The sequence below is a fragment of the Lepidochelys olivacea genome (genome assembly GCF_965140295.1).
Source record: "Lepidochelys olivacea isolate rLepOli2 genome assembly, chromosome: 6".
NCBI lineage: Eukaryota > Metazoa > Chordata > Testudines > Cheloniidae > Lepidochelys > Lepidochelys olivacea.
The window spans coordinates 1,931,120-2,216,874 of record NC_140416.1 but is presented as its reverse complement, the minus strand read 5'-3'; the positions used below and the strand labels follow the sequence as shown (position 1 = coordinate 2,216,874).

The 285,755-nt window shown below is 49.1% G+C and overlaps 6 protein-coding genes and 3 pseudogenes across 13 annotated transcripts; 7 read left to right on the top strand and 2 right to left on the bottom strand.

Moving 5' to 3' along the window:
* The first annotated feature begins 31,081 nt into the window (after window positions 1-31,081).
* Window positions 31,082-36,004, top strand: LOC311522615 (up-regulator of cell proliferation pseudogene; annotated as a pseudogene). Its single transcript has 2 exons — window positions 31,082-31,097; window positions 31,299-36,004. The product of its transcript is annotated as an up-regulator of cell proliferation pseudogene (transcript).
* Window positions 36,005-52,722: 16,718 nt separating this feature from the next.
* Window positions 52,723-59,210, top strand: LOC311522614 (up-regulator of cell proliferation pseudogene; annotated as a pseudogene). The gene is made up of 2 exons: window positions 52,723-53,017; window positions 54,469-59,210. The product of its transcript is annotated as an up-regulator of cell proliferation pseudogene (transcript).
* A 49,473-nt stretch (window positions 59,211-108,683) lies between these two features.
* Window positions 108,684-120,389, top strand: LOC311522655 (up-regulator of cell proliferation-like; annotated as a pseudogene). The gene is made up of 3 exons (XR_014714692.1): window positions 108,684-109,046; window positions 111,789-111,860; window positions 114,405-120,389. The product of XR_014714692.1 is annotated as an up-regulator of cell proliferation-like (transcript).
* Window positions 120,390-123,522: 3,133 nt separating this feature from the next.
* Window positions 123,523-139,936, top strand: LOC311522653 (up-regulator of cell proliferation-like). Its single transcript, XM_084632109.1, has 4 exons — window positions 123,523-123,561; window positions 125,980-126,296; window positions 128,313-128,384; window positions 131,477-139,936. Exons 2-4 carry the CDS (start codon window positions 126,023-126,025, stop codon window positions 136,174-136,176), a joined length of 5,046 nt encoding a protein of 1,681 aa, XP_084488235.1. The 5' UTR covers window positions 123,523-123,561; window positions 125,980-126,022; the 3' UTR covers window positions 136,177-139,936.
* Window positions 139,937-152,675: 12,739 nt separating this feature from the next.
* LOC311522712 (uncharacterized protein) lies at window positions 152,676-165,515 on the top strand. The gene is made up of 2 exons (XM_084632200.1): window positions 152,676-153,737; window positions 160,195-165,515. The coding sequence occupies exons 1-2, from the start codon at window positions 153,326-153,328 to the stop codon at window positions 160,596-160,598; spliced, it is 816 nt and encodes a 271-aa protein (XP_084488326.1). The 5' UTR covers window positions 152,676-153,325; the 3' UTR covers window positions 160,599-165,515.
* Window positions 165,516-165,659: 144 nt separating this feature from the next.
* BCKDK (branched chain keto acid dehydrogenase kinase) lies at window positions 165,660-183,677 on the bottom strand. 2 transcript variants are annotated; one of them, XM_084632149.1, is made up of 13 exons: window positions 183,545-183,677; window positions 178,203-178,269; window positions 177,721-177,941; window positions 175,030-175,098; window positions 173,737-173,847; window positions 173,352-173,399; window positions 172,484-172,603; window positions 171,134-171,232; window positions 170,607-170,680; window positions 169,881-170,009; window positions 169,551-169,640; window positions 169,137-169,298; window positions 165,660-167,412 (listed from the first exon to the last, which is right to left on the bottom strand). In XM_084632149.1, the coding sequence occupies exons 3-13, from the start codon at window positions 177,919-177,921 to the stop codon at window positions 167,268-167,270; spliced, it is 1,248 nt and encodes a 415-aa protein (XP_084488275.1). In that variant the 5' UTR covers window positions 177,922-177,941; window positions 178,203-178,269; window positions 183,545-183,677; the 3' UTR covers window positions 165,660-167,267. The 2 variants fall into 2 exon arrangements, with proteins under 2 accessions (XP_084488275.1, XP_084488276.1); XM_084632150.1 differs by lacking the exon at window positions 183,545-183,677 and adding an exon at window positions 182,108-182,189.
* Window positions 183,678-186,130: 2,453 nt separating this feature from the next.
* LOC311522707 (vitamin K epoxide reductase complex subunit 1-like protein 1) lies at window positions 186,131-190,981 on the bottom strand. The gene is made up of 3 exons (XM_084632196.1): window positions 190,777-190,981; window positions 187,451-187,560; window positions 186,131-187,364 (listed from the first exon to the last, which is right to left on the bottom strand). The coding sequence occupies exons 1-3, from the start codon at window positions 190,944-190,946 to the stop codon at window positions 187,138-187,140; spliced, it is 507 nt and encodes a 168-aa protein (XP_084488322.1). The 5' UTR covers window positions 190,947-190,981; the 3' UTR covers window positions 186,131-187,137.
* An 11,998-nt stretch (window positions 190,982-202,979) lies between these two features.
* On the top strand, window positions 202,980-232,994 carry LOC311522613 (uncharacterized protein). Its single transcript, XM_084632082.1, has 28 exons — window positions 202,980-203,000; window positions 207,327-207,479; window positions 208,031-208,246; window positions 208,649-208,786; window positions 209,209-209,313; window positions 209,481-209,531; window positions 215,797-215,883; window positions 216,004-216,127; window positions 216,767-216,897; window positions 218,184-218,237; window positions 218,676-218,768; window positions 218,957-219,169; window positions 220,027-220,116; window positions 220,305-220,517; window positions 221,782-221,871; window positions 222,061-222,273; window positions 223,488-223,562; window positions 223,752-223,964; window positions 225,155-225,229; window positions 225,418-225,630; window positions 226,808-226,882; window positions 227,071-227,361; window positions 228,551-228,625; window positions 228,815-229,027; window positions 230,202-230,276; window positions 230,466-230,678; window positions 231,870-231,944; window positions 232,133-232,994. Exons 2-28 carry the CDS (start codon window positions 207,414-207,416, stop codon window positions 232,637-232,639), a joined length of 3,984 nt encoding a protein of 1,327 aa, XP_084488208.1. The 5' UTR covers window positions 202,980-203,000; window positions 207,327-207,413; the 3' UTR covers window positions 232,640-232,994.
* A 17,545-nt stretch (window positions 232,995-250,539) lies between these two features.
* On the top strand, window positions 250,540-269,837 carry LOC311522662 (serine protease 53-like). Of its 4 annotated transcripts, none has more exons than XM_084632122.1 (18): window positions 250,540-250,597; window positions 256,659-256,685; window positions 258,537-258,705; window positions 260,132-260,412; window positions 260,534-260,700; window positions 261,085-261,301; window positions 261,433-261,583; window positions 261,957-262,216; window positions 262,363-262,526; window positions 263,354-263,585; window positions 263,928-263,987; window positions 264,564-264,611; window positions 265,099-265,146; window positions 265,724-265,768; window positions 266,514-266,570; window positions 267,329-267,385; window positions 267,854-267,910; window positions 269,045-269,837. In XM_084632122.1, the coding sequence occupies exons 1-18, from the start codon at window positions 250,555-250,557 to the stop codon at window positions 269,086-269,088; spliced, it is 2,127 nt and encodes a 708-aa protein (XP_084488248.1). In that variant the 5' UTR covers window positions 250,540-250,554; the 3' UTR covers window positions 269,089-269,837. The 4 variants fall into 4 exon arrangements, with proteins under 4 accessions (XP_084488248.1, XP_084488247.1, XP_084488250.1 ...); XM_084632121.1 differs by having other exon boundaries at window positions 265,087-265,146; XM_084632124.1 differs by lacking the exon at window positions 269,045-269,837 and having other exon boundaries at window positions 264,566-264,611.
* The last annotated feature ends 15,918 nt before the right edge of the window (window positions 269,838-285,755 follow it).

Genomic DNA, 285,755 nt, shown 5'->3' with positions numbered 1-285,755 from the left:
TAGTCTTTGGCTCTTTTTCCTTCTCAGGTACAGGAAACTGTTTAGAATAGCATTTTTTGATGGACAAGGTGAGATGTGGTGAGCTGAGAGGGGCAGTCTTTGACTTAGAGGACATTCTGGATAAGGTAGGAAAGCTTCATTGAAGAGGAAGATCTCTCACTGTGACCAAAAGATGCTCTGATTGTGGATTAGTCTAATCCTTTCTGAAAATTTATTCTACAGGCAGCTCCCCCTGGCAGTAATTGCATTATATGCACTTCTCCTGTGCTTTGGCCTGGGCTTCATGAGAAGGAGCACAGGTGTCTTAGTAGCTGATAGATGGATGGTGCACCGGGGCTCTAACAGCAGCGGCGTTTGGGGAGACTTATGTACAGGAAGCCAGACTAGATGATCTAATGGTCCCTTCTGGCCTTAACATCTGTGTACCTATATATGGGGAGATTAGATCCGTGACTCATCTCGTCCAGTATTCATGTTATATTGGACCAGTCCAATAGAACATCTAGTCTGGTATCTTATCTCCCATATGAATGGATGTTCCAAAGCGGGTTGTAAATCTCCATAACATAGGTAACAGTGACATAATGTTCCACTGAAGAAGAAAAAACGTACCTATTGGTGACCAAGACCAGTGTAAATCTGCAGCGTTAGGACTGATCAGTGTTATAACTGTAGAACAGCTAATGTCACAGTAGCTCCGATACCACATTTAGTTACATTGAAAATAAAAAAGAGTTAGGGCCGTATTCTGATCTCATTTACAAAGGTGTGAAACCAGAATGACTCCACTGAAATCGATGGAGGTAGGGTCAGATTCTGATCTCGGTTACAGCAATGTAATTCAAGAATAACGCCACCAAAGTCAATCGAGTTACAACAGTCAATGAGAGGAGAATGAGGCCCATTGTATTTTTTTTCACCATACTAATATTAAACAGACTGTTCTAAACCCAGATATTCCAGTTTATTCCATAGAAAAGTTTTTCATTGACAGAGTTTTAAACTTTAATTGCTAGTTCTCACCTCTCCTCCCCTTGTGCCAGCACACCAGGAATGCCATGGTAAGAATTACTACTGTTATCACAACCAACAGAATGTTCCAATAGAGAGGCATCTCATCTGCTATCTCATTCGGTTTGTGTTGTGTTGTGTTTTCTGGAGTGGAACTTTCTATAGGAGAAAAGGTAAATTAGAGAACCAGTTCCCGTTCAACTTTCAATCACTTTTACTTGGTTGGTCTTGTGACTAAAGCATAGGACTGAGAGACAGGAGTCCTGGTTTCCATTCTCAGCTCTGATAGGGAATGGATTTTTGTAGGCTAGAGTGTGGAGGGTTGCGGGTCAGGATTCCTGGGTCAAATACCCAGTTCTGGGAGGGAAGTGGGGTCTAGTGATTAGAGCCTGGAGGGATCTGGGAGACGGGACTCCTCGGTTGTGCTGGGCAAGCCCTGTCTTCTCTTTTTGCCTTGGTTTTCCCATTTGGGGTGATAATAATACTCACCTACCTGATGGGAGGCCGGGATTAATGTTTGTAAACTCTGTTAATTTAAAATGAAAGGGGAAAGTTGTATCGTGAACAGTACTCCTTTTAGTATGCAATGAGCCTTGCAGCTGCAATTCTGTAGGTAATTCTAGTATAACTGACTAAGGGTACATCTATGCTGCAGCTAGGTGTAATTTACAGCTTCGGTAAACATATGCACACTGGCACCCCTCAAGACAGCACACTAAAAATGAAGTGTACCTGCAGTGGCATGGGCAGCAGAACAAGCGAGCCACCTGAATACAGTCCCACCTGGGTCCCTAGGCACGTACCCTTTTACACCACCCTGACTCTTCAGTAGTTTAGGGAAGGTTTGCAAATGTACAAACTGCAGTTAGACACCTAGCTCTGTGACTTTTAAAATCTCCACCTGTAACTTTAATTCACCACTAGGCAGCTTCCTTGCTGCCAGCAAGCGTAGTTTAGACACAGCTCATACATTTTTATGACCATGCCGTCTAACCCTGCTCTGAGCCTGAATCCACCTGAGCCCTGCCTGCACTTCAACCTCTATTGTTGCTACCGCTAATAAAGATACTCCAAAGGTGAATCACAACTACAAAATTTGCTAGCATAGACACAGCCTGAGAATCACCCGCCCATTTTAATAATGTTCTTTCTCTTCCTGATTGCTCAATGAATGTCCCGCTTTAAAGTGTGTTTCTACTCCGAAAAATTACTGTGAAGATGACATTGTGGGGCTCCACATTTATTGTGTCTCAGTAATTCTGTATCAAATGTGTTTAGTTGACAAGTTTTAAAAAAAACAAACACCTTTTCTTCTGTAAGAAGCCCTGCAAACTCAGACTGGGATCTGAGAGTTGTGGTGTAAACACCTTTTATGAAAATATGATGGTTTTATTTTTGCTCCTGTACCTTTAACTTCTGCAGCTCTCTCAGGGTGGCAGAGCTCAACATTTGCAAGTTAGAAGTCAGCTGGGTTGTGAGGAGACTGAAGCTAGGTGTGCCCTGGAAAGTAGCTTAACAAGGAGACTCCCCTGTTCTCATTTGCAGCCTTTTTTTGTTGTGTCCCTGTTGTGTTTACTCTTGTTAAAGTTATTTTAGTTTTATGGAAGGAATTTATTTGGCTTATTGGTAACTGGAGACATAACAAGAATGACCCATATGGAGTCAGGTATGGATTTTGATCTCAGTGACCCTAATGTAAATCTGAAGTGCAGACACTGAAGTCAAAGTGGTTAGGGCCAGATTCTGATCTCAGGTGTAACTGCAAAGCAATCCCACTGAAGTCAATAAATTTAGGGCTGTATTCTGATCTCATCAACATGGTTGTTAACTGGAAGTGACACCACTGAAGTCAATGGAGTCACATCAAAGATTGCCTGCCTCCTGCAATGCATCTGTTTCAAATAGTTTCTTCTGAACAGTGAGTGTGACCCAATAAAACCCCAAACTTACAGTACCTGTAATACTCAGTCTGGTCCCGTTCCCATCTAAAATGCAGGGTGGATTGAAGAGGAAGATGAAGAACCGACAGTGGTAAATGGCCATGTCATTTTCTTTCAGGTTATGAATGTGCAGGGTGCTGGAAGAGACATTTCCCATCCATGTGAGCTTGAATCGGCCTTTCAGTCTGTCTGTCTCTGTGATTTTCTCCATCCCACTCATGTCATTCCCTATTCTCCTGCTGTACCAGACAGATACAATGTCAGGATTCTTTAGAGGTTTGGGTGGTACTAATGTACAATTCATCTCTGCAGATGCTCCAGCTTCCACCACTACAGTCCAGGGCTGTTGCACAACTGAGAATGAACAATCATCTTGAGCTAAGGGGGAGGGAAAAGATATGTCAGGTGTTTGAGGGGAGTTTTAACTTATGCAGTAGTTTAGAGTGAAATTAGAACAGATGAAAGGTGCCAGGTTGGCAGCTCTTAGAAACTGAATCTACTTAACCCTCTGGACAGCAGCAGGGTAAACATGCCCTGGGGAGTGAACTCTCTGGGTACTTCCAGAGTGGGTACAGGACAGGTAGCATCAGCCAAAGATCTTCACAACACACACAGAGAACAATCCCCACCAATGCACCTTAATAAAATCCTCAAATGTGCCTATGGAGAAATTGGTTCAATACAGGCTCACATTGATGCAATTCTGGATTGCTAAATGGACAATGTAATTTCCAACAGGAGGCTCACTGGAAAATGATTGTTGTGGATGGCTTTCAGGAATGAATTTCTCAATTCCCAATGTATCTGAAAGATTTTTCTGTTAATATTATCTACCATTTTAAAGGTTTCAGAGTAACAGCCATGTTAGTCTGTATTCGCAAAAAGAAAAGGAGTATTTGTGGCACCTTAGAGACTAACCAATTTATTTGAGCATAAGCTTTTGTGAGCTACAGCTCACTTCATCGGATGCATACTCTGGAAAATACAGAAGATGTTTTTATACACACAAACCTTGAAAAAATGGGTGTTTATCACTTCAGAGTAACAGCCATCATCTTGATTATCATACACATTGTAAGGAGAGTGATCACTTTAGATAAGCTATTACCAGCAGGAGAGTAGGATTGGGGGAGAGAAAACCTTTAAACACCCATTTTTTCATGGTTTGTATGTATAAAAACATCTTCTGTATTTTCCACAGTATGCATCCGATGAAGTGAGCTGTAACTCACGAAAGCTTATGCTCAAATAAATTGGTTAGTCTCTAAGGTGCCACAAGTACTCCTTATCATTTTAAAATGTCTTTAAAAAAAACAACTCCAGAGCTCATAATACAGGCTTCCCTCACATAACTGTCTCACTCAAAAACTGACTTTGTACAAATGTCTTTGGGGATGTATTTCCTCAGTTAAAGCACTTAGGGTTAGATTTTTTTTAAAGGTATTTGGGTGCCTAAAAGGTGCAGAAAGTCGCTTAACTCCCTCTAATTGCAAAGGAAGTTCGTCACCTAACCTGCTTAAAAGCTTTGGAAAATTCCATTAGCCATCTATCTGCGTCTTTAGGCACCTACATATCTTTGAAAATCTGACCCTTTTGCCATAGCTGTGAAAGAATAAAGTGAACCTTGCTATGGTGCAGACTGTAAGTAGTTTGGATTTACTTTTCAGACATGCAATGTAATCAACAACTAGGTACAAAAGTTCTCCTCACAGAAATGTTAGAGATATGAAATGGTTTTCTCAAAAATATTGTTTAAGTGTGTTTCAACTTCAGTTTAAACTAGACCTTTAAAAACCTATATATTGCAGAGATCTCTGCAATATATAGGATCAGCTATATACTCTGCTAGACGATAAACTAAGATTTTGTTCTTATTTATCCTACTATATATCCTATATAACTCCTACGATTTCACTTGAGTTGCTCTGGATTTGTACCAGTGTAAATGACATCAGATTCTGGTCCTAGCTTATTAACTTTAATGGAGTCACTCTGGATTTACACAGGGATAACTGAGATCAGAATCAATATCCTAGTATTTCAAATGAAAAGTATGTGGTTCCCAGAATGACTAAGGGAAATCAATTTGGTATTTTATTAGAAATAAATATTGTTTAAAATACAATTCATTTTTCTGCAAAGCTTCTTAGATCTCTTTTAGACCATTTCATCTTTTTTTTAAGCTAAGAATTCTATCCGTAAAAAATTCTTTTCTCAGTTCCCATCATTTGCGCACATTAGGTTCAGAAGAGAAATTGTGAAGTCAGTGCTTCTGGGGAGTTAGAATATTGTCTGGTTCAAGAACTGCTTACTTCTTGAAAATATTTGGACAAAGCACTAATATAATTGTTTATGCATGTGAAGAAAAAAATACATCTGATTCACAAGAAGGATTTACATTACAAATGTAGTAAAATAGAAAAAAGTGCGGGAGGAGTCATCATTAGATAGTCAGAATTTGATATTATTGGTAAAATATACCAGTATACACAGCTAAACTACCTGTCAGAATTTCATGTTGTTGTAGCTGTGTTAGTCCTAGGATATTAGACAGACAAGGTGGGTAAGGTAAAAAGAAGTTGGTCCAATAAAAGGTTTTACCTCAAGCACCTTGTCAGAATTTAATCGGAACGATGTGACTTTCATTTAGCACTCTGTTTAATATGATGTTTCACCTTCATTGACTGGCCACCTCAGTAAAAGAAAATTTAAATATCACACAAACTATTATGTAGAGCTCTGTAGAAGAAAATGATAAAATAACAGCTATTTATATACAAAAGATTAATTTTTCTTAAAATCTTTGTAAATGATCAGGTTAAACACATTCATATAAATAAATTAAAAATGCACAATATAATACAATGTTAGGACAGTATGTAAAATCAAAATGTGAGTTTTAAAAGAATCTCTTACTGGTCTCCTGTGAGCAAGTTTTGAGAAGATGCAGAATGGACACGCACACAAAAAAATACATTTCTTCAAGAGTGGGTGTTATCACTTTGAAATCCTTACCATAAGTACGGTTGTAGAGAGAAGAGTTTAGCATCTCCGTTTCCTCCTGGGAGGAGTTATAAGAGTGAAAAAACCCCAAATGAAATGCTTGCAGGGCTCAACCCAATGCTAAGGACCCAATTCTGCCACCCCTACCTGCCCTGAGTAGTAGTTTACTCCATGAGCAGTGCCTCTGATTTCAAAGGGATAACTCATAGACTTGGGCATTAATCAAGGTAAGCCTGCAAGAACTGACTCTAAATGTTTTTAACCTTAAAAGAATTAAATGCAAAAGGCTATGTTAATGCAACTTTAAAATCCAATTCTGCTCCAAAAAGTGACTGTAAAATGTAATTGTTCAGTTCCATGTTTCTTGCGTCTCAAGGACTCCAGATCAAATGCGCTCAGCTTTTTTAACTTCCCTGGGTTCTGAGCTCAAGTCTTTTCTTCTTACACATTATGACAAGTAATAAAGATTCTTCAGGCCAAATTCTCCACAGGCTCCTTCTGTGTTCAGTTTCTGCCCTCAATGGCACCAGTGCCATCTCTATTGTCACAAGTGGGTTTGCACAGGTGTATCCGATTGGTCTTGCCAGTGAAACTCAGTGAACAAATCTGCGGAGAAGCCAGACTAGAATCTGACTACTCTGTCATAGCTGTGTTGGCTGTATAAAGCTAGGAGAAGTGAAAAGTAGGAAAAACTTATTTTTGCTACTAAAATCAGCAGATAAGATGATGACAGATGGATGAAGTGGTGTCTATGAAGAGAGAGAGAGTATTTCCTTTGATTTTTAATAAAAAAGTGACAGAATAAGAATGAGCAGAAAAAATGTACATATATAAAATCAAACACTTAAACTGCATGGGTTTTGTATCAAAGTTTTCATGTGAAATTGCATCTGCAGCAATAAATTCTTATGAAGATGTGAAGTTCTAAAATTTAAAAAAACAGCCAAAAGTAAAACCAGAACTTTAACCTTGCACAACTATTTGAGCTGGTCAGAAATTTTTTCCAAAGAAAATGTCAAATTTTCAGCAAAAAATTGAAAACTGATCATTCTTGGCTGACAGCCAAAAACTCTTGACCGAAACCTTCTATTTTGAATTGTCACCATGATGCCTCATGGGAGTTGTAGTTGGAATGCCTCATGATCCCATTCTTCTCTATGGGTCAGTCTCCATGGCCAGAGTACATCTCCCAGGATACATCATGATCTCTGTTCTTGCTGAACTGATGTGGTGCATCATGGGAGTCCCTAATCACAGTGCACTGTGGGAGATGCAGTCAGATGGTGGATCTCTCATGAGGCACTACCATGGCTTTTCAATGCCATTTTTTTCCCTGGTTTTGTCTGAATTTTTTCTGTTTTCTGGCTGAAAACAAGAACAATTTCCATTTTTGGGTGGTTTTTTTTTTTTGGCAAAAGCAGACATTTTTCATGAAAAAGTTTGTTTAATCAAAAACCCACTATACTGTAGAAGTAAAAAGTTTTTACAGAAAACTTTCAATGAGCCCTAGTAACTATAGTATTACTGAATCAAATTTCTTCAAACTCAGCAAAATGACTTTCACTTTGGGGTCTAAACACATCATGGGCCGGATCCTTAGCTGGTATAAATCATCAGAACTGATCAACTGAGATGATTTACATCAGCTGAGGAAGTTTATAGTATGTTTAAAGTTTCAAGGCCTGATCATGATTTCACTTACATTGGTATAACTCCATTGACTTTAGAGAAGTAACTTTTTTACTCCAGTGTAACTGAGGGCTTGAATAGATGGAGAGTTTGCCATGCACTAGCTGGCTGTGTAGACCCTGCTACCATGCACTAAAAGTTACCTAATGTTTGCATTGATCTACTGCTGTTTGAAATAGGAATAGGTGAAGATGCACTTGAGAACAGTTAATGTGTAGCAACATGTTTTACATGACAAGTTAGTGCATGGTAGGCTAGTGAAGTATAGATTTACATCCCACAGTGTGCTAACTCTCCGGCTAGACAAGCCCTGAAAGGATAATAAGACACTTCAATTTCAGCTACTTCTGACCTATTTGAATGCCAAAAATGTGCTATAATAAAACATTTGCCAAGGCATGTAGTGAGAGTTATGTATGTACCCAACTCCCTTATGCTCCTTTGAAAATCCCATTCTTATCATAGACATTTTTCAGATAATTTTAAGTTTTCTTTCATTTTAAAAAAATGAAGTTTTGTAGCTTTTTCCTGCCCAGGACTCCATTGTGTTAACCAATGCATGTTTATCCAGTTAAACCAACTGCAAGAAAACTAGCCTCCAGCTGAAAATAGCAGCAGGAAGGGTGTGAATTCAAACCTCCCCCCACACCATTAGCCCCACTGAGATGTGAACTTATCTCTTTGCTACCTCATTCACCTCTGTGAGCTTAGAACACCAAAGCATAGGCAGGAGCCTTGGAGAATTGTTTTATATGTTTTTAAAACATTATACATTCAGTAAATTTATTCGTACTGGGCAAAATCATGACCCCTGAGCAAAGCCCAAATAAACGAGCTCTGTGCAGGTTTCCCCATGGGAGAGAGATGCACAGACTCCCCCTTTCCCTGCTGTGACATTTTAGGACTGCAACAGCATCTTTAGCCTCCTTTCCATGGGGGATTTTGGCTAGTGGACTTTTGCCTCTCCCATGGCCTATCCTGACCTCCAAAGCCATCTGGGTGGTGGCACAGAGGGCACCACTGTGGAACACTGTGACCTTCCCACACTGCAGAACATTGCCACTTCTGCAAATTCCAGGATTTAGGTTTTAGTCCTTACTCTGGCCATCAAAGTCCAGTCCCTAAAGGGCCTGATTATCCCCTTCTTTGCATCTTGTGGACTTAATTACAAAGTGCTGCAGAATGCTACCTAATCAGAATTCCCCATCCATTTTCACAGGTGGTACCATTTTACATCCACTTTGTGCAAGTCTAATGGGTGACACAAGATGGCAAGGCAGGGGAGAGCCAGGATCAAGGCTCAGGTCCACAAAAGCATGTAGGCATCTAAGCCCCAGATTTAGGTGCCTAAATCCCCATTTGTACGATCCACAAAACACCTCACAGCTGCGGCCTAACCCTGTATGTGCCTAAACTCATTCAGCATCTAAAATATAGTTGTAAAATTCCTTAGGCACCCATGTTTCTTCCTTTGGGAACATTCACTGCTACCTCACTCTAGGCACCTGGACATCTATGTCCCACCAGAGCTCCACTGCAATCCTCAAACTGAGGGAAGACAGGCGGAGGAGTGCCTATCTCACCCGTGGGACCCAATCAGATAGGTGTAGGTGCAGGTCCCATTCATAATATGGCTGGAGGAGGAGGTGGCTTTTAGCTTATAGCTTTTAGTACAGTGATTTAAAATTATGACCTCACCTCTTGTAGGCTTCATAGAAGGAATACATTTATAAGATGTACTTGAATGGTGGTGGCTTGGCAGACTGGATTGGCAAGGATATGCCACACACCTCGAGAAGCTTGAAATACATAGCAGTGACACTGCAAGGGAAACACTATCAGTACTGGATGTCATATTTTCAATCTAGCTGTGTTATTAACACTCTGAAAAATGAAATTCATGGTTTTGTAAAAGGAACAGGTGGAACAGTCAATCTTTTCGGAATAGATTTTATTGCCAGCATATCTTTACAGAAAATGGGTGTATTCTACTGCATCAGCTAGGAGAAGAGAAGAAAAACCATATTTAGCAATTATTGCTTTCTTAAGATCTCTGTGTGTGGTTAATACATATCTTGGTAGACTGGCAGATACACTAATCCAAATAGGAGTTGAAAGTTTAATGCGATATTCACTACACAATCTACTATCAACAGATACCCCTGAAATTTTACAACTACTGTGAAATCTGATGTCCTCTTTTTCGGCCTTGATTCAGGAAAATGCGTAAGCATGTACAGTACTTAACTTTAAGCACTTGCTTAACTTATGCCCTAAAAAGGGATGCATTCCTGAACTGAGGCCTTACATTAGTTGAAGCTTAATGTTAATGTTAGAATCATGCATAATTCTTTTTTTAAAGTCCTTATTTATTCTTCATAAGGAACCAGTGACAGAGGGTCCTAAGTTTAATTCCATTTTTTCTGAGAAAGAAGGCCAAAAATAGTCTGTAAATTGTGGGTACACATACATGTTGGCTAGATTCCAGTGATCAGGGCTATGGGCATTCATATGCTCCTATAATGTTGTCATTATATTTATCTAACTAATATATATACAGGAACAACCTTGTGTGTGTGTATATATGTATATGTATATCTATTTATCTATCTCCAGAGCTAGTCAAAAATTTTCCATTGAAACATTTTTTAGATGGTGTCACAGTTTCAGGGGAAATGCATTTTTGACACTCCCCGACCCCCGGTCTTCCTGAAGGTTTAAGTCTCTCAGCTATTACCTCTCTTGGGAGGAGACCTACATCTTTTCCCCTCCAGATATGTCTTTCAGCTTGCAATCCCTCTGCACCACACTGTGATTTGTCAGCAAGTCTGACTGGGGTCCAGCACCTGTAGTTAATTTTTCTTCAGGGGCTGCAACAGTATGCCAGTTACCGGCCAGCCTTTACAAAGCAAAATACATTTATTCTTAGAGCAGAAGCAGCATTACAGAGAAAACACATTAAAAACAATAAAACATTCCTATACATTTACTAATAAGCATACCAATGATCATCCGTGTTCCACATGGGGACTCTGAAAAGCCAATGTCCCTTCCAATCATTCAGCAAGGTTTGGGGACTTTCCTTGGACAGAAGGTCCTGTCCACTTGCTGAATCAAAAGGAAGCCACTGCTTAACTTGCTTAACTGTCCCCAGCCTCCTACAAACGGGTAAAACCAGTCCCTCCCCATATTCTCTAGGATGTCAAGCTTCAAAGTCTGCGGAATCTACATAGCCAGCCTTGGGATTTTGTAGGAAAACTCTACTCTACCCTGAGCTGTGCCCCTCCGCCCCCATCCCCGGAGCCAGGAACACACAAATACACATCACCTGTATTGATACAGAGGGCTGTGAACGTTGTACAGTTCACACTGTATGGCCCATCCCAGTATAATGTCTTTGTGAGGATTTCATGCTTTTAACATAAAATACAATATGGTCTCTATAAGATATTGCATGTAGTTGCAGTATCTGTCACTGATGGAAAATTGGTTTTTGACTAAAGAAATGTTTTCATAGAAAGTTTATTTTTCTAAGTTTTTTTAATTCTTTTTGTCAGAAAACTGAAGGGTTTTTGCCTGAAAACCAAAAAAAAAATTCTGTTTTTGTTTTGCTGGGTTGGGTTTTTTTAAAAATTGCCACTTAAAATTTTGATTCAAATGCAAGATAAGTCATGTGAGGTGTCATTGGAAAAGTTATGGTTTGTTGAATATGATTATTCAATTTGTGTGCATGAATCATTTTTATATCTGAAGTTATGAATATTGACTATGTATCTGTATTTCACATGTAGTTACACCTGGGCAATGCGTTCCGTCTAGAGAGCTGGCTGGGAAGGACCTATTTATGGTGATGAGCCATTAGGGAAAACAATAGGCCTTAGGAGAAGTTTATCTTCTGCCTGGTGAGCTTTCCTGAGAACGCTCCAGAAAGCCTGTAAACAATGGGTGCTATAACACTGCAAGGGCTTGTGACCAAATCACATGTCTCTAGACTCCATCTTGGGATGTCTGTAAATGTCCACACACTGGTCTGGGAACCAAGTATTGAAACAAAGGGTTCCTGCTATATGCTAAAGCTATGTAAGGCAGGGAGTGACATCATCTTGGGTTCTTCACTCCCCACACACGAAGACTCCTGGAAACACCTGAGGAACAAAGACTGAACTAGGGGAAGTGCCGAACCCAGGCTAATTGGATTTCTAGTCTTTGAATGAAGACCTGAGACACTCAGCCTATAAAGCTAATTAGCTTGTGCCTTAAGAATCTGCAGACTGCTTGTATCATCTCTTACGGTGAGAATCTGCTAATATGTATCCAATCTATCTAGTATGTTAAGCTTAGTTTGCATTTTTTATTTGCTAGGTAATCTGCTTTGATCTGTTTGCTATCCCTTTTAATCACTTAAAATCTGTTTTTGTAGTTAATAAACTCGTTTATGTTTTAATCTAAACCAGTGAGCTTTGACTGGAGTGCTTGGTTACCACAGGTGTGCATTGTCCTCGTCACATTGAGGAAGAAGAGGACTAGGTGTTAAACCCATATACTGGCCAGATTTGACCAGGGCAGGACAGTACTTCTCTGGGGTCGTAGGCTAGGAAACTGGTGGTTAGAGAGCCTGCATGTAATTGCAGCTGGGTGTATCCCTCCCTGGGTGAATGCTGGTGAAAGTGCAGGCTGGGAGATTTGGCAGCTTGTCACAGCAGTACAATGTGAAAGGGAGCCCATGCTGGTGGGTCAGAGGGGTCAGTGGTACCCCAGTTCCAAGTGGCACCCCCGGGGGGAACCCGTCACAATCATATCCTAATTAAGTGATTCCACCTGGCAAATGTAATGTACTTGCCAACATGTGTTGTGCACCCATTTCTATAGAAGGTGTGAGTCTGTAACAGCCCCAGCTACAGAGCCAGTTTCTATAGTTGTAGCAACTCAGTAGTTTGTCTCCGGTTCAATCCCCAGTTTCAGCCAAGCTAGCAGTTTTTTGTGTTGTTTTGTTTTTCAACCCATTATTGATACATTTTTCTTCTTATTTTTTAGGGCTACAAGACGCACAATCACACTCCTCTCCTTTTTGATGATTGCTATGGAACCCTACTGAGTTATCTGGTAGGTCCGTTCAAAAAATAAGAAATAAGGCCTCTAATTCTAGCCAAGTATTTTCAACACATGAAATCAGGTCTTCTCTTCTGGTAGCTTCAAGACCTAGCACAATGCTACTCTACTGACTATTCAGATTACTCATAATGCTTTTTTCTGAATAATATCCCATTCAGCACTTGCAGTTTCTTTGTAGGACTTGTTATTATGTTTAATTGGGGCCGATCAAGTAATGAAAAACAATTTTTGTGAATGATTTATGAATACTGGGGACTAAGTGAATCCTGAATCCCAATCCCAGATATTTTGTAAATAACCCTTATATTAGTAATTATTTATTTGTTCTGTTCATGTAGTACTTTTGCATGCTGAATAGAGTCGTAAAAATGGGACTGAAACTAAAAAAAAAAAGTCAAATTTCACTGATTCAATCAGCCATGTATGGGTGTATTTTTAAAACTAATACAGATAATTTTACTACCTGGGGAAGATAAGAAGGAAACAAGGAACTTCCATGCCCATGTCCCTCCACATCTCTTGGTCAGCAGAACTGTCCTTTTAAGTAGTGACACAGTTGTTTTTGTGACAAACAATGCTTCCCAGAGCTCCTCCTGGTGCAGGGCAGCTCCACACTTTCCCCCTGCTCAGGGCTGTAACCTTCATGGCACAGTCTGGCCCTATAGAACTCCACTGATATTTTCAGTTAATTGATCTCAGTGAGTTCATTTTTGATTGTGCCCCTGTACAAGTAGGTGGCCATCTCTTGGCAGATCAGAGACTCATAGGAAAAGGTTTAGAATAAATAGTAAGAACATCGTGTTTTTCTGCTCCGTGTGGTCAAAGGCCAGAGATGAGATTCTCGCTTCTGACATCAGAGACTTGTCAAGAAGTGCAAACCACTGCAGTCGGAGTGTTGCAAAAGAAGGGCTCTTTCAGATATACCACAGGCAGGCCAAGATCAGAGACTGAGCAGTGACCATATGGAAAGAGCAGCTACGTGTATAACCGATGGAACAATCTGAATGTTTGTGGTTAAAAAGTAATTCTACTTAGCATCTCTGGTTTTACTTTTTAAAATGCAGAAACTCATCTAACGTTAAATTGTGGTTATATTATTATGATGGACTATTTATACAGAATCATAGCTCTACCGTACAGGGCACTTTACTGATTACTGAAAGAGGACAATTTTCAAAAATGCCTAAATCCCATTTTCAAAAGTGACTTAGAGACAGATTTTTTAAAGATATGTAGACACCTCCGATCAAGTGCCTAATTCATTTCTGAAAATGGGACTTCGTCTTCTTAGTAATTTAGGCACTTTTGAAAATTTCACCCAAAGTCTCTTTCCTATGGAGTTTACAACCTAAACTGGTCAAAAATATAATTAAAGAGTAGGAGTGGGCACAGTCAATATTGATTAGTGATGAAAAGCCAGACAAGAGAAGTGGATCTGATGAGGGAATGGAAAGAAGAGAGGGAGATCACGTGGGGGTTATTCTAAGGACAGCAGGCACTGTGACAGAAAGTGCTTAAAGGAGATGGGAACAAGAGACGAAGAAATGAGCACTGAACCTGTGCAGGACTTGGAAGAGGAGGAGGAGAATCTTGAACTTGAAGCAGAAAGGAAATCAGTGAGGGAATTCAAGGGGTGAGTTGACATGACATGGTCAAAGCAATGGGAGAAGAGGATTTGAGCTGCACTATTTTGGATGGACTCCTGGGGAGATAAAAGAAAGTCAGAGAGGAAAAGGTTCCAATAGTCCAGGTGAGGTAACTGCATTGTCAACCATGGTTTTGATGAGGGAGTGGAGAGGAAGGAAAGGGTTTAAGATGTTACATGTAAAGAAGTGGCAAGAAAATAGATCCAATTCAGCTCTGAATTACACCCCAGGAAATTACATTGGCTTCAGTGGGATTGCAGAGCATGCGGGTAATGAATTTGGCTGATTAAGTAGAACGTGTTGGAAAATGGGTTTTGCAAATTTTGATGAAAAAGAAAAAAAAATCAATATTTTTCATGCAAAAATTCAATTAGGGCTAAAGTGATATAGCTGGTACTGCATTCCTTCTTTTAAGGTATGGTTTTCTATTTGGATGTCTTTCCAAATAGAAAACAACTTTTAACATTTATCTCCTGACTGTGTATATGTGAGGACTGAATGGCAGTTTATATAAGGAGACATTAAAAATTGTTTTTTCAAAGAAATCCATGACCACAAACCCTATAAAATTGATAAGCCCTGTACACAGTGGCAGCTATGGGTAGTTCTTTACCCTATTGAGCATCTTCCTGTATTATGGGTTTAGAAACAAATTGAATTAAGGCTCTGCCACTTAAACACAAGAACAATTAAGCATTTATACATTTAAATCATTAAGTGCTTCAGAGTTTAACTAGCTGAGATATAAGACACTTTCTATGTATCATCTTTTATCTTTCTATCTGGTACTGCCAGTCATCACCATAGTATCTGATCACCTCCTACGTAAGACAGATGTTCAATGTAGAGGTCCCTAGTGGACTTAGTGAGATCTCTGGCATTTCTCCCTTCTCCCTATTATCCTAAAGCTTTAGGGAGCTTGATAGCAGCTGAACCCCTCTTCCTCCCCCCCAGCTGCAACAACTACTGGAGTTCCTGAGCTCCTGAGAGGGATAGCTCAGTGATTTGAGTTCAGTCCTTGAGGGGGCCATTTAGGGATCTGGGGCAAAAATTGGGGATTGGTCCTGCTTTGAGCAGGGGGTTGGACTAGATGACCTCCTGAGGTCCCTTCCAACCCTGATATTCTATGATTTGAAGAGGGGAGTCTGGAATACTTGAGCTGAAATGGTAAAAGGGCCCTCAGCCCTTTAAAAATTAAAAGGCCCACTTGTGTGGGCAGACTTAAAACAACCATTCATATCAACTGCATCACCTCCCCTCTCTTTCCCACATAGCATTAACATCAGTCCTACATTGAGAGTTGGCCATTTATTCCATACCCAGACTCCCAGAACCACTCCAAGATAACACAGGGTCACCCCAAAGCACTGGGCAATAAACCACACAGGACTATTTAAACGGCAAAGGATCTCCGTAAGACAATTAGTGTGGCTGTGCATGATGCTCTCAGGTTCCAGTAAACCTCTTGGTTTGATAGATGTAGGTCTAGATTATAGAAATATTAGGGTTCTGAACATCATGACCAGGTAAGTTTTATAATACAAATCTTGTTCTCCTCTGTTCACCAATAGGAAACACCCAACCTGCCATGACACTCTCCTACATCTGGACTCATACTTTCCTTTCTTTTGGTTTGCATTCAGGTCCTTTCACAGGAGCCTGTCTGCCTATGTTTTCATACTCAAACTGAGTTTTCTCAGCCCTTTTAATGAAATCACCCAGCTGACCAGGACCAGCTGAGGGGTAGCTAATCTGATATAGGTGTGGCTGAGCCAAACTACTCTTAAGGGGCCAGCCAACCTGTGACATGAACCTTCAGAAACCCAACATCCTTCAAACACTCCCAACTACCAGATGGGGAAAGCCTCAGTTGTCTGTCAATCACACCTACAACCTCCAATAGGTCAGCTGGAGCCAGTGCCTCCCATCCCCATGTCCAAACCAGATATCAGTTCAATACAGAGCTTTAACTCTGACCCTGTGATCACTGCTTCCTTAACAGCCTCTTTTGAGGCATTTTATCCCAAGCCTTTCCAATTCATCCCCAATACAGGGGATTCCCACACAGGGCACTGGAATATACATGACTTTGGTTCATAGGATTTCTGATTGATTGTTTGAATATGGAGCCCATGAACCTTTCCAGACCTGCATGACTGCTGGGGGCCCTGCAGAGTCAATGATAGCCATTCACTTCTCATTTACACCATTTTCCTGTCGTTGGACTGCGGTCCTTATATTTTCAACTAAACTATTAAGTCATAAAAGCATAAACCAGCAGCTTTATCTTCTTACAATCTATTTCCTCAATCATGTTTTAAACGTTCCCTGCACCTGTTGCTTTTAGTTTAGACTACAAAAGCAACCCCACTTTAAACCCTTTTTGCCCCTTCCTTATTGGGTGTATGTAGAACCACGGGGATCAGTTTTCAAAGCTGTGAACACAGCTGTAGCTCTGTGACTTCCATTAACATCAATGGCACCCATGATGCTAAAATCCTCATTTGCCTCTTTGAAAATTAACCTCTAAAATTTCTAAGCTGTATATGCTACTGCATAAAAGCTTTCTGATGAGAACAAATGGGTTTTAAAATGTAAAGCATGATGACTATGTGTGTGATTAGTTCAAAAGATTTGTCAGTTAACAGCAGTTGCTGTTGAGGATAAATTGGAGACTTAATTTGCATAAAGTGTGGCTGGGGTAATTTCAAAAGAGATCATTTCACTCTGTGAACTCGATTCATGTTTGTTGTTACTTTATCTTCCAGTTGAGGTTCTGATCCAGTTAACGTCACTCTGGCTAAATCAAGAGGCACGACTGTCTGACTGGAGACACAGCAATTTGATCACAAACTCTAATGGGGATTACATGTGGTGTGATGTTCTTTCCCTCTCAACTGGGATTTGCACAACCAACAGAACAATTCACTCCATTAACAAGAGAAGAAATGGAATGTTGAAATTTATCACTGGTGAGGTAATATACATTGGAAGAAATTCCTAGATTATGTGTTTATACAATTTCCGACTAACTGCTGCACACCAGCTGGGGAATGTGAGATTTTATCTCTTTCTCTCACTGACACACACACAAACACACCCTTGTGTGTTCTTTTCTTTCCTCACCTTATTTCTTTTCTTGCCTTCTGTTTAAGGAGAGCCTGGGCTTATCCAGCCAAGTCTGTATACTTTGCAACATTCCTGTGAGCCTGTAACCAGAAAGAGGCAGTTAAAAGCAATGCCCCCCTAGACAGTCCCATGATAGTACAAGTTTGCCAGGCCCCAGAATGGCTGATCAGACCCTGTGCTGAACATGTGTTTCTCCAGCAGTGAGGTTGAAAAGAAGAGTCAACATCAGAGACAGAAACTGCATATTCTATCTTTGCTGTTGTTTCTCTTCTCTCTTACGTTTTTGTCTTGTTTTGTCTTCTAGGAAACAGGATCAGCCTTTAACAACAACAGCCTTTAACAATAACAGGTCCAACACATTTCAATTTATCTTTAATATCATCTTCTAAAGGGCTGGCCAATGGGAAAGCTGGGGCAGGGGAGGTTCCTTCTAAAAACTGCCTCCAGCTAAAGGGAAAGGCAACAAGGGATGTTGTTAAAATGAAAGCCTTATTAATACTTCACATTTCAAGTGCTTTAATGGTTTCCTTCTTTTTTGTGTCTTTAATAAAAGGTTAAAAAGATGTTTAAATGATGTATATACCATGAAAATAAGCAGGCTGAGGGCTCTATACTAAACCCCAAATCTTTTTTAACACTGGTCCATTATAGGGTCGTGTTAACACCTTTGACGCTTTGGGCCCGTATATTACATCTAAATTAATACAACATTATTAAGTGAAGACTCGAGAAGAGCTTGATGAGCAGATTTATTTTTAAAGAGATAAAATAATAGTGAGGAACTACTTCTCTGGAAGTTTCTAAAGGGGTTGCAAAAAATGTGGGTTTACAGGAGGGATCTGAATGGGAGGAGAAAGGGCAGAGGCTTTGCAGACCAGCTCAGGAGAGGTGTGCCATGGTTTGAAGGTGGAGTAAAGAAAAACAGAGATGTTGGTGGGGGGAAACCGACACACGTAGAGTCCAGGACAGTTCTAATAGTTTCAGCTTTCACTCTTCCCAGGCAGCCGATACTCCTTGCAAAACAACTCAGAGATAAGGAAGGTTAACTTGTACTCACAGTTCAAAGTCTGGAATCAACTGTTTGCTAAGTCTCTTTACCACACTCCCAGTGGCAGTTCCACAAGTTTTCTCCTCCTTCCCTTTCTCTTCTCCTAGATTTTTCCCCAATGGATCTGCACAAATATCATCTCTCTGTTTTGAAATCTCCATTCTCTCTCTCCATCTGCACAAGAGTGGGGCAGTGATAATACAGAGGCTGGTAAATTCCTGCAAATAAGAGATGGAATTGGTTTAGCATTGGGTATCGGGTCTTGCTTCTGGGATTTAAGCGAACTGCTCAGATTTGTGGGATATGATGGTGGAGGAGGTTGCTTTGAGCTAGAATGCATTAGAGAGAGGCTTTCATTTACATAAAAAAATCTCTATCTGCAGGTGCAGATTCCTGATTTCTTCTGCTCCAGGAGTCAGCTCAGGTAATATCCGAGGAGGCACAGGAGAACAGAGTGGAAAATCATCTGCTGGAGACCTTGGAAGAGTGGGGGGAGACAGATCTCTGGAAGTACAAGTCCACACTGAATGCGATCAAGGTTGAAAAATAGTATAACTCAGTCCCCTGGAATAAACTGGAGACGGGAAAGCCTGGCTGGTCAGCTGCTGTGTGAATAACTATGGTGAGAATATTGTTGTGGATGTGCTGAGCCATCACCCTGAGGGACCTAGCAGACGGACTCACTGAGGCAACAAAAGCTGGTAAGAAACTATGTCAAGGAGAGGACAGCAGCCCCCTTCAGGCAAGAAAACTTGGGTGTAATTGGGCAAAAACCCTGTTGAATTCACTTCCGTCAGGTTTGCACCCTCTGTCTTTTCATCTGCACTTTACTGCTTATTATCTAGAACTGATGATTTGCTAAATATGCTTGATTTGAACATAGCTTCAAAATGGCCTTTGTGCTGTGAGGGGAACTTTGAGAGATGTCAGGAGTTGGTGGGATAGACCTCCCCAGATTTTTTTATCATTTTGGTTCATATTTTTCACATTCTTCAGATCCATGTTTCATTTTTTCATCTTAATAGAGAATAATAATAATGAATACTATTAATGTTGTGGTTGTGCCTAACACGTACTAGGAACCATACAGGCCCCCAAGAAGAGACAGCCCCGTCCCAAAGAGCTTACAATCTAAATAATCAAGGTGGATAAACAATAGACAACACCACATAAGCAAAATGTCCAAGGCAGTATGTGCTGCACGTCTTGTTAATTTATTTTCCTCCTCCCCTACGCTTATCAAAGACAATGTCCTTCCCCTCTGTCCAGGTACCTCAGCCACCCTGCTTTGATGTCACAACTCCAGTGTGCCCTCCTCCCACCCTGCTCACCAAATGCCATAGATTCAGGGTCAGTACAAAATCCTATAGAGTATAGGGGTGGGGAGTCAGCCAGTCAGACAGAGCCTGATCAAAAAGGACAATAGAAAGACTTCAAAGGAGTTTGGACCAGGCCAATAGTGTCCATATTAATAAAAAGTGTATAAAGAGAGGACCTCCTTGCAGGGGGTCTGCATGGCCTCACCCGCTCTCTACAGTTACTGGCAGCTCCTACTCCTTACTCACCCCCAACCCTGGGTGTGTACGTGTGTGTAAGAGAGAGAAAGATCATACTGGAAGATCCCAGTGTTGTCAAGTCTCAAGATTTTATCACGAGTCTCACAATATACAGTATTTTTTAAAGTTCCCCATGATCTCAAGATTCCTGGCTTAAAATCTGCCAATTTCTTCTGATTTGAAATGGTCACCATATTGCATTGTTTCAACAGGGCTGAAGACAAACTGCCCTCACTTAAGATGTCTGCCATTTTCTCATGTGAAAGTCAGGCTGTTCAGCAAAGATGGCCACTATCTCCCATTGTCTTCAGGGAAAGATGGCTGTCACTGTATGGTGATGGGGCTTGACAGGAAACAATCAGGAGACGGACAGTTACTGTGACTAGGAGAGAGAAGGAAGCAGTGTAAGGAAACATAGGTGTTATAGGAGAGAGACTGAGGAGGAAAGAGAGCATAGGGGGCATGAGGGATGCTTAGAGGGCTCGGGAGACCAAGGAGAAGCAGAGGAACAGAGGATAGCAGAGGGGAAAATGTGAGGAGTAGAATACTGTAAAGGCAAAGAGAGGGAACATGTGGGGGCAGGTGAATATAGGGAACAAGCTGGGAACAGGAACCTGTGGAGGAGCATGGAGGAAGAACATGTAGTGGGGTGAACTAGGTGGAATAGGGAGGGAGACACAATGGTGAGTGAAAAGACAGGGAGAGGGGGCGGGAGAAAGACGGAATGGCAGCTCCCTCACTCCAGGGGTTAGGAAAAAGTAAGAGGAATCAGCAGAGAGGCCACTTCTTTTCAGGGCCCAGTCACAGCCCAGAGGCCTCCAGCAAATGACTGGGTCTTCGATCCATCCTCAGAGGCCATGGTGCCACATAAATTTCAGATTTTCACATTCACTTCAAGTTGAATTTTGAACCTGACATGATCACATACATACACACACTGCGGTGAACAGCTTTCCTCTGAAAAGTCAAAACCCAGATGGCAAATAGCAAATAATAAATAACATTTATAAACCATAATTTTGATATTTTTAAACTCATGATTTTGAAGACAATTGTGATATCTGGGAGTCTGACTCATGACTTTGGAATGCTTTAGGTTGACAACACTGAGTTCCTGACGGTAGGGTCCCCTCTGCAGTCATTAATAAAATCTTTGTGTTTTCTTTTAAAATGTTTCATTTATTTTTATAAATATACAACACTACACAAACTTCCAGACAGAGCAGATGGGACAAAGTCTGTGCAATGAAACTTCACTTGACACTAGCAACCAATAATGGGTGAAAAAAATTCAATTTGGTCCAAAGCATTTTTCGTTATTGGTGTAAAATAATTAATTAATAGAATGAATATTATACTATTGAGGTGGCAATTAGTAATATTCAATTAATACCTTATTTGTCTAATAAAAAATAATAATGGCAACCACCCTGAACTAACATCATAGACAATAAACTTACTTCAGATGGAGCTTAGATTATGAAACTCTAAGTTTTCTTTTACAGTTTTTTTGCACCACATGTAATTAGACTGTGGAAGTCTTAGCAAAATTCAAAATAGAATTGGACATTTATATGGATATCAACAATAATAAGAGTTATCATAATTAATTATACAATTTTGAAAGGGTTATTAAGCCTTGTGCTTTAGGGCTTAAGACAATCTGTAACTATTAGACACCAGGATGAAACCTAGTATGGAGGCCTGATTACCCCACATCTGCTTCTGGCTAGGTTCTTATGCTTTCCTCTGAAGCAGCTGGTGCTGGCTACCCGTCAGAGACAGGACACTGGGGTAGATGGAGCTCAGGTCTGATCTAGTGTGGCAATTCTTATGGTTTGATATTCCCATAATTATAGAATCATAGAAATGTAGGGCTGAAAGTGAACTTGAGAGCTAATCAAGTCCAGCTCCTCCATGCTGAAGCAGGATCAAGTAAACCTAGACCATCCCTGACAGGTGTTTGTCCAACCTGTCCTTAAAAGCTTCCAGTAATGGGGATTCCAAAACCTCCTTTGGAAGCCTGTTCTAGAGCTTAACTTCCCTGAGATTTAGAAAGTTCCTAAATCTGCCTTGTTGAAGATCAAGCCCATTGCTTCTTCTCCTACCTTCAGTGGACATGGAGAACAATTGACCACCATTCTCTGAATAACAGCCCTTAACATATTTGAAGACTGTTATCAGGTCCCCCCTCTTTCCTAAAGATTAAACATACCTAGTTCCTTTTAACCTTCCCTCACAGATCAGGTTTTCTAAACCTTTAATCATGCAGTAACTCCTCACTTAACGTTGTAGTTATGTTCCTGAAAAATGCAAATTTAAGTGAAACAATGTTAAATTAATCCAATTTTCCCATATGATTTAATGTAAATGTGGGGGATTAGGTTCCAAGGAAATTTTTTTGAGGCGGACAAAAGGCATTATATACTGTACAGCACTGTACTGTGGTTGGGAAGTGCCCCTGGCTTACCCCACACAGGCACAGCCTGCTGCAGGCAAGGACACTAGGAAGCACCTTCGCAGCAGCAACGGCAGCTTCCCCGGAGAAGAACAGGTGCCAACTTTGCTGGGGGATGCTCCAGGCTGCCTCTTCCCATCCCCATCCCCACTCCACCCCATCCCCACCTCCTCTCAGGAGCACGCCGTGTCCCCGCTCCGCCCCCCCCCCCCCCGAATGTCCTAAATGCCATCATACAGCTGTTTGGTGGTGCTTAGCACTTTCTGGGATGGAGGGGGAGAAGCAGAGATGTGGCACTTCCCCGGTCCTCCCCTTCCCTCCCAGAAAGTCCTAAGCGCCGCCAAACAGCTGTTTGGTGGTGGGGAAAGCGCTCGGAGGATGCGGGAGAAGGCTGGGAAGAGGAACTTGTGCAATGCTCCCTTGTAAAATCACTGCTCTTCCACAGAATCTTGCAAGCAGTGGACAGAGCAGACAGCCAAACGACATTATAAGGGAGCATTGCACAACTTTAAACAAGCATGTTTCCTAATTGAGAAGTGACCTAACTTTGAAACAATGGAGGACGTTAAGTGAGGAGTTACTGTACTTGTTGCTCTCCTCTGGACTCTCTCCAATTTCTCCACATCTTTCTAAAGTGGGGCTCCCAGAATTGGACAAAGTACTCCAGCTGAGGCCTCACCAGTGCCGAGTGGAACAATTAGCTCCCATATCTCACATAAAGCATCCTGTTAATACACCTCAGAATGATTTTAGCTTTTTTTGCCACTGGATCACATTATTCACTCATATTCAATTTGTGATCCTTTATAACCCTCAGATCCTTTTTAGCAATACTACTGCTTAGCCAGTTATTCCCCATTTTGTAGCTGTGCATTTGAGTTTTCTTTCATAAGTGTAGTACTTTGCACTGTCTGAAATCAACAAGATGAAATTCAATAAAGACCAGTACTCTAATTTGTCAAGGTTGTTTTGAATTCTAATCCTGTCCTACAAAGTGTAACCCCTCCTAACTTGATGTCATCTGCAAATTTTATTAGCATACTTTCCACTCTATTATTATCCACATCATTAATGAAATTATTGAATAGTATCAGATCCAGCACTAGCCCCAGCAGGACCCCATTAGGTGCACCCACTTTATAGTAATTTCATCCAGACCACATGATTGTTTAATAATTTGTTCCAGTATTTTTCTAGGTATCAAAGTTTGACTGACTGGTCTATAATTCTGCAGGTCCTCGGTGTTCCCTTTTTTAAAGATAGATACTATGTTTGCCCTTCTCCAGTCCTCTGGGACCTTACCTGCCCTCCATGAGTTCCCAAAATAATGGCTAAGAGTTCCAAGATTGCTTCAGCTAGTTCCTTAGGTATCCAAGGATGAATTTTATCAGTCCCTGCCAACCTGAATACATCTGATCTATCTAAATATTTTTCACTTGTTCTTTCCCTATAATGCAACCAGGTCAATTAAATCTAACTCTGGCTACTTCACAAATCCATCATCTTGCTCTCATAAACAAACACTTTTCCTCTGATTTAATTATTTCAGAATTCATAGTTTGGATGAAATGGCTAGTGGGGAAGAGTCTTCAGAGGAAATTCCACCAACGTTGAAAATAAAGATTACAAATACTCTACGAAATGAGCCAGAGCATGAATGGGGTGAGACATACTTTCTGTTCTCAAAACTGAAAAATATGTGAAAAAATGCTGGAGAGTTTTGTGTGCATTCTGATGACATACTGGTTATTCTCTTGAACAACGCTGCCTCAAACTATATTATCCTATCTCCTGCCATATAGCTATTATCTAATACTCCAGGACTCGACTATAAACACCTTTTTCTCTGATATTGATAGCTGGCTTTTCCACTTCCTCTCATCTCAGTCTCCAACCTTCATTTTGAATTATTCTACCTTCCACATCAATGTCCCATGCACCCTCTTGCCTCCTAACTTCTCATCTTTATTTCTTCATTTGGTTTCCAACCCTGGATCAACTCACCATGATAACCACTCTCTTGACCTTATTTTCACTCAGCGCTGCTCCCTCTCTGATCTTTCCATAATTGAATTCTGTCTCTCCACCACATCACATCATCTCCTTTAATGTTACCCATTTGCCACATTCCCTGCTCATATCAGCCCTTAAGTGACTACCAGTTCATGAATTCTGTTTCATTAAGGTTCTTAAACTATGTCATGCATCATGCTCTTTGAGCACCCTGATTTCTCTGCAGCTCTCAGCACTCTTGTCCTACTACCTCTCTCCTCACATGGGAATATTAGGAACAAATGAACTATCATACCAGGTCAGTATGCAGTATTGTTGTAGCTGTGTCACTCCCAGGATATTAGAAAGACAAAATAGGTGAGGTGATATCTTTTATTGGACCAACTTCTGTTGGTGAGACAGTCAAACTTTTGAGCTCTTCCTCCGGTCTGGGAAAGGTACTCCGAGTGTCACAGAGTACCTTTCCTGGACCTGAAGAAGAGCTCCATGTAGCTTGAAAGCTTGTAACTCACACCAGGTCAGAGCAATGTTTTATCTAGTCTGGTACTCTGTGCCTGACACTGACCAGTACCAGTGCAAGAAAACCCATAATGAACAATTAATTAATATTCCATAGAAGTTTCTTTAACTCGAGGAAGCCTGCAAGGAGACTTAGGCTCCCAGGGACGAGATTTTCAAAGATACACCAATGGGAGTTAGGCGTTAACTTGCTAGCCACTTTTGAAATCCCAGTAGACACCTGTCTGCATCCTTAGGTGCCTAAACACCTTTAATAGCTGGCTCTATGATGCTTCTGAAAACAATCTGATATTTATTATTTCTGTAGATTTGTGCATCTTAAAAAGGCGCTTAATTATATACTGTAGGTGCCAGCAAATTTAACTTCACCTTAAAGAATGTATTCAGTTGTCATGAGATATTATTGAAGCCAAGAGCTTAGTTGGATTAAAAAATAAATTGTGGGGGCAAGGGGATTTCAAAAGTTTCTAGGATATGTGTACAGTGCATTCAGGAGGTGCAAATGCAACTCATGTAGACAGACCCAAGTTAGCTTTGATTGATCTAGCTCACTGAAAATGGCTGCACTGGCCAATTGGCTGAGTACGTAACCAGGATCCCGGGTGGGATAGTACTGAGGCAGCTAGACAGTTCTGCCACCTGTGCTACCATGGCTTCAAACGTCCTAAGATCTGTAGAACTCCACCTGGTTCAATGCATAAATATCTTGACAAGACTTACGAGGCTTAATGGGACCCCCAATACTTATAAGTTTTAGGAGCTTTGTACCACTAATCCACTACCTCCATGGATCTTGTATTTGTGGGCTCTATGTGATTGAGGGAGTTATATGGGAAAGAAGGACTAGGAGGGAGTATTGGTGGCAAAGAGTGGCCTTTGGTTGAGTGCAACTGGGTGCTAGAAAGAGCAGAGCAGGCTAGATAGGGGTATCTTAATAGAAGAAGCCATTCTAACTACAGTTGGGCTAGGCAGCTGCCGAGAGTGGCAGATTTGGCCTTGCCACCCATCTGACGTGATGGAGCAGCAGCCAGGACAAATATGTATGGTGTGGGAGACAGCATACTGAAGTGTTACTTAGTGTAACAGGTTGTCTTGAACAGCTTCTGCTTAGCAGCAGTTTAACACTGCACAAGAAGGCATTGCTTCCCTTCTTTCTATACCTGGGAACCTCCAGTGGTTCACATCAGTGGGACTCTCTTCTGAAGAACCATGGTATGTCTATCATGTTAAAAAGGCAGGGAAATGCTAATGGTTTCTCTCACTGTCTCTTCCTGCACCTCCCTCCCTGCCTAGACACCCATACCACTCAACAAGAGACCAGCTTCCTCCCATGTCCTCCTGTCTCACCCAACCAGATAGCCTCTGGTTTTTCAGCGGGAGGAGCTGCTAGAAGCAGAAGGTCCAAGTGGGGAGGAGGAGAAGAAAGTAATGGTGAAAAACTAGCACTTTCTCCTTCCTTTTCCTTCCAGTGAATCTTGTATGACTCATCTTGTATGGCTCATCTGCTCCTACAGACCACAGCAGGTTAATCAGATGAAGAAGGCACTCCCAGGCAACACATCAGTGTGCCTAGTGTTACTGCTTCCTTTATATCTTCTCCTCCTGCACCAGCTGAGCTGCTCCTAAATACTCCACAAACAACAAGGTGCTTAAGAACATATGAACAGTCCAGTGGTCCATCTCGCCAAGTGTCTTATCTTCTGACTGCAGGTGCCCCAGAGGGAATGAACAGAACAGGGCAATTTTTGAGTGATCCATCCCCTGTTGTCCATTCCCAGCTTCTGGCAGTCAGAGGCTAGGGACACCCAGAGCTCGGGGTTGAATCCCTAACCATCTAAAAGCCATTGATGGACCTATTCTCAATGAACTTATCTAATTCTTTTTTGAACCACGTTGTACTTTTTGCCTTCACAACATCTTTGGCAACAAATTCCACAGCTTGACTGTGTGTTGTGTGAAGAAGTACTGCCTTTTGTTTCTTTTAAACCTGGCCTCCTATTAATTTCATTGGGTGAACTCTGGTTTTTCTGTTATGTGAAGGAGTAAACAACACTTTCTTATTCATTTCCACATTGTTCAAGTTGTTATAGATCTCTATCATATCCTCTCTTAGTTGTCTCTTTTCCAAACTGAAAAGTCCCAGTCTTTTTAACCTCTCCTCATATAGAAGCTGACACATGCCCTTAATAATTTTTGTTGCCCTTCTCTGCACCTTTTCCAATTCTAATATATCTTTTTTTGAGGTGAGGCAACTAGAACTGCATGCAATAATCAAAGGTGCGGGCATACCATGGATTTATATTGTGGCATTATGATATTTTCTCTCTTATTATCTATCCCTTTCCTAATGGTTCCCAACATTGTTAGCTTTTTTGACTGCCACTGCACATTGAGGGGATGCTTTCAAAGAACTATCCACTAAGACTCTAAGATTCCCTAGTTTGTTAAGATTCTCATTAACAAACTAGGGAAATACAATCTAGATGCAGCTACTATAAAGTGAGTGCATAAATGGTTAGATAACCATTCCCAGAGAGTAGTTATCAATGGTTCACAGTCAGGCTGGAAGTACGTAACGAGCGGGGTTCCAAAGGGATCAGTTCTGGGTCCGGTTCTTTTCAATGTCTTCATCAACTATTTAGACAATGGCATAGAGGGTACACTTATAAAGTTTGCAGATGATACCAAGCTGGGAGGGGTTGCAAGTGCTTTGGAGGATAGGATGAAAATTCAAAATGATCTGGACAAACTGGAGAAATGGTCTGAGGTAAACAGGATGATATTCAATAAGGACAAATACAAAGTACTCCACTTAGGAAGGAACAATCAGTTACACACATACTGAATGGGAAATGACCACGTACTGCAGAAAGGGATCTAGGAGTCACAGTGGACCACAAGCTAAATATGAGTCAACAGTGTGACACTGTTGCAAAAAAAGCAAACATCATTCTGGGATGTATTAGCAGGAGTGTTGTAAGCAAGACATGAGAAGTAATTCTTCCACTCTACTCCATGCTGATTAGGCCTCAACTGGAGTATTGTGTCCAGTTCTGGGTGCCACATTTTAGGAAAGATGTGGAAAAATTTGAGAAAGTCCAGAGAAGAGCAACAAAAATGATGAAAGGTCTAGAAAACATGAGCTATGGGGGAAGATTAAAAGAATGAGGTTTGTTTAGTCTGGAAAAGAGAAGACTGAGCGGGGGGGCATGATAACAGTTTTCGAGTATCTAAAAGGTTGTTACAAGGAGGAGGCAGAAAAATTGTTCTCCTTAGCCTCTGATGATAAAACAAGAAGCAATGGGCTTAAATTGCAGCAAGGGCGGTTTAGGTTGGACATTAGGAAAAACTTCCTAACTGTCAGGGTGGTTAAGCACTGGGATAAATTGCCTAGGGAGGTTGTGGAATCTCCATCATTGGAACTTTTTAAGAGCAGGTTAGACAAACACCTGTCAGGGATGGTCTAGATGGTGCTGGTCCTGCCATGAGTGCAGGGGACTGGACTTGATGGCCTCTCGAGGTCCCTTCCAGTCCTGTGAGTCTAAGATTCTAAGATCTCTTTCTTGAGTGATAATAGGTAATTTAGACCCCATCATTTTGTCTGTATAGTTGGGATTATATTTTTCATTGTGCATTAGTTTGTATTTATCAACTTTGAATTTCATCCACTGTTTTGTTGCTCAGTCACCCAGTTCTGTGGGATCCTGTTGTAAGTGCAACAGTTATCTTTGGACTTAATTATCTTGAGTAATTTTGTTTTATCTGAAAACTTTGCCACCTCACTGTTTACCCCTTTTTTCAACTCATTTATAAATATGTTTAACAGCACTGGTCCCAATACAGATCCCAGGGGACACCACTATTTACCTCTCTCCATTTGGAAAATTAACCATTCATTCCTACCCTCTGTTTCCTATCTTTTAACCAGTTATTGATCCATGATAGAGATCCTACCCTCTTATCCCACGAAGGCTTACTTTCTTTAAGGGCCTTTGGTGAAAGACCTTGTCAAAGGCTTTCTGAAAATCTAAATACACTATATTCACTGGATCCCCCTTTTCCACATACTTGTTGACCCCCTCAAAGAATTCTAGTAGATTGGTAAGGCATGATTTTCCTTTACAGAAACTATGTTGACTCTTCCCCAACAAATCGTGTTCATCTAGGTGTCTGATAATTCTTTTATTTCCTATAGTTTCAACCAGTTTGCCGGGTACTGAGGTTAGGCTTACCAGCTTGTAATTGTCGGGATCACCTCTGGATCATCATCATTTTAATCACCATCATTAAAAAAATGATGTCACATTAACTATCCTCCAGTCATCTGGTACAGAAGCTGATTTAAGTTATAGATTACATACCACACTTGATAGTTCTGCAATTTTATATTTGGCTATGTCTACACTACCACTTATGTCGGTATAACTTCTATTGCTCAGGTTGTGAATAAGCTCCCCCCACCCCCAGGTAACATAAGTTACACCAACATAAGCGCAGGTCCTCTGCAATGAAGACTGATGCAAAGAATTCATTAAGTTTCTCTGCATTGGCCTTATCTCTCTGAAGTGCTCGTTCAGCATCTCCATCGTCCAGTGGCCCCACTGGTTGTTTGGCAGGTGGTCTATTTCTGATGTACTTTAAAATATTTTTGCTTTAGTTTTTGAGTCTTGGGAGGAAAGGGTGACATAGAAGAAGAATGATAGGAGCATGAGGGGCTTGCCAGGAGCTGTGAGCCACACAGAATTGTCATAGGGCATCAGGAGGCCTTCAGGGACCAGGGGCTGGGCTGCAGGGGAGAAGGCTGGGGAGATATTTCCCCAAAACCCTCCTGAGACCTGTAGAAGCTATTAACCCTCAGTATCTTTAGTAGTCTTCTCAGGTACTTAGACCTGCACGAGTGTTATGAAGTCTGTGAACCTTTTAGGGGAATAAATTCATTTTTTGTTCTGTTGACAATTCACCCCCATGACAGGAATTATTATTTTTTTGTCTTTGCAAGGAAAAGGGTAGGAACTTACTTGTTTTTAAATACAAAGTTAGGTCTTCAGAACCCCTTTGATATTATATACTTAGCTAGTAGGTACTAACATACCATAGCTACATTTTAAAATTTGACTTTGATCAACCAAAGTTCTAGAACACTAGATCTCAGGTAGTGGAGACCAGGAAAGGAGGGTTGTTTCTCTCCTTCTTTCTGAAGCTGTTGTGGTTTTGGCCATTCTAGTGATCAGGATGTCAGAATTCAAGAACCACTCCCTCAAGTCACTTCAGAGTTAACAGACTATACTACTTTATGCCCAGACCAAAACCTATGAATTTGGAGACCAAATGACGATTTTTTGGTGGATTTTAGAAAGGGTGTGTGTGTGTGTGTGTGGAGGAGGCACAGAATCCAGCCTATATTTGATGTTTAATTACAACCTTAACTATGGAATGATTCATTATTCCATAACGAGGTCTTCAGGTTGATTATACGTTGTGTAATAAAGTGTTTTGTTTTATACATTTTAAATTTGCTGCCTTTCAGTTTATTTAACCATCCCCATTTTTCTTGTATTATGAGAAAGGGTGAATAAAAGTGCCTGAACTACCTTCTCTACAACAGGAACTATTTTCCATCCCATTATTATTAAATATTTAAATTACTAAAGTGCCCAAAGGTCACTATAGCGATTGGAGCCTCATTGCGCTGAACACTGTACAAGCATATAAAAGAGACAATCCCTGCACTGAATTACTTTCTATCATGTCTCCTTTTATTCACCTCCTCTCTAAAGCACACAAGCTTCATCTTTTCAACCTCTCTTGACATGGAAGTTTTCCCATGCAGCTTTGTGAAAAGGTAACATAAAACCAGTGAATGATTAAATGACAAGGTTATCAGAGATATAAAAATTACACAGTTTCATATTTTTAAAAAAATCTTCCATGGGCAATTCTTCAGATATACTGGGGATATGGAGAACACCATATGTACACCCTAATAATTGTAGGTCACTTTAAATATGGGTGCTAGTGGCAACCATTAAGCAACTTTAAATATAGCTGGCATTTACAAGCTAATGGTATATATAATCCTTAAGTAACAACCACATTGTCAAAATAAAAATGTGTAAAAAATGTATGCATAACAAATTATTCTGAAATTAATTTTCATGTCTTAACATATTTCAGTAGAAAGAAGAGCATTTCAGAACATCCTCTCCAAGTTAAACCTGGAGCAGCACAAAAGCAAGAAGCTCAGACTTAGGGATGTCCTGGAAATCAGGTTGGAAAGTCTACAGAACTGGACTCCTCAGACTTTAGGAGATTTACCATGGCATTTCCTGAGGAAGGTCATGGCTTTGAATGGGACGGCCAGAAACACAAGTCTAGTGCAGATGGTATCTGATGATCAAGGAACCAATGAGGATGAAGAAGATATGGATATTGATGATATTTTCACTGTTCTGAACACTGACACTAATGATTCTCTGCACCCCCTCGATGTTCTCTGTGCCATTCTGGGTTGCTCAGACAGTTTCCTACAACAGAAAATCCTGTCAAAAATGTCCATGTGCCAGTTTGCCCTCCCTCTGCTACTGCCTGCCCTCGACACCCCGACATGCACCCTAATGCTGTGGGCCATGAGGGACATTGTGAGGAAGTGGAGGCCGCACTCCTTGGCAGAGAGCACAGGGTTCAGAGAGGAGAGCCTGGTGCTCACAAAAATGCCAACCATTTCCTTTGTGCAGATGGGGAGCTGCAGCTTCTCCAAGTCTAAACTTCTCAATGAGCTACTCAGCTCCTCCCAGCAGCACCAGGATTTCTTTGTCCATCGGGACATGGAGTCTGGGAACATCCCTCGGGAAATCGCCAATGGACTGGTAGAGATTTCCTGGTATTTTCCTAGAGGAAGGGAAAATTCAGATATCTTTCCAGAAGCCATTGCGGTTACAAATCTGCGTGGAGACATTGAGTCTCACGGTCTACAATTTCGCTTTTTAACAGAGGTCTCAACAGCAGTGTTCATAGTTACTGACAGAGTCAGTGAAAGAGAATATAAACTGTTATCCTCTCTGAAAGCATCAACAACTAAATACTACTTCATCCTCAAGGCCCAACCTGGGAAACACAGTGAAACCCTGGAATTCCTGAATAAATTAGCCCCAATGCTAAAACTGAATAGATCACAACTACTGGTGAAAGACAGGACCAGCAATAAGATAGCTTTTCTTAAATCACTGCAATCCACTATAGGGAGCATAATGAACTCTTCTCCCAAGACAGTGAGTATTGAAGACATGGTTGTGACAGCCCAAGAATTAAAAATCCTGATAGATGAGGACTGTGAGGAATGTCAGAATGCAAGAAAGTGTTCTAAAGAAATAACTAAGGAGGTAAAAGATTTGCCAAAGTACAGGAGTGAAATGCTGAAGCTCCAAGGAGATCTATGGAAAAACCTGGCTAAGGTGGAAAAAGAACTGTGCCGTATGAAACGGCAATCGAACACCCCCACAGAGAAATATAAATCTCAGCTGAGAGAGGAATTATTGGCGTTAAGAACACAGCAGAATCAATTCAACCTGACTCATAGTTTGAGTAAGTTTCTTCATGGGATAGGGTTAGAGTTACTTCCAGTGGAGAGACATTACTTCCTGAACTGGATGAAATTTGACCTGGATTGTATATCTAGGGAGAATCTTTCTAAACTATGGGCTGAATATAAATCAAAATGTGAACCATTAGGAGATAACCTCAAGGAAGATGCCAGTACCTTAGGTGTTGAACATTTCATTCGTGAGTTAGGGCAGTTTTATGAAGCAGAGTGCTCAATGGGGAAAAAAGGAATCAAGGCAGAAAAGCAAAGGCAGTTCCTCCATGTCCCAGGCATAGCAGCTGACCTGATGCTGGAAGGGTTTCCCATGGAGCTCATCGATGGAGATGCATCCAACATCCCACTGCAGTGGGTAACAGATGTTCTGACTGAGCTCCATGCCAAGCTGGGGGGAAGGTCCAGAATGCTGGTTCTATCGGTGCTGGGAGTGCAGAGCACTGGGAAATCCACCCTCCTCAACACCATGTTCGGCCTGCAGTTTGCAGTGAGCAGTGGCCGATGCACAAAAGGAGCCTTCATGTCACTCATTAAAGTGGCAGAGAACTTTCAGCAGGAACTGGGTTGTGATTTCATTCTGGTGATAGATGCAGAAGGTTTGAAAGCCCCTGAACTGGCCAAACAAGAGGATAGTTATGAACATGACAATGAGCTGGCCACCCTGGTGATTGGACTGAGTGACATAACGATTGTTAACTTGGCCATGGAGAATGCCACTGAAATGAAGGATGTTCTGCAAATTGTGGTCCATGCCTTTCTCAGAATGGAAGAAATAGGACAAAAGCGTAATTGCCAATTTGTGCATCAGAATGTCAGTGATGTGTCTGCTTATAAACAAAACATGCGGGACAGGAAACACCTCCTGGAACAGCTGAACGAAATGACCAAAGCTGCAGCAAAGATGGAAAAACTAAGCAGGGAAATGACATTTTCTGATATTATGGAGTATGAGCCAGAAAAACACAATTGGTACATCCCTGGCCTGTGGCATGGAGTCCCTCCCATGGCTCCAGTGAATATAGGATACAGTGAAAGTGTGTGCGAATTAAAGAAATATCTGTATGAATTAATGAAATGTTCAGACAACAGAGCTCCCAAAGACATTCCTCAATTTATCGAATGGGTGAAGAGTCTATGGCATGCTATAAAACACGAGAACTTCATCTTCAGCTTCAGAAACAGCCTCATAGCTGAGGCCTACAACCGGCTGTCTGCCAAGTATGCAGAGTGGGAGTGGGGTTTCCGCAAGAAAATGCATCTCTGGGTATTAGAAAAAGAAACTCTAATTCATAATCATACCCCTGATGAACTGCATGTTGGTACCTTAAAAGTTGAGATGCAGGAGAAGTTACTGTGTGGTGAACAAAGGATCTTGAATAATTTACAACAGTATTTTGAAAGTCGAGCAACAAATCTTCACTTGATAGAAAAGTATGCAGAAGATTTCACCAGGAGTGCAAAAAGCCTCAAAGAAGAACTTGAACGTTATTCCATGTATAAGTGTGAGGAAACCATTCACATTAAAGAAGGCCAACACAAGATAGACAATATCCTGACTGAATGTATGAAACAAATTGAAGGGAAAGTTGGCAAGATTTTGGAAGATCATGGGAAGAGGGAATGTGAATTAAACAATAAAGAAGTGGAAGCAGAATTTGAAAAAATGTGGAAAAAATCATTAAGAGAGTTAAACCCTTTCTCTTTACCAAAATGTGACATTTATCAGGATGTGGAGTTCCAGCTGAGAAGGGACCTGGGGAATCGTGGAAGTGCAGTGAATAAGAAGCTACAAGAAGCAGGAAACTTGTTGAATTATAAAATGAATTCTTTCAAGATGAAAGAGGAATATATAGACACACGTGGTTTGAAAACCAGAAGAAAAGGTTTGACACAGGAACTCCGCTATAAAGCAGAGGAACTTGTCAAATCCTTAATGGACCAGTGCAGAAGTTATGGTGAAAAAATTGTAAATTCCAAACTCGGCTATCATGAAACCTATTGCAGAGAATTGTTGTACATGATCAATGAGAGGCTCCAACAGGAGGATGTTTCAAAACTTCATACTAGCGGTCTCTTTGAAGTTGATCTGAAGCTTCACATTTTGGGGGAAGTGGCTCATGCATTTCAGAAAATGCACGAAGATTTTGTCAATGAAAATGATCCTCAGAAACATCTGCAGAAACAGAAACCTCACTATCTCTCAAGATTTAGAGACCTTTACTTGCACAAGGAGGATGCCTGCCAAAGAAGGGCCAAGGATTTCTGTGATCAGTGTCTGAGACCTGCCCTGCTAGACTATGTCAACAAGAGACTAGGGATAGAGATAGTGGAAGACTTTCTCAGGAGGGGACAGTCCACTGAATACAACAACCGGAGCTCCTTCCAGTTCACTATGCAGAAGAAGCTGCTGAAGCAGATGAATTTCAGTAACTATGTGAAATATATTAAAAGCTATGAAGTGTTTGTCAAAACATGGGTATGGAGATGCCTGCTAGATCACTATAGACAGACAGACAGTTTGGAAGATTTGGAAAGAGAAAGTCTGTCCAAAATAATAAAAAAAGTCATGGAGGCTCTAGAAAACTCCAGAATAAAAAAGATTGACACAGTTTCTGCCTTTTTAGACAACTTTTGTCAATTGCTGCAGATGGACCTGATCATATCTAAGGAAAATTTAATTGGGATACGGTTTATAAACACAGAAAATACGGATGAGTTCTCTGCTTTTATTCGGTCTTTTCTTCCTAATCTGGAAAAGGAAATCTTAGTTCAATTTAAAAGTTTGGAAATGGAGACTAAACTCTCACAGCTGTCGTTGAAGCCCCAGGATGAAATCTATAAGCGAATGTTTGGCTGTGGGAAGCAGTGTCCATTCTGTAAAGTCCCCTGTGAAGCAGGAGGTACTGACCATAAAGAACACTTTGCAACTGTACATCGGCCTAAAGGATTATGGCATGATGGAAGTAACAACACACAAAGGCTTGAACATTCCTCATGTTCTGAAGATGTGGTTTCAAATGAGAAATTTAGAAATTCAGACACACAATGGAAACCTCATCCCTACAAAGATTATCGCTGCTATTACCCAGACTGGTGCATTCAGCCAGATCCCAGCCTCAGTGCTTCCAATTACTGGAAGTTTGTGTTTAAGGAGTTCAATGAACAGTTTGCTAAAGAGTATGATGTTGAACCAGCTGATCTCCCAAGAGACTGGGGGGAAATAACCAAAGAGCACGCACTGGAGAGCCTGGAGGAAGTCTTCAATATGAAAAAGCCAATATACTGAGAGCCTGTTTAAATGGGATGTATATGCTGGTACACCTACAACAGTGAAATATATTTCCTACAGAGTATTTAAACAGCATGTGAGAAAACTCAATTTGAGTTTGCAGCTTCCAAATGGAGCTCAATAGAAACACAAAGGGTTTTTTTCATGACAATTTGTTCTACAAACAACAAGTAAAGCATTCAAAATTGGGATTTCTGAACTCATCGAATTACCTTAGATACATCTAGAAAATTTGTCTTCGGCAGCCGAGTTTCAGTGGAAGAAACTGTCATCTGGCGCCCAGAGAAGTGCTCCAATTGTGATGTTAGCCCCAGGAATAGATAATTTATCCACTTGTGCTACATCAAGGTATAAAAACACATTTTAATATTAGTATAACCTGGGTAATCTCCAGACAAAATAATATACAAACAGGGCCCACACGGTACCTAAGTGGGGCCTAATGATTTCACTTTGCACTATTTGTACTGGTACTGGCCCTAGATGCAGGCCCTGAGCTCTCTGTGTAGGACTATTCCCTACTATCATCTTGTGGTGTGCTAACTACCTATCCCAAAGGGGGCAAAGAACAAGAGACAAGGCATGGAGTGAATAGATGTTGTACTCTCATTTAAATGGTGTCCAGTGTCAGATATTCTGACTATAGGGTGAAACTGTGTCCCAGGTTCCCACAGCAGCAAAACCCACACAATCCCCTTTTTTTTTTCCCTAATATTTTAAGACAGATTTTTCAAATTGCTTGAAATGCACACTAGGTTTGTCATGGTGCAATTCCTACAATATTATGAAAGCTTTTCTAGATTTTTCTATATATACTATATCTGTGTGTTTTATTTTCCAGTTACACAAAGGAAGCCATGGGTTAATCAGTCTATTTGTGCATTTACAGTTAAAAATAAAATTCTAAAATGCTATGTTTGGTTGTTGTTTGATCTTCTGTACAGTTCCCAGGTGGCTTTTTCCAAGGTCCTAAAATCAAAGAATCACAGAAATGCAGGGCTGGAATGGACCTTGAGGAACCATCAAGTCTATCAAGTCCTGCGAAGACAGGACTGGATCAAGTAGACTATCCCTCACAGGTGTTTGTCCAGACTGTTCTTAAAAACCTCCAAGGATCGGGATCCCACAAACTTCCTATTCCAGAGCTTAACTACTCTTAGACTTAGAAAGTTTTTCCTAATATCTAGCCTAAATCTCCCTTGCTACAGATTAAGCCCATTATTTCTTGTCCTACCTTCAGTGGACATGTAAAACAAATGGTCACAGTCCTCTTTGTAACAGCCCTTAACATATTTGAAAACTGTCATGAGGTCCTCCTTCAGTCTTCTTTTCTCAAAACTAAGTATGCCCAGTTATTTTAACTTCCCTCATATGTCAGGATTTCTAAACCTTTGATCATTTTTGTTGCTCTCCTCTGGATTCTATCTCTCCCAAAACTGAGCACAGTACTCCAGCTGAGGCCTCACTAATGCCAAGTAGAGCAGCATACAATACCCTTGTTAATACACCCCAGAATATTAGCCATTTTTTTTGGAACTGCATCACGTTGTTGACTCATATTCTATTTGTGATCCACTATAACCCCCAGATCCTTTTCATCAGTTGTAATGCTTACACAGTTATTGCCCATTTGTAGTTATGCATTTGATTTTTCCTTCCTAAGTGAAGTACTTTGCACTTATCTTTATTGAATTTCATCTTGTTCAAGTCAGACCAATTCTCCAATTAATCAAAGTGATTTTGAATTTTAAACCTCCCCTCCAAAGTGCTTGGAACCCATCCCATTTGCCAATTTTAAGAGCATACTCTCCATTCCATTATCCAAGTCATAGAATCATAGAATTATAGAATATCAGGGTTGGAAGGGACCCCAGAAGGTCATCTAGTCCAACCCCCTGCTCAAAGCAGGACCAATTCCCAGTTAAATAATCCCAGCCAGGGCTTTGTCAAGCCTGACCTTAAAAACCTCTAAGGAAGGAGATTCTACCACCTCCCTAGGTAACGCATTCCAGTGTTTCACTACCCTCTTAGTGAAAAAGTTTTTCCTAATATCCAATCTAAACCTCCCCCACTGCAACTTGAGACCATTACTCCTCGTTCTGTCATCTGCTACCATTGAGAACAGTCTAGAGCCATCCTCTTTGGAACCCCCTTTCAGGTAGTTGAAAGCAGCTATCAAATCCCCCCTCATTCTTCTCTTCTGCAGGCTAAACAATCCCAGCTCCCTCAGCCTCTCCTCATAACTCATGTGTTCCAGTCCCCTAATCATTTTTGTTGCCCTTCACTGGACTCTCTCCAATTTATCCACATCCTTCTTGAAGTGTGGGGCCCAAAACTGGACACAGTACTCCAGATGAGGCCTCACCAATGTCGAATACAGGGGAACGATCACGTCCCTCGATCTGCTCGCTATGCCCCTACTTATACATCCCAAAATGCCATTGGCCTTCTTGGCAACAAGGGCACACTGCTGACTCATATCCAGCTTCTCGTCCACTGTCACCCCTAGGTCCTTTTCCGCAGAACTGCTGCCTAGCCATTCGGTCCCTAGTCTGTAGCTGTGCATTGGGTTCTTCCGTCCTAAGTGCAGGACCCTGCACTTATCCTTATTGAACCTCATCAGATTCCTTTTGGCCCAATCTTCCAATTGGTCTAGGTCCTTCTGTATCCTATCCCTCCCCTCCAGCGTATCTACCACTCCTCCCAGTTTAGTATCATCCGCAAATTTGCTGAGAGTGCAATCCACACCATCCTCCAGATCATTTATGAAGATATTGAATAAAACCGGCCCCAGGACCGACCCTTGGGGCACTCCACTTGATACCGGCTGCCAACTAGACATGGAGCCATTGATCACTACCCGTTGAGCCCGACAATCTAGCCAGCTTTCTACCCACCTTATAGTGCAGTATAGTGGTCTTATAGTCATTAATGAAAATATTGAATAGTACCAAACCGAGGACTGACCACTGCATGACCCCACTAGATACGTCCTCCCAGTTTGACAGCAAAGTATAACAACTCTTTGAGCATAAAGAATAGTTGTGTGTAGACTAGCCCATAAACTATACTACAATAAGCCACTCAAATTTAAAAATGTTTAGTCCCACACTTGCTCTAATTTAATTAAATCAGTTTAAAAACACACATTTAGTTAAACTGGTTCCAATGTGGCTGTAGGCAAGTCTTCATTTCCAATGTACTATAGCGGAGAAAGCTGTGGAGAGGAGGCTCACATGCACATACTTACCCCTATAAATCAATGCCATGGAGCTCTTGTTTAATTAATCTGGGGACATGGGCCGTTCACTGGAGCTGGAATAAGAACTGGAAGCTCCCTGCCAGAAGAAAAAAGAGTGATCATTAATCTGAAGCTAAATGCAAAACCCTCTTCCCCAAAACTTTCCTCCAACAGTATCCTTAATCTCACAGATTCATTAAAATAAAACAAAAAGCCCAAAGTTTCTAAGCCTCACTTTGGGGTCCTATTAGCACTATGAAGCTCAGTTGTATTTGAAAATGTGACCGAGCTATAAGTGGCAAGGACAGGATAATACTGTCCATTTTTTAACTAGTGGAAGGTGCTCAGATATTATGGTGATGGCCAGAATAAATACAATTCCAATAACAATTTATTTTAAGGAAACAGCCATTAAGGAAACCTGGTTGGTCAGTGATTTAGGGTGGGCTGTTCCCACAGATGCCCCCAGCACATCACACAGTCAGACAGTACCATAGAGATAGAGGGATACCCAGCTCACCTTGAGGAAAGGGGCTGCTGGTGCAGTGGATACATTCCATGGAGATCTGAGCCATATGGACTCTCAGAGAGGGGCCCAGGCACAATGGGACACAGGTCAATCACCACAGAGGCAGGAGCAGTGAATGAGTTGTTGGAGTAAATAGCTAAACCTCAACCTCAGGAGTGGGATTTTTCTCAGCTACAGGGGAGCTGAGAGGATTTTAAATTATAATCAAACTGGGGTGACCAGATAGAAAGTGTGAAAAATCGGGACGGGGTTGGGGGGTAATAAGCGCCTATATAAGAAAAAGCCCCATATATCGGAACTGTCCCTATAAAATCGGGACATCTGGTCACCCTAAATCAAACCGACAGAAATGTGTGACTGGGACACAGATGGGACAGGATTGGGACTGACCCCATGACCCAGTTCTCTCCCCATATTTCCAGGTCAGGGACAGAACCAGCCTGTTCATGGTTGCTTGTTCCTCAGTCGCCATCTTCTCCCCTTCAGCCCAGGGCTGCTTGGCCTGAGGGGGACAGGGCAGCAGCTCCTCTGGGATAGGCACTCAGTGGGGGCTGAGACTGCAGCTCAAACAGCCCCATCCTGAGAGTCCCGTGCCCCATCCGGGGCAGAGGGGCCCAGCTGGACTGACGGGACGGGGCGCAGGAAGCCACAATAGCAGCCAGATCTGGGGGGCTGGGAAAGGTCTGAGCCTCAGACTGGAACTGGGCCCTGCTGGAGCCTGGCCCGGCCAGGTAAAGGCCCAGCACTGTCTCAGGTGAGAGGGGAAAATGTCCATCCCCCACAGCATTGGGGGCTAGGAAGTAGTTGGGGAAACAGAGCCCCTCACCCTCTTAATAGCCTCCCCCTACCCCCGAGTAAATTGCCCTACTGCACTATTCCTTTTCAAAACAGATCCTCTCCTCCCCAGACTCCTCCTGTTTCCTTCTTTTCATCTACCCCCTTCTCTCGACTCTTTTCTCCCCTCTGCCCCTGAAACCTCCCCCATCCCAGACCCCACCCCATCAACTCCCCAAATCCTCCCTCCTCTGCTTCCCCCAAGCTTGCTCACCTTGCCCCTCACCTTGCCCCTTCTAGAGTCACCCCTACGCCCATCCCTCAAATCCTCTCCCTTTTTTGCCCCTGTAAATTACTCCCACCTCTTCCTCTATCCAGGCCTGAATCCCTCCCCCCCCCCCCACCCCATCCTCCTTTTCTAAATTCCCCCCTCCCGATCCCCAGGCATCGGTTATGTCAGTTTAACTGTCACCTCGGACATTCTGAGCCTACTTTGCCAACTTTCTCTAGGCTGAAAACCAGACCCCCTAGGCCCCACCCCGGCCCTCCTATTCCCCCGGGTCCTGCCCCTGCTCCGCCTCATCCCGCCCCTGTTCTGCCTCCTTCCCCCAAGGCCCTGTGCCCCACTCCTTCCTCTCCATTGCTCACTGCTCTCCACCTCCCATAACTGGATTGTCACCACCTCCCTTCTCCCACCAGCTGGGCTCCCTCTGCTCCAGGGCTGGGACAGGAGCTGCTGCAGCCTGACTTGGAACCTGCCTGCAGGGAGGAGGTGGCCCCAGCTGAGCAGGGGCTGGCGCGGATTGACGACCCAGCTCCTTCCCCCATAGCAACCTGACTTTCAGTGTCTGGTCAGTACATCTGACTGGACACTGCCAGGTCCCCTTTTCAACAGGACTTTCCAGTCAAAAACCAGACACCTGGCCGTCCTATGAGCCGCCTTCCCCACTTGGGGCCACCTGCACCCTCGTTACATTCAGCAGACGTGGTCAGGTGGCTCGTTTGTATAGAGGGAGGCTGAAGCAGCCAATCAGGGATTGGCCTGGGATCTGAGGGGCGCTATAAAGGCCCTTGCCTGGGACAGAAAGAGGTCTTGTGGGAAGTCTGTGCTTCCAGTGAGAGAAACCCTCTCTATAGTTTTAAATTGAGAAGCCTGAGGTTTTTCTCTGTTCCCCACACCCTACTGTGTAATCTTTAGCAAACAGATGGGGTGAAGAAAAACTGATGTCACTGGAGTGAAAGCAACACATTACACTGAAATATTCCACACATTACCCACCCCTGTGGGGACAGAGAAGGGTATCCCCACTGATAATCTTCCTCCATTTCCCTGCTGGGCTGTGCAAATCTTGCCCCATTATGGTGCTTTTGTACATCAGCCTGCCAAATGTTTCTATTGTATTGTGGGCCTCACATCCCAAACTCAACTCTGTCCTAATTTGAAGAAGGAAATGGTCACTTTTTAAAATCCCACTTTTGATTTCCAATTCCTCTTGATGTGAGGTTGCACAAAATCCCACAGCCCAGCCCCATCCACTTTGTGACAGTTCAAGACACTGTCATGTTCACCTACTGTTATCCAGGATTTTTAGAACCCAAAGCAGGGGTAACTTTTTTTTTTTTTTAGGCAGTGTTAGGAATAAAATAATGGGGGGGAATATAGGTTTTTTTAATTTGATATATGATTGATATAAGCAAGAGTGCTTTTATTTAAAATTATTTGTATTAGATTTATAAGCAAACACACACACATGCTATCGCAGGAGGTTGAGAGCATCCCAAAACATTTCTATTTACCTAAAGTTAAGAGCTGGTTTTGAGGGATTAACAGTCAGATTTTGAGGGGTGGGGGGTGTCATGGGAGTCCCTGGGCGATGCTCTGAAACTGCTCCCCACGAAGCCAGGCAGGACGCTGGGGAAGTCTCCTTTCTGGGAGCAGACTGTCTTCAGGAGACACAGCTCACACGGCTTCCACCTTCCTGGGTCTGATCTCGGAGCATTCAGCCTCCTCTGCCCCTCCGTGCGCTTCCCACAGCGAGTCCGCCCAGGCGGGGTCCTGGGGAAGCCAGAGGGTCCTGCCCCCCAGCTCCGCAGTCAGACATGGCTCTCAGCCAGCCAGTAAAACAGAGGTTTATTAGATGACAGGAACATGGTCTAAAACAGAGCTTCTGGTGCAGAGAACGGGACCCCTCAGCTGGGTCCATTTTGGGGGGCAGTGAACCAGACAACCATGTCTGCACTTCACTCCACTCCCCAGCAGCCCCAAACTGAAACTCCCTCCAGCCCCTCCTCCTCTGGGCTTTGTTCCTTTCCCGGGCCAGGAGGGCACCTGATTCCTTTGTTCTCCAACCCTTTAGCTCTCACCTTGCAGTGGGGAAGGGCCCAGGCCATCAGTTGCCAGGGAACAGGGTGTTGGCCATTCTCTGTGTCCAGACCCCTGCACATACCTGCCCTCTAGGGCTCTACAATGATCATACACCCTTATCCCACCACCTAGATACTTAAGAACTGAATAGGGGAAACTGAGGCACCCCCACACTATTCAGAGGAAACATTAAGAACAGTCCCGCTTCGTCACAGGGGGACCGTCTCCTCTTCGGCTGCTGGATAACTTAAATGTCAGAATCTTGCCTAAAGGAGCTCTCTTTGGGACTGCTTCAAAGAACACTTTTCAGCTAAACTTTTTATATTTTTTTAAACAAAGCACATAATTTATAATAGCCCCCTAGTAGACTGACAATTTTTCTAGCAACAGCCAAAACCAATTCATTTTTTTTATTAGCGAGCATTTTTACTTATAACAACAATAAAACTTACATGTCAGAGGGGCCTAAAACCAAGGTTAGCTGTCCAAACATTTCTTTTATTTTCATGAAACCTTAACAGTCTTTGCCAACCTTTCTTTTTGATAGCAAAACTGCCAAAGTGCAGTTGTATGACCTTGCCTCTCAGGGCCTAAGATTACCATAGCTGCATGATGTTTGGGTTTCATGGGGTAGCGGTTGAACATACAAAATGGCTGACTGCAGTATTGTCAAGTTCAGGGGTACACTCAGGAATGTCAAATTGGGGCTCTACACTACAAGTCCCTCCTCCTGCCTGTTGACAGAGACCATAACATTATTGAGCTCAGCCTCTCTATAGGCTAGTGCTGTACATGGACTGCAAATGATTCAATGCCCTCCTCCTGCCATAACTAACATTTACTGTTGTTTACTCAACACCCCATTGGGAGGATCTGTTAATCACCAGGTTCCTTTCCTATCCACTCCTGTTTCATTTACACTAAACCACTTTTGGACTTCGTTCATTGTTTGTGTAACAGAATAAAACCCTAATCCAATAGTTAAACCATCTATACTCCTATAACACATTTAAAACTTCCCTCATATCTTGAGGCTTTCCATTTAAAATCAGCCATCACCCATCCCAGTTCAGGGTTTTTAAGGCAGTCCCACAGACTTAGGTTGAAAGTCCAGTTTTCTTCCAGGCACTGTCTCCCTCCTGTTCCTGTAACTGCTTTTATGGCCTTTCCATGACTCACCTATGCAAGGCTGAGTTGTTATTAACACACTGTATGCTTGGGAACAGGGAAGTATCTCTCTAGTCGGTGAAATGATTATAACCCTCTTCATTATCTTGAAATCAGAATTTGGCCCTGACTCCATTGATAGCAGCAGGGGTCATTCTGATTTTACACCAGGATAACTGAGATCAGAATCTTGCCCTGACTCCTTGACCTCAGTGTGGTTGCTCCAGATTTAAAATGGAGATAATTATCAGACGTTAGCCCGTATAATGTATTTTTCCTTTGAGATAAATGAGGCTCCTTACAAACCAGCCTTGGGATAACCTTTTGGAACAGTTCAAAGTCTAGATCTAGAGACTGATAACACAGGGCAGAATCCACTCTGCTAACCCTCCCTTCACCACACCCTTGTGGTATTTCCTTCTTTTCTCTTCTCTTTTTCATTCTCTTCTCTTTCTTTCTTTGTTTTCACTCTCGGTAATGTTTGTTCTAACGAAACTAACAAGTATCATTTCTGTAATTTACTATCCCCCGTCTGTCTCTTTCTATCTGCAGCGGAGTAGGGCAGCGATCACACGGATAGAGCTAGGTGTATGAAGAATTCTTCAAAAAGAACTGGATTAGACTGTGAGGATTTTGCACTGCAGATTTAAGGTGAATTGCAGGGCTCAGCGTTGATCAGTGTAGGGAGCCAGAAAACAGGGGGGTTGTTGGTAACAGAATGCAAGAAAGAAACTAAAGTTTCAGTTTTTCTCCCTTGATTCATCTCTGAAAACAGATCTTTTTTCAGTGGAGTGTTTACAGATGCAGACTTAGTTTTCTGACTCACTGGTTGGGATGGCCCAAAAGTTTGCTCAGTGTCCTAGCTGAGGCAGTGGCATGGAGAAGACAGTGAAAAGAGCTGAGGAATGAGGGCTACAGCGATTCAAAGACAAATTGAGTGAAAACTAGCTGAAGATAGGATATGACAACATCTTCTGGAAAGCTACAGAAAGTGGATTCTTCAGACCTGCCTGACCGCTGATCAGCCACTCCAGGAAGGACTGAAGGGTGTTCAAGGAGCTGAAAGCAACTGAAGAAGAGAACTGGCAGAAAGACTGACCAAAATAACAGGAGTTGGTAAGGAATGAACCAAAAAGAGATCAGCCTCCTCTCTATAGGCAGATTTGAATATGTTTTAAAGGTTTTTTTTCCCCATTATTATTTATAATTGAAAGATTCACTCTTTCAGCCAAAACTCTGCCCTGTAAGGATGTCATGTGTAAGCAGGGGAATAGTCCCGCTCTTGTGGGGAACTTTCCTGGCTTCTGCACTACCCCGGTGAAGTGGGCTAGCGAAAGGATCCGAGTCCTCGCTCCCACTTCCTTTACCCAGTGGCCTCCCTGCCCTTGAGGACTCCCCTTCCACTCTCCTGTCTGGCAGAGTCCTCGTAACCCCAACAAGGCTGGGCCCAGGATTCCTGGGGGGTTCGACCCCCAACCCTGCTGCGGTCACCTAGGACAGGGGCTTGGGTGTCCCCACTCCGGGGTACTCTCTCTGCACTGGGAACCTCTCTGACCCACTGACCATTACATACAAGTTAAAGCAAATGCAAGTTATTTCATCGACAATTAATTTTAAAAAGAATAAGGAAAAATGGGAAAGGTTAAAGGAAACACGTCACCCTGCCCCGTGGCAGGGAACATCACAAACAGTGTCCCCGGAACGTCAGGGCGGTTCACAGTCTGCTTATGTAAGTCCCAGGCCTTCTTCTCAGGCCCTGGCTGGGCTGCAGGGATGCTGTGGGTTGGACACTCGCTCTGGTGGTGGCCGCACGCTCTCAGGCTCTAGGTGGCAGGACCCAGTGTCGCCCCCGCCCTGTCGGGGTTACGATCCAAGCCTGGCCTGCAGAGCCCCTTGGCTGAGGCGTCTCCCTGTGCTGGGCCCACTGCCCAGGGTCCCCCTCGCTCTCCCCAGCTGCTCATGACACCCAGCTCCAGACAGCTCCAGCCCCAGCCCCACCACTCGGTCTCTGCACCGCTGCTGCTGCTGCCTCCAGCTCCCTGGGCAGATTCTCTGGCCCCTCTGGCTCTGGTGGCTGCAGTTCTGCTCCCAGGGCAAGTCTGCTCTCTTTGGGCTGTGCCTCTGGCTTTGGGGCTGCAGCTCTGCTCCCAGGACAGGGGCTGCTCTCTCTGGGCTGCTTTTCTGGTCCCTCTGGATCTGGCCCAGCTCTGCTCCCCAGCTCAGCTCGGGCCCCTGTTTTCTCCTTAGCTCGGCCCCACTCTGTCTGACCCAGGCAAATCCAGCTCACACGGAGGACGGGACCTCCCTGGCCTCCTGACTCCCTGATTAGCCTGCCCGCCCTGTCATTCAGGCTGATCTGAAGCATTGGCCTCTCCCCATTGTTCCTGGGGACTGTCAGTTTCAGGGTTCTGGTTTCCCATCGACCCTTCCCCCTTTTAGTATTTGGAGCTAGCAACTAAAACACCCCCACTGAATGTTAGTAAGGGGGCAACAGTCCCCTTACACATGCAATAATATGATTATGTCATTTTGGTGTTTTGAAGTCACATTTGATGTTTTTCATCTTTTCCCCCTGCCATGCAGTTCCTACAGGACAATAATGGGGGAAATGGCCATTAATCCTACCTATATTCAAATATAACCCATGCCATGAGTTTTAACGATGTGGAAAGTTGGAAGAGTCCTTGACAGGACAAAAATAAGGTTGCTTATGCACCCTAATTCTACATTTCCAGACGTTAACATGTTTGGATTTCTTTTAAGTTTAACCTTAATTCTGAATTTCCTCCATTTGTAATGCCTGGTTTGGGGATAATTACATCATCCCTGAAAATTATTTTACCCTAAATTACTGATATGTGCTCATAACCGTAACTCCATTTTAATGTAGCTTTTGTCTAGGAATTTCGTGGGGTTTTAAAATTAAAAATCTCATAGTTGAAAAGTAAACACAACTCTCAAAGATAATAGTACCACAGGATATTTCTAATGCTGTGAAGCCAGGAGGTATCACCTTTAAATCTTTTTTGAATTTTAATGTTTATGGTTAGATTCCAGGGTACACTTTGGCTGCTTTATCCCATTCTGGAGCAGCACAAAGCAACCAGAACATGAGATAGTTAAACTGCATTTACAGCTGCTTTGTTTACCAGAGCAGTGTGAAACCGCCAGAGTGCACACCACAGTTTATCCCCTCTTCCTGTCCTCCAAATTCCCCATTCCTTTGAACCCTCTTAATTTTCCCTGTGCACACACCTAAAATTCCCCTGTCTCTTGCACCTCCCTACCTTAACCTGTGCACACACTTGCCCACCTCCAAATTCCTCTCTATGGATGGAAATCCCATGCTCCAATAATAAGAATATGGCTGTAGGGATATATTACCAACCACCTGACCAGGATGGTGATAGTGACTGTGAAATGCTCAGGGAGATTAGAGAGGCTATTAAAATTAAAAACTCAGTAATAATGGGGGGGATTTCAATTATCCCCATATTGACTAGCTACATGTCACCTTGGGACAGGATGCAGAGATAAAGTTTCTTGACATCTTAAATGACTGCTTCTGGGAGCAGCTGGTCCTGGAACCCACCAGAGGAGAAGCCATTATTGACTTAGGGCTTGTCTACACTACCCTCCAGATTGACGGGCAATGATCTATCCAGGGGTGGGGGGTCAATTTATCGTGCTAGTATAGATGCAATAAATCGACCACTCAGTGCTCCGTCGACTCCAGTACTCCACCAGACCGAGAAGCGCAAGTTGAGTCGACAGGAGAGCTAAGTATGTCAACTTCAGCAACGCTATTCACATAACTGAAGTTGCATAACTTAGATCAATCTCCTGCAGTAGTGTAGACATGCCTTTAATCCTAAATGGAGCACAGGATCTGGTCCAAGGGGTGAATATAGCTGGACCGCTTGGTAATAGTGACCTTAATATAATTAAATTTAATATTCCTGTGGTAGGAAAAATACCACAGCAGCCCAGCACTGTAGCATTTCATTTCACAAAGGGGAACTACACATAAATGAGGCTAGTTAAACAGGAATTAAAGGGTACAGTGCCAAAAGTGGAATTTCTGCAAGCTGCATGGGAACTTTTTAAAGACACCTAGTAAGAGAACGAAAAAAGAGCCACCGTGGCTAAACAGCGAGGTAAAAGAAGCAGTGAGAGGCAAAAGGGCATCCTTTAAAAAGTGGAAGTTAAATCCTAGTGAGGAAAATAGAAAGGAGCATAAACACTGGCAAATGAAGTGTAAAAATATAACTAGGAAGGCCAAAAAAGAATCTGAGAAACAGTTAGCCAAAGACTCAAAAAGTAATAGCAAATTTTTTTTAAAGTACCTCAGAAGCAGGAAGCCTGCTAAACAACCAGTGGGGCCACTGGATGATTGAGGTGCTAAAGGAGCACTCAAGGACGATAAGGCCATTGCGGAGAAACTAAATGAATTGTTTGCATCCGTCTTCACAGCTGAGGATGCGAGGGAGACTCCCAAACCTGAGCCATTCTTTTTAGGTGACAGATCTGAGGAACTGTCCCAGACTGAGGTATCATTAGAGGAGTGTGATGTTGCACTCCATATGTTTTATGGAAATATGCTTATGAATATGAATATGATGTAACTGGAATGTGCTTTACACTAAATACCACTTGTATGGTATCATTAGAAAGCTTATGATCTACTGAGTGTGTTCATCCTATTTGTGTGCATGTCTCATTCTTATATCTGAAGTTAGAAGTTCATATCTTTTATTTCTATTACTGTTGCAATCACACCAACTGAGGGCCGTCAATGGAGCATTAGCAACTTGAGGGCTCCCATTGACCAGGAATATTGGTTGTAAATGATTTATTTACCTGAAACCATTTCTTTGTACATGTAGGCCAGCCCATGGAGAATGGGCAGTGAGATCACAGAAACATGTGACCATGTCACCTGATACTGAAATCCATTTTAAATCTTGTATTTTTCCATTTAGAAGGAGGGGTGGGGGCCAAAGACAGACAAAAGACTCCTACCTTGTGCCAAAGCTATAAAAGGGAGTGGATCAGGACAAAGGAGGCTGCCGGTCATGAGAAAACCCCTGCTTACCACCCGGTGTCCCTAGCCTCTGTTTGCCAGCAGATGGGAATGAGATCACTTGATGATTAACTCTTCTGTTCATTCCCTCTGGGGCAACTGGCACTGGTCGGAAGACAGAATACTGGGCTAGATGGACCCTTGGTCTGACCCAGTAGGGCCATTCTTATGTTCTTATGAGATTTCTGCTGGATATAACAAAGACTGTACCGGGGAAAGGATTGACCCCAGGTTAGGAAGGTGTCTAGTCTGTGAAAGGAGCTTACTGGAACATCTTTAAGGGTGAGACAATATCTGTAATCAGTTTCTTAATGTATTAGGCTTAGACTTGCGTGTTTTTTGCTTTAATTTGCTTCATGACTTACTTTTTTCTGTCTGTTATTTCTTGAAACCACTTAAATCCTACTTTTTATATGTAATTAAATCACTTTTGTTTATTAATAAACCCAGAGTAAGTGTACTGGGGGGGGGAGCAGCTGTGCATATCTCTCTATCAGTGTTCTAGAGGGCGGACAATTTATGAATTTATCCTGTACAAGCTTTATACAGAGTAAAACAGATTTATCTGGGGTTCAGGCTCCCAGAAAGGTTGAACACTGGGTGCTAGGAAAGTCCCTGTTAGCTGAGAAGTCCCTGGGATGAGTGAATCTCAGTTACAGTGAACTGCAGAGAGGCGTACCCAACCTCTGGGTCTGTGCTAGAGCTGACTCGAGTGTCTGCAGCAGCAAGACAAGAGTGGAGGGGCGCCTGTTCTGGCAGGAGGGTTGTTCTCAGTGGTGTCCCAGCTCATCGAGTGACAGTCTCGAGGGGACTCTCTGTGACTGAACCTGTCACAAGGACATTTTGCAACAAATTGATAAATTAAACAGCAATAAGTCACCAGGACCAGATGGTATTCACCCAAGAGTTCTGAAGGAACTGAAATGTGAAATTGTAGAACTACTAACTGTAGTCTACAACCCTATCATTTAAATCAGCTTCTGTACCAGATGACTGGAGGATAGCTAATGTGTAATTTTTAAAAAGGGCTCTCAAAGTGATCCCGGCAATTAGAGGCCTGTAGGCCTGACTTCAGTACCAGGCAAACTGGTTGAAACTATAATAAAGAACAATATTGTCAGACATATAGAGGAACATCATTTGTTGGGGAAGAGTCAACATGGTTTTAGTAAAGGGAAATCATGCCTCACCAATCTACTAGAATTCTCTGAGGGGTCAACAAGCATGTGGACAAAGGAGATGCAGTGGATATAGTATACTTAGATTTTCAGAAAGCCTTTGATAAGGTTCCTCCCCAAAGGCTCTTAAGCAAAGTAAGCTGCCACGAGATAAGACGGAAGGTGCTCTCATTGATTGGTAACTGGTTAAAAGATAGGAAACAAAGGGCAGGTATAAATGGTCAGTTTTCAGAATGGAGAGAGGTAAATAGTGGTGTCCCCCAGGGTCTGTTCTGGGACCAGTCCTATTCAACATATTCATAAATGATCTGGAAAAAGGGGTAAACAGTGAGGTGGCAAAATTTGCAGATGATACAAAACTACTCAAGATAGTTAAATCCCAGGCAGATTGCGAAAAGCTACAAAAGGATCTCTCAAAACTGGGTGACTGGGCAACAAAATGGTAGATGAAATTGAATGTTGATAAATGCAAAGTAATGCACATTGGAAAGCATAATCCCAACTATACATATAAAATGATGGGGTCTAAATTAGCTGTTACCACTCAAGAAAGAGATCTTGGAGTCATTGTGGCTAATTCTCTAAAAACATCCACTCAGTGTGCAGCGGCAGTCAAAAAAGCGAACAGAATGCTGGGAATAATTAAGAAAGGGATAGCTAATAGGACAGAAAACATCATCTTGCCTCTATATAAATCCATGGTATGCCTACATCTTGAATACTGTGTGCAAATGTAGTCACCCCATCTCAAAAAAGAGATATTGGAGTGGGAAAAGGTTCAGAAAAGGGCAACAAAAATGATTAGGGGTATGGAATGGCTTCCGCATGAGGATAGATTAATAAGACTGGGGCTTTTCAGCTTGGAAAAAAGACGGCTAAGGGGAGATGTGATTGAGGTCTATAAAATCATGACTAGTGTAGAGAAAGTAGATAAGGAAGTGTTGTTTACTACTTCTCATACCACAAGAATTAGGGGTCACCAAATGAAATTAATAGGAAGCAGGTTTAAAACAAATAAAAGGAAGTATTTCTTCACACAACACACAGTCAACCTGTGGAACTCCTTGCCAGAGGATGGTGTGAAGGCCAAGACTTTAACAGGGTTCAAAAAAGAACTAGATAAATTCATGAAGGATAGGTCTATCAATGGCTATTAAGCAGGATGGGCAGGGATGGTGTCCCTAGACTCTGTTTGCCAGAAGCTGGGAATGAGCAACAGGGGATGGATCACTTGATGATTACCTGTTCTGTTCATTCCCTCTGGGGAATCTAGCACTGGCCCCTGTCAGAAGACAGGATACTGGGCTAGATGGACCTTTGGTCTGACCCAGTATGGCCATTCTTATGTTCTCCTTCCTCAGCACCTCCATACATTAGCCTGCAAATATATTCACCATAGTTGCCCCTTCTATCATGGCACACTTGTTGAGTACTTCTGGTGCCAGAAGTAGCTTTCAAAAAGATATTAGGGATTAATGGTCATTGTTTTTGATATCTGAACATTTCTATCAGAGATAATTTCCTCCTTCCCAAATGGCCACCATCTTCCACTCTTCTCAATGGGACTGATGCCACAGCAGCATTCAAAGTAGATGGTGGTCTCCTCTGTTGTGAGGAGGTGGAGGCAGTCAGTCCTCTGGAGAGCACTGTGAAAGAAACCCTTTCAAAAGTAGCCAATAACTGAGTGCAGTTATGGCTTCTGTCCCATGGAGTACAAGAAAGAGGGAAACCATTTTGATAGAGGGTAGTTGTCAGTGGAATTCTCTGCTGTAGACTATTACACACTTCAGCCTTTGCTTCACAAGAAAAAATTTCATTATGAAGAATTAAAAAAACAACAACTAACATTCATACTAAAACATATTTGAATGTAGTCCATGAACAACAGTCCAATAAGGATTAATCATATGGGAAGTGTGAAGAGTCTGTATTATTCTGCTACCGTGAAAATTAGGGGCAAAAAAGGGGGGGGGGGAAGGTTTCTACTTCTGTGTGATAAATTACTTAAAGGGCTCATATTTTATTTAATTTTAATTCTTCAATTAATGTCCAGATTTACTTATAAATTCTCTGAAAATTCCTTCAGTGCCCAAAGAGTAGGTGGTGTAATTCTGCGGGGGATACGCTGTATTTATCACACATAACAAACAGGTTGTATCCGTGCTTTAGGTGCAACAGTCAACTCAACCTTATCTATGTGGTGAGGTGTCCCCCTCATCTGCTCCTCCCTACTCAAGGCCCTAAGTGCAGAGGCCCTTTGCACTACCGCATACACAGCAACTTCCCTTTGCATGTTAAGTCTTTCTTCTTGTTCCTTCCCAACAAACCTTTCTGGGTTCTTGTTTTGTACAGTGCTAGGCCCTGCTGATACTGCAGTAATGGCCACTGGGGCCAAGTGCTCAGAGATTCTCTTCAAGGAGCAGGAAAGATTAATTGAGATTCTTCAACAAGAGCCAGATGCTCTCCTGAGAGAGTTATGGTCCCAGGACATTATCTCTGAGAAGAAACACAATGCCTGGAGGAGAATTAACAAGCCAGAGGAGAGAGTCAGACGCGTGATAGGAAAAGTACTTCAGCAGGGAGAGGAAACATGTCTGCATTTCCTGGAGACTTTAAACAATCTACAACATGGACATCAGTGCTTGAATCTGCTTTCTGAATATTCCCTGCCTGGTGAGTGCTAGCACATTTCACACTTGTTTCAATGTATTTTAAAGAGCATCCTCCCAGGGGAGTCTTTATCTCCACGAATTGAAGGGCCCAGCAGCAAAGCTGTGTGATTAATGGATTTTTTGGTTTGCTGGCAATGCAGAAAAATGAGAGGGAAATCATTTCAAGTACAACTGAAAATTAAGTTTTGCATAGCATTTGGCAAATCTAAGTAAGAAAAAATTGTTTCATGTCAAAGTGTTTTGTTCCCCCTGAAATGACGTTTCATTTAGATTTGGAGCAATTTCTACCATTTTGAATTGTATTTAATAAAAACAAAAACAAAATTTCTAAAAGAAAAGTCATCTTGAATTGAAGCATCAAAATGTTTGATTTTAAAAATGTTGAAACAAAAGATTTGGATTTCCTCCCTCCGCCCCAAATGAACAGTTTGGTGACCCCAACAGTCATCAGAACTGGACACAATATTCCAGTATCAATTTCACCAATGCTTTATACAGTGATAAAATCACCTCCCTATGCATACTCACCACTCCACGGTTCATTAATATCAGGATTGCATTAGCCCTTTTACTGCATTGCCCTGCGAGCTCATCTTCAGCTGTGGGTAGAGTCACTGTTTTCCAAGCTACAGTCCTATTCTACTGAAGTTTGGAAGTCATGTCTTCTGGGTAAAATGTAGTGCTACTATGGGCCAAGAAGCTTAACTGTTGACTTCTTATTCAGTCCTCACTTCCTGCCCCAATAGGATGCACTGAGAAAAAAGGTGGGGGCATGGAAACAATCTAATGGAGTAGTAAACAGAGGTGGGAAGAAGGAAGAATTTGTTCACTCTCTGAAAGACTAAGTATGAGCAGAGCTGGATGAATAATTGAGGTTTTGGTTTTGTGGCAGTTCCAAAAATAAAATTTGGTTTGCATTAAACCAAATCCAATTTTTTTTTAACTTTTTGATGACTTAAAAAGTTAACTTGGAGCCTTTTCCAGAGTGGGAATTCAAACCTTGCTTTCCCACATCCACTGGGCTACATGTTATGGGGTGGGAGGGAAGAGCAACAGCACCTCCTCTTTCTCCTCTGGGCATCTTATGAATGGCTGAAACTAGTCGTGGCAAATTTGCAATAGCTTCAGGCCAACCGAAACCACATTTTTCACTGAATACACAACCTGTCTGAAAGAATTTGCCCAGCTTTACTTAAGTGTGACATTTCAGTTAGGATGACCGTGTGTGTGACAAGTGGATCCAATCTGTGACAGTTGCTCCAAATGAATGGTGCTTGGGAATAGCAGCTACACGATTCTTTTAAGTAGCTGTCACTTAAAAGGAACATGCGGGCCTCCATGATTTTTGTTCAGTAATTACAATTCCCTTCACATTACAACCCTAATACCAAAGTAACAATTATATCTGAGAACTTTTTCAGTTTAACAAACTGTTGTATCACCTTTCTGCAGAGAGACCAAAAGCCCTTCAGTACATCGAATCAAAGCTAAAAATGAAGAAATACAGAAGCAGGAAACTAAAGCTGAGAGATGTCCTGGAAATCACCCCAGAGTGTCTAAAGGACTGCCCTCCTCAGACAACAGACGATTTACCTTGGCATTTCCTGAGGAAGCTCCTGGCTCTGAATGGGACAGCCAGAAGCACAAGCCTTGAGCACAGGGCACCCATTGATCAAACACTAACTGTGGACAAAGAGGAGCTGGATATTAATGAAGATTGTTTTTTTCTTAGTGGCACTGTCACCAATGATTCTCTGCACCCCCTCGATGTTATTTGTGCTGTTCTGCTTTGCTCAAACAGTTTCCTACAGCAGGAAATCCTGTGCAAAATGTCCACGTGCCAGTTTGCCCTCCCTCTGCTGTTACCTGCCCTCAACACCCCCAAGTGCACCCTACTGCTGTGGGCCATGAGAGATATTGTGAGGAAGTGGAGGCCGCACTCCCTGACAGAGAGCAGAGGGTTCAGGGAGGAGAGCCTGGTGCTCACCAAAATGCCAACCATTTCCTTTGTGCGGATGGGGAGCTGCAGCTTCTCCAAGTCCAAACTCCTCAATGACATTCTGAGCCCCTACCAGCAGAGGCACAATTTCTTTGTCCATCAGGACATGGAGTTCGGAAATATCCCTCGGGAAATCGCAGCTGGGCTGGTCGAGATTTCCTGGTATTTCCCCGGTGGAAGGGAGAGTTCAGATCTTTTCCCAGAGCCGGTCGCGGTTACAAACCTGCGCGGAGACATTGAGTTGCATTGGCTGCAGTTCACCTTTTTAACAGGGATCTCCTCAGCAGTGTTCATAGTTACTGAGAGCATCAATGAGACACAATACGCGCGGTTATCATCTCTGCAGGGATCAGCCACTAAATACTATTTCATCCTTAACAGTCAGTCTGGGAAAGCCAAGGACACACTGGGTTTCCTGAAAAAGTTAGCCCCAGTGCTGAAACTGAACAACTCACAGGTGCTGCAGAAAGGAAGGGCCACAAATAAGGCAGCATTTATAAAACATCTGCAGTCTGCAGTAGCAGCTATAATGAATTCTTCTCCCAAGACAGTGAGTATAGAAGCCATGGCTGAGACAGCACATCAGTTAGGCATCCAGGTAGATGAGGATAGTAAGGAATGTCAGAGCACCTGCAAATATGCAAAGAAAATCACTGTACAAATAAAAGATGTGGTAGAGTACAAGAGGGAAAATCTGAGACTGCAGGGGGAACCATGGAAAAAGTTGGCTGAAGTGGAAAGAGAGCTGTGCCAAATGAGAAGGCAAGGAGACATCCCTCTTGAGAAATACAAATTTCAACTGAAAGAGAAATTATTAGAGTTACGTACTCAGCAGAATAAAAATCACCCTACAGATGGTGTGAGTACATTTATCAAGACAATAGGACAACCGCCGCCCATAAAGAAACATTATTTCCTGAAATGGATGAAGTTTTACCTGGATCACATTGCTCGGGAGAATCTTTCTAAATTACAGGATCAATATAAAGAGACATGCAAAAACTCAAAACATGACCCCCAAAAGTTGGCAGAACTAGACAAATTAATCTCTGCCAGTTCCTTAGGGGTGGAGCATTTCATGCGTGAGTTGGGGCAATTATATGAGGCTGAACACGCAATGGTGAAAGAAGGTAAACTAGCAGAAAGCAAAAGACGGTTCATCCATCTCCCAAGCATCGTAGCTGACCTGATGTTGGAAAGGTTTCCCATGGAGCTGATTGATGGAGATGTATCCAACATCCCATTGCAGTGGGTGACAGATGTTCTGACTGAGCTCCATGCCAAGCTGGGGGGAAGGTCCAGAATGCTGGTTATAACGGTGCTGGGAGTGCAGAGCACTGGGAAATCCACCCTCCTCAACACCATGTTCGGCCTGCAGTTTGCAGTGAGCAGTGGCCGATGTACAAAAGGAGCCTTCATGTCACTCATTAAAGTGGCAAAGAACTTTCAGCAGGAACTGGGCTGTGATTTCATCCTAGTGATAGACACAGAAGGCCTGAAAGCCCCTGAACTGGCCAAATTAGAGGACAGTTATCAACATGACAATGAGCTGGCCACACTGGTGGTTGGATTGAGTGACATAACCATCGTTAACATGGCCATGGAGAATGCCAGTGAAATGCAGGATATTCTGCAAATTGTGGTCCATGCTTTTCTCAGAATGGAGGAAATCGGGCAAAAACCGAACTGCCAGTTTGTGCATCAGAATGTCAGTGATGTGTCTGCGCATGAACAAAACATGAGGGACAGGAAACACCTCCTGGAGCAGCTGGATGAAATGACCAAAGCTGCAGTAAACATGGAAAAGAAATTCAAGGAGATTAAATTTTCTGATATTATGGATTATGATCTGGAACACCACAATTGGTACATCCCTGGCCTGTGGCTTGGAGTCCCTCCCACGGCTCCAGTGAATGTAGGATACAGTGAAGAGGTTTATGAATTAAAGAAAAATGTGTTTGCATTTCTGAAAGGCTGTTCACAAAAGAGATCCACCAAGGACATTCCTCAATTCATCAAATGGGTGAGGAGACTGTGGAATGCTGTAAAACACGAGAACTTCATCTTCAGCTTTAAAAACAGCCTCATCGCTGAAGCCTATAACCAGCTGTCTGTGAAGTATGCAGAGTGGGAGTGGGGTTTCCGGAAGGAGATGCATCTCTGGGTATCTGAAAAAGAAACTTTCATTCAAAATCTGCCATCAGATAAAGACACCCTAACCAAACTAAGGAATGAGGCACAGGAGAAACTGAGGCAAGAAGCAGAGAAGATTTTGGATAATTTAAAACAATATTTTGAAAGTGGAGCAGCAAATCTGCACCTGATAGAAAAGTACAAAGAAGATTTTTGTAGAAGTGTAAATAGTCTCAGGAATGAACTGGAGTATTATTCATTGAGCAAGTGGCAAGAAACAATTCAAATTAAAAAAGGAAGGCACAAAACAGATGCTATTATGTCAGAGTACAAGAGAAAAATTGAAGAGCAAGTTGATAGGCTTCTGAACCAGTGCAGGAAAAGCAAATGCAAACTAAATAATAATGAACTGAAGAAAGAATTTGAGAACATGTGGAGAGAAACATTGTCTGAATTATCACTCATTCCTTTGCAGAAACGCAAAATATGTGAAGATATGGAGTTTCATCTGAGAAGAGACCTAGCGAATAGGGGGAGTGCAGCAAGGCAGAGATTAGAGGAAGCCAAAAGCTTGCTTACTTATAAAACACAATGTTTCAGAATGCAAAAGGAATACTTATTCGCCAATGTGTTCAAAGGTGTGAAAGAATTCATTACACAAGAACACTTGCATAAAACAAATACTCTAGCTAAATCCTTAATAGAGAAGTGCAATAGTTACACTGAAGAAAAGGTAAAAGGCAAAGCAGATTATGATGAAACTTATTGCAGAGAGTTGTTGCGGATGATTAATGAGCAGCTTCAGCAGGCGAATGTTCAAAACCCTGACACCAGTGCATGCTTTGAAGTTGACCTAAAGCTTCACATTTTGGGGGATGCAGCTCGTGCATTTCAGAAGATGCATGAAGAATTCATTAAAGAAAATGATCCTCTGCAATGTCTGAGGAAACTGAACCCTCAGTATCTCTCCACATTCACAGCTCTTTACTTAGAGAAGGATGTGTGTCAAGACAGTGCCTGGAATTTCTGTGATCAGTGTCTCAGACCTGCTCTGGTGGACTACATGAACAAGAGACTTGGGACAGAAATCGTGGATGACTTTCTCAGCAGTGAACAGTCTATTGAGTACAGCACACGGAACTTCTTCCAATTCTTTGTTCTGGAGAAGCTGTTGGAAGAAAATGACTTTAACAGTTATTTGCAATACACAAGGAATTATGCTGATTTAATCAAGAGCCGGATAGAGAAACACTTGTTAACACACTACAGAGAGAAGGCAACTTTGGGAGGTTTGGAGAAAAGGATTTTATCCCCAGTAATTAATAAACTCAACAATGTTCTGAAAAACTCCATAGGTGAGAAGACTAAGACCGTCTCTGTCTTTCTACAAAACTTTTGTGAAAAGCTGCAGCAGGATCTAGTCATTCCCAGGGACAGTTTTGAAGTGATACAATTTAAAAACACAGCAACTGGAGACCAATTTTCAGCTTTTATATTACATTTTATTCCTGACCTGGAAAAACAAGTTTTATCCACTTTTGAAAATCTGGACATTGAGTCAAATCTCTCCAAACTTGCAGTGAAACCCCAGGATGAGATCTTCAAGCGAGTGTTTGGCTGTGGGAAGCAGTGTCCACTCTGTAAAGTCCCCTGTGATGCAGGAGCCCCTGCACACAAGGAGCATTTTGCCTCAATGCATCGACCTATAGGATTAGGGGAATGCCAGGCTAACAAAAAAGAGATACTTACCTATGACATATGCTCTTCTGCAATGGTTTCCAATGGCACATTCACATGTTCAGAGACAAAATGGGAACCTCATCCTTATAAAGATTATCGCAAATTTTTTCCAGACTGGTGCATCCAGCCAGATCCCAGCATCACGGCTTCCGATTACTGGAAGTTTGTTTTCAAGGAATTCAATCACCAGTTTGCTAAGGAGTTTGATGCTCTCCCTGCCGATCTCCCTGAGGACTGGGGTAATATCACCAAAGAGCAGGCACTGGAGAGCCTAAAGGAAACTTTTGCAAGAAGCCAGAAACAGGCTGAGAAACTCTGTTAGTGGAAAGTTACAGGAATTAATTTTCTTTACATGTGGCATGTGAAGAAAATCCCATATCTTCTAAATATGTAATTTTGTTTGTCTTAGAATATCAGGCACAGTTTGCAGCTTTCAAACAGATAAATTAACGCTGCTTTTTCACATTTTACATCACATAACTATTTATGGCACAATTAAAGATGAGGGAAAGACTCAAACATGGAATTTCTGTATCTTTTTCTTAAGGAACAAATGACCCAAACCCCAAGTCTGTCCTCACCACTGCATTTTGCTGGTGCAGTGGGACCATCAAGTGACCTGCAAACTTCTCCCAGATGCGTGTTCCCTCCAAAGAGATCCCAAACACCAAGCATCCACTTCCGCTACTTAAAGTATCAATAGCCTGTACTGTGGCTAATCTGACACCAAACAGCCTGGCCCTGATGCTTGACTTCCATGGGGAAACATGACAGGTTTCAGAGTAATAGCCGTGTTAGTCTGTATTCGCAAAAAGAAAAGGAGGACTTGTGGCAACCTTAGAGACTAACCAATTTATTTGAGCATGAGCTTTCGTGAGCTACAGCTCACTTCATCGGATGCATACCGTGGAAACTGCAGCAGACTTTATATACACACAGAGAATATGAAACAATACCTCCTCCCACCCCACTGTCCTGCTGGTAATAGCTTATCTAAAGTGATCATCAAGTTGGACCATTTCCAGCACAAATCCAGGTTTTCTCACCCTCCACCCCCCCACACACAAATTCACTCTCCTGCTGGTGATAGCCCATCCAAAGTGACAACTCTCTACACAATGTGCATGATAATCAAGTTGGGCCATTTCCTGCACAAATCCAGGTTCTCTCACCCCCCCCCCACCCCCATACACACACAAACTCACTCTCCTGCTGGTAATAGCTCATCCAAACTGACCACTTTCCAAGTTTAAATCCAAGTTAAACCAGAACATTTATGTTATGGCCCAACTTGATTATTATGCACATTGTGTAGAGAGTTGTCACTTTGGATGGGCTATCACCAGCAGGAGAGTGAATTTGTGTGGGGGGGTGGAGGGTGAGAAAATCTGGATTTGTGCTGGAAATGGCCCAACTTGATGATCACTTTAGATAAGCTATTACCAGCAGGACAGTGGGGTGGGAGGAGGTATTGTTTCATATTCTCTGTGTGTATATAAAGTCTGCTGCAGTTTCCACGGTATGCATCCGATGAAGTGAGCTGTAGCTCACGAAAGCTCATGCTCAAATAAATTGGTTAGTCTCTAAGGTGCCACAAGTACTCCTTTTCTTTTTATGGGGAAACATGTAGGAGGAGGAAAGTACTTCAGAAACACCAAGGAGAGAGATTTGCAGCGTAACGTAATATGGAAGGGAAGGATGCAGCCAGCAAACCAAACAGACCCTGAGGATTCAAAGGGAATCCCCATACACCCAACATACACTGAGAATCCAAGGGAAACCCACTCCATCCCTGTGAATGGTCTTTCCCTCTGCCCTGCTCTCTGCCCAACATACCCCTCTCATCCATGGCAATAGTGCCTAGAAGTCATGGTGCTATTGGCTACTCCCTTTGTGATTGCCTGCTGCCCCTGGGCATGGGGGGTGCTGTGGAGAGCAGCCAAGGAGGGCAGTCAGTGCATCTAAGAAATGTGTGGTCACAAGTGGAATGTTACATACTGCCATTTCGGCTGATACTTTTCTGGGTTTCCTCCCCTCTATGTGCATGGCATTATTTGGCCTATCTCAGTTAGTAACATTTCTAAGGATCCTTCAGGATGAAGTGAGCTGTAGCTCACGAAAGCTTATGCTCAAATAAATTGGTTAGTCTCTAAGGTGCCACAAGTACTCCTTTTCTTTTTGCGAATACAGACTAACACGGCTGCTACTCTGAAACCTTCAGGATGAAAGTGGCTATAAAAACATGAGTGAATATTACAGTAATTCCTGTTTTCAAAAATTATTTATAATTGCTTTAAAGGAGTTGTGACAGTCAATGCCTAACTTTACTGCAATCACTTTCACCTGCTGCATAAATACTGATGATTTGATTATTTACTGTCATGATTTTTACCTGATCTAATTTGCTTGTTATCCATGTTGCCGGCACAGAGTGCCCGAGGCAAGCAACAGCGGGATTCATTGCCCGGTGTGCGTCACCCAATAATCACAACGGGGTGGAGAAGCAAAAAGAAGTTTATTTGAAGCTTCAAGATACAGGGAGACACCAGTCTCAAATCCTGTACACCAGAGCAGGCAGTTACACAGAGATTTATACTTCTGTTCTGTAGCATACTTATCCAATAGCAAGCTGCCCTGAGTATCCATGTAACCATTTCAGTATACCGGCTAGTTCCCCTTTTTCTTCCCACCATCTGTTTCCCATGGAGTTGTTTGTGCAGCATTTTTCTGTTCTGTCTTATCTGGCCCAATTTAGTTTCAGACAGTGTGCTTTTGTGCGTTTGCAACAAATTGTTGCAAAATCCTCAGCATGACTGTGGCGAGAGACCGAGAGGGGGATGGGGGGGGGCAGCTGAGGTCACCTGGGCCCAGTGCGAGGGGGCTTCATTGACACTCGTGGTCTTCCAGCCCCTCGAGTTACCTAGCAGCCATGCCCAGTGTCCCCAACAACTCCCTCCTTTGAGAATACTCAACAGCCTTGGCTCTGAGTTTTCTCACTTGGGCTACTTATCTTTTTACAATGGGACTTTGCATAAGTACTTTGTGATAGCCCTGAAGAGAATGACTTACTAAATTTTTCAAAAGGGCCTTAACACATGAAACTGCACAGCCTAAAACCAATACACTTAATACAGAAAGGGAAATTTTTAATAACAGGCTAAATAAACCACTAAGCCAAAAAGACAACCCCCATCCTGAAAATAAGGTTTGCAACCAATCGCTCTCGGGGGCAGTGTAGGCAGCCTGTGCTCCAGCCCGGGCATGGGCCTCAGCCTGTACCACCTTGTCATAGACCTCATAACTGCTATCATTTACATATACACAACATCGGGACCCGACGAAGGCACAAACCCCTCCTTGGGATGCCGAGAGATAGTCCAAAGCCAGCCTGTTTTAGAGGGAATACGTTCTGAGCTGCTGTACCTCTGATTTAATGTTTTCACTGCCGACCCTAAATCACTAATCGAGTTCTCTAACTCTAAGGCAACTTTCTCAAGTACCATTTGAAGTCTTACAGTATAGCGGCATATGCATGCCATGGCCGGCCCGGTAAACAGTGGCGCTATTCCCAGTATAGAGCACCCTACAAGCTTTCCAGCTGTGAGGGGATTCTTTACATTGCCCTCTAATGCTGCAGTTAGTCGGTGCAGGGTCTCTTCTCGTGACTCAACAGAGGTATCTCGGGCATTTCTAATCTTTCCTTTGGGCAGTGTGGTAGTTATTGAAAGATGAGGAACTCCATGAGCTATATAACAGCTACCTGTCCAGTTGGCTGGCAGCACCTTGTAAGCCTTTTGGCCACATACAAAATAGTGACCCTGTAGGGCCCAGTAAGGACTGTTTCTTAGGGGGATTCCTGGGATATTTAAGGCTGCTTTTCCAAACAGCTCATATGCCCGTAGGGGGGCTTCCCATCCTCCTGATTGGTTATAAGTGGGGGTGTTTCTAGTTGTGCCGTTCAAATTACACTCGCCATAGGGACCGCTACAAACCCACCATTGGCCTGCTACATCGGAGGTATTAACTGGACGACAATTTATATTTCCAGACCCTCCTTTTGTGGTAAGATTATTCATAAGAGTTTCCCCAAAAGGGGAGGAACCATTACACCCACACTGATGACCTCTCCTCTTGGTCTTTATCCAATACCCATCAGCCCACTGTGTAATAACACAGGAGCTCTTTCCCACAGGATGCCCATAGTGATCAGATTGGTTTCGGGTAAAACAAAATACTCCCTCAGTTAACACTGCAACTGAATACTCCTGATCCTGGTAGATGGCTTGCTGCAAAGAGGTCTTATTCCAGAACGGCAAGTCCGTTTGGTTTTTATTTTCCTGATCTTTGGTGGCAGCTAATTCTACTAGGGTCAAGGGCAGCATGACAAGGGGCATCCCTGTCTTGGGGGACAGTGGAGTCAGAGCACACACCCAGCAATCAGTCTGGTTTGTTAAAGTAGCAACATGGTGTGCAAGTGAAACAAAGAAGTTATGCTCCCGATATGCACAGTTTGGAAACAACAATACAGAGAATAACAATATTACCCAACTAATCAGTACCAGAGTCTTTCCAGCCCAGGGTTTCCAGTACCTGGGTGGGCCCATTTTGGCATTACAGTGCCCACTATTTGTGTCTCTTAAACAGTAGCTTTAGTCCAAGATTGTCACTCGATGAGGGGTCAGCAGTTTGGACGGTCCACTGCTCTGCTGACGAGGGGGCGGATACTGCCTTCAGACGAGAGTGATGGATCCAGTTTTTGTGTCCCTGGACCTTCGCCGCCGTATGGGAGATCAGCAGGACAGTGTTGGGTCCCTTCCACTTTTCCTGGAGAGGCTCATCTTTCTGGGTGCGAACAAGCACGGAGTCACCTGGCTGCAGGGAGTGGACAGGAGCATCCAATGGAAGAGGCTGTGCGTCTCTGGTATATCTGTGGAGAGAAGAAAGAACAGCAGACAGAGAGCACATGTACTGAGACAAAAAACCACACCCCATTTCCCACTCCCCTGACAGGACCGGTGTGCCATTCATAGGCCATGCCCTTCCAAACAGAATTTCAAAGGAACTAAGCCCTAATCTACCCTTTGGGAGAGCACAGACGTGGAGCAGGATGAGGGGCAAAGCATCAGGCCACCGCAGGGAGGCTTCTTGGCACACTGATGTCATTTAAGGGTCTGATTGGTACGTTCCACTACACTACTGGCTTGCGGTCTCCAGGGCGTGTGGAGTTTCCAGGGGATCTGTAAGGCAGCTGAGATGTTTTGGACAATCTGTGACGCGAAGTGTGTCCCGTTGTCAGATTCCATCCACCGGGGAAGTCCGAAGCGAGGAATGATCTCCTTAACAAACTTGAGGGCCACTGTTTTGGCAGTGTTATTACGGCAGGGGAAGACTTCTGGCCATCCACTGAATCGATCCACTAAGACGAGGAGATATTTGAACCCTTGGGTCCGGGGAAACTCAGTAAAATCTATTTGCCACACCCGTCCGGGGCCTGGAGTGGGTTCCAGGGCAGCTGGTGGCACTGGATGTCCCGGTCGGGGGTTATTCTTTTGGCAGACTAAGCAGTCCACTTGTTTCTGGGTAGCCAGGGGTCGGAGTCCGGAAGTTATAAAATATTTTCCCATTAGTTGGATAAGTGCTTCCCTGCCAGCATGAGTGGTTTGATGTAGTTTCTGCAATACTAGCTGGATCAGGGCCTTCGGTAGGAGGACCTTCCCTTCTGGGGAATGGAGCCATCCCTCCTTTTCCTGGAGACTGAGTCTGTCAGTTAGCTGTCTCTCCTCCCTAGAGTACTGAGGGGTCAGAAGCTCCCGCACTGATGGATAAGGGCATACATATGGGCATTCTCAGTCTGAGGGGATGTCAGGGTGGCAGCATGCTTAGCCTCTCTATCTGCCCGGGCGTTACCTCTGGCCACATCTTGATCCTCCCTTTGATGGGCTTTACAGTGTACCACCGCCACTTCCGAGGGGAGTTGCACTGCTTATGGAAGCCGGAGAATTTGGAGCCCGTACTTTACTGGAGAGCCTTGGGCTGTCAGCATTCCCCTTTGTTTCCACAGGCCAGCATGAGCATGCAGCACTCCAAAGGCATATTTTGAATCAGTAAAAATGTTGACCCGCTTTCCTTTTGACAGTTGGAGTGCATGGGTCAGGGCTACTAGTTCGGCCAGCTGGGCAGAGGTCCCAGCAAGCAAACCCTCGGCTTCCACAGTGTCATGGAGGGTCACAAATAGCATAACCCACCCTCCTTTGCCCCTCTATCACAGTACTGCTACCATCAGTATACCACTCATGATCTGCATTTGGGAGGGGTACATCCTTTAGCTCAGGATGGCTGGAGTATTGGGCATCTACGATCTCTAAACAGTCATGTTCCCGTTCCTCAGTCTCCGGTAAGAGAGTGGCAGGGTTAAGGGAGGGGCAAGGCTGTAAGGTGACTTCAGAGTTCTCTAGAAGTTTGGCCTGGTATCTAGCCATCCGAGCCTGGGTGAGCCAAAGGCCTCCCTTGGCATCCAATAAGGCTCGGACCATATGAGGGGTATATATTTGTATTGTCCCTCCCAAGGTTAGTTTCTCAGCCTCTGCAAGCGTCAGGGCTGTGGCTGCAACTGCCCGTAAGCATGCTGGCCATCCCTTTGCCACTTGGTCCAGCTGCTTAGAGAAATAGGCCACGGGACGTCTCCATGCTCCCAACAACTGTGTGAGCACTCCTGAACTGAAACGGCTTAGAGAGATCTGGCAGGCCCAGAGCCGGGGCTTCCATTAACTTCCTTTTCAAGATCTTAAATGCCCTGTCAGCCTCTGGGGTCCAATAGAAGGGGTCATGATCTGCTCCTTTTACACAGTCGTACAGGGGTTTAGCCCATAGTCCAAACTCTGGGATCCATATTCTGCAAAAGCCTGCCATACCCAGAAATGCCCTGAACCGCTTATGATTATTTGGGGTAGGAACTTGGCATATAGCTTCCTTCCTTTCGTTTGAAAGCTGGCGCTCCCCTTGCCATATGTGGAATCCGAGGTACCGTACCTCTGGGAGGGCGATTTGAGCCTTACTCCATGCTACCCGATATCCTCGGAGTCCAACAAAATTAAGGAGGCTTATGGTGGCTTTAAGGCAGGAGGTTAGGCCCACAGTGGCAATTAACAAATCATCCACATATTGCAGAAGGAGGGCCTCCTCATTATCCCACTCCTCTAGGTCCCTGGCCAGAGCCTGGCCAAAGAGGGTGGGGGAATTTTTAAATCCCTGGGCCAACACTGTCCAGCAAAGTTGCTTTTTAACCCTGTTGTGGTCCTCCCACTCGAAGGAGAAGATTTCCTGTGATGGGGTGGCAATTGGGATAGTAAAGAAAGCATCTTTCAGATCGAGAACTGAAAAATGGGTATACTGTCCCCCTATAGAAGCCAATAGTGTATACGGGTTAGGGACAAGAGGATGCAAAGTCTTAACCCGTTCATTGACTGCCCTTAGGTTCTGTACCAGCCAATACGTACCATCAGGCTTCCGTACGGGTAGAAGGGGAGTGTTCCAGGCTGACTGACATTCCCGGAGAATACCGTATGTTAGGAATCGATCTATAGTTTCCTGTAAATCTTCTCTGGCTTCCCTCTTGATTGGATACTGTTTTACTTGCACCGGGCCTTTCCCTGGCATGAGCTGAACATTAATGGGGGTTTGGTGGGTGGCCTTTCCTGGGATCCCTGATGCCCACACAAGGGGGTACACCTGGTCTTCCCACTGGCTCCATTCTGGGGCTTGCATAGCTGAGGGCTCAACTGCAAGGGTCATGATCCATGCATTTTCAGGGGGTAAGGTAAGGGTTACTTCGTCTTGAGTAAAATGTAGGGTGGCACCTAGGCGACAAAGCAGATCCCGTCCCAGCAGAGGTGTTGGGCATTCAGGGAGGTAAACCAGCTTGTGGGATATAGTCCTGTTTTTCAAAGCACATTTTGCTGGGGCATACACTGGGCACTTGGTGTCCCTGCCTGTGGCTCCCACCACAGTAAGGGAATCTGCTACCGGTAACTGAAGGGGTCGATTTACGGAGGTTCGTGCCGCTCCAGAGTCCACTAAAAAAATCTATTTCCGAGCTTCCCACCCGCATCTTTACTCGGGGTTCCAGGGGTAGGGTGGTCCGTCTCCCCTGACACCCCTATTTTTGTTCCTCCACCGCCATCATAGAGGCACCCCCCATTTCCTTCCTCTCTGGGCATTCATTCTTCCAGTGTCCCTCTTGTCGACACAAGGCACACTGGCTGCGACCCAGTCGTCTCTCCTGCGGGCCCGGACGTCCGCATCCACAGCCCCTTCCTCCCCAGCCACTTCCCTTAGTGCTGGCCTGTACCGCTGCTACCATTATTCTAACTTGCTTTTTGTCCTTCTCTGCCTCTCTCAGACTATAAGCTCGGTTTGCAGTGTCTCAGATTTGTGCCATGGTCATGCCCATTAAATCCTCCTTTTTCTGTAACTTTCTCTTAATATCAGGGGCTGCTCTGCTCGTAAAAATTCCCTTAATGATTGCCTCAGTTGCTGGATCATCGGGGTCTGCATTGGTATTCTGTCGGATCGAGTCCCGAATATGCTGTAGAAAGGCCCCTGGGCTTTCCTTTAAATCCTGCGCTACTTCATACGGCTTTGCCCAATTATTGTGTCGGACAGCCGAGTGACGAAGTCCATGCAAAAGCAACTCCTTATAGGTAGTAAGGCGGGTCATATCCATAGGATTATTGGGATCCCACCCAGGGTCTGCTCGGGGAACTTGGTCATCCGGGACAGGGACATTATCACGATCCCGGTTGTGCCATCTCTGCACCTCCTCCCTTGCCTTGGACACCACCTGCTGTCTTTCAACCTCAGACAATAAGGTTCGCAGGAGGATGTTACAATCATCCCAGTCCGGCTTATGGCTGCTGAGACACCCCTCAAAAACTGAAATAAACCTTCTTGGGTTGGTGGAAAATTCCCCTGCCTGTGCTTTGAAAGCAGCCAAATCCACAGGATTAAAGGGCACATGAGTATAAACCTGCATAGTCGTGGCCGCACGCCCGTCTGTTGCAGTACGGGAGATTTTAGTTTCAGTGAGTATTGGATATAATCCAACAGTTGGGGACTGATAAGGTGTGAGTGTAGGGGCCGAAGGGGACACCGGATCTGCCATTACAGTTGGGGTGGGGGTTAAGGGAGGCCTAACATTAGTCACTACCGAACCAGCCGGAGTCAAATTACATTGCTGCAAAATATCTGTTTGAGTACATAAAGCCATAAACAAGTGCACATACAGATGTTCAATCCATTTCCCCGTTCGCTCACAGAACAGGAGTAACTGGAGGATCGTGTTATAATTAATTGACCCTCCCGGTGGCCACCGCTCCTGGCCCTCTAGTTGATATTGAGGCCAGTCAACCATACAGAATTGTTTTAAATTTATTCTTAGTCAGTGGATCTGATCCAAACACCTTCCAATTTGCTAGAATGCATTCTAGGGGGATACACTGTGCCCTACCTCCCGAGCTCTGTCCCTGTCCCATGCCTACAGGGTAACTCTGGGCGTCCCCAGGTTCAAACAGAGAACACAATCCAGATTTTAAGAGGTTCCTACCTTATCCGAAGGACCGGTTCCCCACCGTCGCCCGCAGTGCTTCTCCACTATATGAGTGCGTTGCACTGTTGTGCCCTCCGGGGTCAATCAAATCGCGTCTCCTCCGAGGCCCCCGATGAGCTCACCTGCGCCTAGTGCGAGGGGGCTTCATCGACACTCGTGGTCTTCCATCCCCTCGAGTTACCTAGTGGCCATGCCCAGTGTCCCCAACATCCAGATACTGTATAAGCCCCAGTTCAGGCCATCCAGGACCTTATCTCAAACACTCACTGAATATGATCACTGGAAGACAGGTTGACCAAGGATGGCAGTGTCCATGCATTCACTCTCAGACATTGGAATTGACAGAGGAGACCGTGTACTCTGTACCCTGTTAGGGGATGGGACAATCTCTGAGTCAGACCAAACTGGTTTTGTGAGGGTGATGTAATGGGCAACATGTCACTGTGGTTACAGAGGGATGGGATTTCAGGGAAGACAAAGGAAGCGTGTTCCTCTAGAACAGAGACCCACCCTAAGCATGGATTCCTTCTTCCTTGAGACAGGTTGAGTTCAGAGACTTCCTGGGAGCATAAAGTGACAGGCTCAGAGGAAAACGGACAGCCTGTAACCTGCGAGTACCTGTTATGCTGCACTGTAGAGAATATTTCCATACCTTGTAACACATGCTTTTTTCTCCCTCACAAAACCTTCTGTAGTATCTGAATAGAGGTTTGTGCTTTGGGGGGAGGGAGGGATTGTTTAGTGGCATTTCTCTCTGTTTTGATGTATTTTCCAGTAAAATCTGGTTATATTTATGACAACCCAAAATTGATGGGGAGACCTAGTCAGGAGGTAAAACCTGGGCTCTGAGTCTGAGTTATGAATGGGGTCATGACTTAGACAGAGTCAATGGATTCCCCTCCCAGGACTATGCCAAAGAGCACCAGGGCCTCAGCAGTCTGAACCCAGGATTACTGAATGCCCTGAGGTGTGCTAAACCTTCTTGCAGGAAGTGAATGACAGTTGGGTAACACTGTAATTTGATTTGATATTACACTTTCTTAGTGTGTTGTGTGTTAAAGCAGGTAGCAGATGTACGCTTTGTTCTCCAGTCATGTGTGGCAAGCAATCAAATAAAATTCTAAAATGTCATGTTTGACTGATGTTGATTGATTTTGTGTATCGAGTACCAAGAATTTTCAAGGAAAATTAACAAGAGAAATGGCTTACAGGAGAGAGAGAGACAAGGTTTCGAGAGAAGAGCACCCTGAGTATAAGCTGGTTCCACTACTCACTCCCACACCGAGACGATGGCATCTCTCCACTTCTTACTCAGGCCTATTCTGTATTCTCTTTTAGCGGACCCAATCCTGGCTTCCCATGGTCACAATCTCCTCTCCTTTTAGGGCTTTTTCTGGACTCTAATGGAAAACAATTTACTCCTTTTACAGAGAAAAAGGGTAATGCCTCCCAGCATGGGATGCAAAGGTCACTTACACACTACAAACAAAATAATGTTGGCAATGATGGGAAAGACAAACGAGTCAAGGGGTCAGAGGCCACACAAGGGGATGAGTCAAAGAATAAAGTTCAGATACTGGACAACCTGACAGGCCTAGCAGGGATGAATAGTCTCGGAAGAGAGGAACAAGAATAAATACACTGAGCTGATAGATAAAATATATTATTGATGGAAGGAGAAATGAGTAGGAAATATAATAGTTATGTAACCCTTCTGCCCATCAGAGTTGGCAGCAACAAGGGCCAGGTTCAGTATCTAGGGGTTCCATTCCAATAACACAATGCAAAACCAGCTCGAGCCCCCACCCAGTGACTTGGGACAAACATATATCACCCCCGCTGGGCATCTCCAAGAGGCAATACTTCCCCTCTCGCAATCACAGAGTCTGAGTATAACCAAAAGCCTTTTAATAACAGAGAGAAACAATGTGGCATTATGTTGGGGAAACACCAAGAACAGGATTCATTAACACAACCCATGAGCAAAAAAACCCACCCCAAGCAAATTTGGGGCATGTCCTTTCCCTTTGGTTCTTGAATCCAGCAACCCAAAATCACCCAAAGTCCCAAAAGTCCAACAACCCAAAAGTCTCTGTCCCTGGTCAGGGCAGCCCCAGAGTTCGAAAGTTTATCTGCAGAGTTTTACCTCCCAACCTTGGTGGAGATATGGGGGGGGGGGGTTAAGAGGCACCTTACGTGGTCCAAAAGTTGAGCTCTTTTGTTTGATTTTAGCTTGTAGTAGGGGAGCCTCAGTGCTGGTACACCATTAGCCTAAAGTGAATTCAGATCAGCAGCCTGTAACTAGATAGACTCCTAATAGAATCAAAATTAGCTCTGATATTCCACAGTGGAGAGAGGAGGAAGTGCAATTAGCATGTAAGGCCCTCACCAGGGGGCCCATGCCACCAAGTATCAATACCTGTCCCCAGCCTCTCTCCCTTCACTGGGTTTTGGAACCCATGACCCTTGCCTAGCAAGTGCTGCTTAGTTGATGGTGAGTCCCTCCATCATAACAAAAGGCCGAGTACAGTTCCACTGTCCTTGATTCATATAATCAGGATAATAACAGTTTATTCCTGCCCCAATAACAGAGAAACTGGGGCTACTACAGCAACCAAAGTGACCATCTAGGCAGGGTGGGTGTGCCTATGCAAATGAGATCAGCCCCTAAAGTTCTTTTCCACAACCCACCATGACTCACCACCAGATGTCAGGGTACAGCTCATCCTGACTCTGCTTACAGTTAGCATGGGGGGAGGGAGGAGGGGCAGAATGACCTTCATTGTAGATGTGTTTGGGAATCAGTAGTTTCTCTGTGCTCAGCACTGATCTGGGGGGCCATTCCTGAGGGCACAAGAGATTAGAATCTGTCCATTCTGGAATGTGCCTGGTGCTCCACAGCAAAACCAGATGGGGAGAGGGTGCTGCTGGCTCCCTTAGCCAGCAAGATAATTTGCTTTTGTCAGCTCCTGTAGCCAGTAATATCACTCCCTTCTCCGAGTTACTGGTTGGGATTTTTCAGGAGTGCCTAAGGATTTGTCTACATGAGAAAGTTACACAGCTAGAACTTAAGCCTTTAAGCTGATTTAGTTGATCTAGCACAAGCCCTTGTGTGGACACTTATTTCAGTTTAAAGTGGTTTATTTTGGCTTATTTTAAACCTACTCCTAATCAGTTTAAGCTAATTGGTGCAACTTCCTTCTGTGGAGAAGCCCAAAGTGACCTAGAAGTCCCAGTGAAAGACCAATGGAATTTATGCTCATAAATCATTTGGGTGCTTTTGAAAATTCCACCCACTGGCAGGTTGTGCCTCAGATTCATGGTGGGGATGTGAGGGTGTCTGGCTGATGAAGTGGAAAGCTTTGGAAATTGGGAACATAGGAATTACCATGTCAGCTCAGAGCTGCATCCATCCAAGTTCTGACAGTGGCCAGGACCAGTTCCGTCAAGGAAGGTGCAAGGAAACCTGCAGTAGGCTGTTATGGGATATCCTACCAACAGAAAAGCTTCCTAACCCCCTGTCAAGGCTGATTCCCCACTCTGGCATGTCGAGTACAGAAGGTGGGGCCCCGCAAAGTCTCTAAAAATTAATACTTGCCACTCCAGGCTTGTATTAAACTCCCAAGATTACAGATACCCCTGGCCTTGGTTAGTAGTGCTGCCACCACCCAAGTGCAGAACCCCTTGAGAGCCCAAGAAGGCGCACTTGGGAATTTCTTCCTGGGGGATACCCTCAAGCCCTTTCACTTCCCTGCCCCCAGGGAAGAGCCAAGAAAAGGAAAAGAAAAAAACAAATCAACTGTTTCCACCAGCTGATGAATAACATATGCACAAACCTCTTTCCCTCCTAAGACACAGGAATTCAATCATGTTCTTTAAAAAGGTAAATTTATTAAAAAAAAGAAAGAAAACATCTGGAAAATCATGCTGTTGCTAGATTTTAAAAGAACAACTGCAAGGATTAAACACCAAGAATGCCTTTCTTGGAGTCCAGCTTAAAGGTTACAAAAGCAAACAAAAGTGCCTGTGTTTAGCACAGAAGAATCCACAAACCCAAAATAAAGAGATAAACCTGATCACAATTAACTAAACATTTCCTGTTCTACTTACGTAGCTGGGTTCCAAATGAGTAATTATTAGGTATCAATGTTGATGATTTTCATACCTGGCCCAAACTTTGTACTGCATACCTGCTGCCCTCTGTCTCTCCAGCCGAGAGAACATCACCACAGACAAAGAAGGGAAGTTAGTTTTTTCTCAGTTTTTAAAAGTTCTACTCTTCCCATTGGCTCTTTTGGTCAGGTGCCAACTCACTTCCTCTTACCTAAGCATTTCAAGTATCAGAAGGGTAGCTGTGTTAGTCTGGATCTGTAAAAGCGGCAAAGAGTCCTGTGGCACCTTATAGACTAACGGACATATTGGAGCATAAGCTTTCGTGGGTGAATACCCACTTTGTCGGATGCATGGAGTGGAAATTCCCAGAGGCAGGTATAAATATGCAAGCCAGAATCAGGCTAGGGATAAGGAGGTTAGTTCAATCAGGGAGGATGAGGCCCTCTTCTAGCAGTTGATGTGTGAACACCGAGGGAGGAGAAACTGCTTTTGTCGTTGGCGAGCCAGTCACCGTCTTTGTTTAATCCTGAGCTGATGGGGTCAAATTTGCAAATGAACTGAAGCTCAGCAGTTTCTCATTGAAGTCGGGTCCTGAAGTTTTTTTGCTGCACGATGGCTACCTTTAAATCTGCCATTGTGTGTCCAGGGAGGCAGAAGTGTTCTCCTACAGGTTTTTGTATATTGCCATTCCTGATATCTGATTTGTGTCCATTTATCCTTTGACGTAGGGACTGTCCAGTTTGGATGATGTACATAGCAGAGGGGCATTGCTGGCACATGATGGCATATATTACATTGGTGGACGTGCGGGTGAATGAACCGGTGATGGTGTGGCTGATCTGGTTAGGTCCTGTGATCGTGTCACTGGTGTAGATATGTGGGAAGAGTTGGCATCGAGGTTTGTTGCATGGATTGGTTCCTGACTTAGAGTTACTATGGTGCAGTGTGTAGTTACTGGTGAGAATATGCTTCAGGTTGGCAGATTGTCTGTGTCCTCGCCCACAGACAACCTGCCATCATGTGCCAGCAATGCCCCTCTGCTATGTACATTGGCCAAACTGGACAGTCCCTATGTAAAAGGATAAATGGACACAAATCAGATATCAGGAATGGCAATATACAAAAACCTGTAGGAGAACACTTCAACCTCCCTGGACACACAACAGCAGATGTAAAGGTAACCATCCTGCAGCAAAAAAACTTCAGGACCCGACTTCAACGAGAAACTGCTGAGCTTCAGTTCATTTGCAAATTTGACCCCATCAGCTCAGGATTAAACAAAAATGGTGACTGGCTCGCCAACGACAAAAGCAGTTTCTTCTCCCTTGGTGTTCACATCTCAGATGCTAGAAGAGGTCCTCATCCTCCCTGATTGAACTAACCTCCTTATCCCTAGCCTGATTCTGGCTTGCATATTTATACCTGCCTCTGGGAATTTCCACTCCATGCATCCGACGAAGTGGGTATTCATCCACGAAAGCTTATGCTCCAATATGTCCCTTAGTCTATAAGGTGCCACAGGACTCTTTGCCGCTAAGCATTTCAGTGAGACTTCTTAACCCTTTACAGGTAAGGAAAGTAGAGAACAGTGACTAAGAAGAATTTTTATAGCTAACTGACTGGTTGGGTGTCCATAAAAGGTTGCTCCCCTCCCTCCAACCCCCACCCACCCCCACTTACCACATCCCTATTAGCTAGCGGCTCATTTATGCCATATAGCCTGGCTGTTACGTGCCTTATAAAACTCTGATTTTTTTTTTCATTTTTATTTTAATTGTTAGTAATACTGGGTTTTCTGTAATCACCAGCTCTAGGGGTGATCCAAGAAATTACAGACCAGCAAGTCTTATATCTCTACTTGCTATATTGCAGCAAATGAGAATTGAAAAATAGAATAAAAACACACCTGGAAGGCCATGATATGACAGGGTCTAATCTAGCATGGTTTTTGCATAGGAAAGTTTTGTTTTACTGATCTATTAGATCTCTTTGAACATGTCAATATAGTAGTATATAAAGAGAACTGGTTGAAATCATTTATTTAGACTGACAGCTCCCAGTCCCAGTCTACCTTCACCCCCAGAGTCATTATCCCAATCTACTCCCTCTGCCCTCCTCAGTCCTGCTCTCACTCCTTAGGTTGGTTCTATTAGGCGTACACAAAAGGGAGTGCTATGATCTTACATTTATGACTGAAGTTTTCACAGTGCTTTAACTTTCTGGACAACCCCCCTGTAAAGGGCTCCACTTACCACAGGGGCTCCTCCTTTTGGCAAGGCCTGGGAACTAACTCTTGCCCCATCTGGCACCCCTTCTGTCAGTTGTTCATGCTGTGGTCCCTCCCTCTGACTTGGGGTGCTCCCTTTGTGACTCAGTCACCCAACCAGGTCACAATATAATTCCCCCCTTCCAGAGTAACAAAGTGACCAGATGCTGTTTCATGCAGTCTTCTGTTCCAAATCTGGGTCCAAGGCCACTTCTGCAGTGGCTGATTTGGGTCTGGGTTCCCCTAACTCCAGGTTCCAGCTCAGGGACCTATCACTAGCAACGTAGCTCTAGTCACACTCAGTCCCAGCTGCTGTATCCCTGAGCTCCTTCCTACCCATTGCTCTGTCTGGGTTTACCCCCAGAGCATTCCCACTCCACATGGCATCAGTAATTTGTGACTGAACAGAAAGACCATCTCCTTTTGACCTTGAATGAAGCCCATGCCACTTGACAACTTTTGTGATTCCAACTATTTTCATGACTCTCTTTTGGAATCCTGCCTCCTCATAGCTTTTTTCTGGTTCCTGATGCCATCACCAATAAACAGATTTTTCTACAGCAATAGATGTTAAAAACAGTCTGCACACGAAGTAGATTATTCCTTCACTATTTCACTATATTTGACCCATGGATATAAACCAAACCACTCTCTTTTGAAACTTCTCCACTCATTCTTGTACGTTGATTGTGGTTGTTTTGGGGCATCAGATATAATTTGTACAATATCACTTGGTCTTGGTGCAATTTTACTCCCTGGGCTTACTTTATTTTCCAGGTGAGTTATCTTCCAGTTTCCATTCACCGTACCATATTGCCCAGTCTTTTCCTTCCACCTCTTCTTCATCTGATGAAGAATCTGAAGCGGAATGTTCCCTTTGTGATTCTTCTATGATACAATCTTCTTGTCAAGTTGCAGAGTTTGGAGGGACTGGTAGAGCACTCACCTACTTGATTTTTCCAAAATAGGTCTATTTCTGAAGTTGAGGGAAAATGTTGAATTTTGGAGTACTTGCTTTTCTTTGTTGTACTGTTTCAGAGTAACAGCCGTGTTAGTCTGTATTCGCAAAAAGAAAAGGAGTACTTGTGGCACCTTAGAAACTAACCAATTTATTTGAGCATAAGCTTTCGTGAGCTACAGCTGATGAAGTGAGCTGTAGCTCACGAAAGCTCATGCTCAAATAAATTGGTTAGTCTCTAAGGTGCCACAAGGCCTCCTTTTCTTTTTGTTGTACTGTGTTTACTGAAAAGTTCTGAAAATTGTCAACGATCCTTTGCTTGACATTTAAAAAAATTAGCTACTTATATTCAGAAACAGAGGGGCCTCACAGGCAGGGGCCCAGGCCAGGACCCTCTTGCAGGCTGCTGTTTTGGACTAGTCTAGGCCAGACCTCCCAGGCTAGCTTCCTCTTCTTCCTGGCCAAATCCATACAGCAGGAAGGGGCGGGGGGCAGTGCCAGCCCATACCCAGGCCTGCATGGGGAGGTTGCCTAAACAAGGAAAGATTCCAGGCATTGCATCCCCTGCACATAAAACTTGTCTGGCCCTGGCTCTGGACAGGCAGTTACGGGGTCTGGCCTGGCTGGGAGCAGCCTCCTTCCAAGCTGCCTTCCCTGGGTGAGGTGAGAAGAGCGTGAGAAAGAGAGAGGGAGGGGGAGTGTGTGTGAATCTATGTGTGAATTGCATGCACATAGCCTTTGGGGATATTCCTCAAGCAAGCAGGGACTCAAAATGGTCACCAATCTGAATCTCACCTCCTGTGAGGTGTGTCCTGTAGTCCGTGCATTTCAGCAGCAACCTCCCAGCTGTTTAAGGTAAGGGTGTGACAGTGGGTGGGGAGGGGAGAGTGATGGCAGCTGGCTTCAGCAGTCTTACTGAGCATGCTCAGTCTGTGTGAGCATCCTCAGTACAAGCCAAGCAGCAAGTCTGGGTGGGGTCCCATGACCCTGAATCCCTCCACATCCCCATCACCTCTGAGTGGGAGTGTGATAAAGAGACTTAGCAAACAGTAGATTCCCTAGATTCCCATGTCATGCTGCCTGCAGTCCACTTAAAAAGTCCCTGGATCTAGACTTTGAACTGTGCATAAGGCTTATCTCTGAGTTAAAAGAAAAGGAGTACTTGTGGCACCTTAGAGACTAACCAATTTATTTGAGCATGAGCTTTCGTGAGCTACAGCTCACTTCATCGGATGCATGGGTATGCATGGGTATGCATCCGATGAAGTGAGCTGTAGCTCACGAAAGCTCATGCTCAAATAAATTGGTTAGTCTCTAAGGTGCCACAAGTACTCCTTTTCTTTTTGTGAATACAGACTAACACGGCTGTTACTCTGAACCCTATCTCTGAGTTGTTTTTCAAGGAGTATCAGCTGGTCTAGAAAGAGTGAAAAGCGAAACTGTTACAACTGCTGTGTTGTCACCTGCTGTTTAATTGCCAGCCTCAATTCTGTATTTTTCCATTTCTTCCACAACCATCTCTGTGGTTTCATCCACTCCACCCCCTACTCATGGCACACTTCTCCTCTACTGGTCTGCAAAGCCATTACCTTCTTTTCTTAGTCAGAGCCCTCCCCAAAACCCACATTTTTGCAATCCCTGCAATAAACTTGCCAGTCAGGGTTGAAGCTGACTGTTTGGCCTTGCAGAGCTTTGAAGTGGGCTGGATTCAGTAATAGGGAGTTTTCATTAGTTCCTAAAAGTTTCCTGAGTGGCTGCTGTTAATTTAGACCTCAGTGTTGGAGTAATTCAAATTATGCTCCTTCAATTATGTAAATGGGCCAATATTTAGTTACATCATGAGCCAAGAACCTTTCAATGCTAACTGAAAAAGGGGTTCAGAGGGGTCACAGGGATCTCTTGGGCCTGACTGCTGCATTCCAGTTCATAGAAGAATGTCATGTGAGGTCTCAAATAAATGCCAGTGTCACACTGGTCATCAATATCATTGTGAAATGTATGTAAGGATAACATGTAAGGTGTTACGTATCTATACAGAAAATATGTTCTTAGTCTGTGTTTGGGAGTTGGTCACCAGGAAAGGTGAAAAAGAGGTTTTCTGTCAGACAATTTACTAGCAAATTATTGTCTCGTTCACAATGGGTCTCTGTGACCCTAAGTGCCCCTCAGTGCCCAGAGGCAAAGGGTTCAGGCTTCTAAAACAGCAACTCTTATCAGGCCTGACACACTACACCTAACACATTGCTGTCCTAGTATTTATCTGTAAAGAGTATCTGAATATCAAGACCCTAAAACTGAGATACCCCCTCAAAATACATTCACAGGAAGTTCTACTGAACCTTTTTCCCCCTAATGATTCACAATCAAAACTAGGCTTTGAATGAAAAACACTTTTGAAAACCCAAGGTTGCAGAAGATAAATACATGTTGACATTAAAGAATCATAGCATGTATTCCAGTCCCCCACACCTTTTTATAGATTAAAGGGTAGAGTAGGATAACACATAATGAATTATATTAAAGCATAAAAATGAAGAAATGGTAAGATTAAAAACTTGGTTATATTTTAATTATCTGTAATTATGGATAGTGAATGAGTACAAATGAGGTCACACTTAAATCAACGCCTTGCTGGCATAAACATGGTTTTGCCAATTCTTCTTTTACATAGAATTGCAGAGATGCTTTAAATGATTTATTGCCTAAGAGCAAAGGTAATGTTGTGCTGGAAGTTTTTGATGTTAAAAAACACACAGATCTGTAACAACAAGAAGTCTTTTACTGGGAAAACCCAGGAACAGGGTGACACAAAACCACATGATGTACAACCGCAAATCAGCAGAAAAAATGCGGAAGTTGGCTAAATTGAAGCTAACACATCCATATTGTATGGGTTACATAAAAAGTGTTGGTGTACTTAAAGCAGATTGGAAAAATGTTAAGTAATCTGAGATGTGGAATGAATAAAAGACTCATGTGAACAAGGACCAAATACGAGAAACACTGGACCAGAAACTGAAGGAAAGAACTGAAGGACCAGACCAGGAGATGATAGATTCTAAGGCCAGCAGGGACCATTGTGATCTATGAATATATGATTTCCTGCTCTGGTTCTTCAATCACATCCTTCAGAGGAGGCGATGACCAGCACAGAAGGTGGAAGGACTTCCTAGTGCTCCAGAATGTGGTAAATTGGGTCCATACCAATTCTATCATGCCTGTTATTATTGTCCGGCATAAATATATATTCAGACACTATAAGTGACCATAAATCTGTCTGAAATTGTATAAATAAAGGCAAAAATTGATTCAGCCTAAATTGGGTGGATGTGTGACTACTTTCCCCACAACCTTGAACGGTTTCAGCTTTGGGATTAGTGCTCCATAGCAGCTACTAAGTGCCGTTAGCCCCACTGACAAAGAATGGTTAAAAATGAGTGCACCCTGTAGAAGTAGGATTTTATGTTTGTATTTTGTATGATTTAGAATAAAGGATGAGAAGGACAATTTAAGAAAACAAGCACTCGTCAAACAACAATTGATTACAGCATGACGGTGCAAATCTCATTGGTCCCAATGAAGGAAAATAATTATATAAACGGGGTGCCCTGCCATGAAACTTTGGATTCGTCCTGCCAAGACTTCCCCGGAGCATTATGTCACAACCGATGAAACCTGGCTCCTCACTACCCATGATCAACCTAGCTGGCCACTAGAGTGATCTGGACTCTGGACTGGTAACTATAACATCGACTGGCGGGACAGTGTGTGTGTGTGGTGTGATTGAATGCATATGCATATTGTTGTATCTTCAACAATCTTTCCCCTGCAAAAAGATCCTGTGTGCTTCGTATAAGCCTAACAACCCCTCCAACCTCCAAAGCAAATGTTGATAAGATTGCAAAGAGACACTGAGTGCTCTGAATAACAGAGGTTTTTAAACAATTATGAACAGTCAAGACAAAACCACTGAAAAATAACCACTGAACAACACAACTGCCATCCTCCACTTGACAATCCCAATCCCAAAGTGATAACCCAATGAAGGTGCCCTATGATGATTGTCTTTAATATATGCAATGTCACAGAAGCAAAAAGGATAATGACTTTGGCTACAGGAGAACAAAACCCTCACAAAGCTATGTAGCCTCAGAAGTATGTGCCAGTGTTCCATCATGTTCTTTTCCAGCAGCCTCACGGGGTGTGAAGTTGTCTCTCGGCACAGGCAGATGTCATCCTCTGCCTCCCTGCTATTCCAAGATGTATGCACATATGGCATCCCTGATTTCCCTAGTGCTCTAGGAACCAAGACTAGTATGCACATGGGTGGGATCCAGCTGCCTGCATACAATTTGGAAAACAGACTTGCCCTGCACCCACTCAGGACAGAATCACTCCTCATTACCTCCCAAATGTTATAGAGTGCACAACAGATGATGATTATGCAAACAGCATTGGCCACATTGGCATCCAGATGGGTGTATAGGCAACACAAATGTGATTTTGGTCAACCAAATGCATACTCCATCACCACTATACAGCTACTGAGTTTGTCATTGAATTCCCTTCTTCCAGGGTCACTAATGTTGAGGTATGGTTTCATGAGCCAAGTTAGGAGCTGGTACATGGAGGTCCCCCAAAGTAACAGTTGGCACAGATAGAGAACCATATCATTTCTGGGGAACAAAGTCCATTCTTCCCACATCAGGTACACATTTTATCTCTTCCGTACCCTGACATCATGAACCTTTCCACTCTTTCCCATGTGGGTATTCATAAATCTGCCTCTGTGGTCCACTAATACTTGCAGAATAAGTGAACAGTAATCTTTTCTGTTCACATACTCACTCATCCCTTTCAGCAAGGTTACTGGGATGTGAGTGTCATCCATGTCCCCTGCACTGTTCGGAAACGGCGTCCTCTGAAATCCAGCTATTACTTCTGGAACTCTTCTTATGGCAACCACACATGGGTAGATCACAGTGTTAATTGTTTCTCAAACCTGCACAACCAGGACCCTGACTGTGGTCTTTCCAACCCTAGAAAGTGGATTGCAATGGACTGATAGCTGTCTGGTGTTGTCAGCTTCCAAAGGACAGTAGCCACCTGCTTTTGCATTAGCATGGCTTCTCTGAATCAAGTGTTCTGGGGCTGTTTGGTGCAAGCTCCTGCTTCTTCTACAGCTCCATGAAAGTCTGTGTCCTCATTCAGAAGTTCTGAAGCCACTGCTGGTCATCTCAGGTTTCCAGAATGACGTGATACTACCGCACAATGCCGGTGTTCCTGCATCAGAAGTGATGGTTCACCCATGGGCATGTCATAGCAATACCAGCATTCACCATATCTGCACCATGGGAGATGAATGAATTGTCATTCACTCTCATGGTCAACCATCTTGGACATGTCAGAAAGTTCTGCCCAGGTTCCATTCTGCATCTTATCGATTGCCTACTCCACCACATAGACATTTGTCCCACAATAAGGAGCAGGAGCAGAACCAGATCATCATCCGTCACGTCTTCCACCCAGTTTGGCAGAAGGGAGAGGTGAGCAGCAAAAAATGTGTGAAGGCAGGAGACAGTACCAGCAAAACACAGCAAAATGGTTCCTAGAGCGTCTCCCTGTGATGCACAGAAACCTGGGATATCGCCCCTGAAATGGTATTTCTAACATCATGTAACAACAATAGCAATGTGGATGCATGTATATTCAAGACACTCATCCCCCACTCCATAAATTGGAGCTCTAGAAATCTGCTCTCACACCCAGACACACAGTGCTGTCCTCTCAATATCAGTGTAATAGAGCAGCCAGTTAGTAAAGCAAACAGGTCAGCAATTGGGGGCGAGCTTCTCCCAAATAGAAGCCTCTGCCCTTCCCATAGCTGCAGGTCCCAATTAGCACAGGGCCACCCAATCTTGGCCAGTTTCACAGCAAGGGGGGTGCTGGTACAGTGAGAAGGCTCCAAGGAGCCCTGAGCTGTACGGGTTCTTCCCGCAGTGCCTGGGCCCAGACATAATGCATTACAAGTCAATAACTGATGGGGTGGGATACGCAGGGGCAGCCATAAAGAAAAGCAGCTAAACCCCAACCCCAGGATTTTCCCCACTTACCTGGGGAACTAAATTGTATAAACAAAGAAAAATACAGACAGTGATCGAAATGTGTAACGTTAGCAATCCCCAATGACATTTACAGCTCAGAATCTTACCCATGAAACCTGTCCCCTCCCTGTGCCAATCCGTTTTCCCTGCAGGGCAGAGTATGGCTGGATGGCACAAAGGCTCCCTCTAATGTCCCAAAGGAGGAATCTTTTCTCAAATCTTCTTAAGTGGTGTTTGTTCCCCGTCTACCAATTATTTTTATTGTTGTCATCTGTAACTGTGGTAGTACCTAGGAGGGCCAGGCACAGACCAGGACCCCCATGGTGCTAGGTGCTGTACAAACACAGAAGAGATATTCCCTGCTCCAAAGAGCTGATAATCTAAACTGTTCAGTGCATTACTCCATGTCACCCACTTTACATTGTTCCTTCCCACGTGCAGCACCTGGCACTTCCTACACTGAATGTCGCCTCTTATTATGCTGCCAATTACCTACGTATGTAGCCCTTTCTAGAGTCCCTCACAATCCCCTCCAAGCAAAATAATTCACTGGCATCTGCAAATTTTCCCATCTCACTCTTCACTCCTTTATTGCAGATTGTTAACAAATACAACAAAGAACCCCAGCTGTTGCTTTTCTCTTTAGGAACCCCACTACTGACCGTATTCTCACTTGGAGAACCGGCCACTTATTCCTGCACAATTCTTCCTGTTGGGGCAGTTGTGTGCCAGATGCCCAATTGCCCCTCACACAGGATAGTAGGTCCTAACCCTGTACAGAGGGACACCGCATGGACAATAAACCGCACAGGTCTATTTAAATTAAATGACCAAGGCTAGAAAATACATCTCAGGGCCTCAATACAACCACGCCTGCCACCCCCTGTGCTAGTACCCGTCTGTGTGTGACATGCTGGCAAAGGTGGCTGGAAGGACCAAAAGCCCCCAAAGCACCCAGCTTCAAGGACAGGCGGGCTTTACAAAATGCACCTTGCTCTTGTCCAGTCCCGCCAAGGAAACACCCAGCTCTTCCTAGCCCTCCTCCACGAAGAAACTATCCTCAGCTCAGGCTGGCCGGGCTCTTCCCCATCAAGTCCCTCTGCTAGACACTAAAGGACGGTGATTCACAGGGGTGCTGTCACCAGGCACCTTTTGCACCTTCACTTTGTGCCATCTGGACACATTTGCTACACTGCCGATGAACGAGCCTCTCGCCAAGTGTCCAAACACCCTTCCCCCTCCATTGCTCCCTGCTCCCATGGATAGCCTCAGTGCTGGGCTCTCTCCCCTGCTGCTGCTGAGGGGTCGGGGGGTGGGACTCCCCAGCCTCCCTCCCTCAGGGCTCCCTCCCCACAGTTCAACCTGAGGGGGACAAGGCAGCAGCTCCCCCCGACAGGGGCAGGGACTCAGCAGGGGCCGAGGCTGAAGAGCAAACAGCCCCATCCTGAGTGCCCTGCTCCTGCCTGGGGCTGAGGGGCCCAGCTGGGCTGAGGGGATGGGGCACGGGGGGAGCGGTAGCTGCCAAGGCCGGGGCCCTGAGAACTCCCCTTTCTCCCATACTGATCCTCTTTCCTCATCCACCCGCTGCTGCTCTCCCTCTTCCACCCCCACCCTGAATACCCCATCTGTTCCCCTTGTTTACACACTCCCAAACTCTCCCCTCAGCCTGCCCTGGGCGTCCATTTTGGTGGTTTAATTGTCACCCCATGAACACCCCCCACACCCCTCTTCGTGCCTTCTCCCCCCCCCAGGTTATATCAGTTTAACTGTCACCCCATGAACACCCCCACATACCCCTCAGCATGCCTCCTCCCCCCCGGTTATATCAGTTTAACTGTCACCCCATGAACACCTCACACACCCCTCAGCGTGTCTCCTCCCCCCCCGGTTATATCAGTTTAACGTCACCCCATGAACACCCCACACACCCCTCAGCGTGTCTCCTCCCCCCTGGTTATATCAGTTTAACTGTCACCCATGAACACCCCACACACCCCTCAGCGTGTCTCCTCCCCCCTGGTTATATCAGTTTAACTGTCACCCCATGAACACCCCACACACCCCTCGGCGTGTCTCCTCCCCCCGGTTATATCAGTTTAACATCACCCCATGAACACCCCACACACCCCTCGGCATGTCTCCTCCCCCCCGGTTATATCAGTTTAACATCACCCCATGAACACCCCACACACCCCTCGGCATGTCTCCTCCCCCCCGGTTATATCAGTTTAACATCACCCCATGAACACCCCACACACCCCTCGGCATGTCTCCTCCCCCCCCCGGTTATATCAGTTTAACTGTCACCCCATGAACACCCCACACACCCTTCGGCATGTCTCCTCCCCCCGGTTATATCAGTTTAACTGTCACCCCATGAACACCCCACACACCCCTCGGCATGTCTCCTCCCCCCCGGTTATATCAGTTTAACTGTCACCCATGAACACCCCACACACCCCTCAGCGTGCCTCCTCCCCCCCGGTTATATCAGTTTAACTGTCACCCCATGAACACCCCACACACCCCTCGGCGTGTCTCCTCCCCCCCGGTTATATCAGTTTAACTGTCACCCCATGAACACCCCACACACCCCTCAGCGTCTCCTCCCCCCTGGTTATATCAGTTTAACGTCACCCCATGAACACCCCATGTCCCCCCCCCCCCACCCCAGAGTTATGCTGGTTTAACTGCCACCTCACGGAACATTCTAGAAGAGCTGGGGGTGGCTGAGGAGGGGAAATGGAGGGGCCGGGGGGAAGGGGAGTGAGTCAAAGGGAAGGTGGGTGGGAAGGATTCAGACTTTGGGGGGGGGGGGTCGGTGTTGGTGGGTGGGGGGATAGTTTAGGGATAATTCAAGCTCCCCCTCCCCAGCATAGGATGCAAACAGGCTACGTTCACCAGCAGGGACTTTTCCAGGCCCCCAATGCAGGGGAGACAGACATTTTCCCCTCTCCCCTAAGATGGGGTGGGGGCCTTTCCCTGGTCAAGCCGGGCTCCAGCAGGGCCCAGCTCAGGCCTTTCCCAGGCCCCCATCCCTGGCAGCCGCTGCTGCCCTAGGGCTGGCAACAGTCCCTTATTTCTTCATCTCCGCCCAACGATATCAGGAGTTGCTGAGTGCTGCAAAAAGCAGCAAGAGATATCCTTGACAAATATTGGTGAATATTGCTTAATAAAAACAATAAAATAATAATAAATAATAATAGTAATTAATAATATCAGGAGGCGGGCTTGGACGGGAGTGCTAAGAAAACAGTCCCTTATTTTTGAAATACAATGTTGGCAACCCTACGCACTCCCAACCGGGGAGACCCCCAGCGCTGGAGATACTGGGGGAAAAGGGAAGCATGTGGAGGGGTGTGGAACAGACACCCTACACCTCCTGTCTCTGGGGGGGTACACTAAGCCTGGGCTCTGACTGAGGTTTGAGCCCAAGGCCCCCTTTCCATGCACAAACAGATCAGTCTGACTCAGGTCAGCAAGCACTCCTGACCCGAGCCCTAAGACCTTGCTGTGGGGAAGGGGGGGATGTCAGAGCCCGAGTCTCGTTGTGACTCAGGTTCAAGTTCTGTCATTTTACAGTGTGGACGCAGGTCAATCAGCCGACCCAAGTCAGAAGGTCTGCAAAGCACAATATGGACGCATTAGCATGGCAATGAGACCTGGATCCAGCACCTGTAAACCCAAGTTTGCAATGCGGTGTGGAAGCCCAAGCATGAGCATGGAAACACCAAGTCCACAAGGCTGGGTCCCACAGACCCAAGCTTAGTGTGCAGTGTAGACATACCCTGGGTGATTCTGTAGGGGACAGTCTTGCTCTAGCTCCCTATTGGCTCAGACAGCCTCAGTCACTGCAGGGGCGTCAAGGTGTCCAAGAGGCACTAAGCGCCAATTATCTGCTCATTGTGTTGCCTGGATATTTACTGGCAGTCCTTTCCATTCCACCAAGTGTTTAATTTATGGGCTGGATGCCCAGAACACTGGATATTTTTATAAGTGAGTAGAAATAAAAAATAATGACATGGGATAATGGGGCAAATGAAAAGACAGGTCAAATCTGCTGGTGCCACGTAATGATTGTGTCTGGGGAGGACTGGGGAGGATTCTCGAGAAATGGGGTCATTGGGCAGCACCATGGCAGGTGCCATTGGGTGCAGACGAGAACCCGGCCTCCCCTAATCCCTCCCCCTGAAAGCTTCCATCCTTGCTGAGCTATTTTAATACTTGGGTCGATTCATAGATTTCAGTGCCAGAAGAGACCACTTTGATTATCTACTCTGACCTTCCATGACAAAAGACCTTCATACAGCAAGCAGATCTGATCAGTAATGGTGATATCTATCTTCAAATTCTGTTGAAGTTTGGTTGCTATTTAGGGTCTGTCCCTGGCATGGGCCAGCCAACAGGAATGGAGTTATTAATCCACTTCTGCAGACAGCAGCAGCCTTGTCGTGACAATATGGCAGCAGCTCAAAGCTGAGTTTGTTGGAGGTGAGAATTTGATTGCGCAGGCAACAGGCTTGGGGCTAGGTTTCGTTTCACGAATACATTTTTTTCTCCCTGGGAAAAAGTAGCGTGGACAGAATTAGGTAATGAGGAACTATAGGTACTTTTATCCTCAGTAGTAGCTATATCTATCTATCTACCCTTATAAGAACTATAACAGTAGTGTCCAAATACGCTATTTTTTGGTTTCTGAGGCCCAAATCCTCAAACAAATTTAGTCTCCTAACTTCCCCTGAAATCAAGGGAAGTTAAGAGCGTAAATATCCTTGAGGATTTAGGCCTGAATTAATTCACCCTTTCCACCCTATGAAGTACACATAGGAGGAGCAAATGGCAGCTCAGGTGGAACCATACCAACAAATTGGTTTGTACTCCCCCAGAACAAGGGACCCATAACCATAAGTTTCTCAGGTCCCCAAGGACAGAAGCTATAGTGGAAACACTGGTTTAATCCTGGGATCCCTTAATGTATCAAAGACAGACTTGGTGGTTTGGTGTCTACGTGGGGAACAGTTAGTAACAGACAGACGATTGCGCACATTCACACATACATTCGTGCACACAATAGTGGGCGCTGGAGTAAACCGAGTCTCCTCAAATTGCTGTACAGAAAGATTTTCACACAGTCTTCTTCTTAAAGTCTCTAACTCTTGTGATTGGTCCTAGCTTGGACTTAAAAGGGTAATTACCGGTATCTGCGTAGTGAAGACATCTCTTGAGCTCTTTCACATGCAACGGGGTTTGATCTTTACTCTCTTCTTGGTTGCACCTCAGTCTTGACTTAGTTGCTGACAGTGTTCTTTACTACTTCTCCTCTGGGTACTGGGTGGCCAATCCAGGGGATGGAGTAGGATACAACTTCTGATATCTTGCTGATACATGATAGTTCCCACCCACTTGCTCCCCTACACACCTTCTTCTGTATGGTTAGCACCTTTTGTAGGGATCCATAATTTCTCTGCTCCACCCCAAGAGATACTCTTGTCCAGTCAGGGATTCCAGTATGATCTGTGGTTTTAAATTGCTAGGATTCCTCTGGTTTGCAATCAAAGCAACTCTTCTTCAGTAGAAATCAAATCAATTTTGTGACAGCATGGGGTCATCCCTCTTCCATTTTAACTAAACAAATCCACATAGTCCTTCCGCTGCTGTCCAATGCTACACGAGTCACAGCAGAACTGACCTGTCTTTTTACCTTTCAGCATTCTTCTGCTCCAGGGACGAGGCTGAGCAAGAAATCCCCTTTTTTAAAAAAAATAAATGCAAACCCACATAGGTCACATTTGTGAACCACTTTCATAGAGAGTAATCATCACTTCTTTCCATCACTTCCACCCTTACATAGTTATTATAGTATCAGAGTGCCTCTCAATCCTGGACAAATCATAGAAAGGCAGCTCTGTGATGTGACCAGGACAGAATTAAAAACTGGCAGCATAATAGTGCATACTTAGTGCCAATCAACACTGCTTTATGGAAAATAGGTCTCGTCAAACAAATTTGATTTCGTTTTTGTGTGAGATGACAAGTTTGGTAGATAAAGGTAACTGGGTTGACAAAATATATTTAGACACCTGTAAGATACTTGACTTAGTCCCGCACACACAGGATATTCTGATTTTCAAAAATAGCATATGCAAAGTCAACGCAGCACATAATAAATAGATTTTTTAAATGGCTAACTAATGAAGATCAAAAAGGAATCATAAGTCAGGAATCACCATCAAATTAAAGTGTTTCCACTGGGACCCCACAAGAATCTGTTATTCACACAATCCTATTTAATATTTTTATCAGTGGTCTGGAAAAAATGTAAAATTGTTGATAAATGAGACTGATATGTAATGACCAAAGATGTCGTGGTTTCCTGCCAGTACCTGGAGGAAGTGATGTGGTATGTGTGACAGATATGGCAATTTCCTGCTGTATCCTTGGGAAAGTCCTTATTGACTTAAGTTTAAGTATTTGTGGAGTCCACTGCATTAAATGCAAAGGTTATGTAGTATTGTAGGCCAGGATTACATGTGATCTCTCTAAGGGGAAGGTGGAATCTGGACCCTAGGAAGTGTTATGAACTTCAAAGGAGTGTATTATCAATGTGCCAGACAGGGATGGACTTTTAGGACAGACAGTGTTAGATGGAATACCTAGGGGGAGGTGAATGCAAATTCCCACCTCCACTTACACAAAAAGCCAGCCTTGTATGCCTTGAGATGGGGACCATTGTCTGCTGATCACTTGTTCCCAGAATCTGAAGATCAAAGGCCAAAACCAAATAAGGGAAAGACTGACCAATTTGTGCGGGAGCTGGTTCTGAGCTGAAGATGTTATAAACTAGTCAACACATAACAATTCCTTAGTGGAATCTGAGGGACTGTTCATCAGCCAAAGTGGTTGGGGTGATCTCCGATAAGCTGATTAGCATGCGTGTAGGTTCTTTTATTTTTTAAATGTTTTCTGTGTAATACTTTAACCTTAAGAATAAATGTGCTTGCTGAGAAAGAGCGGTGTGGTAACCTATAACTGCTGGCAATACACTAGGCACACCATTTAGAGAGAAAGCAAAGCCCAGATACTGGTCTGTTTAGGCCATCTGGCTTGCTGGGGATATCACAGTGCAGGCAGGGAACTGTGCAGCCTGGAAAACCCAGGAGGGAGAGAGATGAAGGTCTCTGCCCAGGAGAAGGGGAATAAAGGTGCGGTTGCCCTGGACTGTGATGGTATGATAAATTCAATGAAAGGGAGGCTGGCTGCCAGTTGGGGATTCTCCTCAGACACTCTCCTGGGTGTTTGATCCTGTTTGTGATGTTACTTGGGATGGGGGATCCCCTTTCTGGTAGATTGTTTCAAACTCCCATCCCTGGATGTGGAGTGGAGATCTCTCCTACAGCCTTTGGCAGGCAGGAATTCATCCGGAAAACACTCCAACACCGCCATCAGTTTCATCCACCCATAACCCCAGTGCCCCTCCAGCATCTGCATCCGTCCCTCAGTCACTGGTTTGAGGCCTTCTTTCCTGTGGGCTCTGGCTGATTATTATATGTGGTGCAGGCTCACATGGGACAGGCTGCTCACTGGGTCTACCCCCCGGCCCAGCACTCAGGCTCGCAACATGCTGTTGAGAGTCCCTACAGCAGCAGCAGCTGCCAGGTGTGCCCTCTCCAGCAGTGTATGCAGTTTGATTTTCGGCCAGCTCATTACGCAACCTGAGCGCTGGGTGGGGTAGACTGGCCAGCTCCTCTTCTTTGGTCATCTCCCAGCGGATCAGGATGGGGCGGATCAAGCCCCTGTGCCCCAACCCCCATTTCTCTGGCAGGAACGCCAGGAGGGGAGGTTAAGGGGGGACTGCAGGTGGAAGAGGTGGGGAGGGCTCCCCCTTGCTCTGGCCCAGGGCCCCACAAAAGCATTATCCACCTCTGGCTGCAAGTCTAGTTAAATCTCAGGAGTTGCACTCACTTTACAGCAGTTCTGAGCTCTCACTGTTATGCCTGAGAAGGTGGCTGGATGGAGCAATGGCGCCCTCTTGTGTCCCACGGGGGAAATCTCTTTTAATGCTATGTTCCTCTTGCCAGAGTTGGTCAGATTTGCTTTCTGATGATTTACTGTCAGTCATGTACGTGTAGCACACTCATGGCCAGCATGGAATCCGACCTATGGCTCCGGCCCAGAAAAGGCAGGCACAGACCGCAGCAAGGAAACTCCCTTCTACCACAAGTCACCTGGTTCAAACCCCTTGGAGTCAGCATGTGCACACACCTGAATACTACAATGAATATCGGACAAGAAAATTATTTTTTTGCAGAGAAATGAATAGAGAAATCAGGAGGAAAGATGGGGGAGTAGTAAAACAGGTTACATCCCATGCGAGGACCCCCAGGCCCCAAAAATTACCAGGATAGACACCAAGCAATGCGTCTACACTCAGAGTTCAGGAATTCTGGGTAGCGTTCCAGTCTGGCAGCAAATCTTGAGTGCTCCTAGCAGTCTGCAACACCAGTAAACAAACCCCTCCTGTGCCCTCTTCTGTTGCTCTCTGCAAATCCACACAGAGCGACAACCTCCTCACTTAACTAGCTACAGCCTCCCACCTTATTCCCAGTGCAAGGTTGCAGGCCCCAGTGTTACCTGCACACATTAAGGCACCCCACCTTTTCCCAGTCCGTACGGCTCCAGGCATAATACGGTTATTTTAGGCACCCCCACCTTTTCCCAATCCACAGGGCTCAGGGTGTAACTAACCTGGTCAATGTAAGTACCCACACCCTTTCCCAATACGTAGGGCTCCGGGTGCATACTAACTTCTGCAGGTGGGCAGGACCTTTTACCAGTGAAAGAGCCAGTAATATCCTACATAACCTCTATTTATTAACAATCCCCCAAAACAGACTGCACACGCTACACATACAGGGCTCCCCACTCCCAATAAGACAGATGAACTTTTTTTGATGGCCAGTCAGGATCAGGTCCATCTGGGGAGCTCCAGTTTCTGCACGGTGTCACCGGCAGAGTGTTGAGGTCTGGAAGCTCTGATCTTGGGGCTGTGTCCTGGAGTTGGTTCCCAAAGAACTTCCTTTTGGACCCCAGTTTATATAGTGAAATTTGAGTTCTGTTTAGCTGTACCTTAACCAATCATTTTACTGAAATCTATCTAACCAATCCTCACATATTGTAACAAAATTCTCTAACCAATTATATCCCACCACCTTAATTAATTTACACCTAGCAAAATTCATTATGTAACAGACAGAAACAATAAAAGAAGCAGACAGAGACTATACAGATAAACAATAGGGAAGTGGGAACCATAATGACAAAACAATAAAGAAATGAGGATTTCACAACTACAGCTATTGATAAATGATTTCTTGACAGACAGAATGCCATCAAACCCAGTTTTCTTTAACCATCTTAAGATCTGTTTCTTTATCTGGTGATCGTGGGTGCCATTAGGACAGGGTCTCCTTCTTAACAGCCAGATATTACATTGTGTTAATGTAATTTAGATGGAATGTGAGGATGTGACTTCCTGCTTTCAGCTAATGGCTGCTGTTTGGCTGCTCTTTTAATCTGGCTGCAGACGAAGGCCTTAGGCCTTACAATATGGCTGCAGACAAAGGCCTTATCCTTACACCAGTACTCATGGCCCCATACAGCTTGAGCAGCAGTGATCCTGGATCCAGCTCTGGTTTGTCCTTCTCAGATGATTTCTCCCTGGCACAGCGCTCCTCCTGGCTCCCATCCTGGGACGACCCCGGTTAGCTACACTGTCCCTCCCAGGCTTCAGGGTGATTCTCGGCTGCTTTGCTACACAAGGGCCTACTCACTGTGGGCTCTCGTCTGGAGCTACCAACCCATGTACACCTCTCCCTTCCCCCCTGGAACTATCACCACTTCCTCTGCCTCAGGACAAGGTTGTGGGGCTGTGCTCTCTAAACCCCAAGGGGGTTACACTCAGTTAAAATCATTTCTTCCCACGTGCAATCTGATGCCCTCTACACTGAATTTCACCTGTCATCATGTTCCCCAGTTACTTACGTTTTCTAGCCTCGAATCCCTTGCATCATCCCCAGCCACAATAACTTGGGGACATCAGTAAGTTCCCCATCTCACTATTCACTCAATTATCCTATACCATGCATAACTACACTGAATAGCCCTGATCCCAGCAATAATCTCTGGGATCCCCTTCAACTTCTCAGTTGAGAATTACCATTTATTCTTGAAAAGAAAAGGAGTACTTGTGGCACCTTAGAGACTAATCAATTTATTAGAGCATGAGCTTTCGTGAGCTACAGCTCACTTCCTCAGATGCATATCGTGGAAACTGCAGCAGGCTTTATATATACACAGAGAATATGAAACAATACCTACTCCCACCCCACTGTCCTGCTGGTAATAGCTTATCTAAAGTGATCATCAGGTGGGCCATTTCCAGCACAAATCCAGGTTTTCTCACCCTCCACCCCCCCACACAAATTCACTCTCCTGCTGGTGATAGCCCATCCAAAGTGACAACTCTTTACACAATGTGCATGACAATCAAGTTGGGCTATTTCCTGCACAAATCCAGGTTTTCTCACATCCCCCCCACCCCCATACACACACAAACTCACTCTCCTGCTGGTAATAGCTCATCCAAACTGACCACTCTTCAAGTTTAAATCCAAGTTAAACCAGAACATCTGGGGGGGGGGGGTAGGAAAAAACAAGAGGAAACAGGCTACCTTGCATAATGACTTAGCCACTCCCAGTCTCTATTTAAGCCTAAATTAATAGTATCCAATTTGCAAATGAATTCCAATTCAGCAGTTTCTCGCTGGAGTCTGGATTTGAAGTTTTTTTGTTTTAAGATAGCGACCTTTGTTTCTTTACCTATAGTTTGTAGTTGCTGTGTTTATTAAACACCTGCTGTTTAGGATGGACTTGTGATTTGCTAAAGCACGACAGTACCTGTGGTGTCATAATCCTACTAGTTTTCTTCTCACACACAGTCCTCCAGAGATGACAAGACTTGCATTAAAAACAAGGCTTTTAAAGCACCAAAAAAAAAGGGCACATGCCCACTTTTATTCCTTTGCAAGTTACTTTTAAAGGTAGGATTATCTATATCCGGGGATCTCAACCTTTTTCTTTCCGAAGTCCACCCCACCCCAATATGCTATAAAAACTCCATGGCCCACCTGTGCCACAACTGGTTTTCTGCATATAACAGCCAGGGCTGGCATTAGGGGGTAGCAAGCAGGGCAATTGCTTGGGGTCCCATGTAACAGGACCCCCCACAAATCTATGTTGCTCGGGCTTCGGCTTCAACCCTGGGTTGCAGGGCTCAGGGCCCTGGGTTTCAGCCCCATGCAATGGGGCTTTGGCTCTCTTCCCTGGGCCCCCACTGGCCCTGCTTGGTGGACCCCCTGAAACCTGCTCGCAGCCCTCCCCCGACTCAGGAGGCCCCTGACCCCTGGTTGAGAACTGCTGATCTATATGATAAGATTCCAGGATTGTGTCTCTGTGCATCACTCTGAAGCCTAGAATGTCTGTTGAGTCAGTGTGAAGTGATGGAAAGAGCTACAAGCACGGCTGAGAGCTCTTTCTGTTCAGAATATTACCAATCACCCCTGGGTTTCACGGATTGGTACTGTCCAATTTTTAAGTCACAGCCATTTTGACTTTACAAATTACACCTGCGCAAAAGCAAGGCATGTATCTATGCCATGCCCAAAGTTTTAGGCAGTTGTGATGTCAGAGGTAACTCAGCCAATCAACACCCTTACTCTACAGCTAATCTGCATACAACAATTTCATTGGCTGTGTGGAGGAGACTGCACAGATGGTGGATTACTTGGCCCATCTGGCTTTCAGCTGCTAGTATAGTAGTTAAGAAGCAGCTGAAAATAGCTTGTAAAACTGCAGAGAAGGTGCAGCTGGGTGTCCAGTTGTAAGTCAGGGTCCCTTATACTCTGTAGCCTAAATTCTGCAGCAAGATCCCTCAAGTTCTGTGGTCCTCTGGTACTGCAAACTAGCAATCCAATGGCATCTTAAAAACAGAGGAGTTTAATTGACTTAACTGCATAAATGAACAACATAATCAATACTGTCACTCCTGTGCTGTTTCATTTTATATTGAATTCAGTGCATTTCACCCTGCCCTGTAAGTGTTCATTTTCAATATGCCACATAACTTCGCCTTGAAATCACACAGCTGCACTGCAGATGCTGTTGCAGCTTTCGGCAGCTGGGAAAGGGGCACTCGGGGCTTCTACGGTGGTAAGAGGTAATGAAGGATTGTGGGATTCGCTGTATGTTTCTCCTAAAATTATCAGCACCTAAAGAGTTAACAATGTTGGCATTCTGTCATTAGGGTTCAGACATCAGGGTTCACCAGCAGTTTTGAGATGAACCTCAATGCTCTTGTTCCAGGTTGTCTGAAGACTCGGGCAGACATTGCCACACACAGTTCATATTTTTAAGCAATTATAAAGGCTAGATCTGTGATATTTTTACAACAATGATGCTTAGATCCTGCAGCAGAATCCCAAAGCCCATGGGAGCCTGCGTATGGAGAAGGAACTTGGTCACTCCCAGACCAGCTTTTGTTGCCTTGGTGAGTCTGTCTGCCAGGTCTCTCCGGTGGATGGATCTCAGCACTTGAATGGTCACCTCCACCCTGTAATGCTCCCCATAGTAGTTGAGCAATTCCTTGGCGACATCCACAGGACATGCTGTCTCCAGCTTGCCCCAGGGGATGTTGTTATACTGGTTCTCCACCTTGATTTCCTTCAGCTTCCACTTGAATCGCTTGAGGTCATCTTTCCCCAGCTCTTCCAGGGTCTCCAGCAGGAGATCGGTCACAGTCTTCTCCATGCCACAAGCCATAGGGCTGCACAAGAAGGAGCCACAAACTGGCCCCCAGAGCCAGAGACTTGGCTGGGGGCAAAAAAATCTTTGCAAATTGAGAACAAGTTCAGGAAACAAAATTGAAACTAAAACTCTAGGGTCTTTGGCTTACAGCCATCCCCGTGAAATTTACATCTCTGCTTCGGGCCTGGGCAGTTCAGTTCACAGTCCCAAAGGCAAGACCCTAACCAGGGGTCTCAAAGTCCCGGCCCGTGCGCCATCTGTGGCCAGAGAACCTCCCCACTGCGGCCGGTGGAGGAGAGACACATTCAGCCACATTGCCGGCAATGTTTGCTACAGGCGCCACCCCCCCCCTCAGCTCCCATTGGCTGGGGGGAGAAGGACAGAGCTACCATCACTAGTCACCGGGCAGAATCACTTTTTTCCCACAATGACTATAAACAAGTCAAAATACCGAACACAACTCGCTGACGGCCACCTTGCTGCAATCCTGAAGATTTCAACTGCTCAGTCACAGAGGCCAAACATCAACAAACAGACAGAACGGAAGCGTTGCCCGGTGTCTGGCAAATGCTAAAAACTCTCTGGCAGGCGAAGAATTGTATAAAGTTGTATGACAGTTTTATTATTTTGAATAAATTTGAAACAAAAAATACAATATAAACATTTTCTTTTCTGAACCCCATCTTCAGTGACATTAGTGGCCCCGCTGGGAGGATCTGAGGCCTGGCACTGGCCCTAAGGTACATTGAGTTTGAGACCTCTGCCCTAAACACTCACCCAGATCCTTCTGGACTCAGAGAAGTCTCCATTCCACAGGTACTTGCCTGGGTTGTATGATCCCTGCCTTACTCTGCTGCAGCTGGAGGAAGAGCAGGGGGAGCAGGTTAAGAAGCCCAAGTGTCCTTCATCTATTAGGATGAAATGTAGCAGAAGAGAAGACAGAGGGCTCCAACGGTCCCTACTGAAACTCCTCAAATCCTGTTGCTGATGCCTCTTGTCAGGCGGGGGAGGCCCAGAGTTGGGGAAGTGGGTCCCAAGTTCACATTCATGCACCTCGACTCCTGAGGGAATTCTGCGCCAAAAAAATTAAAAGTCAGTGCACAATATTTTAAAATTATGCACATTTTATTTGTCAATACATAAATGTGGCTCCAGCATGGCAGTGGGGAGCACAGGCCACTGGCTGAATTGAGGTGGCAGATCACACTGCAGCCTCCACCTTCCCTGGTACGGGAACTTGGCAGTGATGCTGCCCCTGACCCTGCCACAATGCAAGGGCCAGGCCTGCCCCAGAAATACCCCAGGGCCCTGCCTCTCTGCACCAGATGCAGCAGGTGTGGGCAGACAGATTCAGCCTAGCAGGATCCAAATGTGGAAGGGCTTAGTGTGAGGGGATCCAGGTGTGGTGTGAGTGGTTTCTGTGCAGGGCAATCTGGGTGTGGGCGGCTCAGTGGGAGATCTGGATGCCCAGGGGCTCATTGGGGAGTGGGGATTCTGGGTGCAGGGACAATGAGACTCTGCAGGGGATCCAGGTGAAGGTGATCAGGGTTCAGCAGGCGGATCTGGATGTGGGGAGATGGGGCTTAGCGGGGGGGTCTGGGTGAAGGGGGCTCAGTGGAGGGTCTGGGAGCCAGGGGAGTGGGGCTTGATGGGGTGGGGGTCCAGGTGCAGCTGGTTGGGGCTTGGTGGGGTGGGGGTCTGGGTGAGGGGGGCTTGTCAAAGGGGTCCCGGTGCAGGGGGGTAGGGCTTGTAAGGGTGAGGGTTTGATGGACCTGCTTAATGGGAGAGCCCCATTTGCTACTGAGGGGATGCTTCATGCTGGGCTTCCACTTCTCCCACGATTCCCCTATCCCCTTTTCTTCTCCATCCCCCTCCCCACACTGCCACATTCCCCTCCCCCTGCCCTATTCCACCCCCTTCCTTTCCCACTACCTCTTCCCTCCACCTCCTCAGTCTCCCTTCCCTCATTTCCTCCAAACCCCCTTACCCAGCACAACGGCGGGCAGTCACAGTTCCACAGAAAACAGGAAGGCTCCCAACACGCAGAAGGGGAGCACGACTTGCACTCGGACCCAGGCGGTGGCGTTCATCCGCCGAGTCAGCAGAGCCAAGACAGCCTTCTTCAGCTGGGCACTTGCAGAAACGATGGGGAGCAGCAGGACATAACCCATGAGACCCCGCATGCCTCACCTCTGTTTGGGGGGGAGCAATCCCCACCAAAAAACTGCATCCGTGGCCATCCCCCATCCCTTGTGCGGCTTCCCTGATGTTTTCTGCATTTTCTTCAGTCACTCAGAATCCCACTGGGAGTAACCTCTACAGGAGCCCTGCTGTAATAATTGGGGCCTAGCAGGGTCTACCTTAATTATTAGCCGACATAGTGAAAAGCATGTAAAGGTTCATGCATTGCCACAATGATCTGTGATATCAAACTGTTTAAGAAAAGATGAGAGGGGGAACAGAAAGATTGTCTTCATGTAAACAGAGGGTCTACTGACACCATTCCAGGACTGTGTTAAGATTCTGAGTGGTAACCAAGAGGAGCAGAGGACTGGAAATCAATGAACTGAAATTGGTGTGTCAGAAATTAGGCCTAATGGGTGGATGAAATAATGAGGATGGATTATTCTGCCAACCACCTGTTTGGAGCTCTTAAAAAGAGACTTAGAGGGAGAACAAAAGAACCACTTTACTTTTACCATCACCACTACCGCGACACAATGATTGTTGCTGGGACACCAGACCTTGGTACTCCAATGGGGACCCATGACGTTGCTGTACCAGAGAGAACCCCAACCTCATATATGGGAGATCCTGCTCTGTCTTCCCTTCCTTCGTCTGCTCCTCTCTGCCCTTCCCCCTCCCCTCCCCCCACCTTTCTCCTGTCCTGTGGCTCCCTCTGGGCTTTTCATCTGATCGTGAAATCAACTGCAGTGCATGGCACCAGCATGATGAGATGAAATGGTCTCTCCCACTCTGTCCAGACTGTGAAGGACCAATGAAAGAGAGGGACCTGACCAGACCAACAGATGATGTACTTGATGGGGGAGGTGAACAGGAGACTCCAGAGCAACAGGTGCCATGGCCAACATGCCAGCCCAAAGCCTCCATCCATGACTCACCAGCTGCCCTGTGTCCTGAGAACAACAACAAAACCCGAATTTCCCTCATCTTTACTTTCCTAGCTCTTCTCCCCATTCTGTGTTGGTCTGTTTTGTTTAAAGCAAGAAAGTGACTTTCATTCATGATTCAAAACTGAACAACAGAACCAACCCTTTCTCCCCCAACAAGAAGGACTCTCTGACTGAATAAGAGCCTTTAACCAGTATCCAGTCCCCAAAAAGAGAATTGGATAGGTTTTGATTGTTTGTTTTACGTACACAATCCATTTCATTTTCACTGCTCTTTACCGCCTTTTGATTCTTCTCCTTGTGTGTGTTTCAGTGAATACATTTCTCACCTTTGCCATGAATTTTGTTGTGTGTTTGCCATGGTACAAATCAGGCTGAAGTCTCTGTCTACCAAACCCCAGGCCTTGTTTAACATGTTTAAATGTCAGACAATTGGCAGGGTTATGCTGACACCTTTAGCCCATATATTCCATCTAAATTAATACAACAGCATGCACCCACCCTCCTAAGAGGGAGAGTCAAACCGCTGGACTAGACACTATGCTACAGTAGAACAATCCCTATATCTGTACCCGAGGAACAAACCAAGAGGAGAACTCCTGCTGTGTGGGGGCCATTACACAGATTTCCCCATCCCACCAGCAAAATTTTCACCAAACAGTAAGAAACATACAGAATACAGTCCCCTTCCCCCCAACACACACAACCTAAACAAGCTTCACATCACAACTTCACAACCTCCTCCCCAGCTGGAGTCTCAGCCAGACCACTGTGCTCACTCTGGTGCAGACATGATAAGTTCCTGTAATAAAAGTGAGCACCAACCCCAGTGAAGGCCTAGCTCTGCCCCAAGCTCTGGTCCCTTCTCTCATTCCGGAAGCTCACCCTCAGCTCCTTCCCCTCCCCGTGCAGCCTCAACCCAGCCTGCCCAAACGTATATCGCTCGGGTGACATTGCTCTGAGGGACCCAGATGAAGATGCCATGAAAAAGGCTCCTGTCAATGTCAGATGTGAGGACGCCAACGTAGAGTTAGCCAAAAGAAAATGAAAGTCATGATAGTCGAAAGAGGAGTCAACCATGATGGCATGCATGTGATTGATAGTAAAGAATACGGCATTATTAGCGACTTTGTGTATCTAGGAAGCATACCCAATGCTGGTGGCCAACCCCATAAGGAGGTGGAAGCAAGAACTGGGAAGGCAAGTGGTACTTTTTTGAGATTGGAAAATATCTGGAAAAATAGGAAGAACCAAGATAGTCTTGCAATAGTCTTGTGGCCCACACATTGCTACATGCTCATGAAACCTGGAAAATGCTAGAAGCCCACAACAGGAAACTTGACGCATTCCATCAGAGATGCTTGCAAAGAATTCTCTGTTTCCCCTGGTGGGACAATGTAACCAAGGCTGATGTGTAACAAAGAACTGGTCAACAGACTGTAGAGACAATGATTGGAGAAAGAAGGAGGAATTGGTTTGGGCAAATTTATGGATGTCAGAAAACAGTATTCCTAGATAAGCCCTTGGCTAGAGTCCACCTGGAGGAAAACAGAAAAGAGGAGGACAACAGAGGACATATAAGAAAACCATTAAGAAAGATTTTGCTGCCATGGAGACAGATAATGGAGTGAGAAACATGGCATTAGACAGATGGAGGTGGAAACACTGGGCTGTCTCATGTGTCACAAGACCCAAGAGCTTCTTATAATAAACTAAAGACTTGCAGAGCTTGTGTGATCACATTTTAACCCATGTGCAATCGGCTGTATCTCATTTTTGTGTCTCCAGTGGGCATAGCTTGGGTTGCAGGCAGAGGTTGGGAGGGCACCACCCCTTTTTCATTTGTCCCAATTTGAGCCCTCATTTCTTGGATGCAATTTTGTTTCCTGGTCCATTTCCCAGTGCCCCTCTCTGCCATGAGGCTGGGCCCAGACCCCAATGCTCCTTGCCCTGACTCCTTGCATCACAGGCTTGGCGGCCATAGACATGTCTCCAGCCACGGGACCCCTGGGGAGTGCCCCTAAAACCTCTCTCTGGTTCCTGATTGGCTTCTCCAGCATTCCTTTATGCAAACGATCTCCCTGCCCACATGACTTGAGGCTAACGAGGGCCCAGGTGGCCCCGAAGAGAGAGGGGAGCTGGGCAAGTCCCTGGAGTGACAGTTAAACTGACACAGCTGACCCCTCTGAGGACAAGCAAGGGAGTTCAGGCTTGGGGGATTGGAGAGGGACCCGCCCCTCTCCAATTAGGAAGGGATGAGCTCAAGGTCTGGGGGTTCAGGAAGGGCTGGTAATTTGGGATCAGGGTGGCTTGCTCCTGGGCTAAGCCAGCCCTGTTTGCACAAGGAGCCTCACCTCAGGGGAATCAGGGGATTCCAGTGCGAGTGGCAGCAGGACGCTGCCCATGGAGGGAAGGAGCTGAGCCCTGTTCTGCGGCGGGCGGGAGGCGCTGGGAGGGAGGGGAGGAGCTGATCGGCGGGGGCCACAGGTGGGAGGGAATGTGGGGAGCGTGGCTGCTGGTGGGTGCGAAGCACCCACTAATTTTTCTCCACGGGTGCTCCAGGGCTGGAGCACCGCCGGAGTCGGCACCTATGCAAGATATTATTACCCGCTTCCTTCCTACCCAGAAACTATGGACAAGAAGGCCTGTGCCACTGAAATCAAAGGGCAGTTTACCATCAGCTTCTCTGGGAGAATGGGAAAGGAATGAGTCCCAGAGACACCAGTCCCCGTTGTTGAATTCAGCCTATTTCTATGCTTAGATGGCTCATAGTCCCTGCTTTAGCCAGTTTCTTTCTGTTTGTTCCCTAACATCTGGTCCATTCATAGAATCATAGAAATGTAGGGATGGAAGAGACCATGAGACGTCACCAAGTCCAGCCCCCTGCGCTGAGGCAGGACCAAGTAAAGCTAGACCCACCTGACAGATGTTTGTCCAACCTGTTCTTAGAAACCTCCAGTGATGTGGACTTCACAACCTCCCTTGGAAGCCTGTTCCAGCATTTAATTATCCATATAGTTAGAAAGGTTTTTCCTAATATCTAACCTAAGTCTCCCTTGCTTCAGATTAAGACAATTATTTCTTGTCCTACCTTCAGCAGACATACAGAACAATTGACCACTGTCCTCTTTATGCCAGCACTTAACACAGATGAAGACTTATCAGATCTCCCCTCAGTCTTCTTTTCTCTACCCTGAACATTCCCCGTTTTTTTAACCTTTCCTTATATGTCAGGTTCTCAAAACCTGTTCTCATTTTTGTTGCTCTCCTCTGGCCTTTCTCCACATCTTTCTTAAAGCGTGACACTCAAAACTGGACACAATATTACAGCAGAGGCTCACCAGTGCTGAGCAGAGCGGGACAGTTACTTACCCTGTCTTACACACGACGCTCCTGTTAATACAGCGCAGAATGATATTAGCCATTTTTGCAACTGCATCACATTCTTGACTCAAATTCAATTTGTGAGTCACTATCACCACCAGATCCTTTTTAGCAGCATGACCATCTGGCCAGTTATTCCCCATTTTGTAGTTGTGCATTTGATTTTTCCCTTCTCAGCGTAATACTTTGGGAGGGCTCTGTTAATTAATTTCCTTACAATATTCCCCACACATCTCATTTCCAGTAGGGAAATTTGCTTTGGGTTTTGTTTTTTATATGCATAACCATCAGTTATTAGCGTGCACACATACAATCTCAGCCAATAGGGGGCAGTAGATGCACACACACAAACTGGAGTTCCACTAATCAGGCCCCCTAATCTCACAGGAAACAGCAAAGATTCTAGTTGCAAACGAAAAGAGGTGGAGCTATTGTCATTCATTCTGGTTCCTGAGGAATCTGTCTGAGGGCAGCAATCCTAACCCTCCAAGCAGCCAGGATACAAACATTTAATCCATCTGCTGGTGCAGGTTCTGTGCTGTGGTAGAATGTGAAGATTCAGCATGTAGCTTTGAAACACAAGCTCAGGGGACAGAAAGACAAGTAACTGAAAGGTGGCCCACAAAAGAAAGGAAATGCATTTGTGGCCTTTTTAATAAACAAAAAAGGCTTAAAAGTATATGTGTTTTTAGAGTGTGTGCGTTCAGTGGGCAGGGAGAGCATGTTTCCTGTGGGATGCATGGGTGATTTTATTCATTACTCTTGTTTTTTGCATTAAAAATGTAGGCCTTGTTTACCTTGGAAGATACTACTGGTGACTGGGAAATTAGTAGAATGATGACATCACAAGAACCGTGGGAGTGGAGGTAAAGAGGGAAGTGATTTTTAAGTCAAGCTGTTTTAGGGTGACCAGATGTCCCAATTTTATAGGGACAGTCCCGATTTTGGGGTTTTTTTTATATAGGCACCTATTACCCCCCCACCCCCGTCCCGATTTTTTTACATTTGCTATCTGGTCACCCTAGGCTGTTTTAAACTGCTCTTTGATTGCTTTTTGTACATCCATATTTAACTCAAATGCCTGACAGAGAGTTAGGAGAAAAACTCTCTTTGGGAAAGATTCCAACGCCATATCACCCTTCCAATTCAGGGCTTTGGCCTATTCAAACCCACTTCTCTGGCTGCTCCAATAGAAGCAGGGAAGATCAGGCTAGATATCATTATTTATATTACAGTAGTGCCTTGGGGACAGTTTTTGTCAGGTGCTGCACATAAACGGTAAGAGACAAGTCTTGCCCTGAGGGCTTATGATCCAAATCGACACAACGGACACAGGAAGAAGTCTTATCCACACAGAGGGGGAAAAGGGATTCAACAACTTACTTAAGGTCACACAAGTCCTATGCCACAAAGCCGGCCGGCCTGCCTCTCTGCAATATTCTTCTCTGTGATAGAGCTCTGCAGTAAATAAATCATCATGACAGGAATGCTTTGCACATCACTTTGTTTATATATGTTTTCCCATTATTGCAAGTCATTTTGAACAAGCTTCACAGCATGTATCTTTCCAAAAATATCACTCGCATGCAGCCCTAATTCTGTGTTTAAAGATGTTGCTTCTTTAGCAAAATGTGGCAGGCCCATCCTGCTTACGAAATAGCCCATGCACCCGTTCAGAATTTCCACCCAGCGCCTTGAAAGACCGCAGGGTGTCTTTCAGGAGCAATTCATCGTACACTATAGCAGCCCCTTTATCACAATCCCCAGCTGCACTGCAAGTAATCCATTATACACTATGGTAGCCACCATCTCCCTAGGAATTTTTCCACGTAGTTTCTCTTCTCCTTTCTTGCCTTATCTTCTCTGCTGCTCCATTTTGTTGCACAGAGACCTGTATTCTTAGTTGTCTATGGTAACAACAGTTCATCTCAGCCTGTTACATCAAATTGTCTATAAAAATCACCAGCAGTTAAAGACAAAAAGCCTAAATTAGTCCAAACATGAAGGGTTAAAATCCATTGCTGATGTAATAACCTGGTATATGGATTTGTGTACAGGCCCAAAGTCCAGAGTTTGGTCAAGAGATCAGAGTCCTAGCAATAGCTAAAAGAAAGCAGAATAACCATAGATAACCTTGCTTTTGCCTGGTCAGCAAAACACCAGATGGTGGGGGCAATAATTGTGTCTTATTTAAAAGTTGCAAATAGAACAAAGAAGCCCTGTTTCTGTTGTGTTAGTTTCTTCTGTAGGGAGATGTTCTTCCCACACATCCAACCTTGAGTTTATGAAAGTTTCAAGCATGTCAGTATAAGATATGGCCTCCTCCCACCTCCCTTTCCCAGGGACCAATGCCTGCCTTAAAACACAAATCAACAACTTGAAAGACAATCTTTATTGCCATATACTTTCACTGTTTCTTTGCTTTTACCCCTAGATATGTATCTGTTGGACAATCAAAGGAGCTACTTCATTCCTATGGACCCCAAATCAAAATTCAACATATATTTTATACTAATACATTTTAGTATTTATACAATACATTAATACTAATTAAATGTTAAATGTTAATTTGTCAACTTGAGACCATGGGCGGAAACATTATGCAATCTTTGACCATTGGCTACTGTGCTATCATGTCGTGCTGCTAGACCTATCCAGGGAAGCGGGACTGCCTACTCCATCACTTTCCCCCGCCCATGGAAAATCCAAATATTCCATTGTAATCAATTGATTGACAGTGTCTCTGAGCCTAATAAGCAAGGTGACACTCCGTCAGCGCTGTACGTAATAAACTCCTGTGCTTGACCTCTACATGGTGTGGATTTATGTCCTTAAGGGCTGTGGTGAGACCATGACGAATAAACAAGAGGAGACTAGAATCAGAAATGAATGAGCCAAAATTGGTGTGTTGGAAATTAGGCCTAAGTGATGAACAAACAATGAGGGGAGGGATTATTTCATCCATCACCCCTTGTTGGGGTACTTTCAAAAGAGACTTCAGGAGCAGGGTATCAAAATGGTAAAGGCGAGTGAACTGGAAGAAGCAAACTTTACCATCATGGCTACCAACCCCCAGCATCTCTGGGCTCCCAAGATCCACCATGACACCCATGGACCTTCATCGTCCTGGTCCTGATGGATGCCCTGACTAGACCAGGCCAGCTAGAGGGACCCAAATGACATTGCCACCTCCACCAGCTAAATCCCAAACTCCACCTGGGATGTGACACTTGAGTTCCTGCTTCTGCTCCTCCTCTTTCACCTGATCTCCTCCTTCCTCTCTGTCCTCTCATTCTCCCTTTTTGCTTCCTCTTTAATAAGAGTCTGGCTTAGCTGGCCAAGACTGTATCTTTTGCGGCACTCTTTGTGAGCCTGTGAGCAGAGAGGCAGCTAAAAGCAATACCTTAAACGGCCCAACACTAGTGTGAGTGTGCCAGATATCAGAGTGGCTAGACCGTGTGCCAGGCCTGGGTTTTTCTAGTAGTGAGGTTGACGTGAGAGTCAACACCAGATACAGAAGCTGCATTTTCTATCTTGGCTGTTCTTTTCTCTCCCCTGTTGCGTCTGTTTGTCTTAAAGGAAACAGGACTGGATTTTAACAGCAAGAGCAGCAGCTCCAGCTCAGCTAATTTCTCTTTCACCCAACATGGAAACCCCGGACGATGTTTAACTGTTTAGCATTGGACAATGACAGGGTCACTTGTTAACACCTTTGACTCTGGGGCCCATTTATTCCACTGAAGTTAACACACAGACCTAAGAAACAGGGGTGCCTTACCCTGCTACCCTCACTCCTCCTCCATCTCCAACAGAGAGCAAGGCAGGGATAACAGACATATGCAGCTACCTGCGGCATGGAGACTCCTGGGCCCACAATGTAGGATGTACATTGAGCTGGTCAGCCCAGAGACACAGATTAAGTTGCCTGGAGGATAATGCAGGAAGGGTCTGGCTGAGGACTGGTCGACACGACAGAGTTAGGCTGACGCATGGCAGCTTACGCCGATCTAGCTATGGAAATGTCTACACTTACATTTTGCTCCCGCCGACGTAACTGCCCCGCCGCCCCGCCTTAATAACTCCACCTCCACGAGCGGCGTGGGGTCAAGGTTGACAACATTATACTGACGCAGTGTCAGCAAAGAGACACTGCATTGCTTACATCAACTGTTACTGCCTTTAGAAGCCATTCCACAATGCCCCACACTGACAGTGCAATCAGTACAAGTGCTCCTGGTGAGGACGTGCACCACCAACACAAGGAGCCAAGTGTAGACGCACACAAGCGACGTAATTACTAAAGTGGTTGTATGCAGACATTAAGTTAGGTCAACTTAATTTTGTAGTGTAGGCAATGGCCTGAGAGCCAAAGGATCTATGGGCTAGATCTACAAAGGGACTGTAGTGTTGCAAGACCTAACGTTTAGCCACCTGGCCACCGGACTTGACAATGCTGAGTTAGGCGCCGATCCTACCTCTGCAATGCATGGGGAGAGCTAGGTGCTATGCATGAGATGCACAAAACCCAGCAAACTGAGAAGAGAAGCCGCCTTAGCCAGCCAGTAGGAAAGGCCAAAGAGATCATGTGTGACGCTCCCCAAGGGTCCCCACTTTCCATTGCCTGCCCTTAGCATGAAGCAGTCTTGTCTGTCTGCTGGGGGATCAGCTCCCCGAAACCACCAGCCTCTGGCACAACCAGCACTGCCTTCCAAGCCTCCACAGGCCTTGCTCTCTGTATGGCTGGAGATAGGCAGACACCAACCCCCAAGTCCTCGGAGCGTTCCCTGCAGTGTCCAGCCCCTTATTCACTGAACAGAATTACCCGGCCTGCTGTTCCCACAGGAACTGAACACACCAGCTTGGAAGATCCAACTCAGGACCAGCACTTTGCTTAACAACACAGCACTGAGATCTGTTTATAGTGACAACAGGAATGACTGTTATCAAAGATATAGAAATTCAAGTAATAATGAGTAAGAATGTTGGAAATAAATGGTACATATACAACAAAATCACAACGCACTATCTAGAGACTAAACTTAACTAGTAAGTAAGTTTCTCTCACCCAAAGGTCTCCTCAGTGTTTTCAGTCAAGCAAAAGTACTGTCCGTTTTCTTTCTCCATGAAGGGTGCCAACTTGTCATCTTTGTCTCCCAGATATAGTGGAGCAAACCTTTGAAGTATTCTTCCAGATAGGGTTTTTCCTTCCCCGCTCCTTGTCTTTTCCTGTTAGAATTCTCTTCTTTGATGTCCTCACAATCCTTCATTTTCATTCAGTTCAGACTGGTAATAAGGGACCCACTGTGAATGAGACAATATTCAATTTACATGTGTGACAGGTTCTCTCGTCAGGACCCCCTTGGGACTGTCACTTGATGGGCTGAAATACCACTGAGTCTAGCCCTTCTGCCAAAATGGGCACCCCTTAACTTTGTCTTGCTGAGTTAGACCCTCCAGGCCTCCTCCTTCCATGCCTCATGGAAAAAAATAAAATCCAAGATGGATTCCAGCATCAGGTGACACAGACACATCTTCACAGGGACCCCCATTGCCCCTCCTCCTCACAGGCGTCCCACAGACTTACAGGGAAAAAAATCCATTCGCAGCCAATTGTTTCTTGCTTAAGAGTCATCAAGTTCCTGAAGTATCATTAATGGCCCTCACTTGGCATAACTACATTAATAACATGATTTACACTTCATATTTCGAACTTCAGACATAAGAATGATATATGCATGCAAATAGGCTGAACACATTCAGTAGATGATAACTTTTCCAAGGATATCTTACTGACTCATTTTGCATAAAGCGTATTCCAGTTATGTCATATTCATAAGCATATTTCCATAAAGAATATGGAGTGCAATGTAACAATATGTCAGCAGACAGATGGAAAAATATCTCTTGTGTGACAGAAACTCTGGTTTTCACCTTTGCTGGAGACCAACACACAGGTGCAGACTTTAAGAACATATTTGCAGTATATGTGCAATGGCTGGAAGCTAAACAAATTCAGACTGGAAATAAGGCACAAATTTTAAAAAAGGTGAGAGTAATTAATCATCGGAACAACTGATCCAAGTATTGTGGTGGATTCTCCATCACTGGCTATTTTTAAAGGTTGGATGTTTTTCTAGAAGATCTGCTCTAGGATTTATTTTGGGGCAGGTCTCTGGCCTGTTTCAGAGTAACAGCCGTGTTAGTCTGTATTCGCAAAAAGAAAGGGAGTACTTGTGGCACCTTAGAGACTAACCAATTTATTTGAGCATGAGCTTTCGTGAGCTACAGCTCACTTCATCGGCCTGTGTTACTGGCCTGTGTTACACAGGGGATCAGACCAGATGATCACAATGGTCCTTTCTGGCCTTGGAATTTATGAATTATTCAGAGAGGCTTTCACCCTGTCGAAATGTCCTCTGTGTCTAAAAAGCGGAGCATCGTGGGATTTTTCCTGACCAGCCAATGTTCACGTTGGTAAATTGTCCACAGTGATCCACCCAGGCCTGCATAACAATCACTAAGTAGCAATTTTGGTGTGTGCACTCACAGGCAAGGTTGGGTCTGTGGGGGAACAGAAGGAAGATAGGCACCCCATTAATCACCCCAGCACAGCGAGGGAAGCCCGGGTCGTTGACTTAACCTGTTTCACTGCACCTTGCCCACCTTGACGGTAGGACCCACTTTAACGGCCCTGCACACCTTGACTGGTGACCATCCCCTGTTGATTTCCCAACATCTTCCTTCCGCAGGTTCCAAACAGGAAGCAGTCACAGACCCTGCTTCTTATCAAACTGTACTGAGACAAACAGCCTCACATCTTGGCTAAGCTTCAAAACCTGGACTTAGACTCAATCCTATCCTTTGTTTTCCATTTCTATTCCCTTCTGTTGGATTTTTGGTCCAGAGCATTGATCTAAAACATTCACCAGCTTCCAAACTTTCCTTGAGCCTGATTCTCCTCTCCATCGCACTGACATCAATCAGGAATAATGTCACTAAAATCAATGGTGAAAAACTTGCATATGAGAGAGACAAAGCTGGTTTCGAATCATCAGTGTCTTTATATACCACAGAGAGCAAAAGGAAAGGGGGTGTGTGTAAGAATAGGAAAGCAGTTATTATGCTGGTGCAAGATGTTGCCAGCAGAATTGGAGACAAGGGACCAGGCTCTTGTTTTGGAATCTGCATAGAGGATATTAATCAAACACACAGAGCTGGTTGTGGGGGGGGGGGGAGCTGGAGAAGGGAAAGGAGGGGGGTTGCTGTCAGCCTAGTGCCGTACAGTTCTAGTTTCGGTTTTGCACTCTCAGCCTTTTTTTTTTTTTTTGGTCTCTAATCAAACAACCTCTCAGCTCTCCGGAGCTTCAGGAAGAAACTTGCCCTTTGCAGCCGTGCAGCTGTTTCCTGACTCTCTCTGCCCTGGCCTGGCAGGGTGCATAGCTCTCCTCCAAGGAGGCAGCATGGCGAAGACCCTGAGAGATCATCTGCTGAAGACCCTGGAGGAACTGGAGGAAGATGAACTGAAGAAATTCAAGTTCAAACTGCACGAAATGCCACTGAAGGAGGGATATGAACATATCGGCCGCGGGACACTGAAGAAAGTGGATGTCATCGACCTCGCTGACAAGCTGATCAGCTGCTACGAAGGAGATTACGCAGTGGAGGTGACCGTGGAGGCGCTGAAATCAATAAACAAGAGGGATTTAGCAGAGCAACTCGCCAAGGCAACAGGAAATGGTAAGTGGCAACCCCAGGAAAAATCAGCCCCCATCCCTGAATATTTCTTCACTTCTGGATTTGCTTTCCTTTCTCACTCCCCACTGGCTCCAGAATGGAGAGCTTCCTGCCAGGCCACATCTGGGCTGCAGTTTCTTTCCTTTCTAATGGTTTCCCCTTGACAAGTCTGTGTAAAGCTCTTCAAGCGGGAGAAATATCCCCTCTGACCTCTTTGTGCCTCAAACGCTCTCTTGACTTTCATTACAGCCATAGGCGCTGACTTTTAGTCTTCCCTGGGGGTGCTGCACCCCTGCTCCACCACGAGGCCCTGACTCCACTCCACCCCTTCCCCTGAGACTCTTCCCTCACTCTGCCTCCCCCTGGCCCCACTCCAACCTCTCCCGCGAGGCCCCCACCTGCCCGCCACTGGCTGCTCTCTGCCCTCCCTCAAGTGCTTCCCCCAGCCACCAAACAGCTGAGCGGCAGCCCCGTCAAACAGCTGATTGGTGGCACTGCGGAACAGCTGTGGCTGACGGGTGCTGAGCACCCACAATTTTTTCCCCCCCATGGGTGCTTGAGCCGCGGCGCACCCATGGAGTCAGCACCCATGGGTGCAGCTCTTTCCTTTCACTGGTTCTCGGTCCAGGAGCTCATCCAGGCTTCCCCGGGTGCCTGGGTCATTATCTAACCAACAGAGGTTTCATTTCCAACTTGTGCTTGCTATGGTGGGAACTGTAATGTAGCCACAGTTCCCGAGGCCTGATATTCCCTGATTAACAAGGCAATTCTGATGCATTCAGCACACCCAGTTCTCTCTCTCTCTTTCTCTTTTTCATCTCTCAAGCAGAGAACAGCACTTTAGATCAGGGGCGGGCAAACTTTTTGGCCCAAGGGCCACATCTGGGTATGGAAATTGTATGGTGGGCGATGAATGCTCATGAAATTGGGGGTTGGGGTGTGTGTGGGGGGGTGAGGGCTCCAGCGGGGAGTGTGGGCTCTGGGGTGGGGCTGGGGATGAGGGGTTGGAGGTGCAGGAGGGTGTTCAAGGCTGGGACCAAGGGGGTTGAAGTGTGGGAGGGGGATCAGGGCTGGGGCAGGGGGTTGGGGCACAGAAGGGGGCAGGGGTGCAGGTTCCGGGAGGCGCTTACCTCAAGGAGTACCCAGAAACAGCAACATGTCCCCCCTCCGGCTCCTACATGGAGGCGTGGCCAGGTGGCTCTGCGCCCTGCCTCGTCCACAGGTGCTGCCCCTGCAGCTCCCGTTGGCCATGGTTTGTGGCCAATAGGAGCTGCGGGGGTGGCGCTTGGGGCGGGGCAGCGTGTGAAGCCCCTTGGCTGCCCCTGCGCAAAAGAGCCAGAGGGGGGACATGCTGCTGCTTCTGGGATCCACGCAGAGCCCTGGCACACACTGGGCAAGCCCCTGACCCCGTTCCCCGGCAGGAGCTCAAGGGCCAGATTAAAATGTATGAAAGACCGGATGCAGCCCCTGGGCTGTAGTTTGCCCACCCCTGCTTTAGACGTTGTTTCCTTAAGTCTCCTGGACACTGAAGGGAATGTAGAGACCTTGTGTTTGATTCACGACTGAAATCTATGGAGCGGCACCAGCATAAAACTGGATTTTTGTGAACCAGGTGGCAAATCCAGACTCCCACTTACTCTAGATCTGTCAAAATATATTGGTGCTTCTTTTATAGACATGACAAGGTTCTATTTATCTCAGAGAAACAATTAAATTAAACTCAGATGAAAACGTTAGACTAGCACTAGTATCTAAAGGGTGTAAAGCCAGGGACACATCCGTTTTCCTGAATTCTAATCCCACAATAAAGGACCCTTAGGGACAGCTATAAATTGGCACAAGTTAGAGCAGACTAAAGGCTCCTCTCATTTACACCAGGGACTGAAGTGGCTACTGGAATATGGTAGGGTAAAGGTGAAATTACATCACCTTTGCCTTCTTATATCTAGAGGTCCAGCCAAGCAGCCAGATGTGAGGATCTGGCTCGTGACTTTTCAAAAAGAAAAAAACAGCAGAATTTTGTTAGGGAATATTTTATGAACATTTTCTTTGGTTTCCTCCAGGCTTGTCTCCTCAGAATAAAGTCCATGTGTGAGAAACTGCAGATGGAATCATTTTGTGCTGCTGAATTTACAGGGCCAGGAGGTGGGCCTAAAAGGGTTCATTTAAACTAATCAATCACAGGTGATTCCCTGTGCACTTGAGCAATTTTTCATTGTGGGAGGAACCAGAAAGAGACCTAGACATGGGATCACGACTGTCTGGGTTCTACTCGCAGCTCTGCCGTCACGTCCCAGCTCTGTGCCTCAGTTTCCCCATCTGTAAAATGGAAACAACTATCCTGACCTTCCAATGTAACATGCATATTTTTCTTATTTTCATTTTGCATTTCTTGCCTATTATCTGAAACTTACTGCACTTTTAGACAATGCTTTTTAAAAATAATAGTTTCCATTTCAATTGAGTCGTCGTGTGGCTTGTTTCCAACTTTGGCTTACCAAAAGTTAATGGTGTGGTCTTCTACGAGCAGTTTCCACCTCCCTATTGTGACCTGTTTGTGTCTGATTATTTTCATGGACTTTAAAACAGTTCCTCATCATGCTCAGATTTTTCCTAATAAAACCAAAGGTGGGAGAAAATGCACAGATACACATAGGTCAGTAGAGAAAATGCACAAAAATTATATAAACATAGTACTAATATGTGTTTGTCTCTCTGATTTTTTTTTTTTTTTTTTTTTGCTAGATGCTTTAAACTCCAAGCAGGAATCAGACACTCAGCAAGGTCCAGAGCTGGAGGAGAAAGCTCTTCTTGAAGGTAGGTAATTCCTCTATAGTTAAACACATTTATGGAATGACTTTCAGTATTAGTTGATTCCCAACTATTTTAGCCAATAAGGCATGTGGCAGAGCGGGGATTGAACTCAGGTCTTTTATATCTTAAGAGAGTGAGCTAACTACTAGGATATTAGATATAACAAGAGGTTTGATCCAGTAGATATGCTTTAGCATATTGACCAGACTGGGCGAGCTAGACAGGGGAATGCTGAGTCTGTGAATCAGGCACAAAGCTGCCGGGCAGCATCAAGATGTAGATGTCTGCGCGCGGGCCCAGCTGCCGAAACTTAGCTGCCTCAGGGACTTTACTGGTGGAAACTTGGGCACCTCGGGTATTTTAGGGACCTACAGCATAAGGCAGCAGCTGAGCAGAGGTTCTGTGAATGCCGGTGTGCTAAAAGGTTGGTTGTAAGAACCTAAACTAAAAGTTAGGTGACTTAGTCCCCCATGTGAAATCTGGTGAGCACCTAGCTCTTCCAGGCTAAACACGGCCATTTCTATAGTTCTGGAACTTAGGAGAGAAACTGGGAAGAGATTTCATGGTTGGCATCACAACTAGGACTTGGACAGTCAGACCTAGTGGTCAGAGCTGGAGTCGGGAGTCAAGCCAAGGGTCAGGCTGGCATCAGAGTCATAGACCAGGGGCAGGTATCAGGAACAAGGTTGGAAGGCAGGAATCAGGAGCAAGGCAGGGAAGCTGGGTGCAGGGGCTCGGCGAGAAGACAGAGACCAACATAGAAGCTAGCCAGGAGTTCACCTAGTTGCACAGACAACTTCCTGTGTCTCCTTCTGGCTTAAATAGCTCAGCCAGACCAATCGGTGCGGCCAGCCTCTCCTCCAGTCACGATTCCCATGGGCAGTGCCTCTGGTGGGGCTAAAGTTCCATTAGTCATTCTCAGCTCATCACTTACTAACAAGTTGCCGGATGATAGCCAGGATGCGAAGGTCACCTGGGGAACAGCCTTCAAGGCCCATGGATCCTCAGGATTGGAATAAGAGGATAGAGAGCAAAATTTCCAACTGCATGTTTCATTGGAAGCATCTCAGGGCCAGAAAAAGTTAGGGCAAGACCCAACTGATTTGAATTCAGACTTTTCTTTTGTTTTGCTTTCATGACAAAAATTTCCCCCCAGTTCATCACAAAGAGCGCTCTCTACTGGTAAAAAGGAAGCAAAAAAAGAGGGCATGAGACCCCAGATGTGGGTCAGTTTGAGAGACAGCATCACAAATTTCTCTACCCTTATTCAAGGTATGAATATGCATCACTCCTTAATTGAAGATGTGACCCTCATCACATTCGCTTTGACTGTATGATCATATCTATGTGCTTTGCATAAGGTGTCATGAATGTGAAGTAAAATAGAGCATGTCACATGAAGGCAACTGTCTTCCCTTTCTCCACCCGCTTCTGTGTGCACGTGAATGGAAAAGGTCTAGGCCTAGAAGAGGAACTCAGTGTGTTTTGCTTTGGGTTAGCAGCAGTGGTGGCTGTCTGTTGTAAGTGTATTTTGGGAAGCAAACTGTAGCGTAAAGCAGAAATTAGGGTTTTTTTCCTGTTTTTAAGCTGTTTTGAGCATATCAGCTGCTGGATTGTGGTTTAATTGTTCAGGAACCATTTTCTAGCATGGAGACCAAATACATTTGAATGTTTCTTATTTTAATGGAAAAATCGTGTAACAGTAAGAGTCAGTGTAATGCCTTTTGAAGCACTAGATAAACAGTACTTCTGTCAATAATTTGAATAGAATGAAATTGTGAAAAGGAAGGCTTTGGTATGTCAATTGCCAGTTTCTTAGAGTGTTCATGTAAGGGGGAACGTATGTTCACATACTAAGGGCTGGTCTACATGAATGCTGAAAGTTGATCTAAGTTATGCTACTTCAGTTACGTACTTTACGTAACTGAAGTTGATGTAACTTAGGTCGATTTACAGTGGTTTCTATCCCAGGCTATGTCGACGGGAGATCCTGTCTCGTTGACATAGCTTCTGCCCCTCGGGGAGGTGGAATACAGATGTTGACGGGAGAGCACTCTGCCATTGATTTACTGTGTCTTCACTAGACCCACTAAATCAACACCGCTGTATCGATTTAGCCGGTAGTGCAGACATAGCCTAAGAGACACAGGCAAGAAATGCATCTTTTTGCTCTGAACACCCCTTCCCAAGAAAAATAAAGAAAGGGGAGATTTAAAATAAAGACAGAAAGTGCACTCAGAACACCACCCAAGGTTGGGTCATTGTTAGCAGAGCTTTAACCTGGGACCTTTGATTTAAAAGTATGACTCTCCATTGGCTATGCAAAAGAACCCAGTTTCCACAGCCTGGAGGCTATAGCAGACCCAAACTTCCATATGTGTTCCAGGTCCTAGTGTAGGAAAAAGAGCCAGACTGCGTTAGCAGGGATTGCAAACAGATAATTCCCACCACTTGACTGATACATGTCTGAATAAACACATTCAAAACAGGCATATTTAATACCAGATGGATTCTGAAACCTGCTCATGCTTTAACCTCTTTCTGCAGAGAGAAGGAGAGCACTCCAGGACCTCCTGTCCATTCTGAAGATGGAGCAGCACAGAAGCACAAAGCTGGCGTTGAGAGATCTCCAGGAAATCAATCCAGAAAGTCTACAGAACTGGACTCCTCAGGCATTAGAGGATTTACCATGGCATTTTATGAGGAAGGTCATAGCTTTGAATGGGACAGCCAGAAACACGAGCCTTGGGCAGGGAGCACCTGGTGACCAAGCCAGCAGTGAGGAGAACGGGGGACAAGGCAATGGTAGTAATGTTCTTCATCATAGCAACATGGACACGAGAGCTTCTCTGCACCCCCTCGATGTTCTCTGTGCCGTGCTGCTTTGCTCAGACAGTTTCCTACAGCAGGAGATCCTGTCCAAAATGTCCATGTGCCAGTTTGCCCTCCCTCTGCTGTTACCTGCCCTCGACACCCCCAAGGGCACCCTACTGCTGTGGGCCATGAGGGACATTGTGAGGAAGTGGAGGCCGCATTCCCTGGCAGAGAGCAGAGGATTCAGAGAGGAAAGCCTTGTACTCACCAAAATACCAACTGTTTCCTTTGTGCGGATGGGGAGCTGCAGCTTCTCCAAGTCCAAACTCCTCAATGAGGTTCTCAGCCCCTCCCAACAGCACAACGATTTCTTTATCCATCGGGACATGGAGTCCGGGAATGTCCCTCGGGAAATCGCAGATGGGCTGGTGGAGATTTCCTGGTATTTCCCTACTGGAATCGAGGATTCAGATCTTTTCCCAGAGCCCGTCGCAGTTACAAATCTGCGTGGAGACATTGAGTCCCACTGGCTGCAGTTCAGCTTTTTAACAGAGGTCTCCTCAGCAGTGTTCATAGTTACTGAGAGCATCAACGAGAGACAATACACACTGTTATCATCTCTGCAGGGATCAGCCACTAAATACAACTTCATCCTCAATTACGAGTCTGGCAAACGGAGTGAAACTCAGGAATTCCTTAACAAATTAGCACCAGTGCTGAAACTGAGTAAACAACATGTCCTAGAGAAAGAAATTGGGACCAAGAAAGAGGAATTCATGGAAAAGTTGTGCTCTGCTATAGGAAGTATAATGAACGATCATCACAAGGACATGAATATGGAAGGCATGGCTGTGACCGCACGTGAACTGGGAATCCAGCTGGATGAGGACTGTGAGGAATGTCAGAGAGCAAAGAACTGCGTTAAAGAAATCACGGCAGAAATAAAAGATGTTGGAAATTACAAGAGGCAAATACTGCAACTGCAAGAGGACCTGTGGAAGAGCTTAAGCAACGTGGAAAAAGAAATGTGCAGATTGAAAGGACAAGGTGATGTCCCCACAGAAGAATATAAATCTAGGCTGAAAGAGAAATTGTTGGAGTTACGTACACAGCAGAATAAATGTGACCTTACTGACGGTTTGACTAAATTTATCAATGGAATAGGAACACTATCTCAAATGGAAATATTCTACTTTGTGAAATGCATGAAATTTAATTTAGATGGCATTGCTAAGGGGAACCATCCTAACTTGCAACCTAACCAACAAAAGCTACCAGATGTGGATGAATCCATCTCTGTCAGTTCTCTAGGAGTGGAGCATTTCCTGCGTGAGTTGGGGCAGTTCTACGAGGCTGAACACTCAATGGTGAAGATAGGCAAAATGGCAAAAATTCAAAGGAAATTCATTCATTTCCCGAGGTTAGCAGCTGATTTGATGCTGGAAGGATTTCCCATGGAGCTGATCGATGGAGATGCCTCCAACATCCCACTGCAATGGATGACAGATGTTCTGACTGAGCTCCATGCCAAGCTGGGGGGAAGGTCCAGAATGCTGGTTCTGACGGTGCTGGGAGGGCAGAGCACTGGAAAATCCACCCTCCTCAACACCATGTTCAGCCTGCAGTTTTCAGTGAGCAGTGGCCGACGTACGCGAGGAGCCTTCATGTCACTCATTAAAGTGGCAGAGAACTTTCGGGAGGACCTGGGCTGTGATTTCATCCTGGTGATAGACACAGAAAGCCCCTGAACTGGCCAGGCTGGAGGATAGTTATCAACATGACAATGAGCTAGCTACCCTGGTGGTTGGACTGAGTGACATAACCATCGTTAACCTGGCTATGGAGAACGCCACCGAAATGCAGGATGTTCTGCAAATTGTGGTCCATGCCTTTCTCAGAATGGAGGAAACGGGGCACATGCCCAGCTGCCAATTTGTGCATCAGAACGTCAGTGATGTGGCTGCCTATGAACAAAAAATGAGAGACAGGAAGTATCTTGTGGAGCAACTGAATGAAATGACCATAGCTGCAGCAAAGATGGAAAAACTACAGAAAGAAATTACGGTTTCTGACATTATGGACTATGATCCAGAGAAACACAATTGGTACATCCCCAGCCTGTGGCATGGGGACCCTCCAATGGCACCAGTGAATATTGGGTACAGTGAGAGTGTGTGTGGGCTAAAGAAATGTTTGTTTGAATTTGTAAGACAACATTCACTTAACAGTGTTCCCAAAGACCTTCCCCAATTTATCGAATGGGTGAAGAGTCTGTGGAATGCTCTGAGACATGACGACTTCCTCTTCAGCTTTAGAAACCCCTTCACAACTGAAGCCTACACCCAGATATCTGCAAAGTCTGTAGGGTGGGAATGGGCGTTCCGCAAGGAGATGAATCTGTGGGTAACTGAAAAACAAACTTTCTTCCAGAATCAACCACCAGCTAAATTAGATGCTTGTGTCCTGACCAACCTAACAAGTGAGACTGAGCAGAAACTGAGCCATGAATCACACAGGATTTTGGAGTGGTTTCAAAGTGCAACAGCAAAACTGGCAGTTTCCGCTGTAAAGAACATGGGATATTTTGTTAGGAATTCAGTTCCACTATCTCTTCAAAGTTCAAGTTATTCACATGTCATTTGTTCCAATCTGGTGACTGCCAGCGAAGGATGGCGAAAGAAAAACACTATTCAGGGTATGTGCATAAAAACAATCGAAGGTGAAATGGACTTGCTTTTGGAATACTGTAAAATGAGAGAGAACAAAGCAGACAACAAGGAACTGGAAATGGAGTTTGAAGAAATGTGGAGTGAGACCGTGTCAAAAATACGGCTGGGCTGTTTGGATGAAAAGCAAATTTATCAAGATATTGAGTTGCTGCTGAGAGAGGACCTGGCTAAGCAAGAGAATTCATCCAGTCTAAAACTACAGGAAAACAGCAACTTATTGAATTATGGAACAAAATCTTTCATTATGAAAAAGGAATACTTAGATTTACCATGGATTAAGACCCTGAATGAATGGTTCACGCAGGAATGCTGGCATAAAACAGAAGAACTTGTTAAATCATTAATGGAACAGTGCAAAGATTATATTAAAAATGTAGCAGATACTAAAGCAGACTATGATGAAATTTACAGCAGAAATCTGTTGAGGATGATCAATAAGAGGCTTCAAGAGGTAGACGTTCAGAAACTTCACACGAGCACTTGCTTTAAAGTTGACCTGAAGCTTCACATTTTAGGGGAAGTGGCTCCTTTATTAGAGAAGATGCAAGCAAGCTTCATGAAAGAAAATGATCCTGAACTTTATCTGGAGAAACTAAAACCTCAGTATCTCTCCACATTTAGAGATCTTTGTTTGGGGAAGGATTCCTGCCAAACAAGGGCCAGGGATTTGTGTCATTGGTGTCTTAAACCTGTCTTGGTGGACCATGTGAACAACAGACTTGGGTTAGAAATAGTCGATGACATTCTCAGCAGTGGACAGTTTGATGAATATACAAACCGAAGCCTTTTCCAGTTCACTGCCCTGAAGAAGCTGTTGAAATATGAAAACTTTGACACCTATATCATATACATTAATAACTATGAACATTTTGTCAAAATCTGGGTAGAGGGACAACTGCTAGATTTCTACAGCCGGACAGCACGGTTGCAACACCTGGAGAAAGAGATTCTGTCCTCAGTAATAAAGAAAGTCAGGGCTGCTCTGGAGTCTCCCAGTGACAAAAGCACCAACACGGTCTGTGACTTTTTAGATGCATTTTGTGGAGCGTTACAGAATGACTTGGTGATTTCCAAGGACCGTCTAGCAGTGGTGCGGTTTAAAAACACGGCAAATCCTATGCAGTTTTCTGCTGATGTTCAGGCCATCCTTCCCGAACTGGAAAAAGAAATCTTAGCTGAATTTAATGAGTTGACATTTGAATCCAAACTCTCCAAACTGTCCATGAAGCCCCAGGATGAAATCTTCAACTGCGTGTTTGGCTGCGGGCAGCAGTGCCCATTCTGTAAAGTCCCCTGTGAAGCAGGAGGCATGGATCATACAGAACACTTTGCTACAGTCCATCGGCCTCAGGGATTAGGGCAGTGCAAAAACAAACGGACAGGAATGCTTGAGTACTCTTTGTGTTCTTCTGATGTGGTTTCCAACGCTTTATTTAAAAATTCAGAAACGGAAGAGAAATTTCATCCCTATAAAGATTATCGACGATATTACCCAGACTGGCGCATCCAGCCCGATCTCAGCATCGACACTTCTGATTATTGGAAGTTCATTTTTAACAGGTTCAACTATAAGTTTGCTAAGAAGTACAATGCTAAGCCAGCAAATCTACCACAGGTTTGGGAAAAAATAACCAAAGAACAGGCGCTACAAAGCCTAGAGGAAGCATTTAACATAAAAAAATAAACCAGCTCAGAGTCTTTTTAAGTAGGATGGACATATGCAAAAAAACAGGGTTTGTTTGTTTGTTAATTGCATGCAAAAATATCACTTCTTATGCACATATTTCTTTAGCTCATTAAAATTGTGATTATGGGAAATCCTAAAGAGATGTGGCCTAGATGCAGGCCGAGCACCACCCGGACTGATCTCTGGCTACATCCTTCGGGTGACGTTCAGCTGGCTATTCAGTTTCTGTTCATCACTGGTGATGTTGTGGAGCCCACGAGATCACCAGCTATGTAGCAACATTCCCTGGTAAATAACTTTCGGAATTTGTTGGTCTTCCATCCTAACACTACAAGGCCACCGAACCTGCAGTCAGAGACTCATAGAATATCAGGGTTGGAAGGGACCTCAGGAGGTCATCTAGTCCAACCCCCTGCTCAAAGCAGGACCAATCCCCAATTTTTGCCCCAGATCCCTAAATGGCCCCCTCAAGAATTGAGCTCACAACCCTGGGGTTAGCAGGCCAATGCTCAAACCACTGAGCTATCCCTTCCCCTGTGAGCTATCCCTCCCCCATAAGTCATGCTGATGCAGGTAGTTGCTGGGTTCAACTTCACAGAGTCTCATTGCCGATCAGGTCCTGCCACTGGATATGGAGCAGCTGAGGATGAGAACTGAAAACTTCAGTCCGGTGTCCCTCAGCCCCCATGTTCACTGCTGCACAACCGAGTTGCCACAAGTATGGTTCTGTAGATCCACAGCTTTGTAGCAAGCCTGATGTTGTGATCACAGAGGCCGCTGAAGGGCCCGACACGTGGCAGCAGATTCTGTAACCAAATTCAGAGCTTCTAAATGAAGGTCAACAGGGAAAGATTCCCCCCCGCCCGGCACATTTTGCATCATGGTGATTTATGATGGAATTGAAATGAGGAATATGCAAACATGCAGCTCTGGAATTAGTATTTTTAAGCATCACCTTTGATCTGCTTATGCCTGGTCTACACTTAAAACTTATGCCAGCATAGCTACGCCGGTCAGGGGCCTGATTAAACCACAACCCCTAGTGACATAATCATGCCAACAAAACTCCAGGGTAGATGCAACTAATGTCATTTGGGGAGGTGGTATTTCTACATCAATAGAAAAACGCCTTCTGTCTGCGTAGGCTGCATCTATACAAGTGGGTTATGCCGGCAATGACACAGCCTTGGCTACAGCCAGAAACCTGTTCTCGCAGCTGTATTTTGCTGTGGCAGTAGTAGATCTAATATCATCCGATAATTACAAGAGAACCTCTGAAAGAATAAAAAACGATTTATTAGAGCGTTTGGGACTAATGCTCAAGTTCTTACTCAGTATTTCCTCTGTCCTGACTCAGGCAGAATTCCCAGTGAAGTCAGGGGGAATTTGCGTAAGAAAGGAATGGTTAAAAACTTAAGTAGGGACCTTCCGGATTTGGACAATTGTTTTTATTCAAGTCCCAGATCAAACTATCCACATTGCATGGGTGGTGGGTATAAGTGGCCAGAGGAGGCTAAGCCTCCCCAAAACCAGATGTGGAGCACCAACCTCTGGAGGACAGCCAGCCCGCCCCCTTCGAACCGCTGATATTGTAGCCCTGCCGTGGTCCTGCCTGTCCTCTTCCCCCGTGGCCCCACTCACACTGCTCCTCTTCCTGTCCCCGCTCCGCCTCTTCCCCTTCTCCCGAGGACCCTCCTCGCCCGCTGCTCAGGGAGTAGAGGCGCAAGCAGTGGGCGGGGAAGGGCCACCGGGGAGGGGGCGAAGAGGCATGAGTGGCAGGCGGGGGGGGCCTCGGGGGAGGGGGCAAAGAGGCTCAAGCCGAGGGTGTGTGGGCCGAGCCTTGGGGGAGGGGGGCCAGGGATGGGGCAGAGTGGGGTGGAACATGGGCGGGGCCTCGGGGGAAGGAGGCCGAGTGGGTGTCGGCCTCAGGGCAGAGCAGGGGGGTGGGGCTATGGTCCAGGTGCTCGTGCCCCCCCCCCCGACTTCTAGGGAGCTCCTGGTGCTCATGCCGCCCAAACCCAAGTGTCACGCGCCTCCCCTGCTCCATTGCCACAGATTATCCACTTCTTCTCTGGAGGCAGCTGCCCAACCAACATGCGATCCAAGCTGGTCACATGTTCAAAACAGAGATTTTTTTTTTCAAGCTGAGTAAAATCATGTCGTGTTTAATGACCCCTTGCAGTACGATTTCTATAGCATTTGTTTTCAAATTTACCTTGGCTCTCTTTCCCTCTGAATTCTTTCTTCCTAACCTTTGTATATGATGACTCTCAAACAACGATAAAACCATCTCCCCTCGCTACCTTATGGATGCGGCTGAAAAGGGCAGAAGGGGAAGCAAACTTTAGCTCCTATTGGATAGGAATGTGGAGGAGGATGACCAATGACTGGCAAGCTTGATGAGGAACTTGCATGTGTTTAAATATGATTCATTTTTAAACTGTCCCATCAACTACATTAAGAAATCCTTTGAAAAGAACCTGACAACTTTTATAAACACTCATATTTGGTTTGCTTTTTTGATCAGTTCTCTACAGCAGCCAACTTGTCTTCAGGGCTAAAACCTTTGCGTAAAATGAAAGCTGAGGTTTTGCTGTAATCGCATGACTCCTGAAGCTGAGGCACTAGTAATGGGCCTATAGTGTTTATTTCTTGATCCATCCCAGTTCCTGAGCCCTCATTTCTCTCACGCCATGGTGGTGAGGCTGATGACTCTCCTTATCATAAGTCCTTCAACTTTATAGAGAGTTCTTTATTATAAGAAGTATGTTATCATTTGAGTCACACTGGAATTGCTGTAAAATTTAGAAACATACACCAAACACAATCATTTTACACCACACGGACGGGCTAAGTCTGATCTTTGCCGGGCCTATAGGTCTGTTCTCAGGGTGGGCCCATTTTCCATAAGCACCCTGAAAGCAACCTAAATGTTTCAACAAATCGTGCAGGCCAAGCTCCCCCGTGTCAGAGCAGGTGGGCCCAGCTGAGCTAATTAAAGGGCTATATCTGGGGCTATAGGGCATGTCTACATTACAAAGAAAACCCTGAGGCACCAGGTCTCACACAACCCAGGTCAACTGGCTCTGGCTCCTGGTCTAAAAATAGCCATGTAGACATTCCTGCTCGGGTGGGAGCCCAGGCAGCTCTGAGACCGCTCCTCAAGTTTCAGAACGCGGGCTCCAGCCCAAGCGGGAATGTCTACATGGCTATTTTTAGCCCAGCAACCCGAGCCCCAGAGCCCGAGTCAATTGACCCGGACACTGAGACTCAGCGCTGCGGGTTTTTCTTTGCAGCGCAGACTTAACCATAAAGACCTGTCAGAGGGCTGGAATTGCGGGAGCTGCTGGGGCAGCCCGTGCCAGGGGCGAGGAAGCCATAGAGTTGCGTTAACTCCTCTGGTGGGTCCTGGGACAAGGGGCCAGGTGTTCGGGGAGGTAACCCTGGGGCCGGCATTCCAGAAAGGGAGCAGAGCTGGCTGGGAGCAGGACGCTGGAGGAAGCAGGCTTACCAGAGACCCCCCGGAGGGGAGGCTGTGAAGCCCTAGGACAACGGGTGAGTGAAGAGGCTGGTTTGTTTCAGGTTTGGACCATAAGCCACTGGCTGCACATTAATTCTTTCAACATCACCTTGGCTCCCATCTCTGTCTGTCCAGCACAACCCGGTGCTGCCTTCTCAGGGAGGCTCACTTCGACACAGGACCCACCGGGTGAGGAGCTGGGGCGAGGATGCAGGAACAGTGCAGAGTCAATGGGGACATTCCTGAAATGGGGAGAGGGAAGTGGGACATGGATAACCCCCACTGCACAGCGCTGAGCCCACCTGCTCTCCCTGCCCAGCTGTGATCTTTCCTTGCCACCTAGAAGCAGCTTTATCAGGAGGAGTGTGAGCCTGGATCCCCTTTCCCATGGCTGGGGGCAGCTTGAGGAATACAGGGAGCTCTAGGTTCCTTCCCCTGAGCGGGGAGCAGCGGATGGAAGCACAGCCCTGTCGCCTTGGCTTGGTGGAGCAGCGTGGAGGGGTGAGAGGTGTTTTGGGGGGGGGGGGGTGAGCACAGATGGCTGCAATTGCTTTCCCCCCCCCCCAGTTGGAAATGTACCCAATTTTCCACCTTTACGGTTTTGCTCTGTGCACATTTCTGAGCCCCCCCAGCGATACAGCAAATGTCAAAACAATCTGAGTCAGCATGGGGATTTTAGAGCACGTAAAGCCGTCATCTTTAAAACCCTGCAACACTATAAATACTTTGTGCATCTGGACTCACAGACAGAACAGCAGAGCTCCCACTCTGCTAGAATAGAGACCTTTTTAATAGGCAGAGTTTATAACAGCTTGCTCCGCTGAATACTGCTGGTTCAGCTCATTCTTCTTGTCAAGTCACCTTGAGATAAGCAGGTTCAAGCCATATAAACAGTTCAAAGTCTGGGCCCAGAGACTCACTGACAGGAGTGACAATGGCACACCAGGATCCAAGGTATGCACACAGTGCCTTTGCCACCCCCCAGGAACCATTTCCTTCTCTCTTCTCTTCCTTGATACTTTCCTTGGCTTCTTCTGAAAGGTTAGTAGCAAAAAATCTAATCTAGATTCATAGATTCCAAGACCAGCGGGGACCATTGCGGTTATCTAGTCTGACCTTGATAACATAGGTCCTAGAACGGCCCCAAAATCATTTCCAGAGCAGATCTGTAAAACAAACAACCTAACTTGAATTAAAAATTGTCAGTGACGGAGAATTCACCCCAATTCTTGGTGAGTTGTTCCAGTGGTTAATTACTCTCACTGTTAAAAATATACACCTTCTTTCCAGTCTGAATTGATCTAGCTTCAGTTTCCAGCCATTGGATCACGTTAGACTTTTCTCTACTAAATTGAAGAGCCCATTATTAAATATTTGTTCCCATGTAGGTACTTATAGACTGGGATGAAGTCACCCCTTAATTTCTCTTTGTTAAATTAAATAGATAGAGCTCCTAGGATCTATCCCTCTAAGGCAGGTTGTCCAATTCATTAATTATTCTCTTGGCTCTTCTCTGACCCCTCTTCAGTTAATCAACATCCTTCTTGAATTGTGGGCACCAGAGCTGGATACTGAATTCCAGCAGCAGTCGCACTATTGCCAAATGTAGAGGTAGAATAACCTCTCTACTCTGATTTGGGATTCGCCTGGATCACATGAGCTCTTTTAGCCACAGCATCACAGCGGGAGCTCATGTTCAACTGGTTCTCCACCATGACTTTCCTAGAGTCACTGCTTCCCAGGATAGAGGCCCAAGTTCTGTAATGATGGCCTGCGTTCTTTGTGCCTAGATGTATACATTTATATTTAGCTGTATTAAAATGTATATTGTTTGCTCGCACCCAGTTTACCAAGCGATCTAGAAACTGGTAGTTTCTTGATTCTCTCGATCTGTGTGTGAGAGTGAGAGAGAATGAGCATGGAAGCCAGGGTCTGGGTCGTAACGTTGACTAAGGCCACGTCTACACTGCAGGTACTATGGCAGCACGGCTATGGTGGTGCAGCTGCGCCGCTATAATGCCATAGTGTAGATACTTCCTACAGCAATGAAAGGGGTCTTTCCACCACTGTAGATAATCCACCTGCCCCCAGTGAGGTCAATAGAAGAGTTCTTCCATCGACCTGGCTGCCACCACACCAGGAGTCAGGTTGGCATAGCTACAGCGCTCAAGGGTACGAATTCGCGCCGTAGCTTTGTCAACCTAACTTTTAAGCATAGACCAGGTCTCAGTGTTTGTCTACACAATGGTGGTTTATTCCGGCACATCTACTTCGCTGTAGCTATGCCAACATAATCCCATGGGGTAGATGCAGCCTGCAGTGCTGGAAGGGGTGTTCCTGTTGGCATAGCAACACCACCTCCCTGAACAGTAGCTATGGCAACAGAAGCATTCTTCCATTCACCGAGATCAGTGGTTCTCCAACTCCATTGCACTGTGGCCCACTTCTGACACTAAAAATTACTCTATGACCTCAGGAGGGAGGATTGAAGCCTGAGCCTGCCCAAGCCCGCACCGCCCTGTGCGGGGCGTGGGGCAAAGATGAAGCCCAAGGGCTTCAGACCCTGATGGGGCCTGTAACCTGAGCCCCACCACCCAGGGCTGAAGCCCTCAGGCTTCGGCCCCAAGTGGTGGGGAAGTCTAATGTCAGCCCTGGTGGCCCCATTAAAATAGGGTCGCGACCCACTTTCGGGTCCTGACCCACAGTTTGAGCACTGCTGACCTAGATGCATCCCCTCTTGCTGTTAGGATGGCATGGGGCAGAGGGAGGTGATTTTTCACACCTCTGAGCAACAGAGTGAAGTCGACCTATGTTTTAAGTGTAGACTGGGCCTAAGTAGGGTGACCAGATGTCCCGATTTTATAGGGACAGTCCCGGTCTTTGAGGCTTTTTCTTATATAGAAGCCTACTAACCCCCACCCCCGTCCTGATTTTTTACACTTCCTGCCTGGTCACCCTACGCCAAAGCAACAGTCTGTGGTTCCACAAGGTGTGACTTCTGCTCCATTATTCCTGGTATTCATTTAGACAGGAGTCATTCTCTGAAGCCGCCGACCAGAAAGACTCCATCTGGAGGGCATGAGTCTAGCCCAGACGCTGCATGAATTTGGTGAAATGAGGCTTAATAACCTGTCACTTCTCTACCAACAAGTAGCTCCTTAAGATCAGAAGTGTCAGCTCAGCGTTTGGGGCTCTGAATTTGGGGTGTAAAGCGAAATGCGCAGCCCTGGTCCAGTGCACATTGGATGGAGCAGCTCTGAAGGAAGGGAGAGGGGGGCTGTTCCATGCAGTGTGCACTGGAGAGTTTTTAGTTTCGTTTTTGGCTGGTCTCTGAGAATAAATCATTGTTGAGCTTCCTGTTTGCATGCCTAGAAGCAGTTTCCTGAGGCTGTGGTCCGTCTTCTGAGGAAGCAGCATGGAGGAGACGGTGAGAGATCATCTGCTGGGAACCGTGGAAGACCTGGGAGAAGAGTTTGAGACATTTAAATCCAAACTGAGTGAAATTCAGTTGCAAGAAGGCTTTGGAAACATCCCCTGGAGCACACTGCGGGTGGCAGACCCCAGAGCCCTAATGGAGGAGCTGCTCAGTTGCTCCGAGGATGAGAATGGTGTGGAGGTGACTAGGAAGGTGCTGAGGGCTATAAACCAGGAAGACCTGGCAGAGAGATTGAAAAAAACAACGGGATCTGGTAAGAAACAAGACCTGGAAGGATAAAACCCCTTCTCTGACTGTCACTCCTCTGCAACTTCCCTGCGTAGCATTTGCTTTGTCCTGCATTTGTGTGCATGCATGAGCCTAGATAAAATATAGATTTAATTCTTCATATACTTTAGGCAAGCAAGAAGGTTCCAGAAAGTACTTCGATTTTAGGTGTATTTGTATACATTTCGGGTAATCTTTACTCCCTCTTCAGCTCCAGGTTTTACTCTTTTCCTTCTCCTGGTGTTGCCGGCACCCAGTGCCGAGAGGCTGAACAACAGCTTGAGTTGGTTCGTTACCCGGTGTGCTGCACCCAATAATCACAACAGGGTGGAGAAACAGAAAAGTTTATTTGCAGCTGCAAAAAGGTACAGGGAGAATAAAATCTCAAATCCTGCACAACAGAGCAGGAAGTTACACAGGCTTTTATACATCCTTTTTCCCAGCATACTTATCCAATAGCAAGCTGCCCCAAGTATCCATATAGCCAGCCAATCCAGTTCCCAGCTAGTTCCCTGGTTCTCTGTATCATTTGTTAAACTATACATAAAGCTGCTTTATTCAGCATTGTTCTTCCATATCTCCCCTGTTTGGCCTTGCTTAGTTTCAGGCAGTCTGACTCTGCAACATATTGTTGCAGATTCTCAGCATAACTGCTGTGTGTGCCTCCAGGCTGGGGGGGCCAAGGACACTTGGGCCTAGTACGCAGAGCTGCTGCGAGTGCCTCCAGGCAGGAGGGGGGGGGGGCAAGGACACCTGGGCCTAGTGCGAGGGGGCTTCATCGACACTCGTGGTCTTCCATCCCCTCGAGTTACCTAGTGGCCATGTCCCAGTGTCCCCAACACTGGTTTTCACCAAAAGCAAAAAAACATTTGGATTTTTCGCCTGTTTGTTTACATCAAGAGATACGTCTCCTCTGCTTAGTGAGCTTCTGTTCTTGCCACGTTTGGTACAAAGCAAAAAATACATTGATGTGGCTACACTGACCCAGCGAAGCTGAGAGTCTGCGTAAACAAAGAAAAGTGAGACTACGTTGCTCGGGCTAAACTACGAAAGTGTGGAATGAATAAGTGCCTCACAGTGTGGGGGAAGTTAGGGTCCTGCAATTCACCGTGACTCTCAGCCAGCCAGTAAAACAGAAGGTTTATTAGAGCAATGCTACTCAAAGTGGTGGTCTGCGGACCAGTGCCGGTCTGCGAGCCATCGGCTGCCGGTCTGCGCGCATGCTGGAAAATAAAATTGCCGGTCTCCCACATCAGATAGCTTGAGAAGCACTGTATTAGACAACAGGAATACAGTCCAAAACAGAGCTTGTAGGTACAGAAAACAGGACCCTTCAGTCAGGTCCCGGGTTCTGGGCCTCCCCCCGTCTCCCCAGCCAGCTCCAAACTGAAACCCCGTCCTGCTGCCTCGCCCAGCCACACACCCCGGCCCCTCCTCCAGCCTTTGTCCAATTTCCCAGGCAGAAGGTGTCACCTGGCCCCAGCCCCCTCCTGGGCTCAGTTTACGAAGGGCAGCCGCCATCCTTTACATGCTGGCCGTCAAGTATCATCTGTCAGTGAAGTCACCCCCTTGTTTCCCATCCCCATCTAGTATTGGTGCAGTACCCCAGGGAAACGGAGGCACGCCCCGTGTTAGTGGAAGACAAACTAGTAAAACTCCCATGCAACATTACCAGGTTAATACTCCCTACTCAGTCACAATAAGATCTAAAATAGGATTTAAAAGCAGAGTGAAAAATCAGAGGTGTCTCACCCACATAAATACACACATATTAATGTGGAATGTCCTTTGTCAATGCTGCAAAACGTCCGGATTTGCACTATGTGGGATGTACTTTAAGAACCAAGAATTCAAGAGAAATTCACTGCACCTGTCAGATTATTTTGCAGAAATTAGAGACTGCCTCCCACTCCTGGAGTTGGCTTATTTGTGTGGCTAGGAAAAAAGATGCATTTGAGAAATTAATCAAGAGGATCTTTAAGTACCCACAATGTCTTTCTAGGTGGTTCAAATCCACACCAGGAATCAGAGACTCACCAAGACCCAGAGATGATGGGGGAAGAACTCCTTAAAGGTATTTTCTTTTATGAACGTTCCAGGTTCTCAAAAAGAGGACACTGCCAGAGTGGGGAGGGGGAGAGCAGGGGAAAACTGGGGGGGAGGGAGAGAGCTGGGGGCACAGTTGGGGGTGCTGGAGGGGGCATCTGTGGTGGGGGGTACTCACTGGAGGTGGGAGGCGGTGTCACACCCTGTCACAGTAGCAGGGCAGCTGGTGCAAACCCAGGATGCAGCGACAGCCATCAGTTAGCCCCCCCCCCCCCGCAGGATCCCCCTCCCCAGGGCTGGGAACCAGGGCCTGGGTGGGCAGGGTCTGGCAGCTGTGGCTTGCAGGGGAATGGACCAATCAACAGTGGATGCAAGGAAGGGATGGACCAGTTGGGAAATAGACCAGTCGGGGATCTTTCAGAGCAGCAATATCTGCTCTGCAAAAACCCTGGACATTAGAAAAATCCACCTGGACACTGAAAGGAGATGGAAGGTTGTATAGGAAGCAGAGGCAGAGCCTGAGAGTCCCCCCTTGCACTGGACTTTCTCTCTGCAGAATGAAAATGCCGGAGGGGCCCCATACTACTTCAACCTCAGGGCTGCAAGAACAGCTGGGAAGTGATTCTTCTCTTCCACCCAGTTTGACTGGAGTCCCAGGGAAGCCAGCTGAGGTCACTCAATTAGTGTGAGCTGCAAAAAACGGGGCAGACAATCACCAAAGCTGGTGGATATTCCAATGCTTAGATTCACCAAGCCAGCATAAAACAGCTTCTATAATACCTCACTGGTTACCCAGAACCCAACAACACAGTCCCCTTAAAGTAACCCAGCCTCAGACCTCCACCCAGACACCCAAGTTAAATATGAGGAGGATTACTGATAATCTTATTCATCATATAAAAAAAATTCTACCAGTCCCAGAGGATCATACACATTACCCACCAGGTTAATGAATATTTCAGATCTTACCCAAATACACGCTTACAGCCAATTCTTATTAACTAATCTAAAATTTATTTAAAAAGAAAAGAGAGTGTATAGGTTAAAAGATTAATATGTGTACAGACATGAGTGCAATCTTGAAATTCAGATTCATAGCAGAGATGGTGAGCTTTGTAGTTGCAAAGAGTTTTTAGAATTTAGTTCATAGGTTATAGTCCAATGTCCAATATCATATTCAGGGTGTTCCAGCTTAGGACTGTGATCTCAATCTTGCGACTCAAACTTCCCCTGAAGAAGCTTAAGCAGATCTGAGATGATAGGATCAGGACCCAAGGGTCTTTTATATAGTGTTCTAGCAGCCACTTGACCACAGTCCTGGATGAACAATAGGCTTTTGAAGTAACCTTCTGTTTCCTAAACTTCACCAGTAATTAACTACATGGATCAACATAAGATAATTTATCTATTAAGCAGCTTATCACAAACTTTAAAGAGGCATCTAGACAATGACATTATTGCACTCAAGATTAATCTAAATGTTAATATTCCCTTTTGATCTTTGAATCGGTAGCTATAGTGGCAGACAGGAACTGTCTGTTGTGACAGGGCAAGGCCAGATGGCTATAGAAAAGTAGTGGGAGATAGATATATTAGCTCCAGGCTAAACAAATCCCTGGTACCAGGATAAGTGAAATGGCAGCTGCTCCAGGTCAATTAAGACACCTGGGGCCAATTAAGAACTTTCCAGAAGGCAGGGAGAACGCTAGGTTGATTGGGACACCTGAAGCCAATCGAGGGGCTGGCTGAAACTAGTTAAAAGCCTCCCAGTCAGTCAGGTGGGTGTGCATGTCAGGAGCTGTGGGAGGAAGTTGTGCTGTTGGAGAGACTGAGTAGTACACACCATATCAGGCACAAGGAAGGAGGCCCTGAGAGTGTGACCCTTGTCTCTAGAGAGAGAAGAGTTACGTGGAGGGTCACAGTGAGCCTCTGAGGCTAGCGAAATCCGCCAGGAAACGTGGGACCCACGGAGGCAAGGACAGAGCTTTGTCACACTGTTTACATGGCTAACATTTAACAAGATGAGTACACACATACAATTAGCGTTACCTCTAATTTCTAACAATATAGGTTTGCATTTCAAAGTTCTAGCCTATCTACCATAGAACGGCCTTAATTACCATTTCTAACATGTCTCTACAGGCTGACTCTGGGTCAATTAACCTGCAGGATGCTTAACCCTTTCTGGTCATGTGTTGCACTTTTTATATAAGATTTGTTACAATTATATAACAGTGGGAGCAACAGTGGTTTTGGTCCATATTGTTTTTTCTGTTATTATATCTCATAGCTGTGAGATCCTTGCACCAGATAACATGTGCGCCTAGATCCCCTAGGTGGTTTTGAAAATCCTTATAACTGTTAAAGATGTAGTTTCAAAGTTAGCACAACTTGATGCATTTAGCAATTGCCAACTTATTTATTTCCTTGTTTAACAACAATCAGTGAGCTAAGCATGGAGAAACTACCTTAGCAAGCAAACACCCTTGTTTGTACATCCTTGGTTCTCCACCAGCTTGGAACCAATTGGATCCAAATAGAAACACCCGCATTAAATGATGCAGAATTAAGCACAAGTTTTGTGTGCTTTGGGTTTCACAGCTCAAGTTGCAAAGAGCTGTCTGAAAGGATTTGCTGCTGTGACTGTCCTTTTATGAGGGAGAAAAGAGCGTGGGGGATGACTCATTGCAAATGTTCAGTGAGAGAAAAGCATAAAATCAATAGAAATTAGGGGCCTAAATATTTTTGAAGATTCTGGGGCAAAGAGTTTATTTTGGTTGGTTGGTTGGGGTTGTTTGCTTTGGTGGGTTGGGTTGGTTGGTTGGTAGGTTGGTTTCTTTAAATTTGCACAAAGAGAACAGAACAGGTTGCAAGGAATAGAAGAGGTAATGGAATAGAACTGAAAAGTTTAGCTTCATTGATCATTTCTTCATCCATTCATGCTCCAAAATCTTTTACGTGGTTTCTCCCTCTCTTTCGCTCATGCTTGAAAGTGAAGACCACAGTTTTCACCACCCCTAGTGTGCACCAATGTTCAGTGTCAAAAGAGACTTGCCAAAAAAATTCTATATTTTAAATATCAGTTCTGAAACCTGCTCATGCTTTCACCTCTTTCTGCAGAGAGAAAGAGAGCACTCCAGAACCTCCTGGTCACGCTGAAGATGGAGCAGCACAGAAGCATGAAGCTGGGGTTGAGGGATCTCCAAGAAATAAACCAAGAAAATCTACAGAACTGGATTCCTCGGGCATTAGGGGATTTACCGTGGCATTTTATGAGGAAGGTCATGGCTTTGAATGGGACAGCCAGAAACACGAGCCTTGGGCAGGGAGCACCTGGTGACCAAGCCAGCAGTGCGGAGAACGGGGGACAAGGCGATGGTGGCAATGCTCTTCATCATAGCAACATGGATGCTAGAGCTTCTCTGAACCCTCTTGATGTTCTCTGTGCCGTGCTGCTTTGCTCAGACAGTTTCCTACAGCAGGAGATCCTGTCCAAAATGTCCATGTGCCAGTTTGCCCTCCCTCTGCTGCTACCCGCCCTCGACACCCCCAAGTGCACCCTAATGCTGTGGGCCATGAGGGACATTGTGAGGAAGTGGAGGCCGCACTCCCTGGCAGAGAGCAGAGGGTTCAGAGAGGAGAGCCTGGTGCTCACGTCAATGCCAACCATTTCCTTTGTGCGGATAGGGAGCTGCAGCTTCTCCAAGTCGAAACTCCTCAATAAGGTTCTCAGCCCCTCCCAGCAGCACCATGATTTCTTCATCCATCATGACATGGAGTCTGGGAATGTCCCTCGGGAAGTTGCAGATGGGCTGGTGGAGATTTCCTGGTATTTCCCTTCGGGGAAGGAGAGCTCAGATCTTTTCCCAGAACCCATCGCGGTTACAAATCTGCGCGGAGACATTGAGTCGCACTGGCTGCAGTTCAGCTTTTTAACAGAGGTCTCCTCAGCAGTGTTCATAGTTACTGAGAGCATCAGTGAGAGACAATATGCACTGTTATCATCTCTGCAGGGCTCAGCCACCGAATACTACTTCATCCTCAGTGCCCAGGCTGAGAAATGTAGTCAAACTCTGGGTTTCCTTAGTAAATTAGCCCCAGTGCTGAAACTGAACAAATTAAACGTGCTGGAGAAAAGCAACACCACAAATGAGACAGAATTTGTAGAAAATCTCCAGCACACGATACGAAGCATAATGAACTCCTCTAATAAGAGAGTAAATATGAAAGCTGTGGCTACAGCAGCACGTGAATTAGGTATCCTGGTAGATGAGGACTGTGAGGAATGTCAGAGCGGAAGCGAGTGGGCTAGAGAAATTACCATGAACATGAGAGATGTGGCCAACTGCAAGACAGAAATGCTGAAACTCCAAGGAGATCTGTGGAATACCTTGACTAAAGTTGAAAAAGAGCTGTGCAGAATGAAAGAACAAGGGACTGTCCCTCCTGAAGACTATAAAGTGCAGCTGAAAGAAAAACTGTCAGAGCTTCATGTCCAGCAAAATAATTGTGAGCTTAACGATGGGCTGATTAAATTTATCAGTGGACTAGAGCAACTGACTGCAGTCGAAAAACATCACTTCCTCATATGGCTGAAATATACGCTGGATCACATTGCTAAGGATGAACATTCCAGACTACAAGCTAAGTATAATGCTTTGGCAGGTGACCCACAAAAGCTAGAAGAACTGGGTGAATTCATCTCTGCCGGTTCCCTAGGGGTGGAGCATTTCATGCGTGAGCTGGGGCAGTTGTATGAGGCTGAACACGCGATGGTGAAGGAAGGCAAAAGGGCAGAAAGCGAAAAGCAATTCACCCGTCTCCCAGGCATAGCAGCTGACCTGATGCTGGAAGGGTTTCCCATGGAGCTGATTGATGGAGATGCCTCCAACATCCCACTGCAGTGGGTGACAGATGTTCTGACCCAGCTCCATGTCAAGCTGGGGGAAAAGTCCAGAATGCTGGTTCTAACGGTGCTGGGAGTGCAGAGCACTGGGAAATCCACCCTCCTCAACACCATGTTTGGCCTGCCATTTGCAGTGAGCAGTGGCCGAAGTACACAAGGAGCCTTCATGTCGCTCATTAAAGTGGCAGAGAACTTTCAGGAGGACCTGAGCTGTGATTTCATCCTGGTGATAGACACAGAAGGCCTGAAAGCCCCTGAAACAGCCAAGCTGGAGGATAGTTATCAACATGACAGTGAGCTGGCCACACTGGTGATTGGACTGAGTGACATAACCATCGTTAACATGGCCATGGAGAAAGTCAACGAAATGAAGGATTTTCTGCAAATTATGGTCCATGCCTTTCTCAGAATAAAGGAAATCAGGCAAAAACCCCAGTGTTTATTTGTGCATCACAATGTCAGTGATGTGTCTGCGCATGGACAAAACATGAGGGACAGGAAGCACCTCCTGGAGCAGCTGGATGAAATGACCATAGCTGCAGCAAAGATGGAAAAACTACACAAAGAGGTGACATTCTCAGATATTATGGACTATGATCCAGAAATACAAGATTGGCACCTCCCCAGCCTGTGGCACGGAGTCCCTCCCATGGCGCCAGTGAACTTGGAATACAGTGAGAGCGTGGGGAAGCTGAAGAAACACCTGTTTCAGTTGATAAGGATCCATTCAGTTGAGATTCCTCCCAAAAACATCCCCCAGTTTATTGAATGGGTGAAGAGCCTGTGGAACGCACTGAAGCATGAGAACTTCTGCTTCAGCTTCAGAAACCCCCTTGCCACGGAGGCCTACAACCAGCTGTCTACCAAGTTTTCTGAACTGGCATGGGAATTCCAAAAGAAGATGCATCTCTGGCTGTCCGAACAAGAAACTTTCATCCAGAATCAGGCACCAGAGGAACTGGAGAGCGAGATCTTCACCCAGTTAAGTCGGGAAACCCAGCAGAAACTGCAGCATGAAGAAGACAAGATTTTTGAGTGTTTGGAAAAATATATAAAAGGTGGAGCAACAGCCACTCATATGTTAGAAATCAAAGAAGATTTCGTCAGGAGCACAAAAAGCACGACATCTACGTTTCACCGTTATTCACACCAACAGCTGGAGAGAGCAAAGAACAATAGAAAGCGCCATGGTAGGTATTACAATAGCGAGGCTGAGTTCAGGCAAATAATTGAACAAGAGGTTGACAAGCTTCTGGAAGACTGCAGGAGTCGCGAGCGTAAACTGAACAATGAGGAACTGGAGCGGGAATTCCAGGCAATGTGGAGAGGGGTGTTGTCCGAGTCAATGTTATTTTCTTCAATGAAGCGAACCATTTTTCAAGAAATGCAAAGCCTGCTGGAAGAGGACCTGGAGGTTCGAGGGAGACTGATGCATCAAGAAGCTGGGAGCTTGCTACATTATTCAATGAGTTCTTTCACAATGAAAAAAGAACACTTAGATTTAGCATGGTCTGAAACTTTGAAGGAACTGTTCACAAAGGAAAACTGGCATAAAGCAGAGGAACTTGCTACATCCTTAATGCACCAGTGCTCTGCTTACATTGATGAGAAAGCAAATTCCAAAGCAGACTATGATGAAATCTATTGCAGAGAATTGCTGTGTATGATCAATGAGAGACTCCAACAGGAGGATGTTTCAAAACTTCACACAAGTGGCTGCTTTGAAGTTGACCTGAAGCTTCACATTTTGGGAGAAGCTGCTCGTGTGTTTCAAGAAATCCATGATAATTTTATGAAAGAAACTGACCCTCAGAAAAGTCAGAAGAAACTTAAACTTCAGTATTTCTCCATCCTGAAAGATCTTTACCTAGACAAAGAGGTAAGTCACAAGAGAGCCAGGGATTTCTGTGACCAGTGTTTGAAGCCTGCCCTGGTGGACTATATGAATAAGAGGCTAGGAATAGCAATATCAGATGACATTCTCAGAAGTGGACAGTCCATTGATTACGCCAGCCGAGGCTTTTTCCAATTTACCACACAGAAAAAATTGTTGGAGGAAGATGATTTTTACAACTATGTGAGATATATTGAAAACTATGAAGATTTTGTGAAAACCTGGATACAGAGACACCTGGTTGATCACTACAGTGAAAATGAAGGCCTGGAAGATTTGGAGAGAGAGATTCTATCCACTGTAATAGAGAGAGTCAGGGGTGCTCTGGAAAACTCCGAAGATAAGTCTAACACAGTCTTGGCCTTTATAGACAACTTTTGCAAAGTGCTGCAGAAAGATCTGGTCATTTCCAAAGACAGCTTAGTGGGGATACGGTTTATAAACACAGTTAACACTGGGAAATTCACTGCTTTTATTCAGACTTCTCTTTCTCAACTGGCGCAACAAATCTTAGCTGAATTTAAAAATTTGGAAACAGAGTCTAAACTCTCCCTTCTGTCAGTGAAGCCCCAGGATGAAATCTTCAAGCGAGTGTTTGGCTGTGGGAAGCAGTGTCCATTCTGTAAAGTCCCGTGTGAGGCAGTAGGTACTGATCATAAGGAGCATTTTGCATCGGTACATCGGCCTCAAGGATTAGGGACATACCAATGCGTTGAAACAAACATACTAGTTTATGAATTATGCTCCTCTGCTGTGGTTTCCAATTGCATATTCCAATGCCCGGAGACACAATGGAAGGATCATCCTTTTAAAGATTATCGCACTATTTTTCCCAACTGGCGCATCCAGCCGGACCCCAGCATCAACGCCTCTGATTACTGGAAGTTTGTTTTTAAGGAGTTCAATCAAGAATTTGCTGAAAGGTATCATGCTGAACCAGCTGATCTCCCAGGGGACTGGGAAAAAATAACCAAAGAGCAGGCTCTGGAGAGCCTGGAGGAAGCATTCAAAATGAAATAACCAACATGCTGAGAAAATCCATGTAAATGGCAGTGCTTTCAATTCGGAAGAACAACAATCGGTAACTTCTGTTACTTGTTTAATATTCTTTAAAAGTGTGTGTGTTTGTAATCTGTGGGAAATATGGAAAACTCCCGTACAATTTGCAGCTTTCAAATGGAGACTGAAAGCAAGAAAACTGGTTTTATTTTGCGTCACGAAACTATGTGATACATCAAAATAGGAGTGCAACATCATCTTTCAAGGTGTGGCGTGACAGCATTGTGCATCCCCAAGGTTCACCGTCTCCCGATAAGCATCAAACATGCTCCAGTGGCCAATAAAAAGCTGTTTTTGTCTAACTGACAATCCTGAAAAACCTCAGCCCTGACTCTATGAGTTGTTCCCTTCTCACATCTCATCACCAGGGAAAGATTCTGCAGAACAAGTTAGGCCTGGACTACCCTTAAAACTTATACTGGCGTAACTGTGTCGGTCAAGGGTATTAAAAAAAACACACCCGCATATGACATAGCTATGCCGGGAAAAAACCCAGTGTAGATGCAGCAATGCCAACAGAAGAGCACATCTGTGGTTGTGGCTAACATGGTCCAGGGAGGTGGCATTCCTACACAAGCAGAAAAATGGAAACATCAGCATACGGTGCGTCTACACTGTGCCGACATTGGCTCTGTAGTGTAGCCAAAGCCTTCGTTACATCTGTGCAACTCATTCTCTAATGGGTTGCAGGCCTTGTGTACACTTGAAAGGTTTGTGAGACATTTGCACCAGCATAGCTATACTGGCCAAGCCTCCTAGTGTACTCGGTTTATACCACTAAGAAAGTCCTCTTGCTAGTGTAGCTTGTACCAGATCCCCAAGCAAAAGAAGGGTTTTTGCCAGCATAGCTACATCAGCAAAAAAAATGCTACCACGGCTTCACAATTATTTATACCCCTGCCGAGCCGGCAGCAGTATGTGTCTGAGCTGGGAATCACCCTCCTAGCTTGGCATCCAGACGTAGCCTCCAATACACCAAAGGAACAGGCCTGTCCTGTAAAAAAGTGCCACTTTTACACTCTGTTTATACAGCAGATCTTTGCATTTATCAACTACCCCTAAGCTCCCTGTTTTAGATGTAATCAAATCTTCATTGTCCGAATCCTAGCTAACACATTCTTGCTTATCCAAATTGGAGGCATCTCCTAAACTTTGACATAAATTCTGATAGTACAGAGCACTTAATATTTGCAGCGCTGAACTACTCAAGAAATCCAAAGGATAGAAGTTCTGGTCCGGGACAGAACTAAACTTCACAGACGTAGAGTGTTTGTGAAGCGGAGTTTGACAGAGCTCTTATACTCAGCAGGGTTGAAACTCTGGGTTTCTCTCCCTTTTTAGTCAGCCAGCACTGGGAAAGCAGATCAGTCTCTCTATAGTCACAAGTGTACAGATGTCAAAGCTGACTAGGTCTGCTCACCTGATTGTCCAATGCTTTTGGCCATGAGTTAAATGCAATTGTAATACACAGGTTTTATTAAAATATAGTTAATAAAATGTGTGGAATGCTGTCTCTTGTGCACTGTGAAACGGTCCTACCTTAATCTTGGAAAACGTAGGCCACTTCACTCAATTCCTCCTTTTTTTTTTCTTGATAACGAAAGTCCAAGTAAACCAAAGTCTAAACAAAAGTCCAGCTCAAGCAAGGTTCTCCACGAAGGGTCTGTTCATCTTCCACTTCTTCTCTTGGAGTGTAACCACGACACATATGCTTGGTCCCTCAGAGACGAAGCAGAACTTCCATTCACCCTCTTCCATGAGTTCCAGCCTTGGGCCCTGGCCCTCACAATGTTCGTTGTCTAACTGTAGTGTATAGGAGCCTCCCTTTCAATAAACTTGTAGAGCTTCTATCACATTCTCAGTGGACTCCCTGTTGTCATTTCCAAGCTGATGAATCTGAAATCTTCGGATATAATACGGAGTGCATGGGCATTTAAATAGTTAAATAGATCTGGTGTCTCTGTGGTTCCTTTATATGACTTCCGTTGTGCAAAGAGCGAAAGGCCCGGAATTTGGAGGCGAGGATGGGATCCTGTCCAGGAATATGGCAGACTGGAGTGTGACTGCAGGGGCCCAGTGAAACTGAACAATATTTCCGCTTTTAAGAACAGAATCCAAAAGAAAACAAGACACCGTCTAACTATCCGGCTGGATTAAGAACGTTGGCAGAACATTATCGTATTTAGGTCGACTTACCACAGCGTCTTCACAGCGCTGAGTCGACTGCCGCCGCTCCCCCGTCGACTCCGCTTGAGCCTCTTGCAGCGGTGGAATACTGGAGTCGACAGGAGAGCGCTCGGGGATCGATGGATCGCTTCCCGCTGATCTGGCGGGTAGTGTAGACCTGCCCACAGTGCAATAGGAATGCTTAGTGTAGTGCCAGAGGGATTTTAAGTGAGGTACGCGTTCCTGGCATGGAGAGCTGGACATGGTTTCTGCAAGCAGAGTGCAATAGGAAGCCATCAGCAATTGCACGTACAAATTGGTTGACTGTGTGAGAAAGTTGGGATGAGTGGGAACGGGGGTGGGTGGGTGGGTGGAGGAGAGATACGAGATGGTCCCCACACATCCCATTGTAGGCTTGAGTAAACTTGTGGATAGCTTGATTTGAGCACAAGGTTAAACTGTAAACAAGGGTGTGAGAGGCTGTGTGCTGGAGACGGTGTTTTCCAGCTACTTGCGATAACTGGGACCAGCCGGAACAGATATGCTTAAAATATACATAAGAACGGCCACACTGGGTCAGACCAAAGGTCCATCTAGCCCAATATCCTGTCTTCCAACAGTGGCCAGTGCCAGGTGCCCCAGAGGGAATGAACAGAACAGGTAATCATCAAGTGATCCATCCCCTGTCGCCCATTCCTGGTAAACAGAGGCCATTGATGGACCTATCATCCATTAACTTATCTAGCTCTCTTTAGAATACAATTATAGTTTTGGCCTTCACAACATCCTCTGGCAAAGAATTCCACAGGTTTACTGTGCGTTGTGTGAAGAAATACTTCCTTTGGTTTGTTTTAAATCTGCTGCCTATTCATTTCATTTGGTGGCCCCTAGTTCGTGTGTTATGAAAAGGAGTAAATAACACTTCCTTCTTTACTTTCTCCATACCAGTCATGATTTTATAGACCTCTATCATATCCCCCCCTTAGTCGTCTCTTTTCCAAACTGAAAAGTCCCAGTCTTATTAATCTTTCCTCATATGGCAGCTGTGATAAATGAGGGGGGATGGGGGTAGCTCCCTTTTATGGACACCCAGCCAGCCAGTTAGCTATAAAATTCCTCTTGGTAGCTGTTCTCTACTTGCTTTACCTGTAGAGGGTTAACAAGCCCTGACCAAAATAGTGGGCACCTGACCAAAAGAGCCAATGGGAGGGCTAGAACTTTTTAAAATGGGGAAAAAAAACCCTTCCCTTTGCCTGTGTGTTGTGGTTCTCCAGGAAAGAGGGAAACAGGGAGCAGTTATGCTTTGAGAAGCTTTAAGCCAGCTATGAAAAACCATCAGATCCTACCTAAACTGAACCCCAGAAATGTAAGTAAATTCAGGGAATGCCTAGGAAGATGTGATTAGGAATTATTTCTTTTAGTTTTCATTGTGGACTCCTCTGTATTAACTCCAGATGCTTTTGTTTTGCTTGTAACCTTTAAGCTGAGCCTCAAGAGAGCGATCTTGATGCTTAATTTTTGTAACTTTCTTTTAAGATCTAGCAAAAAGCCTAAGTTCCAGATGTATTTTCTTTTTAATAAAATTTACCTTTGTTAAAAACAGAATTCGATTTTTGGTTTCTGAAGAGGTTTGTGTATATGCTGTTTCATTAGCTGGTGGCAACTGCTGATTTCCTTTGTTTTTCTTTCTCAGCTCTTCCCCGGAGCAGGGGTGAAAGGGCTTGAGGGTGCCCCACCGGAAGGAATTCCCAAGTGCGCCTTTCTGGTTTCAAGGGGTTTTTTTGCATTTGGGTGGTGGCAGCATCTACCCATCCAAGGTCAGAGAGAAGCTGTAACCTTGGGAGTTTAATACCAGCCTGGAGTGGCCAGTATTAATTTTTAGAATCCTTGCGGGCCCCCACCTTCTGCACTCGGAGTGCCAGAGTGGGGAATCAGCCTTGACAGCAGCCGTTCCATACCCCTAATAATTTTTGTTGCCCTTTTCCGAACCTTTTCCAAGTCGAATATATCTTTTTTGAGATGGGGCAACCAAACCTGCACGTAATATCAAGATGTGGGCGTACCATGGATTTTATGAGGCAACATGATATTTTCTGTCTTAGGTGTCACAAGGTGAGGACACAAGCAGTTGGTCCTTCCACCATCTGCAGAGTGACTGGTCCTTACATGAGCAATATGATGTCCAAACCAACTAGATTCAAGAAGTAGTAACTAGCAAAAACGTCAATAAATTGTGGAGTGTGAGACATGATTTGGAACTATGTTATCACCCTGTACCTAACCCCCGCTGCCTAATAAAGTAGGCTCAGTGACAAGCTGGAGTCGAACTGAGTTTTTGGACCCCAGAGAACTGGACGGAGCATTCTCCTGGAACTGGACGAGGTGTTCTAGATAGAAAAAGATCTCAGAGGGAATCCTAGCACCCCCAGCCACTTCTAATTCCAAACATCAAGTCCAGACTCTCACAACATATCCTACACTTAACCAGGGCAGAGGTGTCAAAAATAAATGTGTGTTAACATTGCCGGAGACAGAGTTCAGACTTTGCATTAGAATGCGAGCTAGCAGAATGCAATGTGCGCATTGTCTTCTTTTCCTCTGTTGATCGTTCATGGGAGTTTGTTCTGGCAGCGCACCCAGGCGGCACTAGCTTAACGTGATGTGTGGGTGGTATGGTAAGTTAAGTTAAATGTGTCCTTTAACTAGACATTTCCTTTTTTAATCCCTGGAATTGCATGGGCGGGTTTTGCACTTAAGTGACCTTAGCTCCAAACAAGGGTTTCCATGGTAGGATCCCTGATTCAAATAGGAAATAAAATCAGCAGAGAGGATCCTTCCCAAATCCAGTTCCAGGAACAACCCTTAAAAGGAAAGGTAGAAAGGGTGAGCAAGGCTATCTATAGCAGAAGAGGAGAAATAAGTGAGAGAGGACAGCTAAGATATGAGGATACAGGAAAAGACTGGCCAGGTTAACATCAGACAGGAGATGAGGAACCAGGTTCTCCTTTCCATGACCCCAGGTGTAAATCCAGAGTGACTCCACCCATGCCAGTGGAGCAGGGCCAGATTCTGATCTCAGGAACTCCAGTGCAAATCTGGAGTGACCCCATGGAGGTCAATGGGAATAGGAAAGGGAGTGAAGAGAGGACAGAGAACATCCAGTCTGCAGCACACAGGACAGTTAGCTGGCCCAGATGCTGGAGAAATATGCATGGGGAAATGGAGGGAGGAATTTACCCATAAGGCCATAAGTTTGGATGGTGCAGAGGACAAAATACATTAGACATGGAAGGAGACTTTAGTAGACATTCCAATTCACTTTGGTTGGAGGGTGAGTGTTGGGACATAAACAACTGAGGCAGGGGAGGAACATCTAAGTATGGTACCGTCGCCTGACGTCAGTCACCACTGCGGGTACCCTGATGCTTTTACACAGCCAATAAGAGGGGCTAAAATCGGGAGTAGCAGGCTCCATTTTTGAACAGATCATGATTTAGAACAAAGAAAAGCGAATTTCTACTTTGCCGTTCCCCTCTTCGCTCACTGACAGGAGGAAGTTCAACACACAGCTGAAGACGCCTGGCCAGGGTGACTCATAGCTGCAGCCAAACAGGACAAGAAGTATTGGAAGAAATCAACTCTGGCCATGAAAACAAAGAGCCCTTCTGAAAGGACAGTTCAGCTGGGGACCAGAGCAGCTGGGGACAGCACACGGGCATTTCCTGGTGCCGTTGTAAAACGGCTGCAAACGCAGTCAGGAAGGAGCAAAAAGCTTCCCTTTTGGTAGCTGATACAGCAAAGTTCAGTGGCCCCTAAGGAACAAAGTTCATCTATGGGGCAAACCACAGAGCAGACACTCCCTCTCCTTCCCCTTTTCACACACCACTCTAATTGTTTTCTGCTCAGGAACTCAGTTCCTGCTGCTGCTCTGTCAGAGAGACCAGGGACATCCTGTCAAACCAGTTTGAAAGACACATGTTGAATATCACAGAAAAGGATCATAGAACATCAGGGTTGGAAGGGACCTCAGGAGGTCATCTAGTCCAACCCCCTGCTCAAAGCAGGACCAACCCCCAACTAAATCAACGCTCAGCTGCTGATGCTGACCCAGAGTTTGGAGGCCTCTCCTGTGCCCCCACGACCCTGAAGAGGGATTCTCAAACTAGGCATTCCCCTACCTACCTGACTGGCGTGGCCCCGCAGGAGTTCTCTGCACACAGGTAGGACAAAGGACAGCAGGTTGGAACATGGTGTGAATGTCCAAGGGGTTAAGGCACTCCCCTGTGGTATGAGTAGGCTTGGAAGGACAAGACTTCTGTCAGTAAACAGCGATTTCGCCATACGCACACAAGCCGACAAAAATATATTTCCATCGATGGTCATTGAAATTTACAGACAAACGTTGCATGAAAGCTTATTAGGGCTTGATTTGAGGCTGGTTACTTTGTACGTTTTGACATGAGATGTTGATAATTTTGTTTGAAGAGTTATAAAGTTTTAACTTTTTGCACCTTAACCTCAACTGTCATTAAATAATTATTGTTCGACCCTTTCCTACCGTCCAACCCCGCCATGAATAAATCATCCCCGGAGCCCTGCCATTGCTTGCCCAGGGCTCCGGCAGCAGAGCTCCAGGGACGGGGCTCCGGCCACCACTACTGCCCCGGGCCCTTTAAATGTCCCCGGAGCCTGCTGGGAGCTGCAGGTCCTTTAAATTGCACCTGCGGAAGCCGATCCACCCTGGTATGGTGCACTGGCTCTTGCCGGTACGCCGTACCGGGGCGTACCAGCTTACTTTCACCTCTGGGACTAGACGACCTTCTGAGGTCCCTTCCAACCCTGATATTCAATGAGGCTGTGAAATATTCACTGGGGCTGAGAAGGAGCAAGACTCCGTGGCCCTGCGATTAGCGCATTCACCTGGGATATGACAGAACCAGGTTCCCGTCCCTCGGCTGTTTAATGATTTGTACAAAGCAGAGCAGCTCCAACAGGAGGGATTGAGCCAGGGCCAATGCGGAGTTGCCAGCAGCGTACTGGTGAGAGCACAGACCAGCAGTGTCGGAGCCCCCCGGTCAGGTCACTGCTCCTATGACTAGTAAATTACCTGTCACCGCAGGAGAGACTGGCTGCAACCCGCTCTGCTCCCATGAACGAGCTGCCCTCATCCTCCTGGAGGACGCCCACAGCACCAGGGCAAACATTCAGATTAAAACTCACTTCAATTTTGTCGGTCCGGGGGGGGGATTAAACATGGTTCCCCTCGCAGTGTGACCGAAGAGCAACAGGCCCAGCCTCAAGAAGCCCAGAGGGCGGGGTTCAGGGCAACCGAACCCTCAGCCGCGTACCTCAGTGGAGCGGTCTGTCTGCAGGAGGGAAGGGGCAAGTCGTTGGCAGGCTGGAGTCTGAGCCGGGGGCCTGTTTCCGGCTGGATCCCCTCCAGAGGGGCAAGGGTAGAGCTGAAATCCTGCAGCTGGTGTTTGGGGGCACAGGCCTGGGAGAGCTGGGGTCTGCGGGGCGCTCTGACGGTTGAGACCACCCGGGACGGAGAGGGATTTAGTTGTTTATTTCCCAGTGGGGGGAGGAGATGTTAATTTTAAAAGGATCCCCTAGAAAACTGGATGGTTGAACATGGGCCTGTTGCTGCCCTGTGGGGGAGTCTGATCCCTCTGCGTGGGGGGAGGGGCGATGGAGAGCTGTGAGGCAAGGAACCGCGGACATGCAGGTGGTGGCTGGGGGGGCTGCATGGCGGGGGGGCTTGCACAAGGGAGGCAGGCTGCAGCGGTGCTGACTGACACAGGGGGAGCTGTGGCTAGTGGGGAGCGCAGAGTTGCCCAGGAGGTCGGCCCTGGAGTTCGGTGCTGTCAGGGGCACAGATGTAGGCGTGGCGGGGTGGGGGTGGGAACAATTGCTGTGGGCTAACAGGGGTCCCAGCGATCACAGATAGGATCAGGACTGTTCAATATTTAATTAATGGCCTAGGATTACAGGGTGAAGAGTGAGAGGGGAAATTTACTGACACTACCAAATTATTTTGGTGTGGGAGGATTGTGAAGGGCTCCAGGCTAAAAGATGCAGATAACTGGGTAACGGGGCGGCTGGTGAAATGCAGTGCAGAAAGGGTGAGATTGCACAGGGGAAGGAACCGTTTCAACGGCGCGATAGGACAATATCAGAAAGCCAAACTAACCAAAATCCTGGCTAGAGCACTGAGGAGAGACTCCATCTACGGGACACAAGAGGGAGCCATTGCCCCATCCAGCCATCCCTTCCCTAACCCAAAGCAGAGACAGGCTATAAATAGGTTTGAAAGTACTAGATTATTATCAGTAAATGTGGGTAAACGTCGATTTCACCCTACCCGCACAAACCGGTGGAAACATATTTCCATCCATAATCATCGACATTTACAAAGAGGCAAAGTAAGAAAATTCCTGCCCGAGCATTTACCAGAGTTTGATTTAAGGCTATTGACTTTGCACACTGTGACATGTGATGTTGACCATTTCTGTTTTAATGGTTATAAAGCTTTAACTTTTTGCATCTCAACATCTACTGTCTTTATATAATCACTGTCTGACCCCCGCTGTTGTCTGATCCTCCCCCAAAATACCCTCGCAATAGTGAAACCTCAAATTGATAAAAATCACCAAAAATCCATCAAAATTATTTTAAAAAACTCCAATTCTGCCAAGCCTACTTAAAGTTGACTTCCCTTTTCCCCATATAACTTCATTTAATCACAGTAGTTTATTCCATCTAGTTCCCTATTTTTCCCTCTACTCTATCGGGCAAAATAGTATAATATTTTAATATTTGACATCTATACTTCAATTCACTCATTCACAGACAGGGAAAAAGGGAAGTCTCTTCAATTTATACCAGTGGTACATTCTGGTGCAAGGCTGCAAATATTGACTTTCCTCGGGCTATTTAGAAAGTCTTAAGAAACCCCGCAATTAGACGTCTGAGGGGTTTTTTGATTCTTTCAGGCCTCTGTCTTGCCTTTTCTAGAAGATCTTGATGGCTGAGCAATTCTTAAACAGTTTGAATTTAAATAACAACAATAACTAAGAAAGATGTCAAATAATTGGCTCAATTGGGATTATTTAATCAGAGATTATTAGTCAAAAATTAACAGCAGAATACACAAAGGAAAAGTATACATAAGAGTGGCCATACTGGGTCAGACCCATGGTCCAGCTAGCCTAGTATCCTGTCTTCTGACTGTGGCCGGTGCCAGACGCTTCAGAGGGAACGAACAGAACAGGGCAATTTCAAGCAATTCATCCCCTGTTGTCCAGTCCCAGTTGCTGGCAGTTGGAGGCTTAGGGACACCCAGAGCACGGGGTTGCATCCCTGACCATCTTGGCTAATAGCCATTGATGGACCTATCCTTCGTGAACTTATCTAATTTGTTTTAACCCAGTTATACTTTGGCCTTCACAACATCCTCTGGCAAGGAGCTCCACCGGTTGACTGTGCGTTGTGTGAAGAAGTACTTCCTTTTGTTTGTTTTAAACCTGCTGCCTATTGATTTGATCGGGTGACCCCTAATACTTGTGTTATGTGAAGGGATAAATAACACTTTGCTATTCACTTTCTCCACACCAGTCATGATTTTATAGACCTCTACCATATTCCCCTAGTCTTCTTTTTTCTAAGATTCTCATCTTTTTAATCTCTCCTCAAATGGAAGCTGTTCCATACCCATAATCATTCTTGTTTTTCTTCTCTGGACCTTTTCCCATTCTAATATATGTTTTGGGATGGGGTGACTAGCACTGCATGAAGTATTCAAGGTGTGGGCGTACCATGGATTTATATAGAGGCAGTACGATCTTTTCAGTTTTATTATCTATCCTTTCCCTAATGGTTCCTAACATTCTGTTAAGCTTTTTTGACTGCCGCTGCACTCTGGATAGATGTTTTCAGAGAACTATACTAAACCAGTCTGGACAACAGTTTAGCAGCATTGGATTCTTCCAGCTAGCTCCTAAAATTATGTCCCCTTATATACTGGTGTAGAACAAAGACAATCCTTTCTCATGATTTGATTTGATTTTGAATCAATAAGCCAATGACAGCTGTAATTACTTAATTACCACTGGGAAAATTTGCAATCACAATTAGCTTTTAAGGCTTAGACATTAATCAGTAGATTACAGGTTAGCTGTTACATTGATTTCAGAACACATCTGCTACACCAGATGTTCCTTGTCCATTTTGTCCATTATGAATCTTACCAATTACACTACATTTATGTATATTCCTTATCAATTACACTATTTTGTCTATTACAATGCACTTCTATAGAAACAGGCATCCCTTTATAGACTATGCGGCTTTCCAGAAAAGAGACAAAGGAAATGACCTATGGATTGTGAACCTCTTTTCATGGTATCTGATTTACATAATGGATTCATACATTTCAAGGCCAGAAGGTACCATTGTGATCATCTAGTCTGATTTCCTGTGTAACACAGGCCGGAGAACTGGCCCCAAATAATTCCTAGAGCAGATCTTTAGAAGAAACATCCAGTCTTGATTTAGAAATTATCAGTGAGGGCGAATCCACCACGACCCTGGGGAAATTGTTCCAATGGTTAATTACTCTCACTGTTAAAAATCTACGCCTGACTTCCGGTCCAAATGTTTCTAGCTTCAACTTCCAGCCATTTGATTGTGTTAGACCTTTCTCTGCTAGATTGAAGAGCCCATTATTAAATATTTTTCCCCTTCAGATAGGTATAGACTGTGATCAGGTCACCCCTTATCCTTCTCTTTGTGAAGCAAAATAAATTGAGCTCTTTGAGTTGCTCACTATAAGGCAGGTTTTCTAATCCTTTGATGATATAATGTATATAAACTGGCCAGCAGGAAGTTTAGACTTGAAATTAGACCATCAGAGGAGTGAAGTTTTGGAATAGCCTTCCAAGGGAAGCAGTGGGGGCAAAAGATCTATCTGGCTTTAAGATTAAACTCGATAAGTTTATGGAGGAGATGGTATGATGGGATAACATGGTTTTGGTAATTAAATATTCATGGTAAATAGGCCCAATGGCCTGTGATGGGATGTTAGATGGGGTGGGATCTGAGTTACCCAGGAAAGAATTTTCTGTAGTATCTGGCTGGTGAATTTTGTCCATATGCTCCAGGTTTAGCTAATCACCATATTTGGGGTCGGGAAAGAATTTTCCTCCAGGGCAGATTGGAAGAGGTCCTGGAGGTTTTTCGCCGTCCTCTGTAGCATGGGGCATGGGTCACTTGCTGGAGGATTCTCTGCTCCTTGAAGTCTTTAAACCATGATTTGAGCACTTCAATAGCTCAGACATAGGTGAGAGGTTTTTCGCAGGAGTGGGTGGGTGAGATTCTGTGGCCTGCGTTATGCAGGAGGTCAGACTAGAGGATCATAATGGTCCCTTCTGACCTTAGTATCTATGAATCTATGATTCTCATGGCTCTTTTCTGACCTGTCTCCAACTTACCAACTGAGAAGCTAACAGCATCTGTTCAACGATCCATTATTTTATCAGCTGCAAAAGATCTCTGTAACCAAGTCATTATGACAGGAAACATTGGTTAGAGCAATTCCTGATCAGCAAAACGCATCTTACAGTAGATGATTTTAATTAACCGCAGGAAACGCCTGCCACATACCAATTACAAGTGACCCTTTTCTTGGTATCTGGACTAGGTCAGCTAAAGTTCAGCTTAGGTTCATCTGAAATACAACAAATTATAAACGCAAGGCATGCTGGGACTTTGGTTCACCTCCGAAGAACAAAAAGGTGAACGGGACTCTGGTTTATTTACTAAGAAGAGTGATCATTCATAATTTGGGGGCTTCGGTCATTACACTAAGAATAAAAGTTGTGTTACATTGCAACCGTTCACCAAGAGTGTTTGATGTTTTTTATCTCACTTCTCCATCTGTCTGCCGGGAACTTGTTACTTAGGACCAGATGCTAAAGATGCCTAAAGTTGCCAAGAGGCTCCTCGAGCAAGATCCTGAAAGCGAACTGTGTTGAAGTGCAAGTGAGGTATACAGGTGCCTAGTTAAGCGTGGCAGCACCCAAATGAGCCAATCTAAAACAGCCCATGTGTGGTGGAGGGAGCAGAAACCAACTGCCCTCTCCCCTCCATCTCATGCAGCTTGTCTTGTCCTGCCAGCCATGCTGTGTGATGAAGGGCAAGCCGGCACTGCAGTGAATGCCATGACCTAAGATCACACCACCTCCATTTCATCTTGGCTCATCCCCAGCCAGACACAAATAGCATCAGGGACTGTGCCAAGCATCACGTGAGAGGAGGAGGATGCAAAGTGTCTCTGGCTTGTGACTTCTCTTGTGCTGATTTCCCACATGCCCAGAGAGAAGCCAGCAATGCCCTTGTCCCCATATCCTGCTCACAACACCTGCTTGACTCAGCTGTTCTGCTACCGAAAGTAGAGCAGGTGCCTCCCTGGAAGACAAGATCTAGAGAGCAACTCTGCTTTTCTGCTGTGTGAAACAGAGCCAAGACCACGCTGCAAGACAGGATCTCTGTCCCAGAGTGACTCTGCATTTCTGCCATATAACGCACAGCGGACACCCCGCTGGGAGGTGGGATCTCTCTCGACTCTTGCAGACCCTGGGAGGTAGGTACTGCTTTTCAATAAACCCTCCAGCCTCCTTCCCGGTAAACATTTCTTCGGCCAGATCCTGAGTGCCCGCTGCACTTGTCCTCACGTCTTCCGCAGACTGAGTCTGGCCGAGCAGAAGCAGAGCTAGGATGTGGAGACCGGCTTCTATGATGATCTATTTTTTTGGAGATTCATAGAGTTTAAGGCAGGGGTGGGCAAACTTTTTGGCCTGAGGGCCACATCGGGGTTCCAAAACGGTATGGAGGGCCGGGTAGGGAAGGCTGGGCCTCCCCAGACAGCCTGGCCCCCGTCCCTTATCCGCCCCCTCCCACTTCCCGCCCCCTGACTGCCCCCTTCAGAATCCCTGACCCATCCAACCCCCGCTGCTCCTGGTCCCCTGGCCGCCCCCTTCCGGGACCCCCCGCCCCCGGGACCCCACCCCCTATCCAACCCCCCTGCTCCTTGTCCCCTGACCACCACGCCCTTCCAGGATCCCACCCTGTATCCAACCCCGGGACTCCCACATCTATCCACACACACCCCCAACTCCTTGTCCCCTGACCACCCCCTCCTGGGATCCCACCCCCCATCCAACCCCCCCGTCCTCTGACTGCCCCCATCCCTATCCACACCCCCACCCCCTAACAGCCCCCGCAGGACCCCACCCCCATCCAAACCCCCCGCTCACGGTCCCCTGACTGCCCTGACCCCTATTCACATCCCCTCCCCCTGACAGGCCCCCCGGGACTCCCACACCTATCCAACCCCCCTGCTCCTTGTCCCCTGACCACACCACCCCTGGGATCCCACCCTGTATCCAACCCTGGGACTCCCACACCTATCCACCCCACCCCCACTCCTTGTCCCCTGACCGCCCCCTCCTGGGACACTGCCCTCCTATCCAACCCCCCCGTCCCCTGACTGCCCCCATCCCTATCCACACCCCCACCCCCTAACAGCCCCCACAGGACCCCACCCTCTATCCAGCCCCCCTGCTCGTTGGCCCCTGACTGCCCTGACTCCTATCCACATCCCCTCCCCCTGACAGGCCCCCTGGGATTCCCATGCCTATCCAACCACTCCCTGTCACCTGACCGCCCCCCCCCGGGACCCCTCGCCCCTAACCTCCCCCCCCCCCCCCCCGCTCCTCTCCTCCTTACCAGGACTGGCAGGACCCCCCTGGACTTACCAGGACCCCCCTATCAACCCCGCTCCCTGTCTCCTGACTGCCCCCGGGACCCCCTGCCCCTTATCCAACCCCCCCCGCCCCCGCTGCCCGCCCCTTACCAGGACTGGCAGCCATGCTGCCCAGAGCACTGACGGCATGGCGAGCTGAGGCTGCGGGCAATGGGGGACAGTAGGCGGGGAGCCAGGGACTAGCCTCCCAGGCCGGGAGCTCAAGGGCCAGGCAGGATGGTCCCACGGGCCAGATGTGGCCTGTGGGCCGCAGTTTGCCCACCTCTGGTTTAAGGTCAGAAGGGGTCGTTATGATCATCCAGACTGACATCCTGTCGAGCGCAGGCCGGGGAATTTAACGCAGGCTGTGCCGAGCGATTGTCATGGAAATGCCAAGGTGAAACACGCAAGGATATTTCACTCTGCTCTGAAATGGGACTACGGCTATTCCAGCTCTTGCCCCTAAATCTTACCTCCCCGCTGTCAGAAATAGGAGAGAAGCACCCAGGGACTGACTTAGCTAGCCAAGCTGGTAGCCATCTGGCAAAAGCAAGTAACTTCTCCGTTTCTCCTCTGAGATGACGGCTAGAGAAAGGAGCAGTTCTGAAGGTGTTTTCGGGGGGGTGGCGGGGGAGGGACAATTTTCTCAGCGCCTAACTTGGAAAGATAAAAGGCCCCAGAGCTGCAGTTACATTTTGGCAGCATTATCTGAACTGGCCCTGAACCCTTCCTTGCATGGGCTAAGATGGGGTCGTCCACAGGCAGCCCGTGTGGTCCAAACCCAGACCGCCAGAGACTTTCCAGCGGACCGCGGGGTGTGCCAGGACTCGGGGCTTTAGCCCTTCCTGGAATCGTGCCAGGACTCGGGGCTACAGAGGGAAGCGGGACACGCTTTGTTCCAGCCCTGCCGGTCCCGGTGTAGACTTGGGATTGCAGAGAATTGAGAGGAGCTCTCTCTGCACCAGATAATCTTACAGACATGAGAGTTGCTGGCTGCCTCCCTCCTTATTTTCCCCATCCCTCAGTCAGAAGTTTCAGGGGCAGCACATAGCCTGTAGCTGGCCCTGACAGGAATGGAAAATTACTCTGACTAGCGAGAAGCCCCTGAATCACTGAGGTACACTCATCGTGATCAACAAAGCCCAGCACAGCCGGCAAAGGCTGCCTATGACCCAGCATCCATGAAGACATTGGATCATAGGCTACAAAGGGTTAAGCAAAGCAACAGCTAGGACACAGAGGCCAACAGGTAGGTGAGATTCCTCCCAGTGCAGGATGGAAAGATGAGAGGGGGTGAAGCATTCTTCTCTTGTGAGGCCACCAGACAGGAGGGGCACCGGACAGGAGGGGCACCTGCCATCACTGCTTGGGGAGGATCTGAGGGGGAAGCACCTGCAGCCATGGGTCCCTAAGGCTATCAGGTGCTGGGGAGCATCCCCCTAGGGTCATCCAGGCCACTGGGTGGGTGGAGCACCCACCAACACTGGGTGGGGCATGGAACTGCAGGATGGACATGTTAGCGTCTGGGTGAGAATCCACTGCAAGTTGGGTGGCCTCGAGGAGGGTGGTGGGTTTGCAAACACAGGTCAGAGAAATCGTTAAGCAAGAGAAGGTTTCCAGGTGCTTCTGACTCTGTGGGGAAAGGATGAAGAGTTCATGGGTACAAAGTGTTATTTTCTTTCAGACTCGGATACTTAGGTTAAAGAAACCACAAAAGGCCAAAAAGTTTTTAATATGTTATCTATATACAGCTATGCCTCTAATAACTGTATTTGACAATACTCATTCAAAACTTAAAACCGTTGACTGAAAGTGTTTTAATGCTGATATTTGCATCTATTCGACATTTTATCTAAGTACTTTCTCAAAGTCTCAGCTGCGATTTATTACATCTTTCTTGGAGATTTTTTTTAGGTTATATAGTGGTTTGATTTTATTTTTCATTTAATGCACTAAAAATATAAGCAATAGGCCCTGGGTATATTTCACAGCATTATACACATTCCTTGAACATGGGCACTTGCAGTGTGAAAAATGTTTCTCTGGAGTCCAGAGCTTGAGTATATCTCGACCAAGAAATTTGGACCATGACAAAAAATTATTGACTAAGAGCTGAAGTCTTGGCCCAGATACCTGTGAACTGAAAAAACTGTGAACCGTTACACCCCCTGTAGGTACTCCAGGGGGCGCTAGGCAGAATTTGTCATATGAAACTTACTCGGGCACAAAACGCAAATTCGGCAACAACAAAACAGTTTATAAATTTTTGTTGATTTCACTGAATTGTTTTGGTCTGGGAAAAAATTAAGGCTAAAAACAAATTCCAAAAATAAATAAAAATAAAAACATTTAAATTTTGACATTTCTGATACCAAACACTTCAATTTATCAGTTTGAAATGATTTTTTCAAAAAGTCCTTTAATTTTGCGTTTGTTTTTTTAAAAAAAAACAAACAATCAAAAGCATTTAAAAATGCTCAAAATGGAACCAGTGCTTGCTTTTTGCAGGTCAAACAAAACATTTCATTGGATCCAATTTTTTAATTTCTATTTTTTGCATTGCCAATGAACCAAAACAGCTGTTATTTGCCCAGTTCTGATAGCAGAACCATTCTGCTTCCAAGAAGAAATGGAGGAATCTGATTAATTTTACAGATTGTTTAACCTGGGTGAGGCCTCAGCTGGAGTACTGTGTCCAATTTTAGGCACTGCACTTTAAGAAAGGTGTGGCCAAACTGGAGAGAGTCCAAAGGAGAGCAACAAACATGACAAGAGAACATAACCTATGAGGAAAGGTCGGAAGACCTGGGCATGTTTAGTTTAGAGAAGAGAAAGCAGAGGAGGGACCTGATAACAGTCTTCAAATATTTACACGGCTGTTCCAAAGAGCACTGTGATCAGGTTTTCTCCATGTCCGCTGAAGATAGGACAACAAGTAATGGGCTTAATCTGCAGCAAGGGAGATTTAGGTTAAATATTAGGAAACACTTTCTAACTGTAAGAGTAGTGAAGCTCTGGAACAGGCTTCCAAGGGCGGTTGTAGAATTCCCATCGCTGGAAGTTTCTAAGAACAGGCCAGACAAAAACCTGTCACTTATGACCTAGGTTTACTTGGTCCTGCCTCAGCACAAGGGGCTGGACTAGATGACCTCTCAAAGTCCCCTCCAGCCTGACCTTTCTGTGATTCTAACCCTCGCACCTTCTCTAACTCTAGTTCTTGCATCTCATGTCATTTTTTTATTAAATCATTCCAGATCCTGTGATTCGGTAGCAATGGCCACTGGCGACAAATACACGGCTATACGCACCAAACGCAAAGAGCTGATAGGAATCATTCAGAGAGACCCCGAGAGCGTCTTGGATGAGTTACTAGCCCAGTCCGTCATCACCGAGGAGGAGTATGACAGCTTGAACCAGCTACAAGACAAAGCGGCCAGAATTAGGAAGTTGCTGATTTACATACAGAAAAGGGGGGAGTCAACCTGCCGAGACTTTCTGGAGTGTTTAGAAATCTTATTCCCAGGCACAAATCGGCTTTTGCAACCTTCAGAATATGGTGAGTTGCATCTCTTTCCGATTTGGTTTCCTGCCGGAAGAGCCATTACACCAGTGCCCGAATGGCATGTTGCATTCCCTCGGTACATCGGTACTAAAGCAGCTGTTCCACACACATGCGCCACCCAGAACGTGCTGGTTGTCCGGAGGCAGATGACTCCGGTCCGTCCTTCTTTCCTACTTTTTTCTACAGGTGTCTAGGCCCATCTTGGCAAAGGAGAGCTTGGAAGTCTGTCAAAGCAGCTGGAAACAAAGGGGTTGGCCCAGCCTTGCTGGATCTACTTGGGGGGGCTGCTACAAGTTGAGGTTGGCCTCAGAGATTGGGGTCACCAATGGGGGGGTGAAGCCGCCAGCCTCCAGCTGGAGAGGAATGTCCAGAAGCAGGGAACAAGGCCGTAAGGCCATGGAGAAGAGGAGAAGTGGAAAGAAGAATTTGCAGGGAAGTAGGTGAGGAGAGAGAGGAGCAGAGCAGATAAAGAAGGAGATAAAATGAAAGCAAAAGGAAATTAATAAGACACTCTCTATTAAGTCAACACAATGAAAAAATCCTTGCTTCAAAGGACATTCAGACTTATAGTTCCCACAGGATTCATAACCTGGCTTCTTTGCTGTAGAGAAACTTTTGGATACATCTTTACTGTTGCATTGAAAGCAGAGTGATACTCAGATTTTCCATCCTGCAGTAAATTCTGATATTTCCACATTTGTCGGCAACCCAAATCAGGATGAAACATTGAGACTTTTATAGAATTTTTTTTCTTTTCAGTTTTACTGAAATGCTTTGTTTGGAGTCAGTTCAATATTTAACTGTTTTCCCATAGTGGCACATTGCCTGGTGGGAGTTGTAATTCAGAAGCCTGGCAGCCTCACGCTTCCTTATGCACTAGGCTTCCTCACTGTACTACATCTCTCATAATGTACTCAGCCATGTGCCCTTGTGCAGCTTTGTCAGAGGAAATAGCCCCATTGCAATATGGGAGATGTAGTCCTCCAAGGAGCCTATTACACAGGTGAGACTCAAATTACAACTCCTATAAGGCAATGTGCTCCCATTACCAGCTTCTGGAAAACAGAGGCTAGGGACACCATCCCAGCCCTTCCTGGCTAATCCTCCATGAAATTTTCTGGTTCTTTTTTGAACCCTGTTATAGTCTTGGCCTTCACAACATCCTCTGGCAAGGAGTTCCACAGGTTGACTATGTGTTGTGTGATGCCTTGTGGAGGCAGATTAACTCTTAATCATAGAAATGAAGGGTTGGGCCTGGAAAGGACCTCAAGAGGTCACCATGTCCAACTCCTTGCACTGAGGCAGGACCAACTAAACAGTTGCTTGTCCAATGATGGGGATTCCACAACCTTCCTCAGAACCCTATTCCAGAGCATAACTCCCTGTATAGTTCTAAAGTTTTTCCTAATATCCAGCATCCATCAGAGATCCAACTGTTGACTTGCAAACACTGAGCTGATTAGCCACAGATCTGTGACAATCCAGTCTATCCAGCTTCCAGTGGGCAATAGCAACCTGTTTGTGCACTGCTATGGCTCGTGTCCTGGTGCTGAAGGGCTGGAGCAAATTCCTCACACAGCTCCAGGAAGGCGGCCTGTGATGGGGACACACTCTCCTCTTGTGAGTGCCTCCTGTCAGACGGCTGTGATGCTGCAATCTCTTTTGCCCCACCCCTTGCGCCCCCTGTAGGTTGTTGACCTCACTCAGCGGGTCGTCAGTGGCTCAGCCCTCCAGCCAAGTCTAAAATGGAGGAACAAACCCCTTCTGGAGGATTCAAATCCAAAGCAAACACCAAACAAAGTCTTCCAATCCCTGGCTCAGACTGGACTCAGCCCCACTGTGCTGAGGGGGCCTTCTCTCTTCAGCCCCTCTTGGGCTTCCTTAAATCCAGACCCCTGTCTGGGCTTCTAACGGAAACATACCCCCTTCTTGGTGCTTAGTCAAGAGCCCCACCAGGCCGGTCGATCTGCCCCCCCACCTTCAGCCCTGTCTCTGGGCCTCTTTTATATCTAGCCCCTTTTCTTGGGCTTTTAAACTAGCCGTGCCCCCTTTCTGGGGCTTAGGCCCCTCCAGAGCTGGCGGGTGGGCGGACCTGGGCCTCCAGGCTACTCTGGGTCCCAAGCCAGGGACCCTACACACCACAGCCACGTGCCGCTTCCTTTACTTGGCTGCTGCTTCGCTCCGTGGGCCTCTTCCCACTCTGGAAGAGCGAAGCGCAACCCTGTCACGTGGCCTCTCTCCTGCAGAAGTTCTGGACCCGTTGCTGGTGGTCTCAGATCTGCCCGATGACGTGGTCCCAGCACTCTGCGCTTGTGAGCCTGGTCTAGGACAGCGCTCAGCATAAGGGAATCATCTAGCAATGGAAACTACATCAGCTGCCTCCCCCCTTTGCCATCTGCACGCAACTTGAGCGCTCTACTAAAGAAATGACGCCCGCCGCTTTCCCCTGGTGCCATGCCACTGCTAAAATGCCCTGTCTCTTCCTCTTCTTGCCGCTCTGATGGCTGAATCGGTGCCAACATTTGGTACAGAAGGGCCTCAGTCCGAGATGCGGGCATGCTGTGGAACTGGGCCTTTAAGGGCTGAGCTTCTGGGATACAGAGCGCAAGCAGGGCAAGGTGGAGATCTAGTTGTTGTTGGGCTCTGCCATCTGGAGCCGGAGCCAGAGCAAAGCAGATCATCTGCCAGCATCTTCAGCACGGAGTGATCACTGGACACCACACAGGCCTTGCACCGGGCTGGAATGAGGGACAGAATCCTGGAGTATAGCAGAATCTGTTTAATTTACCGACTTGCCAGGTTCATACCATTTCCACTCACTAGGAATTATATTGGGGGAGTTTGCTGGCCTACGGATTATTTTGGGGCAGTTCTCTGGCCCGTGTTTTGTAGGAGGTCAGCCTACGTGATCACGGTGGTCCCTTCTGGCCTACGAGTCTATGACATTCTCTTGCAGTGCATTGTGGGAGCACAGTCTGCCAACGCGCTCCCCACTGTGGCCTGTGCCTCCCGAGACATTTTTGTGGCGTCCACGCGAGAGGAGCACCCCAAAACGGACCGACAGCAACCCCTGCAGAACTCGCCTGCTAGTTGGGCACCTGGCAAACTTTCATAGGCTGTAAGGCCCGACAGGAGGGTTAGAACCTCCAATCTGACTTCCTGCGTAACACGAAGAGAATTTCCCCTAGTTCCTCTTGTATTGAGCCTTATAACTTGTGTTCGGGTACGGCGATTTCCAGAAAGACGTCCAGTCTTGATCGGAAGACGACAGGAGATGGAGAATCCACCACTTCCCTGGGGAGTTTGTTCCCACGGTTAACGGCCCACGCTGTTTAAAAAAAATGGGTTCTTTGTTTCTCCTTGGAGTTTGCCTGGCTTTAACTTCCAACGGCCAACCAGGAATTTCTTTATTGACTCGATTCACTTTTTGCCCTTGTGGCTTTATCATTTACAAATCTATGAAACTGAAACCAAAAGCAGGTAAGCTTTTCTGCACCATGGAAACTGAAAGCACTGACGTGACTTGGAGAAAAGTAAATACCAGCATTGACTCCACTGTAAAGCATAAAAATAATACAGCAGCATACTTGAAGGAGAACTTGAAGGAGAAGGAGAACGGTCGTATTGTGCCAGATTTATACAGCCTGAACCAGGAGTGGCGGAAGTACCCGAAAGATGTGGGTGCCTGAACTGTGGCCCTGCCCCCCCGAAGCCCCGCCCCTTCTTCCTGAGCTCCCGCCCTGGTGCCATCCATTCCCAGCAAGGCCCCGCCCTCACACCGCCCCTGCTCCATGAGCCTCCACCCTTGTGCCATCCCTTCTTGCACCACCTCTTCCCCCCCCAAAACCCTGCCCGCCGCTCGCTCCTCTCCACCCCCTGCCTCCCGTCGCTCGCCCTTCCAGCCGGTAAAAAGTAGAAGGGCATAGTCCTCCCCCTTTTAACAGTGCGGGCGGGCATGGCTCCCTGGCCTCCTCTGTTCTGGTGCCCCTGGGCTGACCTCAAAAAGCAGTTAAAGATGCTGTTTTTTCTCCTTGGGGAGGGGGGGGCTGATTAAATAAATCTGATATGCTCAATCAAATGAGTTTAACACAGAAAATATTAATTTTAGGTCACAACATAGATTGCCAACTTCAAATTTAGGTTTAAAGAAATTTATTTTAACAAAGAAAACCACTGACTTTTTTTTTAAAAAAAAATGATTTCAATTAAAATAATCTGATTTTTAATTAAAAATATTATCCACCCTGACAGGAAAAAATCCTGCCCAACAAAACCCATGCTGAAGGCCATCTTTCCCCTCTTCTGTGCAATCTTTGTTTTTATTAATGCACGACCACCTCACATAATGCTGCGGTTACATGGATCTACACACGACAGCCCTTACGCAAAAGCAAGGGAGTGAAAAATGAAAACACCAAATGCCACAGACAATGCATGGCAACCGACCCTTTCCAGAATCTTCTTCCCTCTATTCTATAGCTGACCAAACATTTTCCAATGGAATATTTTTCTGGCAAAAAATGCCATTTCATCAAAATCAGACTTTCTGCAAGAATGTGTCAATGTTGACAACATTTTGTTCTGAAAAAGGAAAACTTGAAAGGAAGCGTGTTCTGTTTTTACCTTAGCCGAAGGGAACGTTTTGATTTTTCATTTTGAAATGAATTTTCGTTTCATTTTTTATATTATGGAATCATTGAAATGTGGGGCAGGAAGGGACCTTGAGAGGTCCTCTATTCCAGTCCCCTGTGCTGTGGCAGGACCAAGTAACCTAGACCCTCCCTGACTGGTGTTTGTCCCACTTGTTCTTAAAAATCTCCAGTGATGAGGATTCCACAACCTTGCTTAGAAGCTGTTCCAGAGCTTAACCACCCTTATAGTTCGATCGTTTTTCCTAATATTTATCCGAAATCTCCCTGGCTGCCGATTACCCCATTGCTTCTTGTCCTACCACTGTTATATTATATTAATTATATTATATTTATATTATTTGAAATGAAAAGTTGTGTCAAAACATACAATATACATTTTTAAATAGTCAACGTCAGAATGAAATATTTTGCTATTATCAAAACGCAGCTTTTTGACTGGACTTGGGTTTTTTTTTCAAAAATTTCATTTCATGGGAAATTTGGAAATTTCGGGATCTCATTCTGATTCGGAACCAAAACAAATTTTGAGAGGCGGCATTTCCCGCCGTATGGAAACCCTGAGTTCCATCCAGCCCTGCTAAATTCATCACCGCCACAAGCAGACCAGACTTTCTGACCTATCCCACAGATCCTTCTCCCCTTCCTGTATGGTCCTGGAAAACCACACCCTCGTGTGAACGTGTCTGAGCTAACAGACCCAACTCTCACAAATGCATCAACCTCGGTGTGGCCACATCACCAGAGGGAGCCAAAGCGCCATATCCTTTAGTGTGCGTTGCACACGCCCCCTAGTGGAGGAAGCTCGTCCTAAACTCCAGTCCAAGTTCTTTCGTGCTGCCAACAACCTAGCCAGAGACATCTCATGACAATCACATTTGGGTGTTGTAAATGAAGCCTGAACACTGGGCGGCCTCAGTTTATAACACGGGTTTGAGGATAATTACATCCTTGTAATGTATTTTATTATTTATTTATATTTAATAGAATCATTATTAGTATTTATTTGTACTTTTGGAGGGCCTAGGCGTTCCAGGCATGGGCCAGCACCCCAGTGCACCAGGTACTGTACATTCTTACTGTTTATTATTTGTAGTGTGCTCATCTACGAGGATGGCGACCTTGCGGTTTCTGTGCCGTGAATGAAGCCAGAGCGTCACCACCTGGCAGGTGGAGGAAAGCGCCAAAGAGGCTGATCAAAGGAATCCCTCCGCCAAACGGTGCTCGGAGTGGGGAACCATACGGGGCTTAACAACATAGAGGACAGACACATGTGGCAGATATCATAGGCCAGGGCAGGCTAAACCCCCCCTGACCCAGGCTGGGGCCCCGCCCGTGTTGCGCCTCGAAGGCCCTCCGTCCCTCTCTACCTGAAGCCAGTGACGCTCCAGCTGGAGAGGCCCCCCGACTTGCTCTGGCCCAGGGCCCTATGAAACCTTAATCTGGCCTTCACAACGTATATCAAGATTATGCATACATCTCTATATACAACCCGCACATCCTGACTCTCACTGGAGTCTCACCAGTTTTTATACGATACTTTACAAGACTCTGGTTGGCTAAATATTTTGACAATATCGGGTTGGATGCACCCTTCGCCAGTTGGCAGAATGGGGCTGTTAGAATCACATCTATGTAAATACTCTCAAATTTAACATAACTTTAGTCTGGGAATTTCCTAGAGCTGTGTACTGCACCATTCATTAAGCAGGTTATATGAGTGTATGGAGATACATGAAGCAAAAGAAGACAATTTGCAATTGAATACCATTCACCTATTCCTCCTCTGTTTTTCTTGGTAGATTTTTTCAATCCGGAGCGAGATTCACGCACTGTGCGAGACCCAGAACCACGGGAGAGAGATTTTTTCAATCCAGAACACCATACAGAGCTGGAGGAAGAAGATGGTTTCAGTCCAAAGCAGGAACCGGAGACTCAGCAAGACCCCGAGCCAGAGAAAAAAGATGGTTTCAATCCAGAGACCGATCCACAGCTGGAGGAGGAAGATGGTTCAAATCCAAAGAAGGAATCAGACATTGAGCCAGACCTGGAGACAGGTGGTTCAGATTTGGAGCAGGAATCAGAGACTCAGCAAGATCAAGAGCCCGAGGAGGAAGATGGTTCAAATCCAGAGCAAGAATTAGAGACGGAACCAGACCCTGAGCCAGAAGGTTCAAATTCAGAGCAGGAATCGGAGACTCAGTGAGACCTAGACCCTGACGGAAAAAAACCATCACTCAAAAGATGTGTCCTCATAGGTGATTCATTCTATATCCGTAGAGTCCACTTTTGACTGCCATGGGCTGCCCTTAGAGTTTCAACTGCTTAAAACCATTAATTCGCTCCATGAGCCCGCTGATGGAGAAGAGCAATTCCCTTGCTCTTGCCAGGACTGCATTGTGAACTAGAAGGGGGATCACTTCGTAGCGCTGTGTGTGATCAGAGCAGCACCACGATTTCGTCATCCATCGGGACATGGTGCCTGAGAACGTCCCTCGGGAAACTGCAGATGGGCTAGTCGAGATTTCCTGGTATTTCCCTGCTGGGAGGGAGAATTCAAATGCACCCACGTGAACCACGAATCCCACCCAGTGCGAATGGTCAGGAATTTCAGGGCACCGGCAGGACCAGTGGGAGGCCACAACCATTTCTCTAGCTGTGGCTCTTGCAACTGGCATCCAAGCCTTTGTCACCTCGCTATCAGACCCGGTCGGACATGGCACAGAATTCTGCAGCTAAGCAGGATGTCATTTCATGAGCCAAACCTGTGCTCTCTGACCCATAATGGCTGCCAGTTGGTTCCCAGATTGACTTCAAGATCTTGGTTAAACTAAGACCTACCAATTAATAGCTGTTTCTCTCCCTGTGATATCTGCTGCCATATCCACCCTCTGCCTAGGTCCCTTCTCACCCAGAGCTGGGAAGCTCAGATGCATTCTGCAGTAGTTCCCTCACTTGTCCAACGGTGGTGAATCTTTCCTCTCCAGGGCCTCATTCTTATCTCTTCTTCTGGCTTCTTCCTTATATTTTACCATCACTCCCTAGATGCAGCCCCCTTGCACGTTCTTCACTGGATGTCACCAACTGTCATGTGGCCCAAATACCCATTTTATTAGCCCCATCTGAAGCCCTTCACCATCCGACCCTCCCAAAAGAATTGGGTGAGACTGGCCAATTTCCCCATCTCCCTCTTCATCCCATTATTTTCAGCCTGTAATAAATATAGTGAATAACTCCAGCCCTATTGACCCCACCCCTCGCACACACTCTGATGGAGGTGAGGTTGCATCTTCAAACCAGTTTGATAATTTGCACTCACTGCTCCTATGGAGGGGTCGAGGACGAGTTCCAGAACTGCTCAATGCACAGTGGCAGTCAAAAAGGTTAACTATGTGTCAGGGACTATTAGGAAAGAGATAGAAAAATAAGACAGAAAAATATTGTCATGCCACTACACGAATCCATGGGTTCAGAAAAGAGCAACCAAGATGATCAAGGGCATGGAACAGCTTCCATACGAGAAGAGACTAAAAAGATCAGAGCTGTTCAGCTTACAAAAAGAGACAACGAAAGGGGGATATGATGGAGGTCAATAAAATAAGGAACAGTGTGAGAAAAGGGAACGGAGAAGTGTTATTTACCCTTTCCCACAACACAAGAACCTGGGGTCACCCGAGGAAATTAACAGGCAGCAGGTTTAATACAAACAAGAGCTAGTACTTTTCCCATGCAACACACAATAAACCAGTGGAACTCATTGCCACAGGATGTTGTGATGGCCAAAAGCATAACTTGAGTTATTTCAAAAAACAACTGGATAAGTTCATGGAGGATAGGTCCATCAATGGCTATTAGCCAAAATGGTCAGGGACACAACCCCATGCTTGGAGCCACCCTAAACCTGTGACTGCAAGAAGCCAGGAGTGGAAGGCAGAGGTGGATCACTCCATAATTGCCTTGTTCTGTACTCTCCATGAAGCTCTGTTACTGGCCATTGTCAGAGACAGGATACTGGGCTAGATGGACCTTTGGTCTGACCCACTAAGACAGCTCTTATGTTTCGTATGTAACCTCCCTCCTCTGATGGGTACAAACCTTCTTCTGATCTCCTGCCTCAGTTTATTCCTGGCCAGTTTATCCCCCTTTGTTCTTGGGCCGACATTGTCCTTTAGCTTCATTAGCTCTTTTCCCTCCTTGGTGTTTGGCCCCCTACGTATGGGATTTCCAGGGCAGTATGTTGGGAGAAGACAATTTCATCACATTTCTCCATTGTCAGAAGAGCTGGGGTGGAAAGCCAATAAGGCTGAATGGATCTAACTGAAACAATGGCACAGCCATCAGAGCGGCATTATCTTAGGGCTTGTGTACATGGGGGAAATAATTCAGATTAAGGTAGGGTGTGAATTTAAAAGCAGAATAGCTATTCCTTATAAACTCCATGTGCGGACACACTTAATCTGGAATAAGGTACCCCTGTTCCAGAATAAGCGTACTCCCACATGGAGTGAATCCGGAACAGTTAATCAGGAATAACTCCATGTGTAGACAAGCCGTAAATCTACATGGGGAGCGACTGAGGAATAGCTATTGAGGTTAATGTTCCCATATAGACAAGCACTGAGATGCTTTCCTTATCTGGAGTTAACTGGGAGCAGGCTTCTGGGCTTGCTAAAACAATGTAAATGGGTCTGCTCCTGTAACTGAAAAGTGAAGCTTACCTAATTTCGCTTGTAGTGAAGCAGAAGGTGGTTTGCCAGGAGTAGGTTTTTATTGGCAAATGTCGATAAACGTTGGTTTCACCGTACACACACGGCCCCATGCAAAAATACTTCCATCAGTAATAATCGAAATTTACAGAAAACTAAGAAAGATGCTACCTGAGAATGTGCGAGGGTTCGATTTAAGGCTATTAACTGTGTGCACTTTGACTTATGCAGTGTTGGTGTAGCCATATCGGTCCCAGGATATTTGAGAGACAAGGTGAGTGAGGGAATATCTTTCATTGGACCAACTTCCGTTGGGAGCGGGAGAGAAGCTTTTGAGCTACAAAGAGCTCTTCTTCAGGTCTGGGAAAGGTACTCCGAGTGTAACAGCTAAATACAAGATCAAACAGATAATTTAGCATAAGTAGTTAGCACGTATTCTAAGGGACCATTCAAGGTGAATTAATACCCAATGATACACCTGAGATATAGTGATGATATTTTCATCTTCTGAACGGACAACTTCAACTCCCTCATCGATTTCCACCACAACCTTCAACAACCACCGCCCGTCCATTAAACTCGTTCTAGAACAGTCCCACATTAGCATCAACTTCCTGGATGCCACAATCAGCTTCAACAATGGAACCTGACAGACAACCATATATAAGAAACCCACGGATCACCACACCTGCCTTCATAGATCTAGTAACCACCCCAAATGCACCAAGACATCTGTTATCAACAGCCAGGCACTCAGATGCTCTGAGGAGAAAGTCCGTTATGTACACCTTAACACACTCAAAACCGCCTTCACCAAACAAGGATGCTCCACCAGAGAAGTAGATCGCATCATGGAACAGGCCACCCAAATACCCCGAGAGAACCAGCTTCAATGCAGAAATAAAACCCTCTCCGACCACACGCCTCTAGTTATCACCTACCAACCACGCTGGAATCCATACAGGGTAACCAACAACTATAACCCATTCTCAATGGGGACCCCATCCTGAAATAAATCTTTCCTGAACCCCCTCTTCTGGCCCTCTAACAACCTCTCCAAGCTCATCATCAGAAGCAAGCTCCCCACATATGAGGACACACCAACTCAAAGTGGCACCAGACCTTGCCAGAACAAGAGATGCAACACCCGCAGACATTTCTCCACTGCTAAAATGATCAACACCCTCCAAGATCCATGGGTCCTACCCATGCCTATCTCAACATGTGGTGTACCTCATCCATTTGCACTAAATGCTCCAATGACAACAGTTGGGTGAAACCAGACAGACAATCACTATACTCTCAGAGGAACTCACAAGGGAAAATGGTAAAACACAAGAACACCCTGTCACCTGTGGGTGAACACATGTCACAAAGCGATCACTCTCTATCTGACCTATCAGTCCCCATCCTCAAAGGAAACCTGCACCACACTTTCAAAAGAGGAGACTGGGAGTTTAAATTCATAACTTTGCTCGATACAAAATCATGGACTGAACAGAGACACTGGATTTGTGGCTTATTCCAACAATCTGTAACCTGCTAACCCTGTTGTTCTGTCCTTTGACTAAAGGAGTGTGAACAGGCTGTTCCACCTTGAATGGTCCCTGAGGCTGAGAGTATGAGCTAACTATTGACACTGTACTATCTGTTTGATCTTCTATTTAGCAGTGACTCAGAGTACCTTTTCCACACCTGCAGAAGAGCTCTGTGTAGCCGGAGAGCTTGGCTCCCTCACCACCAGAAATTGGTCCAATAAATACCTCATCCGCCTTGTCTCGCTCCCGTGCTTTGACTCGGGATGTTGCCAGTTTGTGTTTGAACGGTTGTACAGCTTGAACTTTTGGAATCTCAACCTCCACTGTCATTCAATTATTGTCTGACTCTCCACAATGTTGCACAACTGTGAAAATTTAAATTGATAAAAAAAATTAAAAATGCTTAAAAACAAACATCGGGATGAGCTGTTGAAATTATTAAAAAAATTCATCCAAGCCTCATCATAAGACTGGATGACACCAGACACACCTGTTGGTTGGTTGGTTATTTCGAAACCATTTTTTCCTCAACTGTTTTGTTCCATTGGCTAATAAACCTATTTGTTTCCAGAAGGCTGTTTGATCCCTGGATGGCATTGGCCACAGGCTCCCAAAGGGAAGAGATGCAGGGTCCAGGTGGCTCTGCCCAGTAATAAGCAGCTGGCATAGACGGGATGTTGTTCCCATATCATCGATATAAGAGAAGGGAAATGCAAAACTACACCCAGAGCTGCGTGGGGGCAGGAGACCTGACCCGTGACGGTGTGAACTCAGAGAGAGTAGAAAGGGGACGGAAGTATACGCACATAACTGGGTTGGATGGACACACACAAACAGTGTACTTCCAGCTGCTACAAGAAGAGTGGGAGGGAGGCAGAAAAAAACACTCCTGGGGGACCCTCCCCAATAGAATATCTGACGGGCGGGATAGGAACAGCTCCCCCCCTGCACCCCCCGCTGTTTGGATAGTCCAGCAGGAGAGAATAGGCCCCGGCCCCAAAAGATGTCATGTGAACAGAGGAGAACCTCAACTTTTGTTTCTTGTTTAATAGAGAAAGTTTCTTGCCTTCACTGGTGGCAGAGAAAGGGCAAATTTCTCACCGGATCATTTCCTTTCCGTTACACCCTCAAGCAACCAGAAGAGCTCCTTCCCACAGAGAGGCCAAGAGCAGAGCTGCACGGCAGGGTCACTGTGTGTCATCCCGCACTTTTTTCCCCATGCCCCCCCATCAGCATCCACACTCATATGTTGAACTCCACTGCCATTCCCGCAACGCCCTGTATCCGTGTCCTCCGGCTTTTCACACGTCATGGATTCCAAGGCCAGGAAGGATCTTTGGGATCTCGTCTGATCCCCTCACTCCTCTCCCATAACACAGGCTAGAGAACTGCCCCAAAATAATTCCTAGAGAAGAGCTTTTAGCAAAACATCCAACCTTACCCCGCCCATTTCCCGGAACCCAATATGAGAGACAGACGCAAGGAGCTCCATCTATTTAGCTTAACAAAGAGAAGGGTAAAGGGGGGGTGACTTGATCCCAGTCTATAAGTACCTACATGGGGAACAAATATTTGATCACGGGCTTTTCAAGCTATCAGACAAACCTAACAATGTCCAATGGCTGGAGGTTGAAGCTAGACAAATTCAGACTGGAAACCCGGGGCAAATTTTTAACATTGAGAGGAATTAACCACTGGAATGACTTCCCAAGGGTCATGGTGGATTCTCCATTACTGGCGATTTTAAAATCAAGCTGGGATGTCTTCCTGAAAGATCTGCTCTACTTCAAACAGGAGTTGATTCGTGGAAGGTGCACAGCTTGTGTCTGACTAGATGATCACAACGATGCAAGGAACCGCAGCTCTGCCCTGCTCCCTCCGGCACAGAGTCACACGGCCTCGCCGCCTTTCAGAATCGGCGCTTTTAATCAGTATCACAGCGAGATACACGTCCAGGGTCTGGTTCCCCCGGGCCACCCCCGAGGAGGGGGGTCAAACCCACATCCTGCCCCACCCCTACCCCCCTGAAATAAACGAGAAAGCGGGAAAACAAAAACCAGGGCTAGAATTGGCATCCGCCATGTGCCGCGGCTGGGTGGGGAATCCAGCATCCAGGCGCAACCATAAAATTCTTCCCCTGTCCAAAGTGTGAAGGGGTGGGGCTGTTGAGACAGGTGGGGGAGCGATTCTGGGGCCATGCGCAGCAATAAAAGTCTTCCCCCCCACTCCAACGCCGTCCTTCGATTTGGTTTCTTGAGAAGGGAATGAAACAAGGGTGAGAAAACGAGTGTGCAAGGTGCTGGCAGTGTGGAGCTACCAAGGGAGGTACATGCGCCGGGAAGCGTCCGTTGCCTTCAAAACCTGTTTGGGGTTGGTCGACCCAGGCCCCGCCCCACCGAATAAAGAATCCATTAGGGTGCTTCCAGGGGCGGGACTGGAATAACCAGCAGGAGGCGACGTCCCGTCCATAAGCTCAAAGGTCGTCCCCCCCCCCCCCCCTCGTGGAGATGCAGGGAACCCAGGAGTCCGGGGCCGTGGGATCAGGGCCGTGGGTATCCAAGCACAGAGTGACGGGAAGCAAAGCCAATGTCCATGCGGAGGGGGCCACGGCCCAGGGAGAGGGGGGCGTCTCTAGATGCGGAAACTCTCCTCCTTGCCATCAATGTGTTTCAGACGGAGGTACACGTCGGTGCCGATGCCCTGCAGGGACTGGATGCACAGCGATCCCCCCAGGTACTCGGCATAGGCACGGGAGGTCGGCAGCCCGAAGCCGAACCTGTGGCAGAGACAGACAGATGGGGGGAGGGGGGCAGGGTAATCACATGGGAGTTATAGACTGAGACGGTCAACTCTTTGGTCTACCATAATACACCTAATAAATAATGTACAGCACCTAGCACAACAGAGTTCTGGGCCATGACTGGGCTCTGAGGTGCTACGATAATACGCCTAATAATGTACAGCACCTAGCACAACGGGGTTCTGGGCTATGTCTGGGTTCCTAGGAGCGACTGTAATACACCTAATAACGTACAGCACCTAGCACAACAGGGTTCTGGGCCATGTCTGGGCTCTTGGGCACTACCATAATATACCTAATAATATACAGCACCTAGGACAATGGGGTTCTGGGCCATGTCTGAGCGGCTAGGCGCAACCGTAATACGCCTAAGAACGTACAGCACCTAGCACAACGGGGTTCTGGGCTATGACTGAGTGCCTAGGCGCTACTGTAAAACACCTAATAACGTACAGCACCGAGCACAATGGGGTTCTGGGCCATGTCTGAGCTCCTCGGCGCTACCGTAAAACACCTAATAACGTACAGCACCGAGCACAACGGGGTTCTGGGCTATGACCGAGCTCCTCGGCGCGACCATAACCACAGCTAACAAATAAGAATACACACCACCACAGGTGCCGACCCTGAGTGTGCTCGGGGGCTCAAGAACTCACAGGGAAAAAAACAGGGGGGGTGCTCAGCACCCACCACTCGCAGCTGTTTGGCCGGGGTGCCGCTCAGCTGTTTGGTAGCTGACTGGAGGCACTTGGGGGAGGGTAGAGAGCAGCGGACGGTCAGGGAACCTCGGGGAAGGGGTGGAGCGGGGGGAAGAAAGGGGTGGAGGGAGGGCAGGGCCTGGGGGCTGAGCACCCACCGGGAAGAATAAAAGTCGGCACCCGTGCATGCGACATATTGTAAATGGCCAACACGGAGATGCTGTGGTGTGGTCCTGGCCCGGGATGCAGGACGCCTGGGTTGTGAAGGAGCGGAGCGCGGTCTAGTGGGTTAAAGCACGGGGGGGCTGGGTCTCAGGACTCCTGGGTTCTAGCCATCCGCTCCAAATCTCCGTCAGACTCTCCGGGGCAGAGTCGCCGGGGAATCGTTTGACGACTCGTCTTTTCGTCAAAACACACGGGATGAACAAATTGGAACCGGACGAAACGTTTCGTCGTTTTCCCAAATGACAACGTTCCAATTTTCCCAATTGAAACCCCTTCGACCTTCGAGCTCATCAGACCGATCAGCTGGCGAAAACGGGTTGAAATCACAGAACGGTCGGACAGGAAAGGACCTCGAGAGGCCATCAAGTCCGGCCACTGTGCTGAGGCCAGGACTGAGTAAACCTAGACCCGCCCTGACAGGTGTTTGTCCCACCTATTCTTAAAAACCTCCAATGAACATCCCCAGTGCTCCCAACCGGGGGTGAACTAGCCTTAACGTTAGAAAGTTTTTCCTAAGATCTAAACGAAACGTTCCAATGGACCCAAATCGGGGGTGGGGGGAATCGGCTTTTCAATCCGCGGACGTTGTCAAGATTTTGGTTCGCGGACGGTGAACCTCTTCAAACTCTCGGCAATACTGGCAGGCTGGGGAAAGCCTGTTCCGGCCCGGCTGGGCGGATCCCGGCTGAGGACCCGTCCAGGACGCCCCGTGGGCGGAGGATGCCGGGAATGCTACCATGCAGCTGGCAACGCGGCGGCTCGAAGCGCCGGACTCACCCATGCATCGGGCCCGACTGGCCGCTGTTGACCATGTCCACCATGTTCCCGAAGAGGGTGTTCATGCGGGGGTCTTGGGCGCTGGACTCCGCCGTGGTGAAGTGATAATCCGTCACCTTCTCCAGGTGCTCGTGGGGGATCCCGCCACCCCGGTCCGAAATCCTATCGGGGACGGGGAACAGGGTCCACTCAGTACCGGGCAGCCGACACACCACGGCTCACCCCACTTCCACCCATCTCGCTGGTCCCCGCCCGGGGCAGGATCGTCTGTTCCCCAACGGAGACGCCCCATCCGGGCCCACCCGATTCTCAGCCAACATTTCCCCTTTCTTAATTTCAGCCCCTGCCTCAGCCACCCCGGAGGGACCCCCGCTGACGTCACCGGGGGGCGGGGTCGCAGCCGGCACGCGGTACCTGATGATCAGGTCGATGTCGTTGTTGGCGATGGTGATGACAATGTCCGGTACATTGTACGGCGTGTCCAGGTGAGACTCCATGGTGGCCCTGGGGAAGGGGGAGAGTGAAAAATGTTGCCTAAAATCAGGCCCCGCCCTGCCTATCCGCCCAGTGCCCCCTAGCGGGGAAAGGCCCCGTGTCCATTCCCCACCCCCCTGAGCCAGCCAGTCCCCTGCCCTGGGGCTAGATCAGAGCTGGCGCCCCCTAAAGAGGAAAGGCCCCATGTCCCATTACCCGCCCCCCTGAGCCAGCCCCTTTGCCATGCACTGGGTGGACGGCGGAGCTCACCTCATGGCGTTCTTGAGCAGCTCCGGCAGGATGTAGTCGAGGGGCATGGGGATGAAGGGGAAGCGAGCAGCCACATGCCCATTGATCCGCACCCGCGGGGCGTTCCCGTACTTGTGCTCACACAGACGCCTACACCCAGGGAAAGGGGGGAGGAACAAACCATTAGCCAGGCTGGGTCGGTCACTCAACCTCCCCACCGCACCGGATCAAACCTGATTCCGACTCCCCCCGATCTAATCCACCATATCCCACGCCCCTGCCAAAACTGGAGAGAGAACCCAGGAGTCCTGGCTCCCAGCCCCCGCTACTCTAACCACTAGACCCCACTCTTGTTTATATGGACAGATGTCCCCTTCCATTCAGGATGAATGAACATCCCCAGTGCCCCAGCCATATCTCAGGGAGTTCCCTAGATACACGCAGCAGCCAATCATCTACCCTTAAAAGATCTATTCATAAAACCGGGGTGATTTTTCCAGACACATCTCAGCCGGTTAGCGGTTAAACAAGAACAGCAGGATCTCTGCAAGCCACCAGCTGAACGGGAGAAGGGAACCACCCCGTACGAATCCACCTGCAGATCCAGCGGAGCGACACTTGGAGGAAGAAGACATTTCCTCCGCTCTCCCGCCACGCTACACGTAAATCGGAGCAGGGCGAAATGTAAACGGTGTAACTCCAGGCTGCCTCCACCAGTTGGTGCCACAGACCGTCATTATTCCATACCTTGCAAAATCCACCCACTTCTCAATGATTTTCTTCGGGGAGAGACGGGTGCAGATGATGCCCACGAAGTCCGGCTGCCAATCAGACAGAGACCACTAATCAGGCAGGGCTTTAGCCCGTGCCCCATGCCCTGCCCCCGCCCCGAGCCAGCCAGTCCCCCGCCCTGGGACCGGAGAGGAGCCAGCGCCCCCTAGAGGTGAAAGGCTCCATGTCCATTACCTGCCCCCCGAACCAGCCAGTCCCACACCCTGGGACCAGATGAGAGCCAGCGTCTCCCAAAGGGGAAAGGCCCCATGTCCATTTCCCGCCGCTCTGAGCCAGCCAGCCCCACGCCCTGGGACCAGAGCCGTGCCAGCACCCCCTAAGAGGGAAGGCTCCAGACCCAAGCAGGGTGGTTCCATAATATATTATGAATTTCCAGGTGGCCGACTCTAATCCGTTGGGGGCAGCCAGCTATTTTGCGGGTGTTGCCCGTTCTAGGGCGGCAGGGAGCCGAGGGGAATGGGTGAGCAGAGGCCGGGCCGTACCTTTTCCTCGTGCAGCGCCAGGTGGTGGATCGCCAGCATCCGGATCCCCAGCCGGGAGGTGAGCATCTTGTCCAGGAAATAGCGGAGGACCTTCTCGTCCTGATACGGGAGGAGAACGGCAGCGAAGGGGTTAACAGACAACAGCTCAACAAAGACGTAGAGAGGACTCAGGGGACCTGGCCTGCTGTGTGATGTTGGACAAGTCATGTCCCCGCTTCGTGCCTCAGTGTCCCTATCTATAAAATGGGTATAAAGATACCGGCCTCCTTTGTAAAACGCTTTGAGATCTACGGATGGAGAACGCGGGTTAAGTACAAGGAATCAGGACTGTGCTGAGACCAAAGCGACACACAGAACCAAAGCCAAATACTTCCGTATGGCTCGGACAGACAGGGTTATTTATGAGTAATAACCAGAGACAATAAATGGATAAAAATTTTAAAAAGCTTCAAAATAAACATCGATATTCTCCATGGAAGCTGCAAACAAATAAAAATGGAATTCCGCCAAGCCTAGACATCGACAAGTGGCTTAAAATATTGAATGATTATTCAAAAATAATCATAAATGCAATCAGCATAATGGGATTTAAGGAGCTAATACAATGCAAGAGAAAATCAACAAGAATCAGTAAAAGATTAGTAAAAGATGAATACTGATGATTGGAAATGAGTGTAATGGGGGGGGAGGAATACTGAAATAAGGATAATTAATCCAAAATAACAATAAATACAACAAGCATAAGGGGAATTAATAATTGATAATAAAATCTGTATTTACCAGTTAGTAAAATATGAAATTACCAACACAGAACATGATGATTTAGACATAAGTAGGTGGAATATTGACAAAAATCCGGAAACGATGATAATTAGTCATCAATAATAATAACAGACGTAAAAGGTGCTAGCAAAAATGATCATTCTAAATAATAATTAATAAGCATTAACTCAGCAGTGACAGTGCGGGTTATAATCATTCCAAGTGCTCACGTAGTACTTTTCATCAGCAAACGTCACTTTACAAAGGATGGTATCTGTCTCATTCACAGATGGGGAAAACGACACACCAATAGGGGACGTGACTTAACCAGGCTCACCCAGCAGAGCGCATAGCAGAGCTGGGAATGGAACCCAGGAGTCCTGGCTCTCCACCCCCGTACCCTAACCTACTAGACCCCACTCCCCTCTCAGAGCTGGGGAGAGAACCCAGGAGTCCTGGCTCCCAGCCTCCCCTGCTCTAACCCACTAGATCCCACTCCCCTCTCAGAGTTTGGGATAGAACCCAGGAGTCCTGGCTCCCAGCCCCCCCCCCGCTTGAACCCTTCTCACAATCCCAGCCCCCCAATACCTGGATGTGTTTACGACACTCCCGCACCCCCTCGGCCAGCAGCGTCACCACGTCCTTATGATCATCCAGCAGCTGCCGGACCAGCTTGCAGTACTGGGCTTCTGCCTCTTGGTCCTTGATCTGGGAGGGGGACAGGACGGAAGGGACATGAACCTGTGTGGAAGTCAGCGCCCCCTGGAGGGGAAAGGCCCCATGCCCCGGATCGGAGCCGGTGCCCCAGACAGGGGTAAGGGCCATGTCCCATTTCCACCAAACCATCAGCATATGGTCAATTTATTGTGTCACCTTAGCCATATAGATCAAAGTACAGAACAGGAAGGAAGTAAGAAAGAAAGAAAGAAAACTTAGATCAATCATTCAGTTGAGATACTGGATGATGCATTCAGAGATGGATGGAGGGATGGATCCAGTCGAGATAGATGGCTGGTGTGTACTGATGGATGGATGGATCCAGTCAAGACAGACAGATAGCAGGTATGGGGTGGATGGATTCAGCCAAGATACATGGCTCACATCTACAGGGATGGATGGATGGATGGATCCAGTTGAGACCACCGGATGACATGTACAGGGAGGGATGGATGAAGGGTTGACAGATGGATGGATCCAGTTGAGATACATGTACAGGGATGGATGGCGTATACAGGGATGGATGGCGTCTGCAAGGGCGGATGGAGCAGTGTGGGGTTGGGTGGATGGAGATGTGATAACCTAGGTTATCCTGACCCTCTCTGCAGATATTCTACCCTTCGCTCGATTGGCCCAGGCACAGGATCAGTCGGCAATGGGGGAAGGGAACGTATAACCTGTTCCCGTAATTTAACTAGCGCTTTGGGTGCTGGGGGCCACCCGATAATTGACTACTCACCGTGGGGAATTCGCTCAGCATCTGGAAGGCTCGGATGTACAGCTCATGCTGAAGGACGGAGAAACGAATAAGCGTCAAGCGAGGCAGGGAAACGCTGACTGGCAGCAGGGTTCACCTGATAGCGCACAGGACTCCTGGGTTCTCTCCCCAGCCCTGGGAGGGGAGTGGGGGCTAGTGGGTTAGAGCAGGGGGCACTGGGAGCCAGGACTCCTGGGTTCTAACCTCGGCCCTGGGAGGGGAGGGGAGGCTAATGGGTTAGAGCAGGGGGGGCTGGGAGCCAGGACTCCTAGGTTCCATCCCCACCCACACTACAACCGCCAGATCCCCCCTGTGTCCCCTTCCCCCTCACGGTGTTCCTCAGCTGTGCCCCCACTCGGGTACGTACCACGTGGAGGATGGTGGGGTTGCATCCGATGATGAAGGGGAGGCTGCGGAAGCCCTTGATGCGATGGGCGATGCGGACGGGCAGCTCGCGGTGAAGGTAATGGGCACTTTTCTACAGGAGGAAGAACTCAGAGTGTTATTGACCGGGGTCAGGGGACAGTGGCCAGAGCAAAGGGACTGGGAGCCAGGACTCCTGGGTTCTCTCCCCTGCTCTGGGAGGCAAGTGGGGTCTAGTGGTTAAAGCAGAAGGGGCTGGGAGACAGGACTCCTGGTTTAATCGAACTAAAGAGATAAGGTGCTGATCCTATGTCTGTACCTAATTCTGTTCTTCCTCCCTTAATCCCGACCCCTGCAATCAACCAGTCCGAATTCTCCTTCACTTTCTGTCTTAAACTGTTTTGAAGAAAAATTTCATGGCTGTTCCTCAGCCGCCCCCACCCCAGAGGTGGCTGCATCTCAGCGCTGGGTGAGCCATTCCTGTGCAGAGACTGGGATGAAGGTTGTTACAATCCCATCAGTTCATTTAATGGGGTAGGACGTAACACGCCGGGCGATCTGCCTGGAAACAGCCAGCACACCCTCAGGCCTGGGCAGACTGGAGAACTGTGCTAAGCAACGAGGCAACGAGTGTGTCAGTTCTCAGCTGCACACACAGTGGGAGAGAACCCAGGAGTCCTGGCTCCCAGCCTCCCTGCTCTAACCCACTAGACCCCACTCCCCTCCCAGAGCTGAGGAGAGAACCCAGGAGTCCTGGCTCCCAGCCCTCCCTGCTCTAACCCACTAGACTCCACTCCCCTCCCAGAGCTGGGGAGAGAACCCAGGAGTCCTAAGAGATCCCAGCCCACAGGCTGAATGAGGCACTGGCTGGGTGTGCCCTGGCATCTGTCCTGCTCAGGAGATGCTGGCACCCATCTGTTGGCATCTTTAGGGCTGCTTCCATCCCTCCCTCACAGGACCCAACCTGCAGCCTGCAGCTCCTCCCCACCAATTCTAGCAGAACTAGAGTCAGAGTGGCTGGGAGCCAGGACTCCTGGGTTCTCTCCCTGGCTCTGGGAGGGGAGTAGGGTCTAATAGTTAGAGCAGGGGGCTGGGAGCTGGGACTCCTGGGTTCTATTATTAATTCCCTGCGTGAATGTGTGATCCTTCCCCCCGACCCTTACTCTGTGCCTCAGTTTCCCCTGCATGTATAACAGGGATAGCACTTTTTTCCCCTCTGGTTAAGTGGGGTTCAGCTGGAGCTCTCAGATGGGCCAGGTGGGGGCATGCTGGGGGGCTGTGCCGGTCCACAGCTTACCAGGAGGTGGCTGCCATCCTGCGACCGTCCCGAATACAGCATGGTGGTGGGCGTCAATCTCACAGACGGCTGGGAGAGAACATGAAGGAGGCAGATTAGTGAGGGGTCCAGAGCGCCCCCTGAGGGCAGAGGGGGGATCAGCTGGTGGAGCATGGCAATACATCTGTAAGGCACGGCCACGCCCACGTGGGGCATGGGGAGTGGGTCTTTGGGGTGCCCACAGGAACAGAGGAGAGAGAGGGAGGGAGTGTGAGATGGGGAAAGAATGGGACAGGAACGCCGAGAGAATGAAGGAGGAAGAAACAAAAAAGGAAAGAGAGGGAAAGTGGATGAGGAAGAAAGGAAGGAGAAAGAGGAAGAGAAAAGAGTGAATGAGAAAAAAAAGAAAAACAAGAATGCATGAGGAAGAAATAAAAGGAGCACGAGTGAGGGAAAGAATGAATGAGACGGAAAAAAAGGAGAGAAATAGGATTGAATGGGGGAGAAATGACAGGAAACAGAAAGGAGTGAATGAAGGAAAGAAAAAAGAGAAATGGAGAAAGAAGACTGAATGAGGAAGAAACAAAAAGGAGGGAAAAGATGGTGAAAGAAGCAGAGCAGAGGGAGAGAAAAGAACCAGACAGCAAGAACGGAGCAGGAAGGGGCCTGATTCCATTCCTCAGGAGACGCCCACACGGGGCTGGACCCCACGCCTCCCGAGGGGACCCCCACATGGGGCTGGACATCCCACCTCCCTAGGGGACCCCCACATGGGGCTGGACATCCCACCTCCCTAGGGGACCCCCACATGGGGCTGGACACCCCACCTCCCTAGGGGACCCCCACATGGGGCTGGACACCCCACCTCCCAAAGGGACCCCCACATGGGGCTGGACACCCCCCGAGCCAGGACATTACACACACACAGAACAGCCAAGTGTCCGGGTTGGGGTTCAGGAAGGGGCAGTTCGGGGAAGGAGGAATTGGAAACCCCGACGCAGTGAACACCACCAGGCTCTGACACAGTGGGGGGACAGCAGGCTAGATGGGCCCGTGGGTCTGTTCCGGGGCAGCAGGGAGGGGGCAAGATCCCAGGCTAGATGGGCCCGGGGGTCTGATCCAGGTGGCAGGGAGGGGGCGGGATACCAGGTTAGATGGGCCCTTGGGCGAACCCCGGACTAGGTCGTGCCAAACACCTGCGCTGGCAGTCCTCGCGGCTTTCGCTGCCAGGAGGCACATGGGAGCCCAGACCTGCTGCTGGGACCAACGCCCCAGATTCCCCGGTGATGAGCCAGCACCCGCCGCGGGGGGCAGAGCAGCTACAGCCGTCCGGACGCCTTCAATCTGCAGCGCCTGGAAGGGCCGGGTGGGTAACGGCTCCCGTCCCCCAGTCTGTTCCCTTGTGCGGCTGTTCCCCAGCTGCCCCACCCCAGAGGTGGCTGCATCTCAGCACCAAGCGCGCCGACCTCGTTCCTCAGGAACTGGGTCTCACAATTCAGCCCCGACTTTCAACGGGCCGGGGCCCAGGATCCGGGCCTCCCCTGGCTGAGGTGTGGGCTCTTGAGAAAGGAGGAGCAGGAGTTGCCATGGATACCTAGGCAACCGAGAGGGTTGCCACGGCAATACTGCTACCTGCCCAGCAACGGGGAAGGGGTTTTCAAAGGATGCTAAATGGAAAAAGCAAACAGGAAATCAAAAGTAGCGAATGCAAGGCGGGGGGGGGGGGGCGCTTCTGATCGGCCTCTTCAAGTCCGGGTCAGAGCCGGCGCCCCCTAGAGGGAACAGGCCCCGGGCCCCATTCCCCACGCCCCTGAGCCAGCCAGTCCCTGTGTCTTGGGCCAGATTGGAGCTGGTGCCTCCTAGAGGGGAAAGGCCCCTTAATTTCTGTCTCCGGCCTATTTCACTAAACCCAGATTAATACCGCCTGGACTGGCAATGCATCCCTTCTTCTGTGGCACGTGTGCGCGTGTTTTATTTGCCAGCAGCTTCGTACCTGGAGAGCGTCTGAAATTAATATTATTAAACTCCCCTCTAGTACAGGGGACAGGCGGTAATTCTTCAGCACGTGGCCTGGTTTCTCTTGAGTAAATATTTGGCTGCTTAATGCTGGCTCATGCTGCCAAGCTTCTGCTCCCCGCCCGCTCTCCCCTTCCTATTTAACACAATGGGACCGACTTACCCCGCTGCACATCCATTGTAGCAGGGAATGAATCTGGGTGACTAGCTGCTGTGCAGCGTGGGGGAAAGGAGCCAAGAGAGGAACAGATGACTCTCACACAAGAAATGGGTCGCCCAGTGCGGAGATGCAGCCACCTCTGGGGTGGGGCAGTTGGGGCCCAGCCGTGCAGCAAGGCCATAGGGGGTCGGCTCAGCTGGCGCTGAGATGCGGCTGACTCTGGGGCGGGGCACGGCAGCCGGCTAAGATGTGCAGGGCTTTGGGACAGGAAGTGAAAAGGAATCCTGTGTCCAATTGAAAGAGCAGAAGGGAATTTGGGAGAGTAGAGAGGAGTCCCCGGAGCTGGAATTTGGCCAGGATCCCAGGATGAATGAGCCCCACCCGGCTCTCTGCAGCACAGCGCTCCCTAGCGCCACACTGAGGCACTGAAGCCAGAGGAGAACACCCTCTCCCACACCCCCTGCAGCACAGCACCCCCTAGTGCCACCCACTGGGCTTGCCTCAGTTTCCCTCCTGACTGAGCCAACGCCCCTCACCTTCTCCGCTGCGATGTCAATGGCCGACTGGTTATAGAAGGAGGTGACTGTCTTGGATCGCTCTCGGGCCAGCTCCACGTGGTGGTTATCCATGACAGAAGTGGACCGGTACCGGAGGGCCGGGGACAGGAGCCAGTTCATGGAGGGGGCCCGGTTGCCCGTTCCCCCCAGCTCCACCCTCAGCAGAGCTTTCCACAGCATTTTCCTGCCTTCACAGACACCTGGAGATGACAGACAGGAAGGTTCAGAGCAAAGCTGGCACTGGGATGCGACTGCCTCTGGGGTGGGGCAATGGACGAACAACCAGAGATAATACCACACAGGGATGGCTCGCCTGGGGCTGAGATGCACCACCTTTGGGGTGAGGCAACTGGGGGGAATTGCTGCGCTCAGTGGGGCGGTCTGGGCAGCAACCGTGGGCCCGATCGTGGTTAGGAACTCTTAGCTGCTTTCATAATAGACGGCCTCCGGAAGTCACTTACCTCAGGTGAACTTGGTTATTTTGTGGAGGTTTCCTTCCTTGCCAACAGCGGGGAGCGCCGTTTCCATCTAAAAGAAAAGAGACACACAGTGGGGATTTCACATCGTCATGAAGAGATAATAATTCGCCCCCAGGACTCCTGGGTTCTATTCCCCTGCTCTGCTCCAGCTTCCTGGAGGCATCCCGGGCCAGTCGCTGCACCTCACTTTCCCCATCGGCACAACTTGGAGATTGATCCTGCCTTTGTCGGTCTGAATGGTAAATGCTGCGAGGTCGGGACTGCCTCTCCCAGGGGTCTGCGCTGTGCCAGGCATGATGGGGCCCCCATCTCAGGCAGGCGAAGGGTCTATGCAGCATCCGGTGTGACGGGGACCTTGCTCTCGGTTGGGGTGGGTTCGGGGTGAGTGGGGGTCTGTGCAGTGCCCAGCATGACAGGGACCTTGCTCAGGGTAATAACCTCTGGGTGTACTGAGAAATTCCAAAAGAGAGAATGTGTGGATTAAACAGGGTGAGTGACAGACAGAAGGGTGTTTACAGGATGGAGGGGGGGGGTGTATGGGGATGGATAGATGGATGGATGAGAGGGGTGTGTGGGGATAGATGGATGGATGAGAGGGGTGTGTGGGGACAGATAGATGGATGGATGAGAGGGGTGTGTGGGGACAGATAGATGGATGGATGAGAGGGGTGTATGGGGACGGATAGATGGATGGATGAGAGGGGTGTATGGGGACGGATAGATGGATGGATGAGAGGGGTGTATGGGGACGGATAGATGGATGGATGAGAGGGGTGTATGGGGATGGATGGATGAGAGGGGTGTATGGGGACGGATGGATGGATGAGAGGGGTGTACGGGGACGGATGGATGGATGGATGAGAGGGGTGTATGGGGACGGATAGATGGATGGATGAGAGGGGTGTATGGGGACGGATAGATGGATGGATGAGACGGGTGTATGGGGACGGATAGATGGATGGATGAGAGGGGTGTATAGGGATAGATAGATGGATAGATGGATGGATGAAAGGGGTGTATGGGGATAGATAGATGGATAGATGGATGGATGAGAGGGGTGTATGGGGACGGATAGATGGATGGATGAGGGGGTGTATGGGGACGGATAGATGGATGGATGAGAGGGGTGTATGGGGATAGATAGATGGATAGATGGATGGATGAGAGGGGTGTATGGGGATAGATGGATGGATGGATGAGAGGGGTGTATGGGGATAGATGGATGGATGGATGAGAGGGGTGTATGGGGATAGATAGATGGATAGATGGATGGATGAGAGGGGTGTATGGGGATAGATAGATGGATAGATGGATGGATGAGAGGGGTGTATGGGGATAGATAGATGGATGGATGAGAGGGGTGTATGGGGATAGATAGATAGATGGATGAGGAGGGTGTATGGGGATAGATAGATAGATTCATGGGGGTGGTGTATGGGAGAGGGAGAAAGAGAGAGATAAGAGGGGTATATGGGGATGGATAGATAGATAGATATAGATAGACAGATAGATAGATAGATAGATAGATAGATAGATATTAAAAACTAGAGAGAAAGTGCGCTGTTTGGAGATGGACAGCTAGCTACAGACAGACAGAGGAGAGAACAGATGCAGAGGGAGGACACCGACATAGAGATCAGAAAGTGACCGAGACACCTGTTGAAGAGCTGGAGGGGGCGGGGGGGAGCTGGACAGATCACTGAGGGCCTGGCTAGAGAGAGAGCAGATTAAAGAGAAACCAGGGTGACGTGTTTTGTCCTTGGCTTGCTGGATCTGCTCCCAGGGAACAGCCTAGGTGGACAGAGCGGGAAGGGGCGGGCACAGGGGGGGAAGAGTAGAAATGCAGACAGAGAGAGAGAGAGAGAGAGGGAGAAAGAGAGAACGAATCATTGACCGGACAGAAGAAGGCCAAGCACCGACCTGCGCCCGAGTGGAAGGAACCCCGGGAGCCCCGGTGTCCACGGAGTGGGTGTCTCTGCCCGGCCGCTGAGTGGGCAAATCAAACACCCAGCATGGGGTTACACGCGCCCCACCACCACCAGGTGCATGGCCCATTGGTCCCATCCATCCCCACCCCCCTTAGCCAACACCGGCTGCCACAGCCAACCAAGGAGCACCCTGCCTATCCGCCCAGAGCGGGGCCCGCGGGACCACCCAGGGGCTGGATTTGCTGCACGAGCACCTGGACCGTGCCGCCAAGGGGGTGGGGAGGGCGTCAGAGAGCAGATGGATGAGTCAGACAGCCCAAGGACCTAGAGATGGCCAGACATCCTGGCATGGACAGACACCCTAAGGGCAGGCAGACAGACATCCTACGGACAGGCAGACAGACATCCTAGAGATGGACAGACACCATAAGGACAAGCAGACAGACGGACTGACACCCTAAGAGCAGGCAGACAGACATCCTAGAAACAGGCAGACAGAAGGCCAGACATCCTGGAGTTGGACAGACAGATACCCTATAGACAGACAGATGGATAGGCACCCGATGCATAGGCAGACAGACAGCATCCTAGGGACCTAGGGACAGACAGACAGACATTAAGATGGACGTGCCAGGGAAGGATGACAGACTGACATTCCAGGGATCTAGGGATGGACAGACACATGGACAGAACCAGGATCCCCCAATGCTTCGCGCGAGGTCTTCGTTCCCAGTTCCCCCTCTCTCCAGCAGCCCCCCAACATCAACCCCAGCCGCGCTACCCCCTCCCCCCCACTCTAGGTCAACTCAAGCTGTTGCTGTGATACACACCCACTCCCCACCCCCAGTCAATCCCAGATCATGAGCAGCTGGGGGTGTCATAGGGGGAACCTTTCCTTCCGGGGCCCTGGTTCAAATCCCAGGAGCGGCCAGTGGGGCCCCCGCCAAGCAGACGCTTGGCAAGATGAATACGGTGGGTCCAGGCGTCACCCCAAGGAGGGCCAGGGCTGGAGACCCCACACGTACCAAAGTGAGGAGAGCCTCATTGACACGGGGTTATTGGTGTGGGGACAGAACCCAGGAGCCCTGGCTCTCAGCCCCAACCCCACTCGACCCCACTCCCCTCTCAGAGCCAGGGATAGAACCCAGGAGTCCTGCCTCTCTGCCCCACCCCCCCAAACCTAGAAGACCCCACTCCCCTCTCAGAGCTGGGGAGAGAACGCAGGAGGCCTGGCGCCCCGCCCTCTGCAACAGACTTGGATGGTTGGATTTATCTCAGGCCACTGGCATTTAGCCTGGCGTGAACCTCACACAGAGGAGAGGAACCAGAGAGAATAAAAACCAGGCCCCACCCCAATCGCTCTGTGCCACCCCACCACCCACAGAAAAGCCATCTGCCACCAGACATCGAAGAGGAGAGAAAAAATATCCGGACTCCTGGGTTCTCTCCCCAGCTCTGGGAGGGGAGTGGGGTCTAGTGGTTAGAGCAGGGGGAGCTGGGAGCCAGGACTCCTGGGTTCTCTCCCCAGCTCTGGGAGGGGAGTGGGGTCTAGTGGTTAGAGCAGGGGGAGCTGGGAGCCAGGACTCCTGGGTTCTCTCCCCAGCTCTGGGAGGGGAGTGGGGTCTAGTGGTTAGAGCAGGGGGAGCTGGGAGCCAGGACTCCTGGGTTCTCTCCCCAGCTCTGGGAGGGGAGTGGGGTCTAGTGGTTAGAGCAGGGGGGCTGGGAGCCAGGACTCCTGGGTTCTATCCCAGCTCTGGGAGGGGAGTGGGGTCTAGTGGTTAGAGCAGGGGGGCTGGGAGCCAGGACTCCTGGGTTCTATCCCAGCTCTGGGAGGAGAGTGGGGTCTAGTGGTTAGAGCAGGGGGGGCTGGGAGCCAGGACTCCTGGGTTCTCTCCCAGCTCTGGGAGGAGAGTGGGGTCTAGAAGCCAGGACCCCTGGGTCCCGAGGCTATTCACCCACCTTGTCCTGGGGCTGGGGCAGCTGTTACCCTCTGGGAAAGCAGCGACCACGCTAACAGCCGAACAAGGCTCTGTTTGCCTGGCTGGCGCGGTCGGATTGCGAGCGCTCTGCGAATGTGCATAGCAGCCTTGCCTGCCCTCCCCCAGCCCTGTCCTCAATTCACCCCCAGCAGCTGTGCCCGGTGGGGATGGTCTCCAGGACATGGAGGGGAGGGGCCTTGTTCCCACAACGCAGCCCGTTCGGGGAGAATGACTTTGGCCTCCCCCTGCCCCCTAATATACAGTCCCATGTTGATGGAAGGGGGCACTGTGTCTTGGGACCCCACATGCCTCTACAGCTTGCTGCACTGGGACAGGGCTGATATGGGAATAGTGATCAGGGCCATACGCTGGGTATACTGCCTTGTCCGCGGCTGCTATGGGGCCAGACAGGCTTCCCCAAGCTCCAGGTGAGCTTGGAGGCGATACCACCCTAGACAGACTGCCCAAGCCATGTGGCACTGGGCCAACGAGCCATGGTCCATCTAGGCACTATGCTGCATATAAGGCCCAGTTGGCATACAAATTACCCCCTTGTGTTCACAAGCTGCCGAAAACTCTCCATCCCCAAGATCCAACCCAGCCAGATCTCAGGGCCCTGGGGTCTAGTGGGTTACAGCCGGTGGGGCTGGGAGCCAGGACTCCTGGGTTCTCTTCCCAGCTCTGGGAGGGGAGTGGGGTCCAGTGGTTCGGGGGGTGGGGGGGCTCGGAGCCAGAACTCCTGGGTTCTCTCCCCAGCTCTGGGAAGGCAGGGAGTAAAAAACTCTTATCTGAGGTCCAGCGTGGTGCATTTCAGGTCTCGTCCCAAGGTGCCCGATATCAGGGGCAGGTGCATGCCAGGCCCCCAGCGCAGTCCGTCGCCCCCTAGCCCGGGCTCTTCGCACCCCAGAAGGCAGGGCTGGGGGCGGCGGAGCCGGGACAGGACAGCGGGAGCCCAGCCCTGGCATCGGGGACGTACAGCCCCGGCGCCTGCCCCCCACCACGGCCAACTCACCGGCATCAAAGCATTGCAGGAGCATCCCGGGCACCCAGCTCCACCCCTCCAGACCCCACTCTGGGGATGGAACCCGGGCGTCCGGGCGCCCAGCCCTGCCCCCCTCTCTATGCACTAGACCCTGCTCCCCTCCCAGAGCTGGGGATGGAACCCAGGAGTCCTGATCCCCCAGGCCCCCCCGCTCCAGCCAGCCCCCGCTTCTCTAACCACTAGAGCCCACTAAACTCCCCCTCCCCGGGCCGGGGATGGAACCCAAGTGCCCGAGGCCGGACTCGAACCGGCGGCTCAGAAACCCTAGGGCCCGTTTCCCATCCCCTTGCGCCACATGGGGAAAGCAGGGAATGGTACAGCCCCAACCCCCCCATTCCCACCGCCACGGTGGTACGTTCTAAAGGGGGCCCTTACCGCCAGGTGCGGGGCCTGCAAGGTTCCACTCTGGGGGACCGGAGCGAGCCAGCAGCCTCCGCCGCTGAAAGTGGGGGGGAGCCTCAGCCACCACGCAGCCCGGGAGCAGGGTGTCTTGGGAAACGTAGTTCCGACCGGCAGCCTTCCTCAGGCAAGTCAACAGTAAAGCGTCTCCTGGAGAACTACAAATCCCAGAAGGCAATGCGGTGAGAAAGGGCTCCATGAGCGGCTGGGGGCGCAAAGCCTCATGGGCAACGTAGTCCCATAGGGCATCTCCCTGCTTGTCAATGGGAAAAGCCGGCCGGCCTGCCTGCAGTTCCCAGCATGCTCTGCAAAGGGAACAGGATTCCACCCCCCGGCATAAAACACAGCACAGTGCCTCATGGGAGGTGTAGTGTTGGAAAGTTCTGTGCAGAAGTCACTAGGAGCCAGGACTCCTGGGTTCTATCCAGGGCTCCAGGAGGGAAGTGGGTTCGATCTGGGAGCCAGGACTCCTGGGTTCTATCCAGGGCTCCAGGAGGGAAGTGGGCTCGATCTGGAAGCCAGGACTCCTGGGTTCTTTTGTTCATTTTTTCTACTCCAGAAAAACCTAGAGGCCCCAGGCTCAGAGCAGGGCAATATTGTGCAAGGTGCTGTACCAACACCTAGGAAGGCCATCCGTTCGGCAAGGAGGAGAGGGGACAAGTAACTGTTGAGGGTGGGGGCAGGAGGGGGCACAATTTAAAAGTTCTGGTGATTTGCAGCAGGGTTCAGGGCACGTACTCAAGAGACAAGGGAGTTTCGATTTCTAGAGCTGCTTCTGAGGTCATACTGTACAATACTACGCAATAGCAGATGGAGACTGTTCCAAAATTAAGCTACCCAGGGAAAAAACTGGTTATAGGATTCATACGTGCATTAAAAATCTTAACAAGAAAGTTGTCTTAATATACGGTTAAGAGTTAAGGCCAGTTTGTACAGGGGTAGCTCGCACACTTGAAATTCTTTTTAAAAAACACTCTGAAATCATTATGCATTCTGCTAGTTGGCTTCTTTGATGGGCTACCTGGAAATAAAGTGCCGGAACCAACCTAGTGAATGAATATAATCCCCCCACAACTACATACAGCTTTATTATTACAACCAAACCATGCGAGGTTTTGATCGGAAAAAAAACCCTCTCTTTATTTCAGTGAAGATGTTGTTTGGAGCAAAGTAACAGCGTTTGCAGAATTGCGTTTCTTTCCCAACTAAAAGACAAACAAACGTGTAGAGGTCGGCATCGATTCCCCTTGGGTTTTAATTACCCAAATCTCTTGGGTATAAATTATTCGATAAACTACTTCAGATAAAATATAGCAGCAATTCTGTTGGTGACACACATTGCTGGCAAGCGTAATTTAGCCATTGTTGAAACAGTTTTAAAATTAATATTGGGGCTTATTAATCACAGGGAAACGTAGCCCTTCTTAGTGTAGGAAAAAGTCCAAACTTAATTGTCTTTTCACCATTGCACAAAGCTAACAACAGGTACTCTATTAAATTGGCTTAGTTTAAACGCAGACTGTCCTTGAACCGCTTTTCAGAAAAATAAGTAAAAAAGCCAAATACAATTCCAAGGCCTAAGGAACACACTTGTGAATGCCACGCTGCCTGAAAAAGTGAAAGTCATGGGAGAACAACTATTCAGACGAAGGGTCAAAGGCACCCCCTTGGTTACGTTATTAAGGTTTGAAAGTCTGGAAAGAAACGACTGCCCATCACATATTGTGAACCCACTCCCTGCAAAAAATATAAAGATATAAATCCTGGCAGAAATATGGGGGGGCACATGACCCCTCTCCCCACACGTCGCCTCGGCCAAAGAGCTTAAGAGCCAGCTGCATCCACCTCTTCCGCTGACCTGCTGTGTGACCACGGGCACATCCCTGCCCCTCGCTGTATCTCAGTTTCCCCCCTGTGTGAAACAGCATCTCACCGGGGGCACTGAAGATTAACAAACTTGAATTTGCAAATTGCTTTGAGATGGTAGGTGGAAAGACTCTAGGGAAGGGGAGATTAGACCTTCAAAGAGCCCCTCCTACTGACACATGCAATTTAGGATTACGGCAAGCAACAGAAGATTTAAGGTCACACTGGCCCAACTGCCCCTTCAGTGAAATTAATGCGCAGGGAAATTTGAACCCTATGCATCTCTGCAGCAAGCAGAGCTAACCTGTGGAACTCACTGCTGCAGAAAAGCAGAGATCAGAGACTGCATCTAGGTGAAACACACATTGAACATGAATGCTATAATCGGTCTGCAGTGAAAGAAGCCCAGTGGGAACTCATGGCTCACCGCAGCAAGGCATCGAAGAGGGGTTGCATCTTCCTATGAACCATCCATTGTCGAGCAGAGATGGAAGCAGGACACCAGATTTACCGAGTCCATGGATCCGAGTTGGGGCACCAGGGCGAGGGCACGACCCCAGGCTAGATCCAACCCTTGTCCTATCGCCATATCCTAATGCTCTGTACCCTTTTAGCCTGACACCACTATCTACGCATTGCCTGGCTCCCAAGTTTCCAAAGGGTTAAATAACGAGACACCAAACACACCCAGCGGCCTATTGCTGAGGGCGCCTTTATTTCAGCTACAAACAGGGAGCTCCAGCTGGTCTCATCATGGTCATATTGATTTGGTGCACAGTGCCCCCTGCTGGTCAGTTAACAAAAGTACCGCGGTCATTGCAGCAGGGGACTTACAAGCCGGGGCTACATAGGGCTAGATCAGGATCTCAAACTTGAATCACCATGAGGGCCACACGAGGACTAGTCCATTGGCCCGAGGGTCACATCCCTGACCCCCAGCCCCAGCCCTGTCCCCACTCCACCCCTTCTATGAGGCCCTGTCCCTGCCCCACCCCCATTCCAACCCCTTCCCCATATCCCCGTCCCGCCTCTTCTCCCTCTCCTCCCCTGAGCGCCTGGCTCCCTGCTCCTCCCCCTCCCTCCTGGAAAGCACTAAGCGCCGCCAAACAGCTGTTTGGCAGCAGGAAGCGCCTACAGGTAGGCAGAGGAGCGGGGACACGGTGCGCTGGGGGAAGGGGAGCCTGGCTGACCCCAGGAAATAATCCCGCGGGCCGCCGCGTGTTTGAGACCCCTGGGCTAGACTGCGTTCTTGTTTAGTCCATTCACACTGAGTTTGTCAAGACCAGAATCCAGCCCTGCCTCCATTGACGTCAGTAGGGTCATATGTCTCTCACTCTCCCTCACACACACACACACGCTGGTCCCTGCTGGAAAGAATCGGGCATACGTGAGAGCTGCTCTGCCCCCTGCTGGAGGTGATGAAACGTGATCTCCCGTGTGTGCGTGTGTCTCTCACACTCAGTCCCTTGCTGGGTATGTGTGCGTCACGTAACTATTTTAACCCACATGATACCAGCATTTTGGTTAAGCCAGAAATGGCCTCAGTTTGTGTTTGAAGGGTGAAGGACCCAGGGTCTGATCTGGTTTGGCACAGAGGGGGCAGGATACCGTGCTAGATGGGCCCCTGGCTCCTATACAAAGAGGCTTCGCGGTCGCAACTGCAGCTCCAGGAGGGGGTTGGGCCGGGGCTCCCTCAGCCATGCTCACTGCCCCTTGGGCTTGGCGCGGCGCGGCCCGCTCCCACTCAGGCCGACCAGACGCTGGTAGTTGAGGAGGAGCAGGGCGCCGTTGAGCAGGTAGGTGGTGACGCACACCAGGCAGAAGTCGTGGAGCACGAAGAAGAGGATGTAGGCCAGGTAGAGCGAGCCGGCGATGGAGACCAGGGAGGTGCCCAGCAGGGTGACGGCCGCCAGGGTGCTGGGAGTGAAGCCTGGAGACGGTTCGAGAGAGGGCTCGTTAGACTATCAGGCACCAGCCTGCCCGTGTGGGACAGGGTAGATGCCCCTCCCCACTTACCCAGCAGTGTCTGTAGGATGTAGAAGACGATGCCAAATAAGCTGTTGGGCTGATTAAAGACGCTGTGTTTCCCCAGGAGATCTTCCACCAAGCCAAAGCCACGGCCCCACCTGCAGAGAGAACGGGGACATAGGACCAGGGGCTGCAAGGAGGCTGGCAGTGTACAGACAGCGACCCTCGCCTTCCACAAGGTGGACTCTGCTCTAACCACTAGACCCCACTCCCCTCCCAAGGCCAGGGATAGAACCCAGGAGTCCTGACTCCCAGCCCCCCCCTGCTCTAATCACTAGACCCCACTCCCCTCCCAAGGCCGGGGATACAACCCAGGAGTCCTGACTCCCAGCCCCCCCCCCGCTCTAATCACTAGACCCCACTCCCCTCCCAAGGCCAGGGATAGAACCCAGGAGTCCTGACTCCCAGCCCCCCCCCCCGCTCTAATCACTAGACCCCACTCCCCTCCCAAGGCCAGGGATAGAACCCAGGAGTCCTGACTCCCAGGCCCCTAACTCCTGCTCCAGCTGGGGGGCCGGGGAGCTCTGATTCCTGCAGCCCCTAGTGCAGGGAGCTCTGCCCCCTTCCTGTTTGCTGCCCCTCCCTTGCAATTTTGATGCCAGTAACAAACTCTGATGATAGCTCATTTCACACCCCCTGGCACTGAAGGACCCCAGTGAGCTGAGGCTGACTGGAACAGCCCCCAGGAGCCCCAATAGGGTCCAGAACTGGGTTACATTGCAGCTCCCCTGGGCCCTGCAATTGCCAACCGCTAGGCTGGCATGAGCCCCTACACACGTGGCAGAAACAGAACACCCTGGCAATGATTGACAACGGCCCCCACCCGTCACAGCCCTGGCAGCAGGCGGGACTGGTGGCCTAGGAAACGCTTTCATTGATAAAAGCTCCCCTCTTCCCCACCCCCTGGCAGGAGATAAGCCAGCTGTTTATCCGGCAACCAGATGTTTCAGGGTGTTGCCCACTGCGAGGGGAGGGGGGAGCCCAGGCCCGTGCAGTCAGGCCCGCGGATGCTAACACACGCATACAGCCAAACCCGAGTCCTGACGGAATCCGAATCGGTGTTTCGCCCATGCCCCAGATCCCTGCGGGGGTGTTTCTCACCGAGATCACGGCCCCCGTCACGCTGGGCGGACACCCCCTCCCTCGCCCGCCAAGTGCAATCAGTGCCCGGTACTGCATGGACCCGACTTGCCCTTCCCTGACTGAGATTGGGACCCCTGTCGTGTCAGGCACTGCATGGACCCCCCCCCCAGCCAAAACCAGATCCCCCACTTCTCCAGGTGCTGCACAGACCCCCCCCCCCTCCCCGACCAAGATTTGGGCCCGCCATTGTTCCAGATGCTGGGCAGACACAAGGCGAGAGACGGTCCCTGCCCCGCAGAGCTGACAGTCTAAACAGACAAAGGATCATTGTCCCCGTTTTACAGATGGGGAAACTGAGGCCCAGATGCAGGATCGGAGGTGGAGCTGGGAACAAAATCAAGATCTCCTGGGTCCCAATCCTCACTCCATGGCCCAGTCCTCCCTGGCTCTGTTGACAGGCCAGGGTCATTCCCCTTCCACCTCTCTCTGCCAGTGATAAAGCGTCCATCACCTCTGCCCCGTCCCTGCGTTCGATCTGGCTGTTTGCAGAAGACTAAGTAAACTTAACTCCGGTTCTTTCCCTTCACCCCTCTCCGCCCCCAGGAACATTTTCCCCCTCTACTAAAAAGGACAGCAAATTCACTCCAGACTCTTCAAAAACATTTGTAAAAGAAGTTTCAAGGGCCTCCCAATGAGACGAAAAAAAATAGTTCCAAGTGCCCCCCCCTTCCAATTCACTTGCCAAATGTTTCTCATTTTATAACCATGTTTCCCTATATTTTTTAAAAGTGTTTCGCGCCCGCCCCCCTCCCCAGTCTTGGTATCCTTACAGTCGCTCCTAGAAGCGCCAAAGAAGGATCACCAGGCGCTGTACAAACCCGGGCCCAGATGACAAACCCTGCCTCCCAGAGCTGAGCAAGAGCTCCGAGCTACAGCCAAGCCACTGCTCTAGCCACCTGGCTGGTGGGTCCGGCTCACTGAGGGCCGCCAGATTTGGGAAGAGGAATTCCCCCAGCTTCAGACCGGCAGGGACCCTGGGGCAGACTTCACCCCCCTCTGCAGCGTGGATCCCCTGGGCCCATCTCAGATTATCCACTCCCTGGTATTGCGAGGGCCTCGGGCATTGGGGGTCCTCTGCCTGATCGCGCTCAACACAGAGGTAACTGGGATGATCTCAGGGTCTCTCTGGAGCTAACAAACAAACTGGGGTGGGAGCCGGCAACACAGAGCACAAAGGGGCCAGGCTGGAAACAGAGATGCCAGGTCATCAGCAGGGCTGAGGCTGCAGGAAAGGACTAAGCAGAGGGTGCAGAACCACAGGGCTCTCCCATGGAGTGGGAAAGCACATAGGGCCTAGGAGGCTGGGGTATGCCCCGTGGGATAGGCATGTAGGGCTGCAGCACAGCACGGCATCAGGGTCATCGCACAGGGGTGTGGGCACAGCACAGGGGGCAGCAGGGTGGAACATAGTCCATGGGATTGGAGCAGCAGAGCGATTCCACTGGGGGGGCTGGGGCAGCTGGGGGGGGGGCTATTGCACAGGGCGGCTGAGAAAAGGGGGCTATAGCACAGGGGTGTTGCAGTAGGGAGCAGGGGAGGTTCATGCAATGGGGCTGGGGCTGCAATGGGAAGCAAGGGGGGGTTGCAACGGGGAAGGGGGAGTCATGCAAGGGGGCCGGGGGTTGCCGTGGGGGGAACGGGAGTCATGCAATGGGGTCGGGGGTGTTGCAGTGGGGAGCAGGGGTTGCAATAGGGGGAGGGGGAGTCATGCACCGGGGCCAGGGGCTGCAATGGAAAGCGGGGGGGGGGGGTGTAATGGGGAGGAGAGGATCATGCCGTGGGCCGGGGCTTGCAGTGGGAGGAAAGGCAGTCGTGCAATGGGGCCGGGGGGTTGCAGTGGGGGGAAGGGGAGTCGTGCAATGGGGCCGGGGGGTTGCAGTGGGGGGAAGGGGAGTCGTGCAATGGGGCCGGGGGGTTGCAGTGGGGGGAAGGGGACTCGTGCAATGGGGCCGGGGGGTTGCAGTGGGGGGAAGGGGACTCGTGCAATGGGGCCGGGGGGTTGCACTGGGGGGAAGGGGACTCGTGCAATGGGGCCGGGGGGTTGCAGTGGGGGGAAGGGGACTCGTGCAATGGGGCCGGGGGGTTGCAGTGGGGGGAGGAGTCGTCGTGCAATGGGGCCGGGGGGATGCAGTGGGGGGAAGGGGACTCGTGCAATGGGCCCCCCCGCGCACCTGGAGGTGAAGACCTTGGAGCAGCTGACGGAGGGGCTCAGGTCGCACATGGCCCGGTAGCCGGGGTCCCGCTCCCGCGAGCTCTCCACGTGCAGCGCGTACACGGAGAGCGCCAACCCCAGCGCGCAGAGCCCGAGCCGCAGCGCCCGCTCCCAGCCCGGCGCCGCCATCGCCCGCCGCCACCGCGCGCTGGGCGCGAGCTCGCCCCCACCGGCCCGCGCGCCTGCCAATCAGCAACCGGCGCGGGCCCATTGGCTGCCCCTTCAGGAGGCGGGGCTGGGGAAGCAAAGGGTTCTGGGACTTGTAGTTTTCTGGAACCAGCGGAGGAGAAGGCGGAACTATGGGGCTGATGGCAGGGGGGTGGGGTCTAGGGGTTGGAGGAGGGGCGGGGCCTGAGAGCCAGGACTCCTGGGTTCCATCCCCAGCTCCAGGAGAGAAGTGGGGTCTAGTGGTTAGAGCAGGGGGGCTGGGAGCCAGGACTCCTGGGTTCTCTCCTGGCTCTGGGAGGGGAGTGGGGTCTAGTAGTGGCTGGGGGGAGGGAGGAGGGCTGGGAGTCAGGACTCCTGGGTTCCTCTCCTTAGCCGTGCCGGGGGACCTAGTCGTGGCAGTTGCACCCCCAGGTTGGGCACACACCCCAGCACATGGTAATACTCCACCCCGCTGCCTCGCCTGAGGTTGTGGCAGGTCTCCCAGATGCTGCCTCTGGCCACGAGCTCCAGGCGGCAGGCCCCCAAACAGTCATCGCTCTACACGCCCTGGTGGTCCCACACCTGCTCCTCTAGGACACTGTGCCCCGTCAGCCTCCTCTCTCCCAAATCCAGACCCTACGCCACCAGGGCGGAGTTGTTACAGTCCTTGATGGAGCGCATCCGCCGTTCCCGGCCTTAGAAGGAGACCTTGACGTGGGGGTCGGTGGAGGACGTGGGGTCCCCTTACAGGCCACTGCCCCACAGCACCCTGCCTGTGTGGGCCGCACATGGAGTTGGTGGGGGGGGGGTCCCCCTAGCACTAGCATTTGCAGACGTCCCAGGAGACGGCATAGCCCCCCTCCGGGCAGCCACGGGGGCAACTCCTCCTCTGCCCCCGCTCAGCCACATACTCCTTCACCACCCACCTCAGTGCCTCCCACCTGGGGTCTTCCGGCCCCACCAAGGTATAGATGGGCAGTAGGGAGTAGGAGCCCCAGCCGGGCTGGCTTTGAGGCTCTCCATCCAGGCCGAGAAGACCCCGACATCCTACTTCGCTGTCAATGGCCATGAGCCCTCCAGTGCTGCCTGGCTCTCGTAGGGGGTGCCGTATGTGGCAAAGCAGGGCCCTGTACATGTCCAGGCTGCAGGTGGGTGGGAGGCGGCGCAGGGCCCGGGAGAAGTGGGGTATCAGCAGGGAGCTTGGGGGAGTCTCAACTTCCCTAGAGGGGAAAGAGAGAGGAGTTAGGAGCCATCCAGAGACCTCCGGCACCTTCCCACCCACACACAAACTGGGCCCCACCTTCCCCAGTGCCCACTCTGTGGCTTCCCTGGGGTCAGAGGGCTCCGTAGGGGGTGTTCAGCCCTCACAATCTGTGCTGAACCCACTGCCGCAGTGCAGTGCTAGGGGGCGCTGTGATCCAGAGAGAAGGGTAGGGGTCCAAGGGGGTGCTATGCTGTAGGGAGCAGGGCAGGGGCCCAGCAAGGGATGCTGTGCTCTAGGGAGCAGGCCGGGGATAATGAAGGGGATTCTCACCTGATTGCTCCTGGGGGAATTCTGCACTACTGCGTGTGTGCATAATTAATGAGCCGTGCATATTTTTCATTTTTGCGCAGAAAAAAGCTTCTGCCAATGTGTTCCTGCAGTTCCGCCATTTGCCAGAAGGTGCTGTGGCGCAAGAACAGCAGCAGCTCCCAGCAAAAAATAACATCTGCAGTTCTGCCTTTTGCCCACCAGAGGGCACTATGGTGCTAGAACACAGCAGCAGCTCCTGGCCAGCTAGGAAAGAGAAAGATCCTGCCTTCTTCACAGCGCCTGTCAGGCCAGGTCAGGAGGCAGGGGCTATGGGGAAACAGACAGCGCAGGGTGCTGGGGGGTCAGACAGGGGTTCACAAGGGCTAGTGGGGGAGGACACACTGGGGCAGGGGCTGAATGGGAGTGGAGGCATAGGGCCACAGAAGGGAGGGAGGTGCAGGGCCACAGCGTGATGCGGGAGGGGGTGTAGAGCTACATAGGGACAGAGAGTGGCTGAGTGGGGGCACAGAGACACATGGGGAAGGGGGAGGGGTACAGGGTCACTTAGGGATGGGTGTCTGAGCAGGGGTGGAGGGACACATGTGGACAGGGGTAGATGTGTCTGACCGAATAGGAGAGGTTAGGGGTCAACCAGGGTCTGTATGGGGGAAGCTCCCTAAGAATCCCTCCTCGCCCCCCAGCAAAACCTGTTCCATAGTTTTCCCACCCATATCCAACAACCCTCTAAGCTCACACCCAGGTTCCTTCCCAGCGATTTACTTCCCTCTCCCTCAGCTCCTCCGTTACCCCGACTCCCCCCAGCCTTTGCCCTGCTTCTGAGCGGTGCAGCAAATAGGGTTCTGTATTGTAGTTTAAATGAATTATCACTCAGAGGTCTGTATTAATGTGCCTAGTAAGGAATCTGTTTGTCAAAAAAACATTTCCTGACTCTTTTTTGTTGTCTGTATTGTTACAGACATACCTGCTGACAGGTATTTTGAAATAAATGGCCAAAACTAATTGCAACTAGTGTGATTATATTGTGTTATTTTGACACATAAAATATGCAGAATTTGAAAACACGGTGTGCAGAATTTTAAATTTTTTGTTGCAGAATTTTAATTTGTTTAGTGCAGAATTCCCCCAAGAGTATCACCTGTAATACATGTAGGACACCTCATGCGGCTCGAACATGCATTTGTCCTGCTTCTCCTTCAGGTGCGCATAGCTAGGGTTGGGACCACCCAGGGCTAAGCCATGGGGCTCACCTCCAGCTCCGACTTCCAGTCATTCTTCACGTCTGACGCCATTACCCGGACCACAGCCGTGTCTGGCTTCTCCACTGAGCTGCTGAGGTCCTGGTCGCCCCAGCTGTGGACCCTCCAATCCACCACCGCCAGCGGCAATCTCTGCCATTACCTTCCCTGCAGTGGGTTCTGGCATAGGCTGCAGGTGCCGTTTGGGACGCACCCCAGACTGGTGTCCATCAGGTAGGCCCGCGTCCAGCCCAGCATGGTGGTCACATCAATGCCCTCCCCAACCTGGTTGTGCGCGGGCAAGGAGGCCACATGCTGTTCACACACCTCAGCCATGCCCATGTTGAAGTTGTGGGAGACTCCAGGGAGAAAGAAGAGGAGACGGATGAAGGCACTGGATCTGGATGTGGCTGGGAGGGGCCATCAGTCTCTGAGCCTCCCTAGAGAGAGAGAAACAGAGAGAGCCTTCATTAAAGACAATCCAGTGGCAGGCAGTTCCCCAGACACAACACATCCTAGCAGCATCCCAGCAGCCTCCATGTTGCTATGACCCTCTCAGGGACTGGAAGGGAACTTGAGAGGTCATCTAGTCCAGACCCCTGCACTCACGGCAGTTCTAAGTATTAGCTAGTCCAGGCTGGGGAACCTTTTTTCTATAAGGGTCCATTGACCCACAGAAAAAAAATCAATCATGGGCCACACACAACCCCATGGAGGAACGGGGGGCGGGGGCATGGAGGCTCAGGGCTTTCCCTAGGGTTGCCTACTTTCTAATTGCACAAAACCAAACACCCCTGCCCCGCCCCTTCCCTGAGGCCACGCCTCCCACTCACTCCAGCCCCCCTCCCTCAGGGGCTCACTCTCCCCCACCCTCACTCACTTTCACTGGGCCGGGGCAGGGGGTTGAAGTGTGGGAGGGGGTGAGGGCTCCAGCTGGGTTATGGGCTTTGGGGTGGGGCTGGGGATGAGGGGTTTGGGGTACAGGAGGGGGCTCAGGGCGGGTCAGGGTGTTGGGGTGTGGGAGAAGGTTCGGGGTGCAAGCTCCAGGGGGCAGTTAGTGTGCGGGAGGGGGTCTCAACCTGGGGCAGGGGGTTTGGGGTGTGGGCTCCGGCCCAGCAGCGCTTACCTCAGGCAGCTCCCAGTCGGCGGCTCAGTGGGGCTAAGGCAGGCTCCGTGCCGGCCCTGGCTCTGTGCTGCTCCTGAAAGCATCCGCCACGTCTGGCCCCTCGAGGGAGGTGCGCTGCCCCCGCAGCTCCCATTGGCCACCGTTCCCGGCAAATGGGAGCTGCGGAGCTGGCACTGGGAGCGGGGACAGCACGCAAAGCTTCCCTGATCGCCCCTGCGCCTAGGGCCCACCGGGACATGACCGTCACTTCCGGGAGCTGCGTGGAGCCGACCGGACTTTTAACAGCCTGCAACCCTAGCTTCCCCTGCAGCGGGGCGAGACGGCACTTGTGGCTACAGCCCCGCGGGAGGGCACCAAGGCCCGGAACTTGCGGCCCGTGGCACAGAGACTTGCTGCAGGCCGGATGAAATGAAGCAGTGGACTGGATCTGGCCTGTGGGCCATAGGTTCCCCATCACTGATCTAGACCATCCCTGACAGGTATCTGTCCAACCTACTCTTAAAAATCTCCAGTGATGGAGATTCCACAGCCTCCCTGGGTAATTTATTCCTGTGGTTGACCACCCTGGCAGTTAGGAAATTTTTCCTAATGTCCAAACTAAACCTTCCTTGCTGCAATTTAAGCCCATTGCTTCTTGTCCTATCTTCAGAGGTTAAGAAGAACAATTTTTCTCCCTCCTTCTTGTAACAACCTTTTATGTACTTGAAAACTGTTAACCTGTCCCCTCTCGGTCTTCGCTTTACCTGACTAAACAAACCTAATTTTCTTAATCTTCCTTCATAGGTCATGTTTTTTAGACCTTTAATCATTTTTGTTGCTCTTCTCTGGACTTTCTGCCATTTGTCCACATCCTTCCTGACATGTGGTGCCCAGAACTGGACACAACACTCCAGTTGAGGCCATATCAGCGCAGAGTGGAGTAAAAGAATTACTTCTTTTGTCCTGCTGACAACACTCCTGCTAATACATCTCAGAGTGCTGTTCGCTTTTTTTTTGCCACAGTGTCACACTGTTGATCCCCCAGATCCCTTCCTGCAGGGGAAACAGGGACCCTCAGAGCTGAGCTGAAAGACCCTGACTGTGAAACGAGACAAAGCTGGGGGCTGTATAAGAGAAGGAAAAGGGACACAAGATGAGATCCATCATGGAGGTGATGTTCTGCCCACAGGAGGGTCTCTTGAGAGGTGGGTACCAGCCCTCTGCACTGGTCAGGCACTGCATGGACTGGCCACTGCGGGCGGGATCCCTTATTAGACAGGAAAGGAGCTGGGTAATAAGGACAGGCTCAGGACTGCAGTTTATGTTTGTCAGTAACCTGGTGTTTCCGACCCTTCTCCTGGCCTCTATTTTGAATCTCTGTCTCCAGCTCTGTAAAATAAACCTCCGTTTGGTTGTACTGTTCCCATGTCTACGTACCGGATGTGAAGGAGAGTGGAACTGAGGTGATGCCCATAAACTGGGGGGTGCTGCGGGAGGCAGAGGCTTGGTGCACATTGCAGCTGTCCCGATAACAAGAGATGGGGCACCTGAGCACAGCAGAGAGGGGGGTGTAAACTGCTCTCCAGCAGGAGAAAATGCAGGGCTTGAGGATCCCAGAGCAGAGCATCAGTGCTACCAGCATTTGGCAGTTAAGGGCAGATTTCCCCCTTCTGGCCATGGGCACGGCTCTCCCACGCTGTGAGCAGTGATAGTAGTTCACCCCGGACACCTTAGGTAACCCCAAAATGTCACAGGAAGTTCACACCTCTCTGAGCGATGGGCTCAGTCTTTCTGCAGCTCAGGCAGCTCCGCTGTTAGTTACATTAGAGGCTGTTCACACCTCTTTGAGCTACAGATTCAGGCTCTCTGCAGACTCAGGCAGACATCACTGCTTTGATTACTCTAGAAGGAGAAGAAATAGGGGGACACTGGTCCAGCGACTAGCGAATGGGGGTGGGGGTGACAGGATCCCCAGGGTACAACCTGGAACTGTGGGACCACTGTGCCTCCTTAATTCTCCATCCTCGGCTGCATCTCACAAACCTAAGCGAGTGACAAGCTGCAAAACCCTCCAGATGCTGGGATCACTCAGCCAACAAAACGTGGAGTCACACACCCAGCTAAGTTGCACGAATGCTCCCTGAGCCTCACAGACAGACACACCAGCAAATCACCTCAGGCTGCAGCCTTGCACCCCAGAAATACACCTTCTAACACTGCTCAAGACTCCCTTGGACAGCACAAGTAATTAATAAGTTTGCCTCTCTGATAAAGGGTAGTGGACGTCCAACAGCCCTTGTGAACCTGAGCTGAGATTCTCTGAGCACTTCAACCAGAAACACACACTGTTTTAGGTAAAACGTAAAACAGATTTGTTAACTACAGAAAGGCAGATTTTAAGTGATTATACATAGCAGGCATAGAAATCAAAGTTGGTTACTGTAGCCAGACAGACAGCCCCCCACTCCCCCCCTCAGACCAGCATTGCTGGAAACACAGGAGGAAGCCGGAACAGGGCACTTAACATATATTCCAGCACAGCCTTTGAAGCTGTGAAAGCACAGGTGTGCTGCTACAATGTGCCTCTGGGAACAGATACAAGGATTAAGCTCACAGCAGGCAGAGGCCCTGTGACAGACATGGCTCTTAGCCCCTACTAAATAGCGTGATGCACACACACCAGCATCCTAGGTGGGAAAATATTTACCCTGATAAAAGAAATGTCCAGTAGTCGACACTTATTGTTTCTCTCCCTTGCAAGTGTAAACTACTCTTGCGAAAGCTGGCATCACCCCGACAGACCAGCCTCAATTTGGCATAAGAAAGGAGAAAGAGAATAAAGGAGTACAGAGGTATAAGTAGGGGACCTACAGCACCATGATTTTTGAGTGCTTTTCACTATCTATCTGCGGGTCAGATAAGTGGCAGCCTCCCAAGGCTTCTGCAGCTAAGAGGGTCCCTACGCCTTGTCCCTTATTCGTCTTTCTGCGGAATTGAGTGACCGATCCTGGCTTGGCACCGCTGGAATCGAGAGATGCAAGGAGGGTAAGAAGCACCCACACCTGATCTCCTATCTTTAGTGTACACATATTTTGAAATAGAGCTCTATACTTTGTTTTCTTTCTTTGGGATTGTGGCTTCAGTTTTGTAACTTGTTTGTGTGTGTAACATCTCTACATTTAAATAAGTAGGCACTAGCAATTTTGTAACCGCATGATTAGAATCTAGCTTAATAAATTTTGGTAACCATTTGTGCATAAGCCTGACTTGTTTTCTCTGGTTTACTGTAAAGCAGCCGACACAATTAAAGAACCTCAGCCGTTTTGGCTCTAAAGCCTGGCCATTAGGTGAGAGTACTAAGAGCCTAGCGTTGAGTTGTGCCGCCTCCACGGGGCAAACTCTTGGGGCACCTGTCAGTCAATCCTGGCTGCCCGCTGCGAAGGAGCTCTGAGCTCTAGCAGTTAAAGTCACGGGCGTGGAGAGGCTCTTAGTGCTGCCATTGGGGCACCTGTCAGTCAGTATTGACTGCCCGCTGCGAAGGAGCTCTGAGCTCTAGCAGTTAAAGTCACGGGTGGTTAGGACCTTGGGGCATCCGTCAGCCTAGCCCGGGCTGCCCGCCACGAAGGGACAGTGCGTCCTAGCGGTTAAAGTCACGGATGGTATAAACGGGCATAGCTGGCACCTCACCAAACATCCTTGGCCGTCGGCTAACAGTTACTTAAGAAATAAAAAATGGAAATGCAGTCTAAATTCTAACTTTAATAGACTAAGCAAGATCTGAATCAAGCAGTGTCTCACCCTAACAGATGTTACAGGCACCTCATAGTTCCTCAATACGCAGACTGGACTCCCTTCCAGCCCGGGACCAATCTCCCTAGCTCAAAGTCTTTGCCTTCCAGACGATCTTCTGGGCGTTGAGATCATAGAATCATGGGACTGAAAGGGACCTCGAGAGGTCATCAAGTCCAGTCCCCTGCACTCATGGCAGGACCAAGCACCATCTAGACCATCCCTGACAGGACAATTTATTCCAGTGTTTAACCACCCTGACAGTTAGGAAGTTTTTCCTAATGTCCAACCTAAACCTCCCTTGCTGCAATTTAAGCCCATTGCGTCTTGCCCTATCATCAGAGGTTAAGGAGAATAATTTTTCTCCCTCCTCCTTGTAACAACCTTTTAGGTACTTGAAAACTGTTATTGTGTCCCCTCTCAGTCTTCTCTTCTCCAGACTAAACAAACCCAGTTCTTTCAATCTTCCCTCATAGGTCATGTTTTCTAGACCTTTAATCATTTTTGTTGCTCTTCTCTGGACTCTCTCCAATTTGTCCACATCTTTCCTGAAATGTGGCACCCCGAACTGGACACAATACTCCACTTGAGGCCTAATCAATGCGGAGTACAGCGGAAGAATTACTTCTCGTGTCTTGCTTACAACACTTCTGCTAATACAGCCCAGAAGGATGTTTGCTTTTTTTGCAACAGTGTTACACTGTTGACTCATATTTAGCTTGTGGTCCACTAGGACCCCCAGATCCCTTTCCGCAGTACTCCTTCCTAGGCAGTCATTTCCCATTTTGTATGTGTGCAGCTGATTGTTCCTTCCTAAGTGGAGTACTTCGCATTTGTTCTTATTGAATTCCATCCTATTGACTTCAGACCATTTCTCCAGTTTGTCCAGATCATTGGGAATTCTCATCCTATCCGCCAGAGCACTTGCAACCCCTCCCAGCTTGGTACCATCCGCAAACTTTATACGTGAACTCTCTATGCCATGATCTAAATTGTTGATGAAGATATTGGAAAAAACCAGACCCAGAACTGATCCCTGCAGGACCCCCCTCGTTATGTCCTTCCAGCTTGACCGTAAACCTCTGATAACTACTCTCTGGGAACAATTTTCCAACCAGTTCTGCACCCACCTTATAGTAGCTCCATCTAGGTTGCATTTCCCTCGTTTGTTAATGAGAAGGTCATGTGACACTGTATCAAAAGTCCTACTAAAGATGTGGGAGTGGGGGAGTGATGATGTCACTGTCCCTCTTCCAGTTGCTAGAAAGATCCTTGCTCTGTCATGGGGGTCAGGCAGTCCCATTGGTCAGGCAGTTCCCCATTGACTACGTGCCCTCTCCAAGGAGTCTCTCAGAGAGTGGATTCTTCCTGATGGGCCATCAATGCCTTTCTGGTCCTCCTATGTTGCAACTGTAAGGTCGACTGTGGATATCTCCCAACCTCACAATATAGTTCAGAAACAAACAGAGCAAAATTTCATAACTCCCTGTCATAAATATAAAGGGAAGGGTAAACACCTTTAAAATCCCTCCTGGACAGAGGAAAAACTCTTTCATCTGTAAAGGGTTAAGAAGCTAGGATAACCTGGCTGGCACCTGACCAAAATGACCAATGAGGAGACAAGATACTTTCAAAGCTGGAGGGGGGGAAAACAAAGGGTCTGGGTCTGTCTGTGTGATGCTTTTGCCGGGGACAGAACAGGAATGGAGTCTTAGAATTTAGTAAGTAATCTAGCTAGATATGCATTAGATTATGATTTCTTTAAATGGCTGAGAAAATAAGCTGTGCTGAATGGAATGGATATTCCAGTTTTTATGTCTTTTTGTAACTTAAGGTTTTGCCTAGATTCTCTATGTTTTGAATATAATTACCCTGTAAGGTATTTACCATCCTGATTTTACAGGGGTGATTCTTGTTACTTTTTTTTCTTTTAAAATTCTTCTTGTAAGAAACTGAATGCTTTTTTCATTGTTCTTAAGATCCAAGGGTTTGGGTCTGTGGTCACCTATGCAAATTGGTGAGGATTTTTACCAAACCTTCCCCAGGAAGGGGCGTGCAAGGTTTTGGTGAGGATTTTTGGGGGAAAGACGTTTCCAAACGGGCTCTTTCCTAATAATAAACCCAGTTAGACGTTTGGTGGTGGCAGCGAAAGTCCAAGGGCAAAAGGTAGAATAGTTGTACCTTGGGGAAGTTTTAACCTAAGCTGGTGAAAGTAAGCTTAGGAGGTTTTCATGCAGGTCCCCACATCTGTACCCTAGAGTTCAGAGTGGGGAAGGAACCTTGACACTCCCCATGCAATGAGAGTACATCCAACCCAACAGGATGTTAGCATTCAACAGATCAAGACTTTTTAAATGATGCCTCACAAGGAATGCATAATACAAAACATCTCATAATCCTATCACAGTGGTGAATATGGGGGTTCAAGGGTGCTATTGTGAGGTCCAGTGTCACAGGCTGTCCTACCCAAAGGCAGTAAAGGCCTGAAGAAAGAGATGCTCACAGAGCCCTCTACAGATGTGAGGTTCAGAACAGTCCTTGGTGACAGCAAGGTCCCCACTGAGAAAACATCAGTGTCACTCTGTAGTTTACCCACCTGTCCCATCCCAGCCTCAGCTGCAACTCAGTGCCTTCTGGGTGGCTGTGTCTGCTCTCCAGGCATGCAGCCAGCATGAAATCTGCTAAATCACTTGTTTTGCAGAAAGAGCCGTTCCCTTGTTTCTTTCAGTTTCCATCTGAGTCAGAGAAGAAACGAACCCAGTGCAAAGTGCTGCTTTGTCTGCGGGTCGGTAACACACCTTTTTCCCTAGCAGAGATGAGGCCAGAGGTTAAAGGAGAAGAAACAGGAATCTCCTGGCTATGGTCTGTTGTTAATATTTCCTGGTAGGGACTCCAAGATGCAAAGGCTGCTCATGTCCACAGTCAATCTCTGGGGTTGTTATTCCTACACAAAGGAAGGTTTAGATTGGATATTAGGAAAAACTTTTTCACTAGGAGGGTGGTGAAACACTGGAATGCGTTACCTAGGGAGGTGGTAGAATCTCCTTCCTTAGAGGTTTTTAAGGTCAGGCTTGACAAAGCCCTGGCTGGGATGATTTAACTGGGAATTGGTCCTGCTTTGAGCAGGGGGTTGGACTAGATGACCTTCTGGGGTCCCTTCCAACCCTGATATTCTATGATTCTATGATTCTATGAATTTCTTAACTGAATTAAGTGTCAAATGTCACAGCCAGGAACGGGCAGGTCCTGATCTCTGCTTAGCCCAAAGGTGTGAACTGCAAATGGCAACAATTCATAAACAGCTGAGATCCTGTTGGAGCTGTCACATCCTGGAGGGGAAAGGCCTCATGTCCTATTCCCTAGGCCCATCCCCGCAACCTGCCAGTCATTATTCAGGTGACAATCCCAAACTCTCAAGAGTTAAGGATAGAACCCAGGAGTCCTGGCTCCCAGCCCCCCACTGCTCCAAAAGGCATGATCTAGGATGTGGGGGGTGGGGGGTGTATTTTCCCAAGGACAGAAAGTTTCTGAGGTTCAAGAGTAGGTTTGTGGGAACAATGGGAGAAGCAATGGTGAAAAGCAGGAAGACTTGAACAGATCTTGTCATCCAGATGCAGGGCTGGGAGCCAGGACTCCTGGTTCTATCTCTGGTTCTGCCACTGATGCCTCATGTGATTGAACAAGTCACTGCCTCTCTCTGGGCCTCAGTTTCCCCATGTACAAAATGGGGATGATAAAACTTTGGCACAGGGATTGTCTCTCAGGATAGAATCATAGAACCATAGGCCTGGAAGGGACCTCGAGAGGCCATCAAGTCCAGTCCCCTGCACTCACGGCAGGACCAGCACCATGTAGACCATCCCTGATGGCACAATTGTGGTGCTTATCTCCCCTACCACTGAGCCCCCTGCCCCACCCCAGCCCCACTCCCAGTCAATGGCCCTAAAGCAGAGCCCAGCCCAGTGCTGAAGACAGGGTGAGCCCTGGCAATATGTGGGGTGGTCTCTTCACCCCATGGGCTCCCCTCTTGAGTTTCCCAGGCTGACTGATGCACCCCCCCCTTTGCAGAGTCCCTCCAGAGTTGGTCTCTGTTCCCACTTTTTCTCACCCTCTTAACACACTCCGACTCTCCCTCCCAGTCCCCTCTTTCTGCACCCTCCAGCCTGGGCCCACCCCTCTGTGGCTCTCTGCGTCCCGCCCAGCCCCACTGCCCTTCCACATCCTGGCAGTGCTAATGCGAGAGCAGGGCTGCCCCGCCCCCCGCCATCCTCACACCCCCTTCCAGCAGCTGAGCTCATGAGAGACACGGGAGTTTCACTTTTGTTTCTCAGATAACATTTTGCCTGCACGGAGAGAAGCGAAGATTTGGCCAGGTAAGAACGGGGGCCAGGAGAGCGGGGTGCAGGTTTAAGGAGTTTGTCCCAATCTAATCCATCAAGGGCTTCATTTGTGCCAGGACTGAGCCAAAGCATCTCCCGACCTGGCAGTTCAGAGCCCAGCACCTCTGGGCCAGGCAGTTCAGAGCCCCGGCTCCTGTGGGTTTGCCGTGTCACTTATGAATGTAAAAAAACTGCGTAAGCCCTGGCACCTCTTTTGTTACATATTAATCGCTCCATCTGGTATCAGCTACCCCTGATCTACACCCTCTGGGATGTCTTGAGTGCCCCCGATGTAACGCAGCTGTCTGTGGGGGAGCCTCAATGCCAGAGCAGACTGGGCAGCTTCTTGCACCAGAAACGCTGTCCCAAAGCAAGTCTAGGGCCTAGACCTGCTTCCCAGTGATTTCAGCTCTGCTGGGCTGCAGCCAAACTCTCAGCCAGCTCTGTTGTTACACAGTGGAAACAAGAAAAGTCAAATAGGACCTAGGGCATAAGCCCCTGCAACAACTGCAAACACACGCTTTCTCTCCCCTTTAGGCTTTGACGCCCATGTCCCCTGCCTAGCAAGTGCAGGTCAGTTGCGGGGGAGTCCCTCATCAGGGCAGGCCAAGCCCAGTTCTGCTGCCCTGGATTCACACAACAAGGATACCAGCCCTTGTACCCCTGCCCCGATAACAAAGTGACTGGTGACCCAACACCAGCCAAAAGGGATCCTTTGGGCAAAGCAGCCCCATTGTGCTGAGCATCTGGGCAGGGTAGCTGTGCCCACGCAAACAAGGTCGGCTGCTAAAGTCCTTTTCCTCCACTCGTCCACCTCTTCCTCCTCCTTTCCCCTAGTTGTCAGGGGGGAGCTCAAGAAATGCCTGGTTTCCGAGAAGAGGCAGCTCTGCTGGGGTGTTATTTCTGTAGGGAGAGGAAGTGGTAACTTCCTGAAACTCGCAAGGTGTCTTTGTCTCCTATGGGGCAAAATGTCTGACCCCATGACAGTCACCACTCCTGGCGTTTCCAGTGCCCCTTAAAGCCCTGGAGTACTTGTGGCACCTTAGAGACTAACCAATTTATCTGAGCATAAGCTTTCGTGAGCTACAGCTCACTTCATCGGATGCATTTAGTGGAAAACACAGTGTGGACATATATATACACACAGAACATGAGAAAAAAAACAAAACCAAAAAACCAAACCTGTAAGGAGAATGATCAATTAAGATATTAAGATGAGCTATTACCAGCAGGAGAGCGGGGTGGGGGGAGAGGGGGGGCTTTTTGTAGTGATAATCAAGGTGGGCTATTTCCAGCAGTTAACAAGAACGACTGAGGAACAGTGGGGGGAGGGGGGTGAAAAAAAATAAACATGATTTCAACAATTTCCATCCCACCATCAACCTCAGCCTGGACCAGTCCACACAAGAGATCCACTTCCTGGACACTACAGTTCTAATAAGCAATAGTCACATAAACACCACCCTATACCGGAAACCTACTGACCGCTATTCCTACCTACATGCCTCCAGCTTTCACCAAGACCACACCACATGATCCGTTGTCTACAGCCAAGCTCTGCGATACAACCGCATTTGCTCCAACCCCTCAGACAGAGACAGACGCCTACAAGATCTCTATCAAGTGTTCTTACAACTACAATACCCACCTGCGGAAGTGAAGAAACAGATTGACAGAGCCAGAAGAGTACCCAGAAGTCACCTACTACAGGACAGGCCCAACAAAGAAAATAACAGAACGCCACTAGCCGTCACCTTCAGCCCCCAACTAAAACCTCTCCAACACATCATCAAGGATCTACAACCTATCCTGAAGGACGACCCATCACTCTCACAGATCTTGGGAGACAGGCCAGTCCTTGCCTACAGACAGCCCCCAACCTGAAGCAAATACTCACCAGCAACCACACACCACACCACAGAACCACTAACCCAGGAAACTATCCTCGCAACAAAGCCCGTTGCCAACTGTGCCCACATATCTATTCAGGGGACACCATCACTGGGCCTAATCACATCAGCCACACTATCAGAGGCTCGTTTATCTGCACATCTACCAATGTGATATATGCCATCATGTGCCAGCAATGCCCCTCTGCCATGTACATTGGTCAAACTGGACAGTCTCTACGTAAAAGAATAAATGGACACAAATCAGACATCAAGAATTATAACATTCATAAACCAGTCGGAGAACACTTCAATCTCTCTGGTCACTCGATTACAGACCTAAAAGTGGCAATTCTTCAACAAAAGAACTTCAAAAACAGACTCCAACGAGAGACGGCTGAATTGGAATTAATTTGCAAACTGGATACAATGAACTTAGGCTTGAATAGAGGCTGGGAATGGATGGGTCATTACACAAAGTAAAACTATTTCCCCATGTTTATTTCTTTCCCTCCCCCACCCCCACGCCCACTCTTCCTCAGTCCTTCTTGTTAACTGCTGGAAATGGCTCACCTTGATTATCACTACAAAAAGTCCCCCCCCGCCCCCCCCCCCGGCTCTCCTGCTGGTAATAGCTCATCTTAATTGATCACTCTCCTTACAGGTTTGGTTTTTTGGTTTTGGTTTTTTCTCATGTTCTGTGTGTATATACATGTCCTCACTGTGTTTTCCACTAAATGCATCCGATGAAGTGAGCTGTAGCTCACGAAAGCTTATGCTCAGATAAATTGGTTAGTCTCTAAGGTGCCACAAGTACTCCTTTTCTTTTTGCGAATACAGACTAACACGGCTGCTACTCTGAAACCTTAAAGCCCTGGTGGCCTCAGTTTCCCCATTTTCAAAATGGGGATGATAAAACTTTTCTGTTTACACCTGAGCTCTTTCAACAGAGACTGTCTCATGATGTGTCTGTGGAGTGCCTGGCACAGTGGGGCCCTGATCTCAGTCAGGGTCTGTGCCATGCCTGACAGAATTGGAGCTCCCAGCTCCCCTACCACTGAGCCACCCGGTCCCTGCAGTCAAATGGTCCTTAGGCAGAGCCCAGCCCACTGCTGAAGATAGGAGGAGCCCTGGCCATCTGTGTAGGGGGTGGTCTCGTCACCTCATGGGGACCCCTCTGAGTTCCCCAGGCTACCTGATGAGCCCCCCTTTGCAGAGCTCCACCACCCCATGGTAGTCTCTCTATTCCATCTTTTTCTAAGCCTCCTTCCACATTCTGACTTTCTCCCCATCTCTCTCTTTCTGCACTCTCTGGTCTCTGTCACTTGCTTTTCCAGCTTGGCCTCACCCCCTGTGCCTCTCTGTGTCCCCACCACCCTCACTGCCCTCCCTCCCCCTAGCAGCACCTGTGAGAGCAGGACCGCCCCACCCACCCTCACACTCTCACCAGAGGAGGAGCACATAAAAGACATGGGGAGTTTTGCTTTTGTTTTTCAGACGAAGTTTTTCTGCAGAGAAGTAAAGATTTGGCCAGGAAAGAGCTGGTGTGTGTGGGGGGGGTGTGTGTGTGGAGGGTGTCTGCCCCAATCTAGCCCATCCCCCCTCTACCCAGGGGGGCAGGATCATCCCCCCCAATTTATTTCCCCCCACAGGGCCAGATCGACCCCCACAATCTATTTCCCCCCGGGGGCAGGATCATTCCCTCCCATTTGTTTCCTGTGTTTCACCGACCCTCCCCAAGCTGGGCTGGGGCATTGCCCAGTCACATGAGAGCGCTCGGCTCTCTGTGGGGTGCAAATTAATGTGGGGTTCCTGCCAGGCAGGGGCAGTTCCGACCTTGCTGTCTGTCCAGCAGAGAGACAGGCAGAGACAGCAGCTAATCTACCCCCAACGCTGGGCCTGGCTCATGGCATGATTTGAAACAGTCAAACTCTGACTCAGTTCAACCAGCTAAAACTTTGGGTCTGTGGAATTCAACAGAACGTGACTTGTCTTTTGTTAGCCACGATCAGGACATTTACAGGGACAAGCTAAGCCAGGCAAGGAGAGCCAGCCCCCCAGATGTTCACACCCTCCCCCCGCAAAAATAGAGGGGTTCTATATATTTTCTTGCCAGTCTTTAGAGCCCCTTTTCCAGTTTCACCTCTGCCTCCCAGGTGCAGGAGCAGGAAACATGAGGGCTGGGTGCGAACTGCTTTGGTTTAACCTACACGGGGAACAAATATTTAATAATGGTCTCCACAGTCTAGCAGAGGAAGGTCCAACGTGATCCCATGGCTGGAAGCTGAACCTAGACACATTCAAGGTGGAAACCAGATGTCCATGTTTACCAGGGAGGGGAATTACCCATGGGAGCAATGTACCAAGCAGCGTGGTGGATTCTCTGTTGAGATGGGATGTGTTTCTAGGAAATCTGCTCTCGTTCAAACAGGAATTAATTGGGGGGAGTTCTCTGGCCTGTGTTATCCAGGAGCTCAGCCTTGGTCCCTCCTGGCCTTGGAATCTACCAGTCTCCGCCATGACTTCTTGCAATCTGTCTTCTTGCTCTGGTTCCACCCAGGGGACAGGAATACAAACTGGGCAGGTAAACTGAGTCACACAGCTTATTGACAGAAATATTCCCGTGTTCTCTCTCTCTCCCACCCCCAGCCTCCTGCTGTCAGGAAGGGGCACACCTGGGCTAGAGATCAGCCGTTCTCCATCAGAGCCCATCTGCTCCTGCGTGCCAGGTTCTCACCCAGTAGGTCCCCCTCTCAACGAGTTCCAGAGAGATGGAGCAACTCTGGGATGATGTCACCTGCTCCATCTGCCTGGATGTCTTGAACAAACCCATCTCCTTCTGCTGGGGCTGCCTCGTGGCTCACTGGCGTGTGGTCTTGGCCCAGGGGTCCCAGTGCCCTACGTGCCGGGCTCCCTGCTCCAGGGACAGGATAACCCCAGACACGCGGTTGAGAGCCCTGGTGGAGAAAATCACAGAGTCCTCATGGGAAGAGATGGAGGTGGTGAGACCAGACAGACCAGATCAGAGAAAGGGGCCTTTCCCCTCTAGGGGCACTGGGTCCCAAAGGCCCCAGGGCAGGGGACTGACTGGCTCAGGGGTGGAGTCCCAGGTCTGACCCTGCTCTCTCCCTGCAGCAGGGGCCGGGGGCTCAGCCAGAGCCGGGCCGCCCGGTGCAGCTGGTGCGTCTGGACAAGGAAGGGGACCTGACCCTGGACGAGGAGGCCCTGAGCCACTGCCTGGAGCAGGGTGGGGTGGGGGACGCCCCCGTCTGCCTGGTGTCCATCATCGGGGAGCAGCGCCGGGGCAAATCCTTCCTGCTGAACTGCCTGCTGCGCCAACTCCAGAGCCCGGTGAGTGAGGACGGGATCCCCAGTTAAGGCCCCGCCCCCTGAACTGCAGACCCCGCCCACCCCAGACAGGGCCCCGCCCCCTCCACCCCAGGCCTTGCCCCCTACAGCAAAGGTCCCCTCTCCCCAGCCAGGGCTCTCCCCCTGTACCAGGCCCAGGGCAGAGCAACTGAGGCCCCACCCTCCAACCATGCCCCCCCCACCAAGCAACATAGGCCCCACCCTCCAGCCATGGCTCCTCCCCCTGCAGCACAGGCCCCATGCCCTCCCCATGTATCACCGGACCCACTCTCCAGCCGTACCCTCACTCCCAGACCGCTAGGACTCCACCCCCTCCCCTGCTCCCTCAGGACCCCAGACCCAAACCCCGTTCCCTCCTGACCTTGCCCTGGTCTCCCCCTACAGGAGGCTGTGGATGCGTCATGGATGGACCGAGAAGACGAGGTCCTGGGGGGGTTTGAGTGTTGTAATGGGATAGAGACCGTGACGAAGGGGGTATGGATGTGGGACCAGCCCCTCTGGGTCCAGGACCAAGGGAGGAGGGTGAGTGGGGCAGGGGGCAGGCAGGGGGATGGGGAATGGGGCAGTAGGGGGGGGGAATGAGGGTGGTGTGGGGGGAAGATTCTAAGGGAGCAGGGGGGCTGGAATAGTGGGGGAGGGGAGAGGGGAATGGGGATGTCTGGGGTGCAAAGTCCTGTGTGGAGGTAGGGGGACTGGAGGGCTGGAGGAGGCGGGATGGAGCAGTGGGTGGGGGGAGAGAAATGGGCGGTGGGGGATGTTGGGGGTGGGGGATGTTCCCAGCTTGAAGCTCCTCCCCCAGGGCCCGCCTCCAGCCAGCGTGCCCAGGCCAGGCCCCAGGGAGCCGGGCAGCGGAGGTGCCGGGGCTGGGCAGGGGCGAGGGTGGCGTTAGCACAGGACGCCTGTCGCTGTGGCCGGTGGATCTGTCTGTGTGTCTGTCCCTGCAGGTGGCCGTGTTCCTGGTGGACACTGAGGGCTGCCTGGACCTGCAGCGCCCCATGGAAACCAGCATCAAGCTCTCCGTGTTCAGCATATTGCTCAGCTCCTACTGGGTGGGGGCACCATGCTGCAGGGGACGGGGACTGGGGGCTCCGCAGGTGGTGCCATGCTGCGGGGAGTGGGCGGGGGGGGGGGTCGGCAGGGGGGCTGTTCTGCTGTGAGGTGAGGTGAGGTGTGGGGTTGGCGGGAGGGCTCACCTTTTCTTCTTATTATTTTCTAGATCTTCAATATTCCCAGCTCGTTTACGCGGACGGAGGCAGATTATTTGGAGGTGGGTGGGGCAGGGGATACACACAACTCTACTGACATGGACCTGCCAGCCAGGTCGCTGCCGGGGGGACCCAAGTTCCTGGGCGGTGTGGGGATTGGAGTGGGGCAGTCTAGAGCCTGTTATTGATGTTTAGAAAGACCTAGCGATCTCGCCCCAGGCTGGGGTTTCAGGTGTGGTGAGTCTGAACAGTAATACATGACCAGCCATTAATAAAATATTAGTGACTGTCATATTTCTGGTTATTTATCATTACCTGGCAGCTATTATTCATTAACCAATTAGCTCTGGGCAGTTGGTTCTCACAGCCGAGTGCTGGACCTCCTGAAGGTCCGGTGGAGAAGAAACTTTTGTGTCCCGGTTCACTCCACTAAGTGATCTGAAATGTGTCTGCGGACTCAGATTGCCGGGATGGTGAGGGAGCCTTGTGGCAGCTCACGGTGGGTTTGGTGACCTAGAGCTGGGGTGGGTGGAGCAAGGGGTTAGCTCAGATACAGCTTCCCCCAGAAATCAGCATTTCTCACAGCGCGGGCCCATCCAGAATGTCGCACTTAGCCAAGTCAGGGCCAACAGAGTTAAGGGAAACACCCTCACAACCGTACCTCGGCCTTCTTGGGCTGGCACCTTAGTATGCCCGTGGCACCCAGCCCCACACTCTGCCTGTGCCCCTGTCAGGGTTCCCTCCCCACTCTGAACTGTGGGACACAGATGTGGGGAACCGCATGAAAGACCCCTAAACTTATTTCTACCAGCTTAAATTAAAAACTTCCCCAAGGCACAAATTCTTGCTTGCCCTTGGACGGTATGCTGCCACCACCAAGTGAGTTAGACAAAGACTCAAGGAAAAGAACCACTTGGAGTTCCTGTTCCCCAAAATATTCCCCCCAAGCCCCTTCACCCCTTTTCCTGGGGAGGCTTGAGAATAATATCCTCACCAATTGGTACAGGTGAGCACAGACCAAATCCCTGGGTTTTAGGACACTAAAACCAATCAGATTATTTAAAAAACCAGGACTTTATTATAAAGAAAAAAGTAAAAGAAGCACCTCTTTAAAATCAGGATGGAAGGTAATGTTTCAGGGTAATCAGATTCAAAATATAGAGGATTCCCCTCTAGGCAAAACTTCAAAGTTACAAAAACAGGGATAAACCCCCCTCTTAGCACAGGGAAAATTCACAAGCTAAAACAAAAGATAAACTAACTCATTTCCTTCCTCTTACAATTTTTGTAATCTTAGATGCTTAGTTCAGGTATGGCTTTGGGAGATGTATTTTCCCTGCCCTGGTTCCTTGCTGACCCGGGGAGAACAAAGGAACACCAAACAAAAACCTTCCCCCACAGATTTGAAAGTATCTTCTCCCCTTATTGGTCCTTTTGGTCACATGCCAACCAGGTTATCTGAGCTTCTTAACCCTTTACAGGTAAAGGAGGGATTTTATGCTACCCTTAGCTGTATGTTCATGACAGCCCCATATGGGGCAGGAGCAACTTGCCCTTGCGCGACACCCAGACACTGAGCCTGGATGGGCAGGAGCCAGCCCTGGGCAACCCGCGTCGCTCTGCGTTAGTGAAGGGTTTGTGATGGGAAAAATGTTCCATTGGAGTATTTCCAACCAGCCCTAACCCTGACCCTATGTCCCATCCCCCAGTCCTACCTCTGTGTGCCCCACTCCCTTTCCCCCCATGCCAGGGGCTTTGTGTGCCCCATTCCCCCTGCCCCCATGCCAGGGACTCTGTGTGCCCCCCATTCTCCCTGCTCAGCACCCAGAAGTTCCTGCTACCCCTCTTCCCCAGAGTGGTTTTCCCATTGGCTGCTGATGCTACTCACCAGATCTAAATGGAAATTGGGCTTTTGGGGTTTTCCAATTTACCCCTCTCTCCCCACCCCAAATCAGTGGGGTTCTTCCCACTGATGCCTAGGATATCCCCTGAAATATGGGAATTAATCAGATGTGGTCTCAAAAAGTTATCACGATACAGAAAGACAAAAAGAAATGCCATCCGGTTCTGTGTTAGGCCTTTTACTTCACTTAGCCAATTAACTAACTTGTATAATTAGTTATTTTATATTCATTAAGAGCTGCCAGTTATTGATTATTTGTGAGTCACTACTGGCTGTCAGCTGTTCGTTGTTTTGTACCCACCATTAGTTGGGTCAGTTGATTTCAGAACGATCATTTCGGGAGATGGAAAATAAAAGTCTTGTTGAAAAATGGAAAGCTGATTGTCATAAATATAAAGGGAAGGGTAACCACCTTTCTGTATACAGTGCTATAAAATCCCTCCTGGCCAGAGGCAAAACCCTTTCACCTGTAAAGGGTTAAAAAGCTAAGATAACCTTGCTGGCACCTGACCAAACTGACCAATGAGGGGACAAGATACTTTCAGATCTGTAGAGGGGGGGGGACCAAAGGCTCTGTGTGTCTGTGTGATGCTTTTGCTGGGAACAGATCAGGAATGCAGCCTGAGAACTTCTGTTAGTTAGTAAGTAATCTAGCTATAAATGTGTTAGATTTCCTTTTGTTTAATGGCTGGTAAAATAAGCTGTGCTGAATGGAATGTATATTCCTGTTTTTGTGTCTTTTTGTAACTTAAGGTTTTGCCTAGAGGGATTCTTTATGTTTTGAATCTGATTACGCTGCAAGGTATTTACCATCCTGATTTTACAGAGGTGATTCTTTTACCTTTTCTTTAATTAAAATTCTTCTTTTAAGAGCCTGATTGATTTTTCATTGTTCTTAAGATCCAAGGGTTTGTGTCTGTGTTCACCTATGCAAACTGGTGAGGATTTTTATCAAGCCTTCCCCAGGAAAGGAGGTGTAGGGCTTGGGGGGATATTTTGGGGGAAGACGTCTCCAAGTGGTCTCTTTCCCTGGTCTTTATTTAAAACGCTTGGTGGTGGCAGCAGAGGGTTCAAGGACAAGGCAAAGTTTGTGCCTTGGGGAAGTTTTTAACCTAAGCTGGTAAGAATAAGCTTAGGGGGTCTTTCATGCAGGTCCCCACATCTGTACGCTAGAGTTCAGAGTGGGGAAGGAACCTTGACATGGTGGCAGAGCGGTGGGATCATTTTGAGATCATTTGGGGATTATTTTGAGATCATTTTGAACCAGAAGCACAGCAGGATTTTAAAGGATTTTGTAAAAGGTGATTGCAGCTCTAGATTCTGTGTCTCTGCCTGGGGGACAGAGCAGCAGGCATAACAAAAGGATTTTTCTGTAGGATGAGAACAGCTTCCAGAAAAAAAAAAATAGAAGTATCCGGTTACAGTACAGCAAAATTTTACATGCCAGTTTTTTTGTTTTGTTTTGTTGTTTTCTTTCTAACTCTCGGGTGTAAAGTTAGTTAAAAACAGAGAGGCTAGGATGAAAGAAAGCAAGACACAAAAACAGGAATATACATTCCATCCAGCACAGCCTATTTTACCAGCCATTAAAGAAAAGGAAATCTAACGTATTTCTAGCTAGATTACTTACTAACTTAACAGAAGTTCTGAAGAACATTCCTGACCTGGTCCCAGCGAAAGCATCACACAGACACACAGAGCCTTTGTTCCCCGCCCCCTCCAGATTTGAAAGTATCTTGTCCCCTCATTGGTCATTTTGGGTCAGGTGCCAGCTAGGTTACCTTAGCTTCTTAACCCTTTACAGATGAAAAGGTTTTGCCTCCGGCCAGGAGGGATTTTATAGCACTGTATACAGAAAGGTGGTTACCCTTCCCTTTATATTTATGACACACACCCCCATATCACAGATAGGGTGAAACACTGGCTGTGATTTCTTCCTGGAGCTCTAGGAGAAATCAAAGTTAATAAGACACATGCACCTCTAAATATACTACCAAGTGTATAAAGACTAACAATATTTTCCACATCTCAAGGACGATTTTAACCAGTTGATTCTGGGAAACTTTCACGGGAGATTTCAGAGTAGCAGCCATGTTAGTCTGTATTCGCAAAAAGAACAGGAGGACTTGTGGCACCTTAGAGACTAACCAATTTATTTGAGCATAAGCTTTCGTGAGCTACAGCTCACTTCATCGGATGCACGGGAGAGTGCATCAGCCACTTTGTTAGAAGCTCCTGAGATATGTTGGATGTCGAAATCAAAATCTTGGAGAGCTAAACTCCACCAAATAAGTTTTTTGTTATTTCCCGTGGCGGTATGAAGCCACCGTAGCGCAGCATGGTCGGTTTGCAGGTGGAAACGCCGTCCCCAAACATATGGGTGTAGCTTTTCCAGAGCGTAGACAATGGCGTAACATTCTTTTTCACTGACTGACCAGTGGCTTTCCCTCTCAGACATCTTCTTGCTGAGAAACATGACAGGATGGAACTCCTGAACCGGTCCTTCCTGCATTAAAACTGCTTCCACACCACTCTCAGACGCATCTGTGGTTACTAGGAACGATTTGTCAAAGTCTGGGGCCCTTAGTACAGGGTCAGACATGAGTGTCGCTTTAAGCTGGTTAAAGGCCTTCTGATACTCTTCGGTCCACTGAACGGCATTTGGCTGTTTCTTTTTGGTTAGGTCTGTCAGTGGGGCGGCGATTTGGCACTGACAAAATCAGAATGTTTTCATGCAAACTTCCACTTTCAAAGAGCAGCCAAATGTTAGCGTTTGTTGGGTTTCTCTCTCCACATTTTTGGGTGCCACTGTTTCTCAGGTTTCGATCTTTGATTTTCAGTCTTCGGTTTTCAGTTCTTGTTCATTGTGTTTTGGTCCATGGTTGTCAGTTTTGCGGCTTTAGTTATCACTTGGCACATTTCATTTATTGGGTTTTGTTCTTTGATCGTCAGATTTTGATTCTTCTCATTGGTTGGGGGGGTTTGTTATCAATTTTCTGCTTTTTGTTTATTGATTGCAAGATTTCAATGTTTGTTTACTGGGCTTCATTTATCAGTGTCTTTCTACTGATTATTGGCTTTTAATTTTTCATTATATATTTGGGGTGTTTAAACATTTTTTTCATTTCTGCTGTTCACTTATTGCTTCTTTTCACTGTTGGTTTTCTGTCTTTGACTATTCATTTTCTAACTCTGACTTGGTTTTGTGACCTTGATAACTGGTCTTCGTACTTCAGTTACTGGTTTTCTGTTTTGGCTATTGGTTTTCTGGCTTCAATTACTACTTTTGTGGCTTTGATTACTGAACTTCTGCTTTCAGTTATTGGTTTTCTGATATTGATTACTGGTTTTCTGTCTTTCACTTTGGGGTATTTTGACTTTGATATCTGTTTTTCTGACTTGCACTGCTGGTTTTGACTCTCTGACTATTGGTTTTCTTATTTCAAATACTTATTTTTTATTGTTGGCTTTCAGACATTAATACCCGATAACTTACTTCGATTACTGGTTTTCTGACTTGATGAATACTGGTTTTCTATTTTTGACCATTGGTTTTCTGGCATTAATTATTAGTTTGTTGATTTTGCTAAGTGATTGTGTGATTTCTTTCACTGCTTTTCAGGTTTCAATAACTGGTTTTCTGATTCCAGTGACTAGTTTTCTTCTTTTCATTATTTCTTTTTAGTCTCCAATTATTGGCTCAATGAGTTTGATTTTTGGTTTTCTGTGTCTTCTGTGACTGCTTTTCTAGAACCAGCTATTGGGTTTTCTGAATTCAGTTACTGCTTCTGGATGTGTGATTACTGGTGTTGAGTTATTGTTGTTTGAAATTATGTTTTCTCTCTTCATTTTGTCAATTTTTCTCTCTTCAATTATCAGTTTCCACTTAATGTTGTCTGGGATCCCTTTAGTTTCAGTGGCATTTATTTCACTCGTTTATTTTGCATCACCAATCTTGATTGGTCACCTTTGGGGGGATGGTTTCTTCAAGATGGAAAAAATTGCCTTGTCTCTCTCTCTGCATCTCAGATGTTCATTCAGGTTGCGAAGGAGGTTGGAGAGACCTGCAATCTGGCCCCAATCCAGGTGGGTCCTTGTTTCCCATCACCCCCCGACATGGGGGTACAATGCTAGTTCCACCCCACCCCCCTGCTCCAGTCACCCCACCTGATTCTTACTATTCCTATCTATCATCTCTATTATCAGAGCACCTCAGAGCCCCCATCCTAGGCTCGGACCCCGTCATGCCAGGCGCTGGACAAACCCAGAACAGCCAGTCCCTGCCCCCATTGTTCTTCCACCCCCACGTCATGCCCAGGGTCTCAGTGTCGGTGGCTGGGTTGGACAGCAGCCTCCAGCTCTGGTCTCCTCTCTGTGCCCCCCCCAGCCCCAGAGTGACCCTTCCCCTGTGCTCTCCGTTGCAGCACCTGGACCTGTTGGTGCGAGATTGGCAGCACTCCAGAGCCTACGGCGCAGGCGGGGGGCAGGAGTATCTCACAGACATCACACAGGTAATGATCAGAGCCGGGCGCCACGTGTGTTCATGGAAACAGCAAACTCTGACTTTGGGGTGGAGTTGAAGGGTTCCACAGCGGGTCTGATGGCCGCAAATGTTACTTTGATTCCTGTAGAAACTGGAGGCCTCTGCTCAGCAGCCCCTGGTGGTTGGAGCCCTGAGGGAAAGCGGCTCCCGGTGCTACCTACTGCCCCACCCTGGCACAGAGTTCATCAGGAGCGAGGCAGGGATGCCAGGCAGTAAGAGACCCCATCTTCTCCCCTCTTACCCCCTGCACTGCTCCCCCAGCCCCCACCCCCTCCTGCACTGACCTCACTCCTGTCCCTGCACCCATTCCCATCCCCTCTTGCACTTCCCCCATCCTCATCCATGCCCCCATCCCCACCCTCTCTCCTCTGCTGCCCCTTTCTTGCCCCTTTCTCTCCCTTCTGTGCTGCCCCCACGCCAAAATCCCAGTGCCCAGCTCACCCCCCCCCTTGACTTAGAATTTACTGTCCTGCCCACGGCACAGGTGAACTCACTAGGTCACAGCATCTATGCAGGAGGGGAGGGGGACATGCAGGGTCACTGCTGGGGTCCTGGGATCCTAGGGGGACGAAGCAGGTTTCCCCCTTTTAGGTCTTCATGGGTCCCCTGGCACCATGCAGTGGAGACTGCTGACCCCTCCACTGCAGCCTCTCTCTGCTCCCGCTGCTCCTCCCCCATTTCCCCCCGGGCAGTGGGGTGTGTGTGGGGAGGTGCTAAGCAGCCATTGCCCAGAGATGGAATCTCATTTCCTGTGGCACAAACTAGCCCCCCACATACCCCATTTAACTTGTGTCCTACCCCAGACACCTGGGTCCCTCCTGGATGCCTATGTCCTTTTTCCCCCCCTGCAGACATGGACAAATATTTCCGACAGTATCTGAGGGACTATGTCAGCACCGTAGAGAGCTCAGCAGGGATACACGCCCGGACGGACCAAGCCAGGAAGGGGCTGACTGGGGCTCAGCTGGCTGCCAGGATCAAGGTGGGAGAGTGGGGTCTGCTAAAGGGGAGGGGGGCCTGGATGGGAGACAGCAAAAGGGCTGCAAAGCAGGGACAGGGGTTCAATATGGGCTGCCATGCTGCAGGGAGCAGGTGGGGGCTCAGCAGGGGGCACCGTGCTGCAGGGAATGGGTGGCGGTCAGCAGGGGGCGCCGTGCTGCAGGGAATGGGTGGCGGTCAGTAGGGGGCGCTGTGCTGCGGGGAACGGGTGGGGGTCAGCAGGGGGCGCTGTGCTGCGGGGAACGGGTGGGGGTCAGTAGGGGGAGCTGTGCTGCGGGGAACGGGTGGGGGTCAGTAGGGGGAGCTGTGCTGCGGGGAATGGGTGGGGGTCAGTAGGGGGAGCTGTACTGTGGGGAACGGGTGGGGGTCAGCAGGGGGCGCTGTGCTGCGGGGAACGGGTGGGGGTCAGCAGGGGGCGCTGTGCTGCGGGGAACGGGTGGGGGTCAGTAGGGGGAGCTGTGCTGCAGGGAACGGGTGGGGGTCAGTAGGGGGCTCTGTGCTGCAGGGAACGGGTGGCGGTCAGCAGGGGGCGCTGTGCTGCAGGGAACGGGTAGGGGTCAGCAGGGGGAGCTGTGCTGTGGGGAACGGGTGGGGGTCAGTAGGGGGAGCTGTGCTGCAGGGAACGGGTGGGGGTCAGTAGGGGGAGCTGTGCTGTGGGGAATGGGTGGGGGTCAGTAGGGGGAGCTGTGCTGCGGGGAATGGGTGGGGGTCAGTAGGGGGCTCTGTGCTGCGGGGAACGGGTGGGGGTCAGTAGGGGGCTCTGTGCTGCAGGGAACGGGTGGCGGTCAGCAGGGGGCGCTGTGCTGCAGGGAACGGGTAGGGGTCAGCAGGGGGAGCTGTGCTGTGGGGAACGGGTGGGGGTCAGTAGGGGGAGCTGTGCTGCGGGGAACGGGTGGGGGTCAGTAGGGGGAGCTGTGCTGTGGGGAATGGGTGGGGGTCAGTAGGGGGAGCTGTGCTGCGGGGAATGGGTGGGGGTCAGTAGGGGGCTCTGTGCTGCGGGGAACGGGTGGGGGTCAGTAGGGGGCTCTGTGCTGCAGGGAACGGGTGGGGGTCAGCAGGGGGCGCTGTGCTGCGGGGAACGGGTGGGGGTCAGTAGGGGGAGCTGTGCTGTGGGGAACAGGTGGGGGTCAGTAGGGGGAGCTGTGCTGCGGGGAATGGGTGGGGGTCAGCAGGGGGCGCTGTGCAGCAGGGAGCGGGCAGGAGGCTCAGCGGGGGGCAGGGGGCTGAGCTGTCCCTGATCCCAGTTCCCCCGGGTGTTACTCCCCACAGGACGTCTCCCAGTACTTGAAGACCAAACGCTACAACTTTTCCTCCCCTGTGAAGGTACCGGGTCACCCCTCTCCCCGCCTCTCTCTTTCCAGCCTGGATATGGGAGGTGGGTGGGGGCTGGTTCTCTTGACCCTGACCCCAGGTTCTCCTGCCATTGGCCAGTCACACTAGGCCAGGAGGGGGCACCATAACAGATCCCCCAAATGTGCTTATCGGGGACTCCCAGCACGCAAGAGATAAGGGCACGTGCAGGAAGCCCTGCCAGAGAACCAGTCCCCTCCACTGCGGTGGCAGCAATGTGGCTATTACCATGGGGTCAAGGGGCTGCCCCCTGGCTCTGGGGGAATGTGGGGGGTCGGGGGCCAGTGTGGAGGTGATAGCAAGGAGCAGGGTCCTGTAGGAATGGGGGGAAGGTGGTGACTGGGGGGGGGGGGGCTCCCAGTTCAGAGATGGGCCTATCCCACCCCCACCCTTTCCCCTCTCCCTTCACAGATGGCCGAGGTGTTTGCAGCCATGAGAGAGGAGATAAACGGCAGAGCAGTAGAAGCCGCCAGGCAGGAATATGAACAATTTGTGCAGAAGCAGGTGAGCGCAGAGGGGCTGTGGGTCGGGGATCAGGGGCACCGTCAGAGCTGGGGGGAGCAGGGCTGGGCTAGCAAGGGGCTGTGGGTCGGGGTTGAGGGGGCTGCGGGTGTGTGAGGCAGCGGCACCCAATGCGGCTGGGTAACGCCAGTGTCCGTCCCTAATCTCTGATCTCTCCCCGCTCCCGGCAGGACCGTGACCACCAGAGCACGAGCAGCTGCCTGAGTGTGAAGCCCCTGGAGATGCAGCAACGCCTGGAGGAGAAACGCCGGGAGCTGCTGGAGCGCTGCCGGGGGAAGCTGCGGGGCAAAGATCCCGAGAAACAGGCAGCCCTGGAGGAGCTGAAGCAGGGGCTGGACAGGCTGATGGCCCAGTTCCTGCCAGGATATGAACAACGCTTTAAAGTGAAGAAGGCCATGGGGTTGGGCCTGTACACTGGGGGGGAGGAGGTCCTGGAAGTGGTGGGTGCGGGTATCAGAGTAGGCATCGGGGCGGGTGTAGCTATGACTGTGGTGGGGCTGGAGGAAGCAGTGTCTCTTGGGGCAGGGCGGGGGGCTTTGGCCTGATTGGGGGCGGGGGCAGCTGGGTGGACAGAAGGTGGTCTGGATCCAGACAGACACCACCACCCAAGGGCAGGAGGACAAGGAGGAGGGTGGGGCAGGGTATTTGGGTCAGGAGCCCCGACTGCGGGGTGACAGATAGTGGGGAGGAACATCACCCCCCACCCTGGGCAAGTCTCTGTCCCAGCCCTGAGTAATGAGAACCTCTGTATGCAAGGGGATAGATAGATAGATAGGTAGATAGATAGATAAGAACAACTTACAACGGGTAGCTTGATTGCAAAAGGACACAAAGGTTGATTGATTTACAGCGGGGTCCCAATCCGACAGTTTTCAGTTCATTCTCAGCCCAGGTCCACGTGCCATTAGCCAGTCGCACTAGGGAGGGACACCACAACAGCTTCCCCAAATGCCCTGATTGGGGCTCCCTGACCCCAGCCCCCAAGAGATAAGGGGACCCCCAGGGACCCAACTGGAGAACCAACCCCCTGCACTGGGGTGGTGCTCATGTGACCATGGCTGTGGGGTCATTGTGGGGCTGCCCCTGGCTTTGCGGGAATGGGGGGGTTGGGGGGTGAGTGGGGAGGTGGGAGCAGTGCGCAGGGCCCTGGAGGAATGGAGGGAGAATGTGGTGAGTGGGGGGCTCCCAGTTCATCGATTGTCCCACCCCCATCCCCTCCCTGTCCCCTCTCCCCCCACAGATGGCTGAGATGGCAGAGATGAGAGAGAAGGCAAACAGAAAAGCAGTAGAAGGCATCAGGAGGGAATATGAACAATTTCGAGAGAAGCAGGTGAGTGCAGCGGGGCTGTGGGTCGGGGATAAGGGGCACCGGCAGAGCTGGGGGGAGCAGGGCTGGGATAGCAGGGGGCTGTGGGTCGGGGTTGAGGGGTCTGCAGGCGTGTGAGGTGGCGGCGCCCCCTGTGGCTGGGTAACGCTCGTGCCCGTCCCGAATGGCCGATCTCTCCCCGCTCCGGACAGGACCGTGACCACCAGAGCACGAGCAGCTGCCTGAGTGTGGAGCCTGCAGAGATGCAGCAACGCCTGGAGGAGAAACGCCAGGAGCTGCTGGAGAGCTGCCAGGGGGAGCTGCAGGGCGAGGATCCCCAGAAACAGGCGGCCCTGGAGGAGCTGAAGCAGGGGCTGGACAGGCTGATGGCCCAGTTCCTGTCGGACTACAAACTGCGCTTTAAAGTAAAGAAGGCCATGGGGTTCAGCCTGTACATTGGGGGGAGGGAACCAGGCCTTGGTGGGTGTGGGTTTCAGGGCAGGCATCGGGGCGGGTATAGCTGTGGCTGTGGTGGGGCTGGAGAAAGAGTGGCCATTGGGGTTGAGGCTGGGGACTTTGGCTTGATTGCGGGGGGAGTTGGGGGGAGAGCGTTGGGCAACTGGGTGGGCCCCGGTTTGGGTGGAAGTTGGTCCGGAACAAGACAGGCACCAACACCCCAGGACAGGGGAGACAAGCGGGAGGGCAAGGCAGGGTGTTCAGATCAGGATACCTGCTGTGGGGTGGCAGATAGTGGGAAGGCAACATCACGTCTCACCATGGGCAAGGGTCTGTCCCAGCCCTCAGCACTGGGAACCTCTGTATGCAAGGGAATCGATACAGGGGGAAATGGGGATAGATAGATAGATAGATAGATAGATAGATAGATAGATAGATAGATAGATAGATAGATAGATAGATAGATAGATAGATAGGATTATGGGGATAGACAGATAGATAGATAGATTAGATAAGAACAACTTATAACAGGTAGCTAGATTGCAAAAGGACACAGAGGTTGACTGATTTACAGTGGGGTCACCGAGATCAGGATCCAGCCCTGACCCCATTGACATCAGTCGATAAATAACTCAGCCCCAGATCCTGTGCTCCAAGCCGGCCCCTGCATCCCTCAGTCTCAAGTTTCGTTAGTTTTCATTCCCAACCAGTGGGAGGAAAACCTATTTTCACATTTTGTGTTTGTTTTAAAGATTTTCTCCTCCCCTGATACAGTGCATGTGTCGCGGGGACAATTTTGGGGCGTTTCCCCTCATTTCCCCACTGATTTGAAAACAATCCAAAGGGTTTTGGGAGGTTAGAAACCCCCAAATCCCAATCCGACAGTTTTCAGTTCATTCTCAGCCCAGGTCCACCTGCCAGTAGCCAGTTACACTAGGGAGGGGCACCACAACAGCTCCCCCAGATGTCCTGATTGGGGCTCCCTGACCCCAGCCCCCAAGAGATAAGGGGACCCCCAGGGACACAACCAGAGACAGGTGGACATGGCCGCGGGGTCCTTGGGGGACTGCTCCAGGCTCTGGGGGAATGTGGGGGTATGGGGTTGAGTTGGGAGGTGACAGCAGCGAGAAGACTCCTGGAGGATTGGGGTGAAGTGGTGAGTGGGGGGAGAGGGAGGCTGCCAGTTCAGAGATTGTCCTGTCCCAAACCCACTCTGTCCCCTTTTCCCCACAGATGGCCGAGATGTCAGCGATAATAGAGGAGGTAAACAGGAGAGCAGTAGAAGCCACCAGGACGGAATTTCAACAATTTGTGAAGCAACTGGTGAGCACGGAGGGGCTGTGGCCGGGAGTGAGGGGCACCGGCAGAGCTGGGGGGAGCCGAGGGCTGGGCTACCAGCGGGCTGTGGCTCAGAGTTGAGGGGGCTGCGGGTATGCGCGGTGGCAGCGCCCCCTGTGGCTGGGTAACGCTCGTGCCCGTCCCGAATGGCCGATCTCTCCCCGCTCCCGGCAGGACCGTGACCACCAGAGCATGCGCAGCTGCCTGAGGGTGAAGCCCCTGGAGATGCGGCATCGCCTGGAGGGGAAACGCCAGAAGCTGCTGGAGCGCTGCCGGGGGGAGCTGCTGGGCGAGGATCCCCAGAAACAGGCTGCCCTGGAGGAGCTGAAGCAGGGGCTGGACGAGCAGACGACCCCGTTTCTGTCAACCTACGGGGAGCGCTTTAAAGTGAAGAAGGCCGAGTGGTTGGGCCTGGCCGTGGGGTGGGGCAGGGGGACGTCCTGGCCGTGGGGAGCGCGGAGATCAGGGCAGGCGAGGGTGCGGGTGTAGCTGTGGCTGTGATGGCGATGGAGGAAGCAGTGGCCATTGGGGTTGGAGTGGGGTCTTTGGCCGGATCGGGGGGGCTGTGGGCAGGTGGCTGGGGGCTGGGTTTGGACAGAAGACAGTCCAGAATATGACAGGCACCAGCCTCCCAGGGCAGGGGGACGAGTGAGAGAACGGGGCAGGATGTTCTGATCAGCAGACCCTGCTGCGGGGGTGGAGGGGGGGGGACATAGTGGGAAGGAACCATCACACCCCACCCTGAGACTGTCCCAGCCCTCAGCACTGGGAACCTCTGTATGCAAGGGGATGGATGGATGGATAGATAGATAGATAGATGTGGATGAGGATAGATAGATAGATAGGTGTGTTTATGGGAATAGATGAAAACATCTTACAATGGTAGCTAGATTTCAAGAGGACACAGCTTGACTGATTTACAGCGGGGTCACGGAGATCAGAATCCAGCCCTGATCCCATCAACGTCAGTCAATAAAAAACCCTGCCCTGAATCCTGTGCTCCGAGCCGGCTCTTGCATCCCTCAGTCACAAGTTTCATTGTTTTTCATTTTCAACAAGTGGGAGAAAAAATGATTCTCATATTTTGCGGGTTTTTTAAAATATTTTCTCTTCCCCTAATACAGTGTGTGTGTAGAGGGGACAATTTCGGGGTGATTTCCCTTCATTTCCCCACTGAGTTGAAAACAATAGAAAGGGGTAAGGGAGGTTAGAAACCCCCAAATCCCAATCCACCTGTTTTCTGTTCATTCTCACCCCAGGTCCACCTGCCATTGGCCAATCACACTAGGCCAGGAGGGGTCACCGCAACAGCTCCCCCAAAGTCCTGATCGGGGCTCCCTGCCCCCAACCCCTGGGACATAAGGGGACCCCCAAGGGATCCAGCTGGAGAACCACCCCTATCCACTGGGGCAGTGACAATGTGGCCATGGCTGTTCCCTGGCTCTGAGGAAATGTGGGGAGTTGGGGGGCAAGTCGGAAGGCGACCACAGCGAGCAGGGTCCTGTAGGAATGGGGAGAAGGTGGTGAGTGTGGGGGAGGGGGGCTCTGAGTTCAGAGAGGGTCCCATCCCAACCACCACCCTGTCCCCTCTCCCCCCGTAGAGGGCTGAGATGGAGGCAAACAGAAAAACAGTAAAAGCCACCAGGCAGGAATATGAACAATTTGTGCAGAAGCAGGTAAGTGCAGAGGGGCTCTGGGTCGGGGATAAGGGGCACCGTCAGAGCTGGGGGGAGCAGGGCTGGGCTAGCAGGGGGCTGCGGGTGGGGGCTGAAGGGGCTGCAGATGTGTGAGGTGGCGGCGTCCCCCTGTGGCTGGGTAACACTCGTGCCCGTCCCGAATGGCTGATCTCTCCCCGCTCCCGGCAGGACCGTGACCACCAGAGCACGAGCAGCTGCCTGAGTGTGAAGCCCCTGGAGATGCAGCATCGCCTGGTGGGGAAACGCCAGGAGCTGCAGGAGCGCTGCCGGGGGAAGCTGCACGGCGAGGATCCCCAGAAACAGGCTGCCCTGGAGGAGCTGAAGCAGGGGCTGGACGAGCAGACGACCCAGTTCCTGTCAACCTACGAGCAGCGCTTTCAAGTGAAGAAGGCCGAGTGGTTGGGCCTGGCCGTGGGATGGGGCAGGGGGACGTCCTGGCCGTGGGGAGCGCGGGGATCAGGGCGGGCGAGGGTGCGGGTGTAGCTGTGGCTGTGATGGCGATGGAGGAAGCAGTGGCCATTGGGGTTGGGGTGGGGGGCTGTGGCCGGATCAGGGGGGCTGTGGGCAGGTGTCTGGGGGCTGGGTTTGGACGGAAGACAGCCCAGAATATGACAGGCACCAGCCCCCCAGGGCAGGGGGACGAGTGGGAGAGCGGGGCAGGATGTTCTGATCAGCAGACCCTGCTGCGGGAAGGGGACGGGGGGACATAGTGGAAAGGAACCATCACACCCCACCCTGAGACTGTCCCAGCCCTCAGCACTGGGAACCTCTGTATGCAAGGGGACAGATAGGTTGGTCGATAGGTAGATAGATAAGTTTGTTTATGGGAATAGATGAAAACATCTTACAACTGGTAGCTAGATTTCAAGAGGACACAGGTTGTCTGATTTACAGCAGGGTCATGGAGATCAGAATCCAGCCCTGACCCCATCGATGTGAGTCGATAAATAACCCTGCCCTGAATCCTGTACTCCGAGCCGGCTCTTGCATCCCTCAGTCACAAGTTTCATTGTTTTTCATTTTCAACAAGTGGGAGAAAAATTGATTCTCATATTTTGCGGGTTTTTTAAAATATTTTCTCTTCCCCTGATACAGTGTGTGTGTAGAGGGGACAATTTCGGGGTGATTTCCCTTCATTTCCCCACTGAGTTGAAAACAATAGAAAGGGGTGAGGGAAGTTAGAAACCCCCCAAATCCCAATCCAACTGTTTTCTGTTCATTCTCAGCCCAGGTCCACCTGCCATTGGCCAATCGCACTAGGCCAGGAGGGGTCACCGCAACAGCTCCCCCAAAGTCCTGATCGGGGCTTCCTGCCCCCAACCCCTGGGAGATAAGGGGACCCCCCGGGACCCAGCCGGAGAACCAGCCCTATCCACTTGTGCAGTGACAATGTGGCCATGGCTGTCCCCTGTTCTGGGGAAATGTGGGGAGTTGGGGGGCCAGTGGGAAGGCGACCACAGCGAGCAGGGTCCTGTAGGAATGGGGAGAAGGTGGTGAGTGCGGGGGAGGAGGGCTCTGAGTTCAGAGATGGTCCCATCCCAACCACCGCCCTGTCCCCTCTCCCCCCGCAGATGGCTGTGATGGAGGCAAACAGAAAAGCAGTAAAAACCGTCAGGGAGGAATATGAACAATTTGTGCAGAAGCAGGTGAGCGCAGAGGGGCTGTGGGTCGGGGATAAGGGGCACCGTCAGAGCTGGGGGGAGCATTGCTGGGATAGCAGGGGTCTGCGGGTTGGGGCTGGGGGGGCTGCAGATGTGTGAGGTGGCGGCGCCCCCTGTGGCTGGGTAACGCTCGTGCCCGTCCCGAATGGCCGATCTCTCCCCGCTCCCGGCAGGACCGTGACCACCAGAGCACGAGCAGCTGCCTGAGTGTGAAGCCCCTGGAGTTGCAGCAATACCTGGAGGGGAAACGCCAGGAGCTGCTGGAGCGCTGCCGGGGGGAGCTGCGGGGCGAGGATCCCCAGAAACAGGCTGCCCTGGAGGAGCTGAAGCAGGGGCTGGACGAGCAGACGACCCCATTCCTGTCAACCTACAGGGAGCGCTTTCAAGTGAAGAAGGCCGAGTGGTTGGGCCTGGCGTTGGGGTCGGGGAGGGGGGCGTCCTGGCCGTGGGGAGCGCGGGGATCAGGGCGGGCGAGGGTGCGGGTGTAGCTGTGGCTGTGATGGTGATGGAGGAAGCAGTGGCCATTGGGGTTGGGGTGGGGGGCTGTGGCCGGATCAGGGGGGCTGTGGGCAGCGTTTGGACGGAAGACAGCCCAGAATATGACAGGCACCAGCCCCCCAGGGCAGGGGGACGAGTGGGAGAGCGGGGCAGGATGTTCTGATCAGCAGACCCTGCTGCGGGAGGGGGACGGGGGGACATAGTGGAAAGGAACCATCACACCCCACCCTGAGACTGTCCCGGCCCTCAGCACTGGGAACCTCTGTATGCAAGGGGACAGATACATTGGTCGATAGGTAGATAGATAGGTTTGTTTATGGGAATAGATGAAAACATCTTACAACTGGTAGCTAGATTTCAAGAGGACACAGCTTGACTGATTTACAGCAGGGTCACGGAGATCAGAATCCAGCCCTGACCCCATCGACGTGAGTCTATAAATAACCCTGCCCTGAATCCTGTGCTCCGAGCCGGCTCTTGCATCCCTCAGTCACAAGTTTCATTGTTTTTCATTTTCAACAAGTGGGAGAAAAATTGATTCTCCTATTTTGCGGGTTTTTTAAATATTTTCTCCTCCCCCGATACAGTGTGTGTGTAGAAGGGACTATTTCAGGGGGATTTCCCCTCATTTCCCCACTGATATGAAAACAATACAAAGGTTGTGAGGGAGGTTAGAAACCCCCCAAATCCCAATCCACCTGTTTTCTGTTCCTTCTCACCCCAGGTCCACCTGCCATTGGCCAATCGCACTAGGCCAGGAGGGGTCACCGCAACAGGTCCCCCAAATGTCCTGATCGGGACTCCCTGCCCCCAACCCCTGGGACATAAGGGGACCCCCAAGGGATCCAGCCAGAGAACCAGCCCTATCCACTGGGGCAGTGACAATGTGACCATGGCTGTCCCCTGTTCTGGGGAAATGTGGGGAGATGGGGGGCCAGTGGGAAGGCGACCACAGCGAGCAGGTCCTGTAGGAATGGGGAGAAGGTGGTGAGTGTGGGGGAGGGGGGCTCTGAGTTCAGAGATGGTCCCATCCCAACCACCGCCCTGTCCCCTCTGCCCCCACAGGGGGCTGTGATGGAGGCAAACAGAAAAGCAGTAAAAACCGTCAGGGAGGAATATGAACAATTTGTGCAGGAGCAGGTGAGCGCAGAGGGGCTGTGGGTCGGGGATAAGGGGCACCGTCAGAGCTGGGGGGAGCAGGGCTGGGCTAGCAGGGGGCTGCGAGTGGGGGCTGAAGGGGCTGCAGGTGTGTGAGGTGGCGGCGCCCCCTGTGGCTGGGTAACGCTCGTGCCTGTCCCGAATGGCCGATCTCTCCCCGCTCCCGGCAGGACCGTGACCACCAGAGCAGGAGCAGCTGCCTGCGTGTGGAGCCCCAGGAGATGCAACAACGCCTGTTGGGGAAATGCTGGGAGCTGCAGGAGCGCTGCCGGGGGGAGCTGCGGGGCGAGGATCCCCAGAAACAGGCTGCCCTGGAGGGGAAATGCCAGGAGCTGCAGGAGCGCTGCCGGGGGAAGCTGCGGGGCGAGGATCCCCAGAAACAGGCTGCCCTGGAGGAGCTGAGGCAGGGGCTGGACGAGCAGACGACCCAGTTCCTGTCAACCTACGGGGAGCGCTTTAAAGTGAAGAAGGCCGAGTGGTTGGGCCTGGCCGTGGGGTGGGGAAGGGGGACGTCCTGGCCGTGGGGAGCGCGGGGATCAGGGTGGGCGAGGGTGCGGGTGTAGCTGTGGCTGTGATGGCGATGGAGGAAGCAGTGGCCATTGGGGTTGGGGTGGGGGGCTTTGGCCAAATCGGGAGGGCTGTGAGCAGGTGTCTGGGGGCTGGGTTTTGGCGGAAGACAGCCCAGAATATGACAGGCACCAGCCCCCCAGGGCAGGGGGACGAGTGGGAGAGCAGGGCAGGATGTTCTGATCAGCAGACCCTGCTGCGGGAGTGGGACGGGGGGACATAGTGGAAAGGAACCATCACACCCCACCCTGAGACTGTCCCAGCCCTCAGCACTGGGAACCTCTGTATGCAAGGGGACAGATAGATTGGTCGATAGGTAGATAGATAGGTGTGTTTATGGGAATAGATGAAAACATCTTACAACTAGTAGCTAGATTTCAAGAGGACACAGCTTGACTGATTTACAGCAGGGTCATGGAGATCAGAATCCAGCCCTGACCCCATCGACGTGAGTCGATAAATAACCCGGCCCCGGATCCTGTGCTCCAAGCCGGCCCCTGCATCCCTCAGTCTCAAGTTTCGTTAGTTTTCATTCCCAACCAGAGGGAGGAAATCCTATTTTCACATTTTGTGTTTGTTTTAAAGATTTCCTCCTCCCCTGATACAGTGCATGTGTCCCGGGGACAATTTTGGGGAGTTTCCCCTCATTTTCCCACTGATTTGAAAACAATCCAAAGGTTGTGAGGGAGGTTAGAAACCCCCCAAATCCCAATCCACCTGTTTTCTGTTCCTTCTCAGCCCAGGTCCACCTGCCATTGGCCAATCGCACTAGGCCAGGAGGGGTCACCGCAACAGCTCCCCCAAAGTCCTGATCGGGGCTTCCTGCCCCCAACCCCTGGGAGATAAGGGGACCCCCCGGGACCCAGCCGGAGAACCAGCCCTATCCACTTGTGCAGTGACAATGTGGCCATGGCTGTCCCCTGTTCTGGGGAAATGTGGGGAGTTGGGGGGCCAGTGGGAAGGCGACCACAGCGAGCAGGGTCCTGTAGGAATGGGGAGAAGGTGGTGAGTGCGGGGGAGGAGGGCTCTGAGTTCAGAGATGGTCCCATCCCAACCACCACCCTGTCCCCTCTGCCCCCACAGGGGGCTGTGATGGAGGCAAACAGCAGAGCAGTAAAAGCCGCCAGGCAGGAATATGAACAATTTGTGCAGAAGCAGGTGAGCGCAGAGGGGCTGTGGGTCGGGGATAAGGGGCACCGTCAGAGCTGGGGGGAGCAGGGCTGGGCTAGCAGGGGGCTGCGGGTGGGGGCTGAAGGGGCTGCAGATGTGTGAGGTGGCGGCGCCCCCCTGTGGCTGGGTAACGCTCGTGCCCGTCCCGAATGGCCGATCTCTCCCCGCTCCCGGCAGGACCGTGACCACCAGAGCAGGAGCAGCTGCCTGAGTGTGAAGCCCCTGGAGATGCAGCAACGCCTGGAGGATAAACGCCAGGAGCTGCAGGAGCGCTGCTGGGGGGAGCTGTGGGGCGAGGATCCCCAGAAACAGGCTGCCCTGAAGGGGCTGGAGCACGATCTGGATGAGCAGATGACCCAGTTCCTGTCAACCTACGGGGAGCGCTTTAAAGTGAAGAAGGCCGAGTGGTTGGGCCTGGCCGTGGGGTGGGGCAGGGGGACGTCCTGGCTGTGGGGAGCGCGGGGATCAGGGCGGGCGAGGGTGCGGGTGTAGCTGTGGCTGTGATGGCGATGGAGGAAGCAGTGACCAATGGGGTTGGGGTCGGGGGTTTGGCCGGATCGGGGGGGCTGTGGGCAGGTGTCTGGAGGCTGGGTTTTGACGGAAGACAGCCCAGAATATGACAGGCACCAGCCCCCCAGGGCAGGGGGACGAGTGGGAGAGCGGGGCAGGATGTTCTGATCAGGAGACCCTGCTGCGGGGGCGAAGGGTGGGGGGGCATAGTGGGAAGGAACCATCACACCCCACCCTGAGACTGTCCCAGCCCTCAGCACTGGGAACCTCTGTATGCAAGGGGATGGATGGATAGGGGAGGATGAGGATAGATAGATGAAAACATCTTACAACTATTAGCTAGATTTCAAGAGGACGCAGCTTGATTGATTTACAGCGGGGTCACGGAGATCAGAATCCAGCCCTGACCCCATCGACGTGAGTCGATAAATAACCCTGCCCTGAATCCTGTGCTCCGAGCCGGCTCTTGCATCCCTCGGTCACAAGTTTCATTGTTTTTCATTTTCAACAAGTGGGAGAAAAATTGATTCTCATATTTTGCGGGATTTTTAAAATATTTTCTCTTCCCCGATACAGTGTGTTTGTAGAGGGGACTATTTCGGGGTGATTTCCCCTCATTTCCCCACTGAGTTGAAAACGATAGAAAGGGGTGAGGGAGGTTAGAAACCCCCCAAATCCAAATCCACCTGTTTTCTGTTCATTCTCACCCCAGGTCCACCTGCCATTGGCCAATCGAACTAGGCTAGGAGGGGTCAGCGCAACAGGTCCCCCAAACGTCCTGATCGGGGCTCCCTGCCCCCAACCCCTGGCACATAAGGGGACCCCCAAGGGATCCAGCCGGAGAACCAGCTCTATCCACTGGGGCAGTGACAATGTGGCCATGGCTGTCCCCTGTTCTGGGGAAATGTGGGGAGTTGGGGGGCCAGTGGGAAGGCGACCACAGCGAGCAGGGTCCTGTAGGAATGGGGAGAAGGTGGTGAGTGTGGGGGAGGGGGGCTCTGAGTTCAGATATGGTCCCATCCCAACCACCACCCTGTCCCCTCTCCCCCCACAGGGGGCTGTGATGGAGGCAAACAGCAGAGCCGTAGAAGCCGCCAGGCAGGAATATGAACAATTTGTGCAGAAGCAGGTGAGCGCAGAGGGGCTGTGGGTCGGGGATAAGGGGCACCGTCAGAGCTGGGGGGAGCAGGGCTGGGCTAGCAGGGGGCTGCGGGTGGGGGCTGAAGGGGCTGCAGATGTGTGAGGTGGCGGCGTCCCCCTGTGGCTGGGTAACACTCGTGCCCGTCCCGAATGGCTGATCTCTCCCCGCTCCCGGCAGGACCGTGACCACCAGAGCACGAGCAGCTGCCTGAATGTGGAGCCCCTGGAGATGGAGGAATGCCTGGAGGAGAAACGCCAGGAGCTGCTGGAGCGCTGCCGGGGGGAGCTGCGGGGCGAGGATCCCCAGAAACAGGCTGCCATGGAGGAGCTGAAGCAGGGGCTGGACGAGCAGACGACCCCATTCCTGTCAACCTACGGGGAGCGCTTTAAAGTGAAGAAGGCCGAGTGGTTGGGCCTGGCCGTGGGGTGGGGCAGGGGGATGCCCTGGCCGTGGGGAGCGCGGGGATCAGGGCGGGCGAGGGTGCGGGTGTAGCTGTGGCTGTGATGGCGATGGAGGAAGCAGTGGCCATTGGGGTTGGGGTGGGGGGCTTTGGCCGGGTCGGGGGGGCTATGGGCAGGTGTCTGGGGGCTGGGTTTGGACGGAAGACAGCCCAGAATATGACAGGCACCAGCCCCCCAGGGCAGGGGGACGAGTGGGAGAGCGGGGCAGGATGTTCTGATCAGGAGACCCTGCTGCGGGAAGGGGACGGGGGACATAGTGGAAAGGAACCATCACACCCCACCCTGAGACTGTCCCAGCCCTCAGCACTGGGAACCTCTGTATGCAAGGGGACAGATAGATTGGTCGATAGGTAGATAGATAGGTGTGTTTATGGGAATAGATGAAAACATCTTACAACTAGTAGCTAGATTTCAAGAGGACACAGCTTGACTGATTTACAGCGGGGTCATGGAGATCAGAATCCAGCCCTGACCCCATCGACGTGAGTCGATAAATAACCCGGCCCCGGATCCTGTGCTCCAAGCCGGCCCCTGCATCCCTCAGTCTCAAGTTTCGTTAGTTTTCATTCCCAACCAGAGGGAGGAAATCCTATTTTCACATTTTGTGTTAGTTTTAAAGATTTCCTCCTCCCCTGATACAGTGCATGTGTCGCGGGGACAATTTTGGGGTGATTTCCCCTCATTTCCCCACTGATTTGAAAACAATACAAAGGTTGTGAGGGAGGTTAGAAACCCCCAAATCCCAATCCAACTGTTTTCTGTTCCTTCTCACCCCAGGTCCACCTGCCTTTGGCCAATCGCACTAGGCCAGGAGGGGTCACCGCAACAGCTCCCCCAAATGTCCTGATCGGGGCTCCCTGCCCCCAACCCCTGGGACATAAGGGGACCCCCAAGGGATCCAGCCAGAGAACCAGCCCTATCCACTGGGGCAGTGACAATGTGGCCATGGCTGTCCCGTGGCTCTGGGGAAATGTGGGGAGTTGGGGGGCCAGTGGGAAGGCGACCACAGCGAGCAGGGTCCTGTAGGAATGGGGAGAAGGTGGTGAGTGTGGGGGAGGAGGGCTCTGAGTTCAGAGATGGCCCCATCCCAACCACCACCCTGTCCCCTCTCCCCCCACAGGGGGCTGTGATGGAGGCAAACAGCAGAGCAGTAGAAGCCGCCAGGCAGGAATATGAACAATTTGTGCAGGAGCAGGTGAGCGCAGAGGGGCTGTGGGTCGGGGATAAGGGGCACCGGCAGAGCTGGGGGGAGCAGGGCTGGGCTAGCAGGGGGCTGCGAGTGGGGTCTGAGGGGGCTGTGGGTGTGTGAGGCAGCGGCGCCCCCTGTGGCTGGGTAACGCCGGTGTCCATCCCTAATCTCTGATCTCTCCCCGCTCCCGGCAGGACCGTGACCACCAGAGCAGGAGCAGCTGCCTGAGTGTGAAGCCCCTGGAGATGCGGCATCGCCTGGAGGGGAAACGCCGGGAGCTGCAGGAGCGCTGCCGGGGGGAGCTGTGGGGCGAGGATCCCCAGAAACAGGCTGCCATGGAGGAGCTGAAGCAGGGGCTGGACGAGCAGACGACCCAGTTCCTGTCAACCTACGGGCAGCGCTTTAAAAAGAAGTCCATATTGAAGGCCGTGTACATCGTGGGGGGCGGCCTGGCTGTTGCGGGCGCAGCTGCCGGGGTGGGCATTGGCGTGGGCGTGGCTGCCGGTGCGCTGGCTGTGGGGGAAGTAGTGGCCATCGCGGTCGGAGCGGGGGGCGGTGGCCTGATTGCGGGAGGTGTGGGGGCCTGGTTCGAACAGAAGTTCGGCCGGAACAAGAGAGGCAGCAACACTGCAGGGCAGCAGGACAAGGGCGGGGCAGGGAGCTCAGATCAGGAAGCCCTGCTGCCGCGGGGGGGGACCTAGTGGGAAGGAGCCATCACACCCCACCCTGAGCAAGACTCTGTCCCAGCCATCAGCACTGGGAACCTCTGTATGCAAGGAGATAGATAGATAGATAGATAGATAGATAGATAGATAGATAGATAGATAGATAGATAGATAGATAGAGGGGGTGTATGGGGATACATAGATAGATTTATGGAATCAGACAGAAAGAACTTACACCAGGTAGCCAGATATCAAAAGGACATAGAGATCGATTGATTTACAGAGGGGTCACGGAGATCAGAATCCTGCCCTGACCCCATCAATGTCAGTCAATAAATAACCCTGCCCTGAATCCCGTGCTCTGAGCTGGCCCCTCCATCCCTCAGTCACAAGTTTCATTGGTTTTTATTTTCAACATGTGTGAGTAAAATTGATTCTCATATTTTGCATTTGGTGGTTGCTGGTTTTTTTTAACGTTTTCTCCTCCCCTGAAGAACTGTGTGTCGAGGGGACAATTTTGGAGGGGGTTTCCCTCATTTCCCCACTTATTTGAAAAATGATACAAAGGGAGGAGGGAAGTTAGAAAACCCCCAAGTCCCGTTCTAACATTTTTCAGTTTATTCTCCCAATGAAAGCTACATTTTCCCACCAAAAAGGCACATCCAAAACAACAGTTTTCCCACAAACAAAAACGTGCTTTGTGATGAAAACTCATTTTTTGGTGACAAAAAGACTCAGGTGAAATATTTCCATCAGCTGGGAGGAGGGAGGATCGCAGCATCTGTGTGTTCATGTGGGGAAGAAAGGGGGAGTTTGAATTCATGTGAACTGACCCATGTTATTGTCCAAGTGAGGACAGGACAATTGTGCATGTAACTCACATAGCTGGGGTCTGAACATCTGCACACGGCTTGTCAAACGGGTCACTCACACACCTTTTCCCCGAGCAGAGATCAGGCCGGAGGGTTAAAGGAAGAGAAACAGGAATCTCCTAGCAATGGTGAGCCCCATTCCCTGCCTGCCCCCCTGAGCCAGCCAGTCCCCTGGCCTGTAGCCGGCACCCCCTAGAGGGGAAAGGCCCCATGTCCCTGTCAAACTGTCCTACAGTGGCTCAAAGAGTACCAACCTCAGGGCAGACTGGTGAGTATCAGGGCACAAACCCCCAAATGGCAACAAGTCCTCGACTTAGATTTCACTGACACAGTATCAAGAGTGAACTCGTCAGGCTCTTTAACAGCCTTAACATGGAGTCCCAGACAGTCCCCTCGGGCACCCCGATCTATCTGGTCACCCAGGTGAGCCTGCCTTTGTGACAGATGGTCCCTTACACCAAAGATCACAGCAAAATTCAGGTTACTCCCGTCCTAAAGGACCCGTCACCTACCCCAGGTCAATTGCACCGTAGATCTCACACCACAGACAACACTTTTAGCCAATCCTATAATAAACTGTCTCAAGATTTATTAAATAAGAGAGTTAGCTACAAAGTTAAAGCAGGTAATCATAGATACATACAAATGAGTTACAAAGTTTCAGGAAGATGTGGGCAGGAAGGTAGAGGCCTGGTTTGGACGGAAGGCGGTCCAGAATGCAAAAGGTACCAATGCCCCAGGGCAGGGTGTTCGGATCAGGAGCCCCGGCTGCAGGGGACACATAATGGGGAGGAAGCATCACACACGCACACCCTGAGCAAGGGTCTGCCCCAGCCCTGAACACTGGGAACTTCTGTATGCAAAGGGGTAGATTAGAGAGGGGTGGTGGTGTATGGGGATAGATAGATAGATAGATAGATAGATAGATTAGATGGGATTTATGGGATCAGATAGAAAGAACTTACAACATGTAGCTAGATTTCAAAAGGACAAAAAGAGCCTGACTGATTTACAGTGGGGTCACCAAGATCAGAATCCAGCCCTGACCCCATCGATGTCAGTCGATAAATAACCCTGCCCTTGATCCTGTGCCCCAAGCCGCCCCCTCCATCACACCTTTTATTGGTTTTCATTTTCAAAAACTGGGGTGGGTGGAAACAGATGTTCCTATTTTGGGGTTTTATTACATGAGCTTTCTCAGGAAGTGCCAAGGCAAATCTCCCCAGGCCTAAGAAGTCCAGTCCTCCAGGCTATGTGGGCTGATTTCCAGGAGATCTCTGAGCCTGAGCTTCCTGTTTCTGAAGTTCCCAATTCTCAGCTTGGGGAGGATGGTCTTCATGTCTCCTCTTCTCCCTGCAGACAGACATGAAGGCATCACCACCTGGGATGGCATCACAGCTCAGGGCCAGCTGCACCTGGGCCTCCTCTCAGTCTCTGTTTCCAAGATTTAGGCCTCCAGCCTTCAACTCCCTGGGGTACGATGTCCCCACGCTCCCACTCACAGACCAGGGAAATAGCTACAGACCCCAGCTGTGATTTCTCTGGGTCTTGAACTGGGCCTGAGCTTTGCAAGACTCAGCTCCGGGTGCTGAGGCCAGTATGTGACCAACACCAGCCTTTTCCAAACGCCGGCTCGATTAATCTCAATGGAGGGGCCCATAGCCTAAGAAGTAAAGGGATCTAACCCACCCAACCATTCACACCCCTCTGTCTCAGCTAATGCTTCCCTTATCCAAACCCCACTCCCCACTTCTGGGGCTGGGTGTCCCACATCGAGGTGTAGGTGGTGCAACCTCGTGATCAGAGCAGGAGTCCGGACTTGTGGTTGAAGCAGAGCCAGAGGGCAGAAGTGGAGGAGTAGTGGGGAGGCCAGCCAGGGGTCAGAGCCAGGAGTTCAGAGCCAGGAGTTCACAGGCAGGGCGTAGGGCTGGAGTGGAGCAGCCAAGGGGTGGAGCAGGGCTGGCCAGGAAGCAGGTCTGGCGCAGCTAATACTTAAAGTGTTCGTAAAACAGTCCTGTCATCTTCCACGTGCTTCACGGGTGGACAGTACAGAGCGGACGGGCAGGAGCTCGGGCGTGGCAGGTGTACGGAGATGGAGGCGCTGGATGGAAGAACCAGGGGAATGTGGAAGGCCCTGGCTGACTTCCTCATCAGGCAAGTCAGCCTGTGGCCAAGGATGGAATGGGCCACAGAGACCCAGCTCCTGTTTCCCCACCGGGGCAGGGGGCCTGAGTTAGGAGAGGGGCCATTGGGGATGTTGTCTGGATTCTGCCTGCATGAACTTTGTTGGGAGAGGTCTCTGGAGCTTCTGGTCCACTTCCCTCCACCAAGGCGGCAGCTCCTGGTGTCTCGGCTCTGCTCTCCAGGGTGGAGACATCAGAGTCTGGAGTCGCTCCATCTAAGGATCCAAAAGAGAAGCCTCCTCAGATGCCCTAGTCCTTCCCAGTGTCCCTGTGTCCTCAGTGTCTGTCTCCCAGAGTCCCACGTTAGGAGGGGTGAGGGTGCAGGACTGACAGATGGAGCATGAACAAAGGCAGAGCCATGGAATGGGGGTTGTGTCTGCAGCCCAGACACCAGGATGATGGGAGACCGGGACATGCACAACAGATTCCATTCCATTCACTGCAGATCAAACCTCTAACTCTGTGCAGAACCAAACCAAACTAGGCCCAAATCCTTCCCAGAGAATCCCTCTGATCTTGGCTCCCAAGCCTGTTCTTTTGAAAACCCATCTGCCAACCAGAGACAGGAGTAGAATCCAGAAGCCAAGATTCTCAGTCCCTCCCACCCCCCACTCCTCTAACTAACATACAAGACCCCACTCCCCTTCCAGAGCTAGGGAGAGAACCCAGGAGTCCTGGCTCTCAGCTGTCCCCTCCTCCCCTGCCCTGCTCTATCTCACTAGAGCATATTCCTTCCCTTCCATCCTCACTGATAAAGAGAATAGCTACCCAAGTTGTCCATGAGATGTCAGTGGGCTCTGAGGATAGACCTTACCTCAACTTTCTCTTTTACTGCAGCCATCTGTCTTTCTCCATGCCTGGGGATATTTCCAGACCCTAGAAAGGAATACAAGTGAAAGTCTCTTAGGCTCATGTCAATGGAAGATAGTAGCCTACCAATCTAGACCATAGACTTTGTCTCATGAACCCCGTCGAGAACTCCAGACTACCTGGAGTCCTACCTTAGCTTCTGCTGAAATGATAGAGGAGGAACCGAGCTTGTAGCTGGAGCTGCTGTAATTGAGCTCAAGGTGTGAAGTGGGGTTTGTGGTTGAGTTGATCTGGCTCCATGGAGCTACATGGATTAGCAGGAGCACTTCCCCCGCTCCAAACATTCAGAGCAATCATTTCCATTTCGGTCCATGCAGCCACAAGCGTGTTCTGTTCTTGCAAGGGGTCCAAATACACAGGAACTAGACCCTTCCTGCATCTGAAATCGAGCACAGTTTTCTCTCTGTCCCTCTTCATCCAGCCCCGAGGAGAACCTGCCTCAGATCCTGTGCTCACTGCAGGACAACCATAAATACTGTACTTCTTAAGCATTGCCCTGCAGGGTAAGTCTAGAGACCCATCCTGTACTTTCAAAATCTGCTTTCTCTGAGGACACCGCAGCTGCATCTTTCTCTAAGGATCTGGCACCTCCTAGAGTCTCTGGATCATTCTTTGCAGGTAAAGCCATTCCTGGATTTTCTGGTCCATTCTTCAGTGGCGATGTGGCAGAATTTTGTATCACTGTTCCCTTCCTTGAGGACAACATGGCTTATGGCTTCTCACGTTCTTCTGGCTTCTCTGGATCATTCTTCTCTGAGGACGTGGCATCTTCTGAGTTCCGTGAATCAATATCTCCTGAGGATGGGTGACTGTCTCTGGATTCCCTAGGTCATTCTCCTCATACGGTAGAGCGGTTTCATGATTCTCTAGATCATTCTTCTCTAGGGATGTGGCACCTCCTGGATTCTCTAGCGCATTCTTCCCTGAGGTTACAGCAACTTGTGGATTTTCTGCTCCTATCTTCTCAGCGAACATGCCACCTTCTGGATTCTCTGCGTCATTCGTCTGAGTTATGTACCCTGCAAAAGGAGAACAAATAGACCCCCTCCTCATCACCTGACAGAATTTGTTGCAATTCCAGACACTTCCTTGGGTGAGAGAGAACGAGGATGTGGCTCTGTTCAGCCCTCAGCCACTTTCCTGAGGCTGCGGGCTGCTGCCCTGCATTTTAGTTAGCTCAGTGGTGACGGAAAACACTAAAAATAGACAAAGAAATCCTGTGGTGTAAGGATTGTGAAGGTGTTACTTTGTGCGGAGGCATGGGACTGTGACAAAAAAATTTGGGGGGGGTGGGATTTGGTGCTAAATCCTCAGGTTTCAAGGAATGTTACAGACATGCTGTTTAAAAAGCGAGAGAAGTCACTGTGATTATCCTGGTGACATGGTCTCCTCAAGACCTCACAGAGACAAAAGAAAAGGCCAAATTAGAACCCAGAAGTCCTGACGCCCAGCCCCCTCTGCTCTAGCCATTGGTCCAACCTTGTCACCAATACGCAGCCACATGGCAATATCTCCTGGCTACAGGTTATGTCTTTTTTACGCAATCCTGCGGTGATGTTATGAGTGCGATATCATATCTCCTTGAAAGGTGAGACAGGGCCAGAAAGAGTTAATTAACTCACAGCCTGACATGACTCATGGCCGAATTTTAAAGACTTGTTAGGAGGATGTGTAAATGAATAGAGCTTGGAAATGCAAGCCGGCATTGTTAGAGAGAGAAGGGGAGCTGTTTGCTCAGGGCTTGTGAGGTAAGCAAACAAGTCTTGTCTATTACTATGGGTTTGATTCAAAGAGTGAAACAGTGTTATTGTCTATGTCTCTTTGAAGGTTGGGGTAACCTCTATCTGAACTGTTTAATGGATAAATTACCCTGTGCTAATTGCCATGATGTTTTGGAGAAGAAAAGTTAAGCCTATTGTTTTCTCAGGCCGAAAGTCTGCTGGAAATGTATTAAGACCCTGGGACACGATCCTTCTTCATCTCAGATCTGCTTTGGGTTTCAAGAAGGGGAAACCCTAAGCCACAAGAATTGAGTCACTGACTGGAATCACCCTGAATATGGACATTGGACTATAACCTATGGACTATTTCTAAAAGAACTTTTGGCCACTACAAACTCACCATCTCTGCTCTGTATCTGGACCTCAAGAAATAGACCTCAAGTCTGTACGTATATTGATCTTTTAACCAACTCTCTCTTTTTTTTATAAATTTTAGTTCAGTTAATAAGAATTGGCTAGAAGCGTGCATTTTGGGTAAGATCTAAGTTATCATTTGACCTGAGTCTGGGGCTTGGTCCTTTGGGATCGGGAAAACCGTTTCTCTTTTACTGGGGCACTGGTGTCCATAACCAGTCATCCCCATAAAGAGGGGCACTGGTGGGGATACTGGGAAACTGGAGTGTCTAAGGAAATGGCTTGTATGACTTATGGTTAGCCAGTGGGGTGAAACCAAAGTCCTCTCTGTTTGGATGGTTTGGCGTGCCTTAATAATAAATGACACCTAGCCTTGGGCTGTGACTGCCCTCCTCTAAGCAATTTGTCCTGAATTGATACTCTCAGTTGTGTCCCGCCAAAGGCAGCATCGTTACACCTGCTAAAACTGAAATGACTCAGAAAGCCCCAATTCACGGCGTGCCGGGGACTGTAAATCTGATGGAAACTCTGGGAAGAGGCTCTGCAGACACTCCAGGAACTGCTCACAGCCGCGCTCCCCCTTCCTCTGGATCTTTATCAGCCGCCTTCGGATCCTCTCCCTGGACTCTAAAAGCGTCTCCAAGGCCTCCTCCTCCTCCTCGGTGACTATCCCCAGCGAGGCCACTTCATCCAAGACGGGGTCGGGGGTTGTTAGAAGGAGAGCGATGAGTCGCTCCTGTCTCTGGAGGACCATTTCAAAGGCCAATGGGCCTTGGTCCCCGGGGCTGAGCAAGGGATTTGCAGAGAAACAACTTCAGATTGTTTGTAACTCCCCAAAAACCACACTCAACTCATCCACTGCAACACAGCGCCCCTTAGCCCCGCACGGGGGCAATGGGGCCAGCCCTGACTGCCAGGGGAGAGCGTCCCCTACTGAGCCCCCACACACACACACTCCCTGCAGCACAGCGCCCCCTAGGGCATCAGGGCGAGCCCTGACTGCCAGGGGAGAGCGCCCTTTACTGAGCACCTACACCGCTCCCTGATTTTAACACTGAGAAGGCGGAAAATCACGTAAGAAAGGCTGCAGCCGTGGAGAAAGGAACAGCAGAAGGAAGGAGAGAATGGACATGAAGAGGAAAGATAGCAACGGCACGACCGTCAGGTAAGCGATACTGGCAGCAGAATGACTGGAGCCAGTTACGGTGTCTGTACACCAGTGCAGGGAGCCTGTTGGATCATATTAAAGAAGTTCTGTATTAAAATCACAAATGAGTTTGATTCCCCAGAGTTTAAATTCCAGGGTATTACTAATTAAGAGGTCTCTTGGTTTTTGGTGCTGTTTCTCTCCCTCTATGTGTGAAACTTGCAAGCTGCTAATTGTGTTAGTACATTCTAAGACAGAGTCTGTTCTCAAAGCAGTTCACAGAGAGAGAGACTCAAAGCAATACTCTGTAACAACAGAAACAGCACCCAGAGACTCCCCGCCCTTTTGTTGTATTAACAATTGTGATTAAAATAGAGATAGAGGATGTATGTGGATGGATGCTTGGTGTGGATAATAACTGAATGATCAGGGAGGTGCCAGCCTAAGAATCCAGCGTCCATCGGCTGAAGAAGGCGTCAAGTGGAAATAACCAGACGACCCCCCCCCCGGTGGGCAGACTGGAATCCACCCAACAGCCTCAAGAATGGGAGAACCAAAGAACAAGATAACATCTTGGAGCCGTCAGGAATGTGCTATCTGCTGATTGATTCAGCAACAGCATGATGAAGCAATTCCCATAGACTGGCATAGGAAGAAATTCCTATAAAAATAGACTCTAAAAAGTGAGAACTTTGGGGTCTGATTCTGCAAACCAACTTCCAGGAGCATCAGATGAGCATCCGACAAGGCCCTGCTCCCTCCTCATGTCCAGGCCACCTGGCCAGTGGCTTGGCATGAGCAACTCTAAGGCTGGTAACTATGATAACAACCTTGCAGAACCTGTGTGTGTGTGTTTGTATGAATGAATGTGTGAATAAATATGAGATTGAATGGAATGTTATAGCTATAACTAACTGCTTACTAGGATTCTTTCTGTATTCACAATCAATGTGGTGTTTTGCCTTTTCCCCTTTAATAAGATCCTGCTGGTTTTTATTTTATTGGTATAACAAGCCTGGGTTACAAACTGGAGGAGCAAAAACTACTGGTGCAGGAAGTGAAACCAGATATTGTAGGGATAAGAGAACCACGATAGACTCGTAAACATGACCGGCGTGCGGGTATTGAAGGGCATGTGCTGTTCAGGAAAGACAGAAATAAAGGCCAAGGTGGTGGAGTGCCATGTACATTGGTCAAACTGGACAGTCTCTACGTAAAAGAATAAATGGACACAAATCAGATGTCAAGAATTATAACATTCATAAACCAGTCGGAGAACACTTCAATCTCTCTGGTCACGCAATCACAGACATGAAGGTCGCTATCTTAAAACAAAAAAACTTCAAATCCAGACTCCAGCGAGAAACTGCTGAATTGGAATTCATTTGCAAATTGGATACTATTAATTTAGGCTTAAATAGAGACTTGGAGTGGCTAAGTCATTATGCAAGGTAGCCTGTTTCCTCTTGTTTTTTCATACCCCCCCCCCCCCAGATGTTCTGGTTTAACTTGGATTTTAACTTGGAGAGTGGTCAGTTTGGATGAGCTATTACCAGCAGGAGAGTGAGTTTGTGTGTGTATGGGGGTGGGGGGGATGTGAGAACCTGGATTTGTGCAGGAAATAGCCCAGCTTGATTGTCATGCACATTGTGTAAAGAGTTGTCACTTTGGATGGGCTATCACCAGCAGGAGAGTGAATTTGTGTGGGGGGGTGGAGGGTGAGAAAACCTGGATTTGTGCTGGAAATCACTTTAGATAAGCTATTACCAGCAGGACAGTGGGGTGGGAGGAGGTATTGTTTCATATTCTCTGTGTATATATAAAGCCTGCTGCAGTTTCCACGATATGCATCTGAGGAAGTGAGCTGTAGCTCACGAAAGCTCATGCTCAAATAAATTGGTTAGTCTCTAAGGTGCCACAAGTCCTCCTTTTCTTTTTGCGAATACAGACTAACACGGCTGTTACTCTGAAACCGGTGGTGGAGTGAAGGGTTCATGTAGGATTCATGCACCTGGAAACAGTCAGGGCACACCCTGACTGTTGTGTAGGAGCAATGCACACATTGCTCTGTTCTATCCAAGGACACGGACCATGGAAACATGGACCGTCTGGGAAGTCAAAATAAGGACATCAGCCGTGGGAAGCTTCCTCGGCCGAAGCTCAAGGCCTGAGAACAAAGACTGTAGTAGATAGAGGCTAGTAAATAGGAATATTAATCAAAGTCATATTTTTTCCTTTGTTGATGCCTTTTGCGGTCGGTTGGGGTATGTGATGCGCAGGGGGGAGAGAAATAAAAGAGAGGTGGAAAAGCTGACAGGGGCAATCCCGTCAGCAGACCAGCCTGCTTGCTTGCCTAAAGCCGTGTCCTGTCTTGTATTGAACCGCCACAGTGGAGTAACATTGTAGATTAACGATATAGACTGTAAAGAAATGAGAAGTCAGAGAATGGATAAAACAGAGTCTGTGTGGGTCCAAATCACTTTGAGGAACAAAGCTACCAGAGTCTCCCCTGGGTTAGTGCTGGGGTCTGCTACAGACCCCCAGGATCTGATTTGAATATGGATAGAGACCTCTTTGATGTTTTCCATAAAATAAACACTCCTGGGAGTTGTGTGATTTTGGGAGACTTTAACTTCCCAGATATAGATTGGAGGACAAGTGCTACTAATAACAGTAGGGCCCAGGCAATCCTGGATGTGATAGATGATAGATTTCTTCACCAAACAGTCGCTGAGCCAACAAGAGGGGATGCCATTTGAGATTTGGTTTTGGTGAGGAGTGAGGAAACTCAGAGAAGATGTTCGAGGGCTTTCCCTCAACCCTCCCACTTCCCTGGTTCTTGTCACGCAGACAGCAAGCAGCAAAAGACCAGAAGTCCGAAGCGCAGACAATGCGATGTTTAGTGGGGTTAGTTTCCAAGCAAACATATTCTGAAGCCCTTACACCCGTCGGGCTTATCTCTATACACCGATAGAGTCTGTTCCCCTGTGATCCCTTCCCATCTCTGACGCCGCAGAGCCTTGCCTGTGTCCCTGTTCCCTATTCCCTGTTCCTGTTCCCCACCCCCTTAGCAAACATGATTCTAATTTCCCTTTCCCCCACTTCCTGTTTGACCCCAGTTTATATAGTAATATCCTCAGCGATACCTTATCCAATCATTTTACAGAAATTTAACTAACCAATCCTAACATATTGTAACATAATTCTCTAGCTAATTATATCCACTACCCTAATTAACTCACCCCTAGCGAAATTAATTATACATCAGACAGAAACAATTAGAGAACCAGACAGATTAACAATAGAAAAGTGGGGGCCATAAAGATAAAACAATACAGAAATGCAGGTTTCACAACCACAACCATTGATAAGTGATTTCTTGCCTGACAGGATACTATCAAACTAAGTTTTCTTTAAAAAGAAAAGGAGGACTTGTGGCACCTTAGAGACTAACAAATTTATTTGAGCATGAGCCTTCGTGAGCTACAGCTCACATCATCGGATGCATTCAGTGGAAAATACAGTGGGGAGATTTATATACACAGAGAACATGAAACAATGGGTGTTACCATACACACTGTAACAAGAGTGATCAGGAAAGGTGAGCTATTACCAGCAGGAGAGCGGGGGCGGGGGGAGGGACCTTTTGTAGTGATAATCAGGGTGGACCATTTCCAGCAGTTGACAAGAATGTTTGAGGAACAGTGGGACGGGGCGGGGGGGGGGGGAGAAATAAACATGGGGAAATAGTTTTACTTTGTGTAATGACCCATCCATTCCACGTCTCTATTCAAGCCTAAGTTAATTGTATCCAGTTTGCAAATCAGTTCCAACTCAGCAGTCTCTCGCTGGAGTCTGTTTTTGAAGTCTTTTTGTTGTAATATCGCAACTTTCATTTCTGTAATTGCGTGACCAGAGAGATTGAATGTTCTCCAACTGGTTTATGAATGTTATAATTCTTGACGTCTAATTTGTGTCCATTTATTCTTTTACGTAGAGACTGTCCGGTTTGACCAATGTACATGGCAGAGGGGCATTGCTGGCACATGATGGCATATATCACATTGGTGGATGTGCAGGTGAACGAGCCTCTGATCGTGTGGCTGATGTGATTAGGCCCTTTGATGGTGTCCCCTGAATAGATATGTGGGCACAGTTGGCAACGGGCTTTGTTGCAAGGATAAGTTCCTGGGTTAGTGGTTCTGTTGTGTGGTATGTGGTTGCTGGTGAATATTCGCTTCAGGTTGGGGGGCTGTCTGTCGGCAAGGACTGGCCTGTCTCCCAAGATCTGTGAGAGTGATGGGTCGTCCTTCAGGATAGGTTGTAGATCCTTGATGATGTGCTGGAGAGGTTTTAGTTGGGGGCTGAAGGTGACGGCTAGTGGCATTCTGTTATTTTCTTTGTTAGGCCTGTCCTGTAGTAGGTGACTTCTGGGTACTCTTCTGGCTCTGTCAATCTGTTTCTTCACTTCAGCAGGTGGGTACTGTAGTTGTAAGAATGCTTGATAGAGATCTTGTAGGTGTTTGTCTCTGTCTGAGGGGTTGGAGCAAATGCGGTTGTATCGCAGAGCTTGGCTGTAGACGATGGATCGTGTGGTGTGGTCAGGGTGAAAGCTGGAGGCATGTAGGTAGGAATAGCGGTCAATAGGTTTCCGGTATAGGGTGGTGTTTATGTGACCTTCATTTATTAGCACCATAGTGTCCAGGAAGTGGATCTCTTGTGTGGACTGGTCCAGGCTGAGGTTGGTGGTGGGATGGAAATTGTTGAAATCATGGTGGAATTCCTCAAGGGCTTCTTTTCCATGGGTCCAGATGATGAAGATGTCATCAATGTAGCGCAAGTAGAGTAGGGGCATTAGGGGACGAGAGCTGAGGAAGCGTTGTTCTAAATCAGCCATAAAAATGTTGGCGTACTGTGGGGCCATGCGGGTACCCATAGCAGTGCCGCTGATTTGAAGGTATACATTGTCCCCAAATGTGAAATAGTTATGGGTGAGGACAAAGTCACAAAGTTCAGCCACCAGGTTTGCTGTGACATTATCAGGGATACTGTTCCTGAAGATCTGATTGTAGGGGACAACCTTGGTTTGAGTGATCATGAGCTAATTCAGTGTAGCCTAAATAGAAGGATAAAATACATCTACAACTTGATTTCCAAAGGGCAAACATTAACAAAATAAAGGGAATTAGTTAGGGAAATGGACTGGACCAAAGAACTCAAGGATCTGAATGTGGAGGAGGCTTGGAATTTAAATCGAAGTTGCAGAAGCTCTCTGAAACCTGCATCCCAACAATGGGAAAAATTCCTAGGGAAGGGTTGCAGACCAAACTGGATGAGACAGCTTCTCAAACAGGTTATTACAAGAAAGCAGAAAGTCTACAAGGAATGGAAGAGGGGATGGTTCAGCAAGGAAATAGTTTAATGGGACTAAATCGGGGGCCCCCAGATAATCTGAAGCCAAGAATATTAAAGGAACTGGCACATGAAATTGCAAGTCAATAGCAAGGATTTTCAATGAATCTGTAAACTGAGAGGTTGTCCCCTATGACTGGGGGATTGCTAATGTATTAGTACCGATTTTTAACAAAGGGAAAAAAAGTGATCCAGGAAATTAGAGGCCCATTAGTTTGACCTCAATTGCATGCAAGGTCATGGAACAAATTTTGAAAGAGAGTAATTAATGAGAGAAATGTAAATGGTAATTGGGATAAAATACAACATGGTTTTACAAAAGGCAGGTGATGCCAGACCCACCTTATCTCTTTCTTTGAGATGATAACTGATATCTTAGACAAAGGAAATGTGGTAGACCTAACCTACCTGGCTGTCAGTAAGGCATTTCTTATAGTTCCACATGGGAAATTATTAGTTAAATTGGAGAAGATGGGGATTAATTTGAGAATTGAATGGTAGACAAGGAGCTGGTTAAAGGGGAGACTACAACAAGTCATACTGAATTCTTTCCCAGGTGTGTGGCTGGTGGGTCTTGCCCACATGCTCAGGGTTAAACTGATCATCATATTTGGGGTCAGGAAGGAATTTTCCCCCAGGTCAGATTGGCAGAGACCGGGGGTGGGGGGGTTGCCTTCCACTGCAGCTTGGGGTCCAGGTCATTTGCAGGTTTTAACTAGTTTAAATGGTGGGTTCTCTGTAACTTGAAGTCTTTAAATCATGATCTGAGGATTCCACTAACTCAGCCAGAGGTTCAGGGTCTGTTACAGGCGTGGGTGGGTCTGTGCCCCGCAATGTGCAGGAGGTCAGACTAGATGATCATGATGGTCCCTTCAGGCCTTAACGTCTATGAGCACAGAACCCCGTAGCTCCACCCCGGGACCAGCACTGATGTCCAGGGGAGAGCACCCCGTACTGAGCCACCCGCCTGCTTGCCGCAGCACAGCGCCCCCTAGTGCTGCCCTGGGGCATTGGGATCAGCACTGACTGGAAACAGACAGCGCCCCCTACTGAGCCCCTTGCAGCACAGCTCACCCCCCAAGAGGGTAACCCAGGGGGAGGGGGAAGGGAGTCCAATGCTAGGAGCAGGCTTGGTTGGCTCCTTTGTCTTGCCCCTCCCTGTCCTCCCTTCACCTCCCTTCCCTCCTCTGGCCACTGTCGGCCTGCTCCCCCATGGGCTGAACCCTCCCCTCTCCCTCCAGGCAGGGTGGGGTCCCCTGGATGGCCCCCTCCAGTGTGGCTGTCTTGGTGGAGCAGCCAAACGCCCATTCCTGGTCCCAGAGTTGGGGGAGCCCGGGGAATTCTCTGCCCCGGGCTATACAGGGGGGCAGAGCAAGTGAGCTCGTGCCCTGATCTCTGGGGTCTGTTCAGGCCCGGCACGATGGGCCCCCAATCTCAGCTGGGGGTCTGTGAAAGGCCTGGCAGAAAGCGGGTCCTGATCTCAGTCGGGGTCTGTGCAGTGCCCGGCACGATGGGGTCCCAATCTCAGCAGTACCCTAATACAAATAGCTAATAACAATATCGAATTCAAGCATCCTCATTGGGCTGCAGAGTTAACGCCAGTTTAACTGTAGGAGCGAATCCTCCCACTGCCTCTCCCACAGCAGCTCCATTCACACCCCCTCTGACATGACTAGCCAAAGAACAGTGATAATTAAGTCTACGATTTAGTCACGGGTATTTTTCACAAAAGTCATGGACAGGTCATAGGCAAGAAACAAAAATTCACAACCCGTGACCTGTCCATGACTTATACTAAAAATACCTGTGATTAAATCTTGGGAGGGGGGCCCACTGGTGGGGCACGGGGCGGGGTGCAGTGCTGGGGGGGTGCCCAGGGTCAGCGGCACCAGCTGTTGGGGGCTGCAAACCCCTCCCACTTCCCTGGTCCTTCTCACATGAACAGAGAGCAACAATACCCGAAGTCCAAAGGTGCAAACAGTTCGACGTTTATTGGGGTGAACTTCCAGCAAGCTTAAATTCAAGTTCCTTTTTCCTTATTTTCAAATCCCAACTTACTTCCTGTTTGCCCCTAATTTATATAATAATATTCTCAGCTATACCTTAACCAATCATTTTATTGAAATCTATCTAACCAATCCTAACATATTGTAACATAATTCTCTAATCAGTTATATCCCACTACCCTAATTAACTTACGCCTAGCAAAATTAATTATACAGCAGACAGAAACAATTAGAGAACCAGACAGATTAACAATAGAAAAGTGGGGGCCATAAAGATAAAACATACAGAAATGAAGACAGGTTTCAGAGGGGTAGCCATGTTCGTCTGTATCAGCAAAAAGAACAAGGAATCCTTGTGGCACCTTAGAGACTAATGAATGTATTTGGGCATATGTATTCGTGGGCTAAACCCACTTCATCAGATGCATGCAGTGGAAAATACAGTAGGAAGATATATATATATATATATACAGAGAACATGAAAAAATGGGGGTTGCCATACCAATTCTAACAAGAGTAATCAATTAAGGTGGGCTATTATCAGCAGGAGAAAAAAAACTTTTGTAGTGATAATCAGGGAGGCCCATTTCCAACAGTTGACAAGAAGGTGTGAGTAACAGTAGGGGAAAATTAGCACAGGGAAATAGTTTTCAGTTTGTGTAATGACCCAGCCACTCCCAGTCTTTATTCAAGCCTCATTTAGTGGTGTCCAGTTTGCAAATTAATTCCAGTTCTGCAGTTTCTCGTTGGAGTCTATTTCAGGCCTAAAAGTTGCAAATCTTCAACAAAAAAAACTTCAAAAATAGAAAAACATTAGCTTAAGAACAAGGCCTCAGATTGTCACAGTGAGAGAAGGCCCTTACACTGGCAGACAGTGATTTTGGTTCTTTGTTTTATACCTCTTAAAGTATAGCTAAATGATAAACATATACCTAAATTCTTAATGTATAGGCCTTTACAGACAGGCCTGAATATCTACATCCTAACAGCTGTAAGGGCTAGAGAATTAATTTGTGAAAGGAAGTCTGAGAACCTGTGGAATCCAATTATTCCACACCGGCGTCAAAGACACATCAGCCAGGCTGAGTGTTGGACAGCAAGGGAGTGCTGTTGTGTTTAAGGCTTGGGGAGGGATTCCAGGACTCCTGGGTTCACCTCCCAGCTCCCTGTGTGACCGTGGGCAAGTCACTGAATCACTCTGTGCCTCAGTTTCCTCTCCCCACTCTGGGTCTGTCTTATCTATTTAGACTGTGAGCTATGAGGGCTGGGAGCTGGCTCCTACAGAGATCAGGGCCCACATTGTGTGTGTGCTGATCTCAGTGACCCCGGGGCAAATCTGGAGTGACCCCACTGATGTCGGCTGATCTCAGCGACCCCAACAAACGGTTCCGTTCTTGGCCTCGGCGGTTGTGGAATTTGCCACTCAGCGCTCCACGTGCAATCCCCGAGCTGTTACTCAGAAATCCTGCATTCTCGGGCCTCGCCGTGCCCCCTCCCCGCATCATGGGTGGGTGCACTTTCCAGGGAAACCGAGGCGCGACTCGGAAATGCGTCGCTCTCCCCTCACCCGCTGGCCCTCACTCATGCTGAGCTGGCTCATTACAGTGTCTTGGCAGGTAAATGATTGGCTGGTTCGGCTGTATTGACAGCTTTCCATGCCCCCCAGCTGCGCATGTATACGCAAATACATGCACGCAGACCCAGGTGAAATGAAAGAAATATACAGCCCATGAACAAGTTTTGCCTTGAACTGCCTTCTTCAGTCCTTACTCATTGCTTAACAATGTGCATGGGGCCTCTGCCAATCTGTAGGGCTCACACACGATGCAGAATGAAAGCCTGAATATCTCTCTATAGCCATTCAACTCTGCTTCTTTAACCTTAAACACATGCCTGTGGTCTTCACTGGTTTGGGGGACCTTTTTTTATTTGTTGGCTTTATTATGGTAGTGCCTGGGCACCCCAAACACAGACCGGCACCCCATTGTGCTAGATACTGTATAAACCCCGAACAGCAAAACGATTCCTGCCCCAGAGAGACTGAGGCATGTGGACCCTTTCACAAGGACATCTCTTCTCCCCACTGTTTAGTAAGTGTTTGAGTTAAATGGAGATTGGAGACATACAAAGCAAACAACAAATCCATGCTTAGATTATGAGCTTCCTGGGGCAAAGACTGTGTACTGCTCTGCATCTGTACAGCCCCAGGGACAACGAGAATCCCAATCTCAGTAAGGTCTGGGCAGCACCCAGCAGAACGGGGTTCCCAATCTCACTTGATGCAGTGCCTGGCAAAATGGGATCCCCTCTCTTGGTCTATGCAGCACCTGGCACAATGGGGGAACCCCAATCTTGGTAGGTTCCTAAACTCTACCCTACAACTATATAATAATAGTAATGGGCAGGGGGTTGGACTAGATGACCTCCAGAGCTCCCTTCCAACTCTGATATTCTATGATTCTAATCAACATCGTGATTTAATTATTAATAATGAACATGATTAATAAAGTGGAATCTTTCACAAAGCGCGGTGACGTTTCAAAAAAGGAATCAGATAGGCTGAATGAAATGTGAATCTTTAACCCAGAGAGATTTCAACAAATATCAGTTAAAATTAACCTAGAGAGATTTTTCTCCCAAGTGTTTTCTCCCAAGTTTTCTTTGAGACAAATGTGTGTGGAGGGAGGGAAATCACCCAGTCTAAATAAAAGCTGAATATTAAACTCAGAAAGAACTGATCCTGAGTTTGCATTGTGAATTGGAGTTAATTGTGTGTTTTAAAAGGTGTCAAGGTGTCGCAATAAAATCTAAGTCTTTAACACAGAGATATTTTATCTCCTGAGTATATTGGACATTTGAGTTAAATAGAGATGCCCCAAAACAGATAGAAGAGTTTTACACTGTCTGAATAAGAACTCCTTCCCCTTCTGGGTTAATCCAGCCTCAATTCCTGGCTGTCCTCATCTCAAAATCCTCCCGGATCCCCAGTCATCCATAGAGTCTTCTAGGGTAGCCAAGATCTGAATTTCTAATGGCCAGAAATGGACACAGTTTCTAGATCCATTAGAAAAGCCTCAAGGAAGGGGCAGAAGGCCCCTGTGTTTGTGATTCTGGTGCAGCTCAGCAAGGAGGAGTCACAAGCCTGTGGGGCAGAGAAAACCCTAATGAAGTAGCAATGAGTAACCCATTTGCACACGCACGCCTCATTGTGTAATTCTGGCAAGGTGCATGCAGGCGGGACGACCTGGGGCGGCAGGTGCGAGGTGTATTTAAACTGTACCTCGGAGGAAGGTACAGGAGGATCACAGGAGATCGGCCCACGGAGGATGGAATCTCTCAGCCTTCGGCAACTGCTGCTGATCGGGATCTGTGAGTCACGGGACGGGAGGGAAATCTGGCTGCGGGATGGGGTTGGTGCAGTTTGGAAGTGGCTTGCCATTGTGGTGTGGCGAGACTGATTTAGGCACCGAGCTGCTGTGTTGATGGGGATGGTGACAGGACCTGCAAACCCGGAGCTGGGGATAGAACCCAGGAGTCCTGGCTCCCAGCCCCTCCTGCTCTAACCCACTAGACCCCACTCCCCTTCCAGAACCAGAGAGTCCTGAATCCCAGCCCCATGCTCCAACTACTGCGCCCCACTCCCCTCCCAGAGCTGGAGAGAGAACCCAGGAGTGTAAAGTGCCTTGATCCAGACTCCCAGTCCTGCTAACACCTCCTGCGTGGGATGAATCCAGCCTCTGCTCTCCTCACCCAGCAACAAAGAAGGAACACTGAGTAGGAGCAGGGAGCAGCTAACAGCTGTCCCTAGGGATGAGTGAGACCCACTCTTGGGGAAAGAGAAAAGGCCAGGCTGGGTCAGCACGGGACAGTGCTGGGTATTTGCTCAGGGCTTTTGTTTACATTTGGGGTTGGAGCGGAGCTGGATTGTAGGGGAAATCCTCATTTCCGTGAACAGGAAGCTTCCCTGTTTGTTTGCCATTTCTGCGTAAGAGTATAAAGTTCCCTCAATGGTTTGCTCCAAATTAGTGCTCAGCTCAGGGCAGGGTTGCAAGACAGCTTCCAATGCACCGGGCACCAGATTCCCTGGTGCACGGGCAAAACTGGAGTGGCTGGGATATCATGACTCCAGGCATCCCACCACACTCCTCCCAGAGGTAGGGATAGAACCCAGGAAACCTGGCTCCCAGACACCCAGCTCTAACCGCTAGACCGCACTCCCCTCCCAGAGCCAGGGTTAGAACCCAGCAGTCCTGGCTCCTAACCCACCAAATCCCACTCCCCTCCCCGAGCCAGGGAAAGAACCCAGGAGTCCTGGCTCCTAGAGCACAGCCAGCTCCCGCTTTAATTCTGGGGTACTCCACTCCCAAATCCACATCAAACAGCACCCCACATTCCAGCCTTCTCTGCCCTCTTCCTGGGAGCTCCTCAGGCCCCCGACTCTTCAACATCGACCACTCCAAGAAATCCCAGCGCCTTTACTCTGGGTCCCACTTGGCTCCTGGTCCATCTCCGAGCCCTGCCGGGGGCTCACCTCATCTCCCACTGCCTTAGTGCCCCCTCGGTCTCAGCTCGGCCCTGAGTCCACTTTTAGGCCTGACCTGCTGCTGTGAGATGCCCCATCTCCTGGAGTCTTTGTCTTCTAACTGTCCCTAGCCTATTTGTCAGAGGGTGGAGATGAGATCACTTGATCATTACTGTAAGGTTCACGCCCTCTGGGGCACCTGGCATTGGCCACTGTCGGCAGACAGGATACTAGGCTAGATGGACCCTTGGTCTGACCCAGTAGGGCCATTCTTATGTTCTTATGTTCCCGCCCCGGGTTTCCCAGGCTCCCTTCCCACCCCCACCCTCCTTCCTTAGGGCTTCTTGCTGGGACTCAGCCTCATGCCTCCACAGGTCTTCTTGGCTCTTATCGCACAGCACGGCCTCCCTGCCAGCTCCCCACCGCAGGGGCTGTGGCAGGAGCCTTCCCCTTCCTGCAAATCGTCTCCACAGCCCCCGCAAATCTGCCTCCAGCCCCACCCCTGCCACCTTAGGCTTCATCATCACTGCCTCTAGCCCCGTCCTGGCTCTGGTTCTGGCTCCAGGCTTCCAAGTCCCAGCTGCCTCCTGGGATCACGCGATCTCCTCACGCGATCTCCTCCTTGGTCCCTTTTCCCATGGCCCTGAGCTCCCTCCTTTATGAAACCGCACCCCGCCCCAGCCCCGGTTCTAGCACCCTCGCCAGCAGCCTAATGCGACTCCAGTTCCTGTTAATGATGGATGGATTCATAGCTTCCCAAACCACTGTGATCATCTTGTCTGACCTCCCTGGAGAACACAGGCCAGAGGCCTGCCCCCGAATAATTCCTAGAGCAGATCTCTTGGAGAAACAGCCAATCTTGATTCAAAAAAATGTAACAATGGAGAATCCACCACGACCCTGGGTAAATTGTTCCTATGGTTAATTACTCTCCCCATTAAAAATGTACACCTTATTTCCAGTCTGAATTTACCTAGCTTCAGCTTCCAGCCAGTGGATCGTGTTAGACTTTTCTCTGCTAGACTGAAGAACCCATTATCAAATATTTGTTCTCCGTGTAGGTACATGGGATCAAGTCCCCCCTGAAACCTTCTCTTTGCTAAACTTAATAGTTACAGCCTTAGTTACAGCCTCTTGTAACTTTTCCAGCTGCACCCGGGGCTTAAACAATGGCTCTGATCCACGTCCAAACTGACCTCCTCTGCTCAGCATCGATCTCAGCTGGTGCCCAGCACCCACAAGGCTAATCAGGGTAAAGGTTGGATCTCCAAGCTGATGAGCCAAAGAAAGTTGTTTGCTCATGCAGCCACACTGGGGCTTTCCTGGCCACCAGAATGCACGCAGCCAGGTGGTTGGAGATGACATGCTGTGGCTAGTATATCTGAGTATTTCCCGAGTGCTAAGAGTTTCAGTCCTAACCTTGGAAGCTTTCTGAGAACTTGGTGTTATGTACATGGGTGGTTCTCAACCTTTATTCATTTGCGGACCCCTAAAAAGTGTCAAAGGGAGCTTAGGAAATCGATTGTCTGCGTAGAGTTGAATTCGGTTCAGTCAGTTTAAGTCTGTGTGGACCCCTTAGACATAGTCTGCCAGCCCCTTGGGGATCTGCAGATTACATCTTGAGAACCACTGATGTATATTACTCGCATTCATAGATTCCACACCACTAGATCCTAGAGTCTGATGTCTACACGACTGTGGTAAGTCGACCTGCACCACGCAATTCCAGCTACGTGAATAATGTAGCTGGAGTTGACATACCTTAGGTCGAGTTACCACGGGGTCTACACTGCTGGGGGTCGACGGGAGAAACTCTCCCATCGACTTACCTTACTCTTCTCGTTGGGGATGGAGTATAGGGGTCGACTGGAGAGCCATCTGCTGTCAGTTTGGTGGGTCTTCACTAGACCCACTAAATGGACTGCCGGTGGATCGATCTCAGAGCGTCGATCCCGGCTGTAGTGTAGATGTAGCCTGACAGTAGGACTTGTGTGCTTGAACTACAGCAGATCTCTCAGGAAAACATCCAATCTTGATTTACAAATAGTCAGGGATGGAGAATCCCCCCTTTGTAAATTATTCCAATGATTAAATTCCCTTTGCTGTTAAAAATTTGCACCTTATTTCCAATCTGAATTTGTCTGGCTTCAACTTCCAGCTGTTGGATCCTGTTAGACCTTTCTCTGCTCAACTGAAGGGCCCATTATCAAATATTTGCTCCCCATGTAAGTCATTATAGACAGTGACCAAGTCAGCTCTTAACGGTCCCTTTGTTAAAGCTAAATAGATTGAGCTCCTCGGACATCTCACTATGAGGCAGGTTTTCCCATCCTTTAATCATTATCACAGCTCTTCTCTGCACCCTCCCCAAAGTTATCAGCATCCTTATCTAACATCATTCTGCAGAGACTTGTTTGGGGGAGTTTTGCCAAAGTTTCTGCTTTGAGAAATGCTCTTTCAAGGTGTTCTCACATCCATGTGCAGACTTCGATTCTATGTCGCAATCATTTCCCTGGAAAGGCATATTAATTAAATCGTGGAGAGAGGCAAGATTCTGAGAAGCATGACTCAGGTGCCTTGCCCTTGGACTGAGTTGGATCCAAAAAAGAGCACATGCAATTCTCTGCAACGACAGCACGAGCAAGGGGGCCGATCGTGACGAAAACGTTTCCAGGGTCTGACAAGTCCTTTGGAACACCGTTTTCCAAGGAACTACAGCTCGGGGAGGGGTGAAATCAATCAGGACTGTCCTTGGGTTTGTGTAGATTGGATGAGTTCTCACAGACAGCTGGAGCCTGCTCTGGGGGTTGACTTTTCCATGATCAACTGAAGTTGCTGCTTTGATTGAGGACAGGATCCTGGTCAATAGCAACTGTACGCAAGTCCTTAGACTAGGACTGTCTGTTAGGACTACCTGGCCTGGCGTTAAGCAACTTGCTTGCTCATGCTTGGCATTTCTCAGAATTTTGAAATATCAACTCTGAAACCAGAACCTTTGGCCTCCAGGCAACATTACCAAAAATAGCCTTTGCGGAGGGCAGGACTCAGGCTCAAAGCCTGTGCGTGCTGAAGTTTACCATCACAACTAGTCACCAAATCCTGCTGGGCACATAAAGAGTTTTTCTCCCCCGGCTCCTTGCTTGGCGTCCAGCCACACTGGAGAGCTAACATTGAGCCTGGATAACTTCATCACTCTCGCTTCCCCAAAGGGGGTAGGAGCTGAGATCCAAACTTAGCGGGGGAGATCAGTTTTGAGGTCGATGAGAGCCATCGTTTCATTGATAGGCGCGCACAAACAAAGTGGTAAGAGCTGGAAGTGGTGGCTGTCGTGTGATTTTTAGGGGGCCATATTTCGGGCTGACCTCAAATACCCCACCGTGCAGCCTCGTGAGGTGCCGCAGTTTTCAAGACAGTCGGAGTCTGTTTGTGGATACGGGAGAACTTGGAATAATTGGCCTCAGTCTTCATGATAGTGCCCGATTAGAATTGCTTTGCTGATGCATCAGAGGATTGCACTCGAGTGAAACTCAAGCGGGCAGCCAGCTGGGTGTGCAGGCTGTGGGGAGCACAAACTAGGGAGGTGGGAGGGGGGGGCGTGACAGTCCGTCACCCCTGTGCAGTTCATAGCACACGGGGATCCGACAGGCCAAGGACAAGCTGCTGCCTGTAGGGGATTTGAAGGTGGAGTGGTCCCACTCCCATGCTCCAGGGCAGAAAGGAACTGCCTGTGAGCAGGAACAGGAAGGAAGATCTTCCTCTCGGTCAAACACCATGTCACAAGAGACGCTGGGCAATGCTGAGTGGGGACATGGCAACTTCCTCTGATCCAGCCCTGCTCACTGCTGGAGCGGGCAGGATACAGCATTAGATGGGCCCACGGAAATTGAGCACCATGCCCCCTGGACGGCACCCACATGAGGCAGCCAGAGCGAACTGGTCTCATGGCTCAGGCCAGGAGATAAGAGCTTCCTAGAGGGGAGTCCAAATGGGACCGAGCCGGGCAAGGTGCAGTCGCTGTTCACATTAACGCTCCACCCACCGCTATTGAGCCCCCCATTGCCTGCAGCACTGCTCCCCCTAGTGCCGCACTGGGGGGCAACAGCGAGGGGAGAGTGCCCCCTACTGAGCCCCCCACCCCTCCCTGCTGTGTGCAGGACAGCGCCCCCTAGTGTCTCTCTGGGACATTGGTGCCAGCACTGACTGCCAGAGGGGAGCACTCCCGACCGAGCCCTGCCCGACTCCCTGCAGCACAGTGCCCCCTAGTGGTGCACTGGGGCATTGACGCCAGCACTGACTGCCCGGGGAGAGCGCCCCCTAGCGCACAGCCCTGTGTGTTTGTAAGCCCCAAACCAATATTTGCTTGTTTGTTTTTAAAAAAGAGTTTCCTTTTCTTTCACCGAGGTGATTTTGTTGGGTTTTTAACCATTTTATATCCCCCCATCCCCTTAGGTGTCCTTGGGCTTTCAACCCTTTTCTTTTTTAGCCTATTGCCTTTTTATCCTCTGAGAACTGCAAATAGAACCCAGGCGTCCTGCTGACTCCCTTCCCCTGCTCTAACCCACCAGACCCACTCCCCCACCCCCCGGAGCGAGCGATAGAACCCAGGAGTCCTGACTCCCAGCCCCGCATGCTCTAACCCACTAGTCCCCGCTGTCCTCCCAGAGCCAGGGGTGGAACCCAGGAGTCCTGGCTCCCAACCCCTCATTTTCTAACCCATGAGCTCTAGTCCACAGACAATGATGCCTCAGAGATGTAAGTTCTCCCTGCTAAGTCCACTGGGTATCCTGGGTCCGGGCTGCCCTGGAGTCAGATACTGGGTCCTACTGAGCCAGCACATCCCTCCAGATGAAATCATCCCCCAGAGGCTACCGACACAGGCTCCTCACCCTTGTTTTCTCTCCCTTACAGGCCTCCAGCAAGGAGCAGTGGCAACAGGTAGGAAGCCCAACATCTCTCTGATCTGGGCTTGTGGGAATTTGGCTGCCCTCCTCCAGGCTCCTGAGCAGCTGGTTCCTTCTGCCCCGGAGCTGTGGCGGGTGGGGAGCAGGAATGGCGGCTCTGGAAAGGAGGATTTTTGCATTTCACGATGGGCTTCTGCAAATGAGTCAATGCCCAGCGCACTGGTCTGAAATCCACCAGAGGAAAGTCAATAAGGGCAAACGCAAAGCGCAGCACATAGGAAGGGAAAGTCAGACGCACAGCTACAAAATGGGGAATAACTGGCGAGGTGCAGTGCTGCTGGAAAGGCTTTGGGGCTTATAGCAGATCACAGAGAGAATATGAGTCAACAATGTGATGCAGTGGAAAGAAAGGCGAATATCAGTCTGGGGTGTATGAGCAGGAGCGTCATATGGAAGACCCGGGAGGTCATTGTCCCCCTCTACTCAGAACTGGTGAGGTCTCAGCTGGAGGGCTGTGTCCAGTTCTGAGTACCGCACTCTCAGGAAGATGTGGACAAATTGGAGAGGAGGGATGGCTCAGTGGTTTGAGCATTGGCCTGCTAAACCCAGGGTTGTGAGTTCAATCCTTGAGGGGGCCATTTAGGGATCTGGGACAAAAATTGGGGAATTGGTCCTGCTTTGAGCAGGGGGTTGGACTAGATGACCTCCTGAGGTCCCTTCCAACCCTGATATTCTAGCTTTCTATGAGAGAGTCCAGAGGGGAGCAAAAAAGTTTAGCCCACCTGAGCTATGAGGAAAGGTTAAAAAAGCCAGGTGTGTTTAGTCTTGAGAAAAGAAGAGTAAGGGGGGGACCTGATAACCATCTTCAAATATGTTAAGGGTTTTGGTACAGAGGCTGGTGATCAATTGTTCGCCCCGTCCACTGATGGTAGGACAAGAAGAAATGGGCTTAATCTGCAGCAAGGAAGATTTAGGTTAGAAATTTGAAGAAAACTTTCTAACTCTCAGGGGCATTAAGCTCTGGAATGGGCTTCCAATGGAGGATGTGGAATCCCCATCATTGGAGGTTTCTAAGAACAGGCTGGACAAACATCTGTCAGGGCTGGTCTAGGTTTACTTGGTCCTGCATCAGCACAAGGGGCTGGACTTGATGCCCTCTCATGGTCCCGTCCAGCCTGACATTTCCGTGAGTCTAGATTAATAGGATACACAAGTAAAGCCATTGCAACATTTCATAGAATCATAGAATATCAGGGTTGGAAGGGACCTCAGGAGGTCATCTAGTCCAACCCCCTGCTCAAAGCAGGACCAATCCCCAATTTTTGCCCCAGATCCCAAATGGCCCCCTCAAGGACTAAACTCACAACCCTGGGTTTAGCAGGCCAATGCTCAAACCACTGAGCTATCCCTCCCCCCTGGTGGGGGAGGGATGAAGGCTCCAGATTTCCAGGCTGATGGGCAAGGGAGGTTTGGTAAATCATGCAGCAGATGTTGCAGAGACTCTGCAATCCAGCTGCATGGAATTTGCACATGCCACCAGGGATGTAATGACAGTGAGACACACACGCAAGGGTATGCAGAATGAGGCGGACACAATCACATCACACACACACAGCCTCCCCATACTTTAACCCACTAGACCCCACTCTCCTCCTGGAGTGAGAGATAAAACCCAGGATTCCATGCCCCTCCCCTCCCTGCGCTAACCCACTAGACCCCACTCACTTCCCAGAGCCAGGATAGAACCCAGGAGTCCTGGATCCCAGGACCCCCTGTTCTAACTCACTAGACCCCACTCCTCTCCTGGAATGACCAGTTCCCTCTGTTTTCTTCCACATGTGGGGTAGGATTATTGAGTGATAACTATTTCCCCCACTTTCTACAGGACCAGTCTGTGGCCAGCAGAGAATCTTTGGCCGGATCGTCGGTGGGGTCAATGCCCGGAGAGGGGAGTGGCCCTGGCAGGCCAGCCTGCAGCTCCGCGGGGAGCACATGTGTGGAGGGACCCTGATTGGTGACAAATGGGTTCTTTCAGCCGCTCACTGCTTTATTGGGTGAGTCTAGAACCTCAGGGCTCGAATCTTGGGGAAAGAAGTCTGCATGGCCTCTAGAACAGGGTAGCTAGGACTGTGTGTGTCATCTAGCACTGGGAGTGCAGGGCTGCTCATCTAGAGCCATGGGCACGAGAACTCTCAGTCTAGAACAGTGCACACATCATCCAGAGGCAGAGAGCTGTTCTAGAACCCAGCATGGTCTCCAGTACAACATCCTGAGACTTGAAAGATCAGAGATGATGAAATCTAGAGCATCTGCAACATCTAGATAGGTATTCAGGATCTAGAGTACAGAGCAGTTAGTCCAAAACCATGCACAGCATCTATAATGAGCCTAGAGCTGGGCATGTAAACTGTGTGCACCAACCACAGTTGAGGATCTAGATATGTATGCACGATCTGGAAAGAATGGAGACCTAAATCTAGAAAGGTGTCTACCATCAAGAGCAGTGAATCTAGAGCTTCATGCAGCATCTAGAACAAACAAAGAGGCAGGAAGCTAAAACAATATGTACAAACCAGAGCAAAGAACCTCATGCTGTATACAACATCTAGAATTAGTCTAAACCCACAATTGTATAGTTGTATGTACTGTCTAGAACTGGTCTAGAACCATGAATGTAGAACTGTTTTGCAGGCACCATCTAGAACAAACCTAGACCCACTAATCTAGAGCTGCAATCCAGAGTGAGTCTAGAGCCATGCACTTAAAAAGATGACCACCACCAAGAGACAAATAACCTCAGAACAGGGAATCTAGAATCAGCAAGATCCATTAACCTAGAACCAAGTGCACCACCAAGAGCCAGGAAGCAATCTATATATATATAGAGAGAGAGAGAGACAAGATGGCCAGTGTCAGTTTGGTGGGTCCTGCACTTTTCTTGGCAGGGGGCTAACCTGCCACCTCTTGCCCCTGCTCTTGGGGCCTGGGAAGGTAGTAAAGGAGGGAAGCAGGAGAGGGGTCTGGGTTGGCTCCTCACTCTGAGCCCCAGCCCCTCTCAACCCCTGCGGGTTCTCACCCTCTTCCCCCTTGGGTGGGGTAACTTTGGTCCTTAGACGCTGGGGGAGGGAGTCTCCCTCCCCTGGTGGGGCAGGGAGTCTCCCTCCCCTGGTGGGGCAGGGTCTCCCTTACTTTGGTCCTCTGATCTTTCAAGTCTCACAGCACACCTCCAGGCTCCAGTCCTCTCTCCTTTTCCCTGACTGCCTGAAGCGGGGGGGGGGGAGGGGTTATTAGGTTCCTGACAAGGCCTTAATTGACGGCAGGTGCTTCAATTAACCTGTAGCCACCCTCCCTAGGGAACCACGCCTTAATTAGCCTTAATTAGCTTATATGTTTCTCCTTCAGCACACATACGCATACACAATCTAGGACAAGTCTAGAACTCAGCCTGGTAATGACACCCAGGCCCTTATCCCCCTGCAGGAAGGACACGACCAAGGACTCATCCTCCTGGAACGTGGTACTGGGGCGTCTGAAGCTGAGAGGTGGCCGTCTGCCGGGCATAGTGCGGAACGTGTCCGAGATCATCACCCACGAGAAGTACAAAGACTTCACTAAGGGCTTGGACATTGCCCTGCTGAGGCTGGCTGAGCCCGTCCCTTTCAGCCGTGATGTAGCCCCCATCTGCCTGCCTTACGCCAACCATCAATTCGCCTTCGGGTCCCAGTGCTGGGCCACCGGCTGGGGCAGGGTGAAGGAGGACAGTGAGTGAGAGGGGAGAGCTCCTGGCAAAGATGGAGACATCTAGTCCCCTGTCCCTTTCCCCGCTCCGGGGTATGCTCATTCCTGACAGGGCACTCACCCGTTTTCTTTCTCTCCCTGCAGTGACCCTCCCACCTCCCAAGCCTCTCAAGAAGGTGGGGCTGGACTTGCTCAGTGCAGAGACCTGCAACTGCATCCACAATAATCTGCGCCAGAAGGAGCTCGCCAGCCCCGCCGGGCCAGGGCTGATCTGTGCCGGGTATCAGAAAGGGGGCGTGGGGCCTTGCCAGGTGAGAGTGAAAGGGGGGTGCCAGGTGGGGGAAAGGCAGAGGGGCTGGGCTAACGGGTTGGAGAGAAAGAAGGGGAGGGATAGCTCAGTGGTTTGAGCATTGGCCTGCTAAATCCAGGGTTGTGAGTTCAATCCTTGAGAAGGCCATTTAGAGATCAGGGGCAAAAATTGGGGATTGGTCCTGCTTTGAGCAGGGGGTTGGACTAGATGACCTCCTGAGGTCCCTTCCAACCGTGATATTCCATGATTCTATGATTCTAAGGGGAAGCAGATGGGTTGTGGGAGGGGAACAGAGGGGCTGCCCCTGGTTTGGATGGGGGTAGAGAGGGCAAAGGGATCACACCTTGCTCCCCAGCCCTGAATCTCCATGCCCATCCCTCCCCAGGGTGATTCCGGGGGGCCGGTGGCCTGCTTCGAGGACGGGACATGGTTCCAGGCCGGGATCCTGAGCTTCTCAGTGGGCTGTGCCCGGCCCCACAGCCCCATCCTGCTGACCGAGGTCACTGCCTACACCGACTGGATCCAGAACCAGACAGAGGGAGCCTCCTTCGCTGTCCAGACTGCGCCGCCCCCTGTCAGCAGTGACCATGAAAAGTGCAGAGGTGCGGCCAGTGGGGAATGGGACATGGGGCCTTTCCCCTCTCGGGGGTGCTGGTTCTGATCCAGCCCCAGGGAGGGGGAATGGCTGGCTGTGAGGGGCAGGTGATAGGCTACTGACTTCTAATCTCTCCAGGTTGTGGGAAGCTGAACGGATCCGAGCTGAGTGTCACTGCCAAGGGGCCTTGGCCCTGGTACGTGAGCCTACAATATAGGGGGCAGCACGTCTGCGGGGGAGCGCTGATCTCTGAGAGCCGGGTGCTGGCGGCCGCTCACTGCTTCATCGGGTGAGTGAGGGGCATGAGGTGGGGGTGTCCCAGCAGGGGTTGGGGGGGGAGGGAGAGGTGTCATGCACATCAGGGTATCCATGCCTCTATCAGAGATGAATGACTGTCTGTAATGTGTGCCCTGCCCAGCTCCCCTCTGGACCCCACTCCCCTCCCAGAGATAGAACCCAGGAGTCCTGACCCCCCATCCCCCTCTGCTCTAAGCACTAGACCCCACTCCTCTTCCAGAGCCAGGGATAGAACCCAGAAGTCCTGACCCCCATCCCCTTCTGACCCCACTCCCTTGCCAGTGCCGTGGATCGAACTCCAAACTCCTGACTCCCAGCTCCTTGCCCTGACCAATTAGTAACCCCCTCCGGGGGCTGTGTTGCAGGCGGCAAAACCCCAGAGCCTGGAAGGTGCTCCTGGGTGAACGGCGGGAGGGGGAAGAGCCACGCTGGCAAGAAGAGAGGGGCCTTCGGAAGCTCATCCTCCATGCAGCCTACGTGAATGTGAAGACGGGATTTGACATCGCACTGCTGAGGCTCGCCAAGCCAGTGGTGTTTGGGGAGAACATCTGGGCTGTCTGCGTCCCCTACAAGACACACCGATTTCAGCTCGGCGGCACCTGCTGGGTCAGGGGACGGGAGAATGGTATGTGGGACATGGGGGCCTTTCCCCTCTAGGGGCACCGACTTCGATCTGGCCCCCAGGCGGTCAGTGGCTGGCTCAAGGGGCAGAGGGTAGGATAAGGGGTAGGGCTTGGTAACTGCCAACACAATGTCTCTGTGTTTTTATAGATCGGGCTCCCCTACCGCAGCTACTACAGGGCATGGAGGTGGATCTCATGGGACCTGTCGCCTGTAACTGCACCTACAACCAGTCCGGCTCCGCTGGCGAGGCAGTGTCCATCCTCCCAAACATGCTTTGCGCTGCTCAACAGGAGAAGAGCACCAGCTGTGAGGTGAGTGAGCCATCCTCGGCACAGCATGGCCCCCGGGTCTTCAGAACATCTGGGCAGCCACAACAGCTGGCTCTGAAGGACTGATCTCCATGGCTCTGTCAAGGGAGACATTCCCCCATTTTCCACCCAAAGGCCTGGTTCTGGCAGGCCTTCCGTCCCCGTCCCCGTCCCCCGCATCTCACCCCTGCCCCATTTGCTTATCAGATGCTCTGGATGTTCAGGGTGCTGATCACTTGAATCTAGATGCTGGCTCCTCTGGAGCTGTCCATGGTGCTGAAGTGTCCAATCCTCTGGGGCTGAACCATCCAGCATTCAGTGGGGCAGGTAGCCAGCAGTACATGGGGCTTATGGCACTGTCCATGGTACTGAGATTTTCTATTGGCCATTGCTGAGCTACATGCTTTTGGGTCAGGCAGGTTTTCCACACACCCTTGTTCCTCTAGAGCTGTCCATGGTACTAATGTGTCCTATTTTTGCCCAGGGCTGAACCAGCCGGTGTTCGGTAAGGCATGGATCCAGTATGTCCTGGTTCTCCAGGGTGACCTGTCCTATTGTCTGTGGGTAGTCCATCCTGCCTTGGGTTGGACATTGATGTAGCACACCACAGCTCTCCACGGTGCAGAGATGGTCTGTGCAATCTCTGACCCACTGTGCACTGGGGTAGCTCATGGTCATTCTTGGAGGAGGACTGTTCCACTAAATTTCCTGGACAACTCCTCATGCAGCCACGCCCTTGGGAAGACCCAGAATATCCACTGTCCAACAGGCCCTGAGAACCCACCCAGTCTGGAGTTCATGCAGTTGTCCCTTTGCTCGTGACTTTCCAGGGCGATGATGGGGGGCCTCTGATTTGCAATGAGAAGGGCACCTGGTACCTGACTGGCCTCTCCAGCTTTCGCAATGGCTGCGGGAGGAAGAGCCAGCCCGGGGTATACACAGAAGTTAGCACATATGAGGAATGGATCTTGGACATCACGCGGGATGGTTACTTTGCCAAGCAGCCCATGCCACTTCCAGAGGTCCTAGAAGAGGACAGATGCCCAGTGAAGCCTACTCCAAGTAAGGGGAGATCCAGACAGCAAGCTCAGTTTCTTTGGGCGCCCATGCTAAGAAGACTGGGGCTAGGTCAATGCTTGGATGGGGGACCAGAAAGGAAAAACTGGGTGCTGCACAGGGGGCTACCTGCTCTCTCATTGCAGTTGCGGCTGGCCCCGATGCCCCATAGTGGCATTAGGAGGCCCTGTGCTGTAGGGGTTGGGACAGGAACTCAGTAGTGGGTGGTCTCCCCTGGCAGTCCGTGCTGACCCCAATGCCCCACTGCGACACTAGGGGGCGCTGTGCTGCAGGAAATATTGTGAGTGATTCAGAGACACTCCCTGACTAGGCTTCTCTCTCCTGCAGCTTCCGGTGGAGAGGGGGAAAAGCCAGTGACACCCACTGGTGGTACCACGCATGGGGAAGGTGAGTCCCGAAGCATCTGAGGGCACTTTTCCCCTGCCCTGGCAGTCCGAGGGGTGTTCAGAGGTGTGGTCTCGCTGCAAAGCAACCTGCCCCACCCACAATCTGCCTCCATACCCAGAGCTACCACCCAGCACCTGGGACAAGCCTTCCACCCTGCCTGCCAAGCACCATAGAATCATAGACTATCAGGGTTGGAAGGGACCTCAGGAGGTCATCTAGTCCAACCCCCTGCTCAAAGCAGGACCGATTCCCAATTTTTGCCCTAGATCCCTAAATGGCCCCCTCAAGGATTGAACTCACAACCCTGGGTTTAGCAGGCCAATGCTCAAACCACTGAGCTATCCCTCCCCCGAAGCCATCCACAGCCCAGCTCCGCCTCCACCCGCTGCTCCGGTGTGGCACTAGGGGGCACCGCACTGCGGGAAGCAGAGCAAAGGCTCAGTAGGGGGCGCTGTCCTCCGGCAGTCAGGGCTGACCCCAGTGCAGTGTTGGGGGGCGCTGTGCTGCAGGGAACAATGTTGGGGATGCCCAGACACTTACTGACTATGCCTTTCTCTCCTGCAACTTCCGGTGGAGAGGGGGAAAAGCCAGTGACACCCACTGGTGGTACCACGCCTGGGGAAGGTGAGTCCCGAAGCATCTGAGGGCACTTTTCCCCTGCCCTGGCAGTCCGAGGGGTGTTCAGAAGTGTGGTCTCACTGCACAGTGACCTGCCCCTCCCGCAATCTGCCTCCCCACCCAGAGCTACCTCCCAGCACCTGGGTCACGCCTTCTACCCTGCCTGCCAAGCACCAAGCCATCCAGAGCCCAGCTCCGTCTTCACCCGCTGCTCCGGTGTGACACTGGAGGGTGCCGAGCTGCAGGTGATGGGGCAGGGCCTAGTAGCGGGTGCCCTTCCCTGGCAGGCAGCGCTGGCCCTGATTCCCCAGTGTGGCGGTGGAGGGCGCTGTGCTGTGGGAAGCAGAGTAAAGGCTCAGGAGTGGGGGGTCTCCCCTGGCGGTCAGCGCTGACCCCAATGCCCCACTAGGGGGCGTTGTGCTGCAGGAAATATTGTGGGTGACTCAGAGACACTCCCTGACTAGGCTTCTCTCTCCTGCAGATTCTGGTGGAGAGGGGGAAAAGCCAGTGACACCCACTGGTGGTACCACGCATGGGGAAGGTGAGTCCCCAAGCATCTGAGGGCACTTTTCCCCTGCCCTGGCAGTCCGAGGGGTGTTCAGAGGTGTGGTCTCGCTGCAAAGCAACCTGCCCCACCCACAATCTGCCTCCATACCCAGAGCTACCACCCAGCACCTGGGACAAGCCTTCTACCCTGCCTGCCAAGCACCATAGAATCATAGACTATCAGGGTTGGAAGGGACCTCAGGAGGTCATCTAGTCCAACCCCCTGCTCAAAGCAGGACCGATCCCCAATTTTTGCCCTAGATCCCTAAATGGCCCCCTCAAGGATTGAACTCACAACCCTGGGTTTAGCAAGCCAATGCTCAAACCGCTGAGCTATCCCTCCCCCGAAGCCATCCAGAGCCCAGCTCCGCCTCCACCCGCTGCTCCGGTGTGGCACTAGGGGGCACCGCACTGCGGGAAGCAGAGCAAAGGCTCAGTAGGGGGCGCTGTCCTCCGGCAGTCAGGGCTGACCCCAGTGCAGTGTTGCGGGGGCGCTGTGCTGCAGGGAACAATGTTGGGGATGCCCAGACACTTACTGACTATGCCTTTCTCTCCTGCAACTTCCGGTGGAGACGGGGAAAAGCCAGTGACACCCACTGGTGCCACAGAAGAGGAAGGTGAGTCGCTAAGCACCTGAGGCCCCTTTCTCACTTTCCAGGCAGTCTAAAAGATACTCAGATGTCTGGTTTCACTGCAGAGCGACCTGACCCTCCTGCATCCAGAGCTACCTCCCAGCTCCTGGGACAGACCTTCCACCCTGCCTGCCACCCACCAAACCATCCAGAGCCCAGCTCTGCCCCCACCAGTCAGTCTGGTGGGGTACTAGGGGGCCCTGAGCTGCAGGGAATGGGGGGCTCAGTAATGGGCGCTCTCCCCTGACAGTCAGTGCTGGCCCTGATGTCCCAGCATGGTGGTAGGAGGCGCTGTGTAGCTGTTCCCCGGCTGCTGCACCCCAGAGCTGGCTGCATATCGGCGCCAGGCAAGCCATCCCCATCCAACGGCATTATCCAGCTGTTCCCCCGTTGCCCCACCCCAGAGGTGGCTGCATCGCAGCACTGGGCAAGCCATCCCTTTGCAGTGTCACTTTGGGGCAAACCATAGCATGTACTGGGTACTGCGTGGAGCAGAGCAAATCAGTAGGGGACACTCTCCCCTCACCACCGTGCTGACCCCAGTCCCGCAGTGCAGCACCAGGGGGCGCTGTGCTGCAAGGATTGGGGCAGGTGGCTCAGTAGGGAGCGCTCTCTTCTGGCAGCCAACACTGACCCCAATGCCCCCGTGCAGTGCTAGGGGGCGCTGTGCTGCAGGGAACAATGTGGGTAACTCAGAGACGCTCCCTGACTATGCCTCTCCCTGCTGCAGGTTCCGGTGGAGAGTGGGAAATTCCAGTGCTACCCGGCTTTGCCAGACGAAGAGAAGGTGAGTCCCGCAGTGCCTGAGCCCCGTTTTCCACTCCCCGGGCAGTCCAAGGGGTGTTGAGATGTGTTGTCTCACCACAGGGCGACCTGATCCTCCTGCAATCGGCCTCCCCGACCAGAGCTCCCGCCCAGCTCTTGGGACAAACTTTCCACCCTGCCTGCCAACCACCAAACCATCCACAGCCCAGCTCTGCCGCCACCAGTCACTCTGGTGGGGCACTAGGGGGCCCTGAGCTGCAGGGAATGGGGGGCTCAGTAATGGGCGCTCTCCCCTGACAGTCAGTGCTGGCCCTGATGTCCCAGCGTGGTGGTAGGAGGCGCTGTGTAGCTGTTCCCCGGCTGCTGCACCCCAGAGCTGGCTGCATATCGGCGCCAGGCAAGCCATCCCCATGCAACGGCATTATCCAGCTGTTCCCCCGTTGCCCCACCCCAGAGGTGGCTGCATCGCAGCACTGGGCAAGCCATCCCTTTGCAGTGTCACTTTGGGGCAAACCATAGCATGTACTGGGTACTGCATGGAGCAGAGCAAATCAGTAGGGGACACTCTCCCCTCACCACCGTGCTGACCCCAGTCCCGCAGTGCAGCACCAGGGGGCGCTGTGCTGCAAGGATTGGGGCAGGTGGCTCAGTAGGGAGCGCTCTCTTCTGGCAGCCAATGCTGACCCCAATGCCCCCGTGCAGTGCTAGGGGGTGCTGTGCTGCAGGGAACAATGTGGGTAACTCAGAGACGCTCCCTGACTATGCCTCTCCCTGCTGCAGGTTCCGGTGGAGAGTGGGAAATTCCAGTGCTACCCGGCTTTGCCAGACGAAGAGAAGGTGAGTCCCGCAGTGCCTGAGCCCCGTTTTCCACTCCCCGGGCAGTCCAAGGGGTGTTGAGATGTGTTGTCTCACCACAGGGCGACCTGATCCTCCTGCAATCGGCCTCCCCGACCAGAGCTCCCGCCCAGCTCTTGGAACAAACTTTCCACCCTGCCTGCCAAGCACCAAACCATCCACAGCCCAGCTCTGCCCCCACCAGTCACTCTGGTGGGGCACTAGGGGGCCCTGAGCTGCAGGGAATGGGGGGCTCAGTAATGGGCGCTCTCCCCTGACAGTCAGTGCTGGCCCTGATGTCCCAGTGCAGGACTAGGGGGTGCCGTAGCTGCGGGGAGTGGGGAAGGGGCTCAGTAAGGGGTGCTCGCCCCTCACCACCAATGCTGACCCCCAATGCCACACTGCACTACCAGGGAATAATTTGGGTGACTTAGTGGAGACACTCACTGACTATACCTCTCTTCCCTACAGCTTCCAGTAGCCAGGGGCAGAAGCGAGTGCCACCCGGTTGTGCCAAACGAGGGGCAGGTGAGTCCCCAAATACCCAAGGACACTTTGTCACTCCCCAGGCACCGTAACTGGTGTTCAGAAGCGTGGTCTCGCCGCAGAGCGACCTGACCCTCCTGCAATCTGCCTCCCCACCCAGCTCTTGGGACAAAGCGCCCACCCTGCCTGCCAACCGCCGAGCCGTCCAGAGGCCAGCTCTGCCACCGCCAGCCGCTGTAGCGTGGCACTAGGGGGCGCTGTGCTGCAGGGAGCAAGGCAGGGGCTGAAAAGAGGCGCTGTCCCCTGGCAGTCAGGGGTGGCCCCAGTGCAGCACTAGGGGGCGCTGTGCTGACAACGTCCATTGCAGTGTCTCCGGCACGTTCGTCTTTAATCCAAGAGTTCATTCTGGTGTCCTAGCTGAATCCCTCGCTCTGCCTGCCTCGCTCCCCCCTGCGCTTTCAGCTAGATACCAGGGTCCCCTCCTCTTCCTGTATTAAACTGTGTAGCTCAGTACCCGGCCACCCACCCCAGAGGTGACCGCATCTCAGCACCAGGTGTGCCATCCCTGTGCTGCGTTGTGTGCAGCTGTTCCCCAGCTGCCCCGCCCCAGAGCCGGCTGCATCTCTGCGCCGGGTGAGCCATCCCCATGCAACGGCACCCCAGAGCCGGCTGCATCTCCGCGCCGGGTGAGCCATCCCCATACAACGGCACCCCAGAGCCGGCTGCATCTCCGCGCCGGGTGAGCCATCCCCATGCAACGGCACCCCAGAGCTGGCTGCATCTCCGCGCCGGGTGAGCCATCCCCATGCAACGGCACCCCAGAGCCGGCTGCATCTCCGCGCCGGGTGAGCCATCCCCATACAACGGCACCCCAGAGCCGGCTGCATCTCCGCGCCGGGTGAGCCATCCCCATGCAACGGCACCCCAGAGCTGGCTGCATCTCCGCGCCGGGTGAGCCATCCCCATGCAACGGCACCCCAGAGCTGGCTGCATCCCTGCGCCGGGTGAGCCATCCCCATGCAACGGCACCCCAGAGGTGGCTGCATCTCAGCGTCAAGCCAGTGATCCCTGTGCATGCAGCCTCTAAAGTGCTTTGGGATCCACCAAAGCATCATAACCATGGCTAAAGATACCGCATGACCTCACTGCCTGTTGTCTTTCTGGTCACTTTCGCAGATAAAAACTGGAAGGGATACAAGGGAAAGATCCATGTCTATTAGCTACCGACCCAGAGAAGAGAATTCTGGCTCCGTCTGCTTGCTTCATCCAATGGCAGATTGTCACTTGCTAATCGGCAGCTCTCTCTGTTTCCTGTGCAGTCCCAGCTGCTGAGATGTCGAATCGGGCATGAGAGAAGCCACTCGCCTTCATTTGCGTTATGATCCCTTCCCAGTGGGTTCTCCTACCCAGCATTCTATGGATTTGGAAATGACATTTCCTGATGCCACAATGCAACTGGCTCTGGGGAGGAACATTTTTGTTTAACTGCCTATTAATTATTATTAATAATAATGTTACAATAGTATCCAGAGATTCTGAGATCGGGGACTCCATTGTGCTGAGCACGGCACAGATCCCAGCCGAGATTGGGGGTCCCCATTGTGCCACGTTCTACACAGACCCTGACCGAGATCGGGGGCCCCCCGTCGCACCGGGCGCCTCACAGCTCAGGGACCCTATTGTACTGGGTGCTGCATGGACCCCGACTGAGATCCGGGTCCTCGCTTTGTTCATAGCGCACCAGAGACGATGTTTGCATCCAAAGTCTGATCGTCAACGCTGCGGTGACCTTGGCTTTCCCCCACTCCCACCTCAGTTTGGGTTTCATTTGCCTCGTGTACATATATCACCTGGAGGGAGGTGTAATGATCTTGGGTGTTACAATGGCTTAAAACGAATGTAATATTGTTAATCACAGCACAACCTGATTTTTTGCAGTAGTGTTCAAACAATAATAAAAAATGGATTCATGAACCGCACCAAAGGGCTTTGAGCGTCAATCTAGAGCTTACGTTCAAAATCTTTCGTCTACTACGTTGCGCCCATATCAAGCCTCCTACGCCTTGCAAGACAACACCTCGTGCTGAGCCTCCCCCCGGTTCCCTGCATCACAGCGCCCCACACTGAGCCCCTGCCCTACTCCCCGCGCTGAGCCCCCCACTCCCTGCATCACAGCGCCCCCTGCTGAGTCCCCACTCCCCCCGCTGAGCCCCCCCATTCCCTGCATCACAGCCCCCCCACTGAGCCCCTGCCCTACTCCCCCCCGCTGAGCCCCCCACTCCCTGCATCACAGCGCCCCCTGCTGAGTCCCCATTCCCCGCCGCTGACCCCCCCCATTCCCTGCAGCACAGCCCCCCCCACTGAGCCCCTGCCCCGCTCCCTGCATCACAGCGCCCCCTGCTGAGTCCCCACTGCCCCCCACTGAGCCCTCCACTCCCTGCATCACAGCGCCCCCTGCTGAGTCCCCACTCCCCCCGCTGAGCCCCCCCATTCCCTGCATCACAGCCCCCCCACTGAGCCCCTGCCCTACTCCCCCCCGCTGAGCCCCCCACTCCCTGCATCACAGCGCCCCCTGCTGAGTCCCCACTCCCCCCGCTGAGCCCCCCATTCCCTGCAGCACAGCCCCCCCCACTGAGCCCCTGCCCCGCTCCCTGCATCACAGCGCCCCACACTGAGCCCCTGCCCTACTCCCCCCCGCTGAGCCCCCCCACTCCCTGCATCACAGCGCCCCCTGCTGAGTCCCCATTCCCCCGCTAACCCCCCCATTCCCTGCAACACAGCCCCCCCACTGAGCCCCTGCCCCGCTCCCTGCATCACAGCGCCCCCTGCTGAGTCCCCACTGCCCCCCACTGAGCCCTCCACTCCCTGCATCACAGTGCCCCCTGCTGAGTCCCCACTCCCCCCGCTGAGCCCCCCCATTCCCTGCATCACAGCGCCCCCTGCTGAGTCCCCACTGCCCCCCACTGAGCCCCCCACTCCCTGCATCACAGCGCCCCCTGCTGAGTCCCCACTCCCCCCCGCTGACCCCCCCATTCCCTGCATCACAGCCCCCCCCACTGAGCCCCTGCCCCGCTCCCTGCATCACAGCGCCCCCTGCTGAGTCCCCACTGCCCCCCGCTGAGCCCCCCATTCCCTGCTGCACAGCGCCCCCTGCTGAGTCCCCACTCCCCCCGCTGAGCCCCCCCATTCCCTGAAGCGCAGCGCCCCCTGCTGAGCCCACCACCTGCTCCCTGCAGCACAGCGCCCCTTATTGAGTACCCGTTCCATCCCCCACTGAGCCCCCGCCCCCACCCCCACCCCCACCCCACAGCACAGCACCCCTTACTGCTCTGAGCCCCATAAACTTTGCAGGAATCTTCGCATCCCAGATCCCCACATGGGGCCCTTTGGAGAAGCACTGACAGTAGGAAATACGCTTCTGCTCCCGGCAGCCCCCGTCGCGCCCGCGTTCCCCTTGCACCAGGGATCTGGCATGGGAAGAGCTGAGCCTTGCAACCGCCCTGGAGCTGAACTCCTTGTTCCCCTGCTGCCCCACCCCAGAGCTGGCTGCATATCGGCGCCAGGCAAGCCATCCCCATGCAGCGACATTATCCAGCTGTTCCCCAGTTGGCCCACCCCAGAGGTGGCTGCATCTCAGCACTGGGCAAGCCATCCCTGTGCAGTGTCACTTTGGGGCAAACCATAGCCCAGGCGTTACATGCTCGCGACTATGACCAGATTTTACAGCTGCCTCAAGTGCAGAGGTAAGTCCAATAAAGATCTTACCTCACCCTCCTTGTCTCTCAAGTACACAGAAAAAGCAAAACACCCTCAGAGCCACCTATTCTCAGAAAGAAGACGTCTCCTGGAATTTATTCAGGCTCCAGCCATAGCGTGCAAAGCAAATTCCTCGCAAATAGTAAACTATTCAATGCTGGGGAATAGCTGCACAGTGACGCCACACGGGGATGGCTCGCCCAGTGGTGAGATGCAGCCACCTCTGGGGTGGGGCAGCTGGGGAACAGCTACACAGCAATGCAGATAAGCTATTACCAGCAGGACAGTGGGGTGGGAGGAGGTATTGTTTCATATTCTCTGTGTATATATAAAGCCTGCTGCAGTTTCCACGGTATGCATCCGAGGAAGTGAGCTGTAGCTCACGAAAGCTCATGCTCTAATAAATTGGTTAGTCTCTAAGGTGCCACACGTCCTCCTTTTCTTTTTGCAAATCAAAACAGATGACCTCAGAAACAAAAACAAAATTGCCATCTAAGCTCTATAAATTTGAATCAAGCAGCGTCTCACCCTGACGGTACAAGCAGTTTGCAAATCTTTCATACACAAGCTTGAATCCACCTTTCCTGCCTGGGACCCTCCTCCTGTTCAAAGTCTTAGTCCTGCAGACATGCTTCCAGGTGTTGAGTTGTGGGGAGGGAGTGGGGCCAAGTGATTATGTCACTGTCTCCTTTTATGGCTTCTTCCATGTGGAGGGAACTTCATCGTTCCAAGCAAAGTCCCCAGTATAGTTTGTAGAAAAGTACAGACACAAGATGGAGTCCAGTGTCACATGATCTAGTCACATGCCCTAGCGTGCTTCGATGAGACATAGCAGCCATTACTCATAGACTGGCTGGAGCCTCCACAAGAAAGTCCATCAGGTGGCAATAGGCTTCTTCTAAGGCCAATTCTGTTTCTTAATGGGCCATTACCTGGAATGGTTCTTCCACAATGTGCTGGCTAGACCGGATGTAAACTACCTTGTGGGTGTCACCCAGGAGCAAATGCAGCTGGAATACTGGTTCATAGTCATTATTCATAACTTCAGCTACAAAACATATCTGTGCATGCAAACAGGGTAATCATATTCGGCAAATCATAACTTCTCCACTGATACCTTACATGACAAACTTCATATAAAACGTATTATAGTCATATCACTGTGGTAAATATGGGGGGGCTCGGGTGTTGCTCTGGGGTACAGAATGTCAGACCCTGGAAAGATCTCATTTTGCAAAGCCAGGACCTCACTCAATGCAAAGGGCATCAGACAGCTCGGGGGGGGCGGTGGGGGCTGCGTAGGAAGAAGGTGGAGGAGTGATTCTGAAGGCCAGATCCCCAGCTGGGATCACTCAGCTGTCACTCCACTGGGGTCAATGGGGCCAGATCCCCAACTGGGATCACTCAGCTGTTGCTCCATTGGGGTCAATGGGGCAGATCCCCAGGTGGGGATCTACCTCTAACTCTTGACTTCTGCTGCCCCATGCACAAATCTGTCTGGTCCCACGGGTCACTCTGGCTATGGATTCCCTTGGAACAGCAGAATCCCAACCCCCATGTCGACCCCCTGGTACTCTATCTCCTCTGTCTCGCCCCCACCTCCGCACCCATTTCTCCTTTGAACAGCAAGCCCAGGTCCCCTCCCCTCTTTACAGAGCCCCAGTGCTAAGGGTGATCCCTGACAAGAGTTTGGGGTTCATTCTTCAGGGTTTCAGCCAGTCACCTGTAGGGGTCAGGAAGGAATTCACACCCTATCTGCCCCATTGCACAGCTGGCCAACAGTATCTGGGATTGTCTGTCCCCCGCTTCCTCTGAAGCATCAGGGATCAGCCACCCCTGGAGACAGGACACTGATGGGGTGGCCTGTGCCCCGAGCCGCTCCAGAGAATCCTTGTTCTGCTGGCGGGTCTGGCTCATGTGCTCAGAGTCACCAGATTGGGGGTGGGAAGGAATCTCCCCTGGGTCAGAAGGGCAGGCAGCTTGTGGGGGGTTGCTGCAACATGGGGTGCGCATGGCCTGCAGGGTTGTCTGGGGGTGTCTCACCTATTCCATTGCCTGCCACCGCAGGAGCCAGGGACATCGGGGGAATCTCGATCCCTCCTGCTCTCTGCCCATAGCACGCAATGGTTTGGTCTCCTGTGCACTGAAAGAGTCTAACCCACGTGAGTGGGCAGAACACGGGGGGCTGGGGGAGGGATTCTCTGGTCTGTGCTATGCAGGAGGGCAGACGAGCTGATCTAAGGGGTCGTTCTGGCTTTCGACTATGTGAAGCTCATTTCTGCCTCAGTTACAAGGGGTGGGGGCCACTGCATGGCTGAGCCAGGCAGGAAGCAGATTTCCCCTGGCCCTAATTTGGTTCTTTTAGTGCTGCACCCTCAAGCCTCTATGGCAGGGGTTCTCAAACTGGGGGTGGGGACCCCTCCGGGGGTCGCGAGGTTATTACCTGGGGGGGTCGCAAGCTGTCAGCCGCCACCCCAAACCCCACTTTGCCTCCAGCATTTATAAGGGTGTTAAATAGATTAAAAAGTGTTCTTTTAATTTATAAGGGGGGGGGGGGTTGTACTCAGAGGCTTGCTATGTGAAAGGGATCACCAGGACAAAAGTTTGAGAACCACTGCTCTATTGCGTAGTAAGCAGGGGGTTCTGTTTTTACCGCTGCCCCCAGCGGCTGCAATCGTGTGTGTGTGTCCACACTGCCCCTAGTGACTCTGTGTGTGTCTGTCCCTCCATCCGTCCTCTACTGACTCTGTGCGGGTGCCCCACATACGTCAACGCCACCTGTCGCTCAGCTGGGATCTGCAGTCTTCCGGAGGGACGTCCCGTTGGCCTTTCATCCGGCACAGCTCTTTCTCCACTTTAGCCAAGCTCTTCCACGGACCCCCTTGGAGCCTCCGCATTTCCCTCTTGTACTTTGCCACGTCCTGTATTTCCGCCCTGATTTCTTCGACGCGCTCCAATGCAGTCCGACGTTCTCCACCACCCTCCTCCACCTGGATCCCGAGCTTCCGTGCCGCCACGGCCATGTCTCGGATGCTCACACTCTTGGGAGAGGAGCTCACGACGCTCCATAGGGTGGATCGCAGCCTTCTGACCAGCTCCGCGCCATTGTTGCTGTCATAAATATGAAGGGAAGGGTAAGCACCTTTCTGTATACAGCGCTATAAAATCCCTCCTGGCCAGAGGCAAAATCCTTTCACCTGTAAAGGGTTAAGAAGCTAAGGTAACCTCGCTGGTACCTGACCCAAAATGACCAATGGGGGACAAGATACTTTCAAATCTGGGGGGATGGGGGGGAAAGGCTTTTGTCTGTCTGTGTGATACCTTTGCCGGGAACAGATCAAGGACGCAAGCCCTCCAACTCCTGTAAAGTTAGTAAGTAATCTAGCTAGAAAATGCGTAAGGTTTTCTCTTTTTTTGGCTTGTGAAATTCGCTGTGCTGAAGGGAATGTGTATTCCTGTTTTTGTGTCTTTTTGTAACTTAAGGTTTTGCCTAGAGGGAGTCTCTATGTTTTGAATCTGACTGCCGGTAAGATTATCTTCCGTTCTAATCTTACAGAGAGTCTTTTATCTTTGTTTTGTTCTTTCTAATAAAGTTCTGGGTTTTTTTTTAAGAATCTGATTGGGTTTGTAGGGTCCTAAGAAACCCAAGCTGGTTTGTGCTCAACTTGTTTATTCTTAAGCCTCCCGAGGAAAGGGGGTGTAAGGGATGGGGGGGATCGCTGGGGGAAGAGGAACTCCAAGTGGTCCTTTTCCCTAGTTCTTTGTTAAAGCGCCTGGTGGTGGCAGTGTACCCTAGCCCAAGGGCAAAGATTTTGTGCCTTGGGGAAGTTTTTAACCTAAGCTGGTAGAAATAAGCTTAGGGGGTCTTTCATGCAGGTCCCCAAGTCTGTACCCCAGAATTCAGAGCGGGGAAGGAACCTTGACATTTGCTGTGCTCTGGCACCAGAAATTGTGGTTTGTTCCTGTCCAGCTGCAGGGCTAATTTCCCGAGGAGTCCCAGCGTTTCCTGGGCTTTCCCAGCCCTGGCTGGGATGATTTAGTTGGGGATTGGTCCTGCTTTGAGCAGGGGGTTGGGCTAGATGACCTCCTAAGGTCCCTTCCAGCCCTGATAGTCTATGAGTCTATGATTGTTAGAGATGAAGTAGTTTTCAGCGGCCGATCCCTGCAGGGATGAGAACAGCGCGTGTTCTCTCTCACCGATGCTCTCAGTACCTACGAACGCTGCTGAGGAGACCACTGTTAAAAAACGAAACTGCAGCCAGTGGGACTCAGTGTCTCTCCGCAGATTTGTAACCACAACGGGCTCTGGGAAAAAGATCTGAACTCTCCCTCCCCCCAGGGAAATACCAGGAAATCTCAACCAGCCCATCTGTGATTTCAAGCATCCTCATTCTGCTTCAGAGTTAAACTGTGTTGAACTGTGGGGCTCAATTCCCTCCCTCCATCCCTATAGCAGCTCCCAGTTCCCTTCCCCTGGTGGCTCCATTTCCACCCCCACTAACATAATCAGCCGTGGAATAGTGACAACTGCTATTGTTACATGCCATCATTAGACTCCAGAGTCAACACGGGGAGACACGATAGATGTGACCACTCCTCACTTCCTTGTGTTAGCTCCCAGTTCCCCTTGCCCCACATGGGCTCCACTCCCACACATCTGCTGAGACTATGAGCAATGACAGAGTGAAAACTGACTTTTTAAAGGGTTTTCATTAGGCTTCAGAATCAACAGGAGTTAAACTACAGACCTGAATCCTTGTTCGGTCTCTCCACAGCAACTCCCAATTACCCCTTCCCTTATTGGTGTCACGTTCATGCCCTTCTCCTGCCTCATCCACCAAATGATCAACACGTCGATGTACACTGACGTGCCAGCAAGTGACATCATTAGCTTCAAGTGTGAACAAGCCCCTGGAGACAAATGTGGCCAGTTCGCTCTGCTCAGAGCTGTTGTGTCAGGCTCTCTGCAGATTCTGGCAACAGTCACACTGGTTGGATGGCTTTCTTTGCAGCCACGAGGACTAGAGAATTAATTTTTGAAACGAAGGCTGAGGTGTTGCAGAATCTAGTTATTCCACACCGGCCTCAGAGACACATCAGCCAGGCTGGGTGTTGGCGAGCAGGGGAGTGCTCTTGTCCTTATGGCCCAGGGAGGATTCCAGGACTGCTGGGTTCACCTCCCAACACCCTGTGTGACCATGGGCAAGTCACTGAATTGTGCTGTGCCTCAGTTTCCCCTCCACACGCTGGGCCTGTCTTGTCTGTTTAGACAGTGAGTTATGAGGGTGAGGGACTGGCTCCTACAGGGCTCAGCGCCCCCATTATGTGCGCGCTGATCTCAGCGACCCCAACAAACGGTGTCTCTCTTGCCAGAAGCACTCCATTTCCAACCCCCAGCTGTGAGCAGAAATCTTGCCCTTGCCCTTCTGCCTGCTTCTCCGCTGTCTGGCCTCATGCTGCCCTGGCCCCTCCCTCCATCAGGGCAGGGAGCACTTTGTAGGGAAAGGGAGGCATGTGTCCGAAATACGTTGCTCTCCCCTTCATCCACTGGCCCTCACCCACGCTGAGCTGGCTCATGACAGAATCTCAGCTGGCAAATGATTGGCTGGTTTGGCAGCTTTCCATGGGCCCAGCCGCACACACACAGACACAGACTACGCCAGTGTGTATGACTCATTTAGGAAGTATGATGAAAGCCTGAATAGATCTCTGTGCATGCAAATCTGCTCTAACCCTCTCGACCTCACTCCCCTCCCAGAGCTGGGGAGGGAATCCAGGAGTCCTGGCTCCCAGCCCCCCCTGCTCTAACCCACTAATCTTAAATACTCAAAGGAAATACGATCCCTAAATACCCACATAGCCCGTGGAACTCATTGGCACAGGATGTGAGTCAGGATTCGGAACAGGATCTTCACATGAAGAATGGAAAGAGCCAGAGTTATACTCCTATGGGTTTAAAACAAATATGTTTGGAAGGGATGTAAATGTCATGCTCCAAGGCTTAAACTACCCTCTGATTAATGAGGGTCAGGAGGAAAGTGACCCCAGGAGGGCAGGTTATTCCAGAATTGGCCACAGTGTAAGACTGGATACCAGGCTAGATGGGCCCACTGGTCTGACCTGGGGTGGCAGGGAGATGGCAGGCTAGATGGGTCTATAGGTGTGATCCAGAATTGCAGGGAGGGGGCGGGATACTAGGCTACATGGGCCTATGGGTCTGACTCTGATCTGGCAGGGGTGGGGTGGGAAATCAGGTTAGATGGGCCCATTCCCATGGTTCTGATCTTGGAAGCGGAGCAGGGTTAGGGTTAGCATAGGGGTTAAATTAGGGTTAGGGGAGGAGAGCTGGGATAATGTTGAAGCAGGCCTTAGGGGTAGAGTAATGGAGTTAGGTTAGGGTTAGAATAGGGAGCAGGGCCGGGGAGCCGGCTGGACAATCAGACCTGCTCTGGGGAAATGCTTTACAGGGCCAGCGGAGAGATTGGCTTTAACCAGTGCTCGGGCTCGCCTCCCTAGCAATACACATGACACATTGTGTTCAACTCAGAGAGTTACCTCTAAAAACTAAGGCCGTTCCCAGACAGAAAACTTCATTGTGTTCCAGCTAAGGCTGCTAAGTGCCCTTTAAGAGACGACAATCCATGACAAATATCCAGACATTAAAATCAGGGGGGAAAAGTTGGTTTCTTTAGTTGGGGTTGGTCCTGCTTTGAGCAGGGGGTTGGACTAGATGACCTCTGAGGTCCCTTCCAACCCTGATATTCTATGAGTCTATGAAATCATGAGCTCAATTGTCAAAAACAGCCACATTTTAATTACTATTAATTATGGAAGTACTAATTCAGGTTCCATAATCAAGGTGAGCTTTGCATTTATAGCAGATATTCAGCCTCTTCATTACACATGAAAAATACAACATATTCTCCCCAAAATGATAACAATGACTCTTTGAATATCATATTAATTTTCCAGAACAGTTTATAGACAGGCAAGGGACTTACTTTTAAGGGTAAGTGAGTCCTGTTTGGTTTATCATAGATAGGGCCCTAACAAATTCACAGTCCGTTTTCATAAATTTCTCTGTCATAGCATTTTAAAAATCTTGAATTTCACGGTTTCAGACATTTAGACGTTACATTTCACACTGTTGTAACAAAACATGAATAACGTATTTTTAAGTGGCAAAATATAAACATGTAAAGCCCATAAGACTCAGGATTTCTCAAACTGGGGGTCCCGACCCAAAAGGGGTTCACAAGGCTATTGTGTGTGTGGGTCACGGGATTGCCACTCTTACTTCTGCGCTGCCTTCAGAGCTGGGTGGCCAGAGAGCAACGGCTGCTGGGCAGGAGTCCAGTTCTGAAGGCAGCTCTGCCGCCAGCCGCAGCCCAGAAGTAAGGCTGGCATTACTGGGACCCCACTAAAATAGCCTTGCTCCCCCTCTTGGGTTGGGACCCCCAGTTTGAGAAATGCTGTGTACTTTTGTATACTTTTACCCTATACAAAGAAACAGATTTCATGAGGGAGACTATAATTCACGGTCCGTGATGCATTTTTCATGGCCGTGAATTTAGTAAGGCCCTAATCATAGATAACAAGGCTTGGCCAAATATGACTTTTATTTTATTTTATTTTATTTTATTTTAGCATTGCAATGGCTAATATGAATGTTTCTTTTTAAGCATTGTTTTTATTTCTATCTACATTTTCACAGTTGAGCAAAATTATGCATTTTAATCATTTGTTAAATGTTTATCTATTTAAATTTTCACAGCTGTGGGAAATTATGGGGCATCCAGAAATGGGGACAGGTCAGACAACAATTATTTAATGACAAAAGTCATTGAGATTCAAAAAGTTAAAGCTTTATAACCATTCAAACACACAAACTGTCAACATCACACGTCAAAATACACAAAGGAACCCGTCATCAGCATGGACGCATGTCCTCTGGAATGGTGGTGGAAGCATCAAGGGACATATGAATCTTTAGCGCATCTGGCATGTAAATATCTTGCGACACCAGCTACAGCAGTGCCATGCAAACTCCTGTTCTCACTTTCAAGGGATATTGTAAACAAGAAGCAGTCAGCATTATCTTCTGCAAATGTAACCAAACTTCTTTGTCTGAGCAATTGGCTGAAGAAGAAGTAGGACTGATTGGACTTGTAGGCGCTAAAGTTTTACATTGTTTTATTTTTGAATGAAGGGATTTTTTGTAGGGCTGTGCGGCCTAGTGACCGGTCAGGGGTGTGAGCCGCCCCTAGGGTTGGGTGGCAGCTGGGTATGGGGACCCGGGCTCTCCCTGCTCCACGAGGTCCCAGCTCAGGACCCTGACAGTGACAAATATGCTTGCCACTGGGTCAGTGGGGAATCTGCCCGAAACACGCTGACACCTCTCGGCACAGTGACTAGCCCCCCTTAGATACTTTCTACCCTGTCCCTGGGGCAGGGCTCTAGGGTGTCTGGGCTCCTCGGTCTGTGCGGCTCTCAGCAGCTCTGTCACTCCTTGGGCATCCTCCTGGATCTCGGCATCTCTGGTTTCTGCCACCTGGGGCTTCAGCAGCTCCGGGGCTGGAGCTCATGGAGTGCACCCTCCATCTTCAGTGGTCAGCCCCGAATGAGCCAAGCTGCTCCCTTTTATACCTAGTCACCACCCGGAACATGCCCAGCAAGGCCGAGGGGGCGTGGACTCCTCGGCCCAAAGAATAGAGTTAACCCTTGCAGTACCAGTGCGGGGCAAGCAGGAGGCACTGGGGAGGAGCGGCGGGGGCAGAAAGAGGCGGGGGAGGAACGGGGCAGGAAGGGGCAAGATGGGGGTGGGGCAGGGGTGGGAAGAGCTGGGGTCGGGGCTTGGGGGAAGGGGTGAGGGCGGGGGCTGGGGCAGAGCAGAGGTCAAGCACCCCCTGGGAACTCAGGAAGTTGGGGTGTCTGCTTCCAGCCATCAGAGGTCGTCTTAAAGTTGAAAGAATGAAGACCTCAGAAAGCTTCTACAAGGAAATAATTTAATAATATTTAAATAGGAATTATAGCTTTTATGACCTCGTGCTTGAATCTTGATAATACAGTGGCATGTTTGTTTGTCTTTGATAAGACAATCTTGCTGATCTCTTTATCTTTTGTAGATTTACAATTGCCCACTGATACCTTCGACACCTTGCAATTAAAGCCTTCTGTTACACATTTGCTACAAAGCATCAATCCCAAGGACACATGTATCTCTCTCAAATCATAGCATATAAGGAAATAGTACAGACGATTAAAGGACATACACGTTATCGTGTAAACATTTTTATAGCCAATAGCGTTATCTCCTCTCACACCTGAGGCCTATTGCCATGACAGAAAACAGAATTCCTCCTAAGAAATACCTTAGCTAGCTGAAATCTTTCACATGATGAAATCAGCAATAGGTCACATGCCTGTAAGTCATTATATTCTCCAAAGATTGTGTATAATAAGAATTATGAGTACCTCTTTAATTCCGTAAAGGCGCAGGCAGGTTTGTTGTGGCTTCACGTTATCAGAATAAATTATGCAGTCTGCACAGGTAACATGCTTTTAATCATGGCATCTGCAATCTAGCAGACAAAGGTCTCAGTAGATCTGATGGCTGGAAATTGAAGCTAGCCCAATTCAGACAGGAAGAAAGGACACAATCTTTAACAGAGAGTGTGATTAACCACTGGAGCAATTTACCGAGGGCCGTAGTGGATTCTCCATCATGGACAATTTGTAAATCTGGAGTGGTTTTTATTTTTTTCCTTAGAAGACCTGCTCTAGTTTGAACAGGAATTAATTCAGGGCAGGTCTCTGGCCTGTGTTATCCAGGAGGTCAGACTGGATGACCGGAATCGTCCTTTCTGGACTTAGAGTCTGTGGATCTACAACACTGAGCTCTACCCCTACAATGTCCAACGGTACGTCACACAGTGGTCATTTCTCTCTCCCAGGTTCTGGGTTACCCATAATCCTCCGCTCACCAGGCATTTCACCCAGGCCTTGAGGGACCTCCCGGAGGATTACACCCGCAGCTCGCGGCTCGAGTACCATCAGCTGATCAACACCTACGGCACCCACTATGTGTCCCAGCTGCAGCTGGGGGGCCGGGTGCGGGACGTGACGGCCGTGAGGGTCTGTGAGGCAGCGCTGGACGGGATGACAGCTGACGCGGTCAAGGACTGTCTGAGCCTGGAGGCCTCTGCCAGCATCGGGGCCGGGAAGGGCAGGGCCCAGGCGGCCTTCAGCCAGCGTGAGAGCAGAAGAAGAAGCAGAACTTCAAGCGGAGCTTCCACGAGACCTACAGCGAGCGCCACACTGAGGTGTCGGGCGGCCACAGCCACGCTGACCTGCTGTTCTCTGAGGGGCAGGACGGCAAGGTCTGGAGAGCCTCAAAGCCAGCCATGGCCTGGTGTCCTACTCGCTGTGCCCCATCCACACCTTGCTGGGGCAGGACAACCCCAGGCAGGAAGCGCTGAGGTGGGCGGTGAACAAGTATGTCACTGAGAGGGCCCTGTGGAGGCCTGACTAACCTAATTGCCTTCTATGACAAGATAACTGCCTCTGTGGATGAGGGGAAAGCAGTGGACTTGTTATTCCTTGACTTGAGTAAAGCTTTTGACACGGTCTCCCACAGTATTCTTGCCAGCAAGTTAAAGACGTATAGGCTGGATGAATGGACTATAAGGTGGATAGAAAGCTGGCTAGATCGTCAGGCTCAATGAGTAGTGATCAACGGCTCCATGTCTAGTTGGCAGCCGGTATCAAGTGGAGTGCCCCAAGGGTCAGTCCTGGGGCTGGTTTTGTTCAATATTTTCATTAACGATCTGGTGGAAGGCGTGGATTGCACCCTCAGCAAGTTTGCAGATGACACTAAACTGGGAGGAGTGGTAGATACGCTGGAGGGCAGGGATAGGATACAGAGGGACCCAGACAAATTAGAGGATTGGGCCAAAAGAAATCTGATGAGGTTCAATAAGGACAAGTGCAGAGTCCTGCACTTAGGATGGAGGAATCCCATACACCGCTACAGACTAGGGACCGAGTGGCTCGGCAGCAGTTCTGCAGAAAAGGACCTAGGGGTTACAGTGGACGAGAAGCTGGATATGAGTCAACAGTGTGCCCTTGTTGCCAAGAAGGCTAACGGCATTTTGAGCTGTATAAGTAGAAGCATTGCCAGCAGATCAAGGGACATGATCTTTCCCCTCTATTTGACATTGGTGAGGCCTCATCTGGAGTACTGTGTCCAGTTTTGGGCCCTGCACTACAAGAAGGATGTGGAAAAATTGGAAAACATCCAGCAGAGGGCATCAAAAATGATTAGGGGGCTGGAACACATGACTTATGGAGAGAAGCTGAGGGAACTGGGATTATTTAGTCTGCAGAAGAGAAGAATGAGGGGGGATTTGATAGCTGCTTTCAACTACCTGAAGGGGGGTTCCAAAGAGGATGGATCTAGGCTGTTCTCAGTGGTACTAGACAACAGAACAAGGAGTAATGGTCTCAAGTTGCAGTGGGGGAGGTTTAGGTTGGATATTAGGAAAAGCTTTTTCACTAGGATGATGGTGAAGCACTGGAATGCGTTCCCTAGGGAGGTGGTGGAATCTGGTTCCTTAGAGGTTTCTAAGGTCAGGCTTGACAAAGCCTTGGCTGGGATGATTTAGTTGGGGGTTGGTCCTGCTTTGAGCAGGGGGTTGGACTAGATGACCTCCTGAGGTCCCTTCCAACCCTGATCTTCTATGATTCTATGAATCGCACCCACAGCTGCCCCCTGGGGAAGCACCGATGACTTCTACTGCTGTGTCTGCCCCGGGGACGGCTCCATCAACACCATGTGCTGCTCGCAGGGGCGGCGCCAGGGGAAGCTGGCGGTGACGGTGAAGCGGGCCAGCGACCTGTGGGGCGACTGCTCCAGCCCCACTGATGCCTACGTCAAAGGTCTCCTTCCAGGGCCAGAAGCCGCAGAAGGAAACCGTCTGGAACGCCGACAACCCAGCTTGGGGCATTCGCCCAGGCCTGGGGCCCCTATGGGTGGGGGAGACCAGCCAGCTCCGCCTCCAGGTCTGGGACGTGCAATGAACTGCTGCGCTCCGGGGAGGGTCGGCACCAGGTCTGGCACCACCCTCCCACACAGCACCTCCTTACCCCGGCACCTCACGCCCACCATCCTCCCTCGTCAAACCAACCCCTCCCCCTGCAGGCCCAGTGTTCCTCAAGGCCCCATTGTCTCAACTGGGAAGTGGCGGGTGAAAAAGCCTCACCCCAGCTGCCCAGCCGGCTGCCAGATGCTGGGTCTGGCAGGGCGGCAGCTGGCAGATGAGGGGGGACGAAGGCAGCTCTGGGCTGCGCTCAGCCTCTGAGCAGTGAATGTGGACAGAGCCCTGCTCTTTGCTGGACCCACTGGATTCAGGTAATCTAGGGGCAGGGGGGCAGGTGGGCTGAAAGTCCCTGCAGGGAGAAGCTGGCTGGGACGAGGGGTGGGGAGCAGGGGTTGGGGTCCCAGGGAATGTACCCCACTACTAAGGACCTTGCTACCCAGGGCTCCTTGTTAACCATCCTCTCCCCAAAGTTTACCGCCCTCTGCCCTCCTTTACACCCCACAACAGTGCTGTGTGGCCATTCCCAGCTGCCCCATCCCAGAGGTGGCTGCATCTCAGCATCAGGCGAGCCATCCCTGGGCAGCATCTCTGTCCAGCTGTTACCCAGCTGTCACCCAGCTGCCCAACCCCAGAGGTGGCTGCATCTTAATGCCAGGTGAGCCGTCATGACATTATAAGCAGACCTGGTTGCACTGCCTTAATAACAGACCCTGTTACAAGACCCTGTTTCCAGTTGTCTGGAACTTTGGCAAACTTTCCCCAAAAGACTGGAATAAATGGGAACAAGGAGGCTGGAGAGATTGGGGCAGGAGAGAAATGGTGAATGAGAGTTGGAGAGGGAAGGCTGGGGCTGGCTGGGCAGCGAGACTGGGACTGGGAGCTGGGGAGGAGACTGGGACTGACTGGCTAAAGGCCCTCTGCATTGCTACACGCTCGTAACACAACTCTGCACTAAGACAATGACCATTGTCCAATCTCATGCTTCAGCTGGTCACCTGCAGGGGTCAGGGAGGAATTCCCCCCCCCCTGCTTCCGCCCCCCATCCATGCACAATTGACCAGAAGTATCTGGGTCCCCTCCTCCACCAATTCCTCTGAAGCATCAGAGATCAGCCACAGCTGGAGAATAGACACTGGCTGGGCCCGTGCTCTGAGCTGGACCAGACAATCCCCATTCTGGCTGCCTGGATGGTAGGGCAGGGTTGCCGGATATGGGGCTGGGAAGGAATTTACCCCTGTCCCCGCCTCACTCAGACTGACAGGGACCATGGGAGCTTTTTGCCTCCCTCTGCAGCTGGCACCTGTTGGGATCATCGGGGCATATCTCACCTCATTCCCTGCCATGGCAAGGGCCCTGGGCATGGGTGGCACCTGGGACCTGTTCCCTGCTCCTGGGGAAGGACAGAGGCAGAGGTTCTCCAGTGCTCCCCCTGGCACCCCATAATGCCCAGCTGCCCTCAACCTGCTCCACGTGTCTACAGTCCATCATGGCACCAATCTCTCAGATCTTCTGGCCTCCACTCTGTGAAAGTACAAAGGAAGCTGGGAGTGTGGCGGGGGGAGTGGGGGAGGCTGGGACTGTGAGGAAGGGGTCAGGGGACCCCATAGGGTCAGTGGAGGAGGGAGGGAGGCATGGGTACGCCCTCTGCTTGCACTCCCCATGGCACCCTATAATCCCCAGCTGCCCTCACCCCGCGGCCTCTCCACACATCTACAGCCCATCATGGCACCCACCCCCTGAACCTCTCACAGCACCTGTCATAAATATAAAGGGAAGGGTAAACCCCTTTGAAATCCCTCCTGGCCAGGGGAAAGCTCCTCTCACCTGTAAAGGGTTAAGAAGCTAAAGGTAACCTCGCTGGCACCTGACCAAAATGACCAATGAGGAGACAAGATACTTTCAAAAGCTGGGAGGAGGGAGAGAAACAAAGGGTTTGTGTGTCTGTCTGTAGTCGTCTTGGCCGGGGACAGAACAGGAATGGAGTCTTAGAACTTTTAGTAAGTAATCTAGCTAGGTATGTGTTAGATTATGAT

What these genes read in the sequence shown, in the direction of transcription:
- LOC311522653 (XM_084632109.1), top strand. Translation starts at nt 126,023, where the DNA reads ATGGAGGAGACGGTGAGAGATCATCTGCTGGGAACCGTGGAAGACCTG. An exon ending in GAAAAAAACAACGGGATCTG is followed by an intron (nt 126,297 to 128,312) that starts GTAAGAAACAAG and finishes ATGTCTTTCTAG; the next exon opens with GTGGTTCAAATCCACACCAG. An exon ending in GGGGGAAGAACTCCTTAAAG is followed by an intron (nt 128,385 to 131,476) that starts GTATTTTCTTTT and finishes CTCTTTCTGCAG; the next exon opens with AGAGAAAGAGAGCACTCCAG.
- LOC311522712 (XM_084632200.1), top strand. Translation starts at nt 153,326, where the DNA reads ATGACCTCTCAAAGTCCCCTCCAGCCTGACCTTTCTGTGATTCTAACC. An exon ending in TTTGCAACCTTCAGAATATG is followed by an intron (nt 153,738 to 160,194) that starts GTGAGTTGCATC and finishes TTTTCTTGGTAG; the next exon opens with ATTTTTTCAATCCGGAGCGA.
- BCKDK (XM_084632149.1), bottom strand. Translation starts at nt 177,921, where the DNA reads ATGCTGTGGAAAGCTCTGCTGAGGGTGGAGCTGGGGGGAACGGGCAAC. An exon ending in TGCTGAGCGAATTCCCCACG is followed by an intron (nt 172,604 to 173,351) that starts GTGAGTAGTCAA and finishes TCCCCCTCCCAG; the next exon opens with ATCAAGGACCAAGAGGCAGA. An exon ending in CAGTCGGGCCCGATGCATGG is followed by an intron (nt 167,413 to 169,136) that starts GTGAGTCCGGCG and finishes TCTCTGCCACAG; the next exon opens with GTTCGGCTTCGGGCTGCCGA.
- LOC311522707 (XM_084632196.1), bottom strand. Translation starts at nt 190,946, where the DNA reads ATGGCGGCGCCGGGCTGGGAGCGGGCGCTGCGGCTCGGGCTCTGCGCG. An exon ending in TCCAAGGTCTTCACCTCCAG is followed by an intron (nt 187,561 to 190,776) that starts GTGCGCGGGGGG and finishes TTCTCTCTGCAG; the next exon opens with GTGGGGCCGTGGCTTTGGCT. An exon ending in CATCCTACAGACACTGCTGG is followed by an intron (nt 187,365 to 187,450) that starts GTAAGTGGGGAG and finishes AACCGTCTCCAG; the next exon opens with GCTTCACTCCCAGCACCCTG.
- LOC311522613 (XM_084632082.1), top strand. Translation starts at nt 207,414, where the DNA reads ATGACTTCTTGCAATCTGTCTTCTTGCTCTGGTTCCACCCAGGGGACA. An exon ending in TCCAGGACCAAGGGAGGAGG is followed by an intron (nt 208,787 to 209,208) that starts GTGAGTGGGGCA and finishes CTGTCCCTGCAG; the next exon opens with GTGGCCGTGTTCCTGGTGGA. An exon ending in ACTACAAACTGCGCTTTAAA is followed by an intron (nt 220,518 to 221,781) that starts GTAAAGAAGGCC and finishes TTTTCCCCACAG; the next exon opens with ATGGCCGAGATGTCAGCGAT.
- LOC311522662 (XM_084632121.1), top strand. Translation starts at nt 250,555, where the DNA reads ATGGAATCTCTCAGCCTTCGGCAACTGCTGCTGATCGGGATCT. An exon ending in GCCGCTCACTGCTTTATTGG is followed by an intron (nt 258,706 to 260,131) that starts GTGAGTCTAGAA and finishes ATCCCCCTGCAG; the next exon opens with GAAGGACACGACCAAGGACT. An exon ending in GGTCAGGGGACGGGAGAATG is followed by an intron (nt 262,217 to 262,362) that starts GTATGTGGGACA and finishes GTGTTTTTATAG; the next exon opens with ATCGGGCTCCCCTACCGCAG.